The 255,834-nt window shown below is 38.9% G+C and overlaps 9 protein-coding genes, 1 long non-coding RNA gene and 1 pseudogene across 13 annotated transcripts; 5 read left to right on the top strand and 6 right to left on the bottom strand.

The window, feature by feature from the left end:
• Window positions 1-373: 373 nt before the first annotated feature.
• On the bottom strand, window positions 374-11,399 carry LOC131956938 (uncharacterized; the record flags this gene model as incomplete). Its single annotated transcript, XM_059321576.1, has 4 exons — window positions 11,315-11,399; window positions 9,001-9,266; window positions 2,035-2,109; window positions 374-416 (listed from the first exon to the last, which is right to left on the bottom strand). Coding segments are annotated over exons 2-4 (352 nt in total), but the record flags the coding sequence as incomplete, so codon positions are not given.
• Window positions 11,400-11,449: 50 nt separating this feature from the next.
• Window positions 11,450-75,635, top strand: LOC131956937 (phosphatidylethanolamine-binding protein 4). The gene is made up of 5 exons (XM_059321575.1): window positions 11,450-11,495; window positions 71,731-71,978; window positions 73,458-73,553; window positions 74,479-74,521; window positions 75,108-75,635. Exons 2-5 carry the CDS (start codon window positions 71,742-71,744, stop codon window positions 75,293-75,295), a joined length of 564 nt encoding a protein of 187 aa, XP_059177558.1. The 5' UTR covers window positions 11,450-11,495; window positions 71,731-71,741; the 3' UTR covers window positions 75,296-75,635.
• On the bottom strand, window positions 25,707-68,665 carry LOC131956935 (uncharacterized). 2 transcript variants are annotated; one of them, XM_059321574.1, is made up of 10 exons: window positions 68,565-68,665; window positions 59,652-59,917; window positions 56,391-56,465; window positions 46,402-46,444; window positions 44,944-45,192; window positions 43,405-43,500; window positions 38,782-38,892; window positions 32,997-33,092; window positions 27,765-27,893; window positions 25,707-26,208 (listed from the first exon to the last, which is right to left on the bottom strand). In XM_059321574.1, the coding sequence occupies exons 2-10, from the start codon at window positions 59,883-59,885 to the stop codon at window positions 26,183-26,185; spliced, it is 1,059 nt and encodes a 352-aa protein (XP_059177557.1). In that variant the 5' UTR covers window positions 59,886-59,917; window positions 68,565-68,665; the 3' UTR covers window positions 25,707-26,182. The 2 variants fall into 2 exon arrangements, with proteins under 2 accessions (XP_059177557.1, XP_059177556.1); XM_059321573.1 differs by having other exon boundaries at window positions 59,652-59,896; window positions 68,565-68,635.
• A 3,813-nt stretch (window positions 75,636-79,448) lies between the features above and the next one.
• LOC131956931 (uncharacterized) lies at window positions 79,449-82,400 on the top strand (annotated as a pseudogene).
• Window positions 82,401-96,905: 14,505 nt separating this feature from the next.
• Window positions 96,906-125,347, top strand: LOC131956927 (uncharacterized). Of its 2 annotated transcripts, none has more exons than XM_059321564.1 (16): window positions 96,906-97,069; window positions 105,095-105,189; window positions 105,288-105,380; window positions 105,557-105,685; window positions 106,782-106,858; window positions 108,394-108,482; window positions 109,501-112,250; window positions 113,570-113,942; window positions 114,474-114,550; window positions 115,888-115,992; window positions 116,203-116,282; window positions 116,588-116,639; window positions 116,745-117,096; window positions 118,455-118,674; window positions 119,732-119,871; window positions 120,932-125,347. In XM_059321564.1, exons 1-16 carry the CDS (start codon window positions 96,922-96,924, stop codon window positions 124,531-124,533), a joined length of 8,382 nt encoding a protein of 2,793 aa, XP_059177547.1. In that variant the 5' UTR covers window positions 96,906-96,921; the 3' UTR covers window positions 124,534-125,347. The 2 variants fall into 2 exon arrangements, with proteins under 2 accessions (XP_059177547.1, XP_059177548.1); XM_059321565.1 differs by having other exon boundaries at window positions 118,479-118,674.
• A 719-nt stretch (window positions 125,348-126,066) lies between these two features.
• LOC131956930 (EKC/KEOPS complex subunit TP53RK) lies at window positions 126,067-129,670 on the bottom strand. Its single transcript, XM_059321570.1, has 2 exons — window positions 129,234-129,670; window positions 126,067-126,622 (listed from the first exon to the last, which is right to left on the bottom strand). The coding sequence occupies exons 1-2, from the start codon at window positions 129,457-129,459 to the stop codon at window positions 126,129-126,131; spliced, it is 720 nt and encodes a 239-aa protein (XP_059177553.1). The 5' UTR covers window positions 129,460-129,670; the 3' UTR covers window positions 126,067-126,128.
• A 56-nt stretch (window positions 129,671-129,726) lies between these two features.
• Window positions 129,727-136,495, top strand: LOC131956928 (uncharacterized). Its single transcript, XM_059321566.1, has one exon. The coding sequence runs from the start codon at window positions 129,890-129,892 to the stop codon at window positions 131,351-131,353; it is 1,464 nt and encodes a 487-aa protein (XP_059177549.1). The 5' UTR covers window positions 129,727-129,889; the 3' UTR covers window positions 131,354-136,495.
• Window positions 136,496-136,500: 5 nt separating this feature from the next.
• On the bottom strand, window positions 136,501-146,955 carry LOC131956929 (uncharacterized protein CXorf58 homolog). 2 transcript variants are annotated; one of them, XM_059321569.1, is made up of 9 exons: window positions 146,468-146,955; window positions 144,955-145,045; window positions 143,310-143,404; window positions 143,075-143,186; window positions 140,839-140,970; window positions 138,656-138,731; window positions 138,069-138,222; window positions 137,209-137,332; window positions 136,501-137,076 (listed from the first exon to the last, which is right to left on the bottom strand). In XM_059321569.1, the coding sequence occupies exons 1-9, from the start codon at window positions 146,764-146,766 to the stop codon at window positions 136,873-136,875; spliced, it is 1,287 nt and encodes a 428-aa protein (XP_059177552.1). In that variant the 5' UTR covers window positions 146,767-146,955; the 3' UTR covers window positions 136,501-136,872. The 2 variants fall into 2 exon arrangements, with proteins under 2 accessions (XP_059177552.1, XP_059177550.1); XM_059321567.1 differs by having other exon boundaries at window positions 136,503-137,079.
• Window positions 146,956-147,924: 969 nt separating this feature from the next.
• LOC131956934 (intraflagellar transport protein 80 homolog) lies at window positions 147,925-190,223 on the top strand. Its single transcript, XM_059321572.1, has 18 exons — window positions 147,925-148,094; window positions 151,144-151,373; window positions 153,220-153,399; window positions 156,545-156,654; window positions 156,907-156,996; window positions 158,770-158,907; window positions 161,428-161,552; window positions 163,635-163,808; window positions 167,022-167,096; window positions 168,426-168,589; window positions 171,856-171,920; window positions 174,554-174,689; window positions 177,476-177,623; window positions 179,087-179,258; window positions 182,178-182,267; window positions 187,881-188,053; window positions 189,295-189,418; window positions 189,562-190,223. The coding sequence occupies exons 1-18, from the start codon at window positions 148,060-148,062 to the stop codon at window positions 189,658-189,660; spliced, it is 2,328 nt and encodes a 775-aa protein (XP_059177555.1). The 5' UTR covers window positions 147,925-148,059; the 3' UTR covers window positions 189,661-190,223.
• Window positions 190,224-192,833: 2,610 nt separating this feature from the next.
• On the bottom strand, window positions 192,834-198,296 carry LOC131956933 (uncharacterized). Its single transcript, XR_009389011.1, has 2 exons — window positions 197,843-198,296; window positions 192,834-197,724 (listed from the first exon to the last, which is right to left on the bottom strand). It is a non-coding gene; the product is annotated as an uncharacterized LOC131956933 (long non-coding RNA).
• Window positions 198,297-198,555: 259 nt separating this feature from the next.
• LOC131956932 (muscleblind-like protein 1) lies at window positions 198,556-224,141 on the bottom strand (the record flags this gene model as incomplete). The annotated part of the gene is made up of 12 exons (XM_059321571.1): window positions 198,556-201,066; window positions 203,001-203,085; window positions 204,648-204,904; window positions 207,210-207,369; window positions 213,796-214,041; window positions 217,041-217,121; window positions 218,464-218,526; window positions 219,295-219,486; window positions 220,024-220,113; window positions 221,771-221,827; window positions 223,255-223,278; window positions 223,980-224,141. Coding segments are annotated over 12 exons (1,536 nt in total), but the record flags the coding sequence as incomplete, so codon positions are not given.
• Window positions 224,142-255,834: the final 31,693 nt, after the last annotated feature.

Below are 255,834 nucleotides of genomic sequence, written 5' to 3' on the forward strand. Positions count from 1 at the left end.
AACTTTCAGACACAATTAGTCCTAGACACACCACAGACACATTTAGCCCTAGACACACCACAGACACAATTAGCCCTAGACACACCACCGACACAATTAGCCCTAGACACACCACCGACACATTTAGACCTAGACCTAGACACACCACAGACACATTTAGACCTAGACACACCACCGACACAATTAGCCCTAGACACACCACCGACACAATTAGCCCTAGACACACCACAGACACAATTAGCCCGAGACACACCACAGGCACAATTAGCCCTAGACACACCACAGACACAATTAGCCCTAGACACACCAACCTGTGGGACCCCAACGACGCTAACAATGGTTAGGGATGATTAAGATTTAACTTAACACTCACGAATAACCTGTCTGTGAAATTTCACCAAGCAATCTTCTCTGACCTGAAATTTTTTTTTTTTTATTTTGGTTAATAAACGTATAATTTTCTCTTTTTAGGATTCATTTTTTTTTCTGTCATGCCAGGAAAAAATAAACCGGGAGTGATCTCCCCTAAACTTTCTCGAATATTATAACTTGGAATATAGAGAATTAGATCTTTTACTTACATGTAAAATTTAATTTATCTATCTGAAATAGTACTCAAGTTATAGGCTTTTTAAAAATTCAAAGTAGAAAAAGTACCACTTCCGGTTATCGGAAATCGCTCAAAAGTTGATACGGATCTACGATTGTGATAAAATACTTATATATGGAATTTCATCAACATAGCTCTAACGGTACTCAAATTATCGTGTTTACACACACACACACAGACAGACACACACACACAGACAGACAAAAAGACATACGGACAAGATTGCAAAATTATGTTTTTCCGTATCAGTGAGGTGTAAAAACGTCGAGATTTTTGAAAATCTCGATTTTTTTTGAACGATTACAAGACTTTCTCTATACTTCGTATATACGAGAAAGTAAACAGTAAATAAAAAAATCTTTTTATGACAACAACAGCGTTTGAATTTCTATACCCGTTACAAGACAGAATACATTTACTGTCTTATTGAATCTAACAACGTACCGTACTGTCTAAGTGAATCTAACAACGTACCCTGTACTGTCTTAGTGAATCTAACAACGTACCCTCTATTGTCTTAGTGAATCTAACAACGTACCCTGTACTGTCTTAGTGAATCTAACAACGTACCCTGTATTGTCTTAGTGAATCTAACAAAGTACCCTGTACTGTCTTAGTGAATCTAACAACATACCCTGTACTGTCTTAGTGAATCTAACAACGTACCCTGTACTGTCTTAGTGAATCTAACAACGTACCCTCTACTGTCTTAGTGAATCTAACAAAGTACCGTGTACTGTCTTAGTGAATCTAACAACGTACCCTGTACTGTCTTAGTGAATCTAACAAAGTACCGTGTACTGTCTTAGTGAATCTAACAACGTACCCTGTACTGTCTTAGTGAATCTAATAACGTACCCTGTATTGTCTTAGTGAATCTAACAACGTACCCTGTATTGTCTTAGTGAATCTAACAAAGTACCCTGTACTGTCTTAGTGAATCTAACAACGTACCCTGTACTGTCTTAGTGAATCTAACAACGTACCCTGTACTGTCTTAGTGAATCTAACAACGTACCCTGTACTGTCTTAGTGAATCTAGCAACGTACCGTACTGTCTTAGTGAATCTAACAACGTACCCTGTACTGTCTTAGTGAATCTAGCAACGTACCGTACTGTCTTAGTGAATCTAACAACGTACCCTGTACTGTCTTAGTGAATCTAACAACGTACCCTGTACTGTCTTAGTGAATCTAACAACGTACCGTACTGCCTTAGTGAATCTAACAACGTACCGTACTGTCTTAGTGAATCTAACAACATACCCTGTACTGTCTTAGCGAATCTAACAACGTACCGAACTCTGTTAGTGAATCTAACAACGTACCCTGTACTGTCTTAGTCAATCTAACAAAGTACCCTGTACTGTATTAGTTAATCTAACAACGTACCCTGTACTGTCTTAGTCAATCTAACAACGTACCTTCCCTTCAGCTACCCAGTGGACCTTGCTGGTGTCCATGTCTATCATGTAGATCAGGACGTCATCTACTGGCATCTAAAACAAAACACATAAGAGACGTCATATACTTTCTTCTTAAACATTCGAGACGTCTTATACTGGCATCTAACACATTAGAGACATCATACACAAAATACATTAAAAACGTCAGACACTGCCATCTAACACATTAGAGACGTAATATAGTGGCATCTAATACAAAACACAAAAGAGACATGTGACATACCTAGGTCTACTTTTTTTCTATTATTCAATTTTACAATTATTTAATTGACCTTGAGTGGTCTGTGGTGCAATCCAGAGAAATTTTCCATCACGCTATGTGGTGAAATTCACCAATAATTTCGATTGGTTGATTCGTACTTTGGCGACTCCCTACCCAATAGTCTTTTGACTATGAGGTGGACATCCCATAATTCTGGGGTCGCATAAATATCAAGAATTTTCCTCTCTCGAGGCAGATGACCAGACATTTACCGAGAGAGATGCCATGCACAACGCCATGTTGTATTTTATAAGTTAAGCAGCATTTTTCCCTAATTACCGGTGCATTAAGTATTTTTCTGTGCCTCAATTTAATATCGTGTAGGTTGTGTTGATTACTTTTAAGTACTTATCCAGTGTTAGTAGTTTCATTGTGTTATTCTTCAACTCGTAAGTTGGGTCTTTCATTATTTGTATATTTTTAATATTTTATATAGAATCGAGAGTTTATTATTTGGACTTGTATACATTTTAAAAGGTTGTAAATTGATTAAAAGTATTATTAGTTGCAGAGGGTCTTCGTGTTTTTACCCTAAACAATAGATACGAGTTCACGGATAGTTTTTGTTGTAGGTAATCTTTTAGTTTCGTAAGTCATCAGTCTGTGACCATCCCCCCCCCCCCCCCGAAATTTTTTTACCGCCCCCCGAACGAAATGAAATTTATATAATTTATATAGAAAATATATACTTTTAACAGTGTCCCCCCCCCCCCCCCGAAGAAAGTTTACCGCCCCCCCCTAAGATTTCAAGTGCCCCCCCCGGGGAAAAAAGTCTGGAAGAAACACTGGTAGAGTAGCGCCGTAATAGAAGTCATACATTGGCATCTAATACATTAGAGATGTCACATAGTGGCATCTAACACAAAATACATTCGTGGCTTGGCAGCTTGTGTACCCTGACGACCCCCAGAGCTATACCAGCGGGAGTTTTAACTCTTGGCAGGTTCAACCAAGCTGGGAAGGTCTGCGCGGGTAGGGGTCAGACGAAAGCTAGCACCCTGGTCCTCCAGGTTGGGGGTTGAGCATAAGGTCAGCAACCTTATCTCGTAAAACAAATTACCCGCTACAGAAATGCAGACAAAGAGAAACAAAGACAGCTCGGACCAGGGGAAGAATGGATCTCCCAATGGAGAATTTATGAAGCCGGGTGGTGAAAGCCAATATGTATTGGAAACTACCAGGTCAACCACCATTATTTCCACCAGGACCACCGTCAATATTGGAGCTTGGAATGTCCGCATAATGTATGAAGCCAGAAAAACAACCTAAGTAGCAGCAGAAATGAGACGCTATAAAATAGCTATCCTGGGTGTCAGCGAATCAAGGTGGACTGGCTATAAAATAGCTATCCTGGGTGTCAGCGAATCAAGGTGGACTGGCTCAGGACAAAAAAGGCTGATAACAGGAGAGCTACTGCTGTACTCAGGTCATGAGGATGAAAATGCACCACATACTCAAGAAGTTGCACTCATGCTATCAAACCAAGCACAAAGGGCTCTCATTGGATGGGAGGCACACTGTCCGCGGATCATAACAGCTATCTTTAAAACTAAAATAAGACGAATAAACATGGACATAACACAGGCCTACGCCCCAACAAATGACAGCAAAGAGGAGGACAAAGACGAATTCTACAACAGGCTAATGACCATTATCCAGAACCGTCCAAGAAGAAACATCCTTATACTCAGGGGGGACTTCAATGCTAAGATTGGAAGCGACAACAGAGGATATGAAGAATGTATGGGACAGCAGGGTTTATAAAGATGAACAAAAACGGAAAAAGATTTGCTGACTTTTGTGCCACAAGTAATTTAGTAATTGGAAGTAGTCTCTTTCACAACAAAAGGACACATAAAGCTACTTAGGTATCACCCGACCTATCTACAGAAAACCAGACAGACCATAAAAAAGTTCAGGAGATCACTTCAAGATGTACACATCAAGAGAGGAGCTGATGTTGCTTCAGACCATCACCAACTTGTTGCTAAAGTAAAACTCAAACTGAAGAAAAACATGTTGGAAAACAAAAGGAAATACAGATACAACACAGGCCTGCTTAAGGACCCCTCTAAACTCAATGAATTTAAACTTCATATGTCCAATAGGTTTTAGGTATTACAAGAACTAATAGAAGAAGAGACGATAGAGGAGACATGGGAAAAAACTAAAAACATATTAACATCAACATGCGAACAGGTGTAATGCCCTATCAAAAGACAAGATAAGGAATTGATTTCAGCGATACCATGAACATTATTTGAAGAGAGAAAAAGAAAGAAGGCAACATTAAACAACAGCCTGTCCCAGTAGGGACGACAGACAAACCTAACCTAACCTTAAGACAGCTGTGGTGTGTCTTGGACTCATTGTCTCATGACGGCGCTCACCCTTCTCCATGTCGGAATACAGCATCAATCTAGGTGGCTCGCTACAGCCGGATGCCTTCATCTAGGTGGCTCGCTACAGCCGGATGCCTTCATCTAGGTGGCTCGCTACAGCCGGATGCCTTCATCTAGGTGGCTCGCCTTGGACACAAGCACTTGGGCCTTAAAGTTAATTAAGTATTCACGCGCCCTGGCCGGTTACCTCTACTAGAAGGCCGTGTAAGCATCACCCCCTCACATCACCCCCTCACATCACCCCCTCACATCACCCCCTCACATCACCCCTCACATCACCCCCTCACATCACCCCTCACATCACCCCTCACATCACCCCCTCACATCACCCCCTCACATCACCCCCTCACATCACCCCTCACATCACCCCCTCACATCACCCCTCACATCACCCCTCACATCACCCCTCACTTCACCCCCTCACATCACCCCTCACATCACCCCCTCACTTCACCCCCTCACATCACCCCCTCACATCACCCCTCACATCACCCCCTCACATCACCCCTCACATCACCCCCTCACATCACCCCCTCACATCACCCCCTCACATCACCCCTCACATCACCCCTCACATCACCCCTCACATCACCCCTCACATCACCCCCTCACATCACCCCTCACATCACCCCTCACATCACCCCCTCACATCACCCCCTCACATCACCCCTCATATCAGCCCCTCACATAACCCCCTCACATCACCCCTCACATCACCCCTCACATAACCCCTCACATCACCCCCTCACATCACCCCCTCACATCACCCCTCACATCACCCCTCACATCACCCCTCACATCACCCCTCACTTCACCCCCTCACATCACCCCCTCACATCACCCCCTCACATCACCCCTCACATCACCCCTCACATCACCCCCTCACATCACCCCTCACATCAGCCCCTCACATAACCCCCTCACATCACCCCTCACATCACCCCTCACATCACCCCTCACATAACCCCTCACATCACCCCCTCACATCACCCCCTCACATCACCCCTCACATCACCCCTCACATCACCCCTCACATCACCCCTCACATCACCCCCTCACATCACCCCTCACATCACCCCTCACATCACCCCCTCACATCACCCCCTCACATCACCCCTCACATCAGCCCCTCACATAACCCCCTCACATCACCCCTCACATCACCCCTCACATCACCCCTCACATAACCCCTCACATCACCCCCTCACATCACCCCCTCACATCACCCCTCACATCACCCCTCACATCACCCCCTCACATCACCCCTCACTTCACCCCCTCACATCACCCCCTCACATCACCCCCTCACATCACCCCTCACATCACCCCTCACATCACCCCCTCACATCACCCCTGACAGCACCATTCACAAGGTTCGATCCTCTAGCTGAGACGGTTTGCCGGGTTATGGCGCTGGGAGCCACATGCTAGAGATTTAGGCGCTGGGAGCCACATGCTAGAGATTTAGGCGCTGGGAGCCACATGCTAGAGATTTAGGCGCTGGGAGCCACATGCTAGAGATTTAGGCGCTGGGAGCCACATGCTAGAGATTTAGGCGCTGGGAGCCATATGCTAGAGATTTAGGCGCTGGGAGCCACATGCTAGAGATTTAGGCGCTGGGAGCCACATGCTAGAGATTTAGGCGCTGGGAGCCACATGTTAGAGATTTAGGCGCTGGGAGCCATATGCCAGATTTAGGCGCTGGGAGCCAAATGTTAGAGATTTAGGCGCTGGGAGCCACATGTTAGAGATTTAGGCGCTGGGAGCCATATGCCAGATTTAGGCGCTGGGAGCCAAATGTTAGAGATTTAGGCGCTGGGAGCCACATGTTAGAGATTTAGGCGCTGGGAGCCATATGCCAGATTTAGGCGCTGGGAGCCAAATGTTAGAGATTTAGGCGCTGGGAGCCATATGCCAGATTTAGGCGCTGGGAGCCAAATGTCAGAGATTCATGATGATGATAGTGGTGGTGATGCTGGTGATGATGATGGTTTTTTAGATGATGATGGTGGTGGTGATGATGATGATGGTGCTGGTGATGATGGTGGTAGTGGTGATGATTATGGTGGTGGTGGTGATGATGATGATCGTAATGGTGATGATGATGGTTTTAAGTTGATGATGATGGTGGTGGCGATGATGGTGGTGATGGTAGTAGTGATAATGATAGTGGTGATTATTGTGATTATGGTGATGATGGTGGTGGTGATGATGACGATGATGATAGTGGTGGTGGTGTTGGTGATGATGATTGTGGTGATGATGATGATTGTTATTATGATAGGTGAACGGTTACTTGCGAAGTATTGCGTTATGTAGATGTTTTATTACAGCCTGTGCCATAAAATCTTACGATCTATGACGGCGCCTAATATTTTTTGATGACATCAAACCGCTTCAGTAAAGTTTTTAGCGCAATTTCCATACGGACAATTTCGTCATTTCTGGATGTACGAATGGATGAATGGATGTGTGTCCGCAGCTTTAAGTCGTATCTCCTCCTCAACGAAGCAATAACGAGGACTAGTTCCAAAAGCAAATATGTTAAGCAAGTTCCGCGGATAATTGTGGGCCAAAACAAATACCGGAATTCCTTCCTGGATTTCCCGGAAAAACCAAAAAACCTCGAAAAAATGCATTTTTTGCCCATATCTCGGCAACCAGACCACTTAGCGACTTGAAACATTTACCAATCGATTCCCGCCATAATTTAGAACAATATTGCCGAAGAAAGTTTTCAAAAATATCCTTTCGTTCGGTCACCAAAAAATTAATTAAGAATTTTTAAACTGAGCATCGTGTAGGCCTAGGATGATATTTTAATTTAAGCATCGTGTAGGTTTTTAGCGCAAAAATATCCTTTCGTTCGGTCACAAAAAAATTAAAAATTGTTATGGATAACATAAGGAAATTGCGCTTAAATAGTCACTAGACTTTTTATTAACTTGTTTTTATAAGCTCTAGTCCTTTGGTCATCTAATGAGTATTGACGTGTAACGGTGTTATGTAATTACTTTAAATTTTATTCTAAATTCAAAATTGAAAATAAAACGGAATTAACAAGAAACCGTTTTACAGTACACTGTTCTTGGTTTACCAATACCGTACCGTGTTTTTGTGTGTTAAATGCAATTTACGATACAACACAGCGTGAAGCTACGTGATATGATATAATATACAAACATGTTTACAAACAATCTTACAACAACTACTGTTGATCTAAACAAACAATCTTACAACTACTGTTGACCTAAACAAACAATCTTACCACTAGTGTTGACCTAAACAAACAATCTTACAACTACTGTTGACCTAAACAAACAATCTTACAACTACTGTTGATCTAAACAAACGATCTTACAACTACTGTTGATCTAAACAAACAATCTTACAACTACTGTTGACCTAAACAAACAATCTTACAACTACTGTTGATCTAAACAAACAATCTTACCACTACTGTTGACCTAAACAAACAATCTTACCACTACTGTTGACCTAAACAAACAATCTTACAACTACTGTTGATCTAAACCAGGGGCCTCCAAACTTTTCAGTCCGAGGGCCGCATTAACTATCAAATTTCAGTTCGGGGGCCAGTTTCTTCCAGGCATGTCATTGATTTTTCTGGGCAAAGATCCTAACCATTACCAACAAACGTTTTTTTCCGTGGACAAAAAGATCTCCGCGGGCCGGATGAGAGAACCTCGCGGGCCGCATCTGGCCCGCGGGCCGTAGTTTGGAGACCCCTGATCTAAACAAACAATCTTACAACTACTGTTGACCTAAACAAACAATCTTACAACTACTGTTGATCTAAACAAACAATCTTACCACTACTGTTGACCTAAACAAACAATCTTACCACTACTGTTGACCTAAACAAACAATCTTACAACTACTGTTGATCTAAACAAACAATCTTACAACTACTGTTGGCCTAAACAAACAATCTTACAACTACTGTTGACCTAAGCAAACAATCTTACAACAACTGTTGATCTAAACAAGCAATCTTACAACAACTGTTGATCTAAACAAGCAATCTTACAACAACTGTTGACCTAAACAAACAATCTTACAACTACTGTTGATCTAAACAAGCAATCTTACAACTACTGTTGATCTAAACAAGCAATCTTACAACTACTGTTGACCTAAACAAACAATCTTACAACTACTGTTGACCTAAACAAATAACCTTACAACTACTGTTGATCTAAACAAACAATCTTACAAATACTGTTGACCTAAACTTACAACTTTTAGAGCAGCCCTTATTTTCGGTGCTCTACGGACGACGGTGTCTCGATCACCAATCTCGAATGTTGCGTAACAGGCTGTGATCCCAATGGGGTCGGGGTAAATGACCTGCAGATTGCATGGCTCAGGTAGGGTCGGCGATTCGCATCTCGTGTCCATTTGTGCCTGACCCTCACGCATGCAGCCAATCACCCACGTCAGTAGCGTGCCACGTACCAGCAACGACGTCATCTTGGACACACCTCAAACCACCTTGATATACTCTAGACAATATAACAAACCTCAAACCACCTTGATATACTCTAGACAATATAACAAACCTCAAACCACCTTGATATACTCTAGACAATATAACAAAACCTCAAACCACCTCGATATACTCTAGACAATATAACAAAACCTCAAACCACCTCGATATACTAGACAATATAACAAAACCTCAAACCACCTCGATATACTAGACAATATAACAAAACCTCAAACCACCTCGATATACTCTAGACAATATAACAAAACCTCAAACCACCTCGATATACTCTAGACAATATAACAAAACCTCAAACCATCTCGATATACTCTAGACAATATAACAAAACCTCAAACCACCCTGATATACTGTAGACAATATAACAAAACCTCAAACCACCTCGATATACTCTAGACAATATAACAAAACCTCAAACCACCTCGATATACTCTAGACAATATAACAAAACCTCAAACCACCTTGATATACTCTAGACAATATAACAAACCTCAAACCACCTCGATATAGTAGACAATATAACAAAACCTCAAACCACCTCGATATACTCTAGACAATATAACAAAACCTCAAACCACCTTGATATACTCTAGACAATATAACAAAACCTCAAACCACCTCGATATACTCTAGACAATATAACAAAACCTCAAACCATCTCGATATACTCTAGACTAACAAAGCCTCAAACCACTTCGATATATTCTAGACACTATAATAAAACCTCAAACCACCTCGATATACAACAAATTGATACAACAAATTGATATCTAATTGGACACCCCTCTAACTGGACAAACAGATATCTAAGACAAAACACATTAAGGAGAAACTAGCCCAGAAACAAAATTATCTCAAGGTAAAATTATCCTAAGGAAAAATACTTTAAGCAAATATTACTCAGACAAAACTATTTCAAGGACAAATTATCTCAGGGATAAAATAGTTCAAGGAAAAAAAAATAAGGCAAAATATTTTAAGGAAAGACTATCTTAGGGACAAATTTATCTCAAGGAAAATATCTGGAAAAAAACGTCTCAAGGAAAAAATATCTCAGACTAAATTATCCTAGGGAAACAATATCTTATGAAAAAATATATCAAGGAAAAAAATATCTCAGGGAAAAAAATGTTAAATTAAATATTTGTCATGCAATAAAAAATAAACCGGGAGTGATCTCCCCTAAACTTTCTCGAATATTCTTATATAAAATAACAGGGGATGGGAACTCGGGCTATAGACATGATTTTTAATCCATTTTAAATACTTAAAGTTTTAAAAATAGAATAAAATCTCGTAGACAAATTAATTGCACACCAAGTGAACGCCAAATAAAAAAGCGCACAATAGTGCGCAATATTATTATTACTTTTAAAATTTACATTAGTTTTTTGAGAAATCGGAAGTAGCGTAAAGTACTACTTCCAGTCAACGGAAATGACTCAAAATTTAATAGAAGGTAGAGAATTAGATCTTTTACTTACATGTGAAATTTCATTTATCTATCTGAAATAGTACTCAAGTTATAGGCTTTTGAAAAATTCAAAGTAGGAAAAGTACCACTTCCGGTTATCGGAAATCGCTCAAAAGTTGATACGGATCTACGATTTTGATTAAATACTTGATTGCAAAATTATGTTTTTCCGTATCAGTGAGGTGTGAAACGTCGAGATTTGTAAAAATCTCGATTTTTTTTTTGCACGATTACAAGACTTTCTCTATACTTCGTATATACGAGAAAGTAAAAATCACCTCACCAATCACATTAAAAAGTAAAGTTGGGCAATCAAATACAAGCAACTAAGTACAGGCCGAAAAAAGCCTGCAGAAAAATTCAGATAGGATCTTGGAACATCTAAGATTAGGATAGTGATAAAATCTATAAATAGACCGTGAATCAGGGACATATGTCATCATACTGGTGCGGCCGCGAGATGGATGAGTAGTGTTGACATAAAGGCAAGGAAGTGCATTTGGCCATTTGCCTAAAAATGTACCTTAATTATAAAAAAATCTAAATTATTTTCAGGTTTAAGCTTTACATACCTGTAAACCAAAATTAGACAAGAATTTTAATTATCGTCGATTTTACAACAGTTATAAACAGCTAAGCATGAGTCCTTAAAAAAACATTAATCGATCTTAGTTTTTATATTTGCTTTAAAAACACGGATAGTTCAAATTGTGCAATTCGGTGCAGATAGCTACTTCCATTCAATATCACCTGGTGGGTTCACTTTTTATTGTGTCTTTGCATATTTTACTAAACACTACTCTAACTGGACACACCTCTAACTGGACACACTTCTAACTGGACACATCTCTAATTGGACACACCTCTAACTGGACACACTTCTAACTGAACACACCTCTAACTGGACACACCTCTAACTGGACACACTTCTAACTGAACACACCTCTAACTGGACACATCTCTAATTGATCACAGCTCTAACTGGACACACCTCTAACTGGACACATCTCGCTTCGTTGATTGACGCTTGAACCTAAATTATTTTCACGGCCGCTTTGATGACAAAATTTAAATTAAAAAATGGTTGACCCAACTCGTTCAACTAGGCCGTCGCCATTGCCTTGTATTTTCTCCCCAATGTCCTACTCTCCAACCCATTTATTTTAAAAATGTGTAGAGTAAAAAAAAAACTGAAATTTTTTTTGACACTCCGCCATTTTGTTTTCAAGATTGCATTCTGTTAACTGTCGGAGACTAAAATCAGGTCGCTTTATGTGCTGTCCAGAGGCGTAACAAGGTTTTCATTGTAGGGGGAGCGAAAAGAGCAAAAAAAAAGGCGCCGAATTTTTAACACGTTCTATATACGTGTATTATATATATATATATATATATATATATATATATATATATATATATATATATATATATATATATATATATAATTACTAGCTGTATGTCATTACTTCGCTATGATGTAAAATATATTGAAAGTAGCACTCTGAAGAAATAAAAAAAAACACACTATGTAGGCCGACAAAACAAAAATAGTATCAATCTAAACAAAAATATATATATACACACACTACAACCAAAAACAATGAACGTTACACAATCTGTTTTGTAATTCTTGTAAAAAAAAATTCTTACATAATAATTCCTGGGAAATTAATTAAGACAATTGAAATAGGGGAAATAATCATTCTCTTAATATAAATATGTATATATCTACACATTCAATTGTAAATGTCAAAACAAATAAATAATTACTTTAGAATATAATGAAATTGTTTAACACTATTCGTGTTTACAAAATGTTTTTGTCTATAATCAGAATTTAATATATCGTCATCATAAATGCTAAATTATTACAGCATAATGAAAGTTTTTAATAAAATACTTAAAAAAAACTTTTTAAAAAAACACGTTTTTCTTGTGGACTAAAAAGTAGAAAATAAATTTTTCTTCCGACCCTAGGGGATCTACCAATGACTGCTCGTAGATTTTGTTCATACATTTGATGACAAAAAACGTGGGTACATTCACCATCAAATTTCCCGACCCATCTGCCCGACCCACGTTTTTTGTCATCAAATGTATGAACAAAATCTACGAGCAGTCATTGGTAGATCCCCTAGGGTCGGAAGAAAAATTTATTTTCTACTTTTTAGTCCACAAGAAAAACGTGTTTTTTTAAAAAGTTTTTTTTAAGTATTTTATTTTCTCCTTTTTAGTCCGTTGCTACACATGAAAAACGTGGTTTTTAAAAAGTTTTTTATATAGTTTATTTTCTACTTTATCTAATGACTTGATTAAGTATGACTTGACTAAGTGTTTTTAAATACACGGACTAAAAATCTTGAGCGACCGATACGCTTTAAACAGAGAAGGGGCGTAATTTAATTAAGCCTACATGCCGTGACCAGGATTCGAACCTGGGTTGTCGCGGCCACAACCACTATGCGATCACGGCCAGCGCGCTCATATCGATTGGGGCCGAAGTAACTGTGTCAATAGGCCTCCAGTCTTGTCGGTATCTTTAGAAATCATGTCCTCAATTTTAGGGTCCTTGGGGCGTAATTTAATTAAGCTAATTTAGGTCTTTAATTGCTAGTTTTTATGATTGCATCTGAAATTGTTAGGCGAAAATAGCCTGCATGCCAAATTTTAGATCTCTAGAGCAATCAGAAGTGGGCTAATTTTCGATGTCAATTTTAACAACAAACAAACAAACAAACAAATAAACGCGAAGCTGAGTTAAGAAAAACGTGTTAATAAAATCAGAGTTGGTATAAAAGCACGCTTTTAGTTACATTGGAAAAACATTTGGAATAACAGTCTACATTTAACTAAATATCGGTCTTTTAGTTCAGATCATATATTTTAAATAACTACTGCTTCTTTGTGTTCTTTAAAGATCATTTTAAACATAATATTGTCTGATCACACACCTTTTTACTGGTAATTGCAAAAACAATATTCACATAGTTTTACGTTTAAAAAGCTAATTTTCTGGCGGCATGGTACTTTGGTACATCATTACAATGTACTGTACTAAACAGATCAGTTCGGGGTGGGTTGGGGGGGGGGGAGGTGGGTTCAACTTCATTCACCACTGTCCTTTCACTTTAGGTCAATTATCCAACCCAGTGTATACCTAGGTGTGACATTAATGTCGCTCTACACAATTGTGGTGGTGAGGTGTGTGTGTGTGGGGGGGGGGGGGGGGAGATAACAAACTCAAAGTGAACAAAGCGTCAGTTTTTAGATGACTGTTCTAAACATACATATATATTACACAAATATATATTACACACATATATATTACAGAAATAGATTTAAATAAGTAGCAGTGATATTGTGACAATATTTTTTTACAGAGGGGTCCATGGGGGAGGGGGGGGGGGTTGTAACAGTTTCATATAATTTGTAATCGTAATCACTATCGCCCAAACTGTAAGAAAACTACTACTACATAGTGATGACGTTGTTGGCCTTGTCAAAATGTCCCCACCACTACGCAGTTTGCTCATAAGTAAATTTAAATAGAGGTGACACATCAGTTGTATTAGTTTCTGTATTTTAATTTTTTTTTTAATTAATCACACGAGTCAAACTGTATATATAAAGTAATTATGTGTGAAGTTTTATGTATAACAATAACATTTTCTAATTCAATTATTCGTAAGCAAATACATTATACAGTTGCCTTAAACTTAACACCCCTCTTGTAAAGTGGTACTACCGTAGAGGTTTTTTAAACATTGCAAGGCATCGTAATGGTTATTTTTAGAATGGCAACTGATGTAGCTGTTAATACGTGTTGTAAACGTAGACACTACTAGACTAGTACAATAATGCTTAATTGCTGCATGAAAAGAAATCTTGTGATTTACATAGATGTGCCGACAAAAAATATTTTTTTTAGCAAATATCATTATCATTGTTTAAAACATGTAGTTTAAGAAGTTTCCAAAAAGGCGCCACTTTGCTGAAAATGGCCAGAGGGGGAGCGGCCGCTCCCCTGCTCCCCCCTGCTTACGCTACTGGTGCTGTCAAACCGATCGATAACAAATCATTTCGACCGGTAACATCTGTAGTTTTACACACAACACAATAGTAAGTGTGCTAATGGAATGGTCGTTCATGACATCCTTGTTGACAAAACTGGTTGTTCTAGTAGCTAGATCTGGATCTAGTAGGCGTTGAGTTGACCTTGACCTATGTCTTGTAGGTTAACGAAGTGTTTGGTGACCAAGGTAAGGTTAGGGTTACAGTTAACACGAAAACTTCATCCTGAGGATAATGCAACTTTGAACCAAATAGATCTAATCAAAATAAACGGTCCATAGCTGCAGATGACGGAATTTTTTTAATCTTATCTGTAACTTTTGCAAGTAGGAGTATAAGGCAGTGGTTTCCAAACTTTTTCGAGTGGCGACCCCCTTTTATTAATATTAAGTGACCCGCGACCCCCTTTGATTAATATTAAAGTGACCCGCGACCCCATAGAATTAAAAAGTCGAAATTAGTAAGGAAATTAATCAGTACTTAAATAAGATTTTCTAGTAGACTTTCAATATGAGTTATTATTGATAACTGTTTTAATACGATGAGTAAAACTGCATGCTATTAACTAGCCTCAACATTCATGAGGTTTTGTGATTCTCAGTATTTAATTTATTTGTTTGTTTTGTTTTTAATTAGAGAAGGTGTTGAAATTTGTTCTCGCAAAGATATGTAGACACAAAAAGGAACTAAAACTCAAAAGGCAATCAATGTCACGTTTGGGTATGAATGGTGCATACTACACCAAAATTGTGTAAGCAGTTTTTCATCTGACGCGAAATCATTCCGCACATTTAAGAATCCATCTTGTAATTCATTGTGAATGCTCGCAACATCAAGGGGAGCAGAGGATGGGTAACGTGTCAATGCAGATTTTTCTTCTTTCAGCTCAGGGATAACGCTGCAGTTCGATGCCAAGAGATTCAAGATGCCCAGAAATCTCCTCTTTCAAATTTGTATTTACCTCACAATCATACTCAACAAGCATGGCAATATTTCCAAGATTTACTTTTCTTATCCAAATTTGCAGCTTTGATAATCATGAAAAGAGATATATTCGTTCATTTTCCCTGAAGCTTCAGGTTAAGCTTATGTTGATGTTCGAATATATCTGCTAGGTATGATACTCTCTCCAACCACGCTTTGTCTTTAAAGTATACCAAAAGGTCTTGATTCCTTTGCACTTTTCAATTGTGTGACCTACTTAGGTCTAGTCATGTTCCATTTTTAGTTTGACACTGTCATAATACCATATATGGATTGATGGTGCAACAACCGGGTTTTTTCCACTGTCTTATTAAGAGTGTCTAAGACTCAGAAATTTTCCATCAAGATCTGATTGATTGATTCAGATCAGATGACCACCCCAACCAATGGCTACATGAGTTGAGGATAACCTCCCCTGTTGCCTAAGTCTATAACTAGATCGCCCACAGGCAGCACGAGGCAGTCCACCTTGACCAGGCCGTCCATTTTGTCCGGCAGTCCATTCTGACCATTTGAACGTGAGAGAACTTAAGTCCTGAGTGTGCTATGCATTCTTAAGTTGTTTAAGTATCCTAGTATTATATTACTTGTCGCCAAGTGATTCTTGATGCTATAGCAGTGTTATGTGATCTGTGGCTATTTTTATACAGTGTTAGAATCTGTGATAGTATTTTTTCTTACGCTTTGTAAGTTGGGTTTTGTTATTTTCTAAATTAAATATTTTATCTTGTTTAACCTAGTGTTCTGCCACAACTGTGTTCGCTTATTAAAGGTTGTATGCAGATTGAATGAGTTGTTAACTTCAATAGTTTCACTAGTTTTCCCTAGACATAGAAATCGAGCCCTAGTGTGTTGTTGAGTTAGTGTTCATTCATTTAGGCTTTATGTCATTTGCATATAACCCCAAGAAAGAATCCGGGGGCGTTCACCATCTATCTGGCTGGTAGATAGGTGTCCGTTACAATTGAAAAACACGAACAACACCATTTAGTTTGACAGCCAGAGCACAGTAGTGTAGAAGAGCAGAAACTCGTGATCTTTATTCTTATCTTTACACAGTTCTTTAAACAGACGGTTGTCTAGATCTCCAGATTTAATATAATTTAAGACTTTCATTAGCATTAGCGATGGAGTCGGAAGAGTTTTCACGAAAGTGAAACTTCAGGTTATAACTTAGGCTTGATGAAAATAAATCGAAATGTAGTCTTAAGCTAATTTTTTTTAAAGTTCTCTAGATTTGCAACTTCTATAACAATAATTCTAGAATACTTTGCATTTCTGAAATAATTTCAGGTTTTAGGTTTTTCATCTTTTTTAACGTTTTTCACCCTCATCATAAATAAACCGGAAGTGATCTCCCCTAAACTTTCTCGAATATTCTTATATAACACTAAGTGGGATGGCAACTCGGAATATAGACATGATTTGTAATTACTTAAACTTTTAAAAATAGAATAGAATCTCGTAGAAAAAGAATTTCGCACAAAGCGAACGCCAAAACAAAATGTGTATCATAGTGCAGAACATTATTTGTACTTTATAAAGTTACATGCGTTTTTTGAGAAATCGGAAATAGCGTAAATTACTACTTCCGGTCAACGGAAATTACTCAATTTTTTTTAGAAGGTAGACGATTAGATCTGTTACTTACATGTGAAATTTCATTTATCTATCTGAAATAGTACTCAAGTTATAGGCTTTTGAAAATTTCAAAGTAGAAAAATCGCTCAAAAGTTGATACGGATATACGATTTTGATAAAATACTTATATATGAAATTTCATCAACCTAGCTGTAACGGTACTCAAGTTATCGTGTTTACAGACACACACATACACACACATATACACACAGACATGCGGACAAGATTGCAAAAATATGTTTTTCCGACTCAGGGAGGTGTAAAACGTCGAGATTTGTAAGAATCTCGATTTTTTTTGCACGATTACAAGACTTTCTCTATACTTCGTATATACGAGAAAGTAATAATAATAAAATGATTCTCGTCAACTCGAAAATATCCATTGCGTAGTATTATGTTTTGGTTGGTCTCGCTGTGTCTAGTGCGGTGGTTACAAAACGACTTGTTCACATCAAGTATAACCTCTTGCTGACACCCACATTGTTTTTTAATCCTACCAGTTACTTATCAACATCCTGTATATAAACTCGGCCTTCGCCTTGTTGACAACCAACTAATTTGTTATCTATTGTTTTTTTTTTGTAACTTTATACCTGTCACTTATAATAACAAGCTGTTCAATAAGCGCTTAAGTTTATTTGTAGTGTATTGTCACTCACTGCAGCACCTAATAGTTCACCCCCTCCTCGTCGAGAAACTACTTGAAGGTGTACCTGTAGGTGTAGATCTACGTGTACGTGAAGGTGTAAGTGTACGTAGCTACACACTTTTTGTAGCCATAAACTGTTTATAACCACACACTGTAACCACACACTACATGTAGCTACACAGTACTTGTAGCCACACACTTTATTCAGTCACAAACTAGCCACTTACTACGTGTAGCCACACACTTTATTCAGTCACAAACTAGCCACTTACTACGTGTAGCCACACACTACAAGTAGCAACATGCCAACCAACTGTCAAACACACTAGCAAACGCTCTGTAGCCCATCAACTGACAATCCTCACGTGAACACCACTCGCTCCATTAACACACATTCAACAAAGGGCTACAACTTTATACAAAAAGAAGTATCTGTAGTTCAAGCACACAACACACACACACAATCAGGGGACGCTTCATAGTATAGCCTTTCACTAAATCAAATTTAGGGCTTTATCTGGTGCCCCGACAGGGTGCTATTTGGCGCACTGGGTCTTCCAGTGAGCGCCATGGCGCCTACGTTCGCATTAAAGAGATCAACAAATTGTGGATTAGATTGGGTGTTCAGTCGTTAATTATATTGGATTTTGTCGCGTCCGCCGGCGTCCCAGTAGGGTGCGATTTAGTGCCCCGAGCAATATTGTGAGCGCTATGCGTTTATGTTTGCATTTATGTTTGTGTTGATGTTCGCGTTTATGTTTGCGTATATGTTTGTGTTGGGGTTTAAGGTTGTGCTTATATATTCGCTTATATTTGCTTTTGCGTTGTTTGCTTTTATGTTTACGTTCATGTTTGAGTATATGTTTGCGTCTAAGTTAGTTTTTATGTTCGCGTTTAATTATTTTGCAATATTTTCTGCTTTATTGTTTGCATTAGCGTTTATGTTTACGTTTAAGTTTGCGATTGCGATTATTTTTGAGTTTCCGTTGACGTTTAAGTTCCTGTTTGTTTCCAATTAAGTTTGCATTTGCGTTTATGTGTCCGTTTATGATTATGTTTGTGTTTTCGTTTCTATTTGCGTTTGTATTTGCGTTTGCTTTTGCGTCTTTTTTACATTATTATTTTGTGTTTTTACGTTTGCTGTTGCCTTTGCGTTTGCGATACGTTTGCGTTTTGTGTGCTATGCGTTATTTTTAGAAACGCCCAAATTTGTATATAAACATTTAATTAGAAAAGTAATATAATTTCTATACCCGGAAAATGCCGGGCGTATGCTGCTTTATATACACACAAGTCACGGTCCTTTATCAAAACTGTTTTCACAGAGGACAGTGCAGGCCCTGGCCGGGACGGCTAGTCTAATATATAAAGCTCAAATGGACAGTGTGGCTCTGTATGTGACAGCGTGCGGACCTGTGGTACATGTGACCTACTTAAGTCTGATTTTTAAAATATAATTTAGTTTTTTGGTTTAAGTAATCGACCTTGAAAGGGTTGTTGTACCATCACTGAACTTTTCCGTCACGTCATGTGATGAGATTTTAATTGGTTGTTTCGAACCTTAGTAAATCCTCAACCAACGGTCTTACGACATTGGAGTGACCTCCCCTGGTTCGGAGGTGATTTAAAAAGCCTGAAGGCAGAGGCTCGTGCCAGCCTTTTATGAGACATCTTGGGAGAGAGTGCCATGTGTGTGTGACGCCATTTTGTGTTACGTAGTTTGTAACGGCATTTTTTCCACTATTATAGGTGTTTCTAGTGCCATTCAGTGTTTCCTATATTTTTTCTTAAGTTGTATTATCTGACCAATGCCACATCTGCAGAGGCGGACCGCACCGGGTGACACCATTTAGGGGGGTGACACCAAGGCAAAAAATAGCAAAATATAATATAGAGAAAAACTTGAGGGGGTGCAAATCGAAAGTTTGAGGGGGGGGGGGGAAGGGAGGGTGCAAATCGAAAATTTGAAAGTTTTTCCCCGGGAAGGGTCGCTACGCCTCTGGGGGGTGACACCATTAAGTGCCGCACCGGATGACACCCGACCTCGCTACGCCACGGCACATCTGTGCAATTTGTTATCTAGTCTAGTGATTTATTTCATCAACTGTGAATTGGCTGTAAGTTGGCTTTTGGATTATTATTTACTCTTAGTTTTTATATTATTTTGGTATAGACCAAGCGTCATTTTTATACTTGTACACTTATTAAACGGTTATTGACAGTTTCTCCTAGTTGTGAGTCACATCATTGTTCAACGTGTTTATCCCTAGATTTTCACGAGCCCACGTTGTAATTTGTTGTGTTCATACTCTGTCTGGTAGACCTCTGTCATTAACTACATCAAAACGAACCCGGGGCGTTCGCTTGATCTGCGGCTGTCAGAATGGCGATCGTAATATACACAAGCCAATTGTAAAAAAAACTCGACATAATCGCCATAGTGAAATTTTCTTAAAGTGTTCACTTTTGAAATAAAATCGAAATGGGTGGTTAAAAAACTCAATATCGATAGCTTTTAAACCAAATTTTTATTTTTCAACTTATCATTTTGATTGACCTAGAGTGAAAAAAAATGAAACAAATATAAAACCCTTTACAAAAATTCCAATTTTGTTTGTTACAAATACAGACGTGACTTATAAAAATAATAAAAAATAAAAATAAACACATTTTAAGTAGTTTTTTTTTGTATGTTTGTTTTTGTTATGGTTATTTGTGGTTAAGGTTAGGGTTAGAATTAGAGCTAGGTTTGGTGTTATTTGATATTTTCTCAAACGTCCAAAGTTGCATATAGAAATATAACGAGAAAAGTAATATATTACTTAAACCCGGGCAATGGCGGGTATATGCTGCTTAAAAAAAGTCAAGGTTCTTTACATGTAGATTTTTCATATCGGCCATTGCAGGGCCTGGCCGGGACCATTCGTCTAATATAAAAAGCTCAAATGGACTATGTGGGTCTTTGTGTGACAGCGGAAGGTAAAAACGGCTATTTTAGAAACAATTTTGTTTCTATATCGAATGTACTGCTTACTAATAAGTCTTATTTGTAATCAATAACAATTTCGAAGCTGTTCCTAAATGTCCACTATGTTAACTTTCCGTTTGCGGTTAAGATGGAATATTATAATTTTAAATAATATTTTCACAATGAGGTATGTTTTAGGAACCATCGCCCTTATGTATTTTCTCGAAAAGTAAACGGGTTGCTCCGAAAACTTACCTGCTATTTCTCTAGCCCGATTCCACTGGAAGTAATTCAAACGGTGCGCGGACCTTTGACCACAGGTGCTTTGACCATAGGGGGTTTGACCACAGCGGAGCTTTGACCATAGGGGCTTTGACCATAGGAGGTTTGACCACAGCGGGGCTTTGACCATAGCGGGCCTTTGACCATAGGGGGTTTGATCATAGGGGGTTTGACCATAGGGGGTTTGACCACATGTGTTTTCTCAGCAGAGGGTCTTTGATCACAGGTGGTCTATCAACTGGTGTTTGATCACAAGCGCTGTGTCAAAGGGCCCTCGAGTACAAAGGGAAGTTGAGAGGTGCTCTCCACAATCATTTTGTTTTGATAATTCATATTTACTTATCACGTTATACGTGCTTTTAAAATGGTTCCCAGAAAGAAACGCAACGGAAAAAGCGCAACAGGAAAAAAGCGCAAAACAAAAAGTCAACGGAAAAAAGAGCAAACAGAAAAAAAGCGCACACAGAAAAAAAAGCGCAAACAGGAAAAAGCGCAAACGGAAAAAAGTGCAAACAGAAAAAAGCGTACACATAATAAAGCGCAAATGGAAACAATCGCAAACAGAAAAAAGCGCACACAGAAAAAACCGCAAACAGAAAAAGCGCACACAGAAATTTCCACACACAGAAAAAGTATTGGCGACATTACTTAGTTTCGTAAACTGCACTAGATATCTTTTTTTAAAAGAAAATTCATTGACATTATCGACATATGTTACATCTTTTGCGACAGCCTTAATTAGTGCGTTTGGCTTGTATGAAAACTCACTTCGAACTATACATGCTATTTATTTTAACATGACAAGGTAAGCGTCACCCAACTGTTGTGATGTGAGGTGAGGACAGGGTCGACAATAAACCAACACGAAGTCTGAATATAATTAACTTCTTTTTTGTTTGAAAGTACGAACGAGACCTAGACTGCCTATTAGAGAATGGACCACCAAACTTTCCTAACCCCACCAATTATACCCTACCTAACCTCTAAATTTCTTGCGCTATATGTCACTTCCCTCCCAATCGTTCCTATTCTACAGAATTGTGTGTACTATTTATTTACATTCTTCAATCTCAATATAACTAAAATAGACTATAATATGAAGGGTAATGAAAACATGTAAACAAAAGGGACGCTACTCTGAATCTATGCGAATACTTAAATGTAACAATCCTAACACAAAACAAAGCATGTACTGAACAGCACAATGAGCAACGGTTCCATTACAAATGATCTCAGGAAAAATGATCTCAGACAAAATATCTCAGACAAAATATCTCACGGACAAAATATCTCAAGGAGAAATGATCTCAGGAAAATGATCTCAGGAAAATGATCTCATATACAAAAGATACCAGGACAAAATATATCAGGACAAATGATATCATGGACAATTGATCTCAGACAAAATATCTCAGACAAATATCTCACAGCGAAATTTTAATAGTATTTACGATGATTGTAGTTGAACTTTTTAAATTGACTGTTAATATGTTTTTTTTTTATTTTTTTTTTACTTTTTACTTTCTCGTATATATGAAGTATAGAGAAAGTATTGTAATCGTGCACAAAAATCACTTTAAATTTTAACAATTTTCACCGTATTAGACCTCAGTCATTCATCACATCCGAAGTATAGAGGACTTATTTTAATCGGGCAAAAATTATCAATCCAGATTTATCAAAATTAAGAGGTTTTATGCGTAATCCAGTCTGGGCTTTGCAATTCTGTCCGTATGTCTGTGTGTCTGTCTGTCTGTCTGTCCGTGTGTAAACACGATTACTTGAGTACCGTTACAGCTAGGTTGATGAAAATTCATTTATAAGTATTTTATCAAAATCGTAGATCCGTATCAACTATTGAGCGATTTCCGATAACCGGAAGTGGTACTTTTTCTACTTTGAATTTTTCAAAAGCCTATAACTTGAGTATTATTTCAGATAGATAAATGAAATTTCACATGTATGTAAAAAATCTAATTCTCTACCTTCTGTTAAATTTTGAGTAATTTCTATTGACCGGAAGTAGTAATTTACGCTACTTCCGATTTCTCAAAAAACTAATGTAAATTTTTAAAGTACTAATAATATTGCGCACTTTTATGCACTTTTTTATTTGGCGTTCCCTTGGTGTGCAATTCTTTTGTCTACGAGATTTTATTCTATTTTTAAAACTTTAAGTATTTAAAATGGATTAAAAATCATGTCTATAGCCCGAGTTCCCATCTCCTGTTTTTTTATATAAGAATATTCGAGAAAGTTTAGGGGAGATCACTCCCGGTTTATTTAAATACATGTTAATTTTTATTAACGTACTTTCAAGAAACATGTATAAAATCGTGTTTATTGTATCACACCTATGATCAAAGCCAGACACAGCGCTTGTGATCAAACACCAGTCGATAGACCACCTGTGATCAAAGACCCTCTGCTGAGAAAACACATGTGGTCAAACCCCCTATGGTCAAACCCCCTATGATCAAAGCCCCTATGGTTAAAGCTCCGCTGTGGTCAAACCCCCTATGGTCAAACCCCCTATGGTCAAAGCACCTGTGGTCAAAGGTCCGCGCACCCAGATCACGTGATCAAACACGACACTCTCACAGCAGCTCTAACAGTCATGTAAAAATGTGTCATCTAGTCCATAAAGGTCTATGTGCTAAAATTTATCTGCAAATTTTTTCGTTGTGCTCATTTTTCTGTTTGCGCTTTTTTCTGTTTGATATTTTTTTTCGTTTGCGTTTTTTTCTGTTTGCGCTTTTTTTCTTTTGCGTTTTTTTCTGTTTGCGCTTTTTTCTATGTTCTATTTTTTTGTTAGCGCTTTTTTCCGTTTGCGCTTTTTTCTGTTTGCGCATTTTTCGTTGTGCTCATTTTTCTGTTTGCAATTTTCTGTTTGCGCTTTTTTCTCGATGCACTTTTTTCCGTTTGCGCTTTTTTCCATTAGCGCAATTTTCCGTTTGCCCTTTTTTTCTATGTGCCCTTTTTTCTGTTTGCGCATGTTTCTGATGATCTTTTCAAATATCTCACAGTGAAGGCAATTTTTCCCGGTTTTGATTAAAAATATAGAACGACTTCTCAATTTTTCCCAGTTTTGATTAAAAATATAGAACGACTTCTCAATTTTTCCCAGTTTTGATTAAAAATATAGAACGACTTCTCAATTTTTCCCCGTTTTGATTAAAAATAAAGAACGACTTCTCAATTTTTCCCCGTTTTGATTAAAAATATAGAACGACTTCTCAATTTTTCCCCCAGTTTTGATTGAAAATATAGAACGACTTCTCAATTTTTCCCAGTTTTGATTAAAAATATAGAACGACTTCTCAATTTTTCCCAGTTTTGATTAAAAATATAGATCGACTTCTCAATTTTTCCCCGTTTTGATTAAAAATAAAGAACGACTTCTCAATTTTTCCCAGTTTTGATTAAAAATATAGAACGACTTCTCAATTTTTCCCAGTTTTGATTAAAAATATAGAACGACTTCTCAATTTTTCCCAGTTTTGATTAAAAATATAGAACGACTTCTCAATTTTTCCCCGTTTTGATTAAAAATAAAGAACGACTTCTCAATTTTTCCCCGTTTTGATTAAAAATATAGAACGACTTCTCAATTTTTCCCCCAGTTTTGATTAAAAATATAGAACGACTTCTCAATTTTTCCCAGTTTTGATTAAAAATATAGAACGACTTCTCAATTTTTCCCAGTTTTGATTAAAAATATAGAACGACTTCTCAATTTTTCCCCGTTTTGATTAAAAATAAAGAACGACTTCTCAATTTTTCCCCGTTTTGATTAAAAATATAGAACGACTTCTCAATTTTCCCCCCAGTTTTGATTAAAAATATAGAACGACTTCTCAATTTTTCCCAGTTTTGATTAAAAATATAGAACGACTTCTCAATTTTTCCCAGTTTTGATTAAAAATATAGAACGACTTCTCAATTTTTCCCCGTTTTGATTAAAAATAAAGAACGACTTCTCAATTTTTCCCCGTTTTGATTAAAAATATAGAACGACTTCTCAATTTTCCCCCCAGTTTTGATAAAAATATAGAACGACTTCTCAATTTTTCCCCCAGTTTTGATAAAAATATAGAACGACTTCTCAATTTTCCCCCCAGTTTTGATTAAAAATATAGAACGACTTCTCAATTTTTCCCAGTTTTGATAAAAATATAGAACGACTTCTCAATTTTTCCCAGTTTTGATAAAAATATAGAACGACTTCTCAATTTTTAAAGTAAAGCACACAAGATGATGGAGAACAACATGACGGACAGAACTTGAGCTACATCTTCAAAATAATAATTGTTTATTTAATTAATAAATTATAATTTATTAAATAAAGCAATTTTTTTTTATTTCATATACTTCATCTGTTTATTAATATAACACATAAAATCCTAATTCATTAAACATAGGCCCTGTATTTATAATACATTTGTGCAATAGCTTATTCGGGCGATTGGCTGCCGTATATTAGTACGGTAAGGGTCAGGGTTAGCTATTAAAATAATCCAATATGAGAGTAGATTGCTTCTACACAGCGTTGTTTTCACAAAACAACAATGCAAAATTCAGAAATAATAACATTTCCCCTCAACATCTCTTACAGTTAGTCCATGTTAACTCTAAGAGCATAGACCATAGAGATACATAAACAATGTTTAAGACCATAGACATAGACCATACACAATAGACCATAGATTATGGGCCTATAGACAATAATACATAGACCTAAAGACCATTCACTTATATACTATAGACAAAGAGACATAGACGTCCCTAAATCTCAGCGCTGCCTGTTTCATCATTTTCTCCGTGCTTCTCATTTTCTTTCATTGCCTTTTACTTCCCTTGTTCAGGATCTCCAGCTAGCACAAATAAATATTTAGGTAATTCAATTCAAATGGAAAATACATGTTTAGGTTTTTCAATTCAAATGTTAAAAGTATAAATAAATATTTAAAAAAAATATGTTCTGGCGGGCGGCAGATTTTCTTCGGCGTGATGCCTGGCGCGAAATAGAGCCATAATCTAAATCTAAACCCAAGGGCGTAGCGAAGGGGAGGGGGGTGCGGACCGCACCGGGTGAATCCATTTAGAGGGGTGACACCAAGGTAAAAAGAGCAAAATATATACAGAAACATGATAATTTCACTTAATCAAATGATTAGTTTGAGTGAATTTAAAAGTTCTTTAAGAGCAGAGTGGACAAATCCTGACACGAATGGATAGTCGGGGGGGGGGGGGGGTGTGACACCGTGACTTAAACCTGCTAATCTGAGCCTAGTTTAAAGCAATCACCGTGGGAGTGACCTGGAGGGGGGAGAGGGGGGGGAGGGGGGGTTACATCAATTCAACGTTGCAATATATATGCCTGAGGAAAACGAGCTGGTTGAGAATCGTAATATGTTAATTCGTGTATGGGGGGGGGGGGGGGAATAAAATACATCCAGAAAAAAAATTGCATACATATACACGTGCGTATACACATACTTAAAAGTGTATATTGAATATATTTATTTATGTATATATATATATATATATATATATATATATATATATATATATATATATATATATATATATATATATATATATATATGTGTGTGTGTGTGTGTGTTTTCTTACTGGGGGGGGGGGGGAGGGAGTGAACCATTAGATGCTGCACCGGGTGACACACGACCTCGCTACGCCACTGTCTAAACCTGAACCCTAACTTTAACCCAAACGCGGACTGGCAAAAGACCGACATCGAAAAGGCTGTACACATTGGCTACTTGGTCTGTATAGTAGATGCTTATTTAGTTGTTAAGTTTAGGGTTAGGTTCGCATATTAGGTTCAGTGGTTAGGTTTAGGGTTAGGTTCGCATATTAGGTTCAGTGGTTAGGTTTAGGGTTAGGTTCGCATATTAGATTCAGTGGTTAAGTTTAGGGTTAGTTTCGCATATTAGGTTCAGTGGTTAGGTTTAGGGTTAGGTTCGCATATTAGGTTCAGTGGTTAGGTTTAGGGTTAGGTTCGCATATTAGGTTCAGTGGTTAGGTTTAGGGTTAGGTTCGCATATTAGGTTCAGTGGTTAGGTTTAGGTTTTTGTTTGGTGTGGGGAGTGCCAGTCTAGGGATACAGATCTTCATACACGTCCACATAATAGACCTGACTTACCTCATACACGTCCACATAATAGACCTGACTTACCTCATACACGTCCACATAATAGACCTGACTTACCTCATACACGTCCACATAATAGACCTGACTTACCTCATACACATCCACATAATAGACCTGACTTACCTCATACACATCCACATAATAGACCTGACTTACCTCATACACGTCCACATAATGGAGCTGACTTACCTCATACACGTCCACATAATGGAGCTGACTTACCTCATACACGTCCACATAATAGACCTGACTTACCATCCTCATGCACATCCACATAGTAGACCTTTTTGAAGAAGACGCGATAGACGACGAAAACCACAAGTAAAATGGCCGCCAACACTGATAAGACGATGAGCACATCACCCCATGGTATGCCGGTCTCGTCTGTTGATGGGAAATACATGATGTCAATTGCCCTGACATATTATTCCAAGTGACGTCATTTGACTAAACATGTTACTCCATCAGTGTTTCTTCCAGACTTTCTTCCCCTTTTCGTGGGGTAGGGGGGGGGGAGACAAAAATGTTTTTATACAAATTCAAATTTTTTGGGTTTGGGGGTGGGGTGGGGGGTTAAACTTTCTTCTGAGGGAGATGCCTTAAAGAAAGAAGGGTTAAACTTTCTTCTGAGGGAGATTCCTTAAAGAAAGAAGGGTTAAACTTTCTTCTGAGGGAGATGCCTTAAAGAAAGAAGGGTTAAACTTTCTTCTGAGGGAGATGCCTTAAAGAAAGAAGGGTTAAACTTTCTTCTGAGGGAGATGCCTTAAAGAAAGAAGGGTTAAACTTTCTTCTGAGGGAGATGCCTTAAAGAAAGAAGGGTTAAACTTTCTTCTGAGGGAGATGCCTTAAAGAAAGAAGGGTTAAACTTTCTTCTGAGGGAGATGCCTTAAAGAAAGAAGGGTTAAACTTTCTTCTGAGGGAGATGCCTTAAAGAAAGAAGGGTTAAACTTTCTTCTGAGGGAGATGCCTTAAAGAAAGAAGAAACTCTATATAAAGGGTGACTTGACGAAAAAATACCAGTTAGTATAAAATGTGGCATGTATACTTTTCACATCTAATGATGGAAGGTAATTGGACTGGATGGTAATTGGAGTGGATGGTAATTGGACTGGATGGTGATTGGACTGGAGGGTAATTGGACTGGATGGTAATTGGAGTGGATGGTAATTGGACTGGATGGTGATTGGACTGGAGGGTAATTGGATTGGAGGGTAATTGGACTGGATGGTAATTGACAGGGGTAATTGGGCTGGATGGTGATTGGATTGGAGGGTAATGACGTTGGTAAATTGACCGAGATTAACGTTACGTAACATCTCCTTAGGCCACAACTTTGCATCCCCCCCCACCTCACCCCACATAACCATGACCAAATTAATACAACAAAATATGGATTTATTTTTTTTAAATGTTGAGGAAATCGCGTCGTTTTGAAGACTTACGTAACAATGTTTAAACGTTATCTTTTTTGAATCAGATAAATTATAGCAGTTGTTTTTAAAATAAATATTCTTGATAGGATAGAAGAAATTCAGAGAGTTAATTATTCCAATATATCTTAGCATCGAAGACTTAATTTAAGGTCGAAACTGTTTGCATTTCTCTTTCCTTGAGGTTTATTAACTAGCCATCGGCACCCGTCACACGTAAGTTATAGGCCTATATTTTAAAAATGTTATCGGTCCTACTTGTTTGAGAATTAAAAAAAAAATAATATATTTAGTGGTCAAAACGCGATTTGCTTTACTACATGTTGAACATATTTAGTGACAAAGCAAAGAAATAACTAAATAGCTAAAAATTCTGACCGTTTAATATAGCATAGGCTCCCAATACCTATTGGAAAATTTAAACCAAATTATATACATTATTAGTCAACACAACACCATATTATACGTCCAAACTGATTAAGTGACTTAAATGATTCCGTTAAAACCCCGGCTGTTCAATGGCATTTTCTGTTGTTCTTTAAACTAATTTTTATTTTTATTACTTTTGGCCGAGAAAAGTGTATACATTTCACAGCGTAGGCCTACGTCTTGATAAGTAGAGCTATAGATTCTAGATCTAAATCAAATTTGAATGAAATAGTTCATGTCTTCATTATTCTAAAATCGGAAGATTTGGCATTCGAATCATATTGAAGACGACAGTATTAGTAGTGTGTATCATTTTCGACTTTCGATTTTTAATTCTTCTTTTTATTCTACAAACAATGACGCCACACGTGTTGTGTAGTTTAGACTTTTTAAAACATTGTTTCATAAGGATATTTTTCTGTTCTATGTTAGTATATGTTGTCCAGATTGTTCTCTGGTTGCAGATTAAAGAGATGTTTCTACATTCACATAATTATGTCTTTGTTTTTATTTTCTGTCTTTAAATGAAAGTTAGTTTATACATTTATTACATCAAACATATTATTTTCAACAAAAGTCCTTATCTTTTAAGTCCCCATATATTGCTGAAGATACTGACGTCATAGCCTCGGAAAATATGTACCGGGCACACACAGAGAGAGAGAGAGAGAGAGAGAGAGAGAGTGAGAGAGAGAGAGAGAGAGAGAGAGAGAGGAGAGAAGTGCACACATGGGCTTTTATATATTAGGATGCTTTGTACAAAATAGCCCTGTAAATATCAAATATCAGTGTTATAAAAACTTTGCAATACCCTCTTTAAACAAAAATACCCTATTAAATGTACAAATGAGCTTCATTGTATATATGTGACGTAGTTGCTTTTTTAAAACCAGTCATATATCAAATACCAATCATTAGACATTATATAATATCCACACCTATTCGAAAACCGTTTTTGAGAACTTTCCTTTTACAGGAATAGTATTATACGCTATTTCCGATTTCTCAAAAAAAAAAAAAAAAAAAGAACCGCAAAAGAATTTTTGAAGTAATAATATTCCGCACTATTATACACACATTGTTTGCTGTTCACTTGTTGCGGAATTCTTTTTTCTACGAGATTCTATTCTATTTTTAAATGTTTAAGTAATTAAAAAATGAATAAAAAACAAGTCTGTATCGCGAGTTGCATTCCCCGTAGTGTTATATAAGAATATTCGAGAAAAAGTTTAGGGGAGATCACTCCCGCTTCATTTTAAAAATAAATTTTCACACCTATTTGAAAACTATTTAGAATACATTTTAAAGCAAATTTTCTTTTGTCCAAATGCTTTTTCTTTGTTTCTTTGTGTGTGTAGTCAAACACCGGTGGTAATTAAAAGTTTCATTACGCAGATGTGTCCCTTTAATTGGTTCAATCGAAATGAAAAACGGTTAGAATTTTAAGCCCTTATTACGACATTTCTAAGTATCTGGTATTTTTCTCCTCAAATATCAAGTTATTGTCGCATCTGCAAGTGGTCGATCTAAGGCCGCGCTCAGCCTAGGTCAGTTTTCAGTCACTTTAAAATCGATTTTTACCGTTAAAATGAGAACAGCTATTTCTCTGCAACTTACCTGCAAGTACCCGATCTAATAGGTGTGAGGAACAAACAAACAAACAAACAAACAAACAACCCCAACTTAGCTTTTATAGTTAGAGATAACAGAGGGGATAATACTTGGAGCGCTAGAGAATAGAACCGCGCAGAATAAAGAAATGCGTAACGATTGAACACAAACAGAGTCAGTATATTTAACCAACAATTATACTTTCTAAAGGAAATATCGATTACTTTTTCAGACATTTTAAATGGCGTAAAGTACTACATCCGGTCACCGAAAACTACGCAGAAAGTGACAGAAAACAGCGAATAAGATCGTATAAGTATGTGTGAGATTTTGTCGTCAGGTCTACTATGTAGTGTTTTAGTATTTTAAAAACCAGCAATATAGTAAAGTACCATTTCCGTTAATTGAAGGTCACTAAAATTATTGCAGGTGATCCCAGTACATTTTATATTTGAAATTCGTTGAACATTTCCGGATCAGTGCTCAATTTATAAAATTCACACAGGAATAGAGTATAGTACGACTTCCGGTTGCTCAGAAGTCGACAAAGAGCTACACAAATGATATGATACTTACACACAAAGACAGACACACAGACAGACACAGTCGTATTGACACAACTGCAAAACTAAGATGTGTGAAAATATCGAATTCGATTTTTTTTCACAATTGATTTACATCCCATGTACTCTCTACGAAAAATTTAAATTTAGTATGACGTTACTAAAACTACTGACAATATTTCGTTCGACCGTACTAAAACTACTGACAATATTTAGTTTAACCTTACTAAAAATACTGACAATATTTAGTTTGACCGTATTAAAACTACTGACAATATTTAGTTTGACCGTATTAAAACTACTGACAATATTTAGTTCGACCTTACTTAAACTACTGACAATATTTTGTTTGACCTTACTAAAACTACTGACAATATTAAATTTCAGCTTACTAAAACTACTGACAATATTTAGTTTGACCTTACTAAAACAACTAACAATATTTAGTTCGATCTTACTAAAACTACTGACAATATTCAATTTAACCTTACTAAAACTACTGACAATATTTAGATAGACCTTACTAAAACAACTAACAATATTTAGTTCGATCTTACTAAAACTACTGACAATATTCAATTTAACCTTACTAAAACTACTGACAATATTTAGTTTAACCTTACTAAAACAACTAACAATATTTAGTTCGATCTTACTAAAACTACTGACAATATTTAGTTCGGCCTTACTTAAACTACTGAAAATATGTAGTTTGACCTTACTAAAAATACTGACAATATTTAGTTTGACGTTACTAAAACTACGGACAATATTTAGTTTGACCTTACTAAAACTGACAATATTTAGTACGACCTTACTAAAACTACTGACAATATTTAGTTTGACCTTACTAAAACTGACAATATTTAGTTCGACCTTACTAAAACTACGGACAATATTTAGTTTGACCTTACTAAAACTACTGACAATACTTTGAGGATGAAAATTGAACACAGGTCTTATATCATAGAAAGTAAACCTGTCAATGACCTCACAGTTAATACATCCTTGTAGGGGTCAATGACCTCACAGTTAATACATCCCTATAAGGGTCAATGACCTCACAGTTAATACATCCCTATAGGGGTCAATGACCTCACAGTTAATAAATCCCTATAGGGGTCAATGACCTCACAGTTAATAAATCCCTATAGGGGTCAATGACCTCGCAGTTAATACATCCCTATAGGGGTCAATTACCTCACAGTTAATAAATCCCTGTAGGGGTCAATTACCTCACAGTTAATACATCCATGTAGTGCTCTCCATGAGTACTGCATGTGGGCAGTAGTGGCGCGAGGTCATCCCCTCTCCCCGGCATTAAACTATTTAGTTTAGTCTGACCGTGGTCACACAAATGTTATAAGTTACCTCAGTGGAGCCTTGGTCACACAAATGTTATAAGTTACCTGCGGGGCCGTGGTCAGACAAATGTTCAAATTTAAGAAACTCACTGTTACAATCCAGACCTTCATACCCGTCCTTACAGCCACTTGGGCAGTAGCCTGTCCTTTGGTCACATGATCCGATACCCGCACAATGCCCACACGCTAGAGTAGATCAACGTAAGAATTTATGTCTAGACGTCACATACTTTGGGATCAACGTAAGAATTTATGTCTAGACGTCACATTCTTTGGGATCAACGTAAGAATTTATGTCTAGACGTCACATACTTTGGGATCAACGTAAGAATTTATGTCTAGACGTCACATTCTTTGGGATCAACGTAAGAATTTATGTCTAGACGTCACATACTTTGGGATCAACGTAAGAATTTATGTCTAGACGTCACATTCTTTGGGATCAACGTAAGAATTTATGTCTAGACGTCACATACTTTTGGATCAACGTAAGAATTTATGTCTAGACGTCACATTCTTTGGGATCAACGTAAGAATTTATGTCTAGACGTCACATACTTTTGGATCAACGTAAGAATTTATGTCTAGACGTCACATTCTTTGGGATCAACGTAAGAATTTATGTCTAGACGTCACATACTTTTGGATCAACGTAAGAATTTATGTCTAGACGTCACATACTTTGGGATCAACGTAAGAATTTATGTCTAGACGTCACATACTTTGGGATCAACGTAAGAATTTATGTCTAGATGTCAAATACTTTGGGATCAACGTAAGAATTTATGTCTAGACGTCACATACTTTTGGATCAACGTAAGAATTTATGTCTAGACGTCACATTCTTTGGGATCAACGTAAGAATTTATGTCTAGACGTCACATACTTTTGGATCAACGTAAGAATTTATGTCTAGACGTCACATTCTTTGGGATCAACGTAAGAATTTATGTCTAGACGTCACATACTTTTGGATCAACGTAAGAATTTATGTCTAGACGTCACATACTTTGGGATCAACGTAAGAATTTATGTCTAGACGTCACATACTTTGGGATCAACGTAAGAATTTATGTCTAGATGTCAAATACTTTGGGATCAACGTAAGAATTTATGTCTAGACGTCACATACTTTTGGATCAACGTAAGAATTTATGTCTAGACGTCACATACTTTTGGATCAACGTAAGAATTTATGTCTAGACGTCATATACTTTTGGATCAACGTAAGAATTTATGTCTAGACGTCACATACTTTTGGATCAACGTAAGAATTTATGTTTAGATGTCACATACTTTGGGATTAACGTAAGAATTTATGTCTAGATGTCAAATACTTTGGGATCAACGTAAGAATTTATGTCTAGACGTCACATACTTTTGGATCAACGTAAGAATTTATGTCTAGACGTCACATACTTTGGGATCAACGTAAGAATTTATGTCTAGACGTCACATACTTTTGGATCAACGTAAGAATTTATGTCTAGACGTCACATACTTTGGGATCAACGTAAGAATTTATGTCTAGACGTCACATACTTTGGGATCAACGTAAGAATTTATGTCTAGACGTCACATACTTTGGGATCAACGTAAGAATTTATGTCTAGACGTCACATACTTTTGGATCAACGTAAGAATTTATCTAGACGTCACATACTTTAGGATGAACACATTTTCTTTCAGTCTTACAATTTTAGTGCTAGGTTAGAAACAGTTTCGATCCCCTAGGATGAAATTGTGTGGGCTGTGTGTGGGTATAAAAGTGGTGTGAAAGATATTTGGCGAGGAGCAGGTGGTGTGTGTGAGCAATGGTGTGTAGGCACTGGTGTGTGAGCAATGGTGTGTGTGAGCAATGGTGTGTGTTAGCACTGGTGTGTGAGCACTGGTGTGTGTGAACACTGGTGTGTGAGCAATGGTGTGTGTGAGCTATGGTGTGTGTTAGCACTGGTGTGTGAGCACTGGTGTGTGAGCACTGGTATGTGAGCACTGGTGTGTGAGCAATGGTGTGTGAGCAATGGTGTGTGTGAGCACTGGTGTGTGTGAGCAATGGTGTGTGAGCACTGGTGTGTGAGCAATGGTGTGTGAGCAATGGTGTGTGTGAGCACTGGTGTGTGTGAGCACTGGTGTGTGAGCAATGGTGTGTGTGAGCACTGGTGTGTGTGAGCAATGGTGTGTGAGCAATGGTGTGTGTGAGCACTGGTGTGTGTGAGCAATGGTGTGTGAGCACTGGTGTGTGTTAGCAAAGGTGTGTGAGCACTGGTGTGTGAGCAATGGTGTGTGTTAGCACTGGTGTGTGAGCACTGGTGTGTGTGAGCAATGGTGTGTGAGCACTGGTGTTGTGAGCACTGGTGTGTGAGCAATGGTGTGTGAGCACTGGTGTGTGCGCAATGGTGTGTGAGCAATGGTGTGTGTGAGCACTGGTGTGTGTGAGCACTGGTGTGTGAGCAATGGTGTGTGTAAGCACTGGTGTGTGTGTGAGCACTGGTGTGTGAGCACTGGTGTGTGTGAGCACTGGTGTGTGTGAGCAATGGTGTGTGAGCAATGGTGTGTGAGCACTGGTGTGTGTGAGCACTGGTGTGTGAGCAATGGTGTGTGTTAGCAATGGTGTGTGTGAGCAATGGTGTGTGAGCAATGGTGTGTGTGAACACTGGTGTGTGAGCACTGGTGTGTGTGAGCAATGGTGTGTGAGCACTGGTGTGAGCACTGGAGAATCAAATAACTTGCTGGGAATGGTAGCACACAACTTGACAACTGGTAACCAGTAACAAGAAGGGATACCCGGCCATACAAAAGCCTCAATCTTTGCCTTACAGTAGTGGTGACACATCATCGTCACCAAATGAACTGTTGATGTAGTCACCATTGAACTGCTAATGTAGTCGCCATTGAACTACTAATTTAGTCACCATTGAACTGTTGGTGTAGTCACCATTGAACTGCTAATGTAGTCACCATTGAACTGTTAATTTAGTCACCATTGAACTGTTAATTTAGTCACCATTGAACTGTTGATGTAGTCACTATTAAACTGCTAATGTAGTCACCATTGAACTGTTAATGTAGTCACCATTGAACTGTTGATGTAGTCACTATTGAACTGCTAATGTAGTCACCATTGAACTGTTGATGTAGTCACCATTGAACTGCTAATGTAGTCACCATTGAACTGTTTGTGTAGTCACCATTGAACTGCTAATGTAGTCACCATTGAACTGCTAATGTAGTCACCATTGAACTGTTGGTGTAGTCACCATTGAACTGTTGGTGTAGTCACCATTGAACTGCTAATGTAGTCACCATTGAACTGCTAATGTAGTCACCATTGAACTGCTAATGTAGTCACCATTGAACTGCTAATGTAGTCACCATTGAACTGCTAATGTAGTCACCATTGAACTGCTAATGTAGTCACCATTGAACTGTTAATGTAGTCACCATTGAACTGCTAATGTAGTCACCATTGAACTGCTAATGTAGTCACCATTGAACTGTTGGTGTAGTCACCATTGAACTGTTAATGTAGTCACCATTGAACTGCTAATGTAGTCACCATTGAACTGCTAATGTAGTCACCATTGAACTGTTGGTGTAGTCACCATTGAACTGCTAATGTAGTCACCATTAAACTGTTGGTGTAGTCACCATTGAACTGCTGGTGTAGTCACCATTGAACTGTTAATGTAGTCACCATTGAACTGTTAATGTAGTCACCATTGAACTGTTTGTGTAGTCACCATTGAACTGCTAATGTAGTCACCATTGAACTGTTGGTGTAGTCACCATTGAACTGTTGGTGTAGTCACCATTGAACTGTTAATGTAGTCACCATTGAACTGTTAATGTAGTCACCATTGAACTGTTGATGTAGTCACTATTGAACTGTTGGTGTAGTCACCATTGCACTGTTGGTGTAGTCACCATTGAACTGTTGATGTAGTCACCATTGAACTGCTAATGTAGTCACCATTGAACTGTTTGTGTAGTCACCATTGAACTGTTTGTGTAGTCACCATTGAACTGCTAATGTAGTCACCATTGAACTGTTGGTGTAGTCACCATTGAACTGTTTGTGTAGTCACCATTGAACTGCTAATGTAGTCACCATTGAACTGCTAATGTAGTCACCATTGAACTGCTATTGTAGTCACCATTGAACTGTTTGTGTAGTCACCATTGAACTGCTAATGTAGTCACCATTGAACTGTTTGTGTAGTCACCATTGAACTGTTTGTGTAGTCACCATTGAACTGCTAATGTAGTCACCATTGAACTGTTTGTGTAGTCACCATTGAACTGCTAATGTAGTCACCATTGAACTGTTGGTGTAGTCACCATTGAACTGTTGGTGTAGTCACCATTGAACTGCTAATGTAGTCACCATTGAACTGTTTGTGTAGTCACCATTGAACTGCTAATGTAGTCACCATTGAACTGTTTGTGTAGTCACCATTAAACTGCTAATGTAGTCACCATTGAACTGTTTGTGTAGTCACCATTGAACTGCTAATGTAGTCACCATTGAACTGTTTGTGTAGTCACCATTGAACTGTTGGTGTAGTCACCATTGAACTGTTTGTGTAGTCACCATTGAACTGTTTGTGTAGTCACCATTGAACTGTTTGTGTAGTCACCATTGAACTGTTTGTGTAGTCACCATTAACTTTTTGGTATTTTATAGCACTGACTGGCAAGTTATTCGAAGGGATGAGATGGGATGTCTGACGGGGCCCCAGACGGGGCGCCAGACGGGGCGCCAGTTAGGTTGGACTTGTAATCAGACGAGAGGCGATAGTGAAGCGATTAGGGAGAAGGGTGGAGCTAGTAGGACTGTGAAACCGTGGGGACCAGCTTCACACAAACCACACAAGCATGACCAGTCTACACCCTCCAGCTTTACACAAACCACTCAAGCATGACCAGTCTACACCCTCCAGCTTTACACAAACCACTCAAGCAGGACCAATCTACACTCTAGCTTTACATAAACCACTCAAGCATGACCAATCTACACCTACCAGTTTTACATAAACCACTCAAGCATGACCAATCTACACCTACCAGTTTTACATAAACCACTCAAGCATGACCAATCTACACCCTCCAGCTTTACATAAACCAATCAAGCATGACCAATCTACACCCCAGCTTCACATAAACCACTCAAGCATGACCAGTCTACACCCTCCAGTTTTACATAAACCACTCAAGCAGGACCAATCTACACCCCAGCTTTACATAAACCACTCAAGCAGGACCAATCTACACTCTAGCTTTACATAAACCACTCAAGCATGACCAATCTACACCTACCAGTTTTACATAAACCACTCAAGCATGACCAATCTACACCTACCAGTTTTACATAAATCACTCAAGCATGACCAATCTACACCCTCCAGTTTTACATAAACCACTCAAGCATGACCAATCTACACCTACCAGTTTTACATAAACCACTCAAGCATGACCAATCTACACCTACCAGTTTTACATAAACCACTCAAGCATGACCAATCTACACCTACCAGTTTTACATAAACCACTCAAGCATGACCAATCTACACCTACCAGTTTTACATAAACCACTCAAGCATGACCAATCTACACCTACCAGTTTTACATAAACCACTCAAGCATGACCAATCTACACCTACCAGTTTTACATAAACCACTCAAGCAAGACCAATCTACACCCTCCAGTTTTACATAAACCACTCAAGCATGACCAATCTACACCTACCAGTTTTACATAAACCACTCAAGCATGACCAATCTACACCTACCAGTTTTACATAAACCACTCAAGCATGACCAATCTACACCTACCAGTTTTACATAAACCACTCAAGCATGACCAATCTACACCTACCAGTTTTACAGTCCTCCTTCCAAAATGTGGCCAGACAACCTCTCCGACAATGTCCTGTTTGCTCGTCAATTTGTTGTCCCAGGCAGTTGTTGGGTTTTCTCGTTGCTCCAGCTATTTGCAATATGAGAAAGGTTAGCACTTGTCATGTGCAAGAAATGATTCACATCAGGTGATAGCTTCCAAAATGAAAGAAAAATATTGACAAGCTTTTACTTAGTTCTTAACTAAGCAAAATATTTGTAACTAGAAAGAAAAATCATGGAACTCAATTTCGACTTACTTCTAATGCAGCAATTTCATTCAAACTTTCTAGATAGTTCTTCATTGGCAATGCATGAATATCAATTAAATAGAAAACTAGTCATTAAATTTAAAATTTCTAAATTTAGTAACAAATTTCAAGCGATGATTGGAACAGCGTGTTTTCAACAGTTCACTGTCCCCGTTGGTTCATTTCTAGTCTTCGCGTCGGCCATGACCCAATTAGGGGCAGATAACTGTCAGGGGATGCAAGCAACCGGCGGGTTTGAAATGTTTTTTGTCGCAGCAAGTCATCTCATGAGCGACATCACGACAACATGACACAATGACATCATGACAACATGACAAGTGACATCACGACAACTTGACACAGTGACACCAAGATAACATGACAAGTGACACCACGACAACATGACAAGTGTTACCACGACAACATGACAACATGACACAGTGACATTACGACAACATGACACAATGACATCATGACAACATGACACAGTGACATCACGACAACTTGACACAGTGACATCACGACAACATGACACAGTGACATCACGACAACATGACACAGTGACATCATGACAACATGACACAGTGACACCACGACAACATGACACAGTGACATCACGACAACATGACACAGTGACATCACGACAACATGACACAGTGACATCACGACAACATGACACAGTGACATCACGACAACATGACACAGTGACATCACGACAACATGACACAGTGACATCACGACAACATGACAAGTGACACCACGACAACATGACAACATGACACAGTAACATTACGACAACATGACACAGTGACACCATGACAACATGCCACAGTGACATCACGACAACATGACACAGTGACATCACGACAACATGACAAGTGACACCACGACAACATGAAAACATGACACAGTGACATCACGACAACATGACACAGTGACATCACGACAACATGACACAGTGACACCACGACAACATGACAAATGACACCACAACAACATGACAACATGACACAGTGACATTACGACAACATGACACAATGACATCATGACAACATGACACAGTGACATCACGACAACTTGACACAGTGACATCACGACAACATGACACAATGACATCACGACAACATGACACAGTGACATCACGACAACATGACACAGTGACATCACGACAACATGACAAGTGACACAACGACAACATGACACAGTGACATCACGACAACATGACACAGTGACACCACGACAACATGACAAGTGACACCACGACAACATGACACAGTGACATTACGACAACATGACACAATGACATTATGACAACATGACACAGTGACATCACGACAACATGACAAGTGACACAACGACAACATGACAACATGACACAGTGACATTACGACAACATGACACAGTGACATCACGACAACATGACAAGTGACACCACGACAACATGACAACATGACACAGTGACATTACGACAACATGACACAGTGACATCACGACAACACGACACAGTGACATCACGACAACATGACACCACGACAACATGACAATATGACACAGTGACATCATGACAACATGACAAGTGACACCACGACAACATGACAAGTGACACCACGACAACATGACACAGTGACATTACGACAACATGACACAGTGACATTATGACAACATGACACAGTAACATCACGACAACATGACACAGCGACATTACGACAACATGACACAGTGACATCACGACAACATGACACAGTGACATCACGACAACATGACACAGTGACATCACGACAACATGACACAGTGACATCACGACAACATGACACAGTGACATCACGACAACATGACAAGTGACACCACGACAACATGACAACATGACACAGTAACATTACGACAACATGACACAGTGACACCATGACAACATGCCACAGTGACATCACGACAACATGACACAGTGACATCACGACAACATGACAAGTGACACCACGACAACATGAAAACATGACACAGTGACATCACGACAACATGACACAGTGACATCACGACAACATGACACAGTGACACCACGACAACATGACAAATGACACCACAACAACATGACAACATGACACAGTGACATTACGACAACATGACACAATGACATCATGACAACATGACACAGTGACATCACGACAACTTGACACAGTGACATCACGACAACATGACACAATGACATCACGACAACATGACACAGTGACATCACGACAACATGACACAGTGACATCACGACAACATGACAAGTGACACAACGACAACATGACACAGTGACATCACGACAACATGACACAGTGACACCACGACAACATGACAAGTGACACCACGACAACATGACACAGTGACATTACGACAACATGACACAATGACATTATGACAACATGACACAGTGACATCACGACAACATGACAAGTGACACAACGACAACATGACAACATGACACAGTGACATTACGACAACATGACACAGTGACATCACGACAACATGACAAGTGACACCACGACAACATGACAACATGACACAGTGACATTACGACAACATGACACAGTGACATCACGACAACACGACACAGTGACATCACGACAACATGACACCACGACAACATGACAATATGACACAGTGACATCATGACAACATGACAAGTGACACCACGACAACATGACAAGTGACACCACGACAACATGACACAGTGACATTACGACAACATGACACAGTGACATTATGACAACATGACACAGTGACATCACGACAACATGACACAGTGACATCACGACAACATGACACAGTGACATCACGACAACATGACACAGTGACATCACGACAACATGACACAGTGACATCACGACAACATGACACAGTGACATCACGACAACATGACAAGTGACACCACGACAACATGACAACATGACACAGTGACATTACGACAACATGACACAATGACATCATGACAACATGCCACAGTGACATCACGACAACATGACAAGTGACACCACGACAACATGACAACATGACACAGTGACATCACGACAACATGACAAGTGACACCACGACAACATGACAACATGACACAGTGACATCACGACAACATGACAAGTGACACCACGACAACATGACAACATGACACAGTGACATTACGACAACATGACACAGTGACATCACGACAACATGACAACATGACACAGTGACATTACGACAACATGACACAATGACATCATGGCAACATGACACAGTGACATCACGACAACATGACACAATGACATCACGACAACATGACACAGTGACATTACGACAACATGACACAGTGACATCACGACAAGTCATCTCATGAGCGACATCATGACATCATGACACATTGACATCACGACAACATGACACAGTGACATCACGACAAGTCATCTCATGAGCAACTTTTTTTTTTATTTTCTTATTTTCACTGCATTTAAAAACTTGATGTTTAAAAGTTTTTCTTTTAAATATTTGTATTATTTTAGTAATATATGCAAATCTGGGCTATCAAATGTCTAGTAGAATTTCGGGGAGAACATTTTAGAGAACATTTTAGCGAACATTTTAGCCAATAATGAGCGAAAAATTAGGCAGTTTGTGCGATAATAAAATTAAGCTTTTTCACTAGATAAAATATAACTTAATATAAGGATTAGGGTTTAGCGTTTAAAATGTTTTTATGTGTGTGGGTGGTTGGGATGGGATGAGGGAGGGGGGGATGCTATAAAATACTGTTGTCATCTTGCCGTCTTGCCATCTTGAAGGAGAAATGGTTGGCTTTATATAGCACATCATAGAGAAATGGTTGGCTTTATAAAGCACATCATAGAGAAATGGGACGGAGTGGTCTAGCGGTAGAGAGCTGGACTGCTAACCCGTAAGTCTCGAGTTCGAATCGGGTTCAAGTCAGTAGACCGTCCCTGAGTTCACCCAACTCTGATGGGTTCCTAACTCACGTTAGGGAAAGTAAAGGCGGCTGGGCATAGTGCTGACCACATTCTCTTCATATGCCGAGGTCACAGAAACAAGTGAACTCTACTTCACTTGCCCCATAGACCGTTAGATTTGAAAGGGAACTTTACTTTTTATATAGCACATCATAGAGAAATGGTTGACTCTAAATAGCACTCGATCAAGCTCTGACATGTTAAGCCTAAAACAATGTAAACCTCCATAGTTAACACTTAAAACAATGTAAACCTCCACAGTTAACACTTAATATTACAAACTCAAGTTTAAAACATAAATATTTAACCTTAGGAATAGGCCCCTAAACTTTGTAATAGCCCCTAAACTCACTCTATAGCCTTCCATTACCTCCTTACCTGATGTATCTTCTTTTGGTGCTTCTGTTGGTGCTTCTGTTGGTGCTGGTGCTTCTGTTGGTGCTTCTGTTGGTGCTGGTGTACCAGATCCTTTTCCTACATTTGAATGAAGTTTGTTGGTACACGGAAACATAACTGGATATGTTGATATGGTCCATGACACTGTGATACAATGACACTATGACAACATGACACAGTGACATCACGACAACATGACACAGTGACATCACGACAACATGACACCACGACAACATGACAACATGAAACCGTGATACAATGACACTATGACAACATGACACAGTGACATCACGACAATATGACACCGTGATACAATGACACTATGACAACATGACACAGTGACATCACGACAACATGACACCACGACAACATGACAACATGACACCGTGATACAATGACACTATGACAACATGACACAGTGACACCACGACAATATGACAACATGACACAGTGACATCACGACAACATGACACAATGACACTACAACATGACACCATGACACAACGACAACATGACACAGTGACATAACGACAACATGACACAGTGACATCACGACAACATGACACAGTGACATCACGACAACATGCCACAGTGACATCACGACAACATGACACAGTGACATCACGACAACATGACACAGTGACATCACGACAACATGACACAGTGACATCACGACAACATGACACAGTGACATCACGACAACATGACACAGTGACATCACGACAACATGACACAGTGACATCACGACAACATGACACAGTGACATCACGACAACGTGACACAGTGACATCACAACGTGACAGAGTGACATCACGACAACATGACACAGTGACATCACGACAACATGACACAGTGACATCACGACAACATGACACAATGACATCATGACAACATGACACAGTGACATCATGACAACATGACATCATGAAAGATAATAAAAATGATACATCAAATAACTTAAAGTTTAATGGTGAGACAACTTAAAGTTTAATGGTGAGACAACTTAAAGTTTAATGGTGAGACAACTTAAAGTTTAATGGTGAGACAACTTAAAGTTTAATGGTGAGACAATTTAAAGTTTAATGGTGAGACAACTTAAAGTTTAATGGTGAGACAACTTAAAGTTTAATGGTGAGACAACTTAAAGTTTAATGGTGAGACAATTTAAAGTTTAATGGTGAGACAACGTAAAGTTTAATGGTGAGACAACTTAAAGTTTAATGGTGAGACAACTTAAAGTTTAATGGTGAGACAACTTAAAGTTTAATGGTGAGACAACTTAAAGTTTAATGGTGAGACAACTTAAAGTTTAATGGTGAGACAACTTAAAGTTTAATGGTGAGACAACTTAAAGTTTAACGGTGAGACAACTTAAAGTTTAATGGTGAGACAACTTAAAGTTTAATGGTGAGACAACTTAAAGTTTAATGGTGAGACAACTTAAAGTTTAATGGTGAGACAACTTAAAGTTTAACGGTGAGACAACTTAAAGTTTAATGGTGAGACAACCCAAGAACCTACTACGGATCTCAAAGTCGTCATCGACTGGGCAGTGCTCCAGCAGCTCAGCCAGTCGGTCTGGTACCGTGTCCGCTTGGTTTATCGTGATATCCAGCTGGCTTGCTGCTAAGTGGCTCACGACAAAAAGATACTGTTTTCTCATAAAGCAGATCGACTTTGATGCCATGTCATCCCAGAGGTCGCCACTTCCGAAGTCGTAAAGTAGAAATGTGTAACTTTGTTTAGTTTTCTCAAAAGGCGGCTGGTAGGCTAGAAATAAAACAATCACAAACATACACCGAGTCTATACCTAGACACATAGACCTTTAAAAGTGAGTATCTTTATTTTTTAATTTATCGTATATACGAAGTATAGAGAAAGTCTTGTAATCGTGCAAAATAAAAATCGAGATTTTTACAAATCTCGACGTTTTATACCTCACTGACACGGAAAAACATAATTTTGCAATCTTGTCCGTATGTCTGTGTGTCTGTGTGTGTGTGTCTGTGTGTAAACTTAAGTACCGTTAAAGCTAGGTTGATGAAATTTCATATGTAAGTATTTTATCGAAATCGTAGATCAGTAACGGTAAGTGGTACTTTTTCTACTTTGATTTTTTCAAAAGCCTATAACTTGAGTACTATTTCAGATAGATACATAAAATTTCACATGTAAGTAAAAGATCTAATTCTCTACCTTCTGTCAAATTTTGAGTAATTTCCGTTGAACGGAAGTACTAATTTACGCTATTTCCGATTTCTCAAAAAACGCATGTAAATTTATAAAGTACTAATAATATTGCGCACTATTATGCACATTTTGTTTTGGCGTTCGCTTGGTGCGCAATTCTCTTTGTCTCGCTTATCTCTCTTTTTCACGTATCTCTTTCTTTTTTTTTTTTTTCTTTCTTTCTTTCTTTCTTTCTTTCTTTCTTTCTTTCTTTCTTTCTTTCTTTCTTTCTTTCTTTCTTTCTTTCTTTCTTTCTTTCTTTCTTTCTTTCTTTCTTTCTTTCTTTCTTTCTTTCTTTCTTTCTTTCTTTCTTTCTTTCTTTCTTTCTTTCTTTCTTTCTTTCTTTCTTTCTTTCTTTCTTTCTTTCTTTCTTTCTTTCTTTCTTTCTTTCTTTCTTTTCTTTCTTTCTTTCTTTCTTTCTTTCTTTCTTTCTTTCTTTCTTTCTTCTTTCTTTCTTTCTTTCTTTCTTTCTTTCTTTCTTTCTTTCTTTCTTTCTTTCTTTCTTTCTTTCTTTCTTTCTTTCTTTCTTTCTTTCTTTCTTTCTTTCTTTCTTTCTTTCTTTCTTTCTTTCTTTCTTTCTTTCTTTCTTTCTTTCTTTCTTTCTTTCTTTCTTTTCTTTCTTTCTTTCTTTCTTTCTTTTCTTTCTTTCTTTCTTTCTTTCTCTTTCTTTCTTTCTTTCTTTCTTTCTTTCTTTCTTTCTTTCTTTGTTTTTTTCTCTCTTTTTTTCTTTCTTTACATCTAATACTCACGAATGACAGTATCGGTAAATGTCACCTCGCAATCTTCTCCGAACTGAAAAATTTGAAAATGTTGGTGAACAAACGCATTTTATTCTCTTTGTTAAGATACATGCCAATAAGAGTAAAAACGTAAATATAAAATCCTTTTGATGGCCAAAACAGCGTTTAAATTTCTAAACCTGAACTAAAGAATTAAATGTAGTGTATACCAAAAGCGTCGGATAGCCAAAAACAACGTACCGTACTGTCTTAGTGAATCTAACAACGTACCGTACTGTCTTAGTGAATCTAACAAAGTACCGTGTACTGTCTTAGTGAATCTAACAACGTATCGTACTATCTTAGTGAATCTAACAACGTACCCTTTACTGTCTTAGTGATTCTAACAAAGGACTGTACTGAATTAGTGAATCTAACAACGAACCCTACTATCTTAGTCAATCTAACAACGTACCGTACTATCTTAGTGAATCTAACAACGTACCCTGTACTGTATTAGTGATTCTACAACGTACCCTGTACTGTCTTAGTGAATTTAACAACGTACCCTGTACTGTCTTAGTGAATCTAACAACGTATCCTGTACTGTCTTCGTAAATCTAACAACGTACCCTGTACTGTCTTAGTGAATCTAAGAACGCACCCTGTACTGTCTTGGTGAATCTAACAACGTACAGTACTGTCTTAGTGAATCTAACAACGTACCCTGTACTGTCTTAGTGATTCTAACAACGTACCGAAATGTCTTAGTGTATCTAACAATGTACCGAACTATCTTAGTGAATCTAACAACGTACCGAAATGTCTTAGTGTATCTAACAACGTACCGAACTGTCTTAGTGAATCTAACAACGTACCGAAATGTCTTAGTGTATCTAACAACGTACCGAACTGTCTTAGTGAATCTAACAACGTACCCTGTACTGTCTTAGTGAATCTAACAACGTACCGAACTGTCTTAGTGAATCCAACAAAGTACCGTGTACTGTCTTAGTGAATCTAACAACGTATCCTGTACTGTCTTCGTAAATCTAACAACGTACCCTGTACTGTCTTAGTGAATCTAAGAACGCACCCTGTACTGTCTTGGTGAATCTAACAACGTACAGTACTGTCTTAGTGAATCTAACAACGTACCCTGTACTGTCTTAGTGATTCTAACAACGTACCGAAATGTCTTAGTGTATCTAACAATGTACCGAACTACCTTAGTGAATCTAACAACGTACCGAAATGTCTTAGTGTATCTAACAACGTACCGAACTGTCTTAGTGAATCTAACAACGTACCGAAATGTCTTAGTGTATCTAACAACGTACCGAACTGTCTTAGTGAATCTAACAACGTACCCTGTACTGTCTTAGTAAATCTAACAACGTACCGAACTGTCTTAGTGAATCTAACAACGTACCCTGTACTGTCTTAGTGAATCTAACAACGTACCGAACTGTCTTAGTGAATCTAACAAAGTACCGTGTACTGTCTTAGTGAATCTAACAACGTACCGAACATTCTAAGTGAATCTAACAACGTACCCTGTAATGCCTTAGTGAATCTAACAACGTACCCTGTAATGTCTTAGTGAATGTAACAACGTACTGTACTGTCTTAGTGAATGTAACAACGTACCGAATCTAACAACGTAACGAACTGTCTGAATGAATCTAACAACGTAACGAACTGTCGTAGTGAATCTAACAACGTACCCTGTAGTGTTTTAGCGAATCTAACAACGTACCGTACTGTCTTACTGAATCAAACAACGTACCCTGTACTGTCTTAGTGAATCTAACAACGTACCGAACTGTAATAGTGAATCGTACAACGTACCCTGTACTGTCTTAGTAAATCTAACAACGTACCGTACTGTCTTAGTGAATCTAACAACGTACCGTGTACTGTCTTAGGCAATCTAACAACGTGCCATGTACTGTCTTTCATGAATCTAACAACGTACCGAACTGTCTTAGTGAATCTAACAACGTACCGAACTGTCGTAGTGAATCTAACAACGTACCCTGTACTGTCTTAGTGAATGTAACAACGTACTGTACTGTCTTAGTGAATCTAACAACGTACCCTGTACTGTCTTAGTGAATCTAACAACGTACCCTGTACTGACTTAGTGAATCTAACAACGTACCCTGTACTGTCTTAGTGAATCTAACAACGTACCCTGTACTGTCTGATTGTATTTAACAACGTACCCTCTACTGTCTTAGTGAATCTAACAACGTACCGAACTGTGTTAGTTTTTCTAACAACGTACCCTGTACTGACTTAGTGAATCTAACAACGTACCCTGTACGGTCTTAGTGAATCTAACAACGTATCCTGTACTGTCTTAGTGGATCTAACAACGTACCCTGTACTGTCTTAGTGAATCTAACAACGTACCCTGTACTGACTTAGTGAATCTAACACCGTACCGTACTGTCTTAGTGAATCTAACAAAGTACCGTGTACTGTCTTAGTGAATGTAACAACGTATCGTACTATCTTTGTGAATCTAACAACGTACCCTTTACTGTCTTAGTGATTCTAACAAAGGACTGTACTGAATTAGTGAATCTAACAACGAACCCTACTATCTTAGTGAATCTAACAACGTACCGTACTATCTTAGTGAATCTAACAACGTACCCTGTACTGTCTTAGTGATTCTACAACGTACCCTGTACTGTCTTAGTGAATTTAACAACGTACCCTGTACTGTCTTAGTGAATCTAACAACGTACCGTACTGTCTTAGTGAATCTAAGAACGTACCCTGTACTGTCTTAGTGAATCTAACAACGTATCCTGTACTGTCTTCGTAAATCTAACAACGTACCCTGTACTGTCTTAGTGAATCTAAGAACGCACCCTGTACTGTCTTGGTGAATCTAACAACGTACAGTACTGTCTTAGTGAATCTAACAACGTACCCTGTACTGTCTTAGTGATTCTAACAACGTACCGAAATGTCTTAGTGTATCTAACAACGTACCGAACTATCTTAGTGAATCTAACAACGTACCGAAATGTCTTAGTGTATCTAACAACGTACCGAACTGTCTTAGTGAATCTAACAACGTACCAAAATGTCTTAGTGTATCTAACAACGTACCGAACTGGCTTAGTTAATCTAACAACGTACCCTGTACTGTCTTAGTGAATCTAGCAACGTACCGAACTGTCTTAGTGAATCTAACAAAGTACCGTGTACTGTCTTAGTGAATCTAACAACGTACCGAACATTCTAAGTGAATCTAACAACGTACCCTGTAATGCCTTAGTGAATCTAACAACGTACTGTACTGTCTTAGTGAATGTAACAACGTTACCGAATCTAACAACGTACCGAACTGTCTTAATGAATCTAACAACGTAAAGAACTGTCGTAGTGAATCTAACAACGTACCCTGTACTGTTTTAGTGAATCTAACAACGTACCGTACTGTCTTACTGAATCTAACAACGTACCCTGTACTGTCTTAGTGAATCTAACAACGTACCGAACTGTAATAGTGAATCTTACAACGTACCCTGTACTGTCTTAGTAAATCTAACAACGTACCGTACTGTCTTAGTGAATCTAACAACGTACCGTGTACTGTCTTAGGCAATCTAACAACGTACCATGTACTGTCTTTCATGAATCTAACAACGTACCGAACTGTCTTAGTGAATCTAACAACGTACCGAACTGTCGTAGTGAATCTAACAACGTACCCTGTACTGTCTTTGTTAATCTAATACCGTACCCTGTACTGTCTTAGTGAATCTAACAACGTACCGAACTATCTTAGTGAATCTAACAACATACCCTGTACTGTCTTAGTGAATCTAACAATGTACCGTACTGTCTTAGTGAATCTAACAACGTACGCTGTACTGTCTTAGTAAATCTAACAACGTACCCTTTACTGTCTTAGTAAATCTAACAACGTACCCTGTACTGTCTTAGTGAATCTAACAACGTACTGTACTGTCTTAGTGAATGTAACAACGTACCCTGTACTGTCTTAGTGAATCTAACAACGTACCGTACTGTCTTAGTGAATCTAACAATGTACCGTACTGTCTTAGTGAATCTAACAACGTACCCTGTACTGTCTTAGTGAATCTAACAACGTACCCTGTACTGTCTTAGTGAATCTAACAACTTACTGTACTGTCTTAGTGAATCTAACAACGTACCCTGTACTGTCTTAGTGAATCTAACAACGTATCCTGTACTGTCTTAGTGGATCTAACAACGTACCCTGTACTGTGTTAGTGAATCTAACAACGTACCCTGTACTGTCTTAGTGAATCTAACAACGTACCCTGTACTGACTTAGTGAATCTAACAACGTACCCTGTACGGTCTTAGTGAATCTAACAACGTACACTGTACTGTCTTAGTGAATCTAACAACGTACCCTGTACTGTCTGATTGAATCTAACAACGTACCCTCTACTGTCTTAGTGAATCTAACAACGTACCGAACTGTGTTAATGAATCTAACAACGTACCCTGTACTGTTTTAGTGAATCTAACAACGTACCGTACTGTCTTAGTGAATCTAACAACTTAGCCTGTACTGTCTTAGTGAATCTAACAACGTACCTTGTACTGTCTTAGTGAATGTAACAACGTACCTTGTACTGTCTTAGTGAATGTAACAACGTACTGTACTGTCTTAGTGAATCTAACAACGTACCCTGTACTGTCTTAGTGAATCTAACAACGTACCCTGTACTGACTTAGTGAATCTAACAACGTACCCTGTACGGTCTTAGTGAATCTAACAACGTACCCTGTACTGTCTTAGTGAATCTAACAACGTACCCTGTACTGTCTTAGTGAATCTAACAACTTACTGTACTGTCTTAGTGAATCTAACAACGTACCCTGTACTGTCTTAGTGAATCTAACAACGTATCCTGTACTGTCTTAGTGGATCTAACAACGTACCCTGTACTGTGTTAGTGAATCTAACAACGTACCCTGTACTGTCTTAGTGAATCTAACAACGTACCCTGTACTGACTTAGTGAATCTAACAACGTACCCTGTACGGTCTTAGTGAATCTAACAACGTACACTGTACTGTCTTAGTGAATCTAACAACGTACCCTGTACTGTCTGATTGAATCTAACAACGTACCCTCTACTGTCTTAGTGAATCTAACAACGTACCGAACTGTGTTAATGAATCTAACAACGTACCCTGTACTGTTTTAGTGAATCTAACAACGTACCGTACTGTCTTAGTGAATCTAACAACTTAGCCTGTACTGTCTTAGTGAATCTAACAACGTAGCCTGTACTGTCTTAGTGAATCTAACAACGTACCCTCTACTGTCTTAGTGAATCTAACAACGTACCGTACTGTCTTACTGAATCAAACAACGTACCCTGTACTGTCTTAGTGAATCTAACAACGTACCGAACTGTAATAGTGAATCGTACAACGTACCCTGTACTGTCTTAGTAAATCTAACAACGTACCGTACTGTCTTAGTGAATCTAACAACGTACCGTGTACTGTCTTAGGCAATCTAACAACGTGCCATGTACTGTCTTTCATGAATCTAACAACGTACCGAACTGTCTTAGTGAATCTAACAACGTACCGAACTGTCGTAGTGAATCTAACAACGTACCCTGTACTGTCTTAGTGAATGTAACAACGTACTGTACTGTCTTAGTGAATCTAACAACGTACCCTGTACTGTCTTAGTGAATCTAACAACGTACCCTGTACTGACTTAGTGAATCTAACAACGTACCCTGTACTGTCTTAGTGAATCTAACAACGTACCCTGTACTGTCTGATTGAATTTAACAACGTACCCTCTACTGTCTTAGTGAATCTAACAACGTACCGAACTGTGTTAGTTTTTCTAACAACGTACCCTGTACTGACTTAGTGAATCTAACAACGTACCCTGTACGGTCTTAGTGAATCTAACAACGTATCCTGTACTGTCTTAGTGGATCTAACAACGTACCCTGTACTGTCTTAGTGAATCTAACAACGTACCCTGTACTGACTTAGTGAATCTAACACCGTACCGTACTGTCTTAGTGAATCTAACAAAGTACCGTGTACTGTCTTAGTGAATGTAACAACGTATCGTACTATCTTTGTGAATCTAACAACGTACCCTTTACTGTCTTAGTGATTCTAACAAAGGACTGTACTGAATTAGTGAATCTAACAACGAACCCTACTATCTTAGTGAATCTAACAACGTACCGTACTATCTTAGTGAATCTAACAACGTACCCTGTACTGTCTTAGTGATTCTACAACGTACCCTGTACTGTCTTAGTGAATTTAACAACGTACCCTGTACTGTCTTAGTGAATCTAACAACGTACCGTACTGTCTTAGTGAATCTAAGAACGTACCCTGTACTGTCTTAGTGAATCTAACAACGTATCCTGTACTGTCTTCGTAAATCTAACAACGTACCCTGTACTGTCTTAGTGAATCTAAGAACGCACCCTGTACTGTCTTGGTGAATCTAACAACGTACAGTACTGTCTTAGTGAATCTAACAACGTACCCTGTACTGTCTTAGTGATTCTAACAACGTACCGAAATGTCTTAGTGTATCTAACAACGTACCGAACTATCTTAGTGAATCTAACAACGTACCGAAATGTCTTAGTGTATCTAACAACGTACCGAACTGTCTTAGTGAATCTAACAACGTACCAAAATGTCTTAGTGTATCTAACAACGTACCGAACTGTCTTAGTTAATCTAACAACGTACCCTGTACTGTCTTAGTGAATCTAGCAACGTACCGAACTGTCTTAGTGAATCTAACAAAGTACCGTGTACTGTCTTAGTGAATCTAACAACGTACCGAACATTCTAAGTGAATCTAACAACGTACCCTGTAATGCCTTAGTGAATCTAACAACGTACTGTACTGTCTTAGTGAATGTAACAACGTACCGAATCTAACAACGTACCGAACTGTCTTAATGAATCTAACAACGTAAAGAACTGTCGTAGTGAATCTAACAACGTACCCTGTACTGTTTTAGTGAATCTAACAACGTACCGTACTGTCTTACTGAATCTAACAACGTACCCTGTACTGTCTTAGTGAATCTAACAACGTACCGAACTGTAATAGTGAATCTTACAACGTACCCTGTACTGTCTTAGTAAATCTAACAACGTACCGTACTGTCTTAGTGAATCTAACAACGTACCGTGTACTGTCTTAGGCAATCTAACAACGTACCATGTACTGTCTTTCATGAATCTAACAACGTACCGAACTGTCTTAGTGAATCTAACAACGTACCGAACTGTCGTAGTGAATCTAACAACGTACCCTGTACTGTCTTTGTTAATCTAATACCGTACCCTGTACTGTCTTAGTGAATCTAACAACGTACCGAACTATCTTAGTGAATCTAACAACATACCCTGTACTGTCTTAGTGAATCTAACAATGTACCGTACTGTCTTAGTGAATCTAACAACGTACGCTGTACTGTCTTAGTAAATCTAACAACGTACCCTTTACTGTCTTAGTAAATCTAACAACGTACCCTGTACTGTCTTAGTGAATCTAACAACGTACTGTACTGTCTTAGTGAATGTAACAACGTACCCTGTACTGTCTTAGTGAATCTAACAACGTACCGTACTGTCTTAGTGAATCTAACAATGTACCGTACTGTCTTAGTGAATCTAACAACGTACCCTGTACTGTCTTAGTGAATCTAACAACGTACCCTGTACTGTCTTAGTGAATCTAACAACTTACTGTACTGTCTTAGTGAATCTAACAACGTACCCTGTACTGTCTTAGTGAATCTAACAACGTATCCTGTACTGTCTTAGTGGATCTAACAACGTACCCTGTACTGTGTTAGTGAATCTAACAACGTACCCTGTACTGTCTTAGTGAATCTAACAACGTACCCTGTACTGACTTAGTGAATCTAACAACGTACCCTGTACGGTCTTAGTGAATCTAACAACGTACACTGTACTGTCTTAGTGAATCTAACAACGTACCCTGTACTGTCTGATTGAATCTAACAACGTACCCTCTACTGTCTTAGTGAATCTAACAACGTACCGAACTGTGTTAATGAATCTAACAACGTACCCTGTACTGTTTTAGTGAATCTAACAACGTACCGTACTGTCTTAGTGAATCTAACAACTTAACCTGTACTGTCTTAGTGAATCTAACAACGTAGCCTGTACTGTCTTAGTGAATCTAACAACGTACCTTGTACTGTCTTAGTGAATGTAACAACGTACTGTACTGTCTTAGTGAATCTAACAACGTACACCGGAACTGTCTTAGTGAATCTAACAACGTACCCTGTACTGACTTAGTGAATCTAACAACGTACCCTGTACGGTCTTAGTGAATCTAACAACGTACCCTGTACTGTCTTAGTGAATCTAACAACGTACCCTGTACTGTCTTAGTGAATCTAACAACTTACTGTACTGTCTTAGTGAATCTAACAACGTACCCTGTACTGTCTTAGTGAATCTAACAACGTATCCTGTACTGTCTTAGTGGATCTAACAACGTACCCTGTACTGTGTTAGTGAATCTAACAACGTACCCTGTACTGTCTTAGTGAATCTAACAACGTACCCTGTACTGACTTAGTGAATCTAACAACGTACCCTGTACGGTCTTAGTGAATCTAACAACGTACACTGTACTGTCTTAGTGAATCTAACAACGTACCCTGTACTGTCTGATTGAATCTAACAACGTACCCTCTACTGTCTTAGTGAATCTAACAACGTACCGAACTGTGTTAATGAATCTAACAACGTACCCTGTACTGTTTTAGTGAATCTAACAACGTACCGTACTGTCTTAGTGAATCTAACAACTTAGCCTGTACTGTCTTAGTGAATCTAACAACGTAGCCTGTACTGTCTTAGTGAATCTAACAACGTACCTTGTACTGTCTTAGTGAATGTAACAACGTACTGTACTGTCTTAGTGAATCTAACAACGTACCCTGTACTGTCTTAGTGAATCTAACAACGTACCCTGTACTGACTTAGTGAATCTAACAACGTACCCTGTACGGTCTTAGTGAATCTAACAACGTACCCTGTACTGTCTGATTAAATCTAACAACGTACCCTGTACTGTCTTAGTAAATCTAACAACGTACCCTGTACTGTCTTAGTGAATCTAACAACGTACTGTACTGTCTTAGTGAATGTAACAACGTACCCTGTACTGTCTTAGTGAATCTAACAACGTACCGTACTTTCTTAGTGAATCAATGTACCGTACTGTCTTAGTGAATCTAACAACGTACCCTGTACTGTCTTAGTGAATCTAACAACGTACCCTGTACTGTCTTAGTAAATCTAATAACGTACTGTACTGTCTTAGTGAATCTAACAACGTACCCTGTACTGTCTTAGTGAATCTAACAACGTATCCTGTACTGTCTTAGTGGATCTAACAACGTACCCTGTACTGTCTTAGTGAATCTAACAACGTACCCTGTACTGTCTTAGTGAATCTAACAACGTACCCTGTACTGTCTTAGTGAATCTAACAACGTAGCCTGTACTGTCTTAGTGAATCTAACAACGTACCCTGTACTGTCTTAGTGAATCTAACAACGTACCGTACTGTCTTAGTGAATCTAACAACGTACCGTACTGTCTTAGTGAATCTAACAACGTACCGTACTGTCTTAGTGAATCTAACAACGTACCCTGTACTGTCTTAGTGAATCTAACAACGTACCCTGTACTGTCTTAGTGAATCTAACAACGTACCGTACTGTCTTAGTGAATCTAACAACGTACCCTGTACTGTCTTAGTGAATCTAACAACGTACCGTACTGTCTTAGTGAATCTAACAACGTACCCTGTACTGTCTTAGTGAATCTAACAACGTACCCTGTACTGTCTTAGTGAATCTAACAACGTAGCCTGTACTGTCTTAGTGAATCTAACAACGTACCGTACTGTCTTAGTGAATCTAACAACATACCGTCCCTTCAGCTGCCCAGTGAACCAACGCTGTTTGCAAGTTGATCATATAGACCAGGACCTTCATGTTTGGTATCTAAAACAAAACACATAAGAGACGTTATACACTTGCATCTAACACAAAAAACATTAGAGAATACAACAATAATGTTCGGTTTTATTATTACGGTATCTAAATACGGGTAATTTTCGTGTGATTGTTATTATAAATGATTTTAAATTAGTTTTAAATGTGTCGCTTAAGAAAGCTGTTGTGTGTCTAGGGCTTATTGTGTCGCTGTGGTGTGTCTAGGGTTAATTGTGTCTGTGGTGTGTCTAGGGCTAATTGTGTCGGTGGTGTGTCTAGGGCTAATTGTGTCGGTGGTGTGTCTATGGCTTATTGTGTCTCTGGTGTGTCTAGGGCTAATTGTGTCGGTGGTGTGTCTAGGGCTAATTGTGTCGGTGGTGTGTCTACGGCTAATTGTGTCGTTGGTGTGTCTAGGCCTAATTGTGTCTGTGGTGTGTCTAGGGCTAATTGTGTCGGTGGTGTGTCTAGGGCTAATTTTGTCTGTGGTGTGTCTATGGCTAATTGTGTCTGTGGTGTGTCTTGGGCTAATTGTGTCGGTGTTGCGTCTAGGGCTAATTGTTTCTGTGGTGTGTCTAGGGCTAATTGTGTCTGTGGTGTGTCTAGGGCTAATTTTGTCTGTGGTGTGTCTATGGCTAATTGTGTCTGTGGTGTGTCTTGGGCTAATTGTGTCGGTGTTGCGTCTAGGGCTAATTGTGTCGGTGGTGTGTCTAGGGCTAATTGTTTCTGTGGTGTGTCTAGGGCTAATTGTGTCTGTGGTGTGTCTAGGGCTAATTGTTGCTGTGGTGTGTCTAGGGCTAGTTGTGTCTGTGGTGTGTCTAGGGCTAGTTGTCGCTGTGGTGTGTCTAGGGCTAGTTGTCGCTGTGGTGTGTCTAGGGCTAGTTGTGTCTGTGGTGTGTCTAGGGCTAATTGTGTCGGTGGTGTGTCTAGGGCTAATTTTGTCTGTGGTGTGTCTATGGCTAATTGTGTCTGTGGTGTGTCTTGGGCTAATTGTGTAGGTGTTGTGTCTAGGGCTAATTGTGTCTGTGGTGTGTCTAGGGCTAATTGTGTCTGTGGCGTGTCTAGGGCTAATTGTGTCTGTGGTGTGTCTAGGGCTAATTGTGTCGGTGGTGTGTCTAGGGCTAATTGTGTCTGTGGTGTGTCTAGGGCTAATTGTCGCTGTGGAGCCACATGTTAGAGATTTATTTGTTTGGTGCCACATGTCTACTGAGAGTCTACCGAGAGTCTACCTAGAATCTACCGAGAGTCTACTGATAGTCTACAGAGAGTCTACCGAGAGTCTATCGAGAGTCTACTGAGAGTCTACTGAGAGTCTACTGAGAGTCTACTGAGAGTCTACTGAGAGTCTATCAAGAGTCTACTGAGAGTCTACCAAGAGTCTATCGAGAGTCTACTGAGAGTCTACTGAGAGTCTACTGAGAGTCTACCGAGAGTCTACTAAGAGTCTACTGAGAGTCTACCGAAAGTCTACCGAGAGTCTACCGAGAGTCTACCGAGAGTCTACCGAGAGTCTACCGAGAGTCTACTGAGAGTCTACCAAGAGTCTACTGAGAGTCTACTGAGTCTACTGAGAGTCTACTGAGAGTCTACCGAAACTCTACCGAGAGTCTACCGAGAGTATATCGAGAGTCTACTGAGAGTCTACCGAGAGTCTACCGAGAGTCTACTGAGAGTCTACTGAGAGTCTACTGAGAGTCTACTGAGAGTCTACTGAGAGTCTACTGAGAGTCTATCGAGAGTCTACTGATAGTCTACTGAGAGTCTGCTGATAGTCTACTGAGAGTCTACCGAGAATCTACCGAGAGTCTACTGATAGTCTACTGAGAGTCTACTGAGAGTCTACTGAGAGCCTACTGAGAGTCTACTGAGAGTCTACTGAGAGTCTACTGAGAGTCTACTGAGTCTACTGAGAGTCTACTGAGAGTCTACTGAGAGTCTACTGAGAGTCTACTGAGAGTCTACTGAGAGTCTACTGAGAGTCTACTGAGAGTCTACTGAGAGTCTACTGAGTCTACTGAGAGCCTACTGAACTGGCACGAGGATGCCAATTACTATCCAAAGAAAATTTCAATGGACTGTGCATAAAGGCTACGACGTCACTGGATGGAGTACATGACAGACTGTATGGATGGTGGGGTGCTGATGGTGATGGTGATGGTGGTGGTGGTTGTGGTGGTGGTGGTGGTGATGGTGGTGGTGGTGGTGGTGATGATGCTTATGATGATGGTGGTGGTGGTGATAATGGTGGTGGTGATGTTGGTGGTGATGGTGATGGTGGTGGTGCTGATGGTGATGGTGATGGTGGTGGTGGTTGTGGTGGTGGTGGTGGTGGTGATGGTGGTGATGGTGGTGATGGTGGTGATGGTGATGGTGGTGGTGGTGGTGCTGATGGTGATGGTGATGATGGTGGTGGTGGTGGTGGTGATGATGATTATGGATGGGTGCTGATGGTGACGGTGATAATGGTGGTGGTGATGGTGGTGATTATGGTGGTGGTGATGATGATTGTAGTGATGAAGATGATGATGATGATTGTGAATATGATAGGTGAACGGTTACTTGTGATGTATTACGTTATGTAGATGTTTTATTACAGCATGTGCCATAATATCTTACGATCTATGACGGCGCCTAATATTTTTTGATGACATCCAACCGCTTCAGTAAAGTTTTTTTTTATAAGCTCTAGTCCTTTGTTCGTCTAATGAGTATTGATGTGTAACGGTTATGTAGCTACTTTAAATTTTATTGTAAATTCAAAATTGAAAATAAAACGGAATTAACAAGAAACCGTTTTACAGTAGACTGTTCTTGGTTTACCAATACCGTACCGTGTTTTTGTGTGTTAAATGCAATTTACGATACAACACAGCGTGAAGCTACGTGGTGTTATAATATACAAACATGTTTACAAACAATCTTACAACAACTACTGTTGACCTAAACAAACAATCTCACAACTACTGTTGACCTAAACAAGCAATCTTACAACAACTGTTGACCTAAACAAACAATCTCACAACTACTGTTGACCTAAACAAACAATCTCACAACTACTGTTGACCTAAACAAACAATCTCACAACTACTGTTGACCTCAACAAACAATCTCACAACTACTGTTGACCTAAACAAACAATCTCACAACTACTGTTGACCTAAACAAACAATCTTACAACTACTGTTGGCCTAAACTTACAAATGTTAGAGCAGCCCTTATTCTCGGCGCTGTACTGACGACTGTTTGTTCTGCTCCAATCTCGAATGTTGCGTAACAGGCTGTGATCCCAATGGGCTCGGGGTAAATGACCTGCAGATTGCATGGCTCAGGTAGGGTCGGCGATTCGCAGCTCGTGTCCATTTGTGCCTGACCCTCACGCATGCAGCCAATCACCAACGTCAGTAGCGTGCCACGTACCAGCAATGACGTCATCCTGGACACACCTCAAACCACCATGATATACTCTAGACAATATAACAAAACCTCAAACCATCTCGATATACCAGACAATACAACAAAACCTAAAACCATCACGATATACTAGACAATATAACAAAACCACCCTGATATACTGTAGACAATATAACAAAACCTCAAACCACCTCGATATAGTAGACAATATAACAAAACCTCAAACCACCTCGATATAGTAGACAATATAACAAAACCTCAAACCACCTCGATATACTGTAGACAATATAACAAAACCTCAAACCACCTCGATATAGTAGACAATATAACAAAACCTCAAACCACCTCGATATAGTAGACAATATAACAAAACCTCAAACCACCTCGATATACTGTAGACAATATAACAAAACCTCAAACCACCTCGATATAGTAGACAATATAACAAAACCTCAAACCACCTCGATATACTAGACAATATAACAAAACCTCAAACCACCTTGATATACTCTAGACAATATAACAAAACCTCAAACCACCTCGATATACTAGACAATATAACAAAACCTCAAACCACCTCGATATACTAGACAATATAACAAAACCTCAAACCACCTCGATATACTCTAGACAATATAACAAACCTCAAACCACCTCGATATAGTAGACAATATAACAAAACCTCAAACCACCTCGATATACTCTAGACAATATAACAAAACCTCAAACCACCTCGATATAGTAGACAATATAACAAAACCTCAAACCACCTCGATATAGTAGACAATATAACAAAACCTCAAACCACCTCGATATAGTAGACAATATAACAAAACCTCAAACCACCTCGATATAGTAGACAATATAACAAAACCTCAAACCACCTCGATATAGTAGACAATATAACAAAACCTCAAACCACCCTGATATACTGTAGACAATATAACAAAACCTCAAACCACCTCGATATAGTAGACAATATAACAAAACCTCAAACCACCTCGATATAGTAGACAATATAACAAAACCTCAAACCACCCTGATATACTGTAGACAATATAACAAAACCTCAAACCACCTCGATATAGTAGACAATATAACAAAACCTCAAACCACCTCGATATAGTAGACAATATAACAAAACCTCAAACCACCCTGATATACTGTAGACAATATAACAAAACCTCAAACCACCCTGATATACTGTAGACAATATAACAAAACCTCAAACCACCTTGACGTACTAGCAGAGGCGTATCCAGGTTTTCGTTGTAGGGGGAGCGAAAAGAGCAAAAAAAAAGGCGCCGAATTTTTAACACGTTCTATATACGTGTATTATATATATATATCTATAATATAAGCGGGCTGTGTCTGTCCTTCCTTCCTTCCTTCCTTCCTTCCGTCCGTCATCGCTATAGATTTTGGGACTATAAAAGTAAACTACGCACCATGCTGTGCTTTTCAGTGCACCGCAGTGTATTATTATAGGTAATAGAGTAGGGTTTGTTTATATAGAGGCATAGAGCTATTTTATAAATGTCACTGTGTTTACTCTTTTGCATAACTTAAATAAAATATTAAATACACGCACATGGCTAAAACATATTTTAAAAAATCAATGTTAAATATCATTTTCGTTTATATTCCTAGAAAAAATGGATATATTTTTATGAAAGTAGGTCAAAGAAACTAATTAATTCAACTTTTTTTTGGTAATTTTTTGCAAGGGAGGTAATTTGAAAATATATTTAACTCATCAATATCATTCTGTTATTTTTTTGTTTATTACTACCGCATTGATTATTATATGTTAAGGTTCATAATTAAAAGAGAAAAATGTTAAGATTATTAATATTATTTATTATTATTTTCTAAATAGTCTATGATTTCTCAAAAAATCACTATCTTTTTGCTTTTGTTTTTCGGTGTTATGAAAACAGATGGTGAAATTAGACTTTTTGAGAAGAATGGAAAGGCTCTCTCTGAGCGCGGACGTATGGGAAAATGTGTTTTATTTTTTAATATTCAACTCACTCTCAATAATTTAAGTTAATTTTTGTTATTACTTCCACATTGATTATTATATGTTAAGGTTCATAAGTAAAATAGAAAAATGTTATGGTTATTTATATTATTTTCTAATTAGTCTATGATCTCTCAAAATCACCATTTTTTGTTTTTGTTTTTCGGTGTTAACAGATGGTGACATTTTAGGATTATAGTATAGAGAATGCTGAACAGGCTCTTTCTGGGCTCGGACGCCTGGAAAAAGCATGTTTTTCGGTGGTGATTCTAATTACATTACCAATGTGTTTTCTTAGAACCATAAAAGTAAACGCCACTTGCCGTACATTTATTTGCATCGCATTGTTTTATTGTAAGTTATGGAGTAGGATCTATTTATGTGACTTAAATTAAGGCTCTCTTTGGGCGCGGACGCCTAAAAAAGCGTGTTGTTTGGTGGTGATTCTAATGTTGTGGCTGTGGTTGTGTTGTGGTTGTGTTGTAGTTGTGTTGTGGTTGTGTTGTGGTTGTGTTGTGGTTGTGTTGTGGTTGTATTGAGGTTGTGTTGTGGTTGTGTTGTGGTTGTGTTGTGATTGTGTTGTGGTTGTGTTGTGGTTGTGATGTGGTTGTGTTGTGGTTGTGTTGTGGTTGTGTTGAGGTTGTATTGTGGTTGTGTTGTGGTTGTGTTGTGTTGTGTTTTTGTTGTGTTTGTGTTGTGGTTGTGTTGTGGTTGCGTTGTTGTTGTGTTGTGGTTGTGTTGTGTTGTGGTTGTGGTTGTGTTGTGGTTGTGTTTTGTTTGTGTTGTGGTTGTGGTTGTGTTGTGGTTGCGTTGTGGTTGTGTTGTTGTGTTGTGTTTGTGTTGTGGTTGTGTTGTGTTTTGTTTGTATTGTGGTTGTGTTGTGGTTGCGTTGTGGTTGTGTTGTTGTGTTGTGTTGTGGTTGTGTTGTGGTTGTGTTTTGTTTGTGTTTATGTTTGTGTTTGTGTTGTGTTTTTGTTCGTTTTGTTCTGTTCCAAAAATGTACCTTTAAAAAGATTTACCGTGGCGGAGCACAGGATGCAGCTAGTATATATATATATATATATATAATTACTAGCTGTATGTCATTACTTCGCTTTGATGTAAAATAAATTGAAAGTAGCACTCTGAAGAAATAAGAAAAAAAACACACAATGTAGGCCGACAAAGCAAACATTGTATCAATCTAAACAAAAAAGCAAACAAAATATACACTCACTGCAACCAAAAACAGCGAACGTAACACAATCTGTTTTGTTATTCTTGTAAAAAAAATTCTTACATAATAATTCCTGGGAAATTATTTAAGACAAGTGAAATAGGGGAAATAATTACTCTCTTAATATAAATATGTATATATCTACACATTTAATTATAAATGTCAAAACAAATAAATAATTACTTTAAAATTTAATGAAATTATTTAACCCTATTCGTATTAACAAAATGTTTTTGTCTATAATCAGAATTTAATATATCGTCATCATAAATGCTAAAGCTTTACAGCATAAGGAAAGTTTTTGAAATCAGAGTTGGTATAAAACCACGCTTTTCGATAAAAAAGATAAACATTCGGAATAACAGCCTACATTTAACTAAATATTGGTCTTTTTAGTTCAGATAATATATTTTTTAATTTACTACTGCTTCTTTGTGTTCCTTAAAGATTATTTTTTTAACATAGTGATAGGTATGGGTTAGATCACAGTATCAATCACCCACATTTTTACTGTCCGGTCACTTTAGGTCAATTATCCCACCCAGTGTATACCTAGGTGTGACATTAATGTCGCTCTACACAATTGTGGTGGTGAGGTGTGGGGGGGGGGGGGGGATAACCAACTCAGAGTGAACATAGCGTCAGTTTTTAGATGACTGTTCTAAACATACATATATATTACACATGTATACTGATTCAGAAATAGATGTAAATAAGTAGCAGTGGTATTATGACACTATTTTTTTTTTACAGAGGGGTCCATGGGGGAGGGGGGTTGTAACTGTTTCATATAATGTGTAATCGTAATCACTATCGCCCAAACTGTAAGAATACTACTACTTCATCGTGATGACGTTGTTGACCGTGTCAAAATTTCCCCACCACTACGCAGTTTGCTCATAAGTAAATTTAAGTAGAGGTGCCACATCAGTTGTTTTTTTCTGTATTGTAATTTTCAAAAAATTAATCACACGATTCAAACTGTATATATAAATTAATTATGTGTGAAGTTTTATGTATAACATTTCTAATGCAATTATTCGTAAGGAAATACATTATACAGTTGCCTTAAACTTAACACCCCTCTTGCCAAATGGTACTACCGGTAGAGGATTTTTTAAAATTTCAATGCATCGTAATGGTTATTTTTAGAATGGCAAACTGATGCAGCTGTTAATACGTGTTGTAAACGTAGACACTACTAGACTAGTACAATAAAGCTTAATTGCTGCATGAAAAGAAATCTTGTGATTTACATAGATGTGCCGACCAAAAATATTTTTTTACAACAATTTATTGTGTAAAACTTTGAGTTTAAAAAGTTTCCAAAAAGGCGCCACAGTGCTGAAAATGGCCAGAGGGGGAGCGGCAGCTCCCCCTGCCCCCCTCTCCCCTGCGTACTCTTCTGTGTACTAGACAATATAAAAATAATAAAACCTCAAACCACCTCGATATACGCTAGACAATATAACAAAACAACCACACTGACATCCTTTAAACAAATTGATACAACAAATTGATACAACAAATTGATACAAGAAATTGATGCAACAAATTAATACAACATATTAATACAACAAATTGATACACAAAACGATACAACACATTTATACAACACATTTATACAACAAATAAACACAACACATTGATACAACAAATTGATACAACAAATTGATGCAACAAATTGATACAACAAATTGATGCAACAAATTGATACAACAAATTGATACAACAAATTGATGCAACAAATTGATACAACATATTAATACAACAAATTGATACACAAAACGATACAACACATTTATACAACACATTTATACAACAAATAAACACAACACATTGATACAACAAATTGATACAACAAATTGATACAACAAATTGATACAACAAATTGATACAACAAATTGATACAACAAATTGATACAACAAATTGATACAACAAATTTATAAGACAAATAAATACAACACATTGATACAACAAATTGATACAACACTTTATTACAACATATTGATACAACACATTTATACAACAAATTTATACAACAAATTGATACAACTAATTGATACAACAAATTGATACAACAAATCAATACAACAAATTGATACAACAAATTGATAGAAGACATCTATACAACAAACTGATTCAAAAAATGGATACAACAAATTGATACAACAAATTAATACAACTAATTGATACAACAAATTGATACAACAAATTAATACAACACAGTGATGCAACAAATTGATACAAGACATTTATACAACAAATTGATTCAAAAAATGGATACAACAAATTGATACAAGACATTTATGCAACAAATTGATTCAAAAAATGGATACAACAAATTGATACAACACATTTATACAACAAATTGATACTACACAATTTTACAACTAATTGATACAACACTTTAATACAACACATTGATACAACACATCGATACAACAAATTGATACAACAAATTGATACAACAAATTGATACAACAAATTGATAAAACAAATTGACACAACAAATTGATACAACACATTATTACAACTGATTGATACAACACTTTTATACAACACACTGATACAACAAATCGATACAACAAATTCATACAACAAATTGATAAAACAAATTGATAAAACAAATTGATAGAACAAATTGATCCAACACATTTGTACAAAACTTTAATACAACAAATTGATACAACAAATTAATACACCACATTGGTATAACAAATTGGTGCAACACATTGATACAACAAATTGATACAAAAAATTGATACAACACATTTATACAACACATTGATGCAACAAATTGATACAAGACATTTATAAAATAATTGTTTATAAAAATGGATACAACAAATTGATACAACAAATTGATATAACAAATTGATACAACAAATTGATACAACAAATTGATGCAACAAATTGATACAACATATTAATACAACAAATTGATACACAAAACGATACAACAAAAAAACACAACACATTGATACAACAAATTGATACAACAAATTGATACAACAAATTGATACAACAAATTTATACAACAAATAAATACAACACATTGATACAACACATTTATACAACACATTTATACAACACATTGATACAACAAATTGATACAACACATTCATACAACAAATTGATACAACACTTTATTACAACATATTGATACAACACATTTATACAACAAATTTATACAACAAATTGATACAACTAATTGATACAACAAATTGATACAACAAATCAATACAACAAATTGATACAACAAATTGATAGAAAACATTTATACAACAAACTGATTCAAAAAATGGATACAACAAATTGATACAACAAATTAATACAACTAATTGATACAACAAATTGATACAACAAATTAATACAACACAGTGATGCAACAAATTGATACAAGGCCTTTATACAACAAATTGATTCAAAAAATGGATACAACAAATTGATACAAGACATTTATACAACAAATTGATTCAAAAAATGGATACAACAAATTGATACAACACATTTATACAACAAATTGATACAACACATTTTTACAACTAATTGATACAACACTTTAATACAACACATTAATACAACAAATCAATACAACAAATTGATACAACAAATTGATACAACAAATTGATACAACAAATTGATAAAACAAATTGACACAACAAATTGATACAACACATTATTACAACTGATTGATACAACACTTTTATACAACACATTGATACAACAAATCGATACAACAAATTCATACAACAAATTGATAAAACAAATTGATCAAACAAATTGATACAACAAATTGATCCAACACATTTGTACAAAACTTTAATACAACATATTGATACAACAAATTAATACACCACATTGATATAACAAATTGGTACAACAAATTGATACAACAAATTGATACAAAAAATTAATACAACAAATTGATACAACAAATTGATAGAAGACATTTATGCAACAAACTGATTCAAAAAATGGATACAACAAATTGATACAACAAATTAATACAACTAATTGATACAACAAATTGATACAACAAATTAATACAACACAGTGATGCAACAAATTGATACAAGGCCTTTATACAACAAATTGATTCAAAAAATGGATACAACAAATTGATACAAGACATTTATACAACAAATTGATTCAAAAAATGGATACAACAAATTGATACAACACATTTATACAACAAATTGATACAACACATTTTTACAACTAATTGATACAACACTTTAATACAACACATTAATACAACAAATCAATACAACAAATTGATACAACAAATTGATACAACAAATTGATACAACAAATTGATAAAACAAATTGACACAACAAATTGATACAACACATTATTACAACTGATTGATACAACACTTTTATACAACACATTGATACAACAAATCGATACAACAAATTCATACAACAAATTGATAAAACAAATTGATCAAACAAATCGATACAACAAATTGATCCAACACATTTGTACAAAACTTTAATACAACATATTGATACAACAAATTAATACACCACATTGATATAACAAATTGGTACAACAAATTGATACAACAAATTGATACAAAAAATTAATACAACAAATTGATACAACAAATTAATACACCACATTGATATAACAAATTGGTACAACACATTGATACAACAAATTGATACAAAAAATTGATACAACACATTTATACAACACATTGATGCAACAAATTGATACAAGACATTTATAAAAAAATTGATTAAAAAAATGGATACAACAAATTGATACAACAAATTGATATAACAAATTGATACAACAAATTGATACAACACATTGATACAACACATTGATACAACACATTGATACAACAAATCGATAAAACACATTGATACAACAAATTAATACAACACATTGATACAACAAATTGATACAACAAATTGATACAACACATTTATCTCAAGGTAAAAATATCCTTACTCAGACAAAACTATTTCAAGGACAAATTATCTCAGGGACAAAATAACTCAAGGAAAATATCTGGGAAAAAAACGTCTTAAGGAAAAAATATCTCAGACAAAATTATCCTAGGAAAAAAAATATCTCATGAAAAGATCTAGATCTAGATCTAGATCTATCAAGGAAAAAAATATCTCAGGGAAAAAAATCTTAAATTAAATATTTGTCATGTAATAAAAAAAATCACCTCACCAATCAGATTAAAAAGTAACTAAGTACAGGCCGTAGAAAGCCTGCATAAAAATTCAGATAGGATCTTGGAACATCTAAGATTAGGATAGTGATAAAATCTATAAATAGACCGTGAATCAGGGACATGTGTCATCATACTGGTGCGGCCGCGAAATGGATGAGTAGTGTTGACATAAAGGCAAGGAAGTGTCCATTTGCCTAAAAAAAGGTACCTTGATTTAAAAAATTCTAAATTATTTTCAGGTTTAAGCTTTACATACCTGCAAACCGAAATTAGACGATAATTTTAATTATCGTCGATTTTACAGACCGTTATAAACAGCTAAACATGAGGCCTTTAAAAACCTTTAATAGATTCTAGTTTTTATATTTGCTTTAAAAACACGGATAGTTCAAATTGTGCAATTCGGTGCAGATAGCTACTTTCATTCAATATCACCTTGTGGGTTCACTTTTTATTGTGTCTTTGCATACTTTACTAAACATAACTCTAACTGGACACACCTCTAACTGGACACACTTCTAACAGGACACACCTCTAACTGGACACACCTCTAACCGGACATAATTCTAACTGGACACACCTCTAACTGGACACACTTCTAACAGACACACTTCTAACAGGATACACCTCTAACTGGACACACGTCTAATTGATCACACCTCTAACTGGACACACCTCTAACTGGACACACCTCTAATTGATCACGTTTCTAACAGGACACACCTCTAAGTGGACACACTTCTAAAAGGACACACCTCTAACTGGACACACCTCTAACTGGACACACTTCTAACAGGACACATCTCTAACTGGACACACCTCTAACTGGACACACCTCTAACTGGAGACAACTCTAAATGGGCACACCTCTAATTGATCACACCTCTAACTGGACACACCTCTAACTGGACACACCTCTAACTGGGCACACCTCTAATTGATCACACCTCTAACAGGACACACCTCTAACTGGACACACCTCTAATTGATCACACCTCTAACTGGACACACCTCTAACTGGACCCACCTCTAACTGGGCACACCTCTAACTGGACACACCTCTAACTGGGCACACCTCTAACTGGGCACACCTCTAATTGATCACACCTCTAACTGGACACACCTCTAACTGGACACACCTCTAGCTGGACACATCTCGCTTCGTTGATTGACGCTTGAACCTAAATTATATTCACGGCCGCTCTAAATTAAATAAACCGGGAGTGATCTCCCCTAAACTTTCTCGAATATCTATCTATCTATCTATCTATCTATCTATCTATCTATCTATCTATCTATCTATCTATCTATCTATCTATCTATCTATCTATCTATCTATCTATCTATCTATCTATCTATCTATCTATCTATCTATCTATCTATCTATCTATCTATCTATCTATCTATCTATCTATCTATCTATCTATCTATCTATCTATCTATCTATCTATCTATCTATCTATCTATCTATCTATCTATCTATCTATCTATCTATCTATCTATCTATCTATCTATCTATCTATCTATCTATCTATCTATCTATCTATCTATCTATCTATCTATCTATCTATCTATCTATCTATCTATCTATCTATCTATCTATCTATCTATCTATCTATCTATCTATCTATCTATCTATCTATCTATCTATCTATCTATCTATCTATCTATCTATCTATCTATCTAAAAAGCAATGTGTGTGTTTGTCTGTTTGTTTGTCCTTTATGCATTACTACACCTCTCATCACATCGCCGTGAAACTTTGGGAAGTTGTTGTAAATATTCCACGGGAGGGTGCGATTTGTTTTTCTCTATATACGGTATATTAAAAATAAAAGTCGATTTTTACTTTCTCGTATATACGGAGTACCTATAGAGAAAGTCATGTAATCGTGCATAAAAAAATCGAGATTTTTACAAATCTCGACGTTTTACATCTCACTGATACGGAAAAACATAATTTTGCAATCTTGTCCGTATGTCTGTGTGTGTGTCTGTCTGTGTGTGTAAACAGGATATACGATTTTGATAAAATACATATATATATAATTTCATCAACCTAGCTGTAACGGTACTCAAGTTATCTTGTTTACACACAGACAGACAGACACACACACACAGACAGACACACAGACAAGATTGCAAAATTATGTTTTTCCGTATCAGTATGGTGTAAAAGGTCGAGATTTGGAAAAATCTCTATTTTTTCTCTATACTTCGTATATACGAGAAAGTAAAAAATGGTTGACCCAACTCGTTCAACTAGGCCGTCGCCATTGCCTTGTATTTTCTCCCCAATGTCCTACTCTCCAACCCATTTATTTTAAAAATGTGTAGAGTAAAAAAAAACTGAATTTTTTTTGACACTCCGCCATTTTGTTTTCAAGATTGCATGCTGTTAACTGTTAGAGACTAAAATCAGGTCGCTTTATGTGCTGTCAAACCGATCGATAACAAATCATTTTGACCGGTAACATCTGTAGTTTTACACACAACACAATAGTAAGTGTGCTAATGGAATGGTCGTTCATGACATCCGTGTTGACGAAACTGGTTGTTCTAGTAGCTAGATCTGGATCTAGTAGGCGTTGAGTTGACCTTGACCTATGTCTTGTAGGTTAACGAAGTGTTTGGTGACCAAGGTAAGGTTAGGGTTACAGTTAACACGACAACTTCATCCTGAGGATAATGCAACTTTGAACCAAATAGATCTAGTAACTTAACAGATCATTGAGTCAACAACCCAATAGATCTAGTAACTGAACAGATCATTGAGTCAACAACCCGATAGATCTAGTAACTTAACAGATCATTGAGTCAACAACCCAATAGATCTAGTAACTTAACAGATCATTGAGTCAACAACCCAATAGATCTAGTAACTTAACAGATCATTGAGTCAACAACCCAATAGATCTAGTAACTTAATAGATCATTGAGTCAATAACCCAATAGATCTAGTAACTTAACAGATCATTGAGTCAACAACCCAATATTTTCTTTACGAACCGATCACCGGCTTGGATCGAACTCGACAAAAACAATCCCTTGCATTGTATATGGATTCGTGGGCGGCACTCAGGTATGCAAACAGTCGTGACCACATCTGAACCTAGCTATTGAACCAGTGGATCGAGTGACCGCTAGCATAAAATCTTGTTGCATTGTCTTTCCTTTAGAAAATATAAACAAACCAACCCATAGTGAAACTTCGTAAACCTAATTAAACGTGTACCATTTAAACAACTCGATTTTAATTGTAAAAATGTTGAATGAATTTTAATTTTAAATAGATTGAACAAATACATGTTAATTGTCAAATGTTAAATAAATCAATTTAAATTGTAAAAATGTTTAACGCATCAATTTAAATTGTAAAAATGTTTAACGCATCAATTTAAATTGAAAAAAAATCATTTCAGGTTTTTTTGCAATGACAGATTTTAATTGGGTCACATTAGTGACCTTGACACTTGCAGTTCTCGCTGATACAACGGATCAAAAGCTCGAGGAAGAACTGAAATGTCTGCACAAGAAGCCCTCGGACCAGTGTGACATTAGTGTGACATTTCCAGAACCCCTGGGGAGGCTGACATGCGATGACATCGTGTCGGTCAAGGATGGCAAAAATATGTCCAAGCTTCCGGAGTTCAAGGTCATGGGTTCCAACGTAAGTGGATCATATGGCCGAGCTAAAGCCTGGGTCAAGGTCACTACCTGGGTCAAGAAATCTCTACCCTGGTCTAAACGACCCTACCTGGGTCTATAAGTCCCTACCCGGGTCTACACGTCATTTATAGACGACCCCTAATGTAATTTACTCTCTGGTAGTGTTTTATAAGCGAGATCAATCAAAACTAATTTTTTTAGTCCAGTGTCACATGTTTTATTACAAGTTTTTATTTAACTCACTTCCTCTGTCGTCGCTCTGTCGTCAGTCTAGATCGAAACGCAGGAGTGAAAATTTGGAAACTTCTACTTGACCGATACGATTCACATTTGACACGTGGGTTAAGACATGAAGACAATGTAATCTGAAATTAAATTTGACTTAATTGGATGCCTAATTAATTTTTTATGAAATAATTAAAATTTGGACCGAATTAGTAGGCATGTCTAGCCAACCACACCACACGCGTCATCACGTTCAATAGCTGCGCCATCACGGTACGTTCAATAGCTGCGCCATCACGTTCAGTAGGCGCGCAATGGTTTTTAGTCATGTAACTCTATTGTAAATAAAACATGTAAAGTACTGAAAAAAATTCATAAAAAAAATTCATAAAAAACGTTTTAATAACAAGCTTTTATGTAATAATGCACTAAAAAGTAGAAAATAAATTATAGACTACTATTTAAATTACTATAAAGAAAAGCGTGGGTCACTTTAGTACCGATTGGATACCTTTACTAATATTTGAGAAGAGACCTACGCTTTTCTTTATAGTAATTTAAATAGTAGTCTATAATTTATTTTCTACTTTTTAGTGCATTAGTACATAAAAGCTGGATATTAAAACGTTTTTTATGAATTTTTTATTTTAAGGACAGCTCTCTTTAATAAACATTGTCTGAGGGAAGTGATGACAGCACTGTACAGCTTGTGCGTTTGTGTCTCTCTAAAGGACAAACGTATATTTTTATGGGAGAATAAATGTCAAATGTATGTGTTTGTAAAAAAGAAAATAAGCTTATTGTTTGAGTTTGAACGTTAAAACATTCATTGAGATATTAAAAACCATAACCCGGGAGTGATCTCCCCTGAACTTTATCGAATATTCTTATATAACACTACGGGGGATGGCAACGCGGGATATAGACATGATTTTTAATCCATGTTTAAGTACTTAAACTTTTAAAAATAGAATAGAATCGCGTAGAAAACAGCATTGCGCACCAAGTGAACAGCAAACAGTGTGTGTATAATAGTGGGGAATATAAGTACTTTCTAAATTCATTTGCGTTTTTTTTTAGAAATAGAAAATACTACTTCCTGTTACTCAAAATTTGATAGAAAGCAGAGTATTAGATCTTTTACTTGTATGTGAAATACGAGAAAGTAAAAGACACACAATAGTGGCTAAAATTCGGTATAGACAGACAGACAGCCAGCCAGGCAAGCTTAAAGTAACCTAATTTAATACGACAGCCCTCGGGACCAGCCGTCCTTCTGATCTTTGACCCCGACGCTCCGGTCAGCAATGACCCCAGGGATGGATACATCCACTTGATGGCTCAGGCCTCGGTAAGTTCTGACGTCACTCTCATGTCTCAGATAACTCGTTCACCAGGCAAGGAAATAATATTTTATTTAACTGACGCTCTTAAACACACTGACCACCACTACCACCACCACCACACTGACCACCACTACCACCACCACCACACTGACCACCACTACCACACTGACCACCACTACCACACTGACCACCACTACCACACTGACCACCACTACCACACTGACCACCACTACCATACTGACCAGCACTACCACCACTACCACACTGACCAGCACTACCACACTGACCAGCACTACCATACTGACCAGCACTACCACCACTACCACACTGACCACCACTACCACACTGACCACCACTACCACACTGACCACCACTACCACACTGACCACCACTACCACACTGACCACCACTACCACACTGACCACCACCACCACACTGACCACCACTACCACACTGACCACCACTACCACACTGACCACCACTACCACACTGACCACCACTACCACACTGACCACCACTACCACACTGACCACCACTACCACACTGACCACCACTACCACACTGACCACCACTACCACACTGACCACCACTACCACACTGACCACCACTACCACACTGACCACCACTACCACACTGACACCACTACCACATCAATCACACTGACCACCACTACCACACTGACCACCACTACCACACTGACCACCACTACCACACTGACCACCACTACCACACTGACCACCACTACCAAACTGACCACCACTACCACACTGACCACCACTACCACACTGACTACTACTACCACACTGACCACCACTACCACACTGACCACCACTACCACACTGACCACCACACTGACCACCACTACCACACTGACCACCACTACCACACTGACCACCAGCATTACGTTATTATGAGTACTTTTCATTACAGATTGACAAAGAAGGCAAGGTTACGATCACAAAAACTTTTATTCGTAAGTTTATCCCCAATATTTATACAGACACTTTGACATACCAGTATGTCTGGGTCAGTTGTGGGCAGACAGACCAGTATGTCTGGGTCAGTTGTGGGCAGACCAGTATGTGTGGGTCAGTTGTGGACAGACAGACCAGTATGTCTGGGTCAGTTGTGGACAGACAGACCAGTATGTCTGGGTCAGTTGTGGACAGACAGACCAGTATGTCTGGGTCAGTTGTGGGCAGACCAGTATGTGTGGGTCAGTTGTGGACAGACAGACCAGTATGTCTGGGTCAGTTGTGGACAGACCAGTATGTCTGGGTCAGTTGTGGACAGACAGACCAGTATGTCTGGGTCAGTTGTGGGCAGACCAGTATGTGTGGGTCAGTTGTGGACAGACAGACCAGTATGTCTGGGTCAGTTGTGGACAGACCAGTATGTCTGGGTCAGTTGTGGACAGACAGACCAGTATGTCTGGGTCAGTTGTGGACAGACAGACCAGTATGTCTGGGTCAGTTGTGGACAGACCAGTTTGTCTGGGTCAGTTGTGGACAGACAGACCAAAGTGAGCACCGTGCTGACCAGCTGGTTTTACTCACCAGAATACACCCCACCTGCGCCACCTGTGACGAACGCCGCCCACCGCTACCAGGTGTTCGTTTACCCCCTCCCACCTGGCACTAAAATCAAGTCTGGCACTGACCGGAAGTTCCAGCTGTGTCTATTCGTCCTGGCCCACCACCTCGGCCAGCCAACTTCAGCCTTCCAGTTCCGCTACAAGAGCAGCTGACCGTTTGACGTCATTGACCGTCTGATGTCAGTGATCGCCTGGCATCTTTGGTCAGATGTTTAAAACTAGGGACCAGTTAGGGACCAGTTACGTTTCTTTTGATTCGTATTTTTTTTCTATGGACTTGTAGAAATTTTAAATATCTCCGGGAAAAGCTTAAGAACCTTTCAATTCCAAGGCCTATTTATTGTTCTTTTGTTTATTTTTAATTTTTTATAGTGTGTCTTAAATGTCTTTCTAAAATATTAGCAATAAAAATATTTTAGGCAAAACACTCATTACACAGAAACTTTTTGAAATAAATTTTTTCTACAAAAAATAAATAAATCAGGATAAGTATTGCGTCAATTGATTTCATTGTTTCTTTCAGTCCTCTTTCGAAATGTGTTATTTGCTCAAAGTAGCTCAAAGACACAATGAAAATAGTTACCAATAATGTGACACTGAATGAAAATAGCTACCAATAATGTGACACTGAATGAAAATAGTTACCAATCATGTGAGACTGAATGAAAATAGTTACCAATAATGTGACACTGAATGAAAATAGTTACCAATAATGTGACACTGAATGAAAATAGCTACCAATAATGTGACACTGAATGAAAATAGTTACCAATAATGTGACACTGAATGAAAATAGCTACCAATAATGTGACACTGAATGAAAATAGTTACCAATATATATATATATATATATATATATATATATATATATATATATATATATATATATATATATATATATATATATATATATATATATATATATATATGCAACACTCACTCAATGGGGATGCTTATTACCCACTGAGGTGTTGTGTTTAAAAGGGCACACAATGGAACGACGCTGTTGTTGTCAAATACTTGCTTAATTGACAGACATTTCTTTCGGTGGGGGGGGGGGGGGGAATGAAATGCCTGGGAGAAACTCTGGTTCGTGTATGACGTGTAGGAGTTGAGAGGGCAAAGGTTGATTGTGTCGAGCCTAATTCAGGAGATGGACTTTAACGTCACCCGTCTCGGCGTGTCCTTGACCCTACTGGAGCACAGGGTCAGAAGAAACTTCCGGAAAGGCTGGGCAACACGGCAGTAGACGACGAAGTTGAGGCTGGAGTTGATCACCTGACACAGCTCCATTAGTCGGGCACACAGCACGAACAGCTGACTGTACCTGGAGACACAGTACACACGAGACACATCTCAGACAGTTCATCACATCTAAGACACAGAACACATGAGACAAATCGACCCCTGAACGAATGACCCGTGTGATTAACATTGATGTGACCCCTGAACGAATGACCCGTGTGATTAACATTGATGTGACCCCTGAACGAATGACCCGTGTGATTAACATTGATGTGACCCCTGAACGAATGACCCGTGTGATTAACATTGATGTGACCCCTGAACGAATGACCCGTGTGATTAACATTGATGTGACCCCTGAACGAGTGACCCGTGTGATTAACATTGATGTGACCCCTGAACGAATGACCCGTGTGATTAACATTGATGTGCCCCTGAACCCGTTACCTGCCATAATAATCAAACTGGGGCTGGGCAGATCTGGCGATCAAGATAGCGATACCTGGGAGGCTGGTGGCAGAGTAGATAGCACAGACACACACAAGCAGTGATGTGGCTTTTCGCTCCCTCCTCTGGACAATGGCAGCTACTGTGGATTCCTGCGTTTATCAAATATAGTAGGACACTGGGTAGAGTAGGACACTGTGTAGAGTAGGACATTGTGTACAGCAGGACATTGTGTACAGCAGGACATTTTGTACAGTAGGACACTGTGTACAGTAGGACACTGGGTAGAGTAGGACATTGTGTACAGCAGGACATTGTGTACAGCAGGACATTGTGTACAGTAGGACACTGTGTACAGTAGGACACTGGGTAGAGTAGGACACTGTGTACAGTAGGACACTGTACAGTAGGACACTGTGTACAGTAGGACACTTTGTACAGTAGGACACTGTACAGTAGGACACTGGGTACAGTAGGACACTGTGTACAGTAGGACACTGTGTACAGTAGGACACTGTGTACAGTAGGACATTGTACAGTAGGACACTGTGTACAGTAGGACACTGTGTACAGCAGGACATTTTGTACAGTAGGACACTGGGTAGAGTAGGACATAGTGCACAGCAGGACATTTTGTACAGCAGGACATTTTGTACTGTAGGACACTGTGTACAGTAAGACACTGGGTACAGTAGGACACTGTACAGTAGGACACTGTGTACAGTAGGACACTTTGTACAGTAGGACACTGGGTACAGTAGGACACTGTACAGTAGGACACTGTGTACAGTAGGACACTGTGTACAGCAGGACATTTTGTACAGTAGGACACTGGGTAGAGTAGGACATAGTGCACAGCAGGACATTTTGTACAGCAGGACATTTTGTACAGTAGGACACTGGGTACAGTAGGACACTGGGTACAGTAGGACACTGGGTAGAGTAGGACATAGTGCACAGCAAGACACTGGGTACAGTAGGACATTTTGTACAGTAGGACACTGTGTACAGTAGGACACTGTGTACAGTAGGACACTGTGTACAGTAGGACACTGGGTACAGTAGGACACTGTGTACAGTAGGACACTGTGTACAGTAGGACACTGTGTAGAGTAGGACATTGTGTACAGCAGGACATTGTGTACAGCAGGACATTTTGTACAGTAGGACACTGTGTACAGTAGGACACTGGGTACAGTAGGACACTGTGTACAGTAGGACACTGTGTACAGTAAGACACTGGGTACAGTAGGACACTGGGTACAGTAGGACATTATGTACAACAGGACAATGTGTACAGTAGGACATTGTGTACAGTAGGACACTGGGTACAGTAGGACATTGTGTACAGTAGGACACTGTACAGTAGGACACTATGTACAGTAGGACACTGGGTACAGTAGGACACTGTGTACAGTAGGACACTGTGTACAGTAGGACATTGTGTACAGTAGGACACTGTGTAGAGTAGGACACTGTGTACAGTAGGACACTGTGTAGAGTAGGACATTGTGTACAGCAGGACATTGTGTACAGCAGGACATTTTGTACAGTAGGACACTGTGTACAGTAGGACACTGGGTACAGTAGGACACTGTGTACAGTAGGACACTGTGTACAATAGGACACTGGGTACAGTAGGACACTGGGTACAGTAGGACATTATGTACAACAGGACAATGTGTACAGTAGGACATTGTGTACAGTAGGACACTGGGTACAGTAGGACATTGGGTACAGTAGGACATTGTGTACAGTAGGACACTGTACAGTAGGACACTATGTACAGTAGGACACTGGGTACAGTAGGACAGTGGGTACAGTAGGACACTGTGTACAGTAGGACACTGTGTACAGTAGGACACTGTACAGTAGGACACTGTGTACAGTAGGACACTTTGTACAGTAGGACACTGTACAGTAGGACACTGGGTACAGTAGGACACTGGGTACAGTAGGACACTGTGTACAGTAGGACATTGTGTACAGCAGGACATTTGTACAGTAGGACACTGGGTACAGTAGGACACTGTGTACAGTAGGACAATGTGTACAGTAGGACACTGTGTACAGTAGGACAATGTGTACAGTAGGACACTGGGTACAGTAGGACACTGTAAAAGTAGGTTTAAAAAATCATATTGTAGACCGTGTATAAGATATATCAAAATTTATACACCAAAATTAAAATAATCTAAATAATTGTTTCAGTCATAATAGTGTTATCACTGGTCACTCTAACAATCTTTTCATTACCCCCCCCCCCAACCCTACAGAGAAGCCTGGGAGAGACTCTGATCAACCTCCCCCCCCCCAACCCTACAGAGAAGCCTGGGAGAGACTCTGATCAACCTCCCCCCCCAACCCTACAGAGAAGCCTGGGAGAGACTCTGATCAACCTCCCCCCCCCCCCCCCGTACTTAACCACTAGCCATAGGTGGCCTCTGTTACCCTGCGCAGGTTCGATGACGTAGTACACCTGATCTTGTAGACAGTGCCGCAGGTGGTTACCATGACAACAGCAACTGGCATCAAGTACAGAACCAGGTTGATGACCAAATTTTTCCAAGAGTCGAACCAAACTTGATTTGCCAGGTAGAAATGTGTCGGGACCATGACAGGAGACGATTGGTTGTCTTCCCTTGGGTTCAACATTTTTAGAAAGTCAGTTGTTTAAATAGTCTCACGATCAATACAACAATTCTGTCATAAGTTGCACTAAAAATACATTTCCTTCATACGTTGCACTATAAATACAACATTTCTGTCAGTACTTGCAGTGGCGTAGCGAGGTCGGGTGTCACCCGGTGCGGCACTTAATGGTGTCACCCCCCCCCCAGAGGCGTAGCGACCCTTCCCGGGGACAAACTTTCCAATTTTCGATTTGCACCCCCATCAAACTTTTGATTTGTACCCCCCCTCAAGTTTTCCTCTATATATTTTGCTATTTTTTGCCTTGGTGTCACCCCCCTAAATGGTGTCACCCGGTGCGGTCCGCACCCCCCGCCCCCCCCCCCTCGCTACGCCCCTGAGTACTTGCACTATAAATACAACATTTCTGTCATTAGTTGCAATATAAATACAACATTCCTGTCATTAGTTGCACTAAAAATACAACATTTATGTCATTAATTGCACTATACATACATTGGGGTCATCCATAAATGACGTCACGCTTTTTTGGACGATTTTTACCTCCCCCCCTCCCCTCCGTCACACGTCGTCACAAAAAGCCAGACCCCCCCCCCCCTAAAATGACGTCACACCTCAACCTACAACCCCCCTCAAAATTGCAGTTGAATTTTTTTTAAACATCGATAGTTTTCCAAAATCTTGTCTAAACTATTACAATTTATTAAAACAGTTGTCTAAAACGCGAAATAACGTCTAAAATTCGTTTTCTAACATTGCTTTTTTATAATGCAAAAATGTGACGTCGCAACATCTGACCCCCCCCCCCCCTCCCCCTCATCACACATCGTCACAAAATTACGGACCCCCCTCCCCCCTACGAGTGTGACGTCATTTATGGATGACCCCATTTATGTAATTAGTTGCACTATACATACAACATTTATGTCATTAGTTGCACTACACATACAACGTTTCTGCCATACTTTGCACTATAAATACTTCTGATCACCCACAAAGACTCGATTGAGTGCCCATTTGAGAGAGTACCCACTTATGTACCATTAGAGTGAGTACCCAATGGACTGAGTACCATTAGAGTGAGTACCCAATGGACTGAGTACCATTAGAGTGAGTACCATTAGAGTGAGTACCATTAGAGTGAGTACCCAATGGACTGAGTACCATTAGAGTGAGTACCATTAGAGTGAGTACCATCAGAGTGAGTACCATTAGAGTGAGTACCATTAGACTGAGTACCATTAGAGTGAGTACCATTAGACTGAGTACCATTAGAGTGAGTACCATTAGAGTGAGTACCATTAGAGTGAGTACCATCAGAGTGAGTACCATTAGAGTGAGTACCATTAGAGTGAGTACCATTAGAGTGAGTACCATTAGAGTGAGTACCATTAGAGTGAGTACCATTAGACTGAGTACCATTAGAGTGAGTACCATTAGAGTGAGTACCATCAGAGTGAGTACCATTAGAGTGAGTACCATTAGACTGAGTACCATTAGAGTGAGTACCATTAGAGTGAGTACAATTAGAGTGAGTACCATCAGAGTGAGTACCATTAGAGTGAGTACCATCAGAGTGAGTACCATTAGAGTGAGTACCATTAGAGTGAGTACCATTAGAGTGAGTACCATTAGAGTGAGTACCATTAGAGTGAGTACCATTAGAGTGAGTACCATTAGACTGAGTACCATTAGAGTGAGTACCATTAGAGTGAGTACCATCAGAGTGAGTACCATTAGAGTGAGTACCATTAGACTGAGTACCATTAGAGTGAGTACCATTAGAGTGAGTACCATTAGAGTGAGTACCCAATGGACTGAGTACCATTAGAGTGAGTACCATCAGAGTGAGTACCATTAGACTGAGTACCATTAGAGTGAGTACCATTAGAGTGAGTACCATCAGAGTGAGTACCATTAGAGTGAGTACCATTAGAGTGAGTACCATTAGAGTGAGTACCATTAGAGTGAGTACCATTAGAGTGAGTACCATTAGAGTGAGTACCATTAGAGTGAGTACCATTAGAGTGAGTACCATTAGAGTGAGTACCATTAGAGTGAGTACCATTACAGTGAGTACCATTAGACTGAATACCATTAGAGTGAGTACCCACTTGTCTTACCTGTCGACCCACTTGATTCTGCTCCTGACAAACAACGGAATGTGAAAGACCATCGGAAGGAGGAAACAAGCAGTTATTGCGACCTTGATACGTTTTGGTGTGACCCACATCTGAGACAAGAGAAATACTTTTTAAACTAAATTTGTCAAACTTAACTTGTCAAACTAAACTTGTCAAACTAAATTTGTCAAACTTAACTTGTCAAACTAAATTTGTCAAACTTAACTTGTCAAACTAAATTTGTCAAACTAAACTTGTCAAACTAAATTTGTCAAACTAAACTTGTAAAACTAAACTTGTCAAACTAAATTTGTCAAACTAAACTTGTCAAACTAAACTTGTCAAACAACTTTTCAAACTAAATTTGTCAAACTAAACTTGTCAAAATAAATTTGTCAAACTTAACTTGTCAAACTAAACTTGTCAAACTAAATTTGTCAAACTAAATTTGTCAAACTAAACTTGTAAAACTAAATTTCTCAAACTAAACTTGTCAAACTAAACTTGTCAAACTAAATGTGTCAAACTAAACTTGTCAAACTAAACTTTTCAAACTAAATTTGTCAAACTAAACTTGTCAAACTAAACTTGTCAAACTAAACTTTTCAAACTAAATTTGTCTAACTAAACTTGTTAAACTAAACTTGTCAAACTAAACTTTTCAAACTAAATTTGTCTAACTAAACTTGTTAAACTAAACTTGTCAAACTAAACTTTTCAAACTAAATTTGTCTAACTAAACTTGTTAAACTAAACTTGTCAAACTAAACTTGTCAGACTAAACATGTTGACGCTAAATTATGGCGGCTTTGATGCGCTGTGGTGCAACCCTAATAGCGGACAAGATAAAAACTTATTTACCATGCATGTTCCGAGACTTATAAGAACTTTCCTCACTATACAAATACTACTAGCGATCCCTTCCCGCATATATATATATATATATATATATATATATATATAGGACTATACCTCAAAAACCCTGCGTACGCCCCCTGATTCTGTAGTATGAAATCGTGTACGCTCAACTCGTGTCTGTGTTCCACACGAAGACAGAACACCGCAGGAAATAAACAAGCACTGAACAACAGGAAACAAACAAGCACTGAACACCACAGGAAATAAACAAGCACTGAACACCACAGGAAACAACAAGAACTGCATCACTGAACAAATGACCCGCCCCTTCAATTTAAATATCTCTCTAGTCTAAAAACGTGTGATAGTAAGATGTATGCAACAAAGGGCCTCTAGTTTACCTTGATGATCTAGGTGAAAAGCTAATCTAGACCCTAATGGTCTAGGTGAAAAGCTAATCTAGACTTTAATGCTCTAGGTGAAAAGCTAATCTAGACCCTAATGGTCTAGGTGAAAAGCTAATCTAGACCCTAATGGTCTAGGTGAAAAGCTAATCTAGACTTTAATGCTCTAGGAGGTGAAAAGCTAATCTAGACCTTGATGGTCTAGGAGTCTAGGTGAAAAGCTTATGTAGACCTAAATGTCGGAGGTGAAAAGCTAATTCAGTCATTAATGACAGAGGTGAAATTGCAGACGTTTATGGTGGAGGTGAAATTGCAGACGTTAATGGTGGAGGTGAAATTGCAGACGTTTATGGTGGAGGTGAAATTGCAGACGTTAATGGTGGAGGTGAAATTGCAGACGTTAATGGTGGAGGTGAAATTGCAGACGTTAATGGTGGAGGTGAAATTGCAGACGTCAATGGTGGAGGTGAAATTGCAGACGTTAATGGTGGAGGTGAAATTGCAGACGTTAATGGTGGAGGTGAAATTGCAGACGTTAATGGTGGAGGTTAAATAGCAGACATACCTTTGACTGTAGCGGCCACGTGAAAACCATGAACCTCTCGACTGCGATGACAGCCGTGATGCAGCCTGTTGTACAGCTAAAGACAACAGGGACAAAGCTGACCTGCGGGGTCAGCGTGACCTCTAGGTCAGCAGCCTGCTTAAGATTGAAAGTCCTCGTCACACAAATCATAAGATAGAAGTTCCTGGTCAGTAGAAACAATGTGTCACACCCGGCCAGAGCTAAACATTGAGGGGAACAAAAGATCTCAAGAGTTCGTTACTAACAGACTGGATAAGGTCAGACATTCCTGATTACGACATACTTGATGACGTCAGACATACATGATGACATCAGACATACCTGATGACATCAGACATACCTGATGACATCAGACATACCTGATGACATCAGACATACATGATGACATCAGACATACCTGATGACATCAGACATACCTGATGACATCAGACATACCTGATGACATCAGACATACCTGATGACATCAGACATACCTGATGACGACATACTTGATGACGTCAGACATACATGATGACATCAGACATACCTGATGACATCAGACATAACTGATGACATCAGACATACCTGATGACGACATACTTGATGACGTCAGACATACATGATGACATCAGACATACATGATGACATCAGACATACCTGATGACATCAGACATACCTGATGACATCAGACATACCTGATGACGACATACCTGATGACGTCAGACAAACCTGATGACATCAGACATACATGATGACATCAGACATACCTGATGACATCAGACATACCTGATGACATCAGACATACCTGATGACGACATACCTGATGACGTCAGACAAACCTGATGACATCAGACATACATGATGACATCAGAAATACCTGATGACATCAGACATACCTGATGATATCAGACATACCTGATGACATCAGACATAACTGATGACATCAGACATACCTGATGACATCAGACATACATTATGACATCAGACATACATGATGACATCAGACATACCTGATGACATCAGACATACATGATGACATCAGACATACCTGATGACATCAGACATACATGATGACATCAGACATACATGATGACATCAGACATACCTGCTAACATGAAGTAGCTAACGTGCAGCCGTCTGTTGTAAGACAGGAAGCAGAAACTCAGGACGTTCCCAGCTAACCCTAAAGCCGAAATGGCAGGCTGTATGTAGCAGACGATGATTGCCTTGGCGCGGGATGTTGTCTGCGCACTCAGGAAGTCTATCTCCGTGACATCACTCATGTTCCAAGACATGTTCCAGTCTATCAAGTTCTAGAAGGTTCTTTTACTTCCATAAAACCTACTTTAAAAATAGAGCATTAATCACAGCTCTTAATTGATGAATCAGTTATTGATGACTCAGCGAAGTTATTGATGACTCAGCGATTGATGACTCTCAACTATTGATGACCATCTATTGACTATTGATTACCCTCTATTAGCTATTGATGACAATTGACTCAACCGATGAGCCTCTATTGATTATATCGATGAACCTCTATTGACTATATCGATGAACCTCTATTGACTATATCGATGAACCTCTATTGACTATTGAAGACAACGTAGACAAGACTTAACCACAGACCAGCAGGTCTATTGTTCTAAAGACTACCACATACATAAAAATGTTTTAATTTGGCTCATGGAAAAGTTAGGCATGACATATCAGTATACATATTACAGAGACCCTTCTACCACTGTCGTTTTTTTGTTACGGGCCATAGGCAGTCACAATGTCAACTTTTTACTTCACATCTGAAAATGGGCAACAGTAAACTAAGCAGTCAAAAGAAAGAGAGTTGCATCCCCTATTTTTGTTTAGTTCTTATGCCAATTGACTTTCTGCATTTAATTAGCACACCAGAGGCGTAGCGAGAGGGGGGGGGGGGGTGCAAATCGAAATCCATCCTGAGCGGGGGGGGGGGGGGTGTAAATCGGAAGTTTGAGGGGGGTGCAAATCGAAATCTTGAGTGGGTGCAAATCGAAAGTTTGTCCCCGGGGAGGCGTAGCGACCCTTCCTGGCGCCCGGGGACAAACTTTTCGATTTGCACCCCCCCTCCCTCAAGATTTCGATTTGCACACCCCCCTCAAGATTTCGATTTGCACACCCCCCTCAAACTTTCGATTTGCACCCCCCCCCCCTCGAGATTTCGATTTGCACCCCCCTCAACCTTTCAATTTATTTTTCCAACCCATTTTGGCGCCCCCTAAGGTCGGCGCCCGGGGACATGTGTCCCCCCCCCCCCCCCTACGCTACTGCCCCGGGCGCCGGGAAGGGTCGCTGCGCCTCTGTTGCACACTTACACTTTATGATCATGTCTTTCACACTGTATAAAACTACAAAATAAATAATTATTTTAAATGTTCAAAATTAATGTATTAAAAATATTTGAAAGGGTAGAATGTTTGATTTGATGTGTCTCATTGTACTCAACATATCATCCAGACTGCTTCAAATATTTATAATATTTTTAATAATAATTTCAGCTTTAATTATAAGCCCATACCCCCTCTACGCACCACACCAAAAATATTCCCTTCACTTATCGTCACAAAAAACCAGACCCCACATTCAAAAAGACGTTTTTTTATCTTTTAAAAATACCGATTTCGGCTGAGCATGGGTCTGACTACACTATCCCTTCAAATACTGACGTTAGAGGTGACCTACTCAACTCTAAATCACCTGCCCAGTGTGCCGCCAAGTCTTAGACAACATGTTTTTATCGTTTAAAAAAAACGATTCTGACCGAGCATGTCTCTGACCACACTATCCCTTCATATGCTTAGGACTAAGAAAAAGATGATCTCTACTTCACCTGTCCTGTATCCCGCCAAGTTCAGATAGGCAACTTTATCATTCACATCTAAAAATCAAATTAAATTTTTTTGAAACATTGACGTGATGTGTCTAGAACCCATGCCACCCGTATGAAAGCCTATTACACTAACAACTTAGCTATCTAGACTCGTGACGTCGCTGATGTTTTTTGTGATATAATTTAATACTTTGAGTCTCCTTATGCAACTTAATTTACGCGCATAGGCCCTATCTATCTAGAACTAGATCTAGATCTCAGTCTAGTAACTTTCAAATTAAATTATATCTTAAATTAGCCAATACCATAGCTAAACAAACAAAGATTTATATAAAATAAAGAAGGTCTGAAATAGTTTAGTATAGAAACTCATTATTATCTAGATCTAGATAGAATTATCTAGATTCTACGATTGGTTTGGTTAAGTCTAGTTTTTGCCGTGCTTAACTCTTGCTAGATCTAGATCTAGATTAGACCTATTTTAGATCTAGATAGATAAATCATTTGTATTATACTTGAATTAGATGATCCGTGAAGCTAAAAAGGAAAAATGTATATCAAATATTTAAAGGCTAAAAAAGTTTAATAAAGAAACTCAATAAACGAGCCGATCCTCGGCTGTTTTATTTTCTACTTTTCAGTAATTCATAACTTGTGAATTCGACAGTACCAATGCTGCCACTGAATATATTTGCTTTAAAACACTATAACCCCCCCCCCCCCCTTTCCCTAACCCCTACCCCCCCCCCCCGTGAAAGCAGCCTCCTTTTAGTTACCCCCCCCCCCTAGGTTTAAAATCGTTTCAAACTAAATTATCTGCCCCTAATAGCCGTCACTTAACCCGACTCTACGATTGTAAACATTTAGCGTGATCCACAGCTAACCAGACCATATAGGGGTGGGGGTAATAGGGAGCGCGCTTACAGCTTGGTGTTTTCTAACGTCTCCAAGAAGAGAATTATATATATATATATATATATATATATATATATATATATATATATATATATATATATATATATATACATATATATATATATATATATATATATATATATATATATATATATATATATATATATATAGAGAGAGAGAGAGAGAGAGAGAGAGAGAGAGAGAGAGAGTTTATTCTGATTTTAAAATAATTTGGTTCGACCTAGATTCTAAATCAATAAATAACTTTCTTGGCCACATGATATTTAGATCTATAAATAACTTTCTTGGACAGATTGTAGAGCTAGAGAAATTTATTGTAAAACTAAATGAAAAAGACAGTTAAGTGTTGGAACGTAATAAAAGCAGCAAACGGACGTATTGCTAAAGTTATAGCCGATAGAAAATTAGCTTTATAACGTGTTAAAGGTCTGAATAAACAACGAAATCTTGTATTGGAGCCGCCATTTATTGTACTAAAAAGTAAACAAATCATGAGACGTCACTATTCACTCAAAGTAAATTCATTTTTCTAAACTTATAAAATTAATGTGGTTAATCTACCAATGAATAAATCAATAAATTAATTAACGTCTTTAAATAAATTTGTGATTAACAGTCTGTCTGAAAACAAAAAATTGTTTTCTACCTACAAACTATTTTACAGCTCTACACATAGTGCAGATTCTCTCCAGTAGTCAATCAGACAAACAAATAAATATTCAAACATGTAAACAAAGTTGAGTTTTAGTAGTATTTAGATTACATAAAAAGCTTGCTATAAGAAGAAAAAAAAACGTTTTTGCGCATTAAAAAACAAGTTAATAAAAAGTCTAGTTACAATTTAAGCGCAATTTCCTTAATTAATTTTTTGTGACCGAACGAAAGGATACTTTTTAAAACTTTCTTCGGCAATATTGTTCTAAATTATGGCAGGAATCGATTGGTAAATGTTTCAAGTCGCTAAGTGGTCTGGTTGCCGAGATATGGGCCAAAAACTGCATTTTTTCGAGGTTTTTTGGATTTTCCTGGAAATCCAGGAAGGAATTCCGGGGATTTTTTTGGCCCACAATCATCCTCGGAACTTGCTTAACATATTTGCTTTGGAACTAGTCCTCGATATTGCTTCGTTGAGGAGGAGATACGACTTAAAGCTGCGGACACACATCCATCCATCACCATAAATGACGAGTTAATAATCGCAATGGTCCGTATGGAAACTGCGCTAAAAAAATTGTAAATGAAAGATTGAGATGAAAATATTTACTTGCTTACACGCGTCCACTATGTTTGTCAAGGAAGACGTCACAATATACGTCCCACGAGTAGACGTGGCGCCAACAGACGTGACACCAGCAGACGTGACGCCAGCAGACGTGGCGCCAGCAGAAGTGTGTGGAATGAAAACTTTTGTTTTACAAAGTAAGCGATTCCAGTTGCAGCAGTCTGTGCCCACATCCCATTTTAAACCTGACTCCTATACAAACATGAGCGGCCCAGAGAAAATCGTCGTCCTAAGTTTTAGCTTTGGTTCTAAACGTTTTTTTATTTGATATCTTCTAGCTCCAGCCCACATCGTGTTTTTGTTCCAAGTGGTGACACCATAGACTATATCAATCAATCACCACGTCTAATGAAATAATGGGGAAATCTGTCCAAACGGGCAAGCTAAAACCACGCGCAGTGATAGATTTATGTCGGGGTGCTTTCACCGGTGGTTGTTTGCTTGAAGTTAATGTATGCTTTTTGCAAGCTTTTTTTCTATCTGTCTGTCTGTCTGTCTGTCTGTCTGTCTGTCTGTCTGTCTTTTTTTCTGTCTGTCTGTCTGTCTGTCTGTCTGTCTGTCTGTCTGTCTGTCTTTTTTTCTGTCTGTCTGTCTGTCTGTCTGTCTGTCTGTCTGTCTGTCTGTCTGTCTGTCTGTCTGTCTGTCTGTCTGTCTGTCTGTCTGTCTGTCTGTCTGTCTGTCTGTCTGTCTGTCTGTCTGTCTGTCTGTCTGTCTGTCTGTCTGTCTGTCTGTCTGTCTGTCTGTCTGTCTGTCTGTCTGTCTGTCTGTCTGTCTGTCTGTCTGTCTGTCTGTCTGTCTGTCTGTCTGTCTGTCTGTCTGTCTGTCTGTCTGTCTGTCTGTCTGTCTGTCTGTCTGTCTGTCTGTCTGTCTGTCTGTCTGTCTGTCTGTCTGTCTGTCTGTCTGTCTGTCTGTCTGTCTGTCTGTCTGTCTGTCTGTCTGTCTGTCTGTCTGTCTGTCTGTCTGTCTGTCTGTCTGTCTGTCTGTCTGTCTGTCTGTCTGTCTGTCTGTCTGTCTGTCTGTCTGTCTGTCTGTCTGTCTGTCTGTCTGTCTGTCTGTCTGTCTGTCTGTCTGTCTGTCTGTCTGTCTGTCTGTCTGTCTGTCTGTCTGTCTGTCTGTCTGTCTGTCTGTCTGTCTGTCTGGCAAATGGGTCAAGACCCTATTAAAATGCAATCTGACAATTTGACTTAATTGGCTCTGTGCTTAACCACAGAGACCAGCCACACACAGACAATCCACAGAGACCAGCCACACACAGACAAGACTTAACCACAGAGACCAGTCACACACAGACAATCCACAGAGACCAGCCACACACAGACAATCCACAGAGACCAGCCACACACAGACAATCCACAGAGACCAGCCACACACAGACAATCCACAGAGACCAGCCACACACAGACAATCCACAGAGACCAGCCACACACAGACAATCCACAGAGACCAGCCACACACAGACAACCCACAGAGACCAGCCACACACAGACAACCCACAGAGACCAGCCACACACAGACAAGACTTAACCACAGAGACCAGCCACACACAGACAACCCACAGAGACCAGCCACACACAGACAATCCACAGAGACCAGCCACACACAGACAACCCACAGAGACCAGCCACACACAGACAAGACTTAACCACAGAGACCAGCCACACACAGACAAGACTTAACCACAGAGACCAGCCACACACAGACAAGACTTAACCACAGAGACCAGCCACACACAGACAATCCACAGAGACCAGTCACACACAGACAATCCACAGAGACCAGCCACACACAGACAACCCACAGAGACCAGCCACACACAGACAATCCACAGAGACCAGCCACACACAGACAATCCACAGAGACCAGCCACACACAGACAATCCACAGAGACCAGCCACACACAGACAATCCACAGAGACCAGCCACACACAGACAATCCACAGAGACCAGCCACACACAGACAACCCACAGAGACCAGCCACACACAGACAAGACTTAACCACAGAGACCAGCCACACACACAGACAACCCACAGAGACCAGCCACACACAGACAAGACTTAACCACAGAGACCAGCCACACACAGACAATCCACAGAGACCAGCCACACACAGACAATCCACAGAGACCAGCCACACACAGACAATCCACAGAGACCAGCCACACACAGACAACCCACAGAGACCAGCCACACACAGACAATCCACAGAAACCAGCCACACACAGACAATCCACAGAGACCAGCCACACACAGACAAGACTTAACCACAGAGACCAGCCACACACACAGACAACCCACAGAGACCAGCCACACACAGACAAGACTTAACCACAGAGACCAGCCACACACAGACAACCCACAGAGACCAGCCACACACAGACAATCCACAGAAACCAGCCACACACAGACAATCCACAGAGACCAGCCACACACAGACAACCCACAGAGACCAGCCACACACAGACAATCCACAGAGACCAGCCACACACAGACAACCCACAGAGACCAGCCACACACAGACAACCCACAGAGACCAGCCACACACAGACAAGACTTAACCACAGAGACCAGCCACACACAGACAAGACTTAACCACAGAGACCAGCCACACACAGACAAGACTTAACCACAGAGACCAGCCACACACAGACAAGACTTAACCACAGAGACCAGCCACACACAGACAATCCACAGAGACCAGCCACACACAGACAACCCACAGAGACCAGCCACACACAGACAATCCACAGAGACCAGCCACACACAGACAATCCACAGAGACCAGCCACACACAGACAAGACATAACCACAGAGACCAGCCACACACAGACAAGACTTAACCACAGAGACCAGCCACACACAGACAATCCACAGAGACCAGCCACACACAGACAAGACTTAACCACAGAGACCAGCCACACACAGACAAACCACAGAGACCAGCCACACACAGACAATCCACAGAGACCAGCCACACACAGACAACCCACAGAGACCAGCCACACACAGACAACCCACAGAGACCAGCCACACACAGACAAGACTTAACCACAGAGACCAGCCACACACAGACAAACCACAGAGACCAGCCACACACAGACAATCCACAGAGACCAGCCACACACAGACAACCCACAGAGACCAGCCACACACAGACAACCCACAGAGACCAGCCACACACAGACAAGACTTAACCACAGAGACCAGCCACACACAGACAATCCACAGAAACCAGCCACACACAGACAACCCACAGAGACCAGCCACACACAGACAATCCACAGAGACCAGCCACACACAGACAAACCACAGAGACCAGCCACACACAGACAAACCACAGAGACCAGCCACACACAGACAACCCACAGAGACCAGCCACACACAGACAACCCACAGAGACCAGCCACACACAGACAAACCACAGAGACCAGCCACACACAGACAAGACTTAACCACAGAGACCAGCCACACACAGACAATCCACAGAAACCAGCCACACACAGACAATCCACAGAGACCAGTCACACACAGACAATCCACAGAGACCAGCCACACACAGACAACCCACAGAGACCAGCCACACACAGACAAGACTTAACCACAGAGACCAGCCACACACAGACAATCCACAGAGACCAGCCACACACAGACAACCCACAGAGACCAGCCACACACAGACAACCCACAGAGACCAGCCACACACAGACAACCCACAGAGACCAGCCACACACAGACAAGACTTAACCACAGAGACCAGCCACACACAGACAAGACTTAACCACAGAGACCAGCCACACACAGACAATCCACAGAGACCAGCCACACACAGACAAGACTTAACCACAGAGACCAGTCACACACAGACAATCCACAGAGACCAGCCACACACAGACAATCCACAGAGACCAGCCACACACAGACAAGACTTAACCACAGAGACCAGTCACACACAGACAATCCACAGAGACCAGCCACACACAGACAATCCACAGAGACCAGCCACACACAGACAACCCACAGAGACCAGCCACACACAGACAACCCACAGAGACCAGCCACACACAGACAACCCACAGAGACCAGCCACACACAGACAATCCACAGAAACCAGCCACACACAGACAATCCACAGAGACCAGCCACACACAGACAACCCACAGAGACCAGCCACACACAGACAACCCACAGAGACCAGCCACACACAGACAAGACTTAACCACAGAGACCAGCCACACACAGACAACCCACAGAGACCAGCCACACACAGACAACCCACAGAGACCAGCCACACACAGACAACCCACAGAGACCAGCCACACACAGACAACCCACAGAGACCAGCCACACACAGACAACCCACAGAGACCAGCCACACACAGACAAGACTTAACCACAGAGACCAGCCACACACAGACAAGACTTAACCACAGAGACCAGCCACACACAGACAATCCACAGAGACCAGCCACACACAGACAAGACTTAACCACAGAGACCAGCCACACACAGACAATCCACAGAGACCAGCCACACACAGACAAGACTTAACCACAGAGACCAGCCACACACACAGACAACCCACAGAGACCAGCCACACACAGACAAGACTTAACCACAGAGACCAGCCACACACACAGACAACCCACAGAGACCAGCCACACACAGACAAGACTTAACCACAGAGACCAGCCACACACAGACAATCCACAGAGACCAGTCACACACAGACAAGACTTAACCACAGAGACCAGCCACACACAGACAAGACTTAACCACAGAGACCAGCCACACACAGACAACCCACAGAGACCAGCCACACACAGACAACCCACAGAGACCAGCCACACACAGACAACCCACAGAGACCAGCCACACACAGACAACCCACAGAGACCAGCCACACACAGACAACCCACAGAGACCAGCCACACACAGACAAGACTTAACCACAGAGACCAGCCACACACAGACAATCCACAGAGACCAGCCACACACAGACAATCCACAGAGACCAGTCACACACAGACAAGACTTAACCACAGAGACCAGCCACACACAGACAATCCACAGAGACCAGTCACACACAGACAAGACTTAACCACAGAGACCAGCCACACACAGACAACCCACAGAGACCAGCCACACACAGACAAGACTTAACCACAGAGACCAGCCACACACAGACAATCCACAGAGACCAGCCACACACAGACAAGACTTAACCACAGAGACCAGCCACACACAGACAAGACTTAACCACAGAGACCAGCCACACACAGACAAACCACAGAGACCAGCCACACACAGACAACCCACAGAGACCAGCCACACACAGACAACCCACAGAGACCAGCCACACACAGACAAACCACAGAGACCAGCCACACACAGACAATCCACAGAGACCAGCCACACACAGACAATCCACAGAGACCAGTCACACACAGACAATCCACAGAGACCAGTCACACACAGACAAGACTTAACCACAGAGACCAGCCACACACAGACAAGACTTAACCACAGAGACCAGCCACACACAGACAATCCACAGAAACCAGCCACACACAGACAATCCACAGAGACCAGCCACACACAGACAATCCACAGAGACCAGCCACACACAGACAAACCACAGAGACCAGCCACACACAGACAATCCACAGAGACCAGTCACACACAGACAAACCACAGAGACCAGCCACACACAGACAAACCACAGAGACCAGCCACACACAGACAATCCACAGAGACCAGCCACACACAGACAAACCACAGAGACCAGCCACACACAGACAATCCACAGAGACCAGCCACACACAGACAAGACTTAACCACAGAGACCAGCCACACACAGACAAGACTTAACCACAGAGACCAGCCACACACAGACAAGACTTAACCACAGAGACCAGCCACACACAGACAACCCACAGAGACCAGCCACACACAGACAAGACTTAACCACAGAGACCAGCCACACACAGACAACCCACAGAGACCAGCCACACACAGACAAGACTTAACCACAGAGACCAGCCACACACAGACAAACCACAGAGACCAGCCACACACAGACAAGACTTAACCACAGAGACCAGCCACACACAGACAAGACTTAACCACAGAGACCAGCCACACACAGACAAGACTTAACCACAGAGACCAGCCACACACAGACAAACCACAGAGACCAGCCACACACAGACAAACCACAGAGACCAGCCACACACAGACAACCCACAGAGACCAGCCACACACAGACAACCCACAGAGACCAGCCACACACAGACAATCCACAGAGACCAGCCACACACAGACAAGACTTAACCACAGAGACCAGCCACACACAGACAAACCACAGAGACCAGCCACACACAGACAATCCACAGAGACCAGCCACACACAGACAATCCACAGAGACCAGCCACACACAGACAATCCACAGAGACCAGCCACACACAGACAATCCACAGAGACCAGTCACACACAGACAACCCACAGAGACCAGCCACACACAGACAATCCACAGAGACCAGCCACACACAGACAACCCACAGAGACCAGCCACACACAGACAAGACTTAACCACAGAGACCAGCCACACACAGACAAACCACAGAGATCAATAATTGGAAACATGCCTTGTTAGCGGAATAGCTATATAGACATAAATTATTATTTCCTTACCAAACGTAGACAGAGGTATGTCAAACATCTGTTCGCCATATGGTACCCGAACCCACCACCCTGTCCTGTGGAGTGGTGGGTTCAATTCCCGTCTAGCTAAAACGACTCAGTCTTTTAAAGGCCTGTAGGGGTCATCCATAAATGACGTCACGCTTTTTTGGACGATTTTTACCTCCCCCCTCCCCTCCGTCACACATCGTCATAAAAAGCCAGACCCCCCCCCTAATATGACGTCACACCTCAGCCTACGAACCCCCCCCCCCCCCCCCTCAAAATTGCAGTCGAATTTTTTTTTTAAACATCGATATTTTTCCAAAATCTTGTCTGAACAGAGTATTTTAATCAACTGCTATTACAATTTATTAAAAGAGCAGTTTTCTTAAACGCGAAATAGCGTCTAAAATTAGTTTTCTAACATTGCTTTTTTATAATGCAAAAGTGTGACGTCGCACCATCTGAACCTACCCCCCCCCCCCTCCCCCTCCTCACACACCGTCACAAAATTACGGACCCCCCTATCCCTACGAGTGTGACGTCATTTATGTGTGACAGACAATGAGTCCTGGTGTAAATTAAAAATTAAAAACTAGGCTGACGGTGACCAGAAAGATGCGCAACGGAAAAAAAAAAACGCAAAGGAAAAGCGACCTTAACGAGAAAGCAAAAGGGACAACACCGTTTTAATTTATGTGTGAATAAACGATATTGACAGAGTTATCTTAACATAGGTTAAAAAATTAAACTGATTTCCATTTGTGGCGCATTAAAAAAACAACAACAGTAACTGCAATGTGTAAAGCAAATAATTATCGTTTTGTTTTTTAAATTTCAACATTTCTAAATTAAATTGAAAACAAATGAAACAGCGGCTGGGGGCACACATAGTCAAGCAGATTTTTAAAAAGTGACAAGATTAGGTCTGTACAACATAATACACAATGTGCGTACTTTTTCGAGGGGGGACGGGACTAATTTTTCCTGGAGGGGGGGGGGGGCGTAGGCGGACATTTGTATTTACATGAAATTTATTTCGTTCCGGGACGGGTAGAGGTGCTATGGGGTGGGGGTGGGGAGTGCAGTGCCACCCAAGCAGTCTTGACATGTTACACGAACCAACGGCCAATTTAAAACACTAATACAAGGAACTGTGTCAGTAGGTAGAAGAAGGGGTAGGCAAAGACGTCACTGGATGGAAGACATCATAGATTGGTCGAAGCTGTCCGTTTCGGATCTACTGACAGCAGTAACAGATAACAGAAAATTAAGAGAAAATCGTCAAAAAAATTGGGCTTACTTCCCTTCGTTACACACAGCTTTTATTTCGTTGCCAATTTGGAATTGGTTCTGGATTCTTCTATTTTTTTTAATTAAATGGAAAAAAAAAACTTGATCTATATTGAAATTTAGGCTTTCCTTTAAAACTCTTGAAATAAAATATCTTCTCTTTCGTATCTTTGAAATTTATGGTTCTCTTTTAATAATACTATATTTGTCAAGAGATAATAAATTTACAATTTTTTTCTAGAAAGATCAAGAAATATTTTGCTGTAGTACTTTATTAAATTAGTACTTGCTAATTATCTAGAAGAGAAAAAATACTATTATTCATCCTCTAATTTTTTTATGTAGAAAAATTCTGGTTAAGAAATTAGCATTTTAACTCTGCTTAATCTGGCATGTATTCTATTATTAGCATAATAGAACTATTTTATAAATATGGCGTCTGTAGGCGAAGGCGACTGTCACAAAGACCCAAACTTCGCAGTAATTTGTTCATTTTTTGATAAATTCTCAGAACCACTCGGTTTACCACACGTTACATATACTGATCTACAAAGATATTTGGAGGATACCTCTAACGATGGTAGGATAACTAGAATTTTCTCGATACAAGTCATGTGCAACAACGCCGAGAGCGAGTCCTGCAGGCAATCGGCAATGCTAACAACTAGAATCTAGAAATCTAGATTCATCTACTAGATCTAGATCTAGATTCTAGGATCTAGATATAATTTTATTATACGATAGAGATCTAAACAAATAATTAAAGATTTAGCCTAGAGATAGATGTAGATCTAGACATTCTATCTTTATTTATAATTAGACCACTCGCTATTCACAAATGTAGCTAGTCTCATAACGCAAGTTGAATTACCTCCCCTGACTCGCTTTTTATAACCACTTTTTAGTTGGTTTTTTTTTTCAACCATGTTTTGGCACTGTTGCCAAAAATAGCATTCACGCAATAATATATAGATAGGTAACTCTGTTTGGCGTCTACTACACATGATCTACATCAGGGGTCTCCAAACTTTTCAGTCCGAGGGCCTCATTAACTATCGAATTTCAGTTCAGGGGCCAGTTTCTTCCTCGCATGTCTTTTATTTTTCTGGGCAAAGTTCCTCAGCCATCACCAACAAACGGTTTTTCCTTCGGTAAAACCTTAGTTTAGCATCGGTTATTATTCCGGAATCGTATAGCAGTAAAAAACAGTAAAACAATGCCAAAGTCTGTCACACACTTCCGGAATTCACCGGAAGTACTGTAAACCATACTTTATTTGACGTCATCTTTTATTTTTATACAGAATGTTTAAAATTTGGATAGATTTATTTTTGTAATAATTTTTACATTTTGTAATCATTTTTACTATTTTTGTAATCTAGATTTTTTTACTTGGCCTAGCATCTAGATATCTAGCTAGATCTAGATCTAATTAATTAATGGTCGCAAATCCGCTGCAAGCCAAAAATATTAAATTATTACATTTGACTTCATTTATTATATTTATATATTTATTTATTTATTATATTTTATATTTTTTTTTTATTTTTAGATCTACTAATTTAAATCTACTATTATATTTATTCTTGTTTCCATTTGTCGATTAAACTTAAAAAATTAAAACATTAATTTACTACAATCGACTTTCAATTTATTTATATTTCAGTGGTCAAATAAACTATGGTTTACCGTAACTCTAGTTACCGAAACTCAACAAACATTACCCGATAATTTCCGACGCCTAACAAAGGTTTTACCTTTCCTTCGACAAAAAGATCTCCGAGGGCCGGATGAGATGACTTCACAGGCCGTAGTTTGGAGACCCCTGATCTACATGATAGATCGTTGAATGGCTGACAAGCTGATATAAAAATTAGGCCTATTGCGACTGGATGCAATTTACATGAAAGCTGAGCTACATTTAGAAAAGACTAAATTCATGTAAAATATCAAAATTTATACTTTAACTGATACTTGATAACTGCAGTTCAGCCGTCCATTTATCTTTTAAAATGTATCTTTAGAATTTCTGTACCTTTTGGCAGTAGTTCAGGAGCATCACTGCACCAAACCCACCCCTGTACTGCAGATCTGAATTTTTTCCCTGTGCATTCGTGCTGGCCTACCACATAGCTATAACTAGCTAGGCCAATGCCGTTGCCGAGAAAATCGGACAAATCGGCTTTTCCCTACCCCCTGCATGTTTAACTCTGTTTTTTGCATGATTTTATTGTGTTTATATTAACATGTTATACACCAATCTGTTAGTAATTGAATAACCTTTTAAACTGTATAATTTTGATTTTATTATGATTTCAAACGTTGAAGAAATCACCGATTAAATAGCATTTTTTACCCTCCGCGGCGACGTGCCGATTAGGGGGGAGGCTTTTTCGCCTTTTTACAGGGATGTGACTTTTCCGAATTTTAGCGGAAATCCGATTTTTCCGTTTCAGCTGCAATTTTCCTCCGCTGATTTAATTTTTGCCGAATTTTTCCGCAGATCTTCGATTTTTGCCGAAGTTTTTAAAAATTAGGAAAAAAAAACCAACGAAAATGACATGTAAGGAAACGGCCGACTTGCGCATTCCATATATTCGTATTTAAATCGAGAATTACAGTACTTAGGTCAAATATGCACATTTCTTTTTAATTAGACGATTGCTCTAGGTCTGACGGTGCTAGATTAAGATGAAATATTGATCTAGGTCAAGATTCAGAATTTCAGTATTTTTTCAGAACGCAAATTTTTTGTCCAAATTTTCCGCTGATATCAGTTGAATATTTATCAAAAACGCGGGAAAAGTAATCTAAAATAATGCCTTTATTCAAATGACTCGCATCTCACAAGCCTGGTATCCTAGCTATCGATATAGCCTAATTTACCTTTCTGTATTTTAACCCACCCAAATCTACAGTCTCTCTGATTTTATTTAGCTATCTAAAATTAATATTAAAATCCTCGCAAAAGGTGACTATGAAGACCAGACTAACCCCCCCCCCCCCCCCCCCCCCCCCCCCGTAGCAACCGTGGCTCTTGTGACCTCACCTTGACCCCCAAGTACGTGTTTGGTACTGCTTGTGGGAAAAAATTAAAATGACGTCACAGTAATTTCAAATAGCTGTTCCTGCAATACCTATGCTATAGGCCTACAGATTTAAAAAAAAAAAAAACTGATCTCAACATGACTCCGAAGAAAAAATACGATATGGACTGTTTTTAAAAAGGGGTCTTCCATAAATAACGTCACACTCGGGGGGGGGGATCCGTAATTTTGTGACGTGTAATGAGGGGGAGGGGGTCAGATAGTGTGACGTCATATTTTTTATTTTAAATAAGTTATGTTAGAAACTGAATTTTAGCCGTTATTACGCATTTTAGAAAACTTTTTAAAATTGTAATATAAATTAATTAAAATACCTTACGTTGGTCGAGCTCAGTCAATATTTTAGAAAAAAAATCGATTTAAAAAAAAAATTCAAATTCAATTTTGAGGAGTGGGGGAGAGGTTGTTGGCTGAGGTGTGACGTCATTTTAGGGGGGGGGGGGGTCTGTCTTTTGTGATGGAGAGGGGAGGTAAAAATCGTAACAAAAATGTGACGTCATTTATGGATGACCTGAAACACAAACAATTTACAGCCAGTCAAAAAACAAAATTACGATGTGGTTTGCCTATCCAAATGATTAACTTTGGTTCACATATCAGACACTTTCTAATTTCAGCTAATCTGGTCAATTTCATTTTCCATCACCTGAACCCAAAACTTTCAAATTACAATTAATCTGAATCTAGGCATTTTACAGTTGAAGACTAACATTTTTACCACGCCAATCTTTAAAAGGATATAAGGCATAATTTAAAATTGAAAAGAAAAGTGTAACTAGACTAGAACAGTACACTTTAAATTAACTAAATGTTGAACTCATTTGCCACTTTTGTTATATTGTAAATGTAATTTTTTTTTAAAAAGTTGTTTATAAATTAAACATTAAATTGCAATTAGACAAGACTTTCAATGTAATTTTAGAGTAACATAAACTTCTTTTATTTATAATATTAGCTATATTAAACGATTAATTAGAACAGTAATGGCGTGAGACTGCTTTAACTGCGATAAAAAAAAATAGATAAAACATATTGAGTTCTTGGCCGAAGAAAATTTCCTAATTTTTTTTCCTGGTCTGGTCACATCCCTGTTTTTAAAACAGGGGTGTTACTTTGAGTCTATAGACTCTTCGAGTTTTCGTACTACAACTGTGAAACTTGGCAGAAATACAGATTAGATGTAGACGTATACAGCGCAGGGTTCGTCGTCAAAATATATTAAATACTTTTGGAGATATCGTACAGCAAAGTTGAACCAAGTTTCCAGGGTTATTTATAGACCGATTTTTAATTTGAACCCTGCGCTGTATTGCTGAAATCTGGACGTTTATTAATATGTATGATATGTACTATAATGCCCTAAGATAGAGACGTCTATAGACTTTGAAGTGGACCGAAAATCAAAACATAACGCGCCGACCGCTGTCCGACTGAACCGCTCGGCTGTGCTTCGAATCGCCGTCTTTAAACAGACGACGCGTTACAAAATATTTATACACGAATCGAGTTTACATACTACAACAGTGAAACTTGACAGACATACAGATTAGATGTAGACGTATACAGCGCAGGGTTCGTCGTCAAAATATATTAAATACTTTCGGAGATATCGTACAGCAAAGTTGAACCAAGTTTCCCGGGTTATTTATAGACCGATTTTTAATTTGAACCCTGCGCTGTATTGCTGAAATCTGGACGTTTATTTATATGTATGATTTTCTCTACAATACCCCCAAATAAAGCCGCCCATACATTTTAAAATGGAGCAAAAATTAAAATTAACGCGCCGACCGCTGTCCGACTGCGTCCTCTGCTGTGTCGATCTACACACCGTGTGGCACATCCGAATGCCTGGTCATGTGACGCTAGGCGGTCGATCCGATTGGATGATACTGTAAACAATTTCTAAAGATAGATAGGCCTACATGTGTTCCCGTGTTAGACTCGACGGCTATTTCTATTTTATATAGATTAGATCTATAAGCCGACAGGCATGTTTCATAATTTTGTCCTTACCCATTTGAAGGGGGAAAAAGTCTTATTAATATTTACGGCTCAGGTTTCAAATTTATCTTGTTTTTAAAATTAATCCAGGTGGTTACTGTCCGATTATAACAATTCTGCGTTTCGCGTACCCTAATTTCATTTAAAATTAGAGCATTTCTTTTTCATAAAAACGGCTTTAATTTTTTTCCCGGTCCCCCTTTTTTTCACTACACATTTAAATACGCTTAACAACGTGGAGGATACTAGCCTGTAATAATTGACCAAAAAGGGATGGGGTGGGTGTGGGTGGGCATTCTGTATAACACCCAACGTAACACCCATAGCCTACGTAAGCCTCACCCCGCCCCCACTAGTCAGTGACGCGACGAGCCGATGGTCGTCGCCTTTGATGTTGTACAACACCCGTACGGTACCTACTCAGTTCGTGGTGGATTCATACCCCACCTACCTCCCCCTTCACTTTGTGGAGTTGATGTTACTAACCCTCGGGCATAGATCAAGAAATCTTGCCAGACTTTTGTCTCTGAAAGTACATAATATTCGTCTGACACGTTCATCGGGTTGGCTGACTAGCCTATCCAGCGGTCGTGTTTACGTAATAGGGCAATAAAATTCGTTGGTCAGAAGATCTGGCTAGTCAGATTAAACAAAATCTAGGCAAAAGCTGATGGTGGTACACGTGTCTGTGTATAGCCAAACATGGTGATCTTACACAATTTCTAGAGTCTACAAGATCTACACAGTCAAGCACTCAAACACGTGCTTTTTTCTTAAGAAAGTTTTTAATTGTAAAAGGCCAACTGGTAGGCCTACAAAAATACATAAGCCTACTTACTACTAGCATAAACATTGGGCTTAAATATAATTTATGTTATAGACCTATAACTTACACTAGATCTATACCTTGTGCAAGTTTTTAAAAAAAAATTTTCCTCCAAAAAATATTTTATTGAAATTGTAAAAAGGAATAATTTTAATATGGGTAATAATATTACGTAATTATCATAAAGCACACTCTGATTCTGATCAGACACATTTGTGACTAGACTAATTTTATAGCAAAATAACAAGAAATATAATTATAATGAAATAGGCCTAAATTTTGGAATAGAGTAGGCCTAAAGTATTGGACATAGATTACATAACATCTTTTAAGAAGTTACATAATCACAAATTTACTATTGTAATAGCATTCTTCCCTTTGTATTGTAAAACTTGATTAGTTATATATTCTTTTAGTAGGCTGTTAACTTGAAGTTAACTGACAATGAGCAAAAGTGATTTCAAAACTAATTAATGGTATATTTTGAGCAAAGGGTGGTATTACATAACCTTAACATTTGATAGTTATGTAACAATGTTGGACCATTTTAAATACTACCATTAGCTTTAGCATATATAAATGTCATATTATAGATTAAAACAGTGTTACATTTAAACAATTACTTCTTATCACATTGATTATTAGATGTTTTAAAAAAATTGAAAGGGGGGGTATTACATAATCTATGAGATTAGTCGATTATGTAATCGAAGGACACTTTTTAAAATAGCATCATTGGATTCGGCATACAAAAATCTATAAAATACCATAACATGACATCAATTGATGAAGTCTGCTTGCTTTAATACCACTTTTAGTGAAAAACTCTTTAAAATTTGGTCCATACCCTCCCAGTATTTTTCCTCTTTCAGGGTCTACCCCGGTTGTCTGAAAAAACTGCTATTTTTTTATGACAGAAAAATTCATAACTTTTTTGTTTATGGTCAGATTTTGAAAATTTAAACTGATCTGTAATCAGATTGACAGCCCCTATCCAAATATGTAACTTTTATATTGTTTTACTGAAATTAAATTTTTGCATTGGCCTAGCTACATAACTACAAAGGGTTAATGCAAAGGCAAATTTGTGATTCTTTAGGCAATAAAAATTTTCAATAAAAATGTATGCTAAAACATTAAAAAGAGTCAATAAATAATTATGAAATAAATCTTATTCTTTTTGTAGAGAAAATATAAATTTTGAAAGTGTGTGCTCAAAAATTCAAGATTAGTATATACTAGTTACATTTATCAATTTGCAATCAGCTGTGTGCTAGGAAATATGATGCGCTTTCTACTCTTTGACGTATGAACACTCTTCTGAAAAATCAGAGCATACATATATGTAGGTCAAGTATAATAGACATATTGTAAGTGTAAATGCTGTGATAAAAATAATAAATTTAAACTCTGGAATTCATAGTAAAATGTGAGCATATAACATTCTAAGCAGAATAAATTACATATGCTGCAGAAGAATACATTAACATATTTTAATCTATATATATAATTCTCTCCTGGGAGCCGTTAGAAAACAAGCTGCAAGCGCCTCCTTGCAGTCCCCTCTCTTTCTCTCTATCACTATCACTACCACCCCCACCCCACCCCCACATTGTCTGGTGAGCTGTGGTCACGCTAAATGTTTAAATGTTTACAAAGCGTAGAGCAGTAGAGCCGGGTTTCTATTAGGGGCAGATAATTTAGTTCGATTTTAAACTTACAGGAGGTAACTAAGAAATAACTAAGAGGAGGCTGCTTTCACAGGGGGGGGGGGGGGTTAGTGTTTTAAACTTAAAGCAAATATTTTCAGTGGACTGTTGAATTCACAAATTATGAATTACTGAAAAGTAGAAAATAAAACAACTAAATAGCGGCGTATGATACGCTGCGGGTCGGCTCGTACATTTTATTACACTAGTGTTCTCTCCACACTGTTAGTGTGCCATTTTTTTAATTTAAAAAATCATGGAAAAATATTTCCGAGCTTTTAAAATTAAACTGAAATTACATAATTTTGGAAAGTATTATTTCTTGCGTTATTATTGCAGTATGTGTAAATCCAAGAGATGATAACTTCCATCAGGATTTGCATACTTAGCACCCTCTGTCACAGCACAAAATATTAGCAAAAAGGAATGTTTCAAATATTGCTAAAGCAGTTTCCAAAAACATAGCTTTATTTATTAATATTAACAAAATTGTAGTGCAATGCCTGTTTAGGAAGATTATACCAATGATGATAAAGAGTGTCATTTGCTGTAAAAATCTGTTTTCTGTAGTATCTAGTTTCAAATCTTCTATAATGCAATGATTTCATAAAAGATAATTTTATTTATAATAACCATAATAAAGAGACTAAATTAACTGTGTTATTTACTTACTTGACTAAGATTATGGTGCTATTCAACAACCTATCTCAGATCTCAACTTGATCAACTGCTAAGATAGCAATTAAAAAACTAGTTTCAAAGGTTTAAGCCTATACTCCTCTTTATGTCAGCTGTAGTGACTCAACAACTTATCTGTTTACAAAATGGCCATTGTTGAATAATCCAACTACATTTGATTATATGCTTATTTTCTCTCATTTATGAAGTTTATTTAAAAGAATTATGTTAAACGTACTTTTACCTGTTTTAAAAATAAATTGTGATCCTCAATTTTCCAGTTTCTAAAATCCTTATTGACATTCATGTGAGGCTACTGAGAAGAATTGGAAAAACATCTGTGACGTCTGAACGCTTTGAAAAAAGTATTGTTAAGGTTAGTTTTTTACATTAATAGTTTCAATTGTGGTGCAATTAAGCAGTAGATTTAAGCTTTTTGTAGTTTTTATAATTGCGTTCAATTATTGCTTACAGTTTTTACACCATTTTTCTGAATTTGATGCTTGGGAAGTTGAAAGCTATGGCTACAAGCATGCTAAGCTTGCCACAAAGCTGAGAATACTCAAGGTAACATAATCTCAGTTTATTTTACTGTGTCAATGTTTCATTTGTATTGGCTTGCTTTTGTTTTAACTGAATAACTAAAATTTCATTGAAAATCTGAGTTCTAAAATAGTTGCCTAGCTCCTGCACAATTGGAATTGAGTTATTTACAGCCCTTCCTATTTTTGTTTTGTGTCCAGAATCTTATGGAATGTCAGTTTGACTTCAATCTAAAATTTAAGGAGAAGGTAAATGAGAGTAGTGCAGAAGATATGCGTTTGCTTCCTATTGGAAGGGATAAGGAGGGACAAGCTTACTGGTACCTCTTGGTAAGTTGGATTCTAAACTTGTGCTATTTGATGTTACTATTGCCTGTTTCTAAACTTGTGCTATTTGATGTTACTATTGCCTGTTTCTAAACTTGTGCAATATGACATTCCTATTGCCTGTTTCTAAACTTGTGCAATATGACATTCCTATTGCCTGTTTCTAAACTTGTGCAATATGACATTCCTATTGCCTGTTTCTAAACTTGTGCAATATGACATTCCTATTGCCTGTTTCTAAACTTGTGCTATTTGACATTCCTATTGCATGTTTCTAAACTTGTGCTATTTGACATTCCTATTGCCTGTTTCTAAACTTGTGCAATATGACATTCCTATTGCCTGTTTCTAAACTTGTGCAATATGACATTCCTATTGCCTGTTTCTAAACTTGTGCAATATGACATTCCTATTGCCTGTTTCTAAACTTGTGCAATATGACATTCCTATTGCCTGTTTCTAAACTTGTGCTATTTGACATTCCTATTGCATGTTTCTAAACTTGTGCTATTTGACATTCCTATTGCCTGTTTCTAAACTTGTGCTATTTGATATTATTATTGGCTGTTTCTAAACTTGTGCAATATGACATTCCTATTGCCTGTTTCTAAACTTGTGCTATTTGATATTATTATTGGCTGTTTCTAAACTTGTGCTATTTGATATTATTATTGGCTGTTTCTAAACTTGTGCAATATGACATTCCAATTGCATGTTTCTAAACTTGTGCTATTTGACATTCCTATTGCCTGTTTCTAAACTTGTGCAATATGACATTCCTATTGCCTGTTTCTAAACTTGTGCTATTTGACATTCCTATTGCCTGTTTCTAAACTTGTGCTATTTGACATTCCTATTGCCTGTTTCTAAACTTGTGCAATATGACATTCCTATTGCCTATTTCTAAACTTGTGCTATTTGATATTATTATTGGCTGTTTCTAAACTTTTGCTATTTGATATTATTATTGGCTGTTTCTAAACTTTTGCTATTTGACATTACAAAATAAAAATGGGTTGATTGCCAAACCAGGAAGACTTCTGACAGTTTTTTATAATGTGTGTTGTTCTATAGACCTGCTGTTTTTTTTTTCTATTAGGATAAAGAGATGAATTTTTTGGTGTACAGAGAAGAACAGGATGATGAAGCAGCTGACACTTGGCAGCTTGTGTGCAGGTAAATATTGGTCTGCCAGTCTTGGTCGCCATGACAACATAGTTCAGGCTGCATGAATATTTTGACTCCATAAAACTGTTGATACCTAATACATGGTTCCCAAAGGGGTCATCTATTTACAGGGGTGCCACTTTTCTGGGATATCCCAGATTTCCAGTTCCGAAAATCATATTTTTTCCTCTTCCCAGATTTGCAAGATTTGAGTTTTAAAATTTCAGGGTTTGCAGTTTTAAAAAAAAAGATCGTTTTAAGCTTGAAAATTTTGGCATTGTAGAAATCGTTATCGTCAAGACTCCCGCTAATGACCCTTTCTGTCTTTCGACATGCGTCGGCGGTACAGTATCCACCTCTGTATAAACCTAAAATTAACATTGTTACTCCGTCACTTTCGTGGCCTTTGTCTACCCAACATAGCAGAAGTTTTGTGAGAAAAAATAGCTAATAGCAAATGACATCATCAACAATCTCACGTGCGTTATGGACCAAATACAAATCGGCTATATCAGATGGGTGAGGCTGTAGACTTTTCGATGTCATTCTTGGTGTGGCTCTCTGGCTTTTTCTGACGCAATGGGTTGGGGTAAAATTCGCATTATTTACGTGACGTCATCAATGGGCTACCATTAGGCTGTATAATAAAAATAACTAAATCCTAACATTACTAGCTCCTAGGGGGAAGGGGGGTCTGTAATTTTGTGACAGTGTGTGATTGGGGGGAGGGGGAGGTTCAGATGGTGTGACATCACACTTTTGCATTATTATTATATATTATATATTGTTAATAATATAAGGCAGAAAAATACTATTTTTGCAGCATGTTTTGAGAGGTCTACTAAATTTTTGTAGACCTTCCACATTAGTGGGATGGGATGGGGGAAGCTAAAATGTGTATGACATAAATGGAGGGGAGGGGGAGAGCTAAGCTTTTCTCACATTCTGGTGTTCATCTTGAGTCTCTATTGTTTTATGAAAGCTATAACTTTTGTTAAAACTTAAGTTATTTTGTGCACTCTAAGGGGAAATGGGCTGAATTTTGTTTTATGAAAGCTATAACTTTTGTTAAAACCTAAGTTATTTTGTCCACTCTAAGGGGAGATGGGCTGAATTTTGTTTTATGAAAGCTATAACTTTTGTTAAAACTTAAGTTATTTTGTCCACTCTAAGGGGAGATGGGCTGAATTTTGTTTTATGAAAGCTATAACTTTTGTTAAAACTTAAGTTATTTTGTCCACTCTAAGGGGAAATGGGCTGAATTTTGTGGCTGGCATTCCCAATTGTTACATAAATATATGCAACTTTGTGGCTTTTCTTATTGTTACATAAATATGTGCAACTTAATGGCTTTTCTGATTGTTACATAAATATGTGTAACTTTGTGGCTTTTCTGATTGTTACATAAATATATGCAACTTTGTGGCTTTTCTGATTGTTACATAAATATATGCAACTTTGTGGCTTTTCTGATTGTTACATAAATATATGCAACTTTGTGGCTTTTCTGATTGTTACATAAATGTGTGCAACTTTGTCAACAGTGACAGACAAGAGCTTGCCAGACTGGTCAATTCTCTACAAAGTGAAGCCAACAAAACAGTGAAAGAAGAAGAAGATAAAGCCAGCACTAGTAAGTCAAAACTGATCCATTTTTACTTTCTCGTATATACCAAGTATAGAGAAAGTATTGTAATTGAGATTTTTACAAATCTCGACGTTTTACACCTCATTGATACGGAAAAACATAATTTTGCAATCTTGTCTGTGTGTCTGTCTGTCTGTGTGTAAACACGATAACTTGAGTACCGTTACAGCTAGGTTGATGAAATTTCATATTTAATTATTTTATCAAAATCGTAGATACTGATCAACTTTTGAGCGATTTCCGATAACCTGAAGTGGTACTTTTTCTACTTAGAATTTTTCAAAAGCCTATAACTTGAGTACTATTTCAGATAGATAAATGAAATTTCACATGTAAGTAAAAGATCTAATTCTCTACCTTCTGTCAAATTTTGAGTAATTTCCGTTGACTGGAAGTACTAATTTACGCTATTTCCGATTTCTCAAAAAAACGCATGTGAATTTATAAAGTACTAATAATATTGCGCACTATTATGCACATTTTGTTTTGGCGTTCGCTTGGTGCGCAATCCTTTTTTCTATGAGATTCTATTTTTAAAAGTTTAAGTAATTAAAAATCATGTCTATATTCCAAGTTTTATAAGAATATTCGAGAAAGTTTAGTGAAGATCACTTCCGGTTTATTTCTATCATCAGCACGTTTCCTACCTTTGTCAAAACATTAAGAATCAAATCAGGGGCTAAACTATATTTGGTAGTCAGAGCCATGCTTGAGTGGAGAATTATTTTTTTAACTTGAGCAACATGTGGCGCCAGTTACTAAATAATCAAATAAAGCTTTCATTTCCAACTGTAGAGCATTTTAAAAAAAAATTAGTAGCTACATAAATTTTCATATGAAGTTTTAACATTTTACTAATCTTATATTCTTTTTATGGGTGTGTTAAATGGAAATGTTTTCCTATTATTAGCTTTCTATTGAGAATGCTGTTGCTGGCCACTGTTAAAGATTTAGATATTTTCTTCTCTAGAGACACGGGCTTATGGATACCTTTCTGTTACAGATAGTTCAAGAAGTAGTAAGGAATCCACACCTGAAAAGGTCATCATTAAAGAGGAGTCTGTTGAAGTCAAGCTGGAAAAGAAAAGCAAGAAAAAACTTGGAGATCCTCTAAAACAAGAAGTCAAATCTGAAGATGAGCCAGAAACTGATCAGGTTCAAAATGTAAACAGACATGTTGAAAGTGAAGAAAAACTAGCTGGACAAAAGGAGGGCACAGGAACATTAGAGACCAAACCAACACAAGTCACACTCTCTCATTCAGGTGGAGGGAAGATGGCAGGTGAAGAGATTCCTGAAACTTCTGAGAGCAACTCTAAAGGGAATCAGGTGATGAAAGTCCAGACTAGTGCTGATAATCTTAAGAAAACACAAGTCACCACTGAAAGCACCACCAGAATAGATTCTGAAATCTCCCCTGAAAGCACAACAAGTAAGACAGATTCTGAAGTCACCACTGGTGAGACTTTGAAAACAGATCCTTGTATCACCACTGAAAGCATAACAAATAAAACAGATTCTGAAGTCACCACTGGTGATACTATCAAAACAGATTCTGAAGTCACCACTGGTGAGACTGTGAAGGTAGATTCTTGTATCACCACTGAAAGCATAACAAATAAAACAGATTCTTGCATCACAACTGATAGCACAATCCAGAACACTATAGATTCTGAAATACCCAAAACAGATTCTGGAGTCACCACTGGTGAGACTGTGAAGGCAGATCCTTGTGTCACCACTGAAAACATAACAAGTAAGACAGATTCTGTAGTCACCACTGGTGATACTATCAAAACAGATTCTGAAGTCACCACTGGTGAGACTGTGAAGGTAGATTCTTGTATCACCACTGAAAGCATAACAAATAAAACAGATTCTTTCATCACAACTGATAGCACAATCCAGAACACTATAGATTCTGAAATACCCAAAACAGATTCTGGAGTCACCACTGGTGAGACTATCAAGGCAGATTCTTGTGTCACCACTGATGAGACTATCAAGGCAGATTCTTGTGTCACCACTGGTGAGACTATCAAGGCAGATTCTGGAGTCACCACTGGTGAGACTATCAAGGCAGATTCTTGTGTCACCACTGGTGAGACTATCAAGGCAGATTCTGGAGTCACCACTGGTGAGACTATCAAGGCAGATTCTGGAGTCACCACTGGTGAGACTATCAAGACAGATTCTGGAGTCACCACTGGTTATACTATCAAGGCAGATTCTGTAGTCACCACTGGTGAGACTATCAAGACAGATTCTGGAGTCACCACTGGTGAGACAATCAAGACAGATTCTGGAGTCACCACTGGTGAGACTATCAAGACAGATTCTGGAGTCACCACTGGTGAGACTATCAAGGCAGATTCTTGTGTCACCAGTGGTGAGACTACCAAGCCAGATGTTGAAGTTGTCAGTGTTGAAAGTTTAACAAATGTGACAGAAGCCACTAAAAGCCCAAGTGATACTGACAGCAAAGAAAGTACTCAAGCAGTGCTTGTCTGTGCTAAAGATCCTCCAGACAAAGGAACAACAAAATTCAATGAGGAAGATGACCCTCATTTCTTGCTCAATAAAGACAGCTCAGAAAAAGGTCACCAGGCACATGACATTAATGGAGACATTAAAGAAGATGAAAACCTGTCAGCTGGTCGGGGGTCACAGGAAACCTGTGCGGAGAAAACCAAACATCCGTGTAACGGGAAACAAATGCCCAATGTTGTAGACAGTTCCTCTACAAGGGAACTCTGCTGTGTGGAACTTGAAATAAAAGCTAAAGAGGGTGAAACTAAAGAAGCCAATGAAAATTTGCTAGAGAAGCCTAAAACAAATCAAGTCAATGAAGTGGATAGTGAACCTGTTTGTGAACAGTCACATGAAATATCAGAAAGTTGTACAAATAGCCAAAGTAAAAAGACACAAGTAAAGTTGGATGTGGCTAGTAAAGAAAAAATGGATGTGGCTAGTATCCCTGTGGACCATCTGGTACGTACCAGTAAAGACTTGACAAACATAACTGGTTGTAAGAATGAATCACCACCTGAACCTTATGACACAAGCACAAAAGAAGAAAATGGTGAAGGGAGTCAACTCACTTCTCACAAGGGAGCTGATGAAAAGTCTGTAGATAATGGGCTCAGTGTTGAGTGTGAAGAAGCAAGTAAGTTGCAAGGTGAAGATCCAAAGGTAGCCCTAGAGGTACCAGACACCAGGGTGCTGTCAGTGGATGAACCTTTGGCAAAGCCAACAGCACAACCAGAAGAGGAAAAATATCAAACTACAGAGTCACACCCAGAAGGAAAACTGGCTGGGACCATTTGCAGTAATGAAGAAATAGATAATGTTTGTTCTGATGAAAAGATGAATAATGCAGCAGTTTCAGGTGAAAGGAAAATAAGTGAGAACGCTGAACATTCTCCTGGCCATGAATCTCAGCGCAAGTTGAAACGGTCTGCTCCAGAGCCAGGTAGTGATGAGTCTGTTCAGTCTGAGCCTAATGGCAAACGAGCCAAGCAAGCAACTAAGAATCAGAAAACACGAGGTGGACGGAATGCAGCGGCTAAGAGAAGAGCTAAGCAGCTGGTTAACAAAGACTCTGACAGTGATGACAGTGAAACTCCTCTCAGCCAAGTGAGAAGCAGGGTCAGAAACCTAAAAGGCAAGTCTAGTAAGACAGAGCAAGAATCTAAATCTGGAGCAGAGAATGATGAAGATGTGTCAGATCCTGCCAATGGGAAGCGTGCTAAGGTATTTGACAACATGTTGTAGATTGTACAGACTTTATTCTAAAGTGTTTTTCCCCAGATATCTCAGTATGCCCCATCAAAGAAATAAAAACATCAATATTTTGTCTGTCAGTATACCCCATCAAAGAAATAAAATCATCAATATTTTGTCTGTCAGTAGACCCAAATCAAAGAAATAAAAACATCAATATTTTGTCTGTCAGTAGACATCAAAGAAATAAAAACATCAATATTTTGTCTGTCAGTATACCCCAACAAAGAAATAAAATCATCAAAATTTTGTCTGTCAGTAGACCCCCATCAATCAAAGAAATAAAATCATCAATATTTTGTCTGTCAGTAGACCCCCATCAAAGAAATAAGATTAATATTTTTGTCTGTCAGTATACCCCAACAAAGAAATAAAATCATCAATATTTTGTCTGTCAGTAGACCCCCATCAAAGAAATAAAATCATCAAAATTTTGTCTGTCAGTAGACCCCCATCAATCAAAGAAATAAAAACATCAATATTTTGTCTGTTAGTATACCCCAACAAAGAAATAAAATCATTAATATTTTGTCTGTCAGTAGACATCAAAGAAATAAAAACATCAATATTTTGTCTGTCAGTATACCCCAACAAAGAAATAAAATCATCAATATTTTGTCTGTCAGTAGACATCAAAGAAATAAAATCATCAATACTTTGTCTGTCAGTAGAGCCCCATCAAAGAAATAAAATCATCAATATTTTGTCTGTCAGTAGACCCCCATCAAAGAAATAAAATCATCAAAATTTTATCTGTCAGTATACCCCAACAAAGAAATAAAATCATTAATATTTTGTCTGTCAGTAGACATCAAAGAAATAAAATCATCAATATTTTGTCTGTTAGTATACCCCAACAAAGAAATAAAATCATTAATATTTTGTCTGTCAGTAGACATCAAAGAAATAAAAACATCAATATTTTGTCTGTCAGTATACCCCAACAAAGAAATAAAATCATCAATATTTTGTCTGTCAGTAGACATCAAAGAAATAAAATCATCAATATTTTGTCTGTCAGTAGACCCCCATCAAAGAAATAAAATCATCAAAATTTTATCTGTCAGTATACCCCAACAAAGAAATAAAATCATCAATATTTTGTCTGTCAGTAGACCCCAACAAAGAAATAAAATCATCAATATTTTGTCAGTATACCCCAACAAAGAAATAAAATCATCAATATATTGTCTGTCAGTAGAGCCCCATCAAAGAAATAAAATCATCAATATTTTGTCTGTCAGTAAACCCCAACAAAGAAATAAAATCATATATATTTTGTCTGTCAGAAAAAGAAACCAGGTTCAAGCAGTGAAGCTCTGTCTGACGATGAGGTTACCCCAGCAAAAAAAGGCAGGAAGCTAACGCAAGCATCAGCCAAGGCCAAACCAGGGAAAACTAAAGGTAAAGCAGGTAACAAGACACCTGCGGCCCCAGGGGAGGATGACAACTCCGGCATCAGACGCAGCCTGAGAGTGAGACAGCTCAAGGCCAAAAGACCCCCCACACCAAGCTCGCCTAGTGAGGAGTCTGAGGCAGAAACAGAAGATGAGGATCCAGATAGACATTTTCTTGATGTTTCCTTTACCCCAGAGGAGGAGTCTGGTGATGAAGAGTTCAAACCAAAGGGCAGGAACTTTCAACGTCAGGCAGCTAGAAGTTGTAAGTTATAGTGCTAAATAAGAAGTGGGAGGCACATAACTTTATACAAAACTTAACATCAAGCAGCTAGAAGTTGTAAGTTTTAGTGCTAAATAAGAAGTGGGAGGCACATAACTTTATACAAAACTTTCAACATGAAGCAGCTAGAAGTTGTAAGTTTTAGTGCTAAATAAGAAGTGGGAGGCACATAACTTTATACAAAACTTTCAACGTCAGGCAGCTAGAAGTTGTAAGTTTTAGTGCTAAATAAGAAGTGGGAGGCACATAACTTTATACAAAACTTTCAACATCAAGCAGCTAGAAGTTGTAAGTTTTAGTGCTAAATAAGAAGTGGGAGGCACATAACTTTATACAAAACTTTCAACATCAAGCAGCTAGAAATTGTACTTTTATTAGTCAATGAAAAGAGTTATTTAAAAAGTGTTGCTTATGTTAATTCCTACAAATTGAGCTTAATGTTAGCCCTATAGCTTGATACATGCAACAAAAATTCTATTTTTCTTCACTTAATGTTTGTTAATGACTCATCAGGTAAAGAAAATGATGAAGATTTTGTCAATGATGACACACCTTGTGTGAAGTGTGGGAAGTACAATCATCCTGAAATGGTATGTAGATTTTATGAGCTTGTTTTAATCACATTAGAAATGTCATTGTAAATATATTTTGTCATGGTAGGGAGGGGGTGTGCGCTGTTTTGAACATTTTTGGATTTTTAAGTTTTTGAAAAATGCATTTTAAAATTCCTAAAGAAGTGCCCTGTATAAGTCAGGAATATTGTGTCACAATTTTAAAAAAAGGAGTTGTCTTTTTTCTAGCGTGTCTAGTAGTATTAATGTTTGATGCCGTTGGTTGATTTGTGTGACATAATGATTTGGGTTGATGATGTGTGATGATTTAAGTTGATGACATGTGATGATGTTGGTTGATTTGTGTGACATAATAACTTGGGTTGATGACATGTGCAACGACTTGTGTTGATGAGTGATGGTTCGTATGCTGTAATTGTTGATGTTTAATGATTTGACACATTGACATGTGTGATGATTTATGTTGGTGATGTTAGATGATTTGGGTTGCTAACATTGAATTAATGCTAGTGATGATTAAGAGGAATGATGTGTTCTGGCTAGTGATGATTGAGGAATGGTGTGTTCTGGCTAGTGATGATTGAGAAATGATGTGTTCTGGCTAGTGATGATTGAGGAATGGTGTGTTCTGGCTAGTGATGATTGAGGAATGGTGTGTTCTGGCTAGTGATGATTGAGAGGAATGTGTTCTGGCTAGTGATGATTGAGGAATGATGTGTTCTGGCTAATGATGATTGAGAGGAATGATGTGTTCTGGCTAGTGATGATTGAGGAATGGTGTGTTCTGGCTAGTGATGATTGAGAGGAATGTGTTCTGGCTAGTGATGATTGAGGAATGATGTGTTCTGGCTAATGATGATTGAGAGGAATGATGTGTTCTGGCTAGTGATGATTGAGGAATGATGTGTTCTGGCTAGTGATGATTGAGGAATGATGTGTTCTGGCTAATGATGATTGAGAGGAATGATGTGTTCTGGCTAGTGAGGATTGAGGAATGATGTGTTCTGGCTAGTGAGGATTGAGGAATGATGTGTTCTGGCTAGTGATGATTGAGGAATGATGTATTCTGGCTAGTGAGGATTGAGGAATGATGTGTTCTGGCTAGTGATGATTGAGAGGAATGTGTTCTGGCTAGTGATGATTGAGGAATGATGTGTTCTGGCTAGTGATGATTGAGGAATGATGTGTTCTGGCTAGTGATGATTGAGGAATGATGTATTCTGGCTAGTGATGATTGAGGAATGATGTGTTCTGGCTAGTGATGATTGAGGAATGTGTTCTGGCAAGTGATGATTGAGGAATGATGTGTGATGATTGAGGAATGATGTGTGATGATTGAGGAATGTTGTCTCCAGATCCTGCTGTGTGACAAGTGTGATGCTGGCTACCACACAGCCTGCTTGAGACCACCTCTAATGTTGATTCCTGATGGGGACTGGTTTTGTCCACCTTGTGAACATGTGAGTAGCTTCATTTATAAAGGCTTACCAAAGACTCGGGTAGCTATTCCTTACATGATCATTCTTATTGATTTGAACATCGCAAGCTGTTGTCTACTTTAGATACTTTCCAGTTACTATCCTATTTAGTGCATGATGTCACTGTAGAGATGTATTCAATTAGAAAATCTGTCTAGTGAATGACTCCCATTTCTCAATATATTTTTTCAGTCAATGCTGGTTTCTAAACTGCTTGAGTGCTTGCAAGCCTTAGATAATGCCAAGAAGAAAAAGGATCGTCTCAATAAAAGGTAATGGTGAGAGTAATCTCAAGAAATAATAAACATAGTCATTTTTCTTAATACCTTAAATGTTTGTAGAGAAAAAATAGCTTTGACTTTTTACTTACATGTCAAAATTTCATACCTTTCTTAAAAATTAGCATTTGGTACCCATATTTCTAGAATTGAAATATATTGTTTTAGAAAAAAAAATGACTAGGTATTGTTTGAACAATGTGATAGTATTCTTCTGTGTTTGATATCTTAACACTGCAGCCCCACTTTCTGTTCACTGAAACCATCTGTGGCACTCAATTGTTTTCTTTTATTCACAGACAAGAGAGACTTGCCTTTGTTGGAATTAATATAAGCAATATTTTGCAAAGTGTAAGTTTTTGTAACTGATTTTTATTATTAATGGAAGTAGTATGTGAAGTTTTTTCCAATAATACTTGAAATGGTTGAAATGACTTTGTGTATTTAATTGATCAGGATCGTAAAGATGGTCGATCTGAGAGGTTGAGTAAAACAGAAGATGAGCTCTCTGCTGTAAAAAAGAAAAAGATGGCTGAAGTTGAGTCAGGTAGCTCCACATCAGAAGAAGAGGAACCAAAAGTAGTTTACAAGTCAGAAAGGCTGGCACTCCGTCAAGCCCAGAATAGATCAAAACGTGAGAAACACAAACTTCGTAGGGCCAAACTGAGAGAAAGTCCTGAGATGGAAGTTTTGTCCAAAAGAACATGTCGCTTGCGTAATGCAGTAAGCTACCAGTTTAAAGAATTTGATGAACTCATTAGCAGTGCAATAGCAGATGACAAACCTTGTCGAAGGGAGAAGCCTCCAGGTGGGTGCCCTCTTTGTTTAGCTGCATTCTGTCTTCTTTACTAGAGTGACAGTTGGACAACTAGTTGTGTGGTCAGTGACAGTTAGACAACTAGTTGTGTGGTCAGTGACAGTTGTGTGGTCAGTGACAGTTGGACAACTAGTTGTGTGGTCAGTGACAGTTGGACAACTAGTTGTGTGGTCAGTGACAGTTGGACAACTAGTTGTGTGGTCAGTGACAGTTGTGTGGTCAGTGACAGTTGGACAACTAGTTGTGTGGTCAGTGACAGTTGGACAACTAGTTGTGTGGTCAGTGACAGTTGTGTGGTCAGTGACAGTTGGACAACTAGTTGTGTGGTCAGTGACAGTTGGACAACTAGTTGTGTGGTCAGTGACAGTTGTGTGGTCAGTGACAGTTGGACAACTAGTTGTGTGGTCAGTGACAGTTGGACAACTAGTTGTGTGGTCAGTGACAGTTGTGTGGTCAGTGACAGTTGGACAACTAGTTGTGTGGTCAGTGACAGTTGGACAACTAGTTGTGTGGTCAGTGACAGTTGGACAACTAGTTGTGTGGTCAGTGACAGTTGTGTGGTCAGTGACAGTTGGACAACTAGTTGTGTGGTCAGTGACAGTTGGACAACTAGTTGTGTGGTTAGTGACAGTTGGACAACTAGTTGTGTGGTTAGTGACAGTTGGACAGATAGTTGTGTGGTCAGTGACAGTTGGACAACTAGTTGTGTGGTCAGTGACAGTTGTGTGGTCAGTGACAGTTGGACAACTAGTTGTGTGGCCAGTGACAGTTGTGTGGTCAGTGACAGTTGGACAACTAGTTGTGTGGTCAGTGACAGTTGGACAACTAGTTGTGTGGTCAGTGACAGTTGGACAGCTGGTTGTGTGGTCAGTGACAGTTGTGTGGTCAGTGACAGTTGGACAGCTAGTTGTGTGGTCAGTGACAGTTGGACAGCTGGTTGTGTGGTCAGTGACAGTTGGACAACTAGTTGTGTGGTCAGTGACAGTGTAGAACCAAAACTAAATATGGTTTCAGTAACACTTTAGTAGAATGGTTATTATTATTTCTTGTTTTGATTATCCCTTCATCAAATTTTTTTCTTTATCTTTGTGTCATCACTTAAAGATATAAGTAAGACAACTAATGTTTCATTTTTTCACATTATTTTAAAACATTTGGTAAAATTTGTCGGTTTAAAGTTGATAACTTCCATGTTTATAAAGTTGGGACTGCTTGAAATGGCTGAATAAAGGCAGTTGTTATTAGTTGATACTGACATTTTTAGACTGAGAAACTGTGTTGCTTTATGCTTGCCTGTTGCTAGGTGTTTATGATTCAATGTCTTTTAAAGTTTTATTCTTCACTACCAGGTATCACGCTCCACTTTGTTTCAGGTATCAGCCGTGGTAAAGACATGTCCAACATACTGGGAGCATCTGATGAGGAGGATGAGAAGATCAGACAGAGGGATGGAGAATCTGGACATCCACCGCCTGTGCTGAAGAAAAGGTCCAAGAGGAAACTGACCAAACTGGACAGTGACGAGGAGCAGGAGGAAGAGGATGAGAGCGACGAGTTTAAAATTTCTGAGTAATTTTTTTTTTTATCTCTAGTCCTATTAAAGATGGCAAGACATCCAGGAGTGTGTTGAACTATTTTGTTTTAGTTTCTTTCTGTGTTGATAGTTGGGTGTTAGCTAGCTGTAGTGGTGAAGCTGGCTCAAGTCTTGTTTGAATAGCTTAATTATTTCTTAATAGTGGCATACCTTTATCTTTAGAGTAGACTCCTAAGTGTTTGTAATGTTGGTATAATGAATTTTATAATTCCTTGATGGCTAAAATGTTGTCAATCTGCTGCAGCTATGGCTAGAATATCTTGGCTAACTAGCAGCCATAGCTAGAGTGTCTTGGCTAACTAGCAGCCATAGCTAGAGTGCAAAGAACTGGGTGTCTAATAGTGCGCCAGTCAAAGACAACTTTATTGTTAGGTTTATTTTGGCTCATTTATTTATTTGATTGCCTGTCGTTAAAAATTCTTTGAAATAGGAAGGCTTGCTTTTGATCCTGATTGTTTTAAAAATACATTTTGCAGTGTTTTCTTGTTATGTTTGTGCATTGATTACCATGGGAGGGGACATGCTATACTTTCTTAAAGGGCTAACAACTATGGGATATATTTTGGGCTTATGGTTGGTGCGCATATTACAAGGGTGTAGGGGATGGTCAATCTTTTTGTTCTTGAAGGGTGGGGGAGCTTCATGCAGCCTTTCATTTTCTTTTTTCTTACTTTTGATGATTTAGAATTTAATACAACTCCCCAAGTTGACACAATGGCATTCACTTTTCTTCTTTACAATACACATGAATGCTTGGTGTAATGTTTTTCTTATGAAGGCAAATCTAACAAGTGTCACTCAGATATAGTCGTTGGTAAAAGCTATCATAGAAGCTATCATTGGGTGGCTTGAGAAATAAGCGGTGGTGCTCTATATGTTGTCATACATTGGTGCCCTGTATGTTGTCATACATGGGTCTGCTATATGATGTCATTCACGGGTCTCCTGTATGTTGTCATACATTGGTCTCCTGTATATTGTCATACATGGGTGCTCTGTATGTTGTCATACATTAGTCCCCTATATTTCTAGGGATGAAGATTCAGAAGCAACAGAAGTGGAGGAGGAAGGTGAAGTAGAGTCAACAGATTCAGGTGACTGGAAGCCGCAGAAGACCTGGTACAACAGTAGAGCATCAACTCATAGACCCAGCAGGGCTGCCAAAAATTTTGGTACATTTACTTTTGTTACAGGTGTAGCTTTAGGAAATATTTGTCACCATTATACTATGGTGGGGGTGTTTTTTTTTTAATTAAAAGGATACATTTTTAAGAAAATAGTGTTGAGAACTTTAACTCAAATCATTTAGCTTGACACAGCAATTAAGAGGAGAAATAGAATGTTTGCTTATTCTCAAGTTGTTTGAACTTGATTTAAATGTTCTAGTTCTGTAAGGCATCTCCCCATTGTGATTTTGACAAAAATAGTATAAGATCCCAACTTCTGAGAAACCTTCATCCTTCATAGTATAAGATCCCATCCCCTACTTCTGACAAACCTTCATCCTTCATAGTATTAGATCCCAGCCCCTACTTCTGACAAACCTTCATCCTTCATAGTATTAGATCCCATCCCCTACTTCTGACAAACCTTCATCCTTCGCTCTCCCTTCCCATATGTACTTTGACATAACTTGCTTTCTATATTCTAACTCATTAGCATCTGTTTTTAATTTTAATTAATTGCTAAGCTAATGATATATGTGATTTGTGTTGTATCAAAAATGTCAATATTAAATATACAAACTAGAATTTAGATGTTAAGAAAATTTGGAAAGTTGAAATACATTTATGTCAAATAGCCTACATTATTCTATTTTAATTTTTTATTTCCAAGGAAAACTAAATCTGATATGTTACTATTTTAGATTTTTATATTGACAGAATATTTCAATTAAAAAAGTGTCTCTATTCATACTAGATCTCATACATTTGTCACAGGGCCACTCTGGATTAACCACCTTATTTCTTCTGCTAAGCTTCTAAACAAGACAATTTTTCAAATTAAATTTCATTTTACTTTTCTTGTTATTTTTTATTGACTTCTCCGTAAATAAAGTTTTAAGTATTGTGTTTGTATAATTTTTTAAAGATATTGTTCAATTAAACTTGTATGTGTCCCCATAGTCTATACCCCCATTATCCTACCCTCTTTTTTTAATATACTAAAAGAATTTGATAATACTTGAGCCAGTTTGATGGAGCATGAGAGAAAGTTTATTTTTATTTTCAGTTGTTGATGATGACGAGTATGAGAGTGATGAGAACGCCACCAAAAGACGCTCCACCCGGAACTCTAACCGCGGTCACATTGTGTACAATGACTGGGAGTCCAATGAAGACCAGACTGACGAGGAGGAATCAAACTTCTCAGACTGCAGCTCCAATCAGTCCATCTTCAAGCCTAAAAGAAAAAGTGCAAGTAATAAAAAGGCTACAGCTCCATCCAAGAAAAAAAGCAAGCCAAAGAATGGTGATCACTCAGATAGCTCCATTGCCAGGAAAAGAAAACTTCTAAGGAAACTGGTAAAGAAAAGGAGGAGGGACATGAGTGAGAGTTTGGACTCGGAGGATGAAGGCAACAGTGAGAAGAAGAAACACGACTCTGATGGAAGTGAGTTTGTTCCTGATGATGAGGGCTCTGATGAGTCTCCTAAATTTAAAAAGAAAAATGTACTTCGATCCTCTGATGAAGAAGAGGAGGAGGATACAAAAACTGAAAACACTGACAGTAAGAGTCAACCAGCTCTACAGAGCACAGAGCAGGCTGAGGTACACCAACCACAGGTGACCAAAGTTGTGCAGGAAACAGTGTTGGCTAAAGTTGGGCCAGAACCAATAGTGAGCACTGCTAAAGCCATGCAGGAGGGAATGTTGACCACAGCAAAGATTGTACTTACCCCCATAGATAAACACTTTGAAGCCATGAAGGCCTCAATGATAGAAAAAGCTGAGAAAGTTGTCCAAGCCAAAGGTAAAAAAGCTGCTCCAAAAAATCCAAAAACTCCCAAAGGCAAAAAGAGGGGTAAAAAAGGCTGTCCTGACGAGAGCTTGTCTGCTTCAGCACCTGGCACAGGTGTTGATGTGGCACTAGCACCTGGCACAGGTGTTGATGTGGCACTAGCATCTGGCACAGGTGAAAATGTGGTACAGAAACCAGTAGCAGAATCTGCTGACATAAGTCCTGAGAAAATTCCTGAAGCTCTCCCTAAAGGAATGGCTGAGAAAAGAAAAAAAGTGCCCAACTTTTTAGATGTCCCATCAGGAGGTGAGGAGAGTGATGACCAGAGGCTGGATAGAAGAACTGGAGCTGATGTCCAGGATTCCAAGAGTGAGTTGCCTGCTTACACTGGTCAGCACCAGGCCCCGGCCAACTATAAGACCATGCCTTACCCTCCTGGTCAGCTGGCTCAACAAATGAACTATCCATTCCCGCATCCCATGCATGGCATGCCACCATTCTCCCAGTCCAGCATGGGCTCCCCACCTGGGCCCATGAGCACCATGTCAGATGGCTCTCATGTTGGCCCTGCTGCCCCACACTACACATCAGCTGTAAGACCTGGCCAGCAAATGCTCAACAACTTACGGCCAGTTCACCCTGGTTACCCTGGACATTACGGTCTGGGGCCCAACCAGCACAGGTTTCAACATGGGGGCAACCAAGGATATCCCACTATGGAAATGGGCCAAGGTCATCCTAATATGAATCAAGCTCATCAAAAGTTGGCAGAGCCTGTACCCAACAATGGTAACCTCCCCCCTCCAGGGGCTCATGGTCATGTGCAGAAACACATGGGAATGAGGCCTCCATTTCATATGGGTCAACAGCATAACGAGATGAACAACTTTAACCCAGGCTATGGAGCCAACAGAATGCCTGGCATGCAGCATCACTACTATGATCCTCAAGGCCCAGCTTCTCAAGGCCCACCTCAAGGAATGGCCATGCATTATCCAGGCCATTACCAGAGCTCCCCACTTAACAGTATGGGCCAGATGACAAAAAATTTGGGCCAGGCGCCACCCTTACAGTCCCCGCCTCATGCACCAAGTGAGAGTGCTAGAGAAAAAGCCAGCATGGTCTCTCCGCCAGCTCCAGAAACTCTTGTCAAACAGGAAAAATTCTGTGAAAACCTCCCTGACACTCCCGCCATACTGCCAGGGAAAGACTCAAAAAAGAAAGGGTCATCTGCTAAGAAGTCCAAAACTAAAGGGCCACAAGCCAACATGTCACCACCTACAGCTGTTGGTTCCAACAAGCCAAGCAAACTCCCCAGTGAAGAACAAAGCAAGCCTCCAGATCCAGGTGACAAGCTGAGTAAAGATCCTGCTGGCTTGGGTCCCTATAGACCACCCAAAGACATGTACAACCCTCCTCCAAACATGCCCCTCTACCAGATGCCTTACATGCAGGGCCAGCAGCCCAATATGCACCACCCACAAATGGCCCACACACAGGCTCCGTTCATGTCCCAGAACTCTCACATGCCATCCCAGTGTTTGCCCCCTGCCCTGAACCAAGATGCTGCACACAGTGAAAAGAAGGCCAGTGCTACAGAAGGTGCTGACATGTCCAAAATGGCAGGTGACTTGAGAAAAGGTGGTCAATATCCAAATTCACAGGTGAGCCAGGGTCTCCCACCTGGTGAGCAAGGTCACCCAGTGCAGGCTAGTCATGACCCTTATTCTCAGAGAGGCCCACTCCACCTGCATGGACCAAACCAGCCAGGAGCTTACTACCCTGAGCACTATTACCAGGCGTACGGGGCTCCAGCACACCACATGTGGCCACAAAGAATGCCCCATTGTGGACCCAGCTTGCCAAATGTCTATGGACACAACTCTGAGCCCAAACAGGAACCAAGAATGGTGCCAGATGCCAAAGCGTTGCCCACAGAAGCAGGAAAGGTGGTCCATCCCGCCATGTCTGAGCAGGAGGCTGGTAAAGCTTGTAAGTCTGAGAGTCAAGGCTCAGCCAAGCAGACAGCAGGCCCCAAGAAGGAAACACTAATGCAGGACATTAAAAAAGAACACACAGAAAGCAAACACCATGAGAGTGTGGAGCCCACTGCAGAGTGTTCCGCTGCACGGCCCCCTGGGGCACCAGCCACCACATCGCAACCGTGTGTCCAGCAACCTCCTGCAGCCAAATACGCTACTGCTGACTCAGCATTACAGTCTGGTGTTGTCACTACCCAGCCCCAAGCCCACCCTGGAGTTAACATGGGTCAAGCTTGGGCAGATGTGGCTCATCATTATCCACATCCACAAAGCATGAATCATTGGCCCTCAATGACTGATCCCAACCAGTATAATATGATGTATGCCCATTCTAATATGGTTACTAATCCACATTATCAAAATCAGCCAGGAAGAGGCATGACTCATAATCCCATGGACGAGAGAGTCAGGCATTCAGGGCCATATCCATCCCCTCAGTACCCTGGATATGAGTCTAGCTACCCAGGGAACATGGCTAACCCTAGACTGGGAGGCTACCCCACAGAGATGAGCTCTTCCTTTAAAGCACATGAAATGAAAGACCCTGCTCAGTTTACCAAACCAAGTCCAGCCAGCAACCCAGGCGAGCAGTTCTCCGAGTCAGCATCCAAACCTAAACGACCAAAGACAATAAAGAAATGTGCTAAAGATAATGTTTTAGTTGCCAGAGGGAGAGGCAGTAAGGGTAGGGGAAGAGGTCGAGGTGGTTTCATGATTGACAATTTGCTAGAGGCTAGAGGTGAAGAAGACGGAGAGGACAGTGGTGAGATGAAGGACATTGTAAGCTATGTGGCCACTGATGACTACTTCAAGCAACAGACAAGTTCATAACATCAAGTCATCTGCACACATCCTTGGAGAAACACATTCAATTTGAAGGCATAATTGTGTCATCTAGACACACACTGCTGACTTCATACACATTACTTTTTATCTATCTCATTAAATTAGTCAAGTAACCATTTATTCTGTTCTTGTACATTTCTGAGCCTGACATTGTCAGTATAATAAAGTAATATATTCATTGTAAATAATGTAAATAGCTGCTGAGATATTTGTAGAAATATAGTATTTTTGTCATTTTCTTCATTCTTGTAAATGTAGTAACCTAACAAATTTTCCTTAATTTGTAACAAATTACTATCAAAACTATTTTATTTATTAATATTAACTTGATGTCTGCTGAAGTGCCAGCTGTTTGATCTCTCTTTCCTGCAAAAAGCTGTAGGCAAGATTCTGGAGAAAATGTGAGCCTACCCTGCTGACTATTGTCTGGCTCTCAGACAAGTTGCTCTTGTAGGTTTAGGTTGTGTTGACATGGTCACATGGTTGTTCTAATATACATGTATAGAGTTAATTTTACCAATGTCCATGTGGGACAGCATTTTTATTTTACACAACTCATATCCAGATGTTATTGCTTGTATTTACTGTCTTAAAATAAAATCTAACATTCAAATATTCTTTTCTCATGAAGTTTGTGAGAGAACTGCATTTATCCACTTGGATGTGAAGTTTTGTTCCAATTGTTCAAACTCCCAATCACAAATGGTGTTACAAATACATCTTAGTGTTGTCATTGTTTTCTAGTTTTGTAAGTAGCATTTTCATCTAAATTGTAAATAAACTTCATCGTACTTTAAAACTCTTTGTTTTTATTATTTTTAATATGTAGGTAAGTGTAATTACATATTTTTATTTGAAATAAAATTGAAGCATTGACAAAGAAATCATAAGGTCTGAATTACAATGACCATACCATATTTTAAGGAACTGAACTTGTTAAAAGGTGCATGACTGTAAACATTTAGCAGCTAAATGTTTTGTAGATTTTATAGAAATTAGGCCCTGCTCTGTAAAAAAAAAAGTGCCTTAGTGAATCTGCAATGAAGACTAGGCCTACATCTACAAGTTATTTAGTCTATAAGTGTTTTAGTTCATTTTTTCTTCATCCATGATCATGACCTACAATCTAGTACTTAAAAAAACTGGATTTACAAGCATAAAATTATCAAGAGGAGCATCTTGTATTGTTTAATGATGTTGGCCTACCTGTAATCAATCTAATTGGCTGGGACCACTGATACTCTCACCATATCTGGTCATACATCTTAATTAAGTTCTTATGAAATGGATGTCACCCGAAAAAATTATTATAAAATTAGAGATATATAATTTGGTGATTGCACTGATTATGCACAATGATAACTTGTTTCTACAGATCTTACATCACACATGTGAAATGTGGTACGGTATATTTTCTGTTACCTCTTGATTCCAAATCAGTTAACTCAACTATACAGTCATTAAATTAGTGGCTAAATAAAGTTCAAATGCTTTGTCTAAATAAAAAGTAGGAATAAAAATATGAAACGTTAATTGTCCACTTTAACAAGTATTTATTTAGGTATCTTACATCCAACTATTCAACCAACCATTGTCCTTTTCCTGCCTCGTAATCTAACTTCTTCTAGCTTTGCCAATACCTCATGACAAGCAGACTTGTTCTCCATTTCATTTTGATATGAGCTTAGTATTGTTTCAAACAAACATTCAGAGTTTGGATGGGAACTCAAAAATGCTCTCTCAAGCACATAGAGGTCTACTCCTTTACTTTCTGCAGAGTCTTCAAATGAGCTCAGTCCAAAGTCAATAACATAAAGTCTGGGATCAGAAGAATCTCCTTGTAAAAGCATATTGGAAGTGGTTAAATCCCCATGTATGATATTATTACTGTGCATCTTGCTAAGAATTTTTCCAATTTTTTCAGCTATAGTATGTAACTTTTCATTAGCTGTTAACTTGTCTGTAGATTGGATATTTAAGATGTGTTCTCTAACAGTGATGGAAGATAAAATTTTCTCCATGTAGATTCTGCTGTCCTTGAAATTAACCATGAAAATTGTAGGTGTAAGAATACCTGTACAAACGAAACAAATAGTTTGTAAAAATTAACACTTCTTTCTAAAGATTAAACTGAGTATAGTAAAGATACAACAAGAAAGAACATAACTACTTTAAATGAATGTATTAATTAAATATTAAAACGAAACAGGAAAAACAAAAATAGTACTAATTTTAAGTGGGCATAATTTTTCTCTCTGCTGAATCCAATTCACAACTATAAATTGTAGAAATTTTAGGCCTAGGAGTTCTAATTCCTAATTTTGGCTATAGAATTATTAGAATCAGGAATGCAATTTTAGTGCACACTATATTCTTTCATTCTGATTGGTTTAATTTCTGACATAAAGGATTTTGTTTGAATGCATCAAACTTCTCAGCTTTACATTCATTAAAAATATTTCACTTTTTATATATATATAAAAAGTGAAATATTTTTAATGAATGTAAAGCTGAGAAGTTTGATGCATTCAAACAAAATCCTTTATGTCAGAAATTAAACCACGGGGAAACTAAGGAAAGGTGTAAAAATTGACACCTTTATTGAAACTCTATAGCTTTTCTCAGAACCAGATATGCCTACCCCTGTCAGCCAAAAGTACGAACAGTCATGCCTAAAAAGAGGAATTTGAAGCCAAAAAGAGGAACATACGCGCGGACGATACTTTACGTCAAAAATAAAAATAATTAATTAAAACTTAGTTGTCAGTTTACATAAAAAAAAATTTAACCAGTAACCTGAGACCCCCCTATATCCAGAGTTGCCATCCCCCGTAGTGTTATATAAGAATATTCAAGAAATTTTAGGGGAGATCACTCCCCGTTAATTAATTTAAAGAATAATTCTCAATTCATATTGTCTATATGTTATTGTGAGAAAATCAGGACAAGTTGACTCTATCTCTGTCTGAGTAGTCTACTCAACTCTCTCTAGCTAACCTCTAGACCAGGGGTTCCCAACCTTTTTTTTACTCTAGAGCACATTCTAAAATAGCGGTAGGGTGGCAGGCACCACCTATTTTAAATCGACAAACTCCTTCCATGACTTGTCATTTTCCCATAATTTATTTTCTTATTTTCTTAAAGTCATAATGTATTAATAAATAATAAACAAAAAAAAAATATCGCTTATGAACAGAATAAATTACACACCTCGCTTTTAGCCTGTTAATTTTTTTATATAGAAAACTCCTAATTCGTGTTTCATCTGAAGAACATGTCTCTTATCTAACTGTTGCGACCCGAACAGGGCAGCAATCACAATGACAACAACGCGGTTCCAGGCGGGGAATGCTTTTTGCACATCACTCCATGTACACGCGGAAAAACTGAAGTGAGCCGATGATAGCTGAAGCAATCAGAGTTATGTGCCTTGTGATTTGGCACCTTCTGCGTTTATCGGATCAGTTCGTGGCGTTCGTTCCATTCGTTCACTTTGGGTTTTCTGCGTGTACAAGGTGTTATGCGCAAATGGCACTAGCCTTCCAGGCTAGCGTAAATAATGCAGTCTGGCTCGCTGCTAGACAAGTTGGGACAAGTATCGAACATATTTAATAAACCTAGGCAGTCAAAAAAAAATTAAAACTGTAACAATAAAAATATAATAGGCCTAAACTAATATCATATTTTAAAATAAAGTTTATGAAAAAAATTCTGTCTCTGTCGAATAGTGAGAGGCGGGCACATACGAATCGTTCAGCGGGCGCCATGGCACCCGCGGGCACAGGGTTGGGAACCCCTGCTCTAGGCTCTAGACTCACTCTACTCTAGAGTCAGTCTCTACAGTCTACTAGTCTAGGCATCATATGATCATAGATCTAGAGTAGACCCTAGATCTAGATAATCGTTCAAGTAGTAGACTGAGTATTATATATTGATGTATTATCTAGTTATTAAGTAGATCTAGAATCTAGATAGGGTAAAATCACGATATAGCGTCGGTTATTATTCCGGAACTGTACAGCAGTAAAAAACAGTAAAACCATGGCGTAGTCTGTCGAGCCGTTCCGGAAACCACCGGAAATACTGTAAACCATCCGTTATTTGCCGCCATATTATTTTAATACATAATGTTTAAAAATGTGCAAGGATTGATTTTAGTTGCATTTTAAATACTGTTTTGCTAATTATTTTGTATTTCTAATTATTTTAAGTGTATGTGCTAATTATTGCTGCTACTAAACATTATTCTAGTTATTCTTACTACTTTTAACTTTAGTTAATCTAATCGTCTTATTTACTACTAACAGAACTAGAGTTGGTTGTCGCAAATCTTCTGCAGGTTTTTTCTGTTTCTTAAAAAAAAACATTAATTACTACACTCGACTTTATTAATAATATTTAGATTTACTAATTGTTGCTAATTTTTTTGGTAGTTAAACATTAAATTAAGTTAAAACAATAATTTAATGCACTTGACTCTATTTTTATTTCACCGGTCAAATAAACTATGGTTTACAGTAACGAATGTTACCGAAACTCAACGAAAGTTACCCAATAATTTCCGACGCTATATCGTGATTTTACCCTAGATAGATCTAGTACGTTAAGTTAAAGTAAGTAGATCTAGAATCTAGATCTAGATCTAAATTCTAGGTCTAGCTAGTGACTAGTCAGTAGTCAAGCACCTGCCATTCTGCATCGGAAGTTTGCCCGCACTTCTGCCTTGATTCTCTGTTCCGTAAGGCTTGAATCTAGAATATCGTGACGGTATTTCTTTTTAAATCTCTCTTTAATAATACATGGTTTCCCATAAAAATCATACGAGTATAATTTTGCTTCAGCTCCTTGCTTGAGTGGTATCATTGTTGATTTTGTTTCGGTAACATTTTTATTAGTTACGGTAAACGCCATACTTAAAAATTAATAGAAAATTTTGTATCGCATTTTTATACAGTATACATACAGTATTATATTTTTGTATCGCCATTCAAAAACAATATTTAAAAACTTTTAGTCAATATGAATTTTCCTGTTGATTTAATGTTTTTAACCCAAAACAATCTTCATTTTAAATATACAGTGATTTTAAGAAGACAAAGTATGCTACTTATTAAAATTGCGAATAAATTATTAAGGCCATTCGTTTTATTTTTTGTGATACCAAGGATACCGTCCCTTGTGTTACGTAATTGATTTCTGCGTATCTAAATCATTTTGTTTACACACAACTAGATCTAGATCTAGACTAGAGTCTGGATCTAATTTATGCCCAAGAAAACCAAGAAATACGTAGATTAGTCTACATTGAAATTAAATTTTCCTGTTAAAAAAAACACACACAATGGATGCGTACAGTTTTTATTTAGCCACTCTTCGATATGTAATGAACGTAACTGTTGAGGACAGATTAACTTGGTGTGATATTTTCAAATATATTCCTTGTCTTCGTCAAATGCTTTCGTGTTGTGTATGCGGAAGCATTTTAATGCGACCCCATGGTCCTGCACATAGCATTTGTTTACATCATGTTTGTTATCAGTGTATTGGAGGAAGGATGCGTTTGCGCCCTTCTTGTAGTTGGTGTAAAGATCATAGTGAATTTGTTGAAAATAAAAAGTTGCGCATTTTGATAATTTGTTTTAAAAGATTGTGTTCCTACATCTCTAACAGTCGACTTGGCTCAGAAATATGTAAAGCCTCTGTTAATGGGTGTGGAAATGAGGCAGAGCGAACAATGCATATCTTGAGAGAAGCTGAAGTCTTTTCAGATAACTATATTTTTACTCCTCCACCATGTAAGTTGCCAATTGTTTCGAAATCAATTGCAAAGAAGATTAAATTATTTAACAATTCTCCAACAGTATCCACTAAAGAAGGAAAAGAAACATTCAAAAGAAAGAGAGGAAGACCAAAAACAAATGTTAATTCTGAATTCAATAAACGAAGATTGGCAGAACATGCAAAGAGACTAAAGAGAAGAGCTTTAACTACAACTGTTCACAAAGCTAATAAAAAAACATTTGTTAAAAATTTTTTACAGAAGGGTCGTCCCAGGACACAAACTAGTTCAGTATCCAGTAACACAACGACATATCTAGTTTCTCAAAGGCCACACAGAGAAAGGTCAGGAAAATATAGTATAGGTCAGCTATGGCGGGAGACATTTCTGGAGGAAACACAACAAGAATCATACCCTGATTCTGGAGTGGAGGTAGGAAACTCTAATGATGATCATTATCCACCAGCACTTTCTAGACATGAAGGTGAATCTGTTGACATGTCAAATAAAAAACAAGATCGAAAAGAGACTCGCCATTATAAGAATTTCAATTATGACAAAATGGGAGCTTTATCTGTAAATGATGTTACAAGTTCCACAGATGAAGTTGATAAACCCAGGCTTACTTTGACAATATCAAAAAAAAGGTTTCAAGACATTTCATTGCGACGTGATCGGGAGGGGTGTACATCTGGTGTTCAAGAGGCTGGCAAAAATAAATTATCTGCTAGTAGTTTGTCTGGAAGTAAACGAATAAACTCTAAAGTTGTCTCCCCTATCAAAGCTGGCAAAGAGTGGGAGTGCAAATGTTCCAGACAACCCAATCAGTTGACCTGTTCTGGCCAGAAATGCCCCTGCTTCAGTGGAACTCGGCCTTGCATTGATTGTTTGTGCACTGGCTGCAAGAATCCCATCAGAACGCCAGACTCTGCCCCACCTTTAATGCACCTTATAAAAGATGGGGACAGTCTTGACCATAGTTTAGATAGGAGTATGCCAAGGCTGTCACCTATTCCAAGAATGTAACTGGCCAGATACATGGTGTGATTTGTGAAGAGCTGAATCTTGGTCATATTTTAGATTCTAGTCCAGCATTCTATAATGCTTACACACTTTTTCTCACATTTATTTTATGTAGGCCTATAGAAAATGTATTGCTTTAAGTCTAGTACTGCTCTGTTGTTCAAAGTTTTAGCTACGAAGATTTTGGAGCTGATCTAAATTTACTAAGAACAAAATAAATGTTTGCTAGTGTTATGGGAACTTTATTGTAGTTTGCTTTTTATAAAGTTGTTCCAACATGGAATTTTAGAATTTTGAGAATTGAAAAGAGATGTTTTGTTTATTAATCATTACTGTATTTTCATTGCCATTTATTTAGAAAAAAACTATTTGTAAATCTCAAAGATTACATTTTTAAAAAGTGTAACTTAAGTGTCAGTTAATCTCATATTAAGTTATTTTATTACCAAATGTTATTTTTACTCAGTAAAATTTTTTAGCAGTAAAATGAGATAATGGTTATAAGTGATTATAATAACATCAGTTGAATATTACTAAAATTACTATTTTATTGAATGTGCAGTCCTGTTATCATGGGACCACTCTGCCTAGTGCTAGACCACTAGACTGATAACCCTTAAAGTCTTGAGTTTGAATCTGTGTTCAAGTCAGTGGAACATCCCTGAGTTCACCCCGCTCTGATGGGTACCTAACTCACATTAGGGAAAATAAAGGTGGCTGGGCTTAGTATATTTGTTATTGATGACTAGTGCAAAAATCAAGTTAAAATCATTGGTATATTTGTTATTGATGACTAGCAAAAATCAAGATGTTTGAAAAATGAAGCTTTTTTAACACCTATGGCTGGATGTAACTTTTTGATGTTTGCAGTTTCTCATTTCTGTTCTTTATTCTTTATAATTGTTCATTTTTTTTCTGTAGTGCTGTAATATTCATTCAGTGAAACCATTGCCTTGTGTAATGGTTTTTTCTTGATTGGTTGAAAAAACCTGTTTTATAATCACTTTCTCTGTTTCCTGGAAATAGAAATCTTTTAAAAATGTTAATGTTAACAGAATTCTTTAAACATATTTATTAAATTGATATTTTCTGTTAAATTAAAAAAAAAATATGACCAAACAAGAAAATCTTTTCTAATATAAAACAGAATTTTCATATAGCAGTAGTATTATTCTTACAAGTTGAAGCTACCTAAACCTTGTACCAGTAGCCAGATAATGTTTGGTGACATTTTATTCTGTTTTCTTTTTCTTTTAATCTTGCCACACTGACCAGGAATAGGGTGAGTTACAACTTGTATACAATGGCATACTTCTTGTATAATGTAGGCAATACACACAGCTGACTATCAGCATGTTTTATTATTATTATTATTATTATTTTGAACCCAATTTATTACATGTAGATAAAAAAAAGTTGTGTTGTACTTTTGAAGTTTTTAACCAATTTATTTCTCAGAATCTCAGTTTTTGTTGAAGCTAATTACACAAATACTGCTACCACATATGCTTGTTAACAACCAATGATTTTTTTCAGTTTTATCTACAAAATGTTATGTTGGTACTTAAAAGTAAATATTGTTTTATAAATATTTTTGAAAAAAAAAAAACCTGTAAAAAAAAAGGCAAATGTTGCCCATATGGAGGATTGTTTTCTCGCATACCGGTACGTTGTTAGAAATTTTGCAGTCCAGTAAATTGGGCTTTGGTCTTTCCCACATTGGCTAGTCTCAAATTACATTGTCTCTTAAATGTACATTTTATTCTCACCCCACCACATTTTTTTAATGGTCCATGTGTACACCTTGTGTCCTTGTCTCACCACTGTTCCATGTGTACACCTTGTGTCCTTGTCTTACCACAAGTCCATGTGTACAAGTTGTGTCCTTGTCTCACCACTGTTCCATGTGTACAAGTTGTCCTTGTCTCACCACTAGTCCTTGTGTACAAGTTGTCCTTGTCTCACCACTGTTCCATGTGTACAAGTTGTCCTTGTCTCACCACTAGTCCTTGTGTACAAGTTGTCCCACCACTGGTCCATGTGTACAAGTTGTCCCACCACTAGTCCATGTGTACAAGTTGCCCTTGTCTCACCACTGATCCATGTGTACAAGTTGCCCTTGTCTCACCACTGATCCATGTGTACAAGTTGTCCCACCACTGGTCCATGTCTACAAGTTGTCCTCATGTCACCACTAGTCCATGTGTACAAGTTGTCCTTGTCTCACCACTAGTCCATGTGTACAAGTTGTCCTTGTCTCACCACTAGTCCATGTGTACAAGTTGTCCTTGTCTCACCACTAGTCCATGTGTACAAGTTGTTCTTGTCTCACCACTAGTCCATGTGTACAAGTTGTTCTTGTCTCACCACTAGTCCATGTGTACAAGTTGTCCTTGTCTCACCACTAGTCCATGTGTACAAGTTGTTCTTGTCTCACCACTAGTCCATGTGTACAAGTTGTTCTTGTCCCACCACTGGTCCATGTCTGCAAGTTGTCCTCATCTCAACACTAGTCCATGTCTGCAAGTTGTCCTCATCTCACCACTAGTCCTTGTGTACAAGTTGTCCTCATGTCACCACTAGTCCTTGTGTACAAGTTGTCCTTGTCTCACCACTGTCCATGTGTACAAGTTGTGTCCTTGTCTCACCACCATTTTTAACAGTCCATCTGTACACTTTCCTCACATCGCAGCTTTAATTAAATGTTGATTGTTTTTGCAATAAGTCTCTGGTCATTGATATCTTTGATATCTTATGTTTAGTCATCTGTATAAAGAAAGTGGACAATCTTAAAATGATGTTGTAAGAAAAAGATGTTTTAAAATGTTTTCATGCTATTGACAATTTGTTAAGATGGTGAGGGGTGAGATTTGCCACTTTTAAAAATGACTTTTCTCCTCTTTAAAGCTTTGACAAATGAAATCACAGCTTAGTACCTGATTTTGCTCATTTATCTTGAAAAAAACTCTTCATTAATTAACAAGTAGCTGACCAGCATTTTTTATCTCCTACAAGAGATCAACTTTCAATATTTTAGAATTAGAAGACGGCACAGAGCAGGTTAAGTTAGGCCTTTTGTTTCTTCCATTACACATTTTAAAATGTTAGTTACACAGTTGAACAGTGACTATTTCGATGTTGTGTCAATCATATTAAAAAAGTCTAAGGATGGCAAGGACAAGATTTCCTATATTATTTTCTGTTTGAAGCCACAAGCTTCATGTTACAACCAGGGCTCAATATTTTAAGCCATAGGCTAAATGTTATCAGTCATAGGCTAATGATACTATTTGGTCATACAAGTATCCAATCTTTTCTACACCTTTTTTCTACATTTACCCTAAATCTTATTTCCGAACAAACTTCAATTCACAGAAATATCTTACACAATATGGGTTTTTACTGGACAGTATAGGACACACAATGTCTGAGAGAGATCTTGAAGGCAGGTCCCAGCTCCCATATCCTTATGATGTCACTGAGTCCACCCAGCTCTGATAAGAACTTGACTCAAGTTAGAGAAAGTAAAGTTGACTCAACATAAAACTGAACACTATCTCTTCAGAAGCTGAGGTTACAGCAACATGGAAACTCTGCTTCCTCATGTTAGTCATGACCATAACCATGCTATAATAGATTTTTTTAAAAATCATTTGTCACTGTTTTTTTTATTTTCATTCAATCCCGGTGATTAGCATGCAAATCTATGGTTTTAAAAATATCTTACTGAGATTTGAATAGGAGTAATGCATTGTTCTTGTTACTTAAAGTTTATGGTTTCAATTTAATGATGTGGACCCTGAATCACATATATGATGTGGCTGGTGTACCACCACATGTATGATGTGGCTGGTGTACCACCACATGTATGATGTGGCTGGTGTACCACCACATGTATGATGTGGCTGGTGTACCACCACATGTTTGATGTGGCTGGTGTACCACCACGTTTGGTGTGGCTGGTGTACCACCACATGTATGATGTGGCTGGTGTACCACCACATGTATGATGTGGCTGGTGTACCACCACGTTTGGTGTGGCTGGTGTACCACCACATGTATGATGTGGCTGGTGTACCACCACATGTATGATGTGGCTGGTGTACCACCACGTTTGGTGTGGCTGGTGTACCACCACATGTATGATGTGGCTGGTGTACCACCACATGTATGATGTGGCTGGTGTACCACCACATGTATGATGTGGCTGGTGTACCACCACATGTTTGGTGTGGCTGGTGTACCACCACGTTTGGTGTGGCTGGTGTACCACCACATGTATGATGTGGCTGGTGTACCACCACATGTATGATGTGGCTGGTGTACCACCACGTTTGGTGTGGCTGGTGTACCACCACATGTATGATGTGGCTGGTGTACCACCACATGTATGATGTGGCTGGTGTACCACCACGTTTGGTGTGGCTGGTGTACCACCACATGTATGATGTGGCTGGTGTACCACCACATGTATGATGTGGCTGGTGTACCACCACATGTATGATGTGGCTGGTGTACCACCACGTTTGATGTGGCTGGTGTACCACCACGTTTGGTGTGGCTATAAAACATGTGGTTGAAGTGGATGCAATATTGCGATTATGTTTCTGAACCTTTGTTTGTTCATACTGAAAGTGTGTCCTGCCCATTGTAACATCAAACATTGTTTAAAAAATAATCTAATGTTACATTCAAGTCTGGAGAGAGATGTGCCGTGTAGATTTCATTCAAGAAACTCTGACAAAATTTCCTTGGTTATATGATTTCATTAAAAAAGCTAACAAAATTTCATTGATTATGTTGTACATTGTTAGAATTTTTTTTTCATGTTGGATTTTTGTTGTTGTTGTTGCAATGTTTAAAGTTTTATGCTATCTTTAACACCATGTTAGGTCAGACCTAGGCCACAGCTAGAAAACAAATACCAAACACATTTCAACCTTTTAGGTCAGACCTAAGCCACAGAACAAATACCAAACACACATTTCAACCTTTTAGGTCAGACCTAGGCCACAGCTAGACATCAAATACCAAACACACATTTCAACCTTTTAGGTCAGACCTAAGCCACAAGCCATGTCTGATTAGCTGTTTTGATATGTGGAATAAAATCAGGATGAAAAAGACAAACTTATTTAATTTATTAGTCATTGAATGTTTACTGGTTAAAGATTCACCAATCAATTTGCTATCAAAAATATGTTATAACAATTTGCTATCAAAAATATGATTATAACAAAATTTGCTATCAAAAATATGATTATAACAATCTAAAAATTAAAAGACTGGTTGTTTTAAATGAATAATATTTTCACTAGCAAATTACTTTTAAAATGTTGAATCCTACAGTAGTTATTATGAAACTCTTCAGTCAGATTGTGTTGACTTGAAGTTCAGTCAAATTGTGTTGACTTTAAAAAAATATCCATTCGCCAACAGCATCAAGAGTTGAGCACGTCTTTTCTAGATAAAATAACTGGTACTAGAGTGAAAGGTCAGTGTATGGGATTTATAATATGGGGTCAGAATGGTACGGGTGTATCTTCATCGCTTAATGATAAGCCTTGGCTCCACTCATAAAGATTATCTGCTTCATAGTCCCAATCATCACCACTGTCACCATGCTGGCATGTGTCACCATTTTGGAATGTGTCACCATCGGCTATATGTCTGGGAGAGTTGTAGTGCTTACAATCATCTTGCCCTTCAGTTAATGCTTGATCCTGCTGCTAAAAAAACAAATTTTGTTAACCCAGAGTTTGGTGAAAGTATATATGTAATTCAACACAAATAGAATTACAGAGCATAGTATAACAAAGTATATCAAGCACGCAGGCCAATATATTAGCAAGACCTACATAGTGTTTGCTGTAAAACTGTCTCATTTTCATTGCCCTCTGTACGGCTCTCTTGTTTCTCCTACTGGAGTAATGGCTTGACCTGCTGGTGCAGGGTGGGGCGTAGGAGGGGCTTGTCAGCATTCTGAGGGTGGGGAGATGCAGAAAATAGACCTTATTCATCTTTCATCTATGCATGGCGACTGAAGTAATTTTATAATGTGGTGTGGTGACTGAGGTCATTTTACAACCTGTGGTGTGGTGAGTGAAGTCATTTTATAATGTGGTGTGGTGAGTGAAGTCATTTTATAACGTGTGGTGAGTGAAGTCATTTTATAACGTGTGGTGAGTGAAGTCATTTTATAACGTGGTGTGGTGACTCAAGTCATTTTATAACGTGGTGTGGTGACTGAGGTCATTTTATAATGTGGTGTGGTGAGTGAAGTCATTTTATAACGTGGTGTGGTGAGTGAAGTCATTTTATAACGTGGTGTGGTGACTCAAGTCATTTTATAACGTGGTGTGGTGAGTGAAGTCATTTTATAATGTGGTGTGGTGACTCAAGTCATTTTATAACGTGGTGTGGTGACTCAAGTCATTTTATAACGTGGTGTGGTGACTGAGATGAAACTGCGTGGATGTGTTGAAGTTGTGTACTCACCTGAGTTTTGAGATGGCGTGGATGTGTTGAAGTTGTGTACTCACCTGAGTTTTGAGATGGCGTGGATGTGTTGAAGTTGTGTACTCACCTGAGTTTTGAGATGGCGTGGATGTGTTGAAGTTGTGTACTCACCTGAGTTTTGAGATGGCGTGGATGTGTTGAAGTTGTGTACTCACCTGAGTTTTGAGATGGCGTGGATGTGTTGAAGTTGTGTACTCACCTGAGTTTTGAGATGGCGTGGATGTGTTGAAGTTGAAGTTTTTCAGTGACAGGTTGGGTGAGAAGTAAAGCCATTTCCTTTCTTAGACTTTCTGAGATGTGGTTGTTGTAGGCGTAGTCAACAACATCAAAAAACATGGTGTGTCTAGAGAGTACTGACATTCAAACAAATTTATGAAACTTACTCTTATATCCTAATATCTAAAACTAGAACATTTAAAAAGTATTATAATTACAAGGTTTCAAATGCAAAAGTAATAAAATAAATTTCTTGAGTACTTAATGCAAATACTGGTTGCTCTTGAAATTATTTTGCTACCAGCACTATTAGAGCTCTGTTAATTTACCTCTAATTTTACTTAAAGTGCATTAAAAAACATGTAATTGTTTTATATTTGTCTATTTTAATCACTGAAACAATATGTATAAAAAGTTAGACAAGCATAAGGAAGTGAACATTTGACAACAAAGTTAGACATGCTAAAGTTATATGCAGCTCTATAAAAAAGTTAGACAAGTATAAGGAAGTGAACATATGACAACAAAGTTAGACATGCTAAAGTTATATGCAGCTCTATAAAAAAATACCGTCCAGTGTTAGCCGCCTCCAGTAATTTTCTTTTCCACCTTGGCAGGCTGGGCTTTCATCAAGGTTGGACAAGTACTGAAGACAGCATTGGTTACACTTTTTATACAAGATACACCAGCTATTGGACAAGTACTGAAGACAGCATTGGTTTGGTTACACTTTTTATACAAGATACACCAGCTATTGGACAAGTACTGAAGACAGAATTGGTTACACTTTTTATACAAGATACACCAGCTATTGGACAAGTACTGAAGACAGCATTGGTTTGGTTACACTTTTTATACAAGATACACCAGCTATTGGACAAGTACTGAAGACAGCATTGGTTACACTTTTTATACAAGAACAAACCAGCTATAACAGGTTATAATATATGGCTATAACTAGTGGTGGATTAAGGGGGGGGGGGGGGGCTGAGAGTCAGCAGCCTGGGGCCCTTGACGGTTAGGTTAGGTTTGGTTAGGTTTGGTTAGGTTTGGTTAGGTTAGGTTTGCCTGTCGTCCCTCCTGGGACATAGGCTACTGACAAGAGCTTTCCAGGCACCTCTGTCCTGGGCTAGTCTCTCCAACTTTCCCCAGGTGTATCCAATCTTCTTGGTGTCTTTAGGGGCCCTTAAAGTCTTATAATAAATAGTAAATCTTATTTTCCAACAGATCTTTGTTTCTATTAGTAAAGTGATCATTGTTTACCCAACAAATATGAGTTGTTCACCATTATTAAAAAAATATCAAAATGCCAGACTGTACTGAAGTAACAAAATATGACCGTACTGAAGTAACAAAATGTGACTGTGTACTGTAGTAACAAAATGGGACTGTGTACTGTAGTAACAAAATGTGACTGTGTACTGAAGTAACAAAATGTGACTGTGTACTGTAGTAACAAAATGGGACTGTGTACTGTAGTAACAAAATGTGACTGTGTACTGTAGTAACAAAATGTGACTGTGTACTGTAGTAACAAAATGTGACTGTGTACTGTAGTAACAAAATGTGACTGTGTACTGTAGTAACAAAATGTGACTGTGTACTGTAGTAACAAAATGTGACTGTGTACTGTAGTAACAAAATGGGACTGTGTACTGTAGTAACAAAATGGGACTGTGTACTGTAGTAACAAAATGTGACCATACTGAAGTAACAAAATGTGACTGTACTGTAGTAACAAAATGGGACTGTGTACTGTAGTAACAAAATGGGACTGTGTACTGTAGTAACAAAATGGGACTGTGTACTGTAGTAACAAAATGTGACTGTGTACTGAAGTAACAAAATGGGACTGTGTACTGTAGTAACAAAATGTGACTGTGTACTATTTTAACAAAATGTGACTGTGTACTGTAGTAACAAAATGGGACTGTGTACTGTAGTAACAAAATGTGACTGTGTACTGTAGTAACAAAATGTGACTGTGTACTGTAGTAACAAAATGTGACTGTGTACTGTAGTAACAAAATGTGACTGTGTACTGAAGTAACAAGATGTGACTGTGTACTGTAGTAACAAAATGTGACTGTGTACTGTAGTAACAAAATGTGACTGTGTATTGTAGTAACAAAATGTGACTGTGTACTGTAGTAACAAAATGTGACCATACTGAAGTAACAAGATGTGACTGTGTACTGTAGTAACAAAATGTGACTGTGTACTGTAGTAACAAAATGTGACCGTACTGTAGTAACAAAATGTGACTGTGTACTGTAGTAACAAAATGGGACTGTGTACTGTAGTAACAAAATGGGACTGTGTACTGTAGTAACAAAATGTGACTGTGTACTGTAGTAACAAAATGTGACTGTGTACTGTAGTAACAAAATGTGACTGTGTACTGTAGTAACAAAATGTGACTGTGTACTGTAGTAACAAAATGTGACTGTGTACTGTAGTAACAAAATGTGACTGTGTACTGTAGTAACAAAATGTGACTGTGTACTGTAGTAACAAAATGTGACTGTGTACTGTAGTAACAAAATGTGACCGTAAGTAACAAAATGTGACTGTGTACTGTAGTAACAAAATGTGACCGTAAGTAACAAAATGTGACTGTGTACTGTAGTAACAAAATGTGACCGTAAGTAACAAAATGTGACTGTGTACTGTAGTAACAAAATGTGACTGTGTACTATTTTAACAAAATGTGACTGTGTACTGTAGTAACAAGATATAAACTAAAAAAAAACCTGCATATAATCTTTCATGGTTGTGACATCCACCTCATCACACACTGGCCTCTGATTGTGTTGTAGTGTGTCCTGTAGTATCTGCTGGTAAAAGTTTCGGTTTCCCATCTGCTGCAGAGCGTCTGAGGCAGCCTAGCATGATTAAATTTTAAAAAAAACTAGAGACAGCTGGAGTGCACATCAGATCAGATCAATTTGAATCAAATTTAGCCATGTTTTTTTTAAAATAGTTTTAAATGCAATTTTATTTGTTCACATCAGCTAATGATTAAAATTATTTCAATTTTTTAACTCACCTCAGTTAAGGTCATGGGCGGGTGATCAGTACCAAGTCAGCCACAATGCTTATTTCTAAACCTAATACTATCATATAGCATATAATTATAACTTAAAGAGTTAAGTCTAAAAATTAAAAAATAGACACAAATTTCTTGCAGTTGCCATGGTGATGGTGACCATCTTGGTTGTTTTTTTTTTTTAAATTTTAACATTGAAATAACTTTCTTAATTATTAATACAATTGATCCAAATTTTCTCTAGTTATTCTGTATACACATAACAAAAAACTGATAGAAATTTTTTTTTAAAAATTTGTCTGGTTTTTCTTTAACAGTTAAAATGGTGATTTTTTTTTTTGCACAAATTTAGATTTTTTTTAAAGTGATTTTCAGAACAAAAATTGTAAAAGCATAAGTATTTTTAAAATTTGAAAATATTATCTATCAGAATTGTTACCAATATGTATCTCAATACTCCTGTAAGTTTTTATTGAATTTGCATAAGGGGTCATCCATAAATGACGTCACACTCGTAGGGGGAGGGGGTCCATAATTTTGTGACAATGTGTGATGAGGGGGGGGGGGGGGGATCAGATGTTGCGACGTCACATTTTTGCATTATAAAAAAGCAATGTTAGAAAACGAATTTTAGACGCTGTTTTAATAAATTGTAATAGTTTAGACAAGATTTTGGAAAAATATCGATGTTTTAAAAACATTCAACTGCAATTTTGAGGGGGGTTGTAGGTTGAGGTGTGACGTCATTTTAGGGGGGGGGGGGGTCTGGCTTTTTGCGACGACTGTGACGGAGGGGAGGGGGGAGGTAAAAATCGTCAAAAAAAGCGTGAAGTCATTTATGGATGACCCCTAAGCCACCTTTGCGTTGTTTCAATTTTACAAAGGTAAATAAAATCCAATACAGTCACCATCACTATGGCAACAACAGGAAATTTTAGGCATTTTTTTTTATTTTTAAACTTAACTCTTGGAGCTATAACTGTGTGCAAAATATGATAGCATTAGGTTTAGAAATTAGCATTTTGGCTGATTTAGTACTGATCACATTGCCCATTAATGGTTTTTATCAATTTTTAACTCACCTCAGTTAGTGGTTTTATCAATTTTTAACTCACCTCAGTTAGTGGTTTTATCAATTTTTAACTCACCTCAGTTAGTGGTTTTATCAATTTTTAACTCACCTCAGTTAGTGGTTTTATCAATTTTTAACTCACCTCAGTTAGTGGTTTTATCAATTTTTAACTCACCTCAGTTGGTGGTTTTATCAATTTTTAACTCACCTCAGTTAGTGGTTTTATCAATTTTTAACTCACCTCAGTTAGTGGTTTTATCAATTTTTAACTCACCTCAGTTAGTGGTTTTATCAATTTTTAACTCACCTCAGTTAGTGTTTTTATCAATTTTTAACTCACCTCAGTTAGTGTTTTTATCATTTTTTAACTCACCTCAGTTAGTGTTTTTATCATTTTTTAACTCACCTCAGTTAGTGGTTTTATCAATTTTTAACTCACCTCAGTTAGTGGTTTTATCAATTTTTAACTCACCTCAGTTGGTGGTTTTATCAATTTTTAACTCACCTCAGTTAGTGGTTTTATCAATTTTTAACTCACCTCAGTTAGTGGTTTTATCAATTTTTAACTCACCTCAGTTAGTGGTTTTATCAATTTTTAACTCACCTCAGTTAGTGTTTTTATCAATTTTTAACTCACCTCAGTTAGTGTTTTTATCATTTTTTAACTCACCTCAGTTAGTGTTTTTATCATTTTTTAACTCACCTCAGTTAGTGTTTTTATCAATTTTTAACTCACCTCAGTTAGTGTTTTTATCATTTTTTAACTCACCTCAGTTAGTGGTTTTATCATTTTTTAACTCACCTCAGTTAGTGTTTTTATCATTTTTTAACTCACCTCAGTTAGTGTTTTTATCATTTTTTAACTCACCTCAGTTAGTGGTTTTATCATTTTTCGCCCACTCAAATACTTCACCTTCAGAGCTTTGCTATGTACAAAGATCTTAAAAAAAATCATCGGTGGAAATTCACTGCCTCCAAATCTAAAATACAAAAAAAAATTACTGGTTCAAATTTTTAAAGTTAAGGCAATGCTCCTGGGGCAATAAAATTAAATGTATCATCCAGTAAAATGATTTGTATCATCCCAGACTAACTTTGTTTACCTGAATCTAACTCGGACTTCTTGGCTTCTGTCTTTGAAAAACTCAGCTTCTCTTGGACACACTTTTCTCAGGATTTCATAAGAAAGTGAACTTTCCTGAAAAATGTTACACTTAAGTTCTACACAAGTTCAAGTATGTGTAGCATTTAATTTATGTACACAACATGTTTATGTACACAAAAAGTTTATGTACACAACATGTTCATGGGTACAATATTGTGTTATAACGCTCATGTTAAAAATGTGAATGGAAAAAAAGTCACAGGTAAAAAAAAAAACAGAAAAAAAGTCACAGTTTTTGCTAGGAAAAAAGTCACAGAAAAAAGTCTCAAAAGAAAAATTTTATCAGAAAAAAAATCATAGAAATATTCACAGAAAAAAGTCACAAAATATTCTAAGAAATATTTTGATTTTATCGTTGCTTGGTAATTTTTTCCGTAGCATATTTGTAAACTTTAAAAGCATTATGGTTTATAACAATCTGAAGTTAAATTCTGTAAGATAATGTACATAGCAACATTACATATCGTTACATATTCAGTTAAACATGCGATGGAAAATTATTATAAAATAAATTTTGGCTCATCATTGTGTTTGCATGTTTTTGGCGTAGGCCTTATCTTGGTCGGCTTCTCCTCAGTCGGCTTTGCCGTCCATATTGTGTGTTGTTTGCCTTTTGTGTCAAGCACAGCCTTTGTACAGTGTCAGCTATCTCTTTTGATCCTAGGCTTTGTTATGTAAAGAGTGTGATAAATGTGGGCAGTAAAGGTGGTTGGACTACTGTTGTGATTAGTTGAGGACAGTAAGTCACATTAACTTTGTCTTTATGCTATTTCACACCAATTTAAAGTTAGTATTTGAAAAACACTATTGAAACCGAGAAGGTTCGAACATTATATTAAATTCTATTAAATATTATATTGTAAAACAGAATTACAATTAAAACTTACAAACTTTATACTAAAATCTTTTATGTGTGTTGTAAATATTACTATATGCATACAACCCACACATATATATCTAAAATGATTACATTACATTTAATTAATTGTACGTTGATTAGCATAATACATAAAAGTATTTTAAAATTCACATTTGAGACTTTTTTCCTGTGGCTTTTTTTCATGAGGCTTTTTTCATCTAATTTTTTTCTGTTTTCTTTCCTGTGGTTTTTTTTCCCGGTGACTTATTTTCCTACAATCATTAAAATACCAATAGTATAAACTATAAAGTCTAACCCCAGGACTAAATCTTGGTGTAACTGACCATAGGACTAAATCTTGGTGTAACTGACCATAGGACTAAAGCTTGGTTGTAACTGACCCCAGGACTAAATCTTGGTGTAACTGACCCCAGGACTAAATCTTGGTGTAACTGACCATAGGACTAAATCTTGGTGTAACTGATCATAGGACTAAATCTTGGTGTAACTGACCATAGGACTAAATCTTGGTGTAACTGTAACTGACCATAGGACTAAATCTTGGTGTAACTGTAACTGACCATAGGACTAAAGCTTGGTGTAACTGACTTCAGGACTAAAGCTTGGTGTAACTGACCCCAGGACTAAATCTTGGTGTAACTAACCATAGGACTCAATGTAAATAACAAACTAAAGGTAAAACTGGGGTGCCAAAAGTACTTACAGCTGCACAAATGGAATGCTTCAACAGCTTGAACATTTGTTTATCTCTGTAACTAATCCATGCTCTCTCTATGGCCCTAGCAGCATCTGATCTACAAACAAATAATTTCTTTCAAATTTCTATTTGGTGTCCTTTGCTTTTAATTAAATATAATAATAATTAAATATTGAACTTTTAAAAAAATCTAATTAAATATAGAGTTTTATCACCAAGTCTGCCTAAATTGTTGCATGAGCATCAACCTGCAAAACAGGGGCGTAGCGAGGGGGGGGGGGGGGGCGGGGGGTGCGGACCGCACCGGGTCACACCATTTAGGGGGGTGACACCAAGGCAAAAAATAGCACAATATATAGAGAAAAACTTTGGGGGGGGGGGGGGGGGGGGGGGTTAGAAAACAATTATTTCTTTACAGCATTTTTAAGGTACATCAGCATATGTGTTTCCACTAAAATAAAATTGGTGGAAAAATCTTTGTAACTGTGACAACGGCAGCCATCTTGAAAAATTAACCCCTTCGTAGGTTTTCCACCATTCATAAAAAATGGATAAAGGGTAAAGTACTACTTTCGGTCACCAAAAATTACTCAAAATTTGTTGGGAAAACAGAGAATTAAATCTCCTACATATATAGCTGAAAGAGTACTTAGGTTGTAGGTTTTTGAAAACCAAGGTAGAACAAGTTCCACTTCAGGTTACTGGATCGCTGAATAGTGGATACAGAGTTACAAACTTGAGATAATACTTATATATGAAACTTTGTCATCCTAGCTGTAACAGTACTCAAGATATCGTGTTTACAGACATACAGATATGATTGCAAAATTAAGTTTTTATGACTCAGGGAGGTCTAAAATGTCAAGATTTGTGAAACCTAGATTAACTATTTAATAGCCTGGACATCAAAATTATTTTTCTTTCCCTTACTGGCGAGTGAAAAGACGAAGACGATGCATTTTTTAACCACGGCATTTTTAAAAAATAATTTTTGTTTAAAATAACCACTTATGTTAAAAAAAAAGCAATATACACAAAACTAGGCCAAGTTTATTACGCATTAAGTTAAATAGCTTAACAATTTACTTAGGCTTATAATTAATAAAAATAACACTAATCCCAGACAACGTAAACAAAACACTACTTCAAATATAATTTATATAAAAAAAATTATTTTAAATGCTAAAAAAAATTCAATGTAGTCACTGGAGCTACTTTCTTTTTCAATAATTATATTATAAATAATGCCCATTTCAAAGGCAGAAGAACTTTAATTAGATTTAATTTCACTAATTAAAAATTTATATTGCCCATAATTTTGAGAAATTTTTTTTGAAAAATCGTAGATAATGGATTACTAGTAATTGAACAATGAGAAAACAACGTAAATAATATTTATTATTTCCCGCTTCCGCTGGCGAACCGGACTGTACCACAAAAAAATTTTTTTTTAGGCCTGTAAAGTAAGGTAGGTGGAGAGAACATTCTGGTTCTAATGAGATTTATAAATTATATTTACCGATCTTTGTCAGAGAAGAATTTTGTTTCCTGTACAAAATTTTCTTGGTTTTCAAAAGTTCTAAATGATGTAGATATATCAGTTGACCTAGTTTCTTGTTTAATATTTATACTGTCATCCATTTTATACATATTTTTATTATTTTCTACATATTCATGCTTTTTATAATTTAGTTTATTCAAACTATCAGAAGTAAATTTAGTTCTTTCTGTTGTGGTGGGTGCAACTGAAATTGCTGCAATGTCTACAACTGGCGGAATTTTTATTTTTACACTGAGCTGATTTCTAGGACTAGACATCTTCAAACTAAATATAATATATTTCAGTGTTCCAAGCAAGTTAGATCTATACTGAATTAATAATTTTACGAGCGTTATTTTTCATGAATTTGGATAATTTAAAACTCATCATCCACATTACAATACACAGGCCAATATATAATATTGTATATTAAATATTATAATATAAATTCATGTTGTACGCCATATTGTAACTAGAGTAAACAAAGTAATAAAACTTGAACTTGATAAGGATCAAAATTATACAGAACAAAATAATGTTTCCTGACGAACAAGTTAGTGTTATTTCTTTACAACTTCTTAATTAATACGTGTTTATATGGATTAGGCCTAATTAGAGATGATTATAAATTAGGCATAGTATATATATAATAGGACCTATATTTTGGAGGCTGTATTAACTCTTAGATAGTGTTTCTTTCAGACACGTTTCTCCGGTAGTGCACTTGAAACTTAAGGGGTTTCTGGTTGGGGTTGTGGCTGACACTGGTAGAAGTAAAGTCCTATATTATGTATAGATTTTGATGTTTGTATCGTTTGGAGGGAGGGGTGTCAGTGGACGTGCTTTGCGGGGATGGTTGTCCTCCGATAGAGAAAAAACATATAATTTAAATTGAAAATATATAGGTTACTTATATACTTTAACCAGTGTCCACTCCCTCTGAAATAAAGAAAACAACAACCATAACCCAAGTCCCCCCCCCCTCCCCCTGTACATATATCCAGGCATTCCTTAGTATTGTATTTTCAGATGGACTGCATTTTGTTCTGATTCGTAAATTCAACAAAACATTTTCTTTTCTTTGTAAATCTTGTAGTTTGTGCCCCCCCCACCCCCCCCCCCCCACCATTTCTGGATGATTATAAAAAAATATGGAATGGCGTGGTCAGAAATGTTTCTTTCAGTCACTGCACCCTCTCTCCCCGACACGAAGCACGATCTCTATCCCTCCCCCAGGATCAAAAATATATACATATACAGAAGGTATGGGCTATACTTTAAGCACTGTCCACCCCCGCCTCATATAGAAGTTTTAAATGCACCACTCTCACCCCTACCCTCCCAATCTAAAAGTTTCAAGTTTTTAATAAAATGAAATATTATTTTTGTTTCAGAGCACTAAATATAGTTTTATATAAACTGTTGCGCATGCTTAGTTGAGAAATTCCCAAAGTTCGAACGGGAAAGCGATGTTTACCTGAGTTACTGAAAACCTCCGTTTCCTAAAAAAATATTAACAAATAATATACCGAGATCTAACTAGATTTCTCTAAATCTATAGAATCTTTAAAATGAGATTGAAAACAACTCTTCAAAAGGAACCAAAACATATCCTTTTATGAAAGTTAAATCTGCTTAAAATTTAAAATATTTTTTTTTTGTTTAGGCCTAGGCTAGGGGCCTCTAGGGCAGACCAGAGACCTACCTAGATCTAGATCTAGATCTACTACCTAGGCCTAGGCAGACCTCTTTTTAAATTTTTATTGAAATTTTATTGGTAATCTATCGTTTTAGGTAAGCCTACGTAAAATCGTCCGAGACTAGTAATGTGAAAAACAGGTGCCTCCTTAAATTTTAATAGGCCTAATTATTTTACATTGTTAGGAGGATTTATGTTTTGAAATTTACAAAGATGTTTCAGAGTTTCACCTGTTTTTAAACAATTGAATTAAAACTTTTCAGTAATAATTTAGCAATAAATGAAGACTAGTGATGTTTTCATACTCATTTACTGTAGCAGCCATCTTGTTCAAGTTTTATTTTGGTAAACTTATAGCAGGAGATTCAGGGGAGGCCACTCTATTTTACAAATGGTTGCTGTTTATATAGCAAATCTTGCTCGCAAACACTGCTGTTTAAAGTTAATTTCTGGCCTATATTGACATATTTAGCCATTGATTTTGGTTTATTTTTCAGTTATCTATAATATTTGACACAAATATATCACAATATACTTCCATTAAAGCCTTGACAATGAGGTAACTTTTTCGTATATTACTAGCCGCGGGCGATTTTACGTACCTGTAGCGACAGATTAACTTTTTATTTTATAATTATAATTTTAGTTACATAAAAAATTTTAGTAGATAAACTTGCTAAATCTTAATTCAATAAATTTAGTTGTTTTTAAATTTAAACAATACCAATGAAAACTAGAGATATATCTCTAACCAACCAGGCACTACATTTGATGGTTCTAGCTAATTAGGGGCTAAAATACATGATTTTAATTATTGGTACCATACAGCTTAGCTGGGAAATGTTTTTCCGTGACAACTTTTTGAGGATCTGGTTCCTAAAGTAAAACTGAAACCAACCTAGTAGGATGTTCGTAAGGATCATGTGTGGGAAGGGGGGGAGTGGAGGTATGCTGCGATAAAACGTAATCAAAAGGATACTCGTAACTTGGTTATGTAACCTATTTTCTATATTATATATTTTAGTATAGGCCAAATGAAGAAAGTTAAAAAATAATCATGTTTTATTGTTTGAAATATATAGATCTAAACTTTTTAAAATTTAGTTATGATTATGATTAATCATTGTATTTTAGCAAGGTTTAATTAATGCTACTATTGATCTTAGGCTAATCAATAATGATTGATTGATTAGGCTTAATATTGAATAAATGATTAATGTTTGGAATGTTTGTAGAATGTAAATATAATATGTAGATTGTTAATTTGTTAGAATTTAATGGACTCTCCGAAAATAGTCTTGAGAGGTCCATTAAATATTTTAAAATCATGCACAGTGTAATTAAAATTATAATTAGGCCTTATATGTAAATATAGTTAGGCCTATAAATCCTGACTGGTTTATGATGGACTTCCATAAAGATTTGATATATTTGTTTTAGTATTATCTGTTATTAAACACAGCATTTCTTTTCAATTGGACGATTGCGCTATGTCTGACGGTGCTGGATTAAGATTACATGTAGGTAAAGATTCAGAATTTCTGTGGATTTCCGAATTTTTTAGTCCACATTTTCCGCTCATATTTTCAGTTAAATATTTATAAAAAAACAGAGAAAAAGTAGTCTAAAATAATGCTGTTCTTCAATTGAAACTTACATCTCCCAAATCCGGTTTCTTTACCGTTAATCTCGCACGTACTGTAGTCTAGCTATAGCCTAATTTATCTAACGGTATTTTTAACTCGATCAAAGCTACCGTTTCTCTCTGCTTCTAACTATATTTTGTTTTGCAATCTCAAATAAATATTGAAATCCTTGCAAAAGGTGACTATTAAGGCTAGACTCTCCTTCTAGCAATATTGGTGGCTCTCATGACCCGAAGTAGGTGTTAGGTACTGCTTGTTTGACTGATGTCATTTTTATTGTTCCCCAATCTCAAATATCTATATTGTACTGTGACATATGCTATAGCCCAGGCCTACTGATTTAAAAAGTGATATGAACTCAACATGACCCCGATCTTGTCTTGTTTGTGGAAAAAAAATATGATACGAACTGTTTTTAAAAAGGGGTCTTCCATAAATGATGTAACTCGAGGAGGGGGGGGGGTCCGTAATTTTGTGATGTGCGATGAGGCTGAGGACGGTCCAGATAGTGTGACGTCACGCTTTTGCATTTTAAAACAGTTTTGCTAGAAACTGAATTTTATCTGTTTATTTGGGTTTTAGAAACCTGTTTCAATAAATTATAATGTAGATTGATTAAAATGTGTGAATTTCTATGTCTGGAAAAAATTTGATAAAACATCGAGTTTCTGTCCGAAAAAAAATTTGATAAAACATTGAGTTTCTGTCCGAAAGTTTTGTATAAAAGTAAAAATTTTATCTGTTAAGTTTTGTATAAAAGTAAAAATTTTATCGGTAAATTTTTGTATAAAAGTAAAAATTTTATCAGTAAAGTTTTGTATAAAAGTAAAAATTTTATCAGTAAAATTTTGTATAAAAGTATAAATTTTATCAGTAGAGTTTTGTATAAAAGTAAAATTTTATCAGTAAAGTTTTGTATAAAAGTAAAAATTTTATCAGTAAAGTTTTGTATAAAAGTATACATTTTATCAGTAAAGTTTTGTATAAAAGTAAATTTTTTTATCCCCACCTGACTCAGACAGCACCCACACCTCCCCACCTCAGGCAGCACCCACACCTCCCCACCTCAGACAGCACCCACACCTCCCCACCTCAGGCAGCACCCACACCTCCCCACCTCAGACAGCACCCACACCTCCCCACCTTAGGCAGCACCCACACCTCCCCACCTGACTTGGCTCACATTATTTGCGCTCATGTAAGCTGAGCAACTCTTGCCTCTTATACTGTCCTCGTCCAGAATTTCATTGCCTAGTGAAAGTATTGCAGTGCTGTGTTCATGATATTTAGATTTTCCTTAACTAAAGCTCACATTCTGAGTTGGTTAGCTGTGTAGGGTGGACCTCACCAGATGAAGTTTATTCCTGCGCTGATGATCATGGTGTCTTGAAGTGGAACTTGACAAACAATGAAACAGCCTCTGTCATGGATCTGCCTAAGGATTGTTTTCCTACAAGTATGCACTGGTTCCCCAAGTCTGCACAGGGAGGGGGAGCTAAGAAGTCAACATCTGATGTGTTTGCTCTCACATCCACTGATGGTGGGTATACAACATCCTTTGGGTAGATTTACACTGATGGTGGGCATACAACATCCTTTGGGTAGATTTACACTGATGGTGGGCATACAACATCCTTTGGGTAGATTTACACTGATGGTGGGCATACAACATCCTTTGGGTAGATTTACACTGATGGTGGGCATACAACATCCTTTGGGTAGATTTACACTGATGGTGGGTATTCAACATCCTTTGGGTAGATTTACACTGATGGTGGGTATTCAACATCCTTTGGGTAGATTTACACTGATCATGGGCATACAACATCCTTTGGGTAGATTTACACTGATGGTGGGCATACAACATCCTTTGGGTAGATTTACACTGATGGTGGGCATACAACATCCTTTGGGTAGATTTACACTGATGGTGGGTATACAACATCCTTTGGGTAGATTTACACTGATCATGGGCATACAACATCCTTTGGGTAGATTTACACTGATCATGGGCATACAACATCCTTTGGGTAGATTTACACTGATCATGGGCATACAACATCCTTTGGGTAGATTTACACTGATCATGGGCATACAACATCCTTTGGGTAGATTTACACTGATGGTGGGCATACAACATCCTTTGGGTAGATTTACACTGATGGTGGGCATACAACATCCTTTGGGTAGATTTACACTGATGGTGGGCATACAACATCCTTTGGGTAGATTTACACTGATGGTGGGCATACAACATCCTTTGGGTAGATTTACACTGATGGTGGGCATACAACATCCTTTGGGTAGATTTACACTGATGGTGGGCATACAACATCCTTTGGGTAGATTTACACTGATGGTGGGCATACAACATTCTTTGGGTAGATTTACACTGATTGTGGGCATACAACATTTTTTGGATTCCTGTAGAAAAACTATTTTTAAAAATCAGTCTTTGTTAGTGATGTAGGAACTTCACTAAATCAGCCATTCTTGATATGTGAACTTTATTATTGTAGGAAAATTCCACTTTATGAGCCATTCTTGATATGTGAACTTTAAAATTGTAGGAAAATTCCACTTAATGAGCCATTTTTGATATGTGAACTTTATTATTGTAGGAAAATTCCACTTAATGAGCCATTTTTGATATGTGAACTTTATTATTGTAGGAAAATTCCACTTAATGAGCCATTCTTGATATGTGAACTTTATTATTGTAGGGAAATTCCACTTAATGAGCCATTCTTGATATGTGAACTTTATTATTGTAGGAAAATTCCACTTAATGAGCCATTCTTGATATGTGAACTTTATTATTGTAGGAAAATTCCACTTAATGAGCCATTCTTGATATGTGAACTTTATTATTGTAGGAAAATTCCACTTAATGAGCCATTCTTGATATGTGAACTTTATTATTGTAGGAAAATTCCACTTAATGAGCCATTCTTGATATGTGAACTTTAAAATTGTAGGAAAATTCCACTTAATGAGCCATTCTTGATATGTGAACTTTATTATTGTAGGAAAATTCCACTTAATGAGCCATTCTTGATATGTGAACTTTATTATTGTAGGAAAATTCCACTTAATGAGCCATTCTTGATATGTGAACTTTATTATTGTAGGAAAATTCCACTTAATGAGCCATTCTTGATATGTGAACTTTATTATTGTAGGAAAATTCCACTTAATGAGCCATTCTTGATATGTGAACTTTATTATTGTAGGAAAATTCCACTTAATGAGCCATTCTTGATATGTGAACTTTATTATTGTAGGAAAATTCCACTTAATGAGCCATTCTTGATATGTGAACTTTATTATTGTAGGAAAATTCCACTTAATGAGCCATTCTTGATATGTGAACTTTATTATTGTAGGAAAATTCCACTTAATCAGCCGCTCTGGTAGGCTTGAGAAGAGTGTTGAGGCCCACAAGGGAGCAGTTTTGTGTGGGAGGTGGAGCCCTGACGGCACCGCACTGGTCACTGGTGGCGAGGACGGACAGGTCAAAATTTGGTCTCGAAGTGGCATGTTGCGCTCCACTCTCTCACAGAACAGTATGTCCATTCTTTTATCTGCGCTCCACTCTCTCACAGAACAGTATGTCCATTCTTTTATCTGCGCTCCACTCTCTCACAGAACAGTATGTCCATTCTTTTATCTGCGCTCCACTCTCTCACAGAACAGGATGTCCATTCTTTTATCTGCGCTCCACTCTCTCACAGAACAGTATGTCCATTCTTTTATCTGCGCTCCACTCTCTCACAGAACAGTATGTCCATTCTTTTATCTGCGCTCCACTCTCTCACAGAACAGTATGTCCATTCTTTTATCTGCGCTCCACTCTCTCACAGAACAGTATGTCCATTCTTTTATCTGCGCTCCACTCTCTCACAGAACAGGATGTCCATTCTTTTATCTGCGCTCCACTCTCTCACAGAACAGTATGTCCATTCTTTTATCTGCGCTCCACTCTCTCACAGAACAGGATGTCCATTCTTTTATCTGCGCTCCACTCTCTCACAGAACAGTATGTCCATTCTTTTATCTGCGCTCCACTCTCTCACAGAACAGGATGTCCATTCTTTTATCTGCGCTCCACTCTCTCACAGAACAGTATGTCCATTCTTTTATCTGCGCTCCACTCTCTCACAGAACAGTATGTCCATTCTTTTATCTGCGCTCCACTCTCTCACAGAACAGTATGTCCAATCTTTTATCTGCGCTCCACTCTCTCACAGAACAGTATGTCCATTCTTTTATCTGCGCTCCACTCTCTCACAGAACAGTATGTCCAATCTTTTATCTGCGCTCCACTCTCTCACAGAACAGTATGTCCAATCTAGAACAGTATGTCCAATCTTTTATCTGCGCTCCACTCTCTCACAGAACAGTATGTCCAATCTTTTATCTGCGCTCCACTCTCTCACATCAACTTAAACACATACACCATCACCTCCAATGTAAACATACACCATCACCACCAACGTAAACACATACACCATCTCAACCAACGTAAACACATACACCATCACCTCCAATGTAAACATACACCATCACCACCAACGTAAACACATACACCATCACCTCCAACATAAACACATACACCATCTCCACCAACGTAAACACATACACCATCACCTCCAACATAAACACATACACCATCACCTCCAACGTAAACACATACACCACCACCTTCAATGTAAACACATACACCATCTCCACCACTGTAAACACACAGACCTGGGTGCCACCACCACTGTAAACACATAGACCTTGATGTCACCACCACTGTAAACACATAGACCTTGATGTCACCACCACTGTAAACACATAGACCTTGATGTCACCACCAATGTAAACACCTAGACCTTGGTATCACCTCTGTAAACACAGACCTTTGTGTCACCACTGTAAACACAGACCTTTGTGTCACCACTGTAAACACAGACCTTTGTGTCACCACCACTGTAAACACACAGACCTTTGTGTCACCACCATTGTAAACACAGACCTTTGTGTCACCACCACTGTAAAAACAGACCTTTGTGTCACCACCACTGTAAACACAGACCTTTGTGTCACCACCACTGTAAACACAGACCTTTGTGTCACCACCACTGTAAACACACAGACATTTGTGTCACCACCACTGTAAACACAGACCTTTGTGTCACCACCACTGTAAACACAGACCTTTGTGTCACCACCACTGTAAACACACAGACCTTTGTGTCACCACCATTGTAAACACAGACCTTTGTGTCACCACCACTGTAAACACAGACCTTTGTGTCACCACTGTAAACACAGACCTTTGTGTCACCACCACTGTAAACACATAGACCTTGATGTCACCACCACTGTAAACACATAGACCTTGATGTCACCACCACTGTAAACACATAGATCTTGATGTCACCACCAATGTAAACACCTAGACCTTGGTATCACCTCTGTAAACACAGACCTTTGTGTCACCACTGTAAACACAGACCTTTGTGTCACCACTGTAAACACAGACCTTTGTGTCACCACTGTAAACACAGACCTTTGTGTCACCACCACTGTAAACACACAGACCTTTGTGTCACCACCATTGTAAACACAGACCTTTGTGTCACCACCACTGTAAAAACAGACCTTTGTGTCACCACCACTGTAAACACAGACCTTTGTGTCACCACCACTGTAAACACAGACCTTTGTGTCACCACCACTGTAAACACACAGACCTTTGTGTCACCACCACTGTAAACACAGACCTTTGTGTCACCACCACTGTAAACACAGACCTTTGTGTCACCACCATTGTAAACACAGACCTTTGTGTCACCACCACTGTAAAAACAGACCTTTGTGTCACCACCACTGTAAACACAGACCTTTGTGTCACCACTGTAAACACAGACCTTTGTGTCACCACCACTGTAAACACAGACCTTTGTGTCACCACCACTGTAAAAACAGACCTTTGTGTCACCACCACTGTAAACACAGACCTTTGTGTCACCACTGTAAACACATAGACCTTGGTATCACCACCACTGTAAACACAGACCTTTGTGTCACCACCACTGTAAACACAGACCTTTGTGTCACCACCACTGTAAACACAGACCTTTGTGTCACCACCACTGTAAACACAGACCTTTGTGTCACCACCATTGTAAACACAGACCTTTGTGTCACCACCACTGTAAACACAGACCTTTGTGTCACCACTGTAAACACATAGACCTTGGTATCACCACCACTGTAAACACAGACCTTTGTGTCACCACCACTGTAAACACAGACCTTTGTGTCACCACCACTGTAAACACAGACCTTTGTGTCACCACCACTGTAAACACAGACCTTTGTGTCACCACTGTAAACACAGACCTTTGTGTCACCACTGTAAACACAGACCTTGGTGTCACCACCACTGTAAACACAGACCTTTGTGTCACCACCACTGTAAACACAGACCTTTGTGTCACCACCACTGTAAACACAGACCTTTGTGTCACCACCACTGTAAACACAGACCTTTGTGTCACCACCACTGTAAACACAGACCTTTGTGTCACCACCACTGTAAACACAGACCTTTGTGTCACCACCACTGTAAACACAGACCTTTGTGTCACCACCACTGTAAACACAGACCTTTGTGTCACCACTGTAAACACAGACCTTTGTGTCACCACTCCGCAGGTATCCCGGTGTACAGTGTTGCCTGGGGCCCTGACTCTGATCAAGTCTTGTTTACAAATGGGAGGCAGTTGGTCATCAAACCTCTACAAGCTAACGCCAAGCCACAAATGGTGAACACCCCCCCCCCCCCTCCCCTTTATACCAGTTTTGTTATCCATTTCAATTTTATTTTGTGTCATTCAGTTTTATGTTGTTTTATTAATTTTGTTTTGCATCTTTCAATTTTATGTAGCATCATTCAATTTTTTTTTAATGTTATCAAAAGTATGTGATTTATTTAGCCATTTGATATGTCTTCCTGTAGCACACATAGTATGTTCAGTAGTGAGTAAAACTGTCAAAAAATATTGATTCTAATTCAGTGGAAAGCTCATGAAGGAATAGTTCTGTGTGTGGATTGGAACGCTGTCAGTAACTTCATTTTGTCTGGCGCTGAGGACAAGAGATACAAGGTAAACAACATTAACCCTACAGGGCTGTCAAGGTAAACAACATTAACCCTACAGGGTTGTCAAGGTAAACATTAACCCTACAGGGCTGTTAAGGTAAACATTAACCCTACAGGGCTGTCCAGGTAAACAACATTAACCCTACAGGGCTGTCAAGGTAAACATTAACCCTACAGGGCTGTCCAGGTAAACATTAACCCTACAGGGTTGTCAAGGTAAACATTAACCCTACAGGGCTGTCCAAGTAAACATTAACCCTACAGGGTTGTCAAGGTAAACATTAACCCTACAGGGCTGTCAAGGTAAACAACATTAACCCTACAGGGCTGTTAAGGTAAACAACATTAACCCTACAGGGCTGACCAGGTAAACAACATTAACCCTACAGGGCTGACCAGGTAAACAACATTAACCCTACAGGGTTGTCAAGGTAAACATTAACCCTACAGGGCTGTCCAAGTAAACATTAACCCTACAGGGTTGTCAAGGTAAACATTAACCCTACAGGGCTGTCAAGGTAAACAACATTAACCCTACAGGGCTGTTAAGGTAAACATTAACCCTACAGGGCTGTTAAGGTAAACAACATTAACCCTACAGGGCTGACCAGGTAAACAACATTAACCCTACAGGGCTGACCAGGTAAACAACATTAACCCTACAGGGTTGTCAAGGTAAACATTAACCCTACAGGGTTGTCAAGGTAAACATTAACCCTACAGGGTTGTCCAGGTAAACAACATTAACCCTACAGGGCTGTCCAGGTAAACAACATTAACCCTACAGGGCTGTCAAGGTAAACATTAACCCTACAGGGCTGTCAAGGTAAACATTAACCCTACAGGGCTGTCCAGGTAAACAACATACATGAGCCCTACACAACCACTTCCTACATGTCAGTCTTGTAGGGTTCATGGCTAGTATATCTACTACTACTACATCTAGCTAGTATATCTACTACTACTAAATCTCAGGTTACTGGTTAACTTTAAAAAAAAATGTAAGCTGACATTAAGCAATATTTAAATGTAGCCTAGAGGCTAGTTATATATGACTAGAAGCCTACTAATGTCATTAGAGTAATTTTTAATTAATCATTTTTATTTTTGACTTAGTAAAGTAGCGTCCGCGCGTATGTTCCTCAATTTGGCTACAAATTCCTCTTTTTAGGCATGACTGTTCCTACTTTTGGCTGACAGGGGTAGGCATGTCTGCCAGATCCATTCCTACCCCCCTCTCATATTGTCAAAAACCTAACATATTGCTATAACCCAGATCCATTCCTACCCCCCTCTCATATTGTCAAAAACCTAACATATTGCTATAACCCAGATCCATTCCTACCCCCCTCTCATATTGTCAAAAACCTAACATATTGCTATAACCCAGATCCATTCCTACCCCCCTCTCATATTGTCAAAAACCTAACATATTGCTATAACCCAAATCCATTCCTACCCCCCTCTCATATTGTCAAAAACCTAACATATTGCTATAACCCAGATCCATTCCTACCCCACCTCTCATAGTAGTATATATGCGAGCATCTCTGCTTCATTTAAAATCCAATTGTATAACCTCAATAATAACCTCAATAATAATCTCAATAATAATCTCAATAATAATCTCAATAATAACCTCAATAATAATCTCAATAATAATCTCAATTAACAGCCACACACAGCTGTCTGCTGCATAAAATGATTTTTGACTGAAGGAATTTTCTTGAACTCAGAGCTTTCTGACAGATTCAATGTTTTTTTTTTTTACCCGCAGGTCTGGGACACGTATGGACGGCAACTCTACTGCAGCAGCAGTCATGAGTACCCCATCACATCGGTGGCTTGGACACCAGATGGTGAAATGTTTGCAGTTGGTTCCTTCAACACCATGCGGCTCTGTGACAGAAGTGGGGTTTGTATTCATGTGTGACAGAAGTGGGGTTTGTATTCACGGCTGTGTGACAGAAGTGGGGTTTGTATTCATGTGTGACAGAAGTGGGGTTTGTATTCATGTGTGACAGAAGTGGGGTTTGTATTCACGTGTGACAGAAGTGGGGTTTGTATTCACGTGTGACAGAAGTGGGGTTTGTATTCACGGCTGTGTGACAGAAGTGGGGTTTGTATTCACGTGTGACAGAAGTGGGGTTTGTATTCATGTGTGACAGAAGTGGGGTTTGTATTCACGTGTGACAGAAGTGGGGTTTGTATTCACGTGTGACAGAAGTGGGGTTTGTATTCACGTGTGACAGAAGTGGGGTTTGTATTCACGTGTGACAGAAGTGGGGTTTGTATTCATGTGTGACAGAAGTGGGGTTTGTATTCATGTGTGACAGAAGTGGGGTTTGTATTCACGTGTGACAGAAGTGGGGTTTGTATTCATGTGTGACAGAAGTGGGGTTTGTATTCATGTGTGACAGAAGTGGGGTTTGTATTCATGTGTGACAGAAGTGGGGTTTGTATTCACGTGTGACAGAAGTGGGGTTTGTATTCACGTGTGACAGAAGTGGGGTTTGTATTCACGTGTGACAGAAGTGGGGTTTGTATTCACGTGTGACAGAAGTGGGGTTTGTATTCACGTGTGACAGAAGTGGGGTTTGTATTCACGTGTGACAGAAGTGGGGTTTGTATTCACGTGTGACAGAAGTGGGGTTTGTATTCACGTGTGACAGAAGTGGGGTTTGTATTCATGTGTGACAGAAGTGGGGTTTGTATTCACGTGTGACAGAAGTGGGGTTTGTATTCATGTGTGACAGAAGTGGGGTTTGTATTCACGTGTGACAGAAGTGGGGTTTGTATTCACGTGTGACAGAAGTGGGGTTTGTATTCATGTGTGACAGAAGTGGGGTTTGTATTCATGTGTGACAGAAGTGGGGTTTGTATTCACGTGTGACAGAAGTGGGGTTTGTATTCATGTGTGACAGAAGTGGGGTTTGTATTCATGTGTGACAGAAGTGGGGTTTGTATTCATGTGTGACAGAAGTGGGGTTTGTATTCACGTGTGACAGAAGTGGGGTTTGTATTCACGTGTGACAGAAGTGGGGTTTGTATTCACGTGTGACAGAAGTGGGGTTTGTATTCACGTGTGACAGAAGTGGGGTTTGTATTCACGTGTGACAGAAGTGGGGTTTGTATTCATGTGTGACAGAAGTGGGGTTTGTATTCATGTGTGACAGAAGTGGGGTTTGTATTCATGTGTGACAGAAGTGGGGTTTGTATTCACGTGTGACAGAAGTGGGGTTTGTATTCACGTGTGACAGAAGTGGGGTTTGTATTCATGTGTGACAGAAGTGGGGTTTGTATTCACGTGTGACAGAAGTGGGGTTTGTATTCACGTGTCTGCTGCACGGTTGTGTTGTACACATTTGTCTATTTCCCCAGTGGTCCTACATGTAAATGTCTATTTCCCCAGTGGTCCTACATGTAAATGTCTATTTCCCCAGTGGTCCTACATGTAAATGTCTATTTCCCCAGTGGTCCTACATGTAAATGTCTATTTCCCCAGTGGTCCTACATGTAAATGTCTATTTCCCCAGTGGTCCTACATGTAAATGTCTATTTCCCCAGTGGTCCTACATGTAAATGTCTATTTCCCCAGTGGTCCTACATGTAAATGTCTATTTCCCCAGTGGTCCTACATGTAAATGTCTATTTCCCCAGTGGTCCTACATGTAAATGTCTATTTCCCCAGTGGTCCTACATGTAAATGTCTATTTCCCCAGTGGTCCTACATGTAAATGTCTATTTCCCCAGTGGTCCTACATGTAAATGTCTATTTCCCCAGTGGTCCTACATGTAAATGTCTATTTCCCCAGTGGTCCTACATGTAAATGTCTATTTCCCCAGTGGTCCTACATGTAAATGTCTATTTCCCCAGTGGTCCTACATGTAAATGTCTATTTCCCCAGTGGTCCTACATGTAAATGTCTATTTCCCCAGTGGTCCTACATGTAAATGTCTATTTCCCCAGTGGTCCTACATGTAAATGTCTATTTCCCTAGTGGTCCTACATGTAAATGTCTATTTCCCCAGTGGTCCTACATGTAAATGTCTATTTCCCCAGTGGTCCTACATGTAAATGTCTATTTCCCCAGTGGTCCTACATGTAAATGTCTATTTCCCCAGTGGTCCTACATGTAAATGTCTATTTCCCCAGTGGTCCTACATGTAAATGTCTATTTCCCCAGTGGTCCTACATGTAAATGTCTATTTCCCCAGTGGTCCTACATGTAAATGTCTATTTCCCCAGTGGTCCTACATGTAAATGTCTATTTCCCCAGTGGTTCTACATGTAAATGTCTATTTCCCCAGTGGTCCTACATGTAAATGTCTATTTCCCCAGTGGTCCTACATGTAAATGTCTATTTCCCCAGTGGTTCTACATGTAAATGTCTATTTCCCCAGTGGTCCTACATGTAAATGTCTATTTCCCCAGTGGTCCTATGCCCTAGAGAAGCCCAATACAGGAAGTATCTTGAGCCTGGCCTGGTCAGGAGATGGCACACAGCTAGCTGGAGCTTGTGGCAATGGCCAGGTTATTTTTGCCAATGTCATTGAGATGTGAGTCACTGTTTGTTGTTTTCTTTTATAACATTTAAAATGTTTCAAACACAGAGGGGGGGGGGGGGGTAGCAATCCCACACACTACCAGGGTCTACCCCACCACACACCACCAGGGTCTACCCCACCATACACCCCACCACACACCCCACCACACACTACCAGGGTCTACCCCACCACACACCACCAGGGTCTACCCCACCACACACCACCAGGGTCTACCCCACCATACACCCCACCACACACCCCACCACACACTACCAGGGTCTACCCCACCACACACCACCAGGGTCTACCCCACCATACACCCCACCACACACCCCACCACACACCACCAGGGTCTACCCCACCATACACCCCACCACACACCCCACCACACACCACCAGGGTCTACCCCACCACACACCACCAGGGTCTACCCCACCACACACCACCAGGGTCTACCCCACCATACACCCCACCACACACCCCACCACACACCACCAGGGTCTACCCCACCACACACCCCACCACACACCACCAGGGTCTACCCCACCACACACCCCACCACACACCACCAGGGTCTACCCCACCATACACCCCACCACACACCCCACCACACACCACCAGGGTCTACCCCACCACACACCCCACCACACACCACCAGGGTCTACCCCACCACACACCCCACCACACACCACCAGGGTCTACCCCACCATACACCCCACCACACACCCCACCACACACCACCAGGGTCTACCCCACCATACACCCCACCACACACCCCACCACACACCACCAGGGTCTACCCCACCACACACCCCACCACACACCACCAGGGTCTACCCCACCACACACCCCACCACACACCACCAGGGTCTACCCCACCATACACCCCACCACACACCCCACCACACACCACCAGGGTCTACCCCACCACACACCCCACCACACACTACCAGGGTCTACCCCACCACACACTACCAGGGTCTACCCCACCACACACCACCAGGGTCTACCCCACCACACACCCCACCACACACCACCAGGGTCTACCCCACCACACACCCCACCACACACCACCAGGGTCTACCCCACCACACACCCCACCACACACCACCAGGGTCTACCCCACCATACACCCCACCACACACCACCAGGGTCTACCCCACCACACACCACCAGGGTCTACCCCACCACACACCCCACCACACACCACCAGGGTCTACCCCACCACACACCACCAGGGTCTACCCCACCACACACCCCACCACACACCATCAGGGTCTACCCCACCACACACCCCACCACACACCACCAGGGTCTACCCCACCACACACCCCACCACACACCACCAGGGTCTACCCCACCACACACCCCACCACACACCACCAGGGTCTACCCCACCACACACCCCACCACACACCACCAGGGTCTACCCCACCACACACCACCAGGGTCTACCCCACCACACACCCCACCACACACCACCAGGGTCTACCCCACCACACACCACCACACACCACCAGGGTCTACCCCACCACACACCACCAGGGTCTACCCCACCACACACCCCACCACACACCACCAGGGTCTACCCCACCACACACCCCACCACACACCACCAGGGTCTACCCCACCACACACCACCAGGGTCTACCCCACCACACACCACCAGGGTCTACCCCACCACACACCACCAGGGTCTACCCCACCACACACCCCACCACACACCATCAGGGTCTACCCCACCACACACCCCACCACACACCACCAGGGTCTACCCCACCACACACCCCACCACACACCACCAGGGTCTACCCCACCACACACCCCACCACACACCACCAGGGTCTACCCCACCACACACCCCACCACACACCACCAGGGTCTACCCCACCACACACCACCAGGGTCTACCCCACCACACACCACCAGGGTCTACCCCACCACACACCACCACACACCACCAGGGTCTACCCCACCACACACCACCAGGGTCTACCCCACCACACACCCCACCACACACCCCACCACACCCCACCACACCCCACCAGCAGAGTTGACCCACTATCTCATTAAGAAACCAATTATAATTTGTAGTCGCCTGGAATGGAAGAACTATGAAGCCACATTGGTAGCCAGCAAGCAGATCCATGTCAGGAATGTCATGAACGACGCCAAGGAGAAGCTAGACTTTAGGGACCGCGTCATCAAGCTCTCGCTGGGGTACAGCCACCTCATCGTAGCCACATCCTCTCAGTGTTATATATACAAGTAAGTTTATAAATTCACACCTTCTCATTTTTATATATAATTAAGTTTATAAATTCACACCTTCCTATTGTTATATATACAAGTATGTTTATAAATCCACACCTTCCTATTGTTATATATACAAGTAAGTTTATAAATTCACACCTTCCCATATATACAAGTAAGTTTATAAATTCACACCTTCCTATTGTTATATATACAAGTAAGTTTATAAATTCACACCTTCCTATTGTTATATATACAAGTAAGTTTATAAATTCACACCTTCCTATTGTTATATATACAAGTAAGTTTATAAATTCACACCTTTCCATATATACAAGTAAGTTTATAAATCCACACCTTCCTATTGTTATATATACAAGTAAGTTTATAAATCCACACCTTCCTATTGTTATATATACAAGTAAGTTTATAAATTCACACCTTCCCATATTTACAAGTAAGTTTATAAATTCACACCTTCCCATATATACAAGTAAGTTTATAAATTCACACCTTTCCATATATACAAGTAAGTTCATAAATCCACACCTTCCAATTGTTATATATACAAGTAAGTTTATAAATCCACACCTTCCTATTGTTATATATACAAGTAAGTTTATAAATCCACACCTTCCTATTGTTATATATACAAGTAAGTTTATAAATCCACACCTTCCTATTGTTATATATACAAGTAAGTTTATAAATCCACACCTTCCTATTGTTATATATACAAGTAAGTTTATAAATCCACACCTTCCTATTGTTATATATACAAGTAAGTTTATAAATCCACACCTTCCTATTGTTATATATACAAGTAAGTTTATAAATCCACACCTTCCTATTGTTATATATACAAGTAAGTTTATAAATTCACACCTTCCTATTGTTATATATACAAGTAAGTTTATAAATTCACACCTTCCCATATATACAAGTAAGTTTATAAATTCACACCTTTCCATATATACAAGTAAGTTTATAAATCCACACCTTCCTATTGTTATATATACAAGTAAGTTTATAAATCCACACCTTCCTATTGTTATATATACAAGTAAGTTTATAAATTCACACCTTCCCATATTTACAAGTAAGTTTATAAATTCACACCTTCCCATATATACAAGTAAGTTTATAAATTCACACCTTTCCATATATACAAGTAAGTTCATAAATCCACACCTTCCAATTGTTATATATACAAGTAAGTTTATAAATCCACACCTTCCTATTGTTATATATACAAGTAAGTTTATAAATCCACACCTTCCTATTGTTATATATACAAGTAAGTTTATAAATCCACACCTTCCTATTGTTATATATACAAGTAAGTTTATAAATCCACACCTTCCTATTGTTATATATACAAGTAAGTTTATAAATCCACACCTTCCTATTGTTATATATACAAGTAAGTTTATAAAGTCACACCTTCCTATTGTTATATATACAAGTAAGTTTATAAAGTCACACCTTCCTATTGTTATATATACAAGTAAGTTTATAAATTCACACCTTCCTATTGTTATATATACAAGTAAGTTTATAAATCCACACCTTCCTATTGTTAACACGTTTTTCTTAACTCAGCTTCGCGTTTGTGGATTTGTGGATTTGTTTGTTTGTTGTTAAAATTGACATCGAAAATTAGCCCACTTCTGATTGCTCAATAGATCTGAAATTTGGCATGTAGGCTACTTTCGCCTAACAATTTCAGATGCAATCATAAAAACTAGCAATTAGAGACCGTAATTAGCTTAATTTAATTACGCCCCAAGGACCATAAAATTGAGGACATGATTTCTAAAGATACTGACAAGACTGGAGGCCTATTGGCACAGTTACTTCGGCCCCAATCGCTGTGAGCGCGCTGGCCGTGATCGTATAGTGGTTAGTACTTCGCGTTGTGGCCGCGACAACCCAGGTTCGAATCCTGGTCGCTCAAGATTTTTAGTCCGTGTATTTATAAACACTTAGTCAAGTCATACTTAATCAAGTCATTAGATATAGTAGCAAATAAACTATATAAAAAACTTTTTTAAAAACAACGTTTTTCATGTGTAGCAACGGACTAAAAAGGAGAAAATAAAATACTTAAAAAAAACTTTTTTAAAAACCACGTTTTTCTTGTGGACTAAAAAGTAGAAAATAAATTTTCATACATTTGATGACAAAAAACGTGGGTCGGGCAGATGGGTCGGGAAATTTGATGGTGAACGTACCCACGTTTTTTGTCATCAAATGTATGAAAATTTATTTTCTACTTTTTAGTCCACAAGAAAAACGTGGTTTTTAAAAAAGTTTTTTTTAAGTATTTTATTATATATACAAGTAAGTTTATAAATCCACACCTTCCTATTGTTATATATACAAGTAAGTTTATAAATCCACACCTTCCTATTGTTATATATACAAGTAAGTTTATAAATCCACACCTTCCTATTGTTATATATACAAGTAAGTTTATAAATCCACACCTTCCTATTGTTAATGAGACGACCCTCTGCATATCTGGTTTTTAGTGTCGGGTGAAGATATCCTGAAAGACAGTTGTCCGAATGGGGTGGGTGGGTACACTGTTGTGCGTCCATGGAAAGCGAGGGAGGGGGTAGGAGGATGGTTAGAGACTTGGCGTTCGTGCTGCACTTGACCTTTTTGAGTTCAGTCAATTGTTTAAAAAGTATAAATATATGATGAGCTATTTTTACTTTCTCGTAAATCTGAGTGTAGAGAAAGTGTTTTAACCATGCAAAAAATTTGATGTTTTACATTTTCCTGATTAAAAAAAACCCAGAATTTTTCAAACTTTTAAAGTATTTATGTGTGTATGTAAACTTGATAACTTGCTTACAGTTTCAGTTAGGTTGTTGAAATTTCATAAATAAATATTATTCCCAATTTGTAGTTTTTTTTCAACTGTTGAGCAATTTTGGTAGCTGGAAGGGATAGGTCTTTTAGAGTCTGCTTCCAGTTTCTAAAAATAACCTGAGTAGCGTCAACGTTTGGTGCAACCACCCCCCACCCTATGAATAGACCTATGTAGCGTCGAAGTTAGGCGCAACCCCCCCCCCCCATGACTAGACCTAAGTAGTGTTAAAGTTTGGTGCAACCCTCTTCCCCCCCCCCCCCCACCCCATGACTAGACAACCCCCTCTACACTTGATCATTATTTGCTCCCCTAGATCTGTTTATAATGTCCTTGACAATTTTTCTCAGCACAAAGAACTGGAACACGCCCATGATCTTTGATCTTAAAGAAGGGGGAGTCACTCTCATAAAGCAAGCTGAGAAGTAGGTCACGTGTGTTGTCAAATCATTTTTTTTCTGCTATCTGTTGATGACTGCATAATTTTAAAAAAAAATTATTGTGTACACAGGCATTTTACATTTAGAGCAACTTGTACGCCAGTGTCTATGTATTGTCTATGTATTGCGTGAATGTGACTGACCAACTTAAAACATGTACACCTGACTGACCAACATGTACACCTGTCTGACCAACATGTACACCTGTCTGACTGACCAACATGTACACCTGTCTGACCAACATGTACACCTGTCTGACTGACCAACATGTACACCTGTCTGACCAACATGTACACCTGTCTGACCAACATGTACACCTGTCTGACTGACCAACATGTACACCTGTCTGACTGACCAACATGTACACCTGTCTGACTGACCAACATGTGCACCTGACTGAGCAACATGTACACCTGACTGACTGACATGTACACCTGACTGATCAACATGTACACCTGTCTGACCAACATGTACACCTGTCTGTCTGACCAACATGTACACCTGTCTGACTGACCAACATGTACACCTGTCTGACCAACATGTACACCTGACTGATCAACATGTACACCTGTCTGACCAACATGTACACCTGACTGAGCAACATGTACACCTGACTGACTGACCAACATGTACACCTGACTGATCAACATGTACACCTGTCTGACCAACATGTACACCTGTCTGTCTGACCAACATGTACACCTGTCTGTCTGACCAACATGTACACCTGACTGACCAACATGTACACCTGACTGAGCAACATGTACACCTGTCTGACCAACATGTACACCTGTCTGACCAACATATACACCTGTCTGACTGACCAACATGTACACCTGTCTGACTGACCAACATGTACACCTGACTGAGCAACATGTACACCTGTCTGACTGACCAACATGTACACCTGTCTGACTGACCAACATGTACACCTGTCTGACTGACCAACATGTACACCTGACTGACCAACATGTACACCTGTCTGACTGACCAACATGTACACCTGACTGATCAACATGTACACCTTACTGACCAACATGTACACCTGACTGACCAACATGTACACCTGACTGACCAACATGTACACCTGACTGACCAACATGTACACCTGACTGAGCAACATGTACACCTGACTGACCAACATGTACACCTGACTGACCAACATGTACACCTGACTGACCAACATGTACACCTGACTGACCAACATGTACACCTGTCTGGCTGACCAACATGTACACATGACTGACTGAGCAACATGTACACCTGTCTGACCAACATGTACACCTGACTGACCAACATGTACACCATTTGCAGGCACTTCCTGCTAGTTGATGGGTCTGGTGTGTACGTGTTCTCCTATGATGGCCGCCTGGTCTGTTCGCCCAAATATTCTGGCATGAAGGCAGAGATTTTAAATCATCAGACAGTGGCCCTCTGCAATGATACAGTGGCCATCAGGGATAAAACCGATGAAAAAGGTATTCACCAACCTAGTTTGTACATTTTTTATTCCTTATCCGTGTATTTAAATGAATTCTTCTGCTTCTTATCAAGGGAAAGAGAAGAGTACCAAACCTTTTGTATCAAATATCAACACCAAATGTACTAAGAGATTGCTATATATTCATGGATGTGACTCCCGATTTTTACCGGAAATCAAATTTTTCTGTTTCATCTGCAATTTTCCGCAGCTAGTTTATTTTTCTCCTAATTTTTCCACTTATTTTCTTTTAATTTTTGCAGATCTTTGATGAAGTTTTAGAAATGTGAAAAAACAATTAAATGACCTCTAAGGAAACATGTGCATTCCACACATTTATATTTAAATAGAGTATTACGCTATGCATACAGTACAGATACATGATTAAACTAATGCTACATTTATACTTGATCGTAAACAATATTTAGTATAAATTTTCTGATGATATTTTCAGTTAAATCCTTTAAAAAAAGTACAGAAAAAGTAAGCGTTAAACTAGTTATAAAAAAATTTATCTACCGGTAAATTAACTCGGCCTCTGTTTTTAAAATTACCCCATCTATCGCTTCTCTTAGCCTTCATTTTATTTTTCAACGTCAAATGAATTTTGAAATCATTGCTAAAGGTTACAAACCCACCCCTCCTTGTAGCAATTGTGGCTCTTGTGACCTCACCATGACCCCAAGTATGTGTTTGGTACTGCTTGTTTGGGGAAAAACAAAAATGACGTCGCAGCTAATATCGACTGCTATGTTCCTTCATTGACTTTTGTGGAAGAAAAAAAAGGATAGCGACTATTTTTAATTTTAGTCTAAAGCCATTCCAAAAGCATAAATAATGATGTGGCTTGGCTATCAAAATTGTTAATTTTGGTTCAAATGTTTTTACAACTATTAATTTCAAAATACTTTTTCAAATGAATATCAAATCCTTTCTAATTTTAACTAATTTGGTTAGTTTCCATCCCATGAACTAAAACTTTCAAATAATTTAAATCTACGCTCCTTACAGTTGATGTCTTATTTAAATCTACGCTCCTTACAGTTGATGTCTTATTTAAATCTACGCTCCTTACAGTTGATGTCTTATTTAAATCTACACTCCTTACAGTTGATGTCTTATTTAAATCTACGCTCCTTACAGTTGATGTCTTATTTAAATCTACACTCCTTACAGTTGATGTCTTATTTAAATCTACACTCCTTACAGTTGATGCCTTATTTAAATCTACACTCCTTACAGTTGATGTCTTATTTAAATCTACACTCCTTACAGTTGATGTCTTATTTAAATCTACACTCCTTACAGTTGATGTCTTATTTAAATCTACGCTCCTTACAGTTGATATCTTATTTAAATCTACACTCCTTACAGTTGATGTCTTATTTAAATCTACACTCCTTACAGTTGATGCCTTATTTAAATCTACACTCCTTACAGTTGATGTCTTATTTAAATCTACACTCCTTACAGTTGATGCCTTATTTAAATCTACACTCCTTACAGTTGATGTCTTATTTAAATCTACACTCCTTACAGTTGATGTCTTATTTAAATCTACACTCCTTACAGTTGATGTCTTATTTAAATCTACACTCCTTACAGTTGATGTCTTATTTAAATCTACACTCCTTACAGTTGATGTCTTATTTAAATCTACACTCCTTACAGTTGATGTCTTATTTAAATCTACACTCCTTGCAGTTGATGTCTTACATTTTTACCACGCTCATCTTTAAAAATATATAAAAAATATATAACTTATATTCTAAAGGAATAATTGAAAACTAGAGTACAACTAGATCATAACATTCTAAATTTCCTTAAGGTTCAAATGAAATTTTAATTTCCGTTTTTGTTAAATTATAAAATTCAGTTTTTGAAAAAGTTGTTTATAAAAGAAACATTAAATTGCAATTAGACAGGACTTTCATTGTTATTTTAGAGTAACATAAACTTCTTTTATTTGATTAAACATTAGTAAAACAACAGTGTTAATAGAAATTTATTAAAAACAGAACTCAAAGTTTTATAGAAGTTAAATCAGTCTATTATTTTTCATGCTCTAGTCATATCCCTGTATGTCATATTTTTATGTCTGGCCACATTGCTGAATATTAGAGCCACATTGCTGAATATTAGAGCCACATTGCTGAATATTAGAGTCACATTGCTGAATATTAGAGCCACATTGCTGAATATTAGAGCCACATTGCTGAATATTAGAGCCACATTGCTGAATATTAGAGTCACATTGCTGAATATTAGAGCCACATTGCTGAATATTAGAGCCACATTGCTAAATATTAGTGTCACATTGCTGAATATTAGAGCCACATTGCTGAATATTAGAGCCACATTGCTGAATATTAGAGCCACATTGCTAAATATTAGTGTCACATTGCTGAATATTAGAGTCACATTGCTGAATATTAGAGCCACATTGCTGAATATTAGAGCCACATTGCTGAATATTAGAGTCACATCTTTGAAAATATTTATTGTATGAGATTCTCTTTATCACTTGTAGTACATTTTAAAACACTTAAAAAAAATAATTTTTTCCTCCATTTCCTTTGTAAGGAAAATGTGTAGTTTGACTATAGTTGATAACAAAAATTATTTCAATATTTCATACTCATATAGCAGCAACAAGAGAAGTTTAGATTTACATAACACTTGCGATATTCTTTGTTTTTATATGTTAATATTAGACAATATTAGCTTATGTAAATACAAAAACTTCTGTAACTTATTAAACCCCTAAAAATTAAGAAGAAAAATTACTGCAAAACTAGGCCCTAAAAGAGTTAATTTCATATTTTTTATCCATCCAAGATATGGGTCATCCATTTATGAAGTCCACTAATATTTTGAATTTTAACCCAGCCCCCCCCCCCCCCCCCCCCCCCTTTCACTTGCCTCCACTTTTGAAAAATGATGTCTTATATAGTAAGGATGACCCCAGTTTAGGTGTGTACCGTGATTTATTTACCCGTTGAGCTGGGTTTACAAGAGCATTGCCGTTATATTTGTATGCAGGTTTAGAATAATGTTCCTTATAAAATGTAAGTGCTTCAATGCTAATTTGAACTTGTAGACCCGCACCACCCCCCCACCCTAACCACATGTCCATCTGTAAAAATAAACTTTTTTGGGCTCCTCCCCCCCCCCTGTGTGTAGATGTCACAAATGGATGACCCCATTTTAATTTACATTTCTAATTTTGTATTGATCTAATCCACCAATTCTTCTGTTCCCCAGTGATTTATGTTTTTGATGCACAGACAGGAAAAACAATGGGAGATGGCAAACCTATCACTCATAAGGTAGGTCAATGTTGCCTGCTGAATGGAGGTAGAATTTAACCACTCCCCTGTTGTCTGAAATGCTGTTTTAATGTCTGAAATGCTGTCTTGTTGTCTGAAATGCTGTCTTGTTGTCTGAAAGGCTGTCTTGTTGTCTGAAATGCTGTTTTAATGTCTGAAATGCTGTCTTGTTGTCTGAAATGCTGTCTTGTTGTCTGAAATGCTGTCTTGTTGTCTGAAATGCTGTCTTGTTTGAAATGCTGTCTTGTTGTCTGAAATGCTGTCTTGTTGTCTGAAATGCTGTCTTGTTGTCTGAAATGCTGTCTTGTTGTCTGAAATGCTGTCTTGTTGTCTGGAATGCTGTCTTGTTGTCTGAAATGCTGTCTTGTTGTCTGAAATGCTGTCTTGTTGTCTGAAATGCTGTCTTGTTGTCTGAAATGCTGTCTTGTTGTCTGAAATGCTGTCTTGATGTCTGAAATGCTGTCTTGTTGTCTGAAATGCTGTTTTAATGTCTGAAATGCTGTCTTGTTGTCTGAAATGCTGTCTTGTTGTCTGAAATGCTGTCTTGTTGTCTGAAATGCTGTCTTGTTGTCTGAAATGCTGTCTTGTTGTCTGAAATGCTGTCTTGTTGTCTGAAATGCTGTTTTAATGTCTGAAATGCTGTCTTGTTGTCTGAAATGCTGTCTTGTTGTCTGAAATGCTGTCTTGTTGTCTGAAATGCTGTCTTGTTGTCTGAAATGCTGTCTTGTTGTCTGAAATGCTGTCTTGTTGTCTGAAATGCTGTCTTGTTGTCTGAAATGCTGTCTTGTTGTCTGAAATGCTGTCTTGTTGTCTGAAATGCTGTCTTGTTGTCTGAAATGCTGTCTTGATGTCTGAAATGCTGTTTTAATGTCTGAAATGCTGTCTTGTTGTCTGAAATGCTGTCTTGTTGTCTGAAAGGCTGTCTTGTTGTCTGAAATGCTGTTTTAATGTCTGAAATGCTGTCTTGTTGTCTGAAATGCTGTCTTGTTGTCTGAAATGCTGTCTTGTTGTCTGAAATGCTGTCTTGTTTGAAATGCTGTCTTGTTGTCTGAAATGCTGTCTTGTTGTCTGAAATGCTGTCTTGTTGTCTGAAATGCTGTCTTGTTGTCTGAAATGCTGTCTTGTTGTCTGGAATGCTGTCTTGTTGTCTGAAATGCTGTCTTGTTGTCTGAAATGCTGTCTTGTTGTCTGAAATGCTGTCTTGTTGTCTGAAATGCTGTCTTGTTGTCTGAAATGCTGTCTTGATGTCTGAAATGCTGTCTTGTTGTCTGAAATGCTGTTTTAATGTCTGAAATGCTGTCTTGTTGTCTGAAATGCTGTCTTGTTGTCTGAAATGCTGTCTTGTTGTCTGAAATGCTGTCTTGTTGTCTGAAATGCTGTCTTGTTGTCTGAAATGCTGTCTTGTTGTCTGAAATGCTGTTTTAATGTCTGAAATGCTGTCTTGTTGTCTGAAATGCTGTCTTGTTGTCTGAAATGCTGTCTTGTTGTCTGAAATGCTGTCTTGTTGTCTGAAATGCTGTCTTGTTGTCTGAAATGCTGTCTTGTTGTCTGAAATGCTGTCTTGTTGTCTGAAATGCTGTCTTGTTGTCTGAAATGCTGTCTTGTTGTCTGAAATGCTGTCTTGTTGTCTGAAATGCTGTCTTGATGTCTGAAATGCTGTTTTAATGTCTGAAATGCTGTCTTGTTGTCTGAAATGCTGTCTTGTTGTCTGAAATGCTGTCTTGTTGTCTGAAATGCTGTCTTGTTGTCTGAAATGCTGTCTTGTTGTCTGAAATGCTGTCTTGTTGTCTGAAATGCTGTCTTGTTGTCTGAAATGCTGTCTTGATGTCTGAAATGCTGTTTTAATGTCTGAAATGCTGTCTTGTTGTCTGAAATGCTGTCTTGTTGTCTGAAATGCTGTCTTGTTGTCTGAAATGCTGTCTTGTTGTCTGAAATGCTGTCTTGTTGTCTGAAATGCTGTCTTGTTGTCTGAAATGTTGTCTTGTTGTCTGAAATGCTGTCTTGTTGTCTGAAATGCTGTCTTGTTGTCTGAAATGCTGTCTTGTTGTCTGAAATGCTGTCTTGTTGTCTGAAATGCTGTCTTGTTGTCTGAAATGCTGTCTTGTTGTCTGAAATGCTGTCTTGTTGTCTGAAATGCTGTCTTGATGTCTGAAATGCTGTCTTAATGTCTGAAATGCTGTCTTGTTGTCTGAAATGCTGTCTTGTTGTCTGAAATGCTGTCTTGTTGTCTGAAATGCTGTCTTGTTGTCTGAAATGCTGTCTTGTTGTCTGAAATGCTGTCTTGTTGTCTGAAATGCTGTCTTGTTGTCTGAAATGCTGTCTTGTTGTCTGAAATGCTGTTTTAATGTCTGAAATGCTGTCTTGCTGTCTGAAATGCTGTCTTGTTGTCTGAAATGCTGTCTTGTTGTCTGAAATGCTGTTTTAATGTCTGAAATGCTGTCTTGTTGTCCGAAATGCTGTCTTGTTGTCTGAAATGCTGTCTTGTTGTCTGAAATGCTGTCTTGTTGTCTGAAATGCTGTCTTGTTGTCTGAAATGCTGTTTTAATGTCTGAAATGCTGTCTTGTTGTCTGAAATGCTGTCTTGTTGTCTGAAATGCTGTCTTGTTGTCTGAAATGCTGTCTTGATGTGACAGGTTGAGGTGATGGATATAGGACTTGACCAATGCGGTGTTACGGCGGAGAGAAGGATCTCACTCGTGGACAAAAACAGAGACCTCTTCATCACGTCTGTCAGGATCTTTGGCACAGAGAGGAAAATCATTAAACTTGGTAACTGTTTCATACACTACATGATCCAATAACCTCAGCCAACATGATCCAATATTTTAACCTCAGTCAACATGATCCACTATTTTAACCTCAGCCAACATGATCCAATATTTTAACCTCAGCCAACATGATCCAATATTTTAACCTCAGCCAACATGATCCAATGTTTTAACCTCAGCCAACATGATCCAATGTTTTAACCTCAGCCAACATGATCCAATATTTTAACCTCAGCCAACATGATCCAATATTTTAACCTCAGCCAACATGATCCAATATTTTAACCTCAGCCAACATGATCCAATATTTTAACCTCAGCCAACATGATCCAATATTTTAACCTCAGCCAACATGATCCAATGTTTTAACCTCAGCCAACATGATCCAATGTTTTAACCTCAGCCAACATGATCCAATATTTTAACCTCAGCCAACATGATCCAATATTTTAACCTCAGCCAACATGATCCAATATTTTAACCTCAGCCAACATGATCCAATATTTTAACCTCAGCCAACATGATCCAATATTTTAACCTCAGCCTACATGATCCAATATTTTAACCTCAGCCAACATGATCCAATGTTTTAACCTCAGCCAACATGATCCTATATTTTAACCTCAGCCAACATGATCCAATATTTTAACCTCAGCCAACATGATCCAATATTTTAACCTCAGCCAACATGATCCAATATTTTAACCTCAGCCAACATGATCCAATATTTTAACCTCAGCCAACATGATCCAATATTTTAACCTCAGCCAACATGATCCAATATTTTAACCTCAGCCAACATGATCCAATATTTTAACCTCAGCCAACATGATCCAATATTTTAACCTCAGCCAACATGATCCAATATTTTAGTTATCCACTATGTTAACCTCAGCCAACATGATCCAATATTTTAACCTCAGCCAACATGATCCAATATTTTAACCTCAGCCAACATGATCCAATATTTTAACCTCAGCCAACATGATCCAATATTTTAACCTCAGCCAACATGATCCAATATTTTAGTTATCCACTATGTTAACCTCAGCCAACATGATCCAATATTTTAACCTCAGCCAACATGATCCAATATTTTAACCTCAGCCAACATGATCCAATATTTTAACCTCAGCCAACAGGATCCAATATTTTAACCTCAGCCAACATGATCCAATATTTTAACCTCAGCCAACATGATCCAATATTTTAACCTCAGCCAACATGATCCAATATTTTAACCTCAGCCAACATGATCCAATATTTTAACCTCAGCCAACATGATCCAATATTTTAACCTCAGCCAACATGATCCAATATTTTAACCTCAGCCAACATGATCCAATATTTTAACCTCAGCCAACATGATCCAATATTTTAACCTCAGCCAACATGATCCAATATTTTAACCTCAGCCAACATGATCCAATATTTTAACCTCAGCCAACATGATCCAATATTTTAACCTCAGCCAACATGATCCAATATTTTAACCTCAGCCAACATGATCCAATATTTTAACCTCAGCCAACATGATCCAATATTTTAACCTCAGCCAACATGATCCAATATTTTAACCTCAGCCAACATGATCCAATATTTTAACCTCAGCCAACATGATCCAATATTTTAACCTCAGCCAACATGATCCAATATTTTAACCTCAGCCAACATGATCCAATATTTTAACCTCAGCCAACAGGATCCAATATTTTAACCTCAGCCAACATGATCCAATATTTTAACCTCAGCCAACATGATCCAATATTTTAACCTCAGCCAACATGATCCAATATTTTAACCTCAGCCAACATGATCCAATATTTTAACCTCAGCCAACATGATCCAATATTTTAACCTCAGCCAACATGATCCAATATTTTAACCTCAGCCAACATGATCCAATATTTTAACCTCAGCCAACATGATCCAATATTTTAACCTCAGCCAACATGATCCAATATTTTAACCTCAGCCAACATGATCCAATATTTTAACCTCAGCCAACATGATCCAATATTTTAACCTCAGCCAACATGATCCAATATTTTAACCTCAGCCAACATGATCCAATATTTTAACCTCAGCCAACATGATCCAATATTTTAACCTCAGCCAACATGATCCAATATTTTAACCTCAGCCAACATGATCCAATATTTTAACCTCAGCCAACATGATCCAATATTTTAACCTCAGCCAACATGATCCAATATTTTAACCTCAGCCAACATGATCCAATATTTTAACCTCAGCCAACATGATCCAATATTTTAACCTCAGCCAACATGATCCAATATTTTAACCTCAGCCAACAGGATCCAATATTTTAACCTCAGCCAACATGATCCAATATTTTAACCTCAGCCAACATGATCCAATATTTTAACCTCAGCCAACATGATCCAATATTTTAACCTCAGCCAACATGATCCAATATTTTAACCTCAGCCAACATGATCCAATATTTTAACCTCAGCCAACATGATCCAATATTTTAACCTCAGCCAACATGATCCAATATTTTAACCTCAGCCAACATGATCCAATATTTTAACCTCAGCCAACATGATCCAATATTTTAACCTCAGCCAACATGATCCAATATTTTAACCTCAGCCAACATGATCCAATATTTTAACCTCAGCCAACATGATCCAATATTTTAACCTCAGCCAACATGATCCAATATTTTAACCTCAGCCAACATGATCCAATATTTTAACCTCAGCCAACATGATCCAATATTTTAACCTCAGCCAACATGATCCAATATTTTAACCTCAGCCAACATGATCCAAGCCCATGTCTGGAATGATGAGACCAACATGCTGGCTGCCATGACAGATGGGAAGATCCTGGTCTGGTACTACCCTAACGCTGTCTATGTGGACAAAGACCTGCTGCCTAAAACCTTGTTTGAGAAAGACTCAAGGCATGAGCTAGTTTTCATTGGATGTCAGCACATCAGCTTCACAACACACCTCAAGACAAGCACTACACATCAGCTTCACAACACACCACAAGACAAGCACTACACATCAGCTTCACAACACACCACAAGACAAGCACTTCACATCAGCTTCACAAGACAAGCACTACACATCAGCTTCACACCACAAGACAAGCACTACACATCAGCTTCACACCACAAGACAAGCACTACACATCAGCTTCACAACACACCACAAGACAAGCACTACACATTAGCTTCACAACACACCACAAGACAAGCACTACACATTAGCTTCACAACACACCACAAGACAAGCACTACACATCAGCTTCACAACACACCACAAGTCAAGCACTTCACATCAGCTTCACAACACACCACACCACAAGACAAGCACTACACATCAGCTTCACAACACACCACAAGTCAAGCACTTCACATCAGCTTCACAACACACCACAAGACAAGCACTACACATCAGCTTCACAACACACCACAAGACAAGCACTACACATCAGCTTCACAACACACCACAAGACAAGCACTACACATCAGCTTCACACACCACAAGACAAGCACTACACATCAGCTTCACACACCACAAGACAAGCACTACACATCAGCTTCACACACCACAAGACAAGCACTACACATCAGCTTCACACACCACAAGACAAGCACTTCACATCAGCTTCACAAGACAAGCACTACACATCAGCTTCACACCACAAGACAAGCACTACACATCAGCTTCACACACCACAAGACAAGCACTACACATCAGCTTCACAACACACCACAAGACAAGCACTACACATCAGCTTCACAACACACCACAAGACAAGCACTACACATCAGCTTCACAACACACCACAAGACAAGCACTACACATCAGCTTCACAACACACCACAAGACAAGCACTACACATCAGCTTCACAACACACCACAAGACAAGCACTACACATCAGCTTCACAACACACCACAAGACAAGCACTACACATCAGCTTCACAACACACCACAAGACAAGCACTACACATCAGCTTCACAACACACCACAAGACAAGCACTACACATCAGCTTCACAACACACCACAAGACAAGCACTACACATCAGCTTCACAACACACCACAAGACAAGCACTACACATCAGCTTCACAACACACCACAAGACAAGCACTACACATCAGCTTCACAACACACCACAAGACAAGCACTACACATCAGCTTCACAACACACCACAAGACAAGCACTACACATCAGCTTCACAACACACCACAAGACAAGCACTACACATCAGCTTCACAACACACCACAAGACAAGCACTTCACATCATCTACACCAGATGGCATATACCACACATCATACACATGTCATCTACACCACGTCATATGTCACAAACATCACAACTTATATTTCAACTATCTTTTTCCCTGCAGTGAGTTTGGCAAATCTCCTCAGTTGGTAGGTTTTTTGGGCAGCCATCTTATCCTGCGCAGATCGGAGGGGTCCCTTGTGTCCGCATCCATCAGCCCCTACCCCACAGTGCTGCACGCGTACACCATGAACAACAAGTGGGATGATGCTGTCAGGCTCTGCCGGTTTGTCAAGGTCACTTCTTTTCTTATCTCACTGGCTCAATAGTAGTAGGTGACCCACTGGTGGTGATCCCATGGTGACCCACTGGTGGTGATCCCATGGTGACCTGCTGGTGGTGATCCCATGGTGACCTGCTTGTGGTGGTGATCTCATGGTGACCTACTGGTGGTGATCCCATGGTGACCTACTGGTGGTGATCCCATGGTGACCTACTGGTGGTGATCCCATGGTGACCTACTGGTGGTGGTGATCCCATGGTGACCTGCTTGTGGTGGTGATCCCATGGTGACCTGCTGCTGGTGGTGATCCCATGGTGACCTGCTTGTGGTGGTGATCCCATGGTGACCTGCTGGTGGTGATCCCATGGTGACCTGCTTGTGGTGGTGATCCCATGGTGACCTGCTGGTGGTGATCCCATGGTGACCTACTGGTGGTGATCCCATGGTGACCTGCTGGTGGTGATCCCATGGTGACCTGCTGGTGGTGATCCCATGGTGACCTGCTGGTGGTGGTGATCCCATGGTGACCTGCTGGTGGTGATCCCATGGTGACCTACTGGTGGTGATCCCATGGTGACCTGCTGGTGGTGATCCCATGGTGACCTGCTGGTGGTGATCCCATGGTGACCTGCTGGTGGTGGTGATCCCATGGTGACCTCCTGGTGGTGATCCCATGGTGACCTACTGGTGGTGATCCCATGGTGACCTGCTGGTGGTGGTGATCCCATGGTGACCTACTGGTGGTGATCCCATGGTGACCTGCTTGTGGTGATCCCATGGTGACCTGCTGGTGGTGATCCCATGGTGACCTGCTTGTGGTGGTGATCTCATGGTGACCTACTGGTGGTGATCCCATGGTGACCTACTGGTGGTGATCCCATAGTGACCTACTGGTGGTGATCCCATGGTGACCTACTGGTGGTGGTGATCCCATGGTGACCTGCTTGTGGTGGTGATCCCATGGTGACCTGCTGGTGGTGGTGATCCCATGGTGACCTGCTTGTGGTGGTGATCCCATGGTGACCTGCTGGTGGTGATCCCATGGTGACCTGCTTGTGGTGGTGATCCCATGGTGACCTGCTGGTGGTGATCCCATGGTGACCTACTGGTGGTGATCCCATGGTGACCTGCTGGTGGTGATCCCATGGTGACCTGCTGGTGGTGATCCCATGGTGACCTGCTGGTGGTGGTGATCCCATGGTGACCTGCTGGTGGTGATCCCATGGTGACCTACTGGTGGTGATCCCATGGTGACCTGCTGGTGGTGATCCCATGGTGACCTGCTGGTGGTGATCCCATGGTGACCTGCTGGTAGTGGTGATCCCATGGTGACCTCCTGGTGGTGATCCCATGGTGACCTACTGGTGGTGATCCCATGGTGACCTGCTGGTGGTGGTGATCCCATGGTGACCTGCTGGTGGTGATCCCATGGTGACCTGCTTGTGGTGATCCCATGGTGACCTGCTGGTGGTGATCCCATGGTGACCTGCTGGTGGTGATCCCATGGTGACCTACTGGTGGTGGTGATCCCATGGTGACCTCCTGGTGGTGATACCATGGTGACCTACTGGTGGTGATCCCATGGTGACCTACTGGTGGTGGTGATCCCATGGTGACCTCCTGGTGGTGATTCCATGGTGACCTACTGGTGGTGATCCCATGGTGACCTGCTGGTGGTGATCCCATGGTGACCTGCTGGTGGTGGTGATCCCATGGTGACCTCCTGGTGGTGATCCCATGGTGACCTACTGGTGGTGATCCCATGGTGACCTGCTGGTGGTGGTGATCCCATGGTGACCTGCTGGTGGTGATCCCATGGTGACCTGCTGGTGGTGGTGATCCCATGGTGACCTGCTGGTGGTGGTGATCCCATGGTGACCTGCTTGTGGTGATTCCATGGTGACCTACTGGTGGTGATCCCATGGTGACCTACTGGTGGTGATCCCATGGTGACCTGCTTGTGGTGATCCCATGGTGACCTGCTTGTGGTGATTCCATGGTGACCTACTGGTGGTGATCCCATGGTGACCTGCTTGTGGTGATCCCATGGTGACCTGCTGGTGGTGATCCCATGGTGACCTGCTGGTGGTGATCCCATGGTGACCTACTGGTGGTGGTGATCCCATGGTGACCTCCTGGTGGTGATACCATGGTGACCTACTGGTGGTGATCCCATGGTGACCTACTGGTGGTGGTGATCCCATGGTGACCTCCTGGTGGTGATTCCATGGTGACCTGCTGGTGGTGATCCCATGGTGACCTGCTGGTGGTGATCCCATGGTGACCTGCTGGTGGTGATCCCATGGTGACCTGCTGGTGGTGGTGATCCCATGGTGACCTCCTGGTGGTGATCCCATGGTGACCTGCTGGTGGTGGTGATCCCATGGTGACCTGCTGGTGGTGATCCCATGGTGACCTGCTGGTGGTGATCCCATGGTGACCTGCTGGTGGTGGTGATCCCATGGTGACCTGCTGGTGGTGGTGATCCCATGGTGACCTGCTTGTGGTGATTCCATGGTGACCTACTGGTGGTGATCCCATGGTGACCTACTGGTGGTGATCCCATGGTGACCTGCTTGTGGTGATTCCATGGTGACCTACTGGTGGTGATCCCATGGTGACCTGCTTGTGGTGACCTACTGGAGGTGATCCCATGGTGACCTACTGGTGGTGATCCCATGGTGACCTGCTTGTGGTGATTCCATGGTGACCTACTGGTGGTGATCCCATGGTGACCTACTGGTGGTGGTCCCATGGTGACCTGCTTGTGGTGATCCCATGGTGACCTACTGGTGGTGGTCCCATGGTGACCTGCTTGTGGTGATGCACTGTTGGTGATTCCATGGTGACCTACTGGTGAGCTATTGATGGTTGTGCTTGCGTTGAATTCACTGATGGCATTGATGGTTAACTATTTTGTTTTTAATTTCAGGAAGAAAATCTGTGGGCTTGTTTAGCTGCTATGGCAACCTATGCTAAAGATTTAAATACAGCAGAAATCTCTTACGCAGCCATACAAGAGGTCAGGCAGACATTTGTTCTAGTGTGGGTGGTTGTCAGTGTTGTGTTGTGTGGGTATGTGGTTGTCACTGTTGTGTTGTGTGGTAGGTGGTTGTCAGTGTTGTGTGGGTAGGTGGTTGTCAGTGTTGTGTGGGTAGGTGGTTGTCAGTGTTGTGTGGGTAGGTGGTTGTCAGTGTTGTGTTTAGGTGGTTGTCAGTGTTGTGTTGTGTGGTAGGTGGTTGTCAGTGTTGTGTGGGTAGGTGGTTGTCAGTGTTGTGTGGGTAGGTGGTTGTCAGTGTTGTGTTTAGGTGGTTGTCAGTGTTGTGTTGTGTGGTAGGTGGTTGTCAGTGTTGTGTGGGTAGGTGGTTGTCAGTGTTGTGTTGTGTGGGTGGGTGGTTGTCAGTGTTGTGTGGGTAGGTGGTTGTCAGTGTTGTGTGGGTAGGTGGTTGTCACTGTTGTGTTGTGTGGTAGGTGGTTGTCACTGTTGTGTTGTGTGGTAGGTGGTTGTCAGTGTTGTGTGGGTAGGTGGTTGTCAGTGTTGTGTTTAGGTGGTTGTCAGTGTTATGTGGGTAGGTGGTTGTCAGTGTTGTGTGGGTAGGTGGTTGTCAGTGTTGTGTGGGTAGGTGGTTGTCATTGTTGTGTTGTGCGGGTGGGTGGTTGTCAGTGTTGTGTGGGTAGGTGGTTGTCCGTGTTGTGTTGTGTGGGTAGGTGGTTGTCAGTGTTGTGTTTAGGTGGTTGTCAGTGTTGTGTGGGTAGGTGGTTGTCACTGTTGTGTTGTGTGGTAGGTGGTTGTCAGTGTTGTGTGGGTAGGTGGTTGTCAGTGTTGTGTTGTGTGGGTAGGTGGTTGTCAGTGTTGTGTTTAGGCGGTTGTCACTGTTGTGTTGTGTGGGTAGGCGGTTGTCAGTGTTGTGTGGGTAGGTGGTTGTCAGTGTTGTGTTGTGTGGTAGGTGGTTGTCAGTGTTGTGTGGTAGGTGGTTGTCAGTGTTGTGTTGTGTGGGTAGGTGGTTGTCATTGTTGTGTTGTGTGGGTAGGTGGTTGTCATTGTTGTGTTGTGCGGGTAGGTGGTTGTCAGTGTTGTGTGGGTAGGTGGTTGTCATTGTTGTGTTGTGTGGGTAGGTGGTTGTCATTGTTGTGTTGTGCGGGTAGGTGGTTGTCAGTGTTGTGTTGTGCGGGTAGGTGGTTGTCAGTGTTGTGTGGGTAGGTGGTTGTCATTGTTGTGTTGTGCGGGTAGGTGGTTGTCAGTGTTGTGTGGGTAGGTGGTTGTCAGTGTTGTGTTTAGGTGGTTGTCAGTGTTGTGTTGTGTGGTAGGTGGTTGTCAGTGTTGTGTTGTGTGGGTAGGTGGTTGTCAGTGTTGTGTTGTGTGGGTAGGTGGTTGTCATTGTTGTGTTGTGCGGGTAGGTGGTTGTCAGTGTTGTGTGGGTAGGTGGTTGTCAGTGTTGTGTTGTGTGGGTAGGTGGTTGTCAGTGTTGTGTTTAGGTGGTTGTCAGTGTTGTGTGGGTAGGTGGTTGTCACTGTTGTGTTGTGTGGGTAGGTGGTTGTCACTGTTGTGTTGTGTGGGTAGGTGGTTGTCAGTGTTGTGTGGGTAGGTGGTTGTCACTGTTGTGTTGTGTGGGTAGGCGGTTGTCACTGTTGTGTTGTGTGGGTAGGCGGTTGTCAGTGTTATGTGGGTAGGTGGTTGTCAGTGTTGTGTTGTGTGGTAGGTGGTTGTCAGTGTTGTGTGGGTAGGTGGTTGTCAGTGTTGTGTTGTGTGGGTAGGTGGTTGTCAGTGTTGTGTTTAGGCGGTTGTCACTGTTGTGTTGTGTGGGTAGGCGGTTGTCAGTGTTGTGTGGGTAGGTGGTTGTCAGTGTTGTGTTGTGTGGTAGGTGGTTGTCAGTGTTGTGTGGTAGGTGGTTGTCAGTGTTGTGTTGTGTGGGTAGGTGGTTGTCATTGTTGTGTTGTGTGGGTAGGTGGTTGTCATTGTTGTGTTGTGCGGGTAGGTGGTTGTCAGTGTTGTGTGGGTAGGTGGTTGTCATTGTTGTGTTGTGTGGGTAGGTGGTTGTCATTGTTGTGTTGTGCGGGTAGGTGGTTGTCAGTGTTGTGTTGTGCGGGTAGGTGGTTGTCAGTGTTGTGTGGGTAGGTGGTTGTCAGTGTTGTGTTGTGTGGGTAGGTGGTTGTCAGTGTTGTGTTGTGTGGGTAGATGGTTGTCAGTGTTGTGTGGGTAGGTGGTTGTCAGTGTTGTGTTGTGTGGGTAGGTGGTTGTCAGTGTTGTGTGGGTAGGTGGTTGTCAGTGTTGTGTTGTGTGGGTAGATGGTTGTCAGTGTTGTGTGGGTAGGTGGTTGTCAGTGTTGTGTGGGTAGGTGGTTGTCAGTGTTGTGTGGGTAGGTGGTTGTCAGTGTTGTGTTGTGTGGGTAGGTGGTTGTCAGTGTTGTGTGGGTAGGTGGTTGTCAGTGTTGTGTGGGTAGGTGGTTGTCAGTGTTGTGTTTAGGTGGTTGTCAGTGTTGTGTGGGTAGGTGGTTGTCAGTGTTGTGTGGGTAGGTGGTTGTCATTGTTGTGTTGTGCGGGTAGGTGGTTGTCAGTGTTGTGTGGGTAGGTGGTTGTCAGTGTTGTGTTTAGGTGGTTGTCAGTGTTGTGTTGTGTGGTAGGTGGTTGTCAGTGTTGTGTTGTGTGGGTAGGTGGTTGTCAGTGTTGTGTTGTGTGGGTAGGTGGTTGTCATTGTTGTGTTGTGCGGGTAGGTGGTTGTCAGTGTTGTGTGGGTAGGTGGTTGTCAGTGTTGTGTTGTGTGGGTAGGTGGTTGTCAGTGTTGTGTTTAGGTGGTTGTCAGTGTTGTGTGGGTAGGTGGTTGTCACTGTTGTGTTGTGTGGTAGGTGGTTGTCAGTGTTGTGTGGGTAGGTGGTTGTCACTGTTGTGTTGTGTGGGTAGGCGGTTGTCACTGTTGTGTTGTGTGGGTAGGTGGTTGTCAGTGTTGTGTGGGTAGGCGGTTGTCAGTGTTGTGTGGGTAGGTGGTTGTCAGTGTTGTGTTGTGTGGTAGGTGGTTGTCAGTGTTGTGTGGGTAGGTGGTTGTCAGTGTTGTGTTGTGTGGGTAGGTGGTTGTCAGTGTTGTGTTTAGGCGGTTGTCACTGTTGTGTTGTGTGGGTAGGCGGTTGTCAGTGTTGTGTGGGTAGGTGGTTGTCAGTGTTGTGTGGGTAGGTGGTTGTCAGTGTTGTGTTGTGTGGGTAGGTGGTTGTCATTGTTGTGTTGTGTAGGTAGGTGGTTGTCATTGTTGTGTTGTGCGGGTAGGTGGTTGTCAGTGTTGTGTGGGTAGGTGGTTGTCATTGTTGTGTTGTGTGGGTAGGTGGTTGTCATTGTTGTGTTGTGCGGGTAGGTCGTTGTCAGTGTTGTGTTGTGCGGGTAGGTGGTTGTCAGTGTTGTGTGGGTAGGTGGTTGTCATTGTTGTGTTGTGCGGGTAGGTGGTTGTCAGTGTTGTGTGGGTAGGTGGTTGTCAGTGTTGTGTTTAGGTGGTTGTCAGTGTTGTGTTGTGTGGTAGGTGGTTGTCAGTGTTGTGTTGTGTGGGTAGGTGGTTGTCAGTGTTGTGTTGGTAGATGGTTGTCAGTGTTGTGTGGGTAGGTGGTTGTCAGTGTTGTGTGGATAGGTGGTTGTCAGTGTTGTGTTGTGTGGGTAGGTGGTTGTCAGTGTTGTGTTGTGTGGGTAGGTGGTTGTCACTGTTGTGTTTAGGTGGTTGTCAGTGTTGTGTGGGTAGGTGGTTGTCAGTGTTGTGTGGGTAGGTGGTTGTCAGTGTTGTGTTTAGGTGGTTGTCAGTGTTGTGTGGGTAGGTGGTTGTCAGTGTTGTGTGGGTAGGTGGTTGTCATTGTTGTGTTGTGCGGGTAGGTGGTTGTCAGTGTTGTGTGGGTAGGTGGTTGTCAGTGTTGTGTTTAGGTGGTTGTCAGTGTTGTGTTGTGTGGGTAGGTGGTTGTCAGTGTTGTGTTGTGTAGGTAGGTGGTTGTCAGTGTTGTGTTTAGGTGGTTGTCAGTGTTGTGTGGGTAGGTGGTTGTCAGTGTTATGTGGGTAGGTGGTTGTCAGTGTTGTGTGGGTAGGTGGTTGTCACTGTTGTGTTTAGGTGGTTGTCAGTGTTGTGTGGGTAGGTGGTTGTCAGTGTTCTGTGGGTAGGTGGTTGTCAGTGTTGTGTTTAGGTGGTTGTCAGTGTTGTGTGGGTAGGTGGTTGTCAGTGTTGTGTGGGTAGATGGTTGTCAGTGTTGTGTGGGTAGGTGGTTGTCAGTGTTGTGTGGGTAGGTGGTTGTCAGTGTTGTGTTTAGGTGGTTGTCAGTGTTGTGTGGGTAGGTGGTTGTCAGTGTTGTGTGGGTAGGTGGTTGTCAGTGTTGTGTGGGTAGGTGGTTGTCAGTGTTGTGTGGGTAGGTGGTTGTCAGTGTTGTGTTGTGTGGGTAGGTGGTTGTCAGTGTTGTGTTTAGGTGGTTGTCAGTGTTGTGTGGGTAGGTGGTTGTCAGTGTTATGTGGGTAGGTGGTTGTCAGTGTTGTGTGGGTAGGTGGTTGTCAGTGTTATGTGGGTAGGTGGTTGTCAGTGTTGTGTGGGTAGGTGGTTGTCACTGTTGTGTTTAGGTGGTTGTCAGTGTTGTGTGGGTAGATGGTTGTCAGTGTTGTGTGGGTAGGTGGTTGTCAGTGTTATGTGGGTAGGTGGTTGTCAGTGTTGTGTGGGTAGGTGGTTGTCACTGTTGTGTTTAGGTGGTTGTCAGTGTTGTGTGGGTAGGTGGTTGTCAGTGTTGTGTGGGTAGGTGGTTGTCAGTGTTGTGTTTAGGTGGTTGTCAGTGTTGTGTGGGTAGATGGTTGTCAGTGTTATGTGGGTAGGTGGTTGTCAGTGTTGTGTGGGTAGGTGGTTGTCAGTGTTGTGTTTAGGTGGTTGTCAGTGTTGTGTGGGTAGGTGGTTGTCAGTGTTATGTGGGTAGGTGGTTGTCAGTGTTGTGTGGGTAGGTGGTTGTCAGTGTTGTGTTTAGGTGGTTGTCAGTGTTGTGTGGGTAGGTGGTTGTCAGTGTTGTGTTGTGTGGGTAGGTGGTTGTCAGTGTTGTGTTTAGGTGGTTGTCAGTGTTGTGTTTAGGTGGTTGTCAGTGTTGTGTTGTGTGGGTAGGTGGTTGTCAGTGTTGTGTGGGTAGGTGGTTGTCAGTGTTGTGTGGGTAGGTGGTTGTCAGTGTTGTGTGGGTAGGTGGTTGTCAGTGTTGTGTGGGTAGGTGGTTGCAGTAGCTTTGGGGGGGGGGGGGGGGGACATATGTCCCTGGGTGCTGACCTTAGGGGGTGCCAAAATGGGTTGGAAAAATAAATTGAAAGGTTGAGGGGGGGTGCAAATGGAAATCTGGGTCGCTACACCTCTGGGTGGTTGTCAGTGTTCTGTGGGTTGGTGGTTGTCAGTGTCTTTGTTTCATTTGTTGGTGAAAGCTTATCATTATTTGGTCTTTAGGCTGATAAAGTGCAGCTTATCATCATTTGGTCTTTAGGCTGATAAAGTGCAGCTTATCATCATTTGGTCTTTAGGCTGATAAAGTGCAGCTTATCATCATTTGGTCTTAGGCTGATAAAGTGCAGCTTATCATCATTTGGTCTTAGGCTGATAAAGTGCAGCTTATCATTTGGTCTTAGACTGATAAAGTGCAGCTTATCATCATTTGGTCTTTAGGCTGATAAAGTGCAGCTTATCATCAACATCAAAGAAATTCCAGTGAAGGAAGCCAGGAATGCCGAGATGGCACTTTTGTGTGGCAGCCAGCAAGATGCTGAGGCCATCTTACTGCAGGCGGGTCTCATCTTCCGCGCTATCATGTTGAACATACAACTCTATAACTGGGACAGGTACATACATCTTTATAACTGGGACAGGTACATACATCTTTATAACTGGGACAGGTACATATATCTTTAGCTCTATAACTGGGACAGGTACATACATCTTTAACTCTCTGAGACAGGTACATACATCTTTAACTCTATAACTGGGACAGGTACATACATCTTTAACTCTATAACTGGGACAGGTACATACATCTTTAACTCTCTGAGACAGGTACATATATCTTTAACTCTATAACTGGGACAGGTACATACATCTTTAACTCTCTGAGACAGGTACATATATCTTTAACTCTCTGAGACAGTTACATATATCTTTAACTTTCCAACTGAGACAGGTACATATATCTTTAACTCTCTGAGACAGGTACATATATCTTTAACTTTCTAACTGAGACAGGTACATATATCTTTAACTCTCTGAGACAGTTACATATATCTTTAAGTCTCTGAGACAGGTACATATATCTTTAAGTCTCTGAGACAGTTACATATATCTTTAAGTCTCTGAGACAGGTACATATATCTTTAACTCTCTGAGACAGGTACATATATCTTTAAGTCTCTGAGACAGGTACATATATCTTTAACTCTCTGAGACAGGTACATATATCTTTAACTCTCTGAGACAGGTACATATATCTTTAACTCTCTGAGACAGGTACATATATCTTTAACTCTCTGAGACAGGTACATATATCTTTAACTCTCTGAGACAGGTACATATATCTTTAACTCTCTGAGACAGGTACATATATCTTTAACTCTCTGAGACAGGTACATATATCTTTAACTCTCTGAGACAGGTACATATATCTTTAACTCTCTGAGACAGGTACATATATCTTTAACTTTCCAACTGAGACAGGTACATATATCTTTAACTCTCTGAGACAGGTACATATATCTTTAACTTTCTAACTGAGACAGGTACATATATCTTTAACTCTCTGAGACAGGTACATATATCTTTAACTCTCTGAGACAGGTACATATATCTTTAACTCTCTGAGACAGGTACATATATCTTTAACTTTCCAACTGAGACAGGTACATATATCTTTAACTCTCTGAGACAGGTACATATATCTTTAACTTTCTAACTGAGACAGGTACATATATCTTTAACTCTCTGACTGAGACATCATACGGCCACCATTATAACTCTCTAGAACTAGCAGGTCTGTTCCTGTATTCTGTCTAGTCGTCTGTTCCTGTATTTGTAATGCTCTGTATTTCCTCAGAGCTCTAGAGCTAGCAGTTAAAAACAAAACCCATGTTGACACAGTGCTTGGCTTTCGGATGAAATTTTTGTCAAGGTTTGAGAAATCTGAGACAAATAAAAGATATTTACAGTACAAGGAAGGGGTAAGTAGAAAGAAGGGAGGAGGGGGGGGGGGGAGTAAGGTAAATTAGCACATGGTCCTTTGTTTTTAAAACAAGTTTTCGATTTCAATTTTAAATATTAGAATTGTTATTGAGCTCAAGTTTTGCCCCTTTGTGTGATGCAGGTAGAGATAGACTGGGATAAAATCACCAACAAAATTGAAATGGAATACCAGAAAGAGAGGGAAAGACCAGCAGCAGTGCCCCGCAGCACTAAAACTTGATTGGGCATTTTATACACATTTCTTTTACCCTCTTAGTTCTTTGAGTACCAAAACATACCAAGGTTGCACTTCAAAATTTTCTTGAGAATTATTTTCAAATGTTTAAAAAAAAAAAATTTGACTGTAAAGACCATAGATAGATCCAGGAAACTTGACTGTAAGTAAAGACCATGGTTTGACTAGGGAATCCAAGAACCAATGCTGACACTGCTACAGTATCTTTATCCTGTCCTAAATGCTGATCATTTGAAATCTGTGATATAATATATGGAATGTTTAAATGTTCAACCCTGTTCATGTTGTTCTGTGGTGTCACCATCTGTGGTGTGACATCACCAGTTAGCCGTCTGTCCATTTGTGACATCACCAGCCAGTCTGTCCACTTGTGACATCACCAGTTAGCCGGCTGCCTCTTGTGTAAAAATGTTTCTCAGCCTCATCTTGTGCAACATTTTTCAATGAAAGCTTGTTTGTGTTTGTTTGTCTTTCCTCTTTGATTTGAATACTGGTAGAACATTGAGCACTGTTTTATATTTTTAAATAAATTTTATTGATGTAACTCTCTCAGGAGTTTTGTTTTCACTTTTTTCAAGCTGAAACTTTTTTTATTTTAAACCAGAGGAAAAACCAAACAGCTAGACAAAAAATAAAAAAAAAATAATCCTAATTGTTTTCCAAATAGCAACTATTTTTTATTATGAGGGAAATCTCTGTAAAATTGCAAATGGTTAAATTACCTCCCTTACATCATTCAAGCAAAGGTCAATTTCCCATGGAAGTTTAAAGGTCACAGAAATGTAAGTTTGACCTGTAAACCTTCCCTACTATTTCAAGGTCAATAGTTTTGGTTCCATTAACATGCTACATTTTGATTGGTTTATTTCAAATGTTGATGAAGGAATACTCAACTTGACTGTAGGTATGTCCCTATTCTGTATTGTAAGCATTGAAGCCTATACAAATTTGTTTTAATTTAACTTCAGTCCTGCTAAATGCTTTCTTCAAATGACCAGTGCAAGACATAAATAAAATAATTTAAAAAAAAAAAAAACAACTTGCAATGAACACAAGATGGTAAGGTCCATTTCTTGTGACATATACAAATTACATAGCCAGCTTGTGTCACTCAATTATTTTTTTTTTTTTTTACAATAAATCTGTATTACATTAGATATATAGATCTCTAATAAATCCGTATTACATTAGATATAGGCCTATAGATCTACAATAAATCCATATTACATTAGATATATAGTTCTATAATAAATCCGTATTACATCAGATTAATAGATCTATAATAAATCCGTATTACATTAGACATATAGATCTATAATCAGTGTTTCTTTCAGACTTTTTCTCCGGGGGAGGGGGGTCAGCCCCCCCCCCCCCCCCCCCCCCCCCCCCCCCCCGCAGAGATGCCTGGAAGAAACTGTCTATAATAAATCCGTATTACATTTGATCTATAGATCTATAATAAATGAGTGTGATAACGATTTGCATGAATCAGATAGATTAGACTTGTTTTTTTTTATTTAGCTCAATACAAAAATAAAGATGATAAGAATAATGGCATTGACAAGGTGGCACTGACAATGATCCCAAACTAAAACAGCAAAACAGCTCTTGTTTCTGTGTTCTTCCAAGGGATAAACAAGGGAATAAAAAATTACCCATATATTTCTGTCTGTCTTTTATTATTGGGATGTTACTAGAACTTTTGAACTCAGCTTTAGTTCATGAGATCACTACATGTTCTAGCGACCAAATACTTTAATAAAGCAAGGGTGTTTATTTTTAGTGCATTTAAAAAGCTTTTTATTCAATTATTATCAAGGTTTTTATATTTGCTTCTTCTCAATGCCTAGTCCCTAAAGTTACAAGTTTTTTTTTTACTTTCTCGTATATACAAAGTGTAGAGAAAGTATTGTAATCGTGCAAGAAAAAAGAAATCGGGATTTTTTGCAAATCTCAATGTTTTACACCTCCCTGAGTTGGAAAAACATATTTTGCAATATTGTCCATATGTCTGTCTGTGTGTGTATGTGTGTCTGTAAACACAAAAACTTGAGTACTGTTACAGCTAGGTTGATGAAATTTCATATATAAGTATTATATCAGATTTGTAGATCCATATCAACTTTTCAGCAATTTTTGATAACCGGAAGTCGAACTTTTTCTACTTTGAATTTTTCAAAAGCCTATAACTTGAGTACTATTGCAGATAGAAAAAATTTCATATATAAGTAAAAGATATAATTCTCTGCCTTCTATAAAATTTTGAGTAATTTCCGTTGACCGGAAGTAGTAATTTACGCTATTTCCGATTTTTCTAAAAACGTATGTGAATTTATGAAGTAATAATAATATCCTGCACTATTATGCACATTTTATTTGGCGTTCACTTGGTGTGCAATTCTTTTTTTTACGAGATTCCATTCTATTTTAAAAAGTTTAAGAATATTTGAGAAAGTTTAGGGGAGATCACTCCCGGTTTATTTTATTTGTGTATTCATACATTTTTTAAACAAATGAAATTCTTTCAATGTATAACCACCTTTAGTTAAAATAATGTTAGTCTACTACATAATTTCTGCCCATAATTCAGAATTTGGGAGCTGAGTACATGGATGGTATCTGATGGATGTTTATATTTATAGTTCTGGGAAGAGTAGCAAGAATTGTAGAATCTACATAGAACTACTATAATTAGGCTATACCTAATAGGGAAAGATTTGATATCAAATCGCCACTAAAATTATAAGTCTGGTCAACAGTAACAGATCCCTCGGTACAAGTGGGTGGGGTAGAAGTGAAAGGGCAGGCTCCTGGCTTACATGATTCAAATGGGTTTAAACTTTTACGTTTCATAAATCTGGCCAGTTGACTCCCAAAAGTGTTCTAATTGCTCCAACATCTGTTATGCAATGTCTAAATATACTCATTTGCCCTTGCACTGATATTCACGAGTTCTAGAAAGAAATTATTTGGTTTTTCAAAATAGATTTTCATTCTAATTGAAACTATCTTTGTTTTACCCCATTATCTTGATTTAATTATCTTTTCATCTTGCTACCTGTAAAGAATCTTTGCTTTCTACAAGCATGGAACCAACAGATGGGTTGGGTGGCACCAGGCAAGATGAGATTGATTAAAAACACAGTAGAAAGATGAGGTTCAAATTCATAACAAATGTTTATTACACAGAAAAAGAAAAATAAAATGTGTGAAGGACCTTCCTGTAAATAACAATATGAAAAATATGACAGACAGTATGTATTTATGTTGAAAGAAAACAGATGTTTGACAGGTCGTTATCACATCATTGTTGTATTATTTCTTCAATGGTCAAAATTAGAAAAAGTTCAAAGGTAAGTTTGATCCTAGCAATCTCTATACCAATGGTATCAATTAATGTTGTATTTAAATGTCTGCAGATTCAGACAAATGGGTAAAACAGACATTCCACCAGTTACTGGTTGGTCCCCATTCCCCAAAAATAAATGCCTTCAAAAACATCTGCCATTTTGAATGGTTTCAGATGTGTTATGTGTAGTGCTAGTGTTTGTGTAATGTGTTTGGCTAGTCTCTCACCTAAGACTGATGTAGTACTCATCAACAATACTTTTTGAAAGATTCTGGGGAGGGCTTAACAAAAATATAACATGACATGACTTTATATAACATGACATGGCTTGACGTGTATTTTGATAAATAATAAATCACAATACTAAAAGATTTTTGTCTTGTAAAAATGTCTGTTGAACATATTGCATGGCAAAGCCACACCGATCCAAGGAACTGGGAGCAGGACATTTAACTGTAGGAACACTACTCAATACTTTTTTACTAGTTCAATTGTAAGTTCAAAGTTTGGAGATCATATATCAAATATATATTATATAAACATAATATGCTTTCATTGGGTTAGGTATGGTAAAAAAAAAAAAAAAAGATAAAAATATATGAAAAGGACTAATGGTTTCTCTTGAGCCATTAACCTCAGCACCATTTTGAAAAAGGGTAGTTTGTTTTAAGAAATAAACAAAACTTAATTGCGTAGTGACAAGTGATTTATCCTATGCGCAAAAGGAAAAAAAAATGTTTAAAATAGGCATTAAACACTAGCAAGCAGCATACGTGTAAGCAAGCTGGAATATTGTGAAAGGTAGGTCACTATTCAGTCATAGTGTGGAATAATGTGAAACTACTTCCCTGTTCAGTCAGTGTGTGGTATAATGTGAAAGGTCACTGTTCAGTCAGTGTGTGGCATAATGGCAGTGCTGCACCCTCTGGTCAGCTGGAAAAGGTCAGATAGAACCACAGGTCATTCAGGTTCTTGCTTCTGCCAGTTTCCCAACTTTATGGGACAGTCAGTAAAAATGGGTAGGTGTTTGGTCAGGTAAGTGTTGTTGAGTACAAATTTTTGGTCAGACAGTCAATTTATTTTTGTTGAGTACAAATTGTTGGTCAGACAGTCAATTTATTTTTGTTGAGTACAAATTGTTGGTCAGACAGTCAATTTTTGTTGAGTCATGGTGAAGAGAGTTTAGAAGGTTGTCAAACTTGAGCTAACAGAATGAAAAAAAAATTTTGTAAGCAAGTTACAAGGTTTAAAATCATCAAACTTAATTAGGAATGAAATAGGCTATGCTAGTAATAATAAAGCTGTAAGATTATTGAGTTCTAACTCTAGTCAGAAAAAGCCAGTACTACCAAACCAGAGTGCTAAAGGTGAAGCACTTGAGGCTAACAGACTCAAGCTGTGCTGTCAGTTGTATTTTACATGGCTAAACAAAACTTGAAGAAGTTGTCTTGGAAAAGAACACATTGGTATTACAAAAGTGATATATTTTTCTGTAAAGATGGAAATATTTGTGTGATTGCTTGTAGTGTAGGCACTAAAAAGACACTTAATTTTTGTAATCAAGAGCGCAATGGAGTAACATGCAAGTATATTCAAAGCAAGCATAGAAGAAAGGATAAAAAAAAGCCATAGAAACAACATATCAACAACTATCGCCAAGTTTATTGGTTTGAAGAAAATGACAAAGTATTTATTAATAAGCCAAATAAAATATGTATATCCCTTTATTTTCTTAAATTTCACATGACGGGGTCCACAGGAAAGAACAAAGATACTACACCCAATTAGAAGTTACTCATATGTACAATACAATCAAGCAAATAAAAATTGGGACCAGAATTTAGTATCACTAATGGGGGTAAATATGTAATATAAAAAAACAGCAACTACAAAAAGCAAGATGATGAAGCTTTTTTTGATACTACTTCAGCTTCTGTTCCCAATAGCTTCAGTTGATATGTAGCATTAGCATGGATAAAAATTTTTTTTAAAAATGTATGCTTAGTTAAAAAAGAAAGTTTTTCTAAAAACAAAAGTTGAATGCATAATGAAAAGCTAAAGTAACCATCTCATTGGATGACCTTAGCATTGTTTAAACCAAACTTGTATGGGCTTTAACTGAATTTTAATTTGATGGAATCTGTTCCAGAAGATATGAGTGGATGCTGTCAAGAGGGTCAAAGAATGCATATGTTAAATAAGCAAAAGCAGTCAGTACCAAACAAGAGCTAGTTGCTGTGCTAATTTATCATTGGCTAGCCAGTCATGTGATCAATGCTTGACAAACATGCTTTGCAGTACATGGTAGACACTGTGCTGTTTGAAACACATGCTAACACAACTTTGTCCCTATGACCAGTACATGGTAGACACTGTGCTGTTTGAAACACATGCTAACACAACTTTGTCCCTATGACCAGTACTTCTCTAGTTCTAAGTCTCTGTTTTAAAAATATTTCTACTAGCTATAAATCAAATACTTTTAAGATGAGGAACTAACATCAAATGAATACATATGCAGATCTCTAGCAACAGAGCATTTCTTTTCTTTGAAAATATTTTCAATCACTAAAATACTTATCAAGAAACTTCATTAGCTATGGAATGTTAAGTTTTCCTAAAAATTAACTTTAAAAAAATATAAATCTAACTTAATTCATCGACAGCTACTCAATTTCATTTCAAATATTAGGAACTAGCATTTTTATAAGTAACTAGAATACTTATTTAAGCAACTAGAATACTTAATTAGTATAATGAAACAAAGAGCTGAAGAGGAGGGGGGGGGGAGAAGAGATCTTTAACATTATGCCGTTGCGTTGATCATGTTCATGAAAAAAAAAATTAAATAAAAAAGCCTTCAAGCCAAACGTGCAAAGCAAAGAACTAAACGAGCTCCAACATTTGTAGACCCAATCCATTAGGATATTTGTGAGGCCTGACTTGTAGAAAAGAAATGTTAAGCAGTATAAATATATTCTTGTGGACTCTTTCTTATAAAGCTTTGTAGGGAACAAAATAGAGTTCAATCAAAATGAAATCTAAAATGTAACATAGTTACAGATTATGCGCCACCATGCGCAGGTGTTGTGTATATATCAACAGTCTAATTGGTAATTTTGGAATATCAAAGTTATAAATAGAAAAGTAATGCATTTCTCGGTCAACTTGTTGTCGCTATACAATCAAATCACGCAGCATCAATGTGTTCCCATGTAGGGACAGATAGAAAACAATAGTGCTAATAAAACAACTAATGTTAATACATCAACATGGCTCATCCAATCAAAACACAGCTACAAAATTAGTTCCATGGTGATAAAAATAGAGATAAGACATGTACCACTGGAAAAAGAATTGTATATATACACTCATATTTCACCAGCACACTAAGATGACATCAGAATAGAATAAACATAATCATTCATGTATAGAAACAGTGTATAATAATGGAGATAATATTGTCATAATAAACTAACAGTTACCACAAGATGGAAAGATACATTACACCAGCACAATAGTAAATAGACAACTCACCCTAGACAAAGTTGGAATAAAATATCAGAAGAATATGACAAGTATTCATAGTAACAATTCTCTGCAAATTTTAAAAATTTTCTTTTAAAAAACAATATTTGAGCTACAAGTAAATATGCAACTTGATACACTATATAAAGTACAAGTCAGTGGTGATAAAAACATGGAGGAAAATGGATATTAATAGTAGCAGATCCATCCGCAAGGTTATGCCCAAGAATTTTTTACCTCAATACTTCAATTTTTGTGACTAACATTGCAACATATTATTTCCAAATTCTAATTCACAGTTGAAAGTATGCACATTCCAGACCTAATCAATTCAACCAACAGCCGGAGAAAGAAATTTAAAAAGAAATTTCATGAGGCACTGAACAAATTGTCCAAATCAATGAATAAAAACAAGCATCTAACAACAAAGATAAGAAACCTCCAAACACAAATTGAAAAAATAGCCCTTCCCACACTTGAATAGAAAAGAATTTCCTCTTTTGAAATAAACAACCACAATACTTAATAATATAATAGTTTAGGAAACATGGCTACATCAGCATAAAATATCAGTTCTCTGTTACAGACTGATTATGGCTGGTTACTGAGAGTTACTCATATATAGCTTGATTTGATTAGAATAAAAATACATTCCATGAGTACATAGAATAATCAGTTATCTGCTCTTGTAAAAAAAAGTATTTTAAAGGCATCCTAATTTACATGCTACAATGTATTTGACACTAAATTGGGGCACATTTCTTAGTACTAATTGCAAGGATTTTCAAATAGAATAACATGTTTACTTTCGTGCCAAAACTTACTCTACAGAACTACTATCACTACTAAGTATTCATCAAGTTGGTTTCAAAAATGTATATATTGATTCAAACAGGCTACCATACAAGTTGAACTTTAACAGTTAACTCTGATAGGCTCAAAAACATTAGAAAGCCTAATAAAACCATCAGATGAAATCATTAAAAAATAGTCTAACCATCAATCCAACAAAAGAATGGCACAATTATTTGGTTTATAACACTAAATACAATTGGACATTTACAGATTAAAAAGACATCAAGTATAAGAGTATGTGAATGGCCAATGAAAAAAAAACACAAGTTGAGCCTTTCTTTTGTTTGGGGCACTAAGTAGGCTTGGTCATTGAACACCTCCCAGTTGCTGGGGTAGGAAATCAAAGGTACAGCTCAATAACTGAAACAGTGAACAGCTCCCTGCTGCTGGGGTAGGAAATCAAAGGTACAGCTAAATAACTGAAACATTGAACACCTCCCAGTTGCTGGGGTAGGAAATCAAAGGTACAGCTAAATAACTGAAATCAAATGCCAAAGTTTGACAAGTTGTAATTTTGGATTTCATTCTCAGCCAGCAGTAGGGCTAGAGTAGGCTGGAGGGAAGGACCAAGTCAGGTACATGTCAAGGAAAGGTGAGCTCAAAGACCAAGCAAAAATGGAGGGCAAGATGTACATCTGGATACAAAGAATCTTGACATAAGAAAGACTTTGTTGAAAATGGAATTGTTCATATTGATAAATGCACAATTGTGTAACTTGAATGGCTCTAACATTGTCTAGCACTGCTCCTTCACTAAGGTGGACTTGCTGTTGCTGTCTTATACTTGTAAGCTTCAATATGACCACCACCACCACCTAATGTATACCTAACACTAACCCTACATATACATCTACCCCTACAGATACACCTAACTTGAATGTAAAACAATCCCTTAACTACCTCGAAGTGTACAACTACCCCTAGATGTACACATACCCCTACAGATACACCTACACCTAGATGTACACATACCCCTACAGATACACCTAGATGTACACATACCCCTACAGATACACCTACCCCTAGATGTACACATACCCCTACAGATACACCTACCCCTAGATGTACACATACCCCTACAGATACACCTAGATGTACACATACCCCTACAGATACACCTACCCCTAGATGTACACATACCCCTACAGATACACCTAGATGTACACATACCCCTACAGATACACCTACCCCTAGATGTACACATACCCCTACAGATACACCTACCCCTAGATGTACACATACCCCTACAGATACACCTAGATGTACACATACCCCTACAGATACACCTACCCCTAGATGTACACATACCCCTACAGATACACCTAGATGTACACGTACCCCTACAGATACACCTACACCTAGATGTACACATACCCCTACAGATACACCTAGATGTACACGTACCCCTACAGATACACCTACATGTACCCCTAACCTAAGCCCTACATGTCCAGCCACAAGTGAAACAGCAGGTACTCAGACAATTGTTAAGCTGCAGAGACTGGCACTACTCTTGTAAGATTGATATGTTTGATGAGAGGGAGGCCCTCTCTGATGACTTCAACCAGTCAATGCTAGACCACAGAAAACTAATTCAATCCAAGAAATGCATTGCATCAATGCTACAGTACAATCAAATCAATGACATTAAAAAAACAAGAGAATAAAAACCAAATCTGACCCTGATTGGAGGGCTATGGCACTGTGAAAAATGGTGGTCATGCATCTGGTTAAAATACAGGCTAGTAACTAGATCATCAAATGCTCACAAATTATCTAAACACTTAGTAACATTGAGTGCTTAAACACTTATTTAATATTGGATTAACAACCTTCTTTTAGACTATTTTGTAAGTTGAAGGATTTTTCTCAAATCTTCAAGTCTTTTGGACATCAGTCTGCTTTAAAAAAAGAAAAAAGTGCCAAAGACGAATTTTTTTTTAACAAGCCACTGGTCTTAGTGGAGCCTGCCACAAACAGCAAGCTGGGTTGTAGGAATAACAGTGGAGTCTTGTCATGTGACACCAAGATCTTGTCATGTGACCATATCAAGCCAGGTTCATGTGGCACTACTTTTGCTTCAGACAGCTGGTGCTGACAAATGTGATGCTGACACGAGTGCCAACCTGCTGGGATCCAAGCAACAAATTTGTTGACATGAGTGCCAACCTGCTGGGATCCAAGCAACAAATTTGTTGACATGAGTGCCAACCTGCTGGGGACCCAACAAATTTGTTGACATGAGTGCCAACCTGCTGGGGACCCAACAAATTTGTTGACATGAGTGCCAACCTGCTGGGGACCCAACAAATTTGTTGACATGAGTGCCAACCTGCTGGGGACCCAACAAATTTGTTGACATGAGTGCCAACCTGCTGGGGACCCAACAAATTTCTCACATTATCAAAAGAATGAGGGTTGGAGAAAAAAAAATACACCTAAAATATCAGTTTATAAAACTTATCAAACACATTTTATCAAATATATATTGTCAACATTTGGCCTAGGCTAAACATTATCAACATTTGGCCTAGGCTGAACATTGTCAACATTCGGCCTAGGCTGAACATTGTCAACATTTGGCCTAGGCTGAACATTGTCAACATTTGGCCTAGGCTGAACATTGTCAACATTTGGCCTAGGCTGAACATTGTCAACATTCGGCCTAGGCTGAACATTGTCAACATTCTGCCTAGGCTGAACATTGTCAACATTCTGCCTAGGCTGAACATTGTCAACATTTGGCCTAGGCTGAACATTGTCAACATTCGGCCTAGACAAAATATTGACAAGATTGACTAAACATAGTCAACTGAGAACAATGGCCAATATTTAAGTACAACTGAGCCAGTAGTGTTCTAGTAAGTTAGACAACTCTCACATCATATACTCAACAGTTGTAAAAAATATGATCAGACAGCTCCAAATGAGACCCAGGAAATATTGCTAAATCACCAGTCAAGGCACTTACTTTTCTTCTTGGGCCACCCAGACCATGAGCAACTCAAATGTGCATCCAACTCAGCCAAAAAATGTCTCAGTGTGTTTCTGAATGAGAACAACAAGTTGAGGCCAGAGCTGATCTCAGTACAAGTCCAAGCCTGGGTCTCATTTTTCACTGCCTCACCACAAGCTGGTAGAACAAGTTAAAAGCATTCAAACTCTAGACAGTCTAACATTGATTCAGGTCTAATCATACAAGTTGTTTGAAGACTATGAACAAGTCCATGTCATGAAGCTACAGTTTCATGATTCAGCCTTGACCTTGTGAAAGGTGAAGTGCAGCCTGGGAAGGTTATATTTGTATAGACAAACACAGCATCAAGTTACAAAAGTAGTTTCTAATGATGAGATGGTTGAATGAGAATGTACATCTTAAGGCCCAGCGAGTAGAAAGGCCTAAAGTATGCACCATATGGCAGCAGTACCCAGGCTGCAAGTCAGCTAGCTCAAGAGACTGGGACAATGTGGACCACTTGACACAAACACTTGGTGGCCACCTCAGGACCACAGCCAACTCTCAGAGCTTGGCCAGAGAAACTAAGATGGTGGCAGCTCAACAGGAATGTGGTAGTATTTGCAGCGAGAGCGTTTGCAAGTTTGGCGGGTGGCATAATCACGGCAAACTGTCACTTGCCCATTGTTAACTTCTACATAGTCTGAAAGTAAAAAAGATCCATTGTTAACTTTGTCAGTTGTAAGCCAGACTATCCTAGTGAAAACAAATGAGCACTATTTTATCTGCCCCATATGTCATGGTCACTCAATCACTAACGTGGCCCAATGGTAGCACCCAATCACTAACGTGGCCCAATGGTAGCACACAATCACTAAGATGGCCCAATGGTAGCACCCAATCACTAAGATGGCCCAATGGTAGCACACAATCACTAAGATGGCCCAATGGTAGCACCCAATCACTAAGATGGCCCAATGGTAGCACCCAATCACTAACATGGCCCAATGGTAGCACACAATCACTAAGATGGCCCAATGGTAGCACCCAATCACTAAGATGGCCCAATGGTAGCACACAATCACTAAGATGGCCCAATGGTAGCACCCAATCACTAACATGGCCCAATAGTAGCACCCAATCACTAGCGTGGCCCAATGGTAGCACCCAATCACTAAGATGGCCCAATGGTAGCACCCAATCACTAAGATGGCCCAATGGTAGCACCCAATCACTAACATGGCCCAATAGTAGCACCCAATCACTAGCGTGGCCCAATGGTAGCACCCAATCACTAAGATGGCCCAATGGTAGCACCCAATCACTAAGATGGCCCAATGGTAGCACCCAATCACTAACATGGCCCAATGGTAGCACCCAATCACTAACATGGCCCAATGGTAGCACCCAATCACTAAGATGGCCCAATGGTAGCACCCAATCACTAACATGGCCCAATGGTAGCACCCAATCACTAAGATGGCCCAATGGTAGCACCCAATCACTAAGATGGCCCAATGGTAGCACCCAATCACTAACATAGCCCAATGGTAGCACCCAATCACTAACGTGGCCCAATGGTAGCACCCAATCACTAACGTGGCCCAATGGTAGCACCCAATCACTAACATGGCCCAATGGTAGCACACAATCACTAACATGGCCCAATGGTAGCACCCAATCACTAAGATGGCCCAATGGTAGCACCCAATCACTAACATGGCCCAATGGTAGCACCCAATCACTAAGATGGCCCAATGGTAGCACCCAATCACTAAGATGGCCCAATGGTAGCACCCAATCACTAACATAGCCCAATGGTAGCACCCAATCACTAACGTGGCCCAATGGTAGCACCCAATCACTAACGTGGCCCAATGGTAGCACCCAATCACTAACATGGCCCAATGGTAGCACACAATCACTAACATGGCCCAATGGTAGCACCCAATCACTAAGATGGCCCAATGGTAGCACCCAATCACTAAGATGGCCCAATGGTAGCACCCAATCACTAAGATGGCCCAATGGTAGCACCCAATCACTAAGATGGCCCAATGGTAGCACCCAATCACTAAGATGGCCCAATGGTAGCACCCAATCACTAACGTGGCCCAATGGTAGCACCCAATCACTAAGATGGCCCAATGGTAGCACCCAATCACTAACATGGCCCAATGGTAGCACACAATCACTAACATGGCCCAATGGTAGCACACAATCACTAAGATGGCCCAATGGTAGCACCCAATCACTAACGTGGCCCAATGGTAGCACCCAATCACTAAGATGGCCCAATGGTAGCACACAATCACTAAGATGGCCCAATGGTAGCACCCAATCACTAACATTAGTGTTGTGTTCTTTCCGTAGTTTAAACATGTGACATCATTATTTGTCGAAAGTTTCAATGAATAACATCAACATTCTTTGGTTTTGGCCAACTGCCTTTTATATATTTAAAAGAAATTTTTTTAAAAGCCTTTTGAAGAGAATTTTTATGAATCACATTTTCACAACTTTGAACACAAGTGATACACTAGACTTGGATGTCACAAGAATATTGTATCAGTATACCAAGCAGTGGTTCAAAGTACAAAAATTGTGTCAATACCACTTAAAAAGTTTGAAACTTACCCTCAGAAAGATGCACTTGCTTGCAGTAGGGGCTAGAACACTGCCCACTCTTAAAATCTTGGCACACTGGGAGGGTGTCCAGCAACTAGAACCAAAGCATTCAGCCAGCATTAAAACTCTGCACCATGCACATCCAACAACACACAACAACAGACACAAGGGTTAAGGTTACTAGTTCATTATATCAAAGCTACTTTCATGCAGTGCAACATACTAATATAAGCATTGTGTTGATTAAAAAACAACAACCAAATTTGAAACTACCAACAGAAATGTTAACACAAACAATAACAAAGGCTATAAAACCACATCAAACACAACATAAAAAGCAGAGATAGTACAATCCATTGTGTAGTTAGTAGTACAGTTACATTGATAGTACTATGTATAAGATCAAATTGAATAAAGATGGTAGTTAGTATGATGATAACTACTGTTGTTTTTAGTCTGGTCTTTCAAAGGGAAGCATTAGTAGTTTGTAATGGATGGTTAAAAAACAACCTCAATGCATTAGTAGATTAGAAGTGTCATGTTTTTAAAGGCCCATTGATACATTTCTTTGACCTAAATTCATTGGGTCCCTTTTACCTGATATCTCCCTACAACTAAGTCAGATAAATTTCCTCTTCCTTTAAAGCTAACCAAGTACCACTTGCAGCAATCCCCCAATTAATGGAATAGCTGTTCATCTGGAAATATTTTTCATTTCATTGACCAAGTGTTAAAAGCTACTGCTAAAATGTTCTTGTAAAACTGTTTATGGTTGTTATCTTTTTAGCTGGGGTTGCTGATGTGTGGGAGTGTGTCATGTGTGGGAGTGTTGATGTGTGTGTGTCTGATGTGTGGGAACTTGCTGATGTGTGGGAGTGTCTGATGTGTGGGAACTTGCTGATGTGTGTGTCTGATGTGTGGGAGTGCTGATGTGTGTGTGTCTGATGTGTGGGAACTTGCTGATGTGTGGGAACTTGTTGAGGTGAGTGTCTGATGTGTGGGAACTTGTTGAGGTGAGTGTCTGATGTGTGGGAACTTGCTGATGTGTGGGAGTGTCTAATGTGTGGGAACTTGCTGATGTGTGGGAGTGTCTGATGTGTGGGAACTTGCTGATGTGTGGGAACTTGCTGATGTGTGGGAACTTGCTGATGTGTGGGAGTGTCTAATGTGTGGGAACTTGTTGAGGTGAGTGTCTGATGTGTGGGAGTGCTGATGTGTGGAAGTGCTGATGTGTGGGAGTGTCTAATGTGTGGGAACTTGCTGATGTGTGGGAACTTGCTGATGTGTGGGAACTTGCTGATGTGTGGGAACTTGCTGATGTGTGGGAACTTGCTGATGTGTGGGAACTTGCTGATGTGTGGGAACTTGTTGAGGTGTGGGAGTGTCTAATGTGTGGGAACTTGCTGATGTGTGGGAACTTGCTGATGTGTGGGAACTTGCTGATGTGTGGGAACTTGTTGAGGTGTGGGAGTGTCTAATGTGTGGGAACTTGCTGATGTGTGGGAACTTGCTGATGTGTGGGAACTTGCTGATGTGTGGGAACTTGCTGATGTGTGGGAACTTGCTGATGTGTGGGAGTGTCTAATGTGTGGGAACTTGCTGATGTGTGGGAGAGAAAGGAGTGAAGAAAAGAGACATGTTAGTATGGCAAAATACCTGTTTGTTATTTCCAAAATATTCTACAGAGTAAGCATTATGTGGGGTGGTGGGGAGGCGGGCTAGACCACTGGTGGCAGGCAGGCTGCTCAGGGTGCTACTCTGGCTGCTGACAGTGCTGACCGTACTGGACACTGCTGGGGCTACAGTAGGGGAGGTTGAAGGCACTAGGGTCGGTGATAAACTTGTCAATGGTGGAGCAAACATGGCGGGAGTCATGTGACTCAAGCCAGCATCAGAGGGGTAAACATAAGTGTCTGGTGTCATATGACAGGTGCATCCAAATTCAATGGGTTCAAACATATGTCAATAATGGTCATTCACCAAGTTCAATGTTGATTCATCATAAACATAATTAAGTTGAATGTTGATTCATCATACACATAATCAAGTTGAATGTTGATTCATTTCATCATACATATAATCAAGTTGAATGTTGATTCATTTCATCATACACATAATCAAGTTGAATGTTGATTCATCATACACATAATCAAGTTCAATGTTGATTCATCATAAACATAATTAAGTTGAATGTTGATTCATCATACACATAATCAAGTTGAATGTTGATTCATTTCATCATACATATAATCAAGTTGAATGTTGATTCATTTCATCATACACATAATCAAGTTGAATGTTGATTCATCATACACATAATCAAGTTGAATGTTGATTCATCATACACATAATCAAGTTGAATGTTGATTCATCATGCGCGCGAGGATAGCAAAATGAAATATATGTGATGTTGTCAACCAATGTTGGGCCCAGTGGCAAAAGGAAAGCACAATGGCATGCAGCAAGCACATGGTGAGAACAAAGAGGAAGTAAAAAAAAAACATCAGGCACAAAAGATAATGGAACTAAAAGAGAAAAAATGGCTGTCAAATAAAAAGTACATAATCACTAACCAAACCAATCAAGTAGCTTCCATCAATGATGTCATCTTTTAAATTGGGGAGGGGGTGTGTGTTCAGCAAATGTTTTTGATGGGGATCAAGCCAACCATGTTATGACACTGGACACTTTCATTGAATGACACTATGGTAATGTATGACGTTGGGCAATGTATGATGTTGGGCAATGTATGATGTAGGGCAATGTATGATGTTGGGCGATGTATGACGTTGGGCGATGTATGACGTTGGGCAATGTATGACGTTGGGCAATGTATGACGTTGGGCAATGTATGACGTTGGGCAATGTATGACGTTGGGCAATGTATGACGTTGGGCAATGTATGACGTTGGGCAATGTATGACGTTGGGCAATGTATGACGTTGGGCAATGTATGACGTTGGGCAATGTATGACGTTGGGCAATGTATGACGTTGGGCAATGTATGACGTTGGGCAATGTATGACGTAGGGCTATGTATGACGTTGGGCGATGTATGACGTTGGGCGATGTATGACGTTGGGCAATGTATGACGTTGGGCAATGTATGACGTTGGGCAATGTATGACGTTGGGCAATGTATGACGTTGGGCAATGTATGACGTTGGGCAATGTATGACGTTGGGCAATGTATGACGTTGGGCAATGTATGACGTTGGGCAATGTATGACGTTGGGCAATGTATGACGTTGGGCAATGTATGACGTTGGGCAATGTATGACGTAGGGCTATGTATGACGTTGGGCGATGTATGACGTTGGGCGATGTATGACGTTGGGCAATGTATGACGTTGGGCAATGTATGACGTTGGGCAATGTATGACGTTGGGCAATGTATGACGTTGGGCAATGTATGACGTTGGGCAATGTATGACGTTGGGCAATGTATGACGTTGGGCAATGTATGACGTTGGGCAATGTATGACGTTGGGCAATGTATGACGTAGGGCAATGTATGACGTTGGGCAATGTATGATGTTGGGCAATGTATGACGTTGGGTAATGTATGACGTTGGGCAATGTATGACGTTGGGAAATGTATGACGTTGGGAAATGTATGACAATGGACAATATGATACAATATGATACATTGACTGACATAGAGTGACAGTATCATCAAAGGGTGACTATCTGAGCAAAAGCGAACTAGGTAAAATCTTTTTAAAAATTATATGACATCATATTCAGAAGCCACCTAAGCATGTCAGTAAATCGTTGCAGTACAAAGCTAATTAATCCATTATTAATTAGTATCAGGTGGAAGCATATCACTCAAAGATTTTAAGAACTGAATAATTGAGTAAATAATTTCCATGCTTGAAAAGAGAAATTGTTGTTTTTTTTTAAAGTTGAGCATGGAGTGGATCAATGCTTCCACATGAGACCAACAAGCAAGCTATTATTAAAAAACCAATGGGTTAAGTTGAGTGATGCAACACACAACAACAATAATAATACAATTAGAGTATCCAAATAAACAAACTTAATTCAAACAATAATCAAATTGTAAATGCTATCAATTCACCTTAAGGGTTAGATACTATGTATAAGTACCAACGAATTAAACAAACTAACAAACAAGTTTTGAATAGTTACCTAGGGTTCAAGTCAAGTGTTGGAATAAAAAGATGAGTGTGTAAAAAAGTGTGAGCAACTTACAGGACATGGGGATATAGGATGGCTGCTGGAGCTGCAGCAGTGATGTGTGTTGTAGGGGGGCCATCAGCTGGCTGCTCTGGTACACAGGGATGCCCCCTTTGTTCATGTCTCCAATGGCTATCCTCTTGTAGGCTGGCATCATGCCAGGTATGGCACTTTGCTGTGTGGACAACCAACAGGAGGAGATGGTGAACATGGTGTCACATGGTGGTGTCACATGGTGGTGTCACATGGTGGTGTCACAAGGTGGTGTCACAAGGTGGTGGCACATGGTGGTGGCACATGATGAGGCATGACAGCACATGTCCAAGGTGGCAAGTCACAGGAGAAGAAAGAGAAAAAAACAATTAATCAGTCAATTGTTAACTTGAAATACATTTGGAACAAACATTTGCAAAAGACTGGACATATACAAACAAAAACAAGGGAAAACATGGATGTGATCTGTCAGTGCTTGGTTTAGTGTCAAGGAAAGACACAACTTGCAGTAGTGCACAAGGTGGAGAACATATTGGAGTCAAGTGTAGTAGATAGAAATGTGTACATCATTAGTAATGAAGCTATGAACTGTTTCAACTTGCAAGTTGTGACTTTCCCTGGGGCTGAACAATGGATGGACTGGTTGAATGCTTTGGTTTGGAGCACACAAGTTTTCTCCTGAATCAGTGAGCATGCCCAGGAAACATAACTCTGTTCTGGTAATCAATCTATGTGGGGAGGGGGGGGGGGGGGGTCATAGTTCAAGTGATCTCTACCCATTCCCTTGTCTCATACTTTGACTTCCTTACATCAATTATTAGCAACAAATCTTTGAAATGTCAAGAAAATATATTTGATAATAAAAAAAAAAAAAAGAAATAAAGGCAAGCCAAACTACTACAACAAGCTTATGTGGGCATGATATAAAAAAGTGTTTTGTGTTGGTAGGCCCAGCTCCATACAGAGTTATGATAACTTCACAAACATCCAAATATTGCTAATTGCATTCCAAGGGCAAATGGAGGAAAGTTTGTAAGAATTTGGGATGAATACATTGAAGCATATGCAGCATATGCAGGGAGAGTGAGAGTGGTAGTAGCCTTGATTTGTTTGTTTGTGTGGGACAGAAACAAATACCACCTGATCAACAACGCATGTCTAGAAACAAGTGACATAACACAGAATGCTTGGGTACACAAATATCAGTACCATAAATGTCTCAAATGGCATTCATAGAGAGCTTTGTACCAGTCATTAATAGCCAGCTAAATGCTTCTAAAACACTGCTAATTCAGCAAAGTTTACAATAAACATAGATTCTAAAATAAATCAATAAAAATGAATAGAATTAAAATATAGTTTCTACAGAAAGCATTTGTCTTCTAAGCAAGTAGCACACTTTAAAGCTGTCATGCAAGTGACACCAACAGTATCTGAGGCGGTCATTTAAAAAAATGTGGAGGAACAAAGGAAAGTGCTGCACTTAATGGAGGACAGTCAGCTTAGGTCCTTCATTATAAATTTGCTGAGGTGGGGGAAATGACATCAATTTGAAAAAAAAAGTTAATTTGCTTAGATTGAAAATGGTAGGAAAGCTCTCTATGAGCCACATGCAAAGCATGGTGGGATATACGTGATGTACCAGAAGTAGGTCGTCTGTGGGGTCACGCGCTCTCTTCTTGGCTAACACCAATTGGTGTGGCAGGGTGGCAGCACTCGTTGGCTAATTAGTGTAGTGGTAGTAGAAACAGCACATTTGTTTGGTCGACCCAACATATTTGAAAAGATGTCGCAGGAGCACAAAGGGAGGTCAGCAGTACAGAGACAACACAAGCAGCAAGCCAGGCATTGACGGGTGATGAAAATAAAAAAAAAGGCACCATCCATATAATAGAATGTCATCATGCATTTTATGAGAATAATAGAGATCTCATCAAGAAATGAATGATTAGTTTTTTTAAAATAGCTTGTGCTCCGGTCTTGGTAGCTAAAAGTAAACAAAACAATGTGCACCTCTTATAGGGTATTAATAAATGGGTGAAAGTTTTCAGTCTAATTGTGGAAACTTCATTTTGATAAGTAGCATTAGACATTAAAACCCACAAAAGGGCTTGTTCTTACATTTGCATTCATTAATTTCAATTTCTTATTAAGAAAATTATTTCAAAATTTCAATTAGACTTTTCTCAAAATAAAAAGAACTGGGTTCCATCTTGGGAATCAGTGAAGAAAAAAAGACATTTGTATGACATTCTTGTTTGTTAGCAGAGACACGTCTACTTGAAATAAAGCATTGTTAATTCATAGTTTATAAAAAGCTTTTTTTTAATGCCCCTGCACCTTTGTGTCTAGACTCAATGGCAAATAAAAGGGAGATAACCAACAGGAGAATCAAATGAGAATTCATCTCAGCTTCAGTTAACTTATAAAAGATGTGACTCATTGTCTAGTTTCTATCCCAAACATTTGCATCAAGTGAGTAAAAAATGTAAATGTCAGTCTTTCATTCCCACTGTTAAATCCCAGATGCTATGTATAATGCTACACAATCATTTCATTTGCCATAATGGACTTTGAACTGAACAAAAATAGGCAACACATACCACAAAATCTGGCCAGGGCAGTGTTTTATAAAGGATTAATCTAAACCAATGCAGCACTAAACAGACAATGAGTCCTCTTACAGACATTGTGGCTTAAGTGGTTTCAAAGAAAAATAATTGGAATAATAAAAAAAAAACACAAGTTAACTGGCTAAAGCTGTGTACTGGTCAAGGTGGTCATGCATGCCTTGTTACACATGAGCAAATCTGATGCTAACACAGTTGACACTGTGCCATCCATCAGAGTCACTGCCAGTATTAAATAGCTTTCATTGCTTGTAGAATGAGTCTGTGATAAAAATGCGTTGATTGAGTTAAAGCAGTTGACAGCAAGCGAGTTGAACTGGCATAAAGTTCAAAGAGTGACTACATAACAATCAAAGATTAGAATAAAATGTAGGCCAAAGGCAATCAATTAAATAAAAGCTCAGAATCAAGAATATACAGTGGATAAGTAATAGCTGTCAATGGTTAGAAAATCTGTGAATCCCTACAACTTGTGTGGATACAAAAAAAAAACAGAAGCAGCAGGACTTAGAGTAGCCATGTACTGAAAAAATATGGAGCTACAAAGTTGAAGTTGTAAAGCTAAAACCACAAGCTGGCAAACTACAACACATACAAGTACCACAGGAAGAGTAGAGTTACTCCCCAGGAAATGGGTAGATACAATGGAAATATTCTCACACAAGTGTGTGGGCATAGCTGCGGAGAATACCCATTCATGGCAAATAGTTCCCTAGAGGTATTTTCTTCTAAGAAAAGTTATGTGACATGGTTATGTGTATGTCAGTGTGGAAAAACAAAACACACAAAAATCGGAACTGTCAACAGGGCAAATATAAATGATACACACAAAAAACAGTATGACCAAAGTGGAATGACATAATAATGCATGCCTATTTTTGTCCATTAGTCCAGACAAAATCAAGTAAGCAAACATGAATGAATACCATAGGAAGTTGGCTTAAAAAAACAAGAGAAAAAAGCTTCTCATCTGGTTAAAAAAGAAACAAGTAAGTGACATAAAACAGTTGCAATCAGGGCAGATGTGCCAGAGCACTCTTCAATTTCTAGAAACAAAATATTCAAGATAAACTGTTACATTTAAATAATGTTCTTTGGAGATGTGAAATGTTTGGCAATCTTAATTTTTTTAGATCTAGTCTATCTTGTGAGCGTGAGAGAAAAGCAGGCATGCTCAATAATTGCCCTCCATATGATGATCTCCAGACCTGCAGAGAAACTTGACATTATTAAACCAATAGTGTGCACAATGGGATCTTTTCACTTTCTAACATGTTGAGTATTTGAGAATTTGTCTTTCTGATCAATGGCTAGCTGAAATTTGGAACAAAAGATAATGAAAAGTCTGTTGAAGCTGTTTTACTGCTCCACAAAACCAAGGACTGAGCTAAAACCTAAGGGATGTTTTGGACATGAGAACAAATGCATGCCACCATTAGATCAGAAAGACATTGCGGCATTTCAAACCAAACAACATGAGAAGCAAAGATATATAAAACCAAAAACTAAGTGCACATTATTGGCTTGTGTTAATAAGAAATTATGATTTGAAGCAAGTCATGATAAAAAACTTGATGTGACTAGAACGAGTCTGGCTAGTGATGCCACAGGCAGGCAGATGGGCCTGTAAGGAGCAAATGTACCTGGAGCATCTGCTCTGCTTCCAGCCAAGACAGGGGTCATGGAGAATGCTTCCATCTAACCATTCTCTCACTACTGCAGTCAGGCTAAACCCAGATCTAAATTATTTCTTTTTCTAATCTCTTTTCAATTAGTTGCTCGGGAGCATTCTACATCACAGGCTAGAAGGATAAAAATTCTCTGTCTGTCTCTCATTTTGTTAACTCTGAATTATTTCATCACTGAATTCTTATTGGGTCAATGTCAATCTTAGATTAAGTTTGTTGCAATGGGTGGGTAAGTCTGGTTACAATCATGGGCAACTACTGTGTAATGGGGGCAAAAGGATTTATAACTTGTTTTGAACATTTTTTATAAATTAAAAAAAAGATAAATGATGAGTTAATTAAAAAAAAAGTTTTCAAATCCTTGAGGTTGTTAAGGTGTGTGAAGTTATGTGGTGGATGAGGTTGGAACACACAAAGCATCAAGCAGTAGTCACAGAGACACAACATTGACTCAGCTCCGGGTGCAGCCCAACATTCAGGTTTATAATCATCCATTCAAGCAGCATCTAGATCTAACATTCCTGCTGGGGGGGGGGGGGGGGGGGGACGCCTGAGGGGACAAATTCTGGATCTAACATTCCTGCTGGGGGGGGGGGGGGGGGGGGGGACGCCTGAGGGGACAAATTCTGGATCTAACATTCCTGCTGGGGGGGGGGGACGGACGCCTGAGGGGACAAATTCTGGATCTAACATTCCTGCTGGGGGGACTGAGGGGGGGGGGGGGGGGGGGGATGACTGACTGAGGGGACAAATTCTGGATCTAACATTCCTGCTTGGGGGGGGGGGGGGGGGGGGGACGCCTGAGGGGACAAATTCTGGATCTAACATTCCTGCTGGGGGGACTGAGGGGGGGGGGGGGGGGGGATGACTGACTGAGGGGACAAATTCTGGATCTAACATTCCTGCTTGGGGGGGGGGGGGGGGGGGACAACTGAGGGGACAAATTCTGGATCTAACATTCCTGCTGGGGGGACTGAGGGGGGGGGGGGGGACTGAGGGGGGGGGGACTGAGGGGGGGGGGGGGACTGAGGGGGGGGGGGACTGAGGGGGGGGGGGACTGAGGGGGGGGGGGGGAACTGAGGGAGTGACTTATAGATCTAACATTCCTGCTGGGGAGGACTGGGGGACACGGGGGGGACTGGGGGGACACTGGGGGGGGGGGGGGGGACAACGGGGATGATGACTGAGGGAACAACTGGATCTAACATTCCTGCTGGGGGGATGGACAACTTGTGGAGACTTACTTTTAAGTACTTAAACTAGAATTATTTACTATTAATTTTAAATGAATGGTTCTATATATCTTATATATTTAAACTTGATCAGGGCTAAAAAAAAAACAAAAAAACCAAGGTTTGGGTATAACCACAGGATCATGTGACATTTTTAATCTTATGAGCTATTTAGGTGATTCTTGCACTCTAATACTTGTCTAGGGTGGGGGTGATAGAGGGTCTCAGTGCTAAATGTTAACTAAAGCACAGATATGTTTGTGAAACAATCAAACACACCAACACTGGATAACTGCAGCTTATTCAGATGCCATGCTCTACAGTTATATATATATATATAAAAAAAACAAAGCTTAAAATATATGATACACAATCCATGGATTAAAACAGTACACATTGGTATAGAAGTATTGCAGCAAGCAGAGGAGCTGGGATTCTTTGTAAGTTTTAAGTAGACAGGGTTTTCCCCATTTAAAAATAAGTATACAGGATTTTCCCCATTTAAAAAAATGTGTATATCTCCCAGATGATCCTAGATCTAGGAATCAAATTTAGCCTGGAGACCCTCCACACCACTCAGATGAAACCAACATCAACAGGACACACTCTCAAACAAAACAAAAGACAAAGCCCAACTTGCTGGAGCTTTTGGTTGAACAAAAAGATAAAAGGCAAACTAAAGCTGCAGAGCGGAGGGTGGAGATTACAATGTGGGTTATCTTGCTTCCTAAAGAGGAGAGTTGCAGAGTGACTTATCCATTGGTGTCTACTTCACACACAACTAGAGGCTCAAAATAAGCTACAAGTTTTCAATCTGTTATTATTAGACTTTGCTGACAGGTTTTTTAAAATTAAAATGATCTAGGCTAAAAAAGTGGTGCCCTAATAGGTTAGTGTTGAAATGTTTTGCAGGGACATAACTTAAACAGTAATGAAAAACAGACAGAGAGTTCTATGAGACAGTGTGCCACTCTGGGATTTAACACTAGAAAGTTTGGGCTCATTTGAGAGTAGTTTGAGTGGTTTAGATAGTAGCACACTCTCTCCTACAGCCTACCAGTGCCTGGCTGTTAGAATTATTGGAGGCCTGGTTGCGAGCATGAGCAGCGCGGACCAGAGCCTGCAGGTGGCTGGGCGGATGGAAGTATTTACACAGGTCCCGGGTACACTTGCTCTTTATAAAGTCCATACAGACTGTCACGTGGTTGTCTGTGGCATCAACTACAATGTGCTCAGCTGGGTGGGCATAGCGACACTCTGAAGTGGCACGCGAGCATGTGCCTCGCTGGAACTCACGACATACCTAGAAAAATAGAAAAGAATTCAACAATAAGTCATGCCCGCTTAAAATTCTTGTGACATTACATTTGCAATATTTACTGTCAATATTTCCTTATGTATTTGTAGTTGCTTACAGTATTTGAATGAAGAAAATTCTTCAAATTCTTTTTGATACATTATTTGTTTTCATGTGTCTTGTTTAGCTTTAGCACTGTTAGCATATTTTATTTCCTCAATCATAAACTTCTTCTATTGGTTCCAGACTACCTTTTTATCACTAGTTCAAATCTAATGGTCACTTTTTGATTGTCTCTAGTACAAATCTAATGGTCACTTTTTGATTGTCTCTAGTACCAATCTAATGGTCACTTTTTGATTGTCTCTAGTACAAATCTAATGGTCACTTTTTGATTGTCTCTAGTTCAAATCTAATGGTCACTTTTTGATTGTCTCTAGTACAAATCTAATGGTCAGTTTTTGATTGTCTCTAGTACAAATCTCATGGTCACTTTTTGATTGTCTCTAGTTCAAATCTAATGGTCACTTTTTGATTGTCTCTAGTACCAATCTAATGGTCACTTTTTGATTGTCTCTAGTACAAATCTAATGGTCACTTTTTGATTGTCTCTAGTACAAATCTAATGGTCACTTTTTGATTGTCTCTAGTACAAATCTAATGGTCACTTTTTGATTGTCTCTAGTACCAATCTAATGGTCACTTTTTGATTGTCTCTAGTACAAATCTAATGGTCAGTTTTTGATTGTCTCTAGTACAAATCTCATGGTCACTTTTTTATTATCTCTAGTACAAATCTAATGGTCACTTTTTGATTGTCTCTAGTACCAATCTAATGGTCACTTTTTGATTGTCTCTAGTACAAATCTAATGGTCACTTTTTGATTGTCTCTAGTACCAATCTAATGGTCACTTTTTGATTGTCTCTAGTACAAATCTAATGGTCAGTTTTTGATTGTCTCTAGTACAAATCTTATGGTCACTTTTTGATTGTCTCTAGTTCAAATCTAATGGTCACTTTTTGATTGTCTCTAGTACCAATCTAATGGTCACTTTTTGATTGTCTCTAGTACAAATCTAATGGTCAGTTTTTGATTGTCTCTAGTACAAATCTCATGGTCACTTTTTGATTGTCTCTAGTTCAAATCTAATGGTCACTTTTTGATTGTCTCTAGTACCAATCTAATGGTCACTTTTTGATTGTCTCTAGTACAAATCTAATGGTCAGTTTTTGATTGTCTCTAGTACAAATCTCATGGTCACTTTTTGATTGTCTCTAGTACCAATCTAATGGTCACTTTTTGATTGTCTCTAGTACAAATCTAATGGTCACTTTTTGATTGTCTCTAGTACAAATCTAATGGTCACTTTTTGATTGTCTCTAGTACCAATCTAATGGTCACTTTTTGATTGTCTCTAGTACAAATCTAATGGTCACTTTTTGATTGTCTCTAGTACCAATCTAATGGTCACTTTTTGATTGTCTCTAGTACAAATCTAATGGTCACTTTTTGATTGTCTCTAGTACAAATCTAATGGTCACTTTTTGATTGTCTCTAATACCAATCTAATGGTCACTTTTTGATTGTCTCTAGTACAAATCTAATGGTCACTTTTTGATTGTCTCTAGTACAAATCTAATGGTCACTTTTTGATTGTCTCTAGTACAAATCTAATGGTCACTTTTTGATTGTCTCTAGTTCAAATCTAATGGTCACTTTTTGATTGTCTCTAATACAAATCTAATGGTCACTTTTTGATTGTCTCTAGTACAAATCTAAAGGTCACTTTTTGATTGTCTCTAGTACAAATCTAATGGTCACTTTTTGATTGTCTCTAGTACAAATCTAATGGTCACTTTTTGATTGTCTCTAATTAAAATCTTTCTAATTATTGACTGTCAAATCAATCTTGATTAAATTTGTAATCCTTTAACTGCACGACTTGTGATTATCTAAACTCTAGTTTTGGTTGTACTATTGTCCTTCTATTTTGTCTTACCTGTCTGTTTGAAACACTTCCGACATGTTTCAGACAATTAGCAGTACACATTACATAGAGATGTGTATGTGAACCTACACATTACACTTAAATGTGTATGTATACATTATGTTTAGATGTATAAATACACATTAAGTTTAGATGTACACGTATACATTGTTTTTTTTTAATTATTATTATTATTTAAGCTTGTAGAAAAAAACCAAGTAACAGATGTAAGGACCTATATCAATATAAAAAATTAACTCCCATCTTTAGACTATTTCAACAGTCAAATCTTAGCTACCTAAACCTCTTAAACCACTGGAATCTTGAATACCTACATGTATAACACATTTAGGTACTCAAGATTAGATTCCAGTAATTCTACCTAGGCAGAAATGGTTTTCATTTCTCTTGTACCCATAGTTTCATAAAAGAATCTACAATTGTGAATTAAACAGTATGATAATAAAATAAAATATATATTTATACATGTATGTATAAAAAAATCATATATATATATATATATATATATATATATATATATATATATATATATATATATATATATATATATATATATATATATATATATGAAAAGAGAATGGCTAAACATGTTTAGATGAAAGAATTTACCATGCAAACCAAAGCATCACAACAAAAGACAGCATGCACAAAGCTAAGTAAAGCCATGGAATGCTTCAACCATTTACCATCTCATTTTCAAACATTACATCCGAATAGATGATCATATGGTTGTGCTGACAGTCATTTTAAAATGTTAGACTAAGTTAAGGATTTTCAAACATTGTATCTTTTTAAAATAATAAAAGTTGGAAAAAAGAAGTTTTTGTTCATGTTTAAGAGCCATTCACTAAGTGAAACTGTATTTATAAAATAAAATTGTTAACATGCAAATGCATAAGCTGTGAAGTTAACTAATGTGTAATTGCAGTTAAAAAAAACAATAGCTCTTCTGATGATGAAAAAGGGAAATAATTGATGAATGGAGGGGAACTAACCTGAGGAATATAAGTGGGGAAACTATAAGTGTCCACCAAAGGTGCATGGGACGTCACAGATTCACCATTTTCTGAAGTTGTCTAGGGAAGGATACAACAAGCACATCAAAACATACAACAGCCATTGGTTAGTTTGTAGTTCACACTATTAGTTTACACAGCAGATCTAGCATTTTTATAATCAGAAAACCAACAAATCTGGCATTATCCTAGGTGACTTTTAAAAACATTTTTTGAATAAACATGGGGATTGACATGAATACATGTCTCTTTAATTGTAAAAACTACAAACTAAGAAAATTTTATAATTTTATAAAATGTATCTAAAAATCTGGAATTATCCTAGGTGACTTTTAAAAACATTTTTTGAATTAACACGGAGATTGACATGAATACATATCTCTTTAATTGTAAAAACTACAAACTAAGAAAATTTTATAATTTTATAAAATGTATCTAAAAATCTGGAATTATCCTAGGTGACTTTTAAAAACATTTTTTGAATAAACATGGGGATTGACATGAATACATGTTTCTTTAATTGTAAAAACTACAAACTAAGAAAATTTTATAATTTTATAAAATGTATCTAAAAATCTGGAATTATCCTAGGTGACTTTTAAAAACATTTTTTGAATTAACACGGAGATTGACATGAATACATGTCTCTTTAATTGTAAAAAGTACAAACTAAGAAAATTTTATAATTTCTATTATAAAATGTATATAAAAATAATTATTGAAGTACCAGAATGAAAACAAAGTGGCTCCCTCAATAATTGAATAGAAAAATCTAACGAAATGGCTCATTAATAAACTTTTTACAAAAGATTGCACATGTCTATATGAAACTGAGGGTGGCAAGAAAATCTATCAGTTTAAAATGTATTCTGCTGAGTACCAAGTGAAATTATCTGTGTACAGATTCAAAGCTTGTGCTTCTTCAAACAAATTCTGGGACAATAAACTCATTTAAAAAGAAAAAAATCCCAAGATATTTTTTTTTACATCAAAATATTCTTGTCCATTTGATTAAATTTACTCTCTGCACTCAATTTCGAATGTTTTTAATTCTAAATTCACTTCTTCATTAAAAAAAAAAATAACTAGTAATTCCTCCAATTTAATTAGGGATCATTTAAGTAATAAGTAATAAATAACTAGTATCCACTTACATTACCCCATCAGTAATCAGCAACAGATTGTTACTAACTAGTAACTGTTGTAAAAAACTGTTTCTAGTCAATGTTTAGCCATGATTTAAATAGTCTAAGCCCTGGCCATGATTGAAATAGTCTAAGCCCTGGCCAACACAATGACAACAAGAACAGCATGCTTGAACAGAGTGTTTTGTGCCATGTGCATGAAACCAGCATGGGAAACCTAAGAGAAAAAACCTAGAAAAAGGATGATGGTTGACAACCTCACTGTTTGCCTGATGCAGCCACCAAGGCGCGTACCACATCCTGGTTGGTTCCTCACCTCCCTAACACAAGAGGACAAGGGATAGTATTCAGCATGGAAAAATATGGCTTCTTACACTTATTAAAGGCATACTCCACAAAGATTCTAATACAAAACTCAATGTGGAGTCATTAGAAATGAATTAGTTAAATAAATAGTTTTAATTACTGAATACAGAATAAAAATTTAACTTGTATATTCTTAAGGTAAAACATTACTTTATCTTGAATGATTTAATTATATTAAAAGTTTGAGTGAAGTAACTGCATAATTCTGCCTTGATTTTAAAATGTTGAAAAAAATGTGTAATGAAGGAGAAAAAAACACTTATTATCAGCCAGTAATGAGAAACTAGTGCTGGTTTCAGGCATGATGTTCAACTAACCTAGACATGCTTCAACAGCAAATATGACAACACTTAATACAAGTGGCTTAAGGGTCATGCAGAGAAGAGCCCACAATGATGGAAAGAAATTTCATGTCAGACAATGTCTTCATTACATTCTCTGATCATGTCCTATGTCTGACTACTAGCAATGCTAAAGCACTGTTATTGTTGACTACAATCTGATTCAAAGCACTTTGAATTATAGTATGTGTACCGAAATAAAGCTTTCAAATTTTAAGTTGAAACAGGGACAAAAAGCAGATGACAATATATAAATTCCATTGAAAGTTTGTATGGCGCCATCAAATCCCAAAATGAAATGTACAGAGTAAATATTTCAAAAGCAAACTACAACACATATCCAGCAAGAGTTATCTAGCAATAAAGCAAGTGTGGCCGTACCTCAAATTTGTCTGCCCTAATGGCTTTGGTTGTTGTGGGAATCAAGTTGGGTGGCAGAGCTTGAGACATGGTACCATCAGCGCTGGTTTGCATGGCAACAGAAGCCAAAGATGTGGCAATGAAAGGGTTGTAGCTGGTGGCTGAAGCTTGGGCAGGGACGGCAGAGATTGTTTGCAGGCCAGGATAGTGGGTCTGTGGAGACACATAGCACATTTTAAACAGGGATGGCATGATGAAAACACGACATACAGATGGCATACTTTAACATGGGCTAACAATGGCAGGGTGTAACCATGACATTTTCTTGGAGGACTGAAACCTTCTGGGCTCAAATGATCAGCCATGCAAGCTGGCTACTAAGGTCTGGATGGACTCAGTGTCAGCATGTATACAAAAATAGAATCTGGGATGCTCTGAATGCCTGGCAAAAATAAGCATTGACAGTGGCATGCGTCAATCAATAATGAATAGCTAAGCACATGCTCCTGGGCTGAGCATACGGGTTATGTTACTGCAATCAAGCACATGAGCAAACAGCCAAATATTAGACACCAAAGCATTGTTACTACTCACTTAACATTTACTCAAGAGATGTTTAAAGAAGATTTTTTTAAAATTAAGTTTTAATGACTTTATTGAAATATTAAAACATGGAAATGAAATCTACATGTATACCACATTGAAAGCTATATATGAAGTAATTATATTGGCAATCTAAGCTAAGCTTACAGCATCATAAGGGGAATGAGTGGCAGCAGTTGCTTGTTGAAGAGTGGGTGGTCTCAAGATGGTCTGGGGGTGTGTCTGTGAACTGTGGGCCTACAAACACATAAACACCAGTCAAAGGCACATACATAGAGAAAAGCCTCATGCCAACAAGTAACACACATTTCTAGGAAAACAAGTCTCAGCTTGAGAAAAAGTTTTTTAAAAATCAATTGCTCCTGATCAATCAGAATTTTTACTGCAACTATGTATATTTTTTTTTTTTTTGGATGAAAATATAATTGATTTAAATATGCTCATACGCGCTAGAAAAGAAATTTCTGATCATCATTTGGAAATATTCTTACTATATACTTACAAGTAAGGAACAATTCTGTGTCAGTGATTTTGTTTTAAGTCATCAATTTTTAAAGAGTAAGATGTATATGTATTCACCTGCTACTTTTAAATGTAGCTTGAAAAATAATAGCAGAAAAATGGAAAAACTTTGAGAAAAAAATTATAATCACTCATTTCTTTTATTGGTATACGTACAGTAACAAGTTAGTAAAGCAAGCATTTGTCACTTCAACTGCTAGTAGAACTACATTTAATTAGAGAGGTGTTCCATTGTTAAAAACATGTTGAAAAGAATTGGTAAAAAACATAGTTTCACCAGATAATGAATTGCTTCACAGATCAAACTTCAATTGGACATTTGAAACAAAAAATAATTATCTTTGAGCAGCATGCTTTATATTAAATGCAGATTGCAGGAAAGCAAAAAATAAATAAATAAATAAATAAAAGAAAAACAACTATTTTTTACATCACTGTTGAGAAAAGCCAATGAGACAAACATGAAATATAAATCAAATGTAGCTAAAAATAAAAGAGCTCAACTTATTAAAGAATTTGAACCTGTACCAACTGGTTACTTTACAAAGCTGTGATCTTGACTTAATGCTAAAGGAGGTTTATATTTACACAGTGTAGATCAATTCATTTCCTTCCTGTTTCATTATGGCAAGTTTGCTACAACAAGATCATTCATTTTAGAGAAACTTCTCATCCCTTTGTTAAACTACTATTGGCCAGTCTGGGGTCACAACTTTTGTACCTTCCCTGTTCTATCATTTAGGTCAATGGCTAAATATAAAAATTAGGTTTAAAACAATGTTTGATTGCCTCATATTAGGTAGAAACAAAATGGTTCTATCATTTAGGTCAATGGCTAAATATAAAAATTAGGTTTAAAACAATGTTTGATTGCCTCATATTAGATAGAAACAAAATGGTTCTATCATTTAGGTCAATGGCTAAATATAAAAATTAGGTTTAAAACACTGTTTGATTGCCTCATATTAGATAGAAACAAAATGGTTCTATCATTTAGGTCAATGGCTAAATATAAAAATTAGGTTTAAAACAATGTTTGATTGCCTCATATTAGATAGAAACAAAATGGTTCTATCATTTAGGTCAATGGCTAAATATAAAAATTAGGTTTAAAACAATGTTTGATTGCCTCATATTAGATAGAAACAAAATGGTTCTATCATTTAGGTCAATGGCTAAATATAAAAATTAGGTTTAAAACAATGTTTGATTGCCTCATATTAGATAGAAACAAAATGGTTTACACAGCCAGAATGTGCCAAATTGGATACATGGAAGTTATTTATTAGTTATTCTAAACAAAATCTACAAAACATAAAAAAAAAGCAGACAGACACTCCATAGAATAAGTGTAAAACAAAAAGCAACTGACCAAGTATGAGTACTGTCCAGGCAAGACGGCAGGTACAGCTACAGTCTTTGGTCCCGCCTCATAGGCCAAAAAAAAAAACATGCAAGTCAATTAGTAGCTCACACAGGCATACAGGGAGCTTAACAAAAGGCTTTAGCATTAACTAGTCAAACATGTTAGTTCATTGATTCATATTTTCATTCATTAATCAACCCTACATTTCTTTGTTGTTTTTTTTTAAATATGTTTTTAAACAAATGTCCTATAACAAATTACTGAGCTATTTGCAAACATTTTCAAAAATGAATTTTCTGCCTCTTATGTTTGTTTCTAATGTAAAACTATTTATGGCTAGAGAAAAAAAAAGTTTTTTTTTTCAAGGGCATTTCCATAAATATGCTGTTTTAGCAGATTTTACACCATCCTATTGTAGGGTTAGCACAAATTCCTATCCCAAACCACCAGTTTATCAGTTTTACTCCACATGTATAACAACCAAATTTTTATAAAAGTGAGGTTGTTTTATATGATTGTTATTTTATGAGATACTATTTTTAAGTGATGTCACATTACCACCCCCCAATCCAGTTGCAGTGTCACAAATCAGCCCTCCATACTAAACTGCATGGCTATATTTATGGACAGCCGCAGGTGATTAGGAAATTTGAACTGATAAACAAAATAATAAATGTGAAAATTCTAACAGTCTAGAACCCAAAATGTGAGATGACTGCATAAGAAAGGTTAGAGCCACTAGAAAAATCACACTCTTGCTAAGATTGTTGTCGCATACGGTTCTAGATAAAACTTTTCACATTAAAATTTATGAAAGCTAAAAGAAAATTAAATTTAAAAAGCTAATAATGCTAAAGTTATTGTTTAATACAAAAAAGTAGATTGAAAATTTTTATATAGATATTTAGCTGAAAGATTGTTATTATGATGATAAGACTTGTGGCTCAGTTTTAAAATATGGCAAAAATATTCTTTGAACTTTTTTAGCTGACCTACCATCAAACTAATAATTATTTTTCTTTTGAAAAGCTGAAGGATATATTGAGTTAAATTGAAATAGGACAAAAGAAGCCAAATAAAAATGTAAAAAAAAAAAAAAACTTTGTGAAGAGCCAAGCTTGAAACAACAGACAGTGCACAAATGACTGGCTTGGACAACTAACATAGGATCATGCACTCATGTAGGCTTGAAGAAATCTTCAAGGCGGCTTACCCTGCACAATGTCCCACTTGATGGGAAAATAGGAATCTAATAAAGCAGATGGGAGGGACTGGCTGAGGCTTCAGTGTGTTGAGCTCTATCTAGTTCTAGTGCATGGACCAGCTCTACAGCTTGGATCAGCAGGGGGGGGGGGGGGGGGGGGGGGGGGGGGGTCAACTACTGTAACTGCTGGCTCCTGGTCAACAGACTCAGTGGCCTGATGGTCTACATGAGTGAAGATCTGCAGTGGGTAAACTAATGGAACTTTCTAACTCTACAACACCCTTACCGAAACTTGCTTTACTGCTGTCTGCTGATGTATACAATATAATATCATTGGTAAGCATAGAGAGTCCAGCCGTAAAAAGAAAAACTCTGGCATACAAACAATGGAAGACAGGACTTATTGTTAGGACACTGGGTTAGCACAGTGGCAGTGAGAGCAACAGGATCTTCAAATACAGCAAGGTCAAGCTGTTCAAGGTCAACAAAAAACACTAACACAACAGGTAACCATTTAAATAAATATTAGGCATGCTTCTACGTGTGCAGAGTAGGCATTTTATGTCCCCATACAATCTTCCTTTTGCTACTTAGAAATAAAAGAATGTAAACTAAATATTACTATGGAAGCAAATAATGTAAACTCAATGTCTTGATGTTACTGTAAAAGGAATGAATTGTAAACTTGATGTTTTTATCAAAGGAAAGAATGTAATCTTGAAGTGTCTATGGAATGAAAGTATTGACTTAAAAATTCTAGCTACCAGTGAAAACTTTTTAAAATTGAAAAATTGTCAACCATTATATTTAGTTGATGTAGCAAAAAGCAACTTAAAACTCACTTTAAAAAATCCACTGACACCATATTTCAAATCTTGGATTACTAAAGAACTTTTAAACATAATTATATATAATTTTTTTGTTTTAGTTAGGCCTAATGATCATATCAAATTACTATTGTAAAATAAAAACCTTATTGAGTACGAGAAGTAAAAATGAGTAAAAACTTACCACAGGCAAGACACCATATTGGGCTTGTTGGTAGGCCTGGAGCTGAAGGTTTTTAAGGATAAGGTTGTTGCGACCATTTTGTAACAATTGTTCTCTCAAGTGCTGAGGGGGGTGAAGATATTTACAGGGGGGATCTTTTCTTTGACATTTACCCTGGAGAAAATAGAAAAGGGAAAATAAGTTATTAAATAATTAAGTATTTCTACATCTAATATTAACATTTCTAAATTCTTTGTAATCCAACATGAAAAGAATAAATGTAGGTCTAGCTTATTTATTTTAAAAAGAAAACATTTGAACCAATTTTATGTTTTTGGTTTCTTGAGAAAGAGATTCTAGATCTAGAGTCTATACAAGAATCTAGATTAGTTAAACAATGAACTTAATTGGAGTGTAATATTACAGTGACAGTTGGAAGGCTAGAGTGAAGAAAGATGATCGTGGTTAACAACTAGATTAGCATCTTAGATTCTAGAGCTCTGTAGAATACTGTAGATATAGATCTAGATAGGTTTCTAGAAGAATATATTGTCTAGATCTAGATTATTTATATCTAGATCTAAAATCTTAATAGATCTAGTAGGCCTATCTATCAAAATACATTAGGTCATTAGGCTATAGTAGACAATAGATCTAGATCTAAAAATCTAGTAGTAGTGTCTATAAAAAAAAATAGGGTAATCTATCGGTTTAGGTGCGTAAAATCAGCAGAGGCTAGTTATGGTTAGAAATGTGAAAAAAAAATGGCCTCTTATGGCTTTAATACAAGTATATTATAATTGTGATATATTTGTGTCAAATATAATAGATAACTGAATAATAAACCAAAAGCAATGGCTAAATATATTAATAATAAATTTAATATAGGCTAGAAATTGACTTTAAACAGCAGTGTTTGTTATATAAACAGCAGCCATCTGAATCTCTAACTATAATTTTTGCCAAAAAAAAACAAACAACTTAAGAAAGATGGTTGCGAAAGTAAATGAGCCTAATCGCATCTGATGAAAACATGGCTAATGGCTAGTCTTTATTAATTACTGAAAAGTTTTAATACAATTGTTTAAAAACAGGTATAGAGATCTTTGAATGAAACTTTGAACAAAATTTAAACATATCAGCAACTTTCAAAACATAATCCTCCTAAAAATGTGAAATAATTAAAATAATTAGGCCTTCTAAAATTTAACGAGTCACATTTTTTTCACATTTCTAGCCTCGGCTGATTTTACATAGATCTACCTAAAAAGATAGATTACCAAACAAAAGTCTATTTAGAATAATTTAGATCTAGATTCTATATATAGGCTTAGGCCTATTAATTTATAATTTATAATATCTAGTCTAGATTCTAGTATATCCATCATGAGACAACAAATCACATATTATATTTATAACAGTGTCTCCTTCCCCCCACCTAGAATTTTAGTCCGTCAGTCCCCCTTATGAATTGATTATGTCTATTTTGAAAATGGGGCGCAAAATTGATAGTTCACCCTGGGCACCTAGATTCTAAATAGATCAATAAATTATTAGGTACTTTTTAATAATTGCGATTTCACATTTTTGCGCCCCCCCCCCCCCCCCCCCCTACGGACAGCGCCCTAGGCGACCGCTTAGTTCGCCTTATTATTATTATAGATCTAGGTAGAATCTAGCGCCGGCCCTGACAGTATTCTAAATCTAGACAGTGCTAACATTTTAACAGAGTGGGTGATGAGGGAAAGACTACTGTGAATGAACTAATACGTAATTGTATTCGTAAATTAGTTCCCCTGAGTTTTTTAAAGCCAAGATTACTATCACAAACGTAGTATCTGGATCTAGAATAAAGATTTTCTAGAAACCAACGGGAAAAATACAATCTGATCAGCAGACGAACCAGTTCTCTTTGCCCACCATCTGATGTAACGATAAGATTGATTTCGATCTAGAAGAGTTCTAAACAAGGGGTGTGTAACCCATCCTATTAAATTGGTAAAACCACGTGACTGAACGTTAGTCACATGACCTTGCGCCGTCTCAGCGTTTGTCAGACAAAGGATTAGTTTCTTCATTTGCTGTAAGGGCGAGGAAAGAGAAACACTTGAGACCGAGAAAATAAAATGTCCTAAACAAGACACTGAGCTGGCTGCGACAATTATGTCGATTTTCTAAACAGTCTTACGGTAGACAAAAAAAAAAAAAGATTGAAGATTCCTAGAGGAGATGTATGAAAGTTGTACTGGGAGCGTTACGACAGGAAATTGATCCACCCTAACCTAGAGTGAATCACCCGTCTGCCTGCCCGTCTCGCATCCATCTTTGTGAGTTCCCCGTGTGATAGAAGAAAAAAATGTAAATTCTTCTGATTCACACAAATCGATAAGACGCTGTCTGTCTGCCTGGTGTAGCCAGATTTCTTTGTTGCCAGACTTTGGTATGGAGGGTGAAAGTGAAAAGCTGTTGTGTGAAGATTTTCTTTCGTCGTGTTAGGGACAAGTGTATAACATGACTAAGTCCTCTAACAAATATGGTTGGCTTGCTTTTAAACTTAAACAATAGCGAGGTCAGTTGGTGGAATGGTGGCGGGAAGAACACCCCCCCCCCCTCGCCAAATAACTAGTCCGTGTAGGTAGAGATATATTTTCTCAACACCGACACTTTACTTTTAAACAACACAACGCTAATTTCATATAATCGACAGCTGCTAAGATAAAATAAAAATTGCACTCTGAGGATCGTTATTGTTTTAATAACTTAATAAGTTAATTGCGTTGTCAGCATATTTGTTTCAAGATATTCGAGGCTTGTATAATCTAGCGGGCGCGAGGTAAGCGTGCTTGTTGTTTTTTCCAGATAATTTCTGACATGGTTTTTTTTTACATTACAATAACACGAACAGTAGCTAACAATAACACGGACAGTAGCTAACAATAACACGGACAGTAGCTAACAATAACACGAACAGTAGCTAACAATAACACGAACAGTAGCTAACAATAACACGGATAGTAGCTAACAATAACACGGACAGTAGCTAACAATAACACGAACAGTAGCTAACAATAACACGGACAGTAGCTAACAATAACACGGACAGTAGCTAACAATAACACGGACAGTAGCTAACAATAACACGGACAGTAGCTAACAATAACACGGACAGTAGCTAACAATAACACGGACAGTAGCTAACAATAACACGGACAGTAGCTAACAATAACACGGACAGTAGCTAACAATAACACGGACAGTCTGCTAACAACACGAGATAATTTTAAATTTTAGCCATAATAGACTTTAAAACCAGATTAACTGACCGCTAACAAATTGACAAGATCGAGGGATTAACTGACCGCTAACAAATTGACAAGATCGAGGGATTAACTGACCGCTAACAAATTGACAAGATCGAGGGATTAACTGACCGCTAACAAATTGACAAGATCGAGGGTTTAACTGACCGCTAACAAATTGACACGGTCAAGGGTGAATGAATACAACGTGACGCAACTTACAAAAGTTTGACCAGAACCATTTCAGGTCGAGTGCTCTGCCCTGATAGCACGTGACATCAAGTCGTCGAGTTGTTTCAGCTACAGGGGGGGGGGGGCACAGAACCAGCTACAGGGGGGCACAGAACCAGCTACAGGGGGGTGGGGCACAGTCAGAACCAGCTACAGGGGGGGGGGGGGGCACAGAACCAGCTACAGTGGGGGGGCACAGAACCAGCTACAGATGGGGGGGACAGAACCAGCTACAGGGGGGGGGGGGCACAGTCAGAACCAGCTACAGGGGGGTGGGGCACAGTCAGAACCAGCTACAGATGGGGGCACAGAACCAGCTACAGGGGGGGGGCACAGTCACAACCAGCTACAGGGGGGTGGGGCACAGTCACAACCAGCTACAGGGGGGTGGGGCACAGTCAGAACCAGCTACAGGGGGGGGGGGGCACAGTCACAACCAGTTACAGGGGGGGGGGGGCACAGAACCAGCTACAGGGGGGTGGGGCACAGTCAGAACCAGCTACAGGGGGGGGGCACAGTCACAACCAGCTACAGGGGGGGGGGCACAGAACCAGCTACAGGGGGTGGGGACAGAACCAGCTACAGGGGGGGGACAGAACCAGCTACAGGGGGGGCACAGAACCAGCTACAGGGGGGGGGGGGCACAGTCAGAACCAGCTACAGGGGGGGGGGCACAGAACCAGCTACAGGGGGGGGGGGCACAGAACCAGCTACAGGGGGGGCACAGAACCAGCTACAGGGGGGGCACAGAACCAGCTACAGGGGGGGCACAGAACCAGCTACAGGGGGGGGGGCACTGAACCAGCTACAGGGGGGGGGGGCACAGTCTGCCACTGTCACACTACAACCACACAGACGTGTCACTGCTTCCTCAACACAACCACACCGAATGCCTCCACACAAATACTCACCCGCACAATAACCCACACACAAAAATAACCCACACAACGACCCTCACAATGCCGCTGAGTCTGTCATGCACGGTCATCAAAAGCAGAACAAAGATGGCGGCCATTTTTTTTCTTGAAAGTTTCTTTTGCATAGGCCGCGCTAGGTCAATACTGTAGGCCAACCTACGTCACTACAGCGGGCCTACGTCACCGTTTTAAGACAACCAACCTATATCATCGCTGCAGGCCTACTTTAGACACTATTCTAGAATATTCTAGAACTACTTAAGTCACTGTTCTAGACCTACCTACGTCTGTTCTAGACCTACTTAAGTCACTGTTGTTGTCCAAAAAGGTGAAAGACTATTATATTTTCGACTTATACTCCACAAGTAAAATCTATTAACCCCCTTTCTCCTTCACCCCCTTTCTCCCTCACCCTCTCCCCTCCTCCCATCAAACGCGAAGGTAACAGTGCAGATATACATCACAGAATAGTTGACAGACACTAAAAATAAACTGAGTTACACCGACAGTGAGGGGGGGGGGGAGGCTTGAAAAACAAAAACAGGTGCTCCTGCAGGTAATTTAAAAGCTGGAGTGTGCGACAGTAGTATAGTAGGTCCCCTTTGGGTCGTATTTGTGCAGACATGTTTATATAGTAAAATATTGAGCAGCCAGAGCAGACATGTTATATAGTAAAATACTCCAGCTGGAGCAGGTGTTCCCCTCCTCCTATTGTCTTCCGTGACGCTCCTTTACGGCCGCGACGACAAACAATAGAGTATCGATTTTTTTTTTTTTTTTTTTTGAAAGATATGTTTAAATAGTCATTAAAAATAATTTATTCAGCTAGGCTTGCTTTACAATAGGCCATATTTCTCATACAGTTGATCTATAAATAGCCGTTACTATTTACTATCAGTCTGTTTTTGTCCTGTTTTTTGTCTAGTCGTGTTAATTATGTTAAGTGTGATTGCTTTATTTGTTGTGGCTGTTTGCTTTGTTGGTTTTTAATATTTACATAGGTTGTAATCAAAACGTTTTCATTGTTTTCATTGTTTTTTTTATTTATTTTTTAAACACCTTTTAACTTTAAGGTTCTATAACCATCATTTTGACGACCACTTATATATATATTTAAATACATTTTGTTTATATTTTGATAATTTTCTAAAAAAAATATTAATATAGAAGATCAACAAATAATTTTTTTTTTCTTTCTGTGATCTCGGCATACGAAGTGATAGTGTGTTCATCACTATGGCCAACCCCCTTACTTTCCCTAACGTAAGTTAGGTACCCATCAGAGTTGGGTAGACTCGGGGACAGTCTACTGTCTTTGAACCTGGATTCGAACTCGGGACTTTTGGGTTAGCAGTCGTAAGTTCTACCACGCTGCCCCCTTCATTCATGACTATATACGTTCCTATTGATTTGGTCAGAATAATTGTCAGGGGCACAGTTATCTCTTTACTAAATAAAACTAATATAGAAACGAAGGCAGAGTCGAATTTTTCTAGAACAGTCTTGTTAACAACCACGAGTAGCGTCCCGTAAATTTAGGATCCCAATGGTTTAACATAGAAATGACACTAAACACCCTTGGTGATGTCTTTGTAAACGAAAAGTCCGTTAAGTTTCAAATCTCAAGTTTTGTAAACGTCTTTGTTTAAGTATTTACATTGTTTTATGTAGGTTCAGAAGTATTTCATAGCGACAATGGAACAGTGTCCGTGCGCGTTTGTTTACATTTAAAAATACATGTCGCGTGCTTTGCGCGCGTCTCACGACGTTTTAAGTTTTCCTAGTGTTTTTAAAACAGCGATTTCTTTCTAAAATAGTGACCAGGGTCAGACATCAAAGAGTATATTAATCAATTATCATTAACAATTTAAAAAGTAATTTAGGATGTCAATGGTTTAACATAGAAATTACACTAAATACCCTTGGTTATGTCTTTGATTTTGTAAACAAAAAGTCGGTTAAGTTTCAAATCTCAAGTTTTGTAAACGTCTTTGTTTAAGTATTTACATTGTTTTATGTAGGTTCAGAAGTATTTCATAGCGACAATGGAACAGTGTCCGTGCGCGTTTGTTTACATTTAAAAATACATGTCGCGTGCTTTGCGCGCGTCTCACGACGTTTTAAGTTTTCCTAGTGTTTTTAAAACAGCGATTTCTTTCTAAAATAGTGACCAGGGTCAGACATCAAAGAGTATATTAATCAATTATCATTATCAATTTAAAAAGTAATTTAGGATGTCAATGGTTTAACATAGAAATTACACTAAATACCCTTGGTTATGTCTTTGATTTTGTAAACAAAAAGTCGATTATGTTTCAAATCTCAAGTTTTGTAAACTTCTTTGTTTAAGTGTTTACATTGTTTTAAGTAGGTTCAGAACTAGGTTTATTTTATTAACATAAAAGTTTTGTCTTAATTAAAAATAATTGTCAGACTAAATAGCTAATTAAAATGATCAATAGCAGTTTGGTTTAATAAGTAATATATGTGTTACACCAGCGTTAATCTTAGAAAAATATTTTGATTGTTATGATTATAATTGTTTTTTTTTCCCAATTGTCTTATTAATACTCGGCCCTATGATTTGTGAGATAATGACCAGCATGGTATATATTATATTTATATACACTGTTATTATTTTTTTAAAGTCATCACTACCCCACTGAAACCTCTTAAAATAAGACCATTTTCCTATGATCAAAATTTTAGCGCAAACCAGTGAGAAATAAATCGGGTCTAGCATATATTAATCCAACTGATGTCGTTTAGAAGAAAAGCTGTACCTACAATTAAATTTACTGAAAGGTTTGCTTAAAAGCTTTTATCAAAATGGTTGTGCACTTATACTTGTAATAAGTTATAATTTTTTACTTTTCATAGATATGTATTGAATTAGTCCATTTTGATTATGACTTGTTGTCCTGGCGTTGACATTTTACACTTCTTTTTTTTTTTGAGACTCACATATACACATACATATACATACACACACACACACACACACACACACACACACACACACAAATGAAACTAAAATCAAATCACAACAAGGCTTGTTTAATTTTATTAATTTTTTTTTTCCCTAAGCCGATAAAATACTATGGTATAATATTTACAAGCTTGCAAAACATACACGCGTCATTCACTCTATGTATTATTTAAGTGCAACGAAGGCACGAGACCGCCTTTTATTGTGTGCCGTGAGCACAATACCCATTGTATGGGTATCTGAGCATAGGGCAATAGCTATACCCCAACGCACATGGGCGGTTAGATAATAAGCGAGGTAGCTTTTCCGCGGAGCAAGCTGTGAAACAGGTGAAATAAAGAAAGTCGCTTTTTTTGTATTTTATGTCTCAATCAGGGTGGCACGATATTTTTTTTTTTCTCTCTTTGTATCCGTGTTGTAAACAAAATGAGGAGGAGAAAGGGTAGTGACCTACTCTCCCACCCGTGTGTTCCATGATGGCAAACACAATTTTAAATGTGTATTTGTTAGGTTTTAGTAGCGATACATCTTCTACTTGTTTCTTCCTTGTGACATCATTAGCAGGGGAGACGATTCGTTTCAGCTGAGCGAGTCGTGCGTCATTTAAAGACATCAAATAGGGTAATGTTACACAAGACAAGCTTTTAGTACTCTGTTGAAATTAATTAAAGGGAGAAAACCCTAAAAAATATTTACTAATGTCCCTCTGGTGTAATCTTTACAAGCTAACAAAACATACGCCGTCATTCACTCTACGCATTTTTTTTTTAAAGTGCTACGAAAGCACGCGGCTACCTTCCATTGTGTACCGGGACCACATTACCCATTGTATGGGTATCTGCGCATAGGACAATGAATCAAACAGACTGTGTCGGAAAAATACTTCCACACAACACCCTTCTCTCGAAGAAGACAATTTATTTTTAACTTCACGTTGAGTAATTTTATTTTTATTTATTTTTATTTTTTTTTATTTTTTAAAAGTGTTTTTGGTACGTTTTAGTAGCGAGATATCGTCTACTCGTTTCTTCCTTGCGATGTCATTAGCAGGGGAGATGATTCGTCTTTTACAGTGAGCTTGACCATCTCTTTTCCAAGTGCAACGTACGCGAAATAAAGACACTAGCTTTTGTATTTTATATCGCAAGCAGGTGACGGGATATTTATACATCTGCTTGAGCGTTATCGGCGAAACTTGTTTTAAACATTATTAATACGCTAAAATTTTAAAATATCTATTATTAACAAATATTGTCATTTTAACACACTGCGTAACTGCGTAACCATCAAGTTGAATCAACCACACCTGATGTTACCACTCGTAAAGTCAAGTCTTCAAGACAAAACACTGATACTAAACAAGACATTAAACTGAATTATATGCCACTATGTGATACAACTAATATTATCTTTGCAATGTTAAAAGAGGGGGTATAACTTGTATTGAGTATAGATGTATAGTGTTTAATATTTAATACATAGAACACAGGACAAAAAAAAACAGATTTACATCACCGCAACATCCGACATAAGGGTTGGGGTGGGTACGGGGAGGGCGGAGGAGAAGAAAAAAAAACACCATAAAATGTATAACGCTACAAATGTTTGGCTTTATTCAACGACTTAAGAGTAGAAATGTGCTATAATTTTATGTATGTCTTCATTGTAACAGTCACCATAACAAATGATTAAACTTTATGATTTTTTTGTGTGCGAGAAATGCTACCAGTGTGATTGCACCAAGTCCTGCTACAGACCATTTAATTATTGTTTTAAAAGATGCCCAATCTCTCTGACTTTCAGTGCGGCGTGAATAAAACTCAACCAGACCTTGCTGTAGAAGATAAAAATAAGAGAGACTCAATTTCTTAATTTCTCTATCTTGAAGATGGGTAATCAGTATACTTTAAAGTCATGGGGAGAGGGGTGATAAAAGATGATAGAGATAAAATATAGCTGTAGCATACATAACAATTATCCTAAACGCAATATGCATTCTAATGAAAACACAGCACATAAATTTGAATTAATCAATATTCTGTTGTTCAAATGTATCAGTTAAAACAAGTCAATATACTGATTTAGATTCTTCTTAACAGGTGATATAAATTTGATATTATGATGTATGCAACTAGAAACTATTCTTACCCATTTATCATTAGACGTCAACCATTCTTGTAAGTTAGTGTCGATATATGAGGTAACCCATTCAACAACATTATCCGCCAAATGGCTTTTATTATGTACGAAACAATATACCACAAAGCATCCAGCGAAGCCTAAAAGCGCCACAATCCTGCCCCAGTTAACACCATCAGAGAAGGTTTCATCAACTATTATTTTAAAAGTATCATAAGCGTTGTTATCAGTAATATTAAGCTGTTCAATCAAATCATTGAATCTATTTCGAAATCGTTCCTCAAATTCATCACCAAGATTACGCATTGCCGCTTGGACAACATTTGGAGTAACACTACTTTGTCGCCCATCATTTTCCCACTGAAAACCTTCCTTCGCTACTCGATGTTTGATATAATCCACTACTATCGAACGAGTATTATAAGATTCCATGTTTTCAGACAATTCACTCGAACTTAACACATCTGTTTTTAAAAAACCATCTCAAACTTTAAATGAGATTCATTTATATTACACAAAAACAAAAATACCTAATTCAGCAAAAAAAAAAAAAAAAAAAGTGAAGACCTTTTGTTATTCGTAGCAACTAAATCGCCAACCAATCTTACGACCACCTGCATAATCGATCAAATTATAGAAAGAACGTGGTTTGCATCGCAAATTTAAAAACATGGCGATGTTTACCTATGCTTACAGACCTCAACCAAAAAAGGCAATGAAACTATAAGAAGGAGGAATATATATCTTAGTCATGCAGCAGATTACCTGCCCATGTTCGCTTTAGTATTACAGTTTTCATTTAATTTCTTTTTGACTTGAACTTCTTTAATTTAAGAAGGTTTACTTATACATAATACATTACGTCTAATTACAATTTTTTATTTTTACCACTCAATGTATTTTGTTTTTTCTATATCTTGCATTGTCATCTTAATTTTTGATCACCTTAGTAAAAATTTGCTTAAGACTATAAACTTCAAGTTTTAAAAAACATCAACGTTATAGTACGTCGTGTCAAATGACACACCGTTTAAAATGTCTACATTTAAAGTTCACCAACATAATGACGTAAAAACTAAATATGATATGACGTTAGCATACATATCATTCAATCTAATCACTCTAAAGTACAAATCAATAATTTTTATTGATTGAGGGGCTGGGTGAGTTATTTTTATTCGGGTGCCCAGGGAAGGTTTGGGGTTGGTTGGGACAGATTTTATACACGAGTCGGTGACGTTTTCACCGAAACAGGGTTCGAAGCTAGACCATGCATGTTTTGGAATTGTTAGGGTTCGAGTCTATAGTAGGGTCGGGGGAGTTTTCACCTAGGCAGGTTGCAAAGTTGGTACATCCATGTTTTAGAATTGATAGGTAGAGAGTTTATACGAGAGTCGTGGGAGTTTGTATTTCACTGAAGCGTGTTTCAATGTTGGGACATCCAGGTTTTGGAATTGGCTGAGGTACAGTTTATACTAGGGACGGAGGTGTTTTGGTTACACCGAGGGTGGTTTCGAAGTTGGTACATGCATGTTTAGGAATTGTTGGTAACCGAGTTCATACTAGTGTCGGTTAAGGTTGGTTTTGAACTCGGAACATGCATGTTTTGGAATCGGTAGGTGTAGAGTCCATACTAGGGTCGGTGAAGTTTTCACCGAGGCAGGTTACAAAGTTGGGACATGGATGTTTAGGAATTGTTGTCAGTCGAGTTCATACTAGGGTCGGTGGAGTTTTCACCGAGGTAGGTTTCAAAGTTATTACATGTATGTTTAGGAATAGATGAGGGGCAGAGTTTATACAAAGGTCGGAGGTGTTTTGTTAACACCTAGGTAGGTTTCAAAGTTGTTACAGGTATGATTTGGAATTGATGGGGGTAGAGTTTAAACTAGCGTCGGGGGAGTTTGGGTTTCACAGAGGCGTGTTTCAAACTTGGTACATGGCTGTTTTGGAAGTGATCGGGGAAGAGCTTATACTACCGTGGGATGGATTTCGTTTTCACCTAGACAGGTTTCAAACTGGGACCATCGATGTTTCGGAATTGGTTGTGTTAGAGTTTACACTAGAGTGGGACGGTCTTTGTTTTCAACAAGACAGGTTTCAAAGTTGGTACATGGATGTTTGGTACAGGACTGTTTTGGAATCGGTGAGGCAAAGTTAAACTAGGGTCAGGGGAGTTTTTAACGAGGCTGGTTTCGAAATTGGGCCACGAATGTTTCGGAGTTGGATGGGAACGATGTCACTTGTAACATTAGTTGAATACAGATACAAGTTTGTCTGTTACTTTGTCGTTTGTCTGTCCAAGTAATAGTGTGGGTAGTGGTACGGTCTGTTTATCTAGCGGGTGTTTAGGGCTGGGGCGAGGGCGGCGGACATAGGTGGCTAGGCTGCAAGAGATATTCAACGAGGAGTGGTGTCTATAAGTTAAATATCCCAGTCTGTTGGAGTAGTGTCTAGGAGTTGTGATATTAGTTGAATAAATATTTGTCTGTAAGATTGTCATACATCCTTTGTCTCTTAAATGGAATAGAATGGGTAGTGGTACGGTCTGTGAATCTAACGGTTGGTATTGAGGTTAGGAATGGGAGAAGGGGAAAGGGGTTGCGGACAACGGAAAGGGGAAGGGCGAATAGTGATAAAAATAACTCACCCAGCCCCTCAATCAATAAAAATTATTGATTTGTACTTTAGAGTGATTAGATTGAATGATATGTATGCTAACGTCATATCATATTTAGTTTTTACGTCATTATGTTGGTGAACTTTAAATGTAGACATTTTAAACGGTGTGTCATTTGACACGACGTACTATAACGTTGATGTTTTTTAAAACTTGAAGTTTATAGTCTTAAGCAAATTTTTACTAAGGTGATCAAAAATTAAGATGACAATGCAAGATATAGAAAAAACAAAATACATTGAGTGGTAAAAATAAAAAATTGTAATTAGACGTAATGTATTATGTATAAGTAAACCTTCTTAAATTAAAGAAGTTCAAGTCAAAAAGAAATTAAATGAAAACTGTAATACTAAAGCGAACATGGGCAGGTAATCTGCTGCATGACTAAGATATATATTCCTCCTTCTTATAGTTTCATTGCCTTTTTTGGTTGAGGTCTGTAAGCATAGGTAAACATCGCCATGTTTTTAAATTTGCGATGCAAACCACGTTCTTTCTATAATTTGATCGATTATGCAGGTGGTCGTAAGATTGGTTGGCGATTTAGTTGCTACGAATAACAAAAGGTCTTCACTTTTTTTTTTTTTTTTTTGCTGAATTAGGTATTTTTGTTTTTGTGTAATATAAATGAATCTCATTTAAAGTTTGAGATGGTTTTTTAAAAACAGATGTGTTAAGTTCGAGTGAATTGTCTGAAAACATGGAATCTTATAATACTCGTTCGATAGTAGTGGATTATATCAAACATCGAGTAGCGAAGGAAGGTTTTCAGTGGGAAAATGATGGGCGACAAAGTAGTGTTACTCCAAATGTTGTCCAAGCGGCAATGCGTAATCTTGGTGATGAATTTGAGGAACGATTTCGAAATAGATTCAATGATTTGATTGAACAGCTTAATATTACTGATAACAACGCTTATGATACTTTTAAAATAATAGTTGATGAAACCTTCTCTGATGGTGTTAACTGGGGCAGGATTGTGGCGCTTTTAGGCTTCGCTGGATGCTTTGTGGTATATTGTTTCGTACATAATAAAAGCCATTTGGCGGATAATGTTGTTGAATGGGTTACCTCATATATCGACACTAACTTACAAGAATGGTTGACGTCTAATGATAAATGGGTAAGAATAGTTTCTAGTTGCATACATCATAATATCAAATTTATATCACCTGTTAAGAAGAATCTAAATCAGTATATTGACTTGTTTTAACTGATACATTTGAACAACAGAATATTGATTAATTCAAATTTATGTGCTGTGTTTTCATTAGAATGCATATTGCGTTTAGGATAATTGTTATGTATGCTACAGCTATATTTTATCTCTATCATCTTTTATCACCCCTCTCCCCATGACTTTAAAGTATACTGATTACCCATCTTCAAGATAGAGAAATTAAGAAATTGAGTCTCTCTTATTTTTATCTTCTACAGCAAGGTCTGGTTGAGTTTTATTCACGCCGCACTGAAAGTCAGAGAGATTGGGCATCTTTTAAAACAATAATTAAATGGTCTGTAGCAGGACTTGGTGCAATCACACTGGTAGCATTTCTCGCACACAAAAAAATCATAAAGTTTAATCATTTGTTATGGTGACTGTTACAATGAAGACATACATAAAATTATAGCACATTTCTACTCTTAAGTCGTTGAATAAAGCCAAACATTTGTAGCGTTATACATTTTATGGTGTTTTTTTTTCTTCTCCTCCGCCCTCCCCGTACCCACCCCAACCCTTATGTCGGATGTTGCGGTGATGTAAATCTGTTTTTTTTTGTCCTGTGTTCTATGTATTAAATATTAAACACTATACATCTATACTCAATACAAGTTATACCCCCTCTTTTAACATTGCAAAGATAATATTAGTTGTATCACATAGTGGCATATAATTCAGTTTAATGTCTTGTTTAGTATCAGTGTTTTGTCTTGAAGACTTGACTTTACGAGTGGTAACATCAGGTGTGGTTGATTCAACTTGATGGTTACGCAGTTACGCAGTGTGTTAAAATGACAATATTTGTTAATAATAGATATTTTAAAATTTTAGCGTATTAATAATGTTTAAAACAAGTTTCGCCGATAACGCTCAAGCAGATGTATAAATATCCCGTCACCTGCTTGCGATATAAAATACAAAAGCTAGTGTCTTTATTTCGCGTACGTTGCACTTGGAAAAGAGATGGTCAAGCTCACTGTAAAAGACGAATCATCTCCCCTGCTAATGACATCGCAAGGAAGAAACGAGTAGACGATATCTCGCTACTAAAACGTACCAAAAACACTTTTAAAAAATAAAAAAAAATAAAAATAAATAAAAATAAAATTACTCAACGTGAAGTTAAAAATAAATTGTCTTCTTCGAGAGAAGGGTGTTGTGTGGAAGTATTTTTCCGACACAGTCTGTTTGATTCATTGTCCTATGCGCAGATACCCATACAATGGGTAATGTGGTCCCGGTACACAATGGAAGGTAGCCGCGTGCTTTCGTAGCACTTTAAAAAAAAAATGCGTAGAGTGAATGACGGCGTATGTTTTGTTAGCTTGTAAAGATTACACCAGAGGGACATTAGTAAATATTTTTTAGGGTTTTCTCCCTTTAATTAATTTCAACAGAGTACTAAAAGCTTGTCTTGTGTAACATTACCCTATTTGATGTCTTTAAATGACGCACGACTCGCTCAGCTGAAACGAATCGTCTCCCCTGCTAATGATGTCACAAGGAAGAAACAAGTAGAAGATGTATCGCTACTAAAACCTAACAAATACACATTTAAAATTGTGTTTGCCATCATGGAACACACGGGTGGGAGAGTAGGTCACTACCCTTTCTCCTCCTCATTTTGTTTACAACACGGATACAAAGAGAGAAAAAAAAAAATATCGTGCCACCCTGATTGAGACATAAAATACAAAAAAAGCGACTTTCTTTATTTCACCTGTTTCACAGCTTGCTCCGCGGAAAAGCTACCTCGCTTATTATCTAACCGCCCATGTGCGTTGGGGTATAGCTATTGCCCTATGCTCAGATACCCATACAATGGGTATTGTGCTCACGGCACACAATAAAAGGCGGTCTCGTGCCTTCGTTGCACTTAAATAATACATAGAGTGAATGACGCGTGTATGTTTTGCAAGCTTGTAAATATTATACCATAGTATTTTATCGGCTTAGGGAAAAAAAAAATTAATAAAATTAAACAAGCCTTGTTGTGATTTGATTTTAGTTTCATTTGTGTGTGTGTGTGTGTGTGTGTGTGTGTGTGTGTGTGTATGTATATGTATGTGTATATGTGAGTCTCAAAAAAAAAAAGAAGTGTAAAATGTCAACGCCAGGACAACAAGTCATAATCAAAATGGACTAATTCAATACATATCTATGAAAAGTAAAAAATTATAACTTATTACAAGTATAAGTGCACAACCATTTTGATAAAAGCTTTTAAGCAAACCTTTCAGTAAATTTAATTGTAGGTACAGCTTTTCTTCTAAACGACATCAGTTGGATTAATATATGCTAGACCCGATTTATTTCTCACTGGTTTGCGCTAAAATTTTGATCATAGGAAAATGGTCTTATTTTAAGAGGTTTCAGTGGGGTAGTGATGACTTTAAAAAAATAATAACAGTGTATATAAATATAATATATACCATGCTGGTCATTATCTCACAAATCATAGGGCCGAGTATTAATAAGACAATTGGGAAAAAAAAACAATTATAATCATAACAATCAAAATATTTTTCTAAGATTAACGCTGGTGTAACACATATATTACTTATTAAACCAAACTGCTATTGATCATTTTAATTAGCTATTTAGTCTGACAATTATTTTTAATTAAGACAAAACTTTTATGTTAATAAAATAAACCTAGTTCTGAACCTACTTAAAACAATGTAAACACTTAAACAAAGAAGTTTACAAAACTTGAGATTTGAAACATAATCGACTTTTTGTTTACAAAATCAAAGACATAACCAAGGGTATTTAGTGTAATTTCTATGTTAAACCATTGACATCCTAAATTACTTTTTAAATTGATAATGATAATTGATTAATATACTCTTTGATGTCTGACCCTGGTCACTATTTTAGAAAGAAATCGCTGTTTTAAAAACACTAGGAAAACTTAAAACGTCGTGAGACGCGCGCAAAGCACGCGACATGTATTTTTAAATGTAAACAAACGCGCACGGACACTGTTCCATTGTCGCTATGAAATACTTCTGAACCTACATAAAACAATGTAAATACTTAAACAAAGACGTTTACAAAACTTGAGATTTGAAACTTAACCGACTTTTTGTTTACAAAATCAAAGACATAACCAAGGGTATTTAGTGTAATTTCTATGTTAAACCATTGACATCCTAAATTACTTTTTAAATTGTTAATGATAATTGATTAATATACTCTTTGATGTCTGACCCTGGTCACTATTTTAGAAAGAAATCGCTGTTTTAAAAACACTAGGAAAACTTAAAACGTCGTGAGACGCGCGCAAAGCACGCGACATGTATTTTTAAATGTAAACAAACGCGCACGGACACTGTTCCATTGTCGCTATGAAATACTTCTGAACCTACATAAAACAATGTAAATACTTAAACAAAGACGTTTACAAAACTTGAGATTTGAAACTTAACGGACTTTTCGTTTACAAAGACATCACCAAGGGTGTTTAGTGTCATTTCTATGTTAAACCATTGGGATCCTAAATTTACGGGACGCTACTCGTGGTTGTTAACAAGACTGTTCTAGAAAAATTCGACTCTGCCTTCGTTTCTATATTAGTTTTATTTAGTAAAGAGATAACTGTGCCCCTGACAATTATTCTGACCAAATCAATAGGAACGTATATAGTCATGAATGAAGGGGGCAGCGTGGTAGAACTTACGACTGCTAACCCAAAAGTCCCGAGTTCGAATCCAGGTTCAAAGACAGTAGACTGTCCCCGAGTCTACCCAACTCTGATGGGTACCTAACTTACGTTAGGGAAAGTAAGGGGGTTGGCCATAGTGATGAACACACTATCACTTCGTATGCCGAGATCACAGAAAGAAAAAAAAAATTATTTGTTGATCTTCTATATTAATATTTTTTTTAGAAAATTATCAAAATATAAACAAAATGTATTTAAATATATATATAAGTGGTCGTCAAAATGATGGTTATAGAACCTTAAAGTTAAAAGGTGTTTAAAAAATAAATAAAAAAAACAATGAAAACAATGAAAACGTTTTGATTACAACCTATGTAAATATTAAAAACCAACAAAGCAAACAGCCACAACAAATAAAGCAATCACACTTAACATAATTAACACGACTAGACAAAAAACAGGACAAAAACAGACTGATAGTAAATAGTAACGGCTATTTATAGATCAACTGTATGAGAAATATGGCCTATTGTAAAGCAAGCCTAGCTGAATAAATTATTTTTAATGACTATTTAAACATATCTTTCAAAAAAAAAAAAAAAAAAAATCGATACTCTATTGTTTGTCGTCGCGGCCGTAAAGGAGCGTCACGGAAGACAATAGGAGGAGGGGAACACCTGCTCCAGCTGGAGTATTTTACTATATAACATGTCTGCTCTGGCTGCTCAATATTTTACTATATAAACATGTCTGCACAAATACGACCCAAAGGGGACCTACTATACTACTTGCGACTTTCTCAACGCATACAAAAACAGCCGCTACAAAAATCTTCTTGGAGGTTCAAATTGATTTTTTTCTGCAGTATTCGTATCATAAAACTATCTGCACAAAACCATCAGAGATAAAAGCTGTAGCAATGAGTTCTTTTATTGAAAGTCGATTCCAGCCGGGCGCCGGTGAGTGGTTTCACAAGGGGACAGCACCGGGTTTCAATTTGAATTAATTCCCTTTGATGTAAATGTATCCAATTTAATCTCGCTCTCAGACGTGAGGGAGAGGCGGGGTGGGGAAGCTGACCACAGAGAGATGTCTGGGGAGGTGTTTGTAGGGAGGATGAACTATAGTTTGTCTCGTGAGGCAGGTCAAGTAGAGTTCATGATGTATCAAAATCAGTCGAAACATAAGGCATCAATCTACTAGGTACTTGACAACGAGATTAAAGCCAATTAACAAACTACTACCATTTACATAATTAGCTTCGAGACAATGCGATCGCTTCAAAACCAAAAATAGCAGTAAAAAAATGTTGGAAAATAGTGAGTACAAAATGAACTGTTATTTACGCTCTGACTGCCCTCGCCGCACATGCGCGGGCAGGAGTCGCGCGCCGCCTGCACCCAATCAACATAACACAGCCATAGACCTTCACCGTTGCATGTATCGACTTAATTAAAGATTTTTTTTACCGCGCCGGGTCGGGTTACCCACACGACGAGGGGACAGACGACAAAGGGGAAATACTCGTGAGTAACTGAATGATTCATGCATCGCTGGTCCCACTAGACATGCCGACCAGTAGGTCATTTGTCGTCACTTCCCCCGTCATGGCGGCTAGGGAATTCATGACAAAAATAGATTGGTAACTAACTCAATGACCTGATGTAATACCGGAGTAACTTTATGACCTGATGTAGTGGCGGAGTAACTCTATGACCTGATGTAGTGCCGGATTTGGGGGGGGGGGGGGGGGGTTTAACCCCCCCCCCCCCCCCAATTCTACACATGGAATGTTCAGAATCAATCAGTATTGACAGAATGTCTAGAATCTATTAGTACTGATAGAATGTCTAGAATCTATTAGTACTGATAGAATGTCTAGAATCAATCAGTATTAATAGAATGTCTAGAATCTATAAGTACTGATAGAATGTCTAGAATCAATCAGTATTGACAGAATGTCTAGAATCTATTAGTACTGATAGAATGTCTAGAATCAATCAGTATTGATAGAATGTCTAGAATCAATCAGTATTGATAGATTGTCTAGAATCAATCAGTATTGATCGAATGTCTGCAGACGGCAGTAGCTGTCGGAAGTTGGGCCAAATCATTTCCGTAATTTGAGTCAGATCTCGGCCAATCGGCTGCATGTAGTCTGTCGCACACAAACAGAGCCGGGCTTTCATTGGTCTGTCACGTCATCCAATCGTTAGCGTCAGTCCAATTTTGAAAATCCTAAAACTAGAGCGACGGTGGAGTTGTGGGCTGGGGGCAACTGGATGATAGCGGGTGACGGTGGAGTTGTTGAGGCAACTGGATGATGGAGGGTGACGGTGGAGTTGTGGAGGCTAGTGGATGATAGCGGGTGACGGTGGAGTTGTGGGCTGGGGGCAACTGGATGATGGAGGGTGACGGTGGAGTTGTGGGCTGGGGGTAACTGGATGGTCGCGGGTGACGCACTTCTCGCCACTTGGTAAACATCAACTCGAGAGAGAAACAATTCTCTCACCTGTCCGCACGTATCAAGGTGAGCTGCCTCAAACTAATTATGTCTCCCCTAATTACGTTTCCACTAATTTTGTCTCCACTCTTCCAAACCTTGCACCCTCATTTTCTTTTTTTACAAAACAAGTGCGCAAAGTATGTAAAACGGCGATTTCGTTCAAACTTTTCAGATATTTTCTTCGATGACAATATGTATTTTTAATGTAATTAGGTGTGTAATTCGTCATTAAAGGGGACATAACTCGATTGTCTGCGGAGGTCCGAATGTTTACATGCTTTGACTGATTTAACAATGTGGATATGTTGACAAAATTTTAATTTAATTTTGGCCAATTTCTGATTCAGCGATTTCTTTCAAACTTTACAGATACATTCTTCTTCAATGGCAATTCATGAATATCTATTTTTTTTAAATTTAATTTTGATGATAAATTAGTCATTACAATTAATGAAACGAATTAAAAAATAAGCGGAGAACAACAATAAGAAGTAGTGACAGCTTGATCTCTTGCTGTCGTCTGTGAAGGGTCACGGACGGTTGCTTTCACGCCCCAGAAGGACAACGAGAATGGGCAGATAATCGTCTTTGTGAGATCCCAAGTTACTGATCGTGTTTTAAAGCAAATATTTTAGTCGTAGCCTTACAGCCTATATAGCGTTGACTTTATAAATTATGAAGAACAAAAAAGTAATTTAAAAAAAAATTAAAGAAATTTATAACAACATACTTTTAAATGGACTAAGAAAAAAAAACCCAACTCATATGCTTTTTAAAAATAAAAGCTTTGGTTGCAAAAATATGTAAACGATCTCTTGAGCGACCGAAGCTTTTAATTAAGAAAGTAAATTAGTCTTTTTTTCTTTGCATTTAAAAGCTCGTTGTTATAAAGGTTTTTTAAATATTTGTTTTATTAAAATTAGTCTTTTGCGCAATTGGGCAGATAAAGTAGAGTTCTTTTGTTTCTGTGTCTAAGACATCTGGATATTTTAAAGTAAGATTCTAAAGAGAATGTTTGAAACAAACTTTGTAAAGATTCTAAAGAGAATGTTTGAAACAAACTTTGTAAAGATTCTAAAGAGAATGTTTGAAACAAACTTTGTAAAGATTCTAAAGAGAATGTTTGAAACAAACTTTGTAAAGATTCTAAAGATAATGTTTGAAACAAACTTTGTAAAGATTCTAAAGAGAATGTTTGAAACAAACTTTGTAAAGATTCTAAAGAGAATGTTTGAAACAAACTTTGACCCACGTTCACACCCCACTGACCCACGTCCAAACCCCACTGACCCACCACGTCCACACCCCACTGACCCACGTCCACACAACACTGACCCACGTCCACACCCCACTGACCCACGTCCACACCCCACTGACCCACGTCCACACCCCACTGACCCACCACGTCCACACCCCACTGACCCACGTCCACACCCCACTGACCCACGTCCACACCCCACTGACCCACCACGTCCACACCCCACTGACCCACTACGTCCACACCCCACTGACCCACCACGTCCACACCCCACTGACCCACCACGTCCACACCCCACTGACCCACGTCCACACCGCACTGACCCACGTCCACACCCCACTGACCCACGTCCACACCCCACTGACCCACCACGTCCACACCCCACTGACCCACGTCCACACCACACTGACCCACGTCCACACCCCACTGACCCACGTCCACACCCCACTGACCCACGTCCACACCCCACTGACCCACCACGTCCACACCCCACTGACCCACGTCCATACCCCACTGACCCACGTCCACACCCCACTGACCCACCACGTCCACACCACACTGACCCACGTCCACACCCCACTGACCCACCACGTCCACACCCCACTGACCCACCACGTCCACACCCCACTGACCCACGTCCACACCCCACTGACCCACCACGTCCACACCACACTGACCCACGTCCACACCCCACTGACCCACCACGTCCACACCCCACTGACCCACCACGTCCACACCCCACTGACCCACGTCCACACCCCACTGACCCACGTCCACACCCCACTGACCCACGTCCACACCCCACTGACCCACCACGTCCACACCCCACTGACCCACCACGTCCACACCCCACTGACCCACGTCCACACCCCACTGACCCACGTCCACACCCCACTGACCCACATCCCACTGACCCACACCCACTGTGGAGAGAACACGTGTAGCTCTATGTAAAAAAATAACACAAACAAAAACAAGAGAATGAGACATTGCGACAAAGACGAGCGAAGGCCTTAGGGCGAAACATTGAACCTCTGTACAACTTTCATTGTCCCGCCTCAACACAACTTTCATCAGCTACAGCAACGAGTGACGTCAGATTACAACCAGCGTCAACAAAACAATTTATTTTACCCCAAGAGAAAAGTTAGACAAATAGATTTGAAGCCAACTTTAATATAAGGTACATTTTAATGTTTGTAACATCGGGTGCATTAGACACAAGTGAGTGTGTGTGTGAGGAGGGGGGGGGGGGGAGACGGCAAGGTAAGGGTAGGCTAACAAAGCGCCAACAAGGGTAGGCAAGCCGTGTTTCCAATGTGGCATCTAGGCCAGCTCCCTACGGAACATGAAACCAAGAATCCCGGAGCTAAATAATTCAGCGCCCGAGACGGCTTTAAGGGGAAATCACTTTTAATAATTCTCCGTTGGACAGCCTCACTGTGGTGTCATTTCTGTAGGATGTCACGTGGTCGCTGGCTCGCGTCTGCCAGATTTGGTTGGCTTGCAGAAACGCAGGGGCTGGGGGCGCAGGTATGTATGACGTCACTAGGTGCTGTCCTACCGCCTTAGCGGCCTCTTAAAAAAGTGTTTACATTCCAGCAGACGGTTTAAGGTGCAGCTCAGCAGGGGGATGGAAGTAGCGCTTGGGGGGGGGGGGGGGGGCGGCAGGAGGATAGATGGCAGTGGCGCTAATGAAAGTGCTATCACTCTCTGAACTTTGAACCATGCGAGAGAGTAAAAGGTCAAGATTAGGGAAGTGGGGAGGGGGAGGGATGATTAAAATAATTCGATCATTTTTAAGTAAAAATTTAAAGCTTTGACAAGCATAGATAACATTAATTAACTGTGTGGAGTGGTCATACATACATATGGTACAAAAAGAATACATTGTATACTTGTATTGGGCACCATGAAGCTGTAACGCTATGGTCAGTACAGTCAAGTCGTCCTATGCTTGTAACCCTGACAACTGACCATCAATATTCTTCTTGTCTGGGTTCAAGGTCGTCTGGCAGCCACAGCTCCATGAGGGTGGACTGATGGGGTGACACACGGGGTGACACACGGGGTGACACACGGGGTGACACACGGGGTGACACACGGGGTGACACACGGGGTGACACACGGGGTGACACACGGGGTGACACACGGGGTGACACACGGGGTGACACAGACACGTGGGGTGACACACGGGGTGACACACGGGGTGACACAGACACACGGGGTGACACACGGGGTGACACACGGGGTGACACAGACACACGGGGTGACACACGGGGTGACACACGGGGTGACACACGGGGTGACACAGACACACGGGGTGACACATGGGGTGACACAGACACACGGGGTGACACACGGGGTGACACACGGGGTGACACACGGGGTGACACAGACAAACGGGGTGACACACGGGGTGACACAGACACACGGGGTGACACACGGGGTGACACACGGGGTGACACACGGGGTGACACAGACACACGGGGTGACACACGGAGTGACACACGGGGTGACACACGGGGTGACACAGACACACGGGGTGACACACGGGGTGACACACGGGGTGACACAGACACACGGGGTGACACACGGGGTGACACACGGGGTGACACAGACACACGGGGTGACACACGGGGTGACACAGACACACGGGGTGACACACGGGGTGACACACGGGGTGACACACGGGGTGACACACGGGGTGACACAGACACGTGGGGTGACACACGGGGTGACACACGGGGTGACACAGACACACGGGGTGACACACGGGGTGACACACGGGGTGACACACGGGGTGACACACGGGGTGACACAGACACACGTGGTGACACACGGGGTGACACAGACACACGGGGTGACACACGGGGTGACACACGGGGTGACACAGACACACGGGGTGACACACGGGGTGACACACGGGGTGACACAGACACACGGGGTGACACACGGGGTGACACACGGGGTGACACACGGGGTGACACAGACACACGGGGTGACACACGGGGTGACACAGACACACGGGGTGACACACGGGGTGACACAGACACACGGGGTGACACACGGGGTGACACACGGGGTGACACAGACACACGGGGTGACACACGGGGTGACACAGACACACGGGGTGACACAGACACACGGGGTGACACAGACACACGGGGTGACACACGGGGTGACACAGACACACGGGGTGACACAGACACACGGGGTGACACACGGGGTGACACACGGGGTGACACACGGGGTGACACAGACACACGGGGTGACACACGGGGTGACACACGGGGTGACACAGACAAACGGGGTGACACACGGGGTGACACAGACACACGGGGTGACACACGGGGTGACACACGGGGTGACACACGGGGTGACACACGGGGTGACACACGGGGTGACACACGGGGTGACACATGGAGTGACACAGACACACGGGGTGACACACGGGGTGACACACGGGGTGACACAACACACGGGGTGACACAGACACACGGGGTGACACACGGGGTGACACAACACATGGGGTGACACAGACACACGGGGTGACACACGGGATGACACACGGGGTGACACAGACACACGGGGTGACACACGGAATGACACAGACACGTGGGGTGACACAGACACACGGGATGACACAGACACGTGGGGTGACACAGACACACGGGGTGACACACGGGATGACACACGTGATGACACAGACACACGGGGTCGTCAGTTTGGGTCCGCTAGAATTCTGACCATCAATTGACAGAAGAGTGACACACCCGAACCATCGACGTCATGTCAACACAGGCTGACGGTCGCAACAGTTCCAAACAAATCACCAACTTCGATCACGGCAGCACTTTCAAAAATCGATGAGGTTTTAAACTGTCCAGAGAAGGTAGGCATCCGACTCAGGTAAACATAAGCACTTTCCAGGTGTGTGCTGGTAAACAAGCCGTCAGGTAACTCGGTAAAAGGCAGGTCTCACCTGACGCGCCGGTCGCCTGCAGACAAACTCATTTTTTAATCCATTACTTCACAGGTCGCATCCAATCAACAATATCTAATCAAGTCACTTCTACCCCACATTGGTTCGGTCAACACCAATCAATACTGGGCCCACCTTGGCCAACACCAATCAATACTGGGCCCACCTTGGCCAACACCAATCAATACTGGGCCCACCTTAGTTCGGCCAACACCAAGCAATACTGGGCCCACCTTAGTTCGGCCAACACCAATCAATACTGGGCCCACCTTGGCCAACACAAATCAATACTGGGCCCACCTTGGCCAACACCAATCAATACTGGGCCCACCTTGGCCAACACAAATCAATACTGGGCCCACCTTGGCCAACACCAATCAATACTGGGCCCACCTTGGCCAACACCAATCAATACTGGGCCCACCTTGGCCAACACAAATCAATACTGGGCCCACCTTAGTTCGGTCAATACCAATCACTACTGGGCCCACCTTGACCAACACCAATCAATACTGGGCCCACCTTGGCCAACACCAATCAATACTGGGCCCAACTTGACCAATACCAATCAATACTGGGCCCACCTTAGTTCGGTCAACACCAATCACTACTGGGCCTGGACTAGATCTTAGTCAGGTGAAGCAATGACCGCACGAGACGTGTCTTCCCTACGCTGCCCCCCCCCCCCCCCTTGCTACTTCTAGTAACTCTAAGTTGCTCTCACATTTACAATTTAATAGAAGGCTTCTCTAGTCCGTCCGTGTAGTGTGGCTGTTGACGTTTTGCGACATTGTGGGTGGTAAGCTTGGTTCTGGACGGCTATCTCTAAGAACTACTTATTCCCATATTAAAACTAGTACATGCATTAAATTGATATGAGGCAGTTTCACATCGTTTAAATCTCGAGTAGACCTTCGAGCAAATCTTAAATCCAACTTAACTCTAATAGCTTTTTTAACATGTGTTTTTCATACTAACTTGATAAAACAACTAATAACTAATTTAATTACTTAATTAAGTTCGTTGTTTTCTTTGGTTTACATTTTAAGTCAACTGAAAATAATTTGAGCTCACACACACACATATAGCTAGACAAACAAACACAGTCAAGCATGCACACATAATGACACATAACGGCTAGACACACATAACGGCTAGACACACATAACGGCTAGACACACATAAATAGAGACACACATAAATAGAGACACATAGTGACATAACGGCTAGACACACATAAATAGACACAGTCCGACACACGCGTCTATAAACAAGCAGTAGGAGACGGGCAGTAACGTGAAGACATACTACACTGGGGTGGGCTGCCAAAAATCCAGGTAATGTGTCACGTGGACAGGTGCATGGAAGCAAGTTTCATTCTGACCCAGATAAGTGGTAACAGAAAAATATCAGTTGAAGTTAACTACAGGCCCCACCCCCAACATAATCTAAAGTTAACTACAGGCCCCACCCCCAACATAATCTAAAGTTAACTACAGGCCCGAACCCCAACATAATCTTAAGTTAACTACAGGCCCCACCCCCAACATAATCTAAAGTTAACTGTAGTACCCGCCCCCAACATAATCTAAAGTTAACTACAGGCCCCACCCCCAACATAATCTAAAGTTAACTGTAGTACCCGCCCCCAACATAATCTAAAGTTAACTACAGGCCCCACCCCCAACATAATCTAAAATTAACTGTAGTACCCGCCCCCAACATAATCTAAAATTAACTGTAGTACCCGCCCCCAACATAATCTAAAATTAACTGTAGTACCCGCCCCCAACATAATCTAAAATTAACTGTAGTACCCGCCCCCAACATAATCTAAAGTTAACTACAGGCCCCACCCCCAACATAATCTAAAGTTAACTGTAGTACCCGCCCCCAACATAATCTAAAGTTAACTACAGGCCCCACCCCCAACATAATCTAAAATTAACTGTAGTACCCGCCCCCAACATAATCTAAAATTAACTGTAGTACCCGCCCCCAACATAATCTAAAATTAACTGTAGTACCCGCCCCCAACATAATCTAATGTTAACTGTAGTACCCGCCCCCAACATAATCTAAAGTTAACTACAGGCCCCACCCCCAACATAATCTAAAATTAACTGTAGTACCCGCCCCCAACATAATCTAATGTTAACTGTAGTACCCGCCCCCAACATAATCTAAAGTTAACTGTAGTACCCGCCCCCAACATAATCTAAAGTTAACTGTAGTACCCGCCCCCAACATAATCTAAAATTAACTGTAGTACCCGCCCCCAACATAATCTAAAATTAACTGTAGTACCCGCCCCCAACATAATCTAAAATTAACTGTAGTACCCGCCCCCAACATAATCTAAAATTAACTGTAGTACCCGCCCCCAACATAATCTAATGTTAAATTAAGCCGCGCCCCCATCATCATCAAATGTTAACTTCAGGCCACGCCCCCCCCCCCCCCCCCACATTAACTGAGAGATTTGGAGTTTGTTTTTTCTTGTACTTTTTGGTATTTAGATATTCAAAATTAGAAGAACTATTACACGTATAATTTTAATTTGGCCTGGTGTAAATTAAGTCACCCCCCCCCCCGTTAACTGCTTGTATTTCAAATAGTCCAGCCGTGAATATAGTCCAGCCGTGAATATAGTCCAGTCGTGAATATAGTCCCGCCGTGAATATAGTCAAGTCGTGAATATAGTCCAGCCGTGAATATAGTCCAGCCGTGAATATAGTCCAGCCGTGAATATAGTCCAGCCGTGAATATAGTCCAGCCGTGAATATAGTCCAGCCGTGAATATAGTCCAGCCGTGAATATAGTCCAGCCGTGAATATAGTCCAGCCGTGAATATAGTCCAGCCGTGAATATAGTCCAGCCGTGAATATAGTCCAGCCGTGAATATAGTCAAGTCGTGAATATAGTCCCGCCGTGAATATAGTCCCGCCGTGAATATAGTCCAGCCGACTGTTTGAGTCGCCGATATTACTTAATCTTGTCTTTCTTTTTTAATAAAATAACATTTCAGTTAATATTTGATGAATAATTGGATATCTTATTAGAAACGACTAATTTAATTTCCAATTAGAAATCACGAATCTAATATGTTGTTAGATTAAAAATTAGATATTCTTTCGTTGTCATCGGAATATTATCTGGAATATGTGAGACAGACATATAAGCCACCCCCCCCCCGGCAGCCTTAAATATTTAGTGCCCAGCACACTTATGTGACGTCATGATGTAGGCTAGTTCAGACAGAAGACGTAAAATGTCAAATGCTGGACGATCCTTCATACAAAACATCACGGAAATCGACGATCCACCATACAAAACATCACGGAAATCGACGATCCACCATACAAAACATCACGGAAATTGACGATCCACCATACGGAGCATACGAAAAAGAAAAAGACTGAGATTTCCACACTCAGTCAACGCGAAATCAGATGTCAACTGACGGGAGTTCAAACATCTAGTGTCTGGTGGTTGGGGAGTTAAACTACACCATAGGGACACGCCAAAACACATTTAGTGTCACGTGGTTGGGGAGTTAAACTACACCATAGGAACACGCCAAAACACATTTAGTGTCACGTGGTTTAGGAGTTAAACTACACCATAGGGACACGCCAAAACACATTTAGTGTCACGTGGTTGGGGAGTTAAACTACACCATAGGGACACGCCAAAACACATTTAGTGTCACGTGGTTGGGTAGTTAAACTACACCATAGGAACACGCCAAAACACATTTAGTGTCACGTGGTTTAGGAGTTAAACTACACCATAGGGACACGCCAAAACACATTTAGTGTCACGTGGTTGGGGAGTTAAACTACACCATAGGAACACGCCAAAACACATTTAGTGTCACGTGGTTGGGGAGTTAAACTACACCATAGGAACACGCCAAAACACATTTAGTGTCACGTGGTTTAGGAGTTAAACTACACCATAGGGACACGCCAAAACACATTTAGTGTCACGTGGTTGGGGAGTTAAACTACACCATAGGAACACGCCAAAACACATTTAGTGTCACGTGGTTTAGGAGTTAAACTACACCATAGGGACACGCCAAAACACATTTAGTGTCACGTGGTTGGGGAGTTAAACTACACCATAGGGACACGCCAAAACACATTTAGTGTCACGTGGTTGGGGAGTTAAACTACACCATAGGAACACGCCAAAACACATTTAGTGTCACGTGGTTTAGGAGTTAAACTACACCATAGGGACACGCCAAAACACATTTAGTGTCACGTGGTTGGGGAGTTAAACTACACCATAGGGACACGCCAAAACACATTTAGTGTCACGTGGTTGGGGAGTTAAACTACACCATAGGAACACGCCAAAACACATTTAGTGTCACGTGGTTGGGGAGTTAAACTACACCATAGGGACACGCCAAACACATTTAGTGTCACGTGGTTGGGGAGTTAAACTACACCATAGGGACACGCCAAAACACATTTAGTGTCACGTGGTTGGGGAGTTAAACTACACCATAGGGACACGCCAAACACATTTAGTGTCACGTGGTTGGGGAGTTAAACTACACCATAGGGACACGCCAAAACATGACCTAAATCATGATGCAAGGTTTGTTAGACCTAAAACATGGTGCAAGGTTCATTAGACCTAAATCATGATGCAAGGTTCGTTAGACCTAAAACATGGTGCAAGGTTCATTAGACCTAAATCATGATGCAAGGTTCGTTAGACCTAAAACATGGTGCAAGGTTCATTAGACCTAAAACATGATGCAAGGTTCGTTAGAACTAAAACATGGTGCAAGGTTCATTAGACCTAAAACATGATGCAAGGTTCGTTAGAACTAAAACATGGTGCAAGGTTCGTTAGACCTAAAACATGGTGCAAGGTTCATTAGACCTAAAACATGATGCAAGGTTCGTTAGACCTAAAACATGGTGCAAGGTGCGTTAGTATCAACATGTGACCAATACGCCAGTACGGAGCGTTGATAAACCTTTGTGTCTGGTGTGATCAAAATGCTACACGCTAATATTCATCCATTCCTGCCGTCATAATTCCCCTAGCCTAGCACAGATTCCGACGGAAAAGCCTTTTGTAGTTGCGTCAACCGGAGGATTCCGTTCTTGTCACGAGACTGATGAGGACGTCAAAACCTCTGTCAGACGACTAGGTTTATGGGGGTTGATCCAGGTACATACAGGTAAATCCTGGGTTTTATCCCGTGAGTACACGGCATCAATCGTCTAAACAACTGGAACAATTTACTGCCTGATGGGGGTGCTGGTAATGTGTGTGGGGGATGGGTGCTGGTAATGTGTGGGGGAGGGGTGCTGGGAATGTGTGGGGGTGCTGGAGTAAGTGTGGGGTGCTAAGTGTATATGTGGGGGTGCTGGGAGCGTGGGGGTGCTGGAAATTTGTGTGGGGTGCAGGGAATGTGTGTGTGGGGTGCTGGAAATTTGTGTGGGGTGCTGGGAATGTGTGTGTGGAGGGTTGCTGGGAATGTGTGTGTGGAGGGTTGCTGGGAATGTGTGTGTGGAGGGTTGCTGGGAATGTGTGTGTGTGGAGGGGTGTGTGGAGGGGTGCTGGTAATGTGTGGGGGAGGGGTGCTGGGAATGTGTGGGGGTGCTGGAGTAAGTGTGGGATGCTAAGTGTATATGTGGGGGTGCTGGGAGCGTGGGGGTGCTGGAAATTTGTGTGGGGTGCAGGGAATGTGTGTGTGGGGTGCTGGAAATTTGTGTGGGGTGCTGGGAATGTGTGTGTGGAGGGTTGCTGGGAATGTGTGTGTGTGTGGAGGGGTGTGTGGAGGGGTGCTGGGAATGTGTGTGGGGGAGGGGTGCTGGGAATGTGTGGGGGTGCTGGGAATGTGTTGGGGTGCTGTAGTAAGTGTGGGGTGCTAAGTGTATATGTGGGGGGTGCTGGGAATGTGAGGAACCTGATGAACACAATCGGACGAATGGAGGGAGATATAAAAATGACGTGAGCCTCAAATGAAAATTTTTGGCAAGGGGAGTTGTCTGGTCCCTGATGATGGCGGGGTGGGGGAGGGGCAGGGGCAAAAAAATACGATAAGCTAAAATAAGGATCTACACACACACAGATGGAAAGATTTCCGACGTTAGAATGTGATGGTGGGGGAGGGGGGGGCGGTGGTGCTCTGGCACTTTCTATTTTAAACCATCTGTTTACCCAACAAGAAATTATATCCTGTCTGCTAGTCGTGCTTGGCTCGACGATGTTTTTTTTTCTTTACCTGCTCGTAGACCGTGAACCCTCCCCACACCCACCCCCTTCCTTGTTGGCAGATTATGACCCCTCCCCCCCCCTCCATCTCACTCAACCCAATAATTACTTTTTAAACGTAACACTAAATAGATAGATTGACACCAGCCATTTCAAAGAATGCTCAAATACTGAACTGATTTGCCCTGTCTTCGTAACTAAGTGATGAAAAGTATAAATACATACATATACCTATATATATTCATTATATATATATATATATATATATATATATATATATATATATATATATATATATATATATATATATATATATATATATATATATATATATATATATATATATGTATATATATGTATATATACGTATATATATATATATATATATGTATATATACGTATATATAAATATGTATATATACGTATATATATAAATATGTATATATACGTATATATATAAATATGTATATATACGTATATGTATATAAATATGTATATATACGTATATATATAAATATGTATATATACGTATATATCTATATATATACGTATATATCTATATCTATATATATATATATATATATATATATATATATATATATATATATATATATATACATATATATATATATATATATACATATACATATATATACATATATATATATATATACATATACATATATATACATATATATATATATATATATACATATACATATATATACATATATATA

This window comes from Physella acuta, unplaced genomic scaffold, assembly GCF_028476545.2.
Source record: "Physella acuta isolate Inbredline_101_S28 unplaced genomic scaffold, ASM2847654v3 ptg001187l, whole genome shotgun sequence".
In the NCBI taxonomy this organism is placed as follows: Eukaryota; Metazoa; Mollusca; class Gastropoda; family Physidae; genus Physella; species Physella acuta.

What these genes read in the sequence shown, in the direction of transcription:
- LOC131956929 (XM_059321567.1), bottom strand. Translation starts at nt 146,766, where the DNA reads ATGTCTAGTCCTAGAAATCAGCTCAGTGTAAAAATAAAAATTCCGCCA. An exon ending in TTCTTCTCTGACAAAGATCG is followed by an intron (nt 145,046 to 146,467) that starts GTAAATATAATT and finishes ATTTGTTTGTAG; the next exon opens with ATCAGATGCTGCTAGGGCCA. An exon ending in GAAGTCCGAGTTAGATTCAG is followed by an intron (nt 143,187 to 143,309) that starts GTAAACAAAGTT and finishes TTTGTATTTTAG; the next exon opens with ATTTGGAGGCAGTGAATTTC.
- LOC131956934 (XM_059321572.1), top strand. Translation starts at nt 148,060, where the DNA reads ATGAGATTGAAAACAACTCTTCAAAAGGAACCAAA. An exon ending in ACTCTTCAAAAGGAACCAAA is followed by an intron (nt 148,095 to 151,143) that starts ACATATCCTTTT and finishes TAACTAAAGCTC; the next exon opens with ACATTCTGAGTTGGTTAGCT. An exon ending in CTGAGGACAAGAGATACAAG is followed by an intron (nt 156,997 to 158,769) that starts GTAAACAACATT and finishes TTTTACCCGCAG; the next exon opens with GTCTGGGACACGTATGGACG.
- LOC131956930 (XM_059321570.1), bottom strand. Translation starts at nt 129,459, where the DNA reads ATGGCGTTTACCGTAACTAATAAAAATGTTACCGAAACAAAATCAACA. An exon ending in CTTCCGATGCAGAATGGCAG is followed by an intron (nt 126,623 to 129,233) that starts GTGCTTGACTAC and finishes TCGTTTGTACAG; the next exon opens with GTATTCTTACACCTACAATT.
- LOC131956928 (XM_059321566.1), top strand. Translation starts at nt 129,890, where the DNA reads ATGGATGCGTACAGTTTTTATTTAGCCACTCTTCGATATGTAATGAAC.
- LOC131956937 (XM_059321575.1), top strand. Translation starts at nt 71,742, where the DNA reads ATGACAGATTTTAATTGGGTCACATTAGTGACCTTGACACTTGCAGTT. An exon ending in ACTTGATGGCTCAGGCCTCG is followed by an intron (nt 73,554 to 74,478) that starts GTAAGTTCTGAC and finishes TTTTCATTACAG; the next exon opens with ATTGACAAAGAAGGCAAGGT. An exon ending in GATCACAAAAACTTTTATTC is followed by an intron (nt 74,522 to 75,107) that starts GTAAGTTTATCC and finishes TTTACTCACCAG; the next exon opens with AATACACCCCACCTGCGCCA.
- LOC131956927 (XM_059321564.1), top strand. Translation starts at nt 96,922, where the DNA reads ATGGCGTCTGTAGGCGAAGGCGACTGTCACAAAGACCCAAACTTCGCA. An exon ending in CAAAGCTGAGAATACTCAAG is followed by an intron (nt 105,381 to 105,556) that starts GTAACATAATCT and finishes TTTTGTGTCCAG; the next exon opens with AATCTTATGGAATGTCAGTT. An exon ending in TCGAAGGGAGAAGCCTCCAG is followed by an intron (nt 117,097 to 118,454) that starts GTGGGTGCCCTC and finishes CTTCACTACCAG; the next exon opens with GTATCACGCTCCACTTTGTT.
- LOC131956935 (XM_059321574.1), bottom strand. Translation starts at nt 59,885, where the DNA reads ATGACGTCATTGCTGGTACGTGGCACGCTACTGACGTTGGTGATTGGC. An exon ending in TAAGGGCTGCTCTAACATTT is followed by an intron (nt 56,466 to 59,651) that starts GTAAGTTTAGGC and finishes GTTTTGTTTTAG; the next exon opens with ATACCAAACATGAAGGTCCT. An exon ending in ACTGGGCAGCTGAAGGGACG is followed by an intron (nt 46,445 to 56,390) that starts GTATGTTGTTAG and finishes CAAATTTTTCAG; the next exon opens with TTCGGAGAAGATTGCGAGGT.